The following is a 243,793-nucleotide window of genomic DNA, read 5'->3' as shown; positions in this document are numbered from 1 at the left end:
CGAACACTTCACCAAAGGTAAGCTCTGGAATTCTCACAAGCAGGCAGAAATCCTCCCGCGGTCGTTCCCCCCCCCCAATATTGAATGTTCATTTTCAAAATATTGAAAAACAAAAATGGTTTTCAGCTGGGAATAGCAATAACTTAATGCTGCAATGTTTTAATTTTTAAAATGTTGCTCCAGAACAACCCTCCAGTGTTATCTGTTCCAATAAATTCTACACAATAAGGGGTTCTGCATAACCTGCAACAATTATAGAATTGCTTGCGAGTCAAGCCTCTTTTTTATCAGTGGAATTTACTTCTTCCAAGCGTTGTACGCTTAGAAATTGTCACAAGGAAAAGGCTAGTGTCTCATTCCAAGGAACTGGGTCGAGATTTTATACATCTCTTTATGGGACATTTCCATCCTCCTTCAAAAAGGTTTTGTTTGTGCAACCACGGATTGATTGCCTCCCCTACGGCCCGATCCGATGCGGATTGGCACGCTCAGAAGCCAAATTTTTCACAGGACCGATCGGAGACAGAATCGTGGGCAGCGCGCACGTGTACGAGAAAAAAACAGAGGAAGCGCAATACATGATTCTAGATACATGATAACAGAGCAGGGAGTAACATCAAATGTGGATGCGGAACCAGGAAATGAAGGACGAAAATGCAAACTTTTATAGAAAATAACGTATAAATAAATAAATAAATAAATAAGCAAGCAAGCAAGCATCGGTCTCTCCCCATCCAAAGACAGTCTAGGCTTTTCTGAATTCTGCTACAGACATAGCGCAAAGAAGTAGCAAGAGGACAGAGAAGCTACAGCGCGGCTATATGGCGCTTCCGGGTCTTTTACGCCTGTTCGTGCCTGGAACCAACAGCAAGAGAAGGGAGGGGTGGAGACCTCCGGACCAATCAGCAGTCCTGTTATCTTCGCGTGAGGAGGGCGGGACAGCCAATCACGGCGGCGGCGGCGTTGGCTGCCTCCCCCGCCACTCCCCGCACCCTCTCCGCAGCCGCTGAGGTACGGATGGGGGCGGGCGCGACGGTTGGCGGTTGGAGCCCCTCAGGCGCGTCGCCCGCGCGCCATGCTGATCACGCTCTGCTACTTGTACTTCTGGGCGCGCTGGGGGGCCTCTTCGGCGGGGCTCATCCGCCGCACGGTGCGCAGGCTGTACAGGACCCGCTGCTCCTTCACCTTCTCTACCTCCTCCTCTTCCTCCAGCCCCGGCTGCCCTCGCCAAACTCCGCAGCACCGGCAAGCTGCCCACCATCCGCTTCGCAAGGCGGGGCCCCGGCGCCCCCCGGAGGAGGAGAGAGTCTGCCTGAGGGTGGGGGACAAGGTGTTCTTCACTGACGAGACCCAGGTGTGAGGCGGGAAGGGAGGAGGAGGAGGAGGCGGCGCGGCCCGTGGCGCGCCCGTTTCGCCAGGTGTACATAAAATGGATGGGCAGCGGGTGGTCCTCCAGTTGTAGGACACCTCAGCCCCGACCAGTTTGGCCAGTAGTCGGGGATGGTGGTAATTGGGGTCCAGTCAGGTATGGAGGACCACAGGCTCCCCACCCCTGATGTATAGGATAGGGGTAGGGAGATTATATATCTCAACACAAGTGTAGGTTATTTGGACGGGGGAGGGAGTTATTGTTACCATGTTTATGTTCCACCTTTTTTCCAAGCCAGTGGCTCAAGGTGGCTTACTTTTTTTTTAAAAGTACATTTTAATACATACTCTGGGGTTTCTGGCCCTTCAACCGCTGGAGGATAGGCAGAAATTAATAGGTGCAGCTGTCCTTAGACTGGGGAAGGTGCAACAATATGGTGACACAGTAGTTTTGTTTATATGTTATGTTTATATGTTTATAGCCTGCCTTTCACTTGAAAGGCCCCCAAACTTGCAAACAAGAATGTTGCAGTTTAAAAGCGACTCCTTATAAAGCAGTTGTTTCTAAAGAGAAAAAGCAGGTACCGGTAACTAAGATTAGATATAGCAGCAGTAAGTTAATTGAAGATTACAGGTGATAATAGGTGAAAGCTCTGGAAAGCCTATTTTCACCCGATGTCTGAATAGTAAGCATAATCAAAAGCACATTTGAGAAAGGAAAAGCATGCTTTTTAAATTTCTAACCTGTAAAAAGTACAGGGATGCTTCGTATGTTAAGTAGTGTTATTTCTTTATACACACACACACCCCACAGCCACATTTAATGGAGATGTGATTGCTCCCAATTGTTTGGTGCATGTACCAGTGAAATGCATGCAGTGGCAAAATCATGCTTGTATGTGCTTGTGTGCGTTAATTATGTATTAATACAGGCTGCTTTGTGTATATAATTTAAAAAGTGTAATGTGTGACATGACCCTAAATATTTTGGTAGGATAAAAGATGGAAACCCTAGGATAATGTTAACTACAACACTGAGGGAGCAATTCAGCATTGCAGTGTTTCAAATATTTTGGTGTAAGCATTTCTGTTTGCCTGACATAATTATTTCCCCTCTTCTCCCCTTGCCTGTCACTCCAGGTGTTCTCCTGACCCCACAAGCTAGTTGGTGAGGGAAGCCCTGTTGTGCTAGTGGAAGACCTAAATATAGCTAAAAACGTGTACAAATAAAAATATGCATTACAAATCATTAAAACACAGATACATATATTCTGAAGCTTAAACCTTCTGTTGCCAGATTGCAAAAGTTTGGGTAAATAAAATTGTATTCAACTGACGTCTGAAAGCTGCAGGTAGAGCTCCACCCATATTAAGGATTGAGTGGCTGGTATTGGAAGATGAGCTTCTGTAGATGTTTGTTTCCTTAAGTCATTTAGCACTGACTCATTGAATCAATGTCACAGTGCACAAGTTGCCAGTGCAAAACTTCAGTGTTACATGAGATCCCATATTCCTGTCCAAGTTAGTAACCTGGCAGCCTCATTCTGCACAAGCTGCAGCTTTTGGACTGTTTTCAAGGACAATCCCATGTGATGGTATTATGCTTCATCAACAAAGTTTGCTCTACATTGTTATGCTGACATGATATAATAGCAACAGTGGTTTTTCTTCTGGAGCAGAAGTCATTGTGCCTCATGTTGGAACAGTGGCTGATAGGATTGCACATTTAACTGTTCATTGTGAAATTAAGCAAAACATCCCTTGCGGTCAGCACTCATGTCCTTCAAAAATGTGAAATATTTTAAAAATAAACATATAATAAGATGAAATCTGTTAGCCTGATGTTTGGCTACAACAATTCATTTAATGCATATGATCAATCAGAGTTAAAATCAAACAAGCAGAAATTTAGTGTATGTAAAAGCGGGTGTGAGATTGAAGAGTTAAGTAAAACATTTAGGTTGCTATCTTAAGTATATTTAGAAATGCAAAAAGCTGCACACAGTATACGTGAACTACCACAGCAACTCAATTTGTGGACTATTTTGTTTGACGTATTTTTTGTAATCTTGTTAATTCTTTGAAACATTATTTTAGTTTCGTAACATGTAAAGCGGCCCCTTGGTGGCTATTATGTCACACTCTGATCTTTAGACAGTCATAAAGTACAAGAGAGTGCAGTCCCAACACTCCTTATTGGAATTGCTAGTGTTAAGATATGACTACCGTAATTTCCACTCTCAGTTGCCAGTGGCATGCATATAGGGTTTTCATGATAGAGACTAACACTTTAACTAACAAAGAAGTAGATTACCTTCCTATACATGTTGGACCTTAAGGTGTTGTAAGATGCCATCAAAGGTGTGGGATTCCAAAAACGTATATGGTATGACACACCAAGTATAGGAGAGGATTCTCTTTAGCCGCTGGTTGGCCACAGTGAGAACACGTTGCTGGACTAGATGGGCCTTTGGTCTGACCAAGCAGGGCTCTTTTGTTTCAGTTGGATCCAGATAGAGCAAAGTGTAGTGAAGTTAGTCTTAACTGTTGTGTTTTCCTGAAATTACATATCAGAGCTCAATTTGGGGAGGAAGAGGTAAGCTTCCCAAAATGTTGTTAAGCATCTCTTTTTCCCTCTCTTTTCCAGTCTGTTGATGATTTAAACAAATGGACGTTGCTTATTGTATCGCCTTTTCATTATTTGGATAAAATACTGGAAACAGAACGTATCACATTTCTAACTGAAAGTATTTCCATTCAAGCAGGCAGTTCTCAGGCTGTAAATTGCTCAACAGAAAAGGTCAGTATGTTCTGTAATGGTTTTGGTTTTATTTTATTTTTTCATAAGATTTTATTAAAGCTTTTTTATAATTCAATAAGATAAATGAACCTAATCTAGATAAAAACACAAATAGAGAAAGAAAAAGAAAAGAAAACTCAGTCCTCTCTCTTTGGCTCTGATTGCCTCATAGAGAACTTGAACCTTTGCTAAGCTGAAATCCTTCCAAAGTATCCTGCTTTGCCACAGGATTCAGAATTTGTCAGAAACCAGTGCATGCTCCTAAATTCCTGTATTCCTAGGTAAAATGCACAGCTATGGATATGAATGCTACATAATTAAAAAAATAATAATCTGGGAAATATGTCGTGATTTTTTTCTTCAGATTGTGAAGTGGTCAGACTATTGTTCACCTTTGGCCTTCAGACCTGGCGAACCTTACATATTATTTGCTGAAACAAGCATAGATAACTTCAGTAGCCTTGGGATAGCGTTCATGGAAAATAGACTCCAAATGGATAATGGAATGAAGCCTCAAAAAATTGTGTGTAAGTATCTTTATAATTAATGTGTTCCATTGCAGTGGCCCACAAAGCGACTTGGACCAACATAACTTACCGTAATTGATGTTCTGTGCAAGAAAACGGTTAGGGTCCATCCTTCTGTCTGTTAATTGTAGTTCCATTATTTATGTCATTTACTAGGTGCATATTTTGTGAATTTAAGGCCCAGTCTTAATATTGCTAGGTCAAGATTATGTGCTGTCAACTTCAACACAACATACTTATGACAAACAGCCCATTTCTACACTTTTCACTGAATTCAGTGCTTGGGGTTGGGACTTTTTATACATCCAATACATTACATATTGAAACAATAATCAATCAATAATGACTGGCCACTGTGTAGATGGGTGTCATAAATAGGACTCATTGATACATCTGGAGAGAAATAGAGGGCTAGATGTCATAGACAATCATACACCACACCATAAAATGCTTTCCTCAACTTTGATGACATCAACTCCCACTCTCAGTAACTAGAAGTAATTTACTCTAGGGAACAGGGCAGTTATGTATGTACAGTAGTGCTCACTATAAGGGGAGAGCCTGTAACTCTGCATTGGTATAGCCAGTGGTCGGGGATGATGGAAGTTGTAGTTTGACAGTATCTGGAGAGCCACAAGTTCTAATGGTGTTCTTGTTCTAATGGTGCAGTTTTATATTTTGAACTTGACTTGTTGCCCAAAATGTTGGGCCATCATTGAGTTCATTTATTATTATTAGCATTAGCATTATGAATTGTGTGTTAAAACGTGGAACTTTACTTAAGCACCTCTCCTATGAAATAGTTATTTGGTGTTCACACCATTCTTGTAAACATTTAATTTTTAATCTCTCAATTCAGTTATTTTGTTGATTGGGTAAGCTAATGACTGACAAGCATAAATCTAATTCTTATCCTGGAGTGCCTCTGGAGTGTAAAAAGTTATAAATACTTAACCATCGCAAAGTATCCTCCAGATACTGGAGAATTTAAAAGTTCAGGTCCTCCTGGTGATGTCTATAATTGTACATTATTTAATAATGCAAAATCTAGTAACTGCTTTGGAATGCAAACTTTTCCTTTAAAAATGTTGTTTTTTAAGCATGCTTAGTTGGAGATGCATTGAAACTAGTGATTTCAATGCACCAGTAGTTGTGCAAGGTCTTCTACATTAATAGTAAGTGAACACAATGGACACAGATAGCAAATGGGAAAGTGCATTGGTATTTTGAAATGGGAAGGGATGACATTGTCATCCAGACTGCCATACTGATGAGAACTGTATCCATAATTTGTACATCTGCATCCAGTCAGCACCACTTTTTTCTTGTACTTTGTAAGCAAATTTCTTAATTCAGAACCTACACAGATGGATATGAGAGCATAACCACTGTCCATACACAGTTGTGTGCTGAACTGACCTGGTTGCTTATTCCTTCTGAAGGTCAGGTCACTGAAGTGTTCTTAGTTGGATATCCAAATATGAGACTCCAGAATTAACACATGCCAATCTTGACCTTTGCCACATGTTTTGGTTCACTTAATTGCTTAGCCGTACTTGTCCTCAGTCTAACTGCTAGGCGTTTTTCTTTTGTGTATGCGTACAATAGCTTATTGGCATAGGGTTTAAGTAAGACAGGCATTTTTTGTTAGGGCAAATGATGACTTCAGTCACCAACAGCTTAATCTGAAGATGTGCTTTGCAAGCACATAATTTTTTACCAACAGCTGCTCCATTGCATCATCATGATAACATAATGTTATATTGCATTGCAAACATGCTGATAGTAAAATGGAGACATGTCATCACAATTATTTAAGATAAGAACACCAGTTTAAGCTTATATTAAAGGCAGCATTATTCAACATTGCCATTGTTATGCATTCTGTTTAATAACTTACTTTAAATATGTCAGCTGTTCACTTACAGAAGTCAGCGCTGGAAGAGTTAGAACAACCGGCTCCAAATACCCCAAAAGAGGGAAATACTAATAAGATGCCACTTGGTGAACTGACTCAAGGGTCTACTTTTAAGACTGATGCTAAACCAGAAGAGGAAGCTCTTGATTGTGCAGCAGGTGGCGATCAAGAAATGCAGAGATCAGCATGTAAATTGCAGAAAGTAAATGAACATCCTGAACAACTTGAGCAAATATCTGAAAAGGAAACAGGAACTGGTGAACATCACCACCTTCATCTTTCCAGCTGTCATGAGTGCTTGGAACTGGAGAATAGCACAATTGAGTCAGTTAAGTTTGCCTCTGCAGAAAACATTCCAGATCTTCCTGATGATTATAGTGGCAATTCCGAAGATGTTAGTGATAATCTGGCAGGAAACCTGAAAAGGGTAAACCTTACTGGGAAGCCTCCTAATATTTTAATTTACGTTGGTTCTGACCCTGGAAAAGTGAAGTTTGAGGAAATAAAATCACTCATCATGGGATGTGTAGATGTTAATGCTTATACAGTCTACCAGTTGTTAGAGAATCAAGTTATGAGCGTTCCATGGCTTGACAATGCATTGCTGTTGATTGTTGCTGCATCACACCCCATTTCAGATGATGTGTCCAAACAATTTCTTGCTTTTATGTCAAAAGGTGGGAAGATTTTGGGACTTGCTTCTTCTTTCACTTTTGGTGGAATACAGCTAAAAAGTAAAGATGAACTGATGGGCAAAATACAGGACTTCGTGTTTTCAACAGCAAAGAGCAAAGAGGTTAGACTAAATATTCTAGCTAGTGGGAAAGTTTTCGAGAGAGAAACTACAGAAGAATTAAGCCCCATGAAGCTACTAGGTTACTTGGAGAGTCCAGATAAAGATATGGTGATTGTCCATCTGCCCTATGGAAATGGTGGTGGAGAAGCCATTCTTTGTCAGGTATGGTAGACATATGTTTTGTTTGCAAATGTTTTTCTCAATGTTTTCTTAAAGAATCCTGCTTTCTAGAAAATGATGGATTTGTAGGCAGATAGATTTTCCAAGAACATGTCTGTAAGTCTGCACTACAGCATTTCCACTGTTCCTTCTCTAGTAATAAAATTCCATATTATAGCCTCTTCATAAAAGGCAGTATCACCCAGTTCCAACATTCAGATTAAGTGATCTAGCATTTAAATTAATTTAAATTCTAGGCTGTTGGAAAAAATATTTTTGGGCTATTTTTAAACAAGATCAACAGTGATCTTAGCAAGTAAATATTCATTTTCACTGTAGTACCATTTCTGCTTTCTGTATTGTGTTAATGTGTAGTTGCTATAAAAAACAACCCAAGTAGCTGGTGATTGAAGATTATCAAGGTGCATCAGTGTAGTTGATTATGCAGTTAATGTAGTAATCCTGGGTTTTTAAAAGTGACTTTTAATACATTTGAAGGGTAATATTTCTGCCTTGTATTCACAGGCACATTTGGAAGTGAATGTCAAGGGTTTGTCTACTCAAACAAAGGATGACTTCAATTTGCTCAAAATGAGCAATGCCAAAAGATATGATGTTCTTACCGAAATCCTGGCACTACTTCATTTGAGCTGTGATTTAAGTGAAGTTCCCCAATTAACTCCTATTTACTTGCTCTCATCTGATAAGGTGAGCCTTATTTAATTGTATTCAATTTAAAGGCAGCATTCAAAATGCCCAGTTGCTCACTTTACTGTGGTTTCTTTCATACAATATTTTATTATTGGACAACAGTATGTCTTTGACTGCGTTAGTAATTGGGCATAATAAAGAACTTAAGTCTTTGGAATAATTTTGCGAGCTATAGAAACCAGTGTTCCTTTTAACAGGCAGAAGTTAATGAACAAAAATACATAAAAAAATAAAAGAGAGAGAAGGCTTGCAAGTATATTATGACTGAAGTTTTAGTGAACTGGAGCGCTTCCACAGCAGATCTTAAGGTTTAGGGGAAGAAACACAATCGGCATGAGAAACAGGTTGGAGTTCACCATATTCAAGATCAACTCAAGAGTCCACTTCATCAAACTTATATCTGAAGTGTCCACTTCATCAAACTTATATATTCAACTTATATCTGAAGTGAATTCTATGTTGTGAACGCTTCATCCCATAATAAATTTGTTAGCCTTTAAAGTCCTACATGACTGCTGTTTTTGTTACAATAGACTAACACAGCTATACCTTTTTTGGAGTGTGGTCCTTGATGCCTTTTACTTCTGTGTGTTGTGGAAGCTTATATTCGCAGTTTACAAGTTTTATTTTTCCATTGACTGAGTTTCTTGCATTTTTATGGAATATGATTTTATATAATCTGAAATGCTTTTCTGATTGCTAAGCTAAGATTGAATCATTACATCTACACATTTTGAAATGTCTGAATAACATGACAGTAATTTAGATGTGATTATGAAATTTTAGTCCATCATTCACTTGGTTTCAGTAAATCATGAATACAGGGGACAATAACATCAAATATATTAAATATATACTGATAATAGCATTAAAACAATGCTTTAATATGTTGAATATGTGCTTATATATATCCATACAGTAACCTATATATAACCTATTTCCTTAGGTTATTGTATGTTTCCTGATGATTCTTCCTGTGATCAAATCCTAAGTATCACAATCTAAAATGAGGGAATGGTACTATCAGACTGACAGTATGCCTTTGCAGTTAGCTTGGTGCAAGAGTAGAGGGGGTGTTCCTTGGGCCAACTTAATGAAATTAATTTGGATTGTGGGAAAACTTGTTCCTTTGCATCTATCTCTTGGAAAGCTTTTTAAAATTATTTATATCCAGCCATACTGTCTTTCTGACTTGTAATTCAATCACATTTTGGAAACTAATGCTTGTTTAATATAGGTATTTATTTTCAATGTAAATAGAGTTTCAGTTGAATTTGAGAAGGTTTTTAATCTTTAAAGGCAGTGTAAAATATTTAAATGACTGAATAAATTATTCAGAACATACTGTGTACAGATCTAAACTAGCTCATTTCAGTGTCTGCTTATACAGTTTTCTAGCACTTTTAACATTTATTATTGGTTTTGGGGGAAGAAACATTATGCCTCTGAATGCCAGTTGCTGGAAATCACAAGTATGAAGAGTGCTCTTGCACTCATATTCCACTGGTGTGCTCCCCATTGACATCTGGTTGTTACTGGGTTAGATCAGCCTTTGACCTAAGTCTAATAAGACAACATTTATTGTCTTGCCACAAGATGGCACTTCTGAGCTGCTTTAGAGCTTAGGTTTGTCCTGTTGAAATAGTGAATTTAATAAAAGTGATTATGTTTGCCTTATTCAGACACTGGTTATTAGGACTTAAACCTAAAGATTGGACTTAAAACCAATCTTAAGCAGCTCAGGGAATTCAGAAGATAGGTTTGCAGCAAATTGCACTGAAAATAATATTTACATTTTAAAAATTCTTGATCCTGGGTTCACTTTTCATTGCATAATTTACACAGGAATAGACCTATAGCATTTTCGTTTCACTTCATAAACACACACTGGTTGCTTCTATTTTGGATGTCTTCCATTAAAAATTGCTCCCTCCTGTCTTTTGCTACCTCTTTGCCCCTGAAGATGTTGTTTACTACAAACACACATTGAGGGGAAAATAGCAGTTAGGTCAATTTCAGGAGAAAAGTGGTGTGAGGTTGCAGTCTGGATCATAGAATTGTAGAGTTGGAAGGGACTACAAGGGTCATCTAGTCCAACCCCCTGCAATGCATAAATATTTTGCCCAACATGGGTCTTGAAACCACAGTCCTGAGATTAATGTTCCATTAACTGAACTATCACACATTCCAGATCAAGGCTCAGTGGCTGCTTTTTCTTCAAAATAAAAGCAGTTAGGTTAAACAAATGTGCTTAAGCAGATGACTACTGTTACATCTAATTTGGCCCTAATACAATAATGTCACAAACCTGCTATATTTTATTTTTAGTTGAATGGAAAACAAATGCTACATGTATAGCTGTGTCAGCAATATATGCTTGTGCTTGCAAGTATTAAAGGCTGAAGGAGGTGCAATCTGTTAACCTCTTACTGTAGCAAGCCAGTAGAAATCATTACAATGAATAATTGATTCTCAAATAGCTTTGTTCTTTTTTCAAGTACGTACATATCAATGTTTTTTCTGTGAAGGGTAGACCTGCAAAGCTCATTGTACTTCATATATTGTTCAACCTTTTTCTTGTATTATCTCATTTTTATTTTACTGTAAATTAAATGCAACAGGATTTTTTTAGTTTAGTTTAATGCAAAAAAAGTTTGCACACCAAAAAGAGTAAAGTATGTTTTAAAGTTTTTTTTTGGTAAATTATTGAAAATACATCAACTGGACATGTCAGCCACATCATTTTGGCATGTTCAGTCCTCATTGGGATGCTTAATAATGTTCGTACTTCAGGAAATAATTAGGAATTCTCTAACCAGCACTTGAAGAATTGAGATATCTGTACAGTCATACCTCGGTTGAAGTAGCTTCGGGATGAATATTTTTGGGTTGTGCTCCGCGGTGACCTGGAAGTAACGGAGCGTGTTACTTCTGGGTTTCGCCACATGCGCAGACGCTCAAAATGACGTCATGTGCGGAAGCAGCGATACGCGCAGTCGCATCTTATGTTTACTTCAGGATGTGAATGGGGCTCTGGAACGGATCCCGTTTGTATCCAGAGGTACTACTGTATAATATACAAGTGGGAGCCTGAAACACAATGTTGCAGTATGGAATGCTACTTTTTGTGGTTCCAGTCAATCCGTTCCATTGCCTCATGGTCTAGTTTCCTTAGGTGTCCAATATTTTCATCTTCATTCTTTTTAAAAAATTGTTCCCTCTTAAATTTGGTTTTTTCTAATCTTCATGGACTATCACCTATCTTTTATAATGCTGTCATATTTTCCCAAGTCTCAGAAATAGTTTGCTACTGCTGTTTCTGTCAAAGACCTACCACAGTTGTAAGCCTTAGGTCTGATTTTAAATTTTACATGCCTTTCAAATCCGGTGTCTCTCAACATAGCTGTCAACTTTCCCCCTTTCTTGCGAGGAATCCTATTCGGAATAAGGGAAACGTTGACAGCTATGCTCTCAACATTCTGATATCCCTGCTATCACTTTTCATGTTCAGAAATATTACAACCTTCTTCCCCTACCTCAGACCTAAGTTTGTTTGGAATGTGGTGAAGGGAAGAAGACTCAAGAAAGTCAAATTGCTTTGCTTGCATAATTTTGGATGAATCCATTGTCAAATGACAACCTGACTTACTGATCATCCTTCTTTTTTACCCACCCCTTTGGGTAAGGAGACTGAGCAGACTGCAGAATCAATATTGTCTCCTTCCTAGTTCCCCATATTCGTCTCCTTGGGTCTGTGCAAAACCCTCAGTGGTTGTTGTTCATCCTCAGACTATCCTAATTATTCATGGTAGTCCAAGTCTCCCCCCCCCCATGCCCAGTTTTAGTCTCCCCTCCCCTTCTTTTAGGATATTTTACACATCCCCCTTTAAAAGCCATGTTTACTGTCTGTTCCTGAGCTCCACCTTGTCACAACTAACTTTTGCTCTCACACATCCACTTTATTGATAAGGAGACTGAGGCTTCTTGATAAGGAGACTGAGGCTTGATTTATTTTATTTAAAATTAGTTGTCCCTCTTATTCAGTCAGTCAAGGATGCTCTGTAAACTTACACAGTATGGCAATTTTGGTAATGGCTAACTGAAGAAATGCTCTTGTTAGCAAAAATCATAATACAGCTGAATAGTGGGAGATTCAGGACAGATTAAAAGTACTTCACATTGTTAAACTGTGGAATTCCCTGTCACAAACTGTGGTTTTGGCCAGCTTGGTTTTAGGATTAAATACATCATGATTATGGCTTTAAGTTACTCCCAAGATCAAAGGCAGCATGCCTCTGAATACCAGTTGCTGGGGAACAACAGAGGGAGAGGTCTATTGCCCTCACATCTAGCTTGTGAGCTTCCCATTGGCATCAGATGCGGAGGAAAGATGCTGGACTAGCTAGGCCTTTGCTCTCATTTAGCTACTTTTCTTACGTTCTTGATAGTGTGCTGCTATAGTAGTAATAGCAACATTTTGCTCAAAGTGCTTCATTTACTTGATCTGTATTCTGATTCTGTAAAACAGCTTAATATTAGCGATTTATGCAAGACTTCTAACAAATCTTCATGTCTGAAATATAGAATATTTCAGACATGAAGATTTGTTAGAAATCTTGCATAAATCACCTGTTATCAGACATTACATTTTCTTCACTGAAAAGTCTGGCCCATATTGGTGTCTATTGTTACATTTTTGTGGCAATGCACTGTTGTTCAGCCTCCTGAATTGTGCTTCACTATGTTTAAATTTTTAACTTGAGGTAACGGTGTTAGCTTTCTTTTATGGAAAAAAAGGAAAGGACTGATTATGATAACTCTTTTCTGTAGTAAAGCCCATTCATTGTCTTCATTATGTATGTATTCGTGTAACAAAATCAGCATCAATGCATTCTTTGTGTCTAATTTTTAGAAGGCTTTTTGTTTTGCTGAGAGAGTGCTGTTGTTGAATTGTGTTTTGACCTACTTTTTCATTCATGTTACAAACTAAAGACTGGAAATGTAAAATGTAAGGGTGACAATTTGACCACATTCTGAGACTTGAATATGTTCACAAGTTGCAAAGCCCTTAATTCAGATTTGTCCCCAGCATTGTGGACCATATGTTCACAGAGTGTTCCATAGTTGGCACTGGAAACATTCTGCATGTTCTCTGTCTGCATGAAAAGTTGTGGGAATCCACTAATGCAAAGTTCTCAGGTTTATTGACTGCAAAGGTTGTGTGGGAAGGGCTATAACTTTGTCTTGAACAAATTTACCTCAAAATAAGCCCTCCTGAGGGACTTCCGGGTTAGCGCCATCGCCGAATGGCGGACTCCCTCCGAGCTCCGGAGGGAGTCGGCTCGGCAGGGGTCGGGTCCTACCGCGCCGGCGACGCGGGGACCCTTAAAAACCACGGGAACGGATCCCGTGGACATGGTGACTCGGCTGGCACCGTTATCGCCCTCCCGGCTCGTGAAGGAGCCTTTTTAAAGGCTACGGATCGGGCGCCGGGGAGTGGCGTGGTGCTTTGAGTCCTCCGCTTCCCCTGCCGGGCGCAGCCGCATGCCATCCGGCGGAGAGCGCTGGCTTCTTTCAAAGGAAATTCGGACAATTAACAACAACCCGTGAGTAATTGGGCAACCGGGTATAAAAGGAGGAAAAAAGAAAATTTTTTCCGGATCTGGCAAGAGCGGGAGGGGATCCAAAAAGGAAGTCAGTCCCCTCCCTGATTGTAAACATGCTAAAACAAGGACTGAGAAACCAAGATCGATTTAGAAGTTTATTGATGACAAAAATTACTAACTCCACGATGTGAATTATAAGAACTGTGCTGGAGGAGAAGAGTCGAGGGTGAGAGGAAAAAGGCAACCCCCCCCTGGGAACCGGGGCGATTCGGAGAACCTGGCGAAGAGAGATGGAGAATTTGACAGCTGTCAAAGGAGCTGTCAAAGCTGGAAAATATAAAGAGGACTTTGCTACAAGTTTTTTGCTGGTTAATTTTGTTACAATTTGATATAAATATGGATATAAACTGTCGGGAAAAAGAAACAACAATTTGACTTTTGGACTAGAGGATACAAAGTTATTGCAATCCCCCTAGAGGGGTTTCGGGACATTACAAGTGTCGTATGTGGAAAACTACTCTGGGATGTGCATAGGTCTTATCTCCTGGGAAAGCTGCAGAACTGAAATATTATTTTGGCTACAGAGGTGACCATAATACAATAGAATCTTCTATTGAAGCAAGAAAGGAACTGGACGTAAGTCTTTGTCCCTGAATAACAAACCTCTGTAGAGACACTAAGTTTTGAAACAAGAATGTTTTGACAGCTGAACAAGACAGAAACCTGAGAAAACAAGAAATAAAAGAGTGAATGACTAAATACGACACGGAAAGAACAATGGGAGGAGCAACAAAAGATTAAGGAAAATTAAAGGCCTCTATTAGACTGGATTTATGAAGTTAAATATTATTAAAACAACCAAATCTGAAGAAACCGGCAAGATGGACTGAGAAAAATTTGGCTGTGGACTTAAGATCTCCAGGCCGACAACATATAGACAAATGGACATGGGGAATCAGAACCGGGGAAGGGAGGGGGAATCCTAGAATCCAAAGGCTTTGTAACCAATTTTTTTGAACTTTTCTATATATTCTATCTTATATCCTTTATAACTTTGATCCTATATGTTTTCGTTTTTTCTTTTTTTAGAAAGGGGGAACTCGTGGAAGGAATGAGAGCTGATCTTGGGGGGAAAATTTTGTTTTATTATAAGACGAGGAGTGATGTTAAGATTGTGTAAATTTAAATTGGTTTATGAGTAAAATATATTAGGCTTAAATTTGGGGATGAGAACTTGTGGAACCAACTTAGGGAAAGGGGAATACAGTCGGGAGGGGAAGGAGGAAGTCCCAGAAAGAAGGCTATGAAAAGAAGGGTCTAAACTAGTCTCTCTTTTTCTTTTTCTTCTTTATCTTTTTTATCTTTTCTATTCTGTTATTATTGGAAATTTTAATAAATATGATTATAAAAAAAAAAAAAGCCCTCCTGAGTACAGTTTGACTTAAAGGTAAGTGTGCTCTGAATCTCACTTTAAGCCACATCATTCTATCCCCCACCCCGCACTTACTGACTTACAGTATTCTTATATTGCCATAATGTAGAGACTCAAAACAACATCTGAAGTCTGGCAACAGATTGCTTTTTTAATACATGATACCTGAACCATCTGCACTTAGAGTAATTAAAGAAAGTGACTGTTTTGGATTCAGTTTCAACCTTAGAAAATGTCACAGAAAATATCCTTTTGAGTCTCAGAGTTATAGGGGATTGGTGTGAAGCAGGTGGGTGGTTTTAAATATATAGACTCTGTGTCTTATAAAGTATACTCTGGAGAAACTTTTCAATTTGGCAGTAGTTTACTTAACTATGACATCAGCTGCAAAGATCTGGCAAAAAATGGAGCATTTCCAAACCTGCAAATGTTTTTTTTACCCCTTTAGTGTGGTTTCTAGCTAATGTACATAAGAGACCTGGATGTGTGTGGAAGGTGGCATCTTCCTCAATGTTATGAAATACTGTCACATTAACATTGTTAGTGCATTGTCATATAATCTGATAGTCAAATAAAACCTCTGGATCCTTCTAGCTAAGTATGAGAATGTTTGTATTTTGCTTTAGCAAAGAAAGCAGATGGCAAAATCTTACTATGGTTAACAATATTAGCAAAAATTAAAGTTGGACTTTAAGTGTTAGGCAGAAACTTTTACTTTTGATGGTTTACCTATATTGCTGAATGTATGATGAATTGTTTGACTCAACATTTAAGAAAACAATGGCTACCAGTGCTAAGACACCACTGAAGTCTGAAATAAATGTCATCAATCTTTTGAAGGTGAGCATTAAAAGGTTTTGTATATGTTTCTTCACAAGCTAAGGAAATTGTGGATGTGCAGATAAACTAACATAACATGTTGCTGCTAGGAAGGCATCAGGAATTAAAATGAGTAACACCTAAACAGCAGTTCTAAGATTAAGGCAAACATTGAATTATTTGAATCAGTTTTCTAATTGTGCACAATTAGAAAACCAGAGGTACAAGTAGGTATATCTATTTTAATTGCCAGGTCTTACCATTATGAGCATTCTTGTGATTACTTTCTTTACTTTTCAGTGTCTTATCCCAGAATGGGTATGAAAAATACTAAGATATGCATAAAATACATCAATTAGTACATTAACCTAATCCAAGCAGGGCAAGATTCTGCTTAATGCTTCAGATTGCTTTGTGTCATAGGCTGGTTAGCACTTTACCTTTTTAGTCACTGAAGGTACAATGCAGTGCGGATCCAGAAAGACAGGGGCATCCAACTTACTTATTTCTCAGATTTATATATTGTTTTTTATTACTAACATTTTATGGGAGGGATTCAAGTGCATACTGGAAATTTAGGTATGTACAATTAAAAATAGGAAAGACACTTAAAAGTGTGGGTTGAACAAATGGTTAATGGGAGGATGTGTGAACACACTGCAAGTAAATCAGGATGAATGCTCACTGTTTTATAACTGCCCAATAAACAAATCAGAACAAATACTCACTAAAGACCAGATGCAGTCAACTCACCATGTAAGCTTTGTGTAAGCAAATGCTGGGCAGATGCTGAATAAACAGGAGGAGACCAGAACAATTAGTAATCCTAATTAAAATAAAGTAATAAATCACAAGTAGACAAGCCTCAAGTTTTCATTTAAAAGGAAAAGAGTAGAAGAATAAGCAAGTTTCCAAAAGCACAACAGAGAAGCAAAATCAAACCTTTCTGTTCTTCCCTATCCAGCAGGTGCATCTGTCTTGCCTGCCCATCAACATCCCCCGATATCAGTGTAGGGACAGAATGTTTTAGTAGCTTGTATACAGGTCCATGTCATACAAGGTTTTTCATTCCAGAGGGATTCAAAATTCAACTATTATTGAAATAGTTTATAGAGCATGTAATTGTGCCTAGCATGTGGCAGTGGTGGCAGCAAAAAAAGCCTACAGTGTTGCCACCACTGCATCCTGAAGTTGCTATGGAACACTTCTTAGGGTGGTGAAAGCTTTAGGCCCAGGAACATCAGTCCATTCCTACTCACTGAAGTCTATTGTGACACATTTGCCATGTGCTTTAAGAGCAATAGCACTCATTTCTGTTCCAGCCTTGACGCCACAGTTGATGTAGGTCTGCTGTAGGTTTCAATCTCTTGCTGTGGACAGGATTTAACCCCTCCTCATCAGCTGATAGCGCAGGTTGAATGCTGCTTTGGATGGTTTTGTGCTGCTATTCACTTCTGGGCATGCATGCAGCCAATGCAGGAGTTAAACCCTGCCCTTGACCCATCAGCTGACAGTTTGAGTGATGTCAGCTAATGGGTAGGTGAGTATGATTTGGAGGAAACAGCCTTGCAGGCCAACTTGGACTGCCTGGTGAGCCATGATTGACCTGTGAGCCCTGCTTTATAAGAAAACATAACTTCCTAAAAACTGCCTCATTTGTGACCTGAGGTTGGTTTTTGATTGTGGTTAGCATATCTGTTTAGGGTTACCAGCAGAAGAAAGATTAACTTTTAAAAGCAGCAAGAGGAAAGAGGAAAGTTAATGGATAAAGTGGATCGTTAGCACATAATTCAAACCTTAAGCATGTACTTCAGAGCTACTTTAAATGTTACATAGATTTGTGGAAAATATATTGGATATTGAAATACTGTTTTTATGCTTGTTTATGTTGTTGAAAAAGCATAGCAGCAAGTTTTATTGCTTAGGCATAGTCTTTTACAATTCTTGATGAAAACTTAGCATATACATCTTGCAAATAAACCATAAATAGCAAAAGGTTAATAAAACCAGAAAAATTCCACTATAAAAAGTAAACAAAAATAAGACCATCAACAAATGAATAAGGTGTAGAATTAAAAAAAACACACAAATTTAAACACATATTAAATTTTGATATGTATTTTTTAAAATTCCAACTACTGTATTGAAAGAATCTGCTCTCATGTGTTTGCTGCTATTTTGTCAGAACCATGGTTGATCAAAAGTAAATCAATATAATGAACTATAAGTCTTAAAATGATTAGCATCCTAGGAACTAAAGGAACCAAGATGAACTCATTGTTTGACTCCCTGCATATAAATCAAACATTAAAAGTAGAATAAATAATCATGAATAGTTTTTTTTAAAAAACTACTAAAATAGCTGAATTCAAAACAGTTTCAATTCACACTAACCTTAAACTGGAAACTTATTTGTACAAAAGAGATGCAGAAATCTCCAGCAGGCCAGATTCTCAGACTGGGCAAAAAGAAAACCTCAGTCTTTATCCCCTTCCAAACTGCTAAGCAAACTAAATAAACAGTCAGTCCTTGGCCTCTGTACTTAGAATTGAATTTAAATAATTGTTCTTCCCCTGCCACCTCCATCACAAGCAGCCATATAGCCTTCAGGATGGTCTGCAGCAGATTGCTTATCAAGGTTCTCATAAGGTTGCAGCAGCTCTCTCCTTCCTTGGAAGTTTTGAAACAGAAGTTGTATGACCATCTGTCATGGATGCTTTAGCTGACATTCCTGCATTGCAGGAGGTTAGACTAGATGACCCTTGGGGTCCCTTCCAACTCTTAAGATTTATGATTCTATACTCTCATACAAAAAGCCCTGAAAGGCTAAACAAGAACAGTAGGTGACAGATTGCATTATGTGGTATGCACAAAACTGTCACATAATTAAGTGCAGATTGCTTGAACACCTGTCATTCTGCTTACACCCATAGATATGTATGTTTTAAGTACCGTAATCCACTTCATCTTAGAATGCCTTATAAAGAATATTGCTTTATTATTAGTGCTATTTAGACCAATCTACATTTCATTGTTCATTATTCTGAGGAATTACACTGCTAATTCCTGATATAATGAAATAATGGAATTTATGCTTTAGCTGAAAACATAAGGTAATTTAATTTATGACTTAAGTGAAAATAAATGCTATATATAAATTCCTGCTGTTCTTTAAAAGTTGTGGCTGATACCAAACATTAAAACAGTTCTGTTGCATCTTCTGCTTGGCGCATTATTGAAGTTTGTTTTAAGAAAATACCATAAGATGCTTTGCAACCCAAATCCTATAATGGAAACGTTTTTCAAGTGCAAATTTAAAAATATATTGCTATGGTGAAATGTTCCAAGACAACCTATGGGCTATGATGTCATTAAAATTGCTGCAGTAAAGAATTCAGTATACATGGCTTTTGTCAATGACTGATAGCTTTTTCAGTACTGTGAAATGCTATTATATTTTGCTGGAATAGCTGTGGCAAACTTAATCCTATATGGTGGCAAGTCTGCAGTTTTTATGACTGAAAGAGACATCACTAACAGACTAGCAAAATGTTTTAATCTTCTAAAAGGTCTAAAAACATTGGTTACATTCTATTTATTGTGACTACTTGGTAAAAATAATTTATTTCTGAAATACTGAAAGGAAATCAGCAATTGCTTTCATATTAAACTACTGCTCATTCACATACAGGCGGTTTTTTTCCAGTAGACTTTTGGGCATTTCTGACATGAACATGGTACTCTCTTTATGTGAGAGAGTGTTTTCTTATGCATGAACGGTATTAATTTTTTATATTGTATGTTTTCAGCTTAGGATGATGTTTAGCCTTTGACCTAACCACTTTCTTACAATAAACAGTTTGTTGATGAGAGCAGCTGCTAAGAAGATTGCTTCCAGACTGTTCTCACAGCACTGAGTGAGAGAAAAAGTAAAGCAGAGTGCACCTTACAAAGGGCAGGCATTGCAAAATTATATTCACTGTGCTTGCATTATATTATATCAACATCTCTATATTTATGCATTGAAATACTCGGTAGCAGAGAGTACAACAGCATAGTTGTGTGTCTTCAAAAATAAGCTACTGAAAAAATACTTCTATTTGCAATGATTCTGGAGTAGAACTTGGATGCAGTGGTAGCTGGGAAGTTGGTAGAGATTTTCTTCTAAATTATGAAATTGTTCCAATTAGTACATGAGGGTGGAGTTGGAGAGATTCCTTGATGCCTGGAGTTTGGGTCTTCTTGGTTTGGAAAAAATGTGAACAAGTGGGGACAAGATAGAGGTGCATAAAACCATGCATGTATGGAGAATGGCATACTTCCTCTCTCATACTGTACAGTGTAATTTGCTGCAACAGATTTGCTGCAACAGATTATGGTGATTGCTAGGGATGTACAAACTTCCACCATCTTTTTCTCACATAGATGCACATTCTTCTAGTATTTTTTCATTCTGCAATGAGTTTATTCTACCCAAGTCTTTCTTCAGGTGTGTCATGTGGAAATAAATTATTTTCAAATACATTGGAATACATATACCATGGAGTACAATAGACATGCCTCATCCATCAACATATTTGCAAATCAAAACCTTCCACATGTGTTTCCCTTCAAAGCTAATGAGTTTCCAGAGAGGTAGTCTTTTCTAGCAAAACAAGCAGTCTTATGGCGTGTTAAAGATGAAAGTTAATGAAGTTGCTAATCGCCTATCACAAAACTATATGTAGCTGCAATTTTGACCATGTCTACTCAGTATACCCAATTAAATTTAATGGGCCTTACTCCTAGGTAAGTGAGATTTTGTTTGCAGCATATCTCAGTAAGCTTGAGAGGATTGAAGCTCATGTCACTCAATTAACAACATAGAAGTGTTTTTTATTAGAACACTTATTTCTTAATTGTGTATTTAATACAGCAAATGGTCATGCATTTGCATGTGCTAAAACAGTGTTGAAGCTAATTTATGTTTTAAACTGTAGTAATTTTGTGTGTGTCCCAATGTATTCCTGCTATGTGAAGAACAATAATGTTTTTTTTTCAGTTGAGATTTGACTGGGAGTAGTGCAAAAATATTTTAAGATTTGAAAATAATGATTAAGAGGGTGGATGGTAAATTTGAGCAGCCAAATCCAGGTGGTTCTTCCCACATTGACAAAGAAGTTTGGACTTTAACTGAGGGCACAGATAAAGTTTACAGCTAATAAAAGAGATCACTTCTTTCCATGTGAAAAGAATAATAATGCAGGGGTCATCAGACCAATGTCCACAGGTACCATGATGCTCATGAAGGCTTCCAGCGGTACATTAATCAAGCAGACCCAGACTATGAGCTTTAATTTTAAAAATCAAGTCTCTAGCCCAGGTTATGGGGGGAAATGTGCAGGTACCCTCTAAGAGATTTATATGAAATGTGAGTGAATACCTTGTATGTTTTTCCTGGTAATGCAGGATGCTCCGTGTTGTTATTAGATGGCAACAGCACGTGTTGGGGGTTTTTTTTTTTGTGTGTGTGTGAGAGAGAGAGAAAGAGAGTGTGCCAAAGAGTGCACCATATTCAGGAGTAGCAAACCATAGCTGACTTCTCATGATAAGCATACAGTTGTTGGTGGGGTTATGGTTGTCTGTGTAATTTTGTGTATTGCCATGCCTCTCTATAGCAGCCATTTTGTGACTGACACTCTCAGCAATCTGTCAAAACTTGCTCACAATCCGAAAAAGTTGGCCACCCTTGGAAAGATGTACTCTGTTGCATTTTAAAATCCACAGGAGAACATGGATTAAGACTGCAATCTTAACTCCACTTACCTGAGAGTAAATTCCATTGAATTCAGTGGGAATTATTTCTGAGTGGTCTCTGCCTGGTTCCCTGTAACTTGGCTTCTTGCAGTGAGGGAACTGCCAGAAGGCCCTCAGTGCTGGACCTCAGTGTCAGGGTAGAACAATGGGGGTGGAGACGCTCCTTCAGATATACTGCACTGAGGCCGTTTAGGGCTTTAAAGGTCAGCACTAACACTTTGAATTGTGCTCGGAAATGTACTGGCAGCCAATGTAGGTCTTTCAAGTCCGGTGTTATGTGGTCTCGGCAGCCGCTCCTAGTCACCAGTCTAGCTGCCGCATTCTGGATTAGTTGTAGTTACCGGGTCACCTTCAAAGGTAGCCCCACATAGAGAGCGTTGCAGTAGTCCAAGCGGGAGATAACTAGAGCATGCACCATTCTGGCGAGACAGTCTGCAGGCAGATAGGGTCTCAGCCTGCATACCAGATGAAGCTGGTAAACAGCTGCCCTGGACACAGAATTGACCTGCACCTCCATGGATAGCGCCGAGTCCAAAATGACTCCCAGGCTGTGCACCTCGTCCTTCAGGGGCACAGTTACCCCATTCAGGACATGGAGTCCCCCACACCCACCCGCCGCCTGTCCCCCCAAAGCATTACTTCTGTCTTGTCAGGATTCAACCTCAATCTGTTAACTGCCATCCATCCTTCAACCGCGCCCCGACACTCACACAAACTGTGAGGCACCTGTTGGACAACAGCAAATATACATAAATTAATATCTAAATAACATATATTGCAAAGCAATTTGAATGGCTGTTCAATTTGCATATCTGTTTTTGCATGTTAAAACATTTGTAGAGAATTAAGGTGGAAAGCTTTCATAGTAGGAGTCTGTTGAGATGGGGCTCAAGCGAGTAGATGAAAGGAAATCTATTTTATGGTGCATTTTCAGTGGAGTCCTCTGACATTCCTAGTTATTGTTTTAGTTTCATTGTAATATTTTTAGTGTTCTTTTAAATGTGTGTGCTTTTTGTGTTTTTTACTGTTTCTCCTGTTTTTATTGTACATCACTTTGAGATGATAGTTTAGAAGGCAGTTAATAAATTAATGATACTAATTGTGATGGTTACCAGCTTAGATGGTTTTAAAGGGAACAGAAGATAAAACTATCAGTGGTACTCAACATGATGAATGGGTACTGTCTAATGCCTGTGAACACCAGTTGCTGGATAGCACATTGGAGTGATTGGTTTTGTGCTCATGTCCTGCTTATGGGTTTCCAACAGGCGTCCGATTGGTAATTGTGAGAATAGAATGCTGGATGAAATGAGTTTTGGACTAATTCAGCATAGCTCTTTTTATATTCTTAGAAGGGTTTCAGTTGGCCCTTATGCTCACCTTTGTTCTGCATTAATTTATGACAGCCTACAACAATAATTTTAAACAGGGCATTGTGAGGCCAAAAGCGCATTGATTGTGAAGAGTTTGCTATATGTCATAGTCACAGTTTGATAGGTTGTGTCTGGCAAATCCTTAAAAGTTAAATTTATTGCACTGTAGCTGTATTATCTGCACAATCTGAATTTCCAAATGAACGAGAACTGAGGTTTGTCCTTATTTGCATTAATGCAAGCATGTCTGCCAACTTTATTTAAAACACACTTTTATGAAATGTTACCCAGATTAGGCCCCCACATTTATCTAGGCTTGCTGTCTTCAGCTGAGAAAAAAATAAAATATCTTTATCAGCTTTGTATATGATGTTAAACTTGTATTTCTGCAAACTTTAAATCACTATTTCTTATTATTATGTGCTAAAACAAAATAGTGTAGGTGAGAGGCAACCCTCCCACTTTCAGAGTTGCACTACTTTGCGGGGGGGGGGAGGTGTCATTCTAGTATAGGAATTCAAACAACTTTTTGAAATTAATTTTTTGTGTGGTTCCTGGGATCATAGCAGATGTCACTTCTTTTTATCAGCAGACCACTTTCAAGTATTGACTGTGTTGGAGCTGGTGTTACCATTTCCTTTATTTTGGATCACACGAGGCTCCTATTGCTACTGTTTTAGATTGTAGTTTGTTTGTGTTGGTATAATGACATGGAAGGTCTCCAAAGGACATTTGACAGTTTCACTTTTATATGTCTGGGGGTAATATAGCAAGTAAAGTATGTGCGCCAGTTTGATTTCTTCATGGTGTTCAATTAAGACCCAGAGTGTAGTACTTAAAAAATAATAATCAAAGACATTATTGATAAATTTTTACCCTTTTCTAAATTTCAAATAAAGGTGATTCTTGAACCAAACTTTTTACAAGTGAAAATAAGCTAGAAAAATAACGTTTTAGCTATATGAAGGTGTGATATCTATAAATTCAGTCATGTTAGAAACGGGTTATTCATAGTCTTCAATACACTGCTGCTACTCTGTGTATAAGTTTCAGTTGGCAGCAAATTTTAATAAATATATGGTCTTATAGAATTTAAGTTCAAGCTATATGTATATTAAGCTTTATAGATTTTTGACAGTGTTCTTGTAAACTTACAAGTTACTATTTCAAGGATCTTTTATCTGTACTAGATGTCAGCTATTATGCACTGTGTAAAAGATTTAATTGATTTCATATACCCATCCTCTACATGACCTTTTCCTAAATTTTGTAATATGTGTACTTCCTTATAATTTGTTTCTTTTTTTAAAAGCTGTTTTTGATGTGTACATTACAAACATGTCAGAATCTGAATAGCACCCATACTTTCGAGAGCTTTCTGTAGTTTTAACATGACCAAATTTGGCATTTAATTAACAGTTACAGGGTGGGTGAGTACTTAATGCTTTCCTAACTTTCCATTCCTTTACTCCAGATTGTTTCACAATGGCTTTTCCCCCTACAAGGTTCCAGTTGCATGTGTGCAAGAGTTACATTATTTTTGTCCTAGAACTTAATTCTTTAGGTTTAGTAATTCTTTAGGTTCACTGCCAAAATGATCATGAAACTTCCACAAATTGAAACATTGAAGTCGACGCTCATGCATGAGACTTAAAATCTATGCCTACTATAAAGCAACAGCTGAAATAGCATTTGTATTTTGTTTAAAAATATATATTGGACTTTATTCCTAGAAACCAAAAAGCCTCAGAGTTCATTGAAGTGAGTTTATGTAAGTTTATGTAACTATGGTTTGCTCCGTGGCAGGGAAGCAGGAGAAAGCATATGGTGTAATGTAAGAACCTTTAGATTTCAGTTTGTTCATGTTTTCTTTGGTGACACAAGAATGAGATAATTTTTACCTTTCCATTTCATGTGATAAATGCCATGTGATGTCAGCTAATATTTACTATGTTAACGAAACAGATACCTTTTCCCTTGCATTGTTGAATGCTTACGGTATTGTTGGTATACAATTGACAAGAAATATTTACATATGCAACCACCGAGATGAAATAGCACCTCCTGTCATGTCAAAAAGGAATATTGAATTTGGCTCTGAAAGAGCTATCTAGCCATCTAGTAATGTGCAAAAAGTGGGAGCTATTACGTCACATTATCCTTCGGTATAACAAGTGGGGTATTGCATACAATCGTCCATGTTACTAACAGTAGGCTTAATGGTGCAAAGTGAGTGCCCATGGCTTGCTTCAGATATAATACAGGCAACCCTCTATTTATGTGGGGGTTACATTCCAAAGCACTACACACGTCAATGAAATCACATATATTTGAAACACCATTGGCAAAAGCCTGCAAATACCCCATTCCGTTCCTGCCCAACCCCTTTTTGTGACTTTTTTGGTCACTACCGGGTTCGACACGCACATGTGCACGGTCACACACATATTGAGCATGAGTAAATGTGGAGGTTGCCCATACCCGTTTTAAAAGGGGAAAGATGGTTTAAATTTGTGAACATAAAATCATTGTATAACACTTAAGATTATAAACTAAAATTTGTTCTTTTGGTAGGAGCTTAATAAGTTACTTAAATTGAGCTGTCATTGACTAATATTCTACCAGTTTTAGGGTAGGTTGTTATTGATATAAACACTTATGTATTTTTAATAGCAAAACTTTAAAGTGTTTGAAGAGTGCCACCTTCCTAATGATGATGATAATTTTATTATTTATACCCAGCCACTCTAGGCAGCTTACAGCATATATTGAAACATAATAAAACATCCAACAGTAAAAACTTCCTGATATAGGGCTGCAAAATATAGAGATTTGCTGTGATGGCACATTCAAATGCCAGCAGGTGTCTGTGTAAAACACAGTCCAAGCAAATGCATGCATCCTTAGCTAATTAAGCATGGTTTAATTTTAACACACATGGCTACTGATATATGTTTTGTGTTCTTTCTCATAATTTGATGCTGGCTTCTGTAATCATTACCAGGAACCTCGGTCTCACAATTGTACTCTTTATGTGGTATTTCTGACAAGGTCTCAAGGGAATATAAGGTCAGATATTTGAACATTAGTACCAACACCTTTCATTTAAGTAGCCACTAGAGGCTGCCACAAAACAGTGCACACCTTGGTCTATAGCTTGTAAATAGTGTTAAGTTCTGAGTTCTGGAATCAAAGCACTTAGGTGTAGGGATTTTCTTTTCGTTCATAGCTTTGAAAAAGTAGTTTACAGACACACATATAGGTTTGTTTCATTTTTATTAATATTTATGCCTTATCAATATCCCTAAAAACAATATTATATTTCTGAGATAATGCTTAATAAAACTGGATATGGATTACTATTGGCAATGGTCTTCCCTTGTTTCATACATTTTCATATGCCAGTATATTTTAAAAGAAGCCCCTTTTTGACGCTAAACAAAATCTCATGGATCAGAGAAGAAGGTAGAATGGGCTTGAACAACTACTTCACATTTTTTAGATAATGCTCTTTCCTTCAACAACTTGAAAAGGAACTACGTGTTAACATATTAAAATAGATTAAGATTAAGATTAATAAGGAATATATTTGGCTAAAAAAACTAGTTTGAAACAAAAAAATAGTTCTTTTTGATGAAGTAAAGGGAATTTTGGCATGAAATTGTATTCATCATTTTTTCAATTGATTAATTGCTTGACACATATGTCTCCAAGTGACATAAAAAATGTGAAAGCATAAAGGATTTGCTAAAATCTGAAAAAGAACAATGCACTGCAGTAAAAGTCGTAAAAGAGACTTAACAAGTCAGACATTTCAGCAGCAAAAACGCTCCATCTGAAGGTGGTTTGACTATTGTCCATCAAAAAGAGAAGAGATTATAATATGCCAGATTACAACATATAAAATACAATGAAATCAATCTATGACTAGCTATAAAACATCAGTAAAAACATCAGTAAAACATCACTAGATACTGGTAGATGCATTCAGACCATCATCAACATCCTTTTGGCTCAGGTAAACCTTTTTATGAACAAGCAGGTGATAAATTTTCAAGTAAATGATACAATGGTGCATCAAATAATGGGGCACAAACTGTTTCAAACTGACTTTAAAACTCAGTGAGCTGATAAGCATAGCATGTGTTGGGAAAACTGTTGTTAGAAAACCTTATGTTCAAATAAATGATTCCTAGCTGATTTTTGTCTAATTTTGTTTTATGCCCAACAGGATGTCCATAGTTTATTTTTGGGGTGGCTTGAAAGAAACGTGAATGCAGAAGGATTAATCAGATCCAACATGGTGTCCCTCAAGTTTGTATCATCTTGCATCAAAGGAACAGAAGTAACACCCTCGCTCATGCCAGTAGTTACTGAGATGGAAGCTTTCTCATCCAAACATTTCAGTTTTGAGAGATACAGGCAAAATCTACATACAAAGAAGCTTGGGAAAGTGGTTCTGTTTGCTGAAGTTACATCAACCACCATGAATCTTCTTGATGGGTAAGATTAGCTGTGATGGTGATAACTTTTTTTCTATATATTAGTTGGCAAAAACAAAAATGTTCTGTTGGACTTTACATACTCCCAATTTACTGAAAATAGTTCTGGCATAGGAATACAGAGACCCTTAACATTTGACCAATTTGCTGAAAGAGGTTAGCAAATGTTGAACATATAAACTGTCATTCATTAATCAATATATATGCTTTACTACAGAGCCTATAGTACAGTTTTCCTGTATTGGGAGCATTAGATCCTCAGTCTTATAGATGTAACAACACAAGCTTTAATTCATGACACAGCAGCTCAGGGGTGTTCCATGCAAGTATGCAGCTTTTCATGTTGCAGGGTGGCAGTTGTCTTTTGACCATGTGGGGTTGGAATGGTGATTAGGGATGAGAAGGTAACTCCTTTTGTCTTTAGGATACTCTGTTAGAGTTAAGCTATCTCATAACGTCCAAAAAACTTATTTATGTGTACGGCCCTTCCACTGTGTACTCTTCCACTGGAAGAGGCCCTTTCCCCAGATGATTGCATGGACCTAGAATCTCCTTCTAGTGTTTGGAGGAGGTGGAACTTGTTTCTGCACAAGAAACTCAGAGCACAGAATCAGCCTTTTTCTAGCAGGAATTGAATGAATTTCTAATTTGAACTTGAACAAGTGGAGTTATAAGATTGCAACAGCAAATATATGTTGCACAGTTTCCAAGGTAAGCAGCTCCACATTTTTCCATTGTGACTGTTCTGAAACTGAGCTTGTGAAACAAAACATTCTTTTTTAGCAAGCAGGCTAACATGCTGAACATTTCTTGTTGGCAATTTTGGTCTGTATAAATCTTTGTTATTTTAAAATCGTTATTTTAGAATTTGGAATCACACCACCAGCATCACTGCAGTTGTGGTTTTAGAAAAGCTAATGAGCAAAGAGTATCTCATTGATAGCTGTAGTTCTTTAATTTATGAACATAACTGTTTCAGGTTTTTAACCTCAGCAACTAATTTCAAGAGCTTATGCTATAACAAATTAGGTAAAGGTAAAGGTAAAGGTACCCCTGCCCGAACGGGCCAGTCTTGACAGACTCTGGGGTTTGTGCGCCCATCTCACTCAAGAGGCCGGGGGCCAGCGCTGTCCGGAGACACTTCCGGGTCACGTGGCCAGCGTGACAAAGCTGCATCTGGCGAGCCAGCGCAGCACACGGAACGCCGTTTACCTTCCTGCTGGTAAGCGGTACCTATTTATCTACTTGCACCCGGGGGTGCTTTCGAACTGCTAGGTTGGCAGGTGCTGGGACCGAGCAGCGGGAGCGCACCCCGCCGCGGGGATTCGAACCGCCGACCTTTCGATCGGCAAGCCCTAGGCGCTGAGGCTTTTACCCACAGCGCCACCCGCGTCCCGTTATAATAAATTAGTTATGCCTTAATGTGCTAATATTTTAGTTACAGGTTAATTAAACTGTACTGAGCAAACTGTCTATATGCATGCAGTTTTCCATAAATGGTATAATTTTAGAATATTTCAAGGCAAATGTTGAAATCTTCATTATATTTTGTGCTATTCTCTAGCTAAATGAAAAAAACTGACTTTTAATTTAATGGAAAGGTAAAGTTACTCTGCAGTAAATATAATGGTCACATGTCTTAAACGGACATATCCTATAGACGTATCCATATCTGGCTTTCCATCAGCAGAACAGTGCATCTGCCAAATCTTACTGCCTTTCAGTCTGTGTCTTTCAAGTATAGGATAGCAGCCTCAATTACGTGAACATTCTTTTTCTTTTTCTGATTCTTTTTCTTAGAAACTAGATACACTAATATGTTTCCACAGTGGGTTTTTCACTAAAGTTGGTGTGGACTGAGTAGTTAAAGATTTTAAAATATTCCGCTCATAAGAAAGCCAGATATGGAATGATTCCCCGCAGAGTCATTTCAGCAACAAAGAAATGCTGGCAGAATGACTGAAGTGAGATTGGGTCACAGGTGGCACAGGGGAGAAGCTCACTTGTATTGTATCCTATACTACTTCAGTCTACATCCACATTCCTGTTGGTGGTACAACCTTTACCCCAGACCAGATGCAAAAAATAAAAATAAAAAATGAATCCATGTCATTGACTTGAGTGTGGGGGTAGGCATCTGAGTGCACAAGTGGATTTGTGTTTCTTTCAGGGTGTGTAGGGGAGGGATAATAAGAGTGGGAGGGGCATTAATTCCTGGGATGCAGCATAGGGAGGGAATGGTCACATTGTTTGTCAGGAGAGGGGATAAGACAGACTAGAAAGTCTAGTTGGCCCATGCAAGGGCCAAGCTATCCAACCATGTTGCATTCCTGATCACTGATTCAGGCTTGTTTCACTGGAGGCTGCTTTCCTCTTTCTTAATAAGGGAATTTGTCCTGGATTTATAACATAAGCTCTTTTACTCAGCTAATGCCCCTGTGTCCTGACATCTATGAGTGGGGCTCGGATTAAGGTAAAGGTAAAGGTCTTGCCAGACTCTAGGGGCCAGTCTTGCCAGACTCTAGGGTTGTGCGCTTATCTCACTCTAGAGGCCGGGAGCCAGCGCTGTCCGCAGACACTTCCGGGTCACGTGGCCAGCGTGACAAGCTGCATCTGGCGAGCCAGCGCAGCACACGGAATGCCGTTTACCTTCCCGCTGGTAAGCGGACCCTATTTATCTACTTGCACCCGGGGGTGCTTTCGAACTGCTAGGTGGGCAGGCACTGGGACCGAACGACGGGAGCGCACCCCACCACGGGGATTCGAACCGCCGACCATGCGATCGGCAAGTCCTAGGCGCTGAGGTTTTACCCACAGCGCCACCCGCATCCCAGGGGCTGGGATTAGGAGACAGAAAAATGCCCTGTGGCAGGGTTGGGGAACTTCATGTCCAGGGGCAAAATACAGTCCTCCAGGCTTTTTTATCCAGCCTTCATGACTCTACCAAATACCCATTCCTCACTGACCCAGCTCTGCTCCCTCCTCAAGTGATTTAGCCTGGCTGGAATGTGTTCTTTAACTTTCAGTAATGTCCCCTTCTTGCTGGATAGTGGGTGGAAAGGTAGAGAGGGTGGTGATGTAGGTATAGAGAACCTGTGATTTTGTGGAGTGCCTTGTGTCTTATTAAATCTTGCAGATTGGTATTAATGTAGATTTAAGGTAACTCCAAAAATATCTAAAATAACTTTTTTTATAAAAGAGTACATGTGTCAATTTATGATCTAGTCAAATGAGTCTGTGTAAAGTTAATATTCACTTTATTGCTTTTTTTTTTTTTTGTCACTGTAGCTAAGGGTATCATGTAGCAGAACTAACTTCCCATAAGTGTTTTTAACATCAACAGCACTTTCTTTCTACCGTATTTTTCGCTCCATAAGGCGCACCGGACCATAATTGAAATTGCATTCAAACATTCTCTCAAAAGCAGGGTGTGGGATATTCTTTGGCCCAGATTGCATTTACTGTTAAGCTATGACTGTGAGGAGGAAACAATAAACTTCTGCTTCCATTTTTAATAATCCTATTTTAGGTCATGTCCCAAACCTAAACTATGGTTAATGAAAACAACGCAGTTTCATAAACTATGGTTTGAAATTGACTTGATTCCACTAACTATAGTTAAGGCTAAATACAGTTTGTCCATGTTGGGACATCACAAGAAGCTGCAGTTAGCTTAAAATGAAAGTTGAAGTCTCATCTTGCAGCTGTGCAGGAGGGGGAAGATGGCATTGGTCCAAGACTCACTAGTTTCTTGCTGTAAAGCTAAGCCATGGTATAGTCTTTCATGTGAACAAAGCCTTTGAGAGATGTGAGCACAATGACACCTTTGTGTAGAACTAGTTATATACATTTTGGATTTTTGGCCTAGAGCTACATTAGAACATGCATAGAATTAAGAGCTGATGCTGTGGTGCTTAGGCCATTTATTTTATTCTTTTCAAACATGTTTATACATGGTACTAGGGTTATTTACCAGGTTAATAAAATGCAAATAAATTATCTTGAATAAGCTTTGATTTCATGGAAATGTATTAATGTAATTTTAGGCTTTTCCTCCTGTTTATGGAATTTTTTTGAGTTTTGAAGGCTTTTTAATATGAAAATGTAATGTGATTTAATAAATGAAATTGTGAGATCTTGAGATTGCAAATGACATCTCATATTCAGACAATGGGTATATAAAGTTTATATTTAATAGGCTTCCAAACTTTTCTGAAGCTGGATACTAAATCTATCCCAGTCCCTCAAATCTACATATTCCCCCCCCAAAAAAAAAAATTAAGACAGAGAAGAAAGTGGGCTGGAACTAATTTAATGGCTGAGTGACCTCACAGTAGAGAAACAGCCGGAGTCTAATAGGGGTCTTTGTCTACATTTCCACCCTAGCTGGTAACTTGCCAGTCAAAAGTCAAGCAAGAGAAACAGGTGGGAACTATTAGACCTGTCATAAAGTTTGAAAAATTGATTCTGGAGCCTAAATGAATAGATTGAACTTGACAGTGTTGTCCTAAAGATTCTAAGAAAAATTCTGTAGTTTAATTTTGAGTCCCTTGATTATTCATTAGCTCTCCAGATGGCCTGTATTGATGTATCACATATTATTATACAAGCTGTATTATTGTTGGCATATATTTGCATGTACAACTAACAAGCAATGTGTGAACACCTCTATTAGTATCTTTAAATTAAGGGGTATTACTCAAATTGTAAAATAAAGATTTGTTTAAATATTTAATAATTTGGAATGATCAGTAATACTTGTATTACTCTGACATCAGAAATGTTTAAATCTATTGGGGCTATCATTCTGGAATGATTTGTTCAAAATTGTCATTGTCGTGGTGGCTGTGGAAATTAAAGTTAAATTTATCATTTTATAGCATGTCAGTCAGAAGCATTACCAGTAACTAGGACAGGTTAATGCTGTCGTAGTCCTTCTGGAACGTGCATATCTTTGTTCATTATTAAGGATGTACCTGGAAAATTACAAATTTCATGTAGGTTAGGAAGAATTCAAGAGTTGCTTGAGAAATACATCAAGTGTCAGGCAACTGGTTTGAGTCAAGTTAATTAAAATCATTATTAAAATCAAGAAGAAAGAAGCCAAATTTCAGACAGTGATATAAATCAAATATTCCTTTTTGTAATTTCATAGATTTCCAAAACAAGTGTGCTAGAAATAAAACATACTGGTTTGCAGCTAAACAGAGCCTTTATACTGCCTGAGAGCATATTCCAAAATATTTGTTTGCATAGCCTCATGCAATGCAAGCATCTTTCTCACCCCTGTCCCTCCCCGCAAGGCTTTTCAAGAAGATGGGAAATCTTTATGACAGCACAGACTTCAGTGGGGAAGAGAAACTGCCCAAAATTCAGCAGAAGTACTTTGTGTGAGTTGATATCTACTCATGCAAGTTGCCTCTGCCTTATTTAGGCAATAGTCTCCAGTGATCCCTGATCCTTGGGAGGTGCTTCTTCAGGCATTCAAGGAAGAGGACATTGTGTAAGCAGGACTCTTAGCAAACCGCATACTTTTAGACTACAGTGAGACTCCAAAGAATCTTGAAACTGGTTCTGCAAACCTAAGGGGTTTGCAGGTTTGTGTATTTTGAAACAACCCCCTCTGCTGCCTGGCAAACTGCTTTGGAAACTGAAGAGAGTTTCATAAGCAGGTAGCAATACTTTGCAGGAAAGCAATAATTTAGACCCAGGATTGTGAATTGTTTTGTCCTAACAAATTATTATTACTAGCTGGCCTTAAACCATGGTTTGTTGATGGCTTACCAATCATGTTTTATTATTGTGTACTTGGATTCAAATGTACTGTTAAACTATAATTCCTGATCTGTTTATGTGCTCATACCAGGCAAGGAAGATGAGATACACACTTCTTATAAAGTATATGATTCCTTTCAAAAATATGGAAGTCATGGTACTAAATGTGATTTTATTTTGTAAAGTGATTTTAGTGGCAGGAATGAATGGATAATATGAATATTTCCAAGTAGCAGAACTTTGTTTGTAAAGAGCTTTGTTCAGGACAGGGTAACTCTTATGATCTGTGATTATTATTATTATTTTCATAGCATTATGAAACAGTGCTCCTTGGGCTTGTGAATTACGTGCTCAACATTGGTTTATTAAAAAACACACATTTAAAATGAATTGCAGTTTTCTGCATCAAAGTACAGTATTGTTCAAGAGCTATGTGTTGTTAGCATTATCATTTTTGTGGCACTTTTTTCCCCTGTGACTTTTTCCACAAGTGGTTAGATATTGGGCAGGAGAATGTCATGGCTAAAAAAAGTATATTATTCACTTTTTACTGTGCATAAAATGTGGATCGTTAGAACAGAAGACATGATCATTACATGCTGTAGTATATGAAGCAGTGAACAGAGAAAGAAGCAGCTAAAATTGCTGGCCACTTCAGGTTCCTGTATTCATTTTTAGAGGAATGTTTCAAAACTGATATCTTTAATTTAGTGGACTGAATGTGCAGCCATAAATGTCAATCCAGCACATGCAATGTTTTTTTAAATGGAGAATTAGATAGAAAAGAAGTTGAAATACTGGAATTTTACAGTATATGCTATACTGTCAACTCTTCTTATGCAAGTTGATCTATTTTGAGCCTTCTCCCTCTTTTTTTGGCAAGTAACATCAAAGTGAAAGTGTTGCAAACTGCTTCAAGCTATGAACTTAATGTTACTTAATTATAAGGCTCTGATTATAGTTTGTAGCCTTTAAATCAGCGTTTCTCAACTCGTGTAAATGTGGGGGGGGGGGCATGGCATGAGGCTAGGGGACCACAAAGGGAAGTGATAAATGAAGAAAACAGAGAAGTGGAAAAAAAATAGAAAACAGAGAAGTAAAGTGAACAGAGAAGTGACTGTGCTTCCCAGTGGATGGATCGCCACATGCACTATGCGGCAACATTGCTTCTACTTCCTTCTCCCTCCCACTTCTGCACTCCACTGCTTTTCCTCTTTGGCAGCAGTTAGTGATGAATTGAAAGATGATGACATAATTGTGCATGTCAAGCATTTGAAGCAGCTATATAATGATATGGAAGTTCATTTCCGTGATCTGCTGGCCATGGATATTCCGCCCTGGGTAGTTGATCCATTTGCTGCCTGTGAATGCTGCTGATGTTTATGTTTCTTTGCAAGAAGTGCTCATACAGCTACAGAGTGGTATAGCAGCCAAAGTAACTTTTAGTCAAGAAAAGCACCATTTTTGGATGAAGAGTACAATATCTAAAAAGGTTCAATGGCTTTGGGATAAAGCAAAAATGTTTTTTATGGCATTTCCTACTTTGTATTTCGTGGAATCAAGTTTCAGTCATGTGAATTATTTATTCAGCCTAATGCAGAATCGCCTTGACATAATGGGCAGAGGCGATCTTCTGTTACCCCTCACAGCAATAGAACCGGATGTAAAAAAAGCTTGTTTCTAGTCCTCAAGCAAAAGTATAATTTTTTATGTAATTGTATTTTGTATAAATTATAACAATTATAAATAAAATATGTTCTCTTTACAAACAAAACATTTAAATAGCTACCTTTCTACCAGTAGGACCGAGAGAGGGGCACAGGAAGGAAACAAGGTTGGATAGATGTTGTTATACCAAATACTGCTCTTCCTTTTTGATTCATACAGTAACTAGTCCCTAAGACTTGGGAAATCACCAGACTAAACCATTGCATAGTTTAAATTCTCTGCAGTGGTATTACATTGCTGGAGAATTCTGAATTGAGCCGCCCGTCCTTTTCTCACATACAGCAATTCATGTTGGGTGGATTTGTACAGCAATTTGTGTATAGCAATTCATGCTGAACATGAATTCATGTACAGCAATTTGTATGCAGCAGTTCATGCTGAATGTGAATTAATGTACAGCAATTCATTGTTCAGTGGACTTGTGACTTGTTGGCTGACTTGAACCAAGATAATATAATTGTAAAATTGGAAGGGACCACAAGGATCATCTAGTCCAACCCCCTGCAATGTAGGTATCTTTCACCCAATATGGGATCCAAACCCATGACCCTAAGATTACGAATCTCATGCTCTACTAACTGAGCTATCCCAAATCATGGTTCCTTATCATCCAGGAAAAAAATGACAAGTGGGATGTGACAGGATTCTGTGCCGGTTCTAGTTTGTTCAGAATATTTATAACTTGAATGAAAGAATAGAGAGCATGGTGATCAAATTTGCAGATGACACAAAACTTGGAGGGGTACCTAATACCTCAGAATGTTGAATCAGGATTCAAGATGACCATAACAATGAATTTCAATAAGAACAAATGTAAGGTTCTGCACTTAGGCAGGAAAAATCAGATACACATACGTAGGATTGGGGCACCCGGCTTGAGTGCAGTACAATTCTAGTGTCTAGTGTCCAGATCAAGGGAAGTAATAGTACTCTATTCTCTCTTGGTCGGCCCCAGACTGGAGTACTATTTCCTCTTGTGGCAGCACGATTTAAGAAGAATATTGACAAGCTGGAATAGGTGCAAAGGAGGACAACCAAGATGATCAAGGGTCTGGAAACCAAGCTTTATGAGTAACTGTTGAGGGAATTGAATATATTTAGCCTGAAAAAGAGAAGACTAAAGAGGTGATACGATAGCCATCTCAAATATCCGAAGGGATGATGGAGCAAACTTGTTTTCTGCTGCTCTAGTGGGTAGGACCAGAAACAATGGATTCAGATTGCAAGAAAGAAGATTGTCACAGAAGAAGGTAATATTTGCTCAGAGGAAGAGAAGAGGTGGGAGTCTTTTTGAACTCGAGTCAAATGAGGATTTACTCAGATTATGCCAAAGCATGGTTTGACATTGCATCTACAGGAATTGTTTGCTTCATGTAGATGTAGAAAGCACTTGTGTGCTTCTTCACAGTTGGAAACAAATTTATTTGTTATTGAGTTTATTTATTTATTTCTATCTGAAGGAGCGTCTCCACCCCCATCATACTGCCTGGACACTGAGGTCCAGTGCTGAGGGCCTTCTGGCAGTTCCCTCACTGCGAGAAGCCAAGTTACAGAGAACCAGGCAGAGGGCCTTCTTGGTAGTGGCACCCGCCCTGTGTAACGCCCTCCCACCAGATGTCAAAGAGAAAAACAACTGCCATACTTTTAGAATATATCTGAAGGCAGCCCTGTTTACGGAAGCTTTTAATGTTTAATAGGTTATTGTATTTTAATATTCTGTTGGAAGCCGCCCAGAGTGGCTGGTGAAACCGAACCAGATGGGCGGGGTATAAATAATAATATATCATCATCATCATCATCTTATTTATTTATTTATTTATTTATTTATTTATTTAACCACCCCTCATTACTATGTGTGTGTATTACTATGTATGTAACAGTTAGTAAATTGACCAGCTTGTTAGAACTGCTTTCTGAGTGTCTGATCCAGTCGTTTTCTCGGTGGCTGCTCCCAGACTTTGGAGCTTCCTCCCTGGAGAAGCTAGACAGGGCCCCTCTTTGCTGTCCTTCTGCTAGCAGGTGAAGACTTTCTTATTTCAACAGGTTTTGGGGAATTAACTGCTTTTAATTAAATGGCTGGTGCCATACTGTTTTCATTGTAATTATTGGTTTGTTTTAAACAGATTTTACATACGTGTATAGTTTTAATACTATCACTGTTTAACTGTATTTTTATGATCAGTTTTACTGTGTATTTAGTGGTTTTTGTTTTTATCTGTAAGCTCCCTTGAGTCCAATCAGGGAAAAAGGCTGGGTATAAATAACTATATAATAATTTCTAACATTAAAGAGCTTCCAGATTTAGCCAATCTTTTATATGTGTGACAAAAGCAATTCTGAGGTACAGTTGAAAAAAGTATATTTTAGAACTATTTTATGAGCTGTTACTGTAGGCTATGCTTATTTAATCCATCACTGACTTTTCGGCATAGCAAGTGCAGCCTCTTTCTAGAAAGCCACTAATTAGGAACAATAGTTTATTTTTTACTGTGCTACATCATCTTCTTTAATCAGTCATATTGTGAGTGGCATGGAAAGGTAATTCACAGCTTGCTTCTAGAAGGCTCAAATGATAAACGGTATAATTCAGTTTGTGAGAATTCATTCTTGGGCACACAAAGATGCTTCAGGAGGAAAAATACTGGCCTGCTATGCAATACAGGGTTTTCACTAAGCGCAGCTCCATGTTTTCATTCCCTGTCTTGCTGGATCTCTTTCATTTTCAGCAAGTGCTACTAGGAACTTCAACAGTTCTGTTGAATAAGATGAGACTGTGGTGACAAACTTTGAGAATGTTTGGGGTTTTTCTGCAGAGCCATGACATCTGCAAGTCTTTGTTATTAGTAGATGGGATGGCGAACTGTTGAAAATATTTTGGTCTGTTTTTAGTCTGAAAGAAAATGAGAGTGAAATGAACTATTATATGTTTACCTATCTGTTTATGCTTAGCTAAAGTGAATGTGAAGAAAATATGAAACCATTTTGTCTCCAGGATTAAAAACCCTATTCAATAATTGAGTGATAATTCATAAGTAGCAAAGTGTTAAAGTAGATAAGTGCTTCCCCACTGTGGCAAAAGCGCTACGCCAAAGTGTAAAGTGCTGAGGTGTTTATTTTAACACTGGGAAACATATTATTGCAAGCATTCCTGGTTTATACTTAGTATCTGTTATGCCAGATGTGCCACGTACAAATTAGACATGGCTCATAAAAGGTAACAATCCCAGGTTTCTGAAAGACATAATAAAAAGTAATTCTGTTTTATCACTAACAATTTTCTCAACCTTCGGAATGAGGGATAAACTGGTTGATGAGGTCTGTTAAATGTGTTAAGGATATTGTGCAGAATTTCTACATTTTAATACTTAAGTCTTCATTTTATCACAGAGAAACTTACATTTGGAAGGTAGAACAATAACCACAAGATACATAATACTAAACTATCTTTGTAGGATGGTACGGTATATAGAATGCATTGGAACTTCATCACAGAGTTTTTTTCATGTAGCATTTAACCAACAAATACCATATCAAGGGCGGGGGGGGGGAGGGAATGTAATATTGAGTGGTTGCCTAATTCAAGTTGCCTAATGCCAAGCTATTTGCCAGATGCTGCTGGAGGACATTCCAGATAGGGATGACCCCTCCTGCTGGAAGGATCAGGCAGGGTCCTCAGGCAGGGAGAAGTCATTGGCAAGAGCTCCAGTTTATTTGAGGGGGGCGAGATGTGATTGGTTCTACTTTCAAAGAAAAATGGTAACCAGAAAGCAGTAAAACAGAAAAGAATACTAAAAACTAGTAGGCATTGGCAGTGTAGCAACCAGAGGCAGAATTGGCAGACATGACCATGACAGTAGTTTTATAAGATTCTCCTTTCATAGTGTCATCAAGGGGCTGAGCTGCTATGCATATAAGTACTTGACTAGTGCATACTTTTAGTTGTATATATTCTAGTAAACCTTGTTGTTGTTTTGCTTTTATTTTATTCCCCCCCCAAATTTTTTATTGATTTCCCACATTTATAACAGATATAACCTATAAAACACAAAAGAAAACACATTACAATACTAAAAAAACAAAACAAACAAAAATATAAACACTTATTACTTCTAAAACCCAATTTAACTTTCATTGTTGACTTTCTCAAATCCCCCCTAACTGAATTTCCTTGTATCACCTTGTAACAGTTCTCCAAAATCATCTTTCTAATAAAATTAACTCCTTCAATTTACTATCTTCTTCTCTTTTCTTAATAGTCTAAATCCATAATGCTTTACAACTCATTCTTATTCTAATCCTAAGCCTAATTAATATTTTCAAGTGACTTCTAATTATCTTATGTTGCAATATTTAGCTAAATAATCTTTAAATTTCTTCCAATCTTCTTGGTATTCCTCTTCCCTCTGATCGCGGATTCTTCCAGTCAGGTTGACCAGCTCCAAAAAGTCCAACATCTTCATCTGCCATTCTTCTACAGTTGATATTTCTTGAGATTTCCAGTTGTTAGCTAATAGTCTTGCCGCTGTAGTGGCATACAAAAACAATATAACATTTTTTTGGGGCAATTCCAATCCTATTATTCCACGTAGAAAGGCTTCTGTTTTCTTAACAAATGTATTTTTCAACATTTTTTCCAACTCATTATAAATCTTTTCCCCAAAGTACCTAACCTTGGGACATGTCCACCACATATGATAAAAGGTGCCTTCTTTTTCTTTACACTTCCAACATAAATTATCATTCATGTGTTAAATCTTTGCTAACTTTACCGGGGTTAAGTACCACCTATACATCATTTTCATAATGTTTTCTTTTAATACAGTACATGCAGTAAATTTAACCCCTTTCTTCCGCAGCCTTTCCCAATCTTCCAACATTATATTGTGTCCAACATCTCTTGCCCAATCTATCATCACAGATTTGACTTGTTCGTCCTTTGTATGCCACTCCAACAGCAATTTGTTGTTGTTTTGCTTTTAAGGCATCAATATGCAGTGAGTACATAACCAACCATCTCATACACTAGCACCTGCCCATTTCATTATATAAAAGGGTGGATAGGAACATATTGATGTGAATATTTTATACTAGTACAGTTCTCTAGTTCACTGAATTGCCTTAGTTTACTGGATGGTTTCTCTAAATTATCTGGATTTTGTGAATATGTGTGAAGCTTTCATAGAATAACTTAGCAATTTTAAATATCAACAGTACAGCGACTATTTTTGCAGAAATGCAACCACCTTTAATGTCTTTGGAACTATCAAGCATTTTTTCAGACATTTTGTTTTGTGTTAAGAATATAGTACAGTGATTATGCCTTACTGAAATTTTCCCTGTCCTCCCTTTCAGCTTCCTAACATTACCGTACCTTTGCTGGTGGTGATGTACCATAATTGGTGAACCATGAAGTAAATATGTTGTGAAGGAATAATTTTACCAGCTACCATCTGTCATCCTGTTTCAAATAATTGTCAGCTTGTTCTGCATATCTTTTTTTTTCTTTTTCTTTTTTGGCCTGGGGCTCTTCACTGTCTGCAGCTTCATCCACCTGTTGAATAACATCCTCATGTCTGTTTCTCTGTACTGCTGCATTTTTCTGGCATTTCCAAGCATATACAGAAATCTCCAACTATGTGTACACTATTCATTATTATCTGAGTAAGCCTGCTAAAACCAATTTGATGTAATCAGATTTACCTAATTCTTCCTGACGTAGCTGCTTCTTACCCAGTGATGATACGTCTTCACTCTAGACCAAGCTTTCCAAACTGTGTGTTGCAACACGTTAGTGTGACAGCTGCAGTGCGTAGGTGTCGTGCGAATGCTTCCCGCACCCCTCCCAGGGCTGGAAAGGGGTTAATATAACCCCTGGTTTGCCAGTAAAACTGAATTACTGTGTAATGAAATGATGCCTGTCTAAAAAGTGTGTCACCAACATGAAAAGTTTTGAAAGCTCTGCTCTAGACCATGTAGTCCCCAGCAAATAGCAGCATTATTTCCCACTGTAAAACTTGTTTCAGTCCCTTGTTCAGGAAGTCAGTCACCCCAGCAAACTCAAAATTCAAGAAGATAAGCCAACACTCTTGCTTTTATTTCTGTCAGGTTACATCTGGGTCTGGGCTCTAAGCATTTATGTTCCCAGACCTGGCAAAATGGTGGTGGCGGTTGGCGGTTGCTCCAGCAAATCAGAGGTAAGGGATGTGGTGCAAAAGAAGCAGGTGTCAGGTTCCAGTGTAGTCAAAGAAGAATCAAAGAAGCCAAGGGCACTTGTGCAGTCAAACAGGATCAGGAGGATGTGAACCACATACCTAATCAAAGGCAGGCAGAAGTAGAGACCGAATGCAAAAAAATTCTGTAAAATCATTCATTTCTAACAAACCGTAAGCAAAGCGAGTTGCTTCTCACAATCTACTCAAAATCTAAATAAAATATACTGGTAGCTCACAGGATTTTTCTTTCTGCAGGATGGATCCCACAGAAGTTATTTTAGACAGTCAGCATACAGTTTTCCTGATAATTCTGTCTCCGCTTTTGGCACTTGGAGTAGTGTTCCCAGTAGCAGATTTTTTTGGGTAGTTTCCTCTTCTGTTGATACTAATGTCTGTGTTTTCTGGCGGCGGGGGGGGCGCAGATTGCTGCTTTATAAACCTCCAAAAACAAGAGAGAAAATGAAATCTCAATAGCACTACAGAGAATGGTGATCATGGCAGATGCAAGACTGGCAGCACAGAAATAATCGGAGCAAGGGACTGAATATTATACTGTACGTAGTCTTTGCCGCAATGAAGGAGGCTTCTTGACAAGGGAAAGTAAGTTGTTAACTTCACCCTGCAGTAATGATGAATGATGAAGTGAGTATATTGTGGAGGCATTCTTGTTTTTGCCAGAGGTACCTGCCAAAGGCAACACCCAACAGTACATATAGAATAAAGCAATTGGCTTGACTCTGTTACCTGACAGTTTCCACTTAGGCAGAGAACAGTGTTAGAAATTCCCCAGACTTCAGGTGTGTTTTGCGACTGATGTGGGCCCATTTGTGACAGAGTGGAGATCTCTGGATGCCAGGTTGGCAATTGACATGTCCATCTGGCTGGCCCTTCCAGTTTTCTTAAGCAGGTAAGCAGAAGAGCTTATTTATTGCATTTATATCCCATCTTTTCCTCCAGTGAGTTCATGCTTCACTCTTCCCCACCCCTTCAGTTAATCCCTCCAATGACCCAGTGAGGTAGGGTTAAGAGGCTGTGACTGAGCCAAGGTAACCCAATGAGCTTCATAAGTGAGTGAGATTTGAACCCTGATCTCCCAGGTCCTAGTCTGACACTCTAGCCACTACACCACACTGGACTAAATACGTGATAAATCTTAGTTGGGTTGAAACACTGCTTCCCTCTGCCACTTCCTTACTGACCCGCCTCTCTAAAAATAAAGTTGGACCAAATTATTTATTTAGCCAGAGTTCATTCCAAAACAAACTCACTCTGTAGCTACATTTTCCTTCAAACTAAGGAACATATTTGGCATTTACAATGACAATGTTTGCCAAACGCTTCTTTACTGTAGCATTTTGTTCAGTTTGCAGTGGGCATATGAACCCTTAGTAGTCTCTAGCTTCATGTTTTAGTACCTCAGGTTTCAGAGGAAATCCTTTCATATAAGAAAAATCTAATTCTCCCTTTGCACTCCACTGTTGAGACTTGTGAATTTCCTGTGCTTTTCTTTTTGAGAATGGCACATTTATGAATTTGGAAGTTTACACTTTCATAATGAAATGGGTATAAATGACAGAAGATTATCACTGATGACACCGCATAATGCTTTTCTATATCGGCTTATGTTTTGCTTACATGGATTTTGTTTTGATTATTTTCAGGTGTTGGTGAATGTGATGGAAATGTTTGATCTGTTTTTTAAAACTACATATGTCTGTTCTGCCAGTGCCAGCAGTGCCAGGCCTAAGCAGTCTTAGTTTTGGTTGATGTGTAAGTGAATCACTAGTAGCTAAGTGGATCTTTCTGGGAATTTCTGGTGAGATAGTTTAAAACGTCACCCCAGCACCCTTCAGGAATCCTATCACCTTATTTGAGTGTGCATTTCTTGAGTCGGGTGGGGATAGGACCCACCAAAAATGTTGCACCCACAGCACCATCACAGTTTCAAAGAGAAAGGGCAAGACAGAAGCCACACACAAAGGGCAGAATACCTATAAAAGTGACATGTAAGAGAGAGAGTATATTGGCAGATACAGCTTTTCTCACTGCTGTGTAATGAAATCTTTATGCTGTAATTTCCTATTTTAATGCTATTAAATAGAAAAGGTTCATTGCAACTTTTATCCTAGACACTAGAAGAGAAAGAACATCTGCAGGAGGAAATAAAACAAAATTGGTGCCTTGTTACAGATTAGGATAGTGGAATGAAGCTTTGTATTTTAGTTGAAATAAATATAAATGTTTCAAGTAAGATGTTTTAAAATGGGATACTATTCAATTCTGTGTTTGGAAAAAACATTTTTCTGGTAATTCAAATTCCACTATCTAATATGAAAGAACCTGATCTAGAAACTAAATTATGTCATTGTGGATATCCTTACTGATATGTTACAGACAAGATGGATGAGAGGCTAAGTTTTCAAAGCAAGTGACATTAGGCCAAGCTGAGTAAAGACAACTCCTAATTGATGAGAATGTTGTCTGTGAGTTCTGATGTTTACTTTCAGATTTAACTGTTTAATTAAGGAGGCCTTGTGCTCCTCATTCAGATGTTGGTGGATATAGTTTCAAGGTTATAACATACAAGAACGTACAACCATCTTGTAAGATTGTTGGGCGCTATTAGTGCTTGTTCCCCTTAGAGGTTCTTTAGATTTAAGGAATGTCATACTAGACCATCCTAGTTTACTGAATCTATTCAGTCATGGTATTTCACATGTAAAATGTCACTATTATAATCTGAAACACAGTATTTCATGCTTAGAAATACCGTTTGATCTTATATTTTAGCAGACATAAAACACAATTACATGTTTGGATAAAAATGAGTGACATGTTTTTTATATGTTTTACTAACACAGTCCTACAAATCACACCAGATGTTTGATAGCATTCTTTTTTACCTGCAGGAGCACATTCAAGGGGCCAAATTGCTTTACCACCCTTGGTATGAAAAGTGCTTCATTGTCTTCTGGTGAGGGTGACAAGAGGAACAAATCCTAAGTTTCTTTCCTAGTATAGTTTTGGGAAAGGGCTTAGGAGTTGTCCCTATCTTCCGCTCTAGCTTCAGCCTAGAGGAAGTTGGGGGCTGTGCAGAGAGCAGCCCACGGTACTTGGAGCACCTCAACTACCCACCATGCAATTGACTCCCAGCCTTTTTCTTTATGTAAACAAATTAATAGAATTTTTGTTATCAACATTTCATGTTAAATGGAATGTGTGACTCAAATTAAAAATGTTTTGAACTTCATAGCATTTTGACTTGAGCATTATTTTTTTAAAGGTTCATTATATACCACTGGTATACTTTTTCAGACCAATTAAGGCAAAGACGGACTATCCAATTTCGCTACCCCTGCCAAATCCTCACTGGGGTTGAATGGCTGCGGCTTCTGGCAAGATCTTGCAAGGCTCTTATAAGATCTCATTGGAACTTGGAAACCACCGAAGCTGCTTCTCCTTGCTTCAAAGGGGGCACACCCATGTAGGAGCCCCTTGGATTCTGCCACCTGAGGCGACTGCCTCAGTCTCCCTCAAGGATGGGCTGGACCTGAATTGAGTCCTCAGCCACTTGACTTCAGGTCTCTGCAGCACAATGTTATTTGACAAATCACTAAATCAGACTAGTGTTTTAAAAGGGAGTTGCTTCTGTTTGTCCAGTATTCTGATGATAGCTTGATGACCATCCAAAATACTTCTATCTAGTTACAGTAAACAGAAAAGTTCTACACAAGTGCTGAATGCTATTAATATTAGCCAGTATTATTTGAAGGTTTAAGTTTTTTGTTTGTTTGTTGTTGTTTTTAGGACTGTGCAGTTTGAAGCAAAAATGTGGTATGGAGCAATAACACTTTAACCCTGCTGTCCACCCATTTAGTTCTCTTCCCTGCACTGCCTTGTAGGGTTCCCAATGTGTGTTGGCCTCTCAGAATGTACATTTGGAGCACCTTTCCACTTTTATATCCCCCACCTGAACCTGAATATTGGACTCTGCTTGTAGAGAGGTCTGGTTCACATCCTCACTTTAGCTGACTGAGAGACTAAAACGTCATTCAGCCATGACTGTTTACCTATAGTTGGATAAAAGAGATAATCCTATATAAATTGAGCTCTTTGGAGGAAAAGCAAGATATAAAATATTAATTTCAAAAATATATAAAATTGACATACTAGAATTTATTGTGTATCTGTCACTGAAATGTTGTTAAAGCCATATGCTAGGTATACTTGCAGATGACTGTTTTGATTTTACTAGAGAATGTCTAAAGGCTATTTAGCAGAATTTCTGATTTGCTTGTTTAAAACAAAATCAAGCTTTTATGTGTGTCTTGCCACTTTTTGCCACATCTTAGTGAACTTACAGTGTGCTGTAGGTATGGAGGAAATGTAGGAAGGAAAATGAGTTGTTTGGTGAATCATAGGGCATATGATCAGTGTTTGTTGTTGTATAAAATCACAATCAAAATTGACAAAGTTGCTATTAAATACTATTTCCTGTGCTAAAAGAGAGTCAGCATAAGCTGAAAAGAAACCTGCAGCAGTAGATTTGCACATAGACCTTAATTGGCCCAATTGACCTTCTGTGCTGTATTTACAATTGCCTTCAAATTGTAAGCAGATGTTTGAAAAACCTTCATTAATAGGTCCCTAACATCTGTTTCACCTACAATATTGCTCACCAAAGCAGTTGTGATTATACATTTATTCCATACATATTTTCTTATTGGTCTTGGATATTTATGCTTCTTTCCAGAATTTTAGATAGGGTCTTGCTGGTTGTTGTTTTCTTCTTCTTCTTCTTCTTCTTCTTCTGCTTCTGCTTCTGCTTCTGCTTCTGCTTCTTCTTCTTCTTACCTGCATTGTGGATTACCTCTGTCAGCACAGCGCAATAGCAGCTGAGGTCTACCATTATTTTTATTTTTATTTTAAAAAACCACCAAAAGTTTGCTGTTCTGTACCAGTATTACCTTTTGAGATATGATAGAATTAAACAGACACGAAATATAACTCCCATCTAAAATGGTCAGGTATTTCTCGTAATGTGTTGGAAAATATTATTTTGAACATTCTTACATATTTTGAACATTGCTTACCTATTAGAATGTATATTCTGTCCTTTGTATTTTTGTATAGCTTCAGTTTATGAAATATTTTTACAAAGCTCAGAGTTGAATATTTAACTTCTTATTGCTAGTTATCCTGCCTTCTTGACCAATAAATATAATTTGCAGCTGAACTCTTGTATTGACAAATACAGAATTGTAAAACAGAGAGGTTTTTCATATGTACATCTAAGTACATATTAGGTATGCATATTAGGATTGTGCCCCCATCCTGTCCCGAATATGTATACAAGTATTCTCTGGGTAGGACCACCTCTTATTTCAATATTGGATGTAGCTGGAAACCCCCATTGCAAAAGTAGACTTTTATCATAACTATTAATACAGAGGCATTGTAGGTTAATTAATATATGGCAGTCTGCCCAGAGCAAATGTGTGAAAACGTATTTGGGGATTTTGACATGCCATTTGATAGAAATCTAGTTAGGATATAGCATTTCTTGTTCTGCCAGACTGTTTCTATTTAGCAGGTGTGCTAAGTGGTCTGTCAAAGTTCTGGGAGAGAAATGTTAGCAAAGATGCATTAGAAAACAGACAGAGGGGCTCGAGACACAGGAAGCAGGTCCAGCCTGGAAGCTCATAGAGGCCAGGTCCTGTCATGTGCTGTGTTCTAATCAATGAAGAATTAAGTTTCTTATAGGACTGGTTAATTCCCCCTGCCCCAGTTTTCCCTCCTTCTCAGACCTTTGTGTGGCATATCCCTGAGTACCAGTGTCTGATATCCCAACTTTAGGGACTTGCTGCAGGTTTTAGTTCTGATGGGTGCTGACTGATCTACTTGGATCTAGTTGCAGTCTCAAGTGTTTCACCAGCAAGTCAATGAGGCAGTAATTACTTTCAAGGAAAACATGTTTAGGTCTCAATGTAAATGTGGTCTGAATCTAGTGCTTCTTTACTTGGGCTGTAAGAGCCTATTTTTCAAAGTAGAAGTAAGAATAAATAGATACTGTTGTGTACATTTAATTAGTTTATCAAAACCCACTGGTATAAAACAAAACTGAAGCTGTTGCAAAAGGGCTTACATGTTATGTTTGATTATAGTTAAATCTATGGTTTTTATGTACATACTTTGTGCCTATTTTTATAGACATGTCAGTTAATGAAATTTAGGTAATCTCTCCCTTTTAACTAATCTAGTCAAGTAAGGTAAAGGTAAAGGTACCCCTGCCCGAACGGGCCAGTCTTGACAGACTCTGGGGTTTGTGCGCCCATCTCACATCTATTGGCCGGGGGCCAGCGCTGTCCGAAGACACTTCCGGGTCACGTGGCCAGCGTGACAACGCTGCTCTGGCGAGCCAGAGCCGCACACGGAACGCCGTTTACCTTCCCGCTGGTAAGCGGTACCTATTTATCTACTTGCTCCCGGGGGTGCTTTCGAACTGCTAGGTGGGCAGGCGCTGGGACCGAGCAGCGGGAGCGCACCCCGCCGCGGGGATTCGAACCGCCGACCTTTCGATCGGCAAGCCCTAGGCGCTGAGGCTTTAGCCCGCAGCGCCACCCGCGTCCCATCTAGTCAAGTAGATTTAGAATAATTTTGCATATTACCTAGTCTTTAATATTTGTGGGTTGTGATATATTGAAAGAACTGAGAACCTAATGTCATAAGCAAAACCTGCTACTCGCTGTTAGATATTTCATTCTCTATTAAAGTAACATACTAGACAGAACAGCCTCAGAGTACTAAACAGCCCTACAAATTAAAAATTGTGCTTGGTGATTAAAATTTGTGCTTGGTGATAAAAATTAGCCATCACAGATTAAACCAGTCGAAAAGGGAGAGACTACTTCAGTAACATGAAAAAAACCACACCATTAGGAGTAGAATAAGAAGAGTGTGTTAAGCTAGCACAGAGAGTGAAACCGTGAGTTGGGAAGGAAGGATTAGCAAGGAACACTTTTAGTCAGGCCCATAGCTCAGTGTTGGAACATATGCTTTGCATTTAGAAGGTCTCAGGTTTAATCAGTAGCCTCCCCAGGTAGGACTGGGAAAGAAACTTGTCTTAAAAACCCTAGACACTCACTGCCAGTTAGTGAACTAGTTAGACCAACAGTCTGACTCCATGTCAGGCCCCTTCTTAGGTTCCTATAATTGTTCATCCTTGAGGAAAGGAGTAGCTGTGGTTCACATGGTTTGTCATTTTCAACATTATTCCTGCACTGTGGGATGCTGGCCATGCAGAAGCTGCAACCATACAGGAATGGCACATAACATAGGAGCCAACCCCTAGCGGCTGAAGTCCCCTTTGCCCCCTCTAAAATGGGCATTGCCATTTAAATGGTGCGTGTGATCAAAGATTCAAGTTGGCAAGCCTGGCACATAAGAACTAGGCTGTGCATTCAGAGGTTTCTCATGCTTTTCTGTAAGAAGAAGAACGCCCCCTCCCCCAACAGCAAAAACCCTAGTTTCCATAGATTAACTTTAAAAGTTGTTTTCATTTATATTAGAGGACATGGACATTAACTTCAAAGTGTATGCTCCTTACAAAGACTACAGCTATAGTGTTAGGAAAAGGTCTGAGTCCATGACTAGAATTTCATGGATTCATATTGTGCAATGCGAAAACAGTAGCAGTCATTATAAGCTTGGCAAAATGTCCATGATTGCAGATGACTTGCAGATTTGTCTAAAATTATTCCTCAGTAAGGAAAACAGTTCCATCAATGTGTAAAATTGCTATTCATTTATCTGGGTTTGACCTTAGGCGATCTTTCTAATATTTAGTTACTCTCACATGTTATAGTTTTGCAGGGAAGGAAAAAGAGGATTTTAAAGCTGACATTCTTGTGAGCCATGTTGAGAGCTTTTGTTTTTAGAGTTGTAGCACTGCCCATTGCCTACGGTGCAAGTCTCTCTTCTATTAGAAACCGTGTAGAAGACATTTTATTACTCTAACATTTTAATTCTCACTGGAATAAATTAGTTTTTGAAAACTGTCAGTGCAGACTTACTTGTACTGTAAAATCATCAGAATTAGGCAAAGTCTTGATATCATGCATTATATTATAATATAATTTTAATTAATGCATGTAAAACAAGTAAAAAGGTCTGTAGCTTATATCTCCTTTTCTTTAAGAAAAAGTGGCTGATAGCAGGGATTACTAAATTGTTTTTAAAAGTCACTTTTGAAAACTGTGAACATTTATTTCATTTTCTTGACTTAGGTAATTTACATAGTAACCTAATGTTGTCATTTTGGTTTGTTTAATTTGAATTCATAGAAAAGTGTGGTAAAAAGAGTGAAAATCTTTGGCACATAATTTTTAACAGGGTTCATTTTTTAAAAAATAAGCAAAAGCTTGAAGGTATACCATTGCTTTATCCACTAATTCACTGCCATATAGCCTGAGGTGCATGCTGTTATTCCCTCCCCAACTTCTTAGTTTGAGTAAACAGTAGTTTATCATTATTATTAAAATTGGCAACCTGTGCTTTTCCAGTTTGAATGTCAAGGGCAGAGTAAACTTTACATGAACCAGGAAGTCAAAGACAGAATATGCAAGCCTAAGGCTTAGACCTATGGCCAAATCAGCACCATTATTATTATTATTATTATTATTATTATTATTATTAATTGCTTATACCCTCCCATCTGGCTGGGCTTCCCCAGCCACTCTGGGCGGCTTCCAACAGGAGATTAAAAATACATCAAAACATCAGTCACTAAAAAACTTCCCCAAACAGGGCTACCTTCAGATTTCTTCTAAACTTCAGGTAGTTGTTTATTCCTTTGACATCTGATGGGAGGGCGTTCCACAGGGCAGGAGCCACTACCGAGAAGGCTCTCTGCCTGGTTCCCTGTAACTTGGCTTCTCACAGTGAGGGAACCACCAGAAGGCCCTCAGCGCTGGACCTCAGTGTCTGGGCCGTACGATGGGGTGGAGACGCTCCTTCAGGTATACTGGGCTGAGGCTGTTTAGGGCTTTAAAGGTCAGCACCAACACTTTGAATTGTGGTGGGAAACGTACTGGGAGCCAAGACCGGTGGTATGTGGTCTCGGCAGCTGCTCCCAGTCACCAGCCTAGCTGCCACATTCTGCATTAATTGTAGTTTCTGGGTCACGTTCAAAGGTAGCCATCCATCCTCGAACCGCTTCTAGGCACTCTCACAGGATCTTGACCACCTTCACTGGTTCCGATTTGAAAGAGAGGTAGAGCTGGGTATCATCTGCATTCTGATGAACACCCAGCCCAAACCCCCTGATGATCTCTCCCAGCGGCTTCATATAGATGTTAAAAAAGCATGGGGGAGAGGACAGAACCCTGAGGCACCCCACAAGTGAGGGCCCCCACCACCACTTTCTGGACATGGCCCAGGAGGAAGGAGTGGAACCACTGTATAACAGTGCCCCCAGCTCCCAACCCCTCTAGACGGTCCAGAAGGATGTCAATGGTGTCAAAGGCCACTGAGAGAACTAGGAAACAGCTTTCACCTTTGTCCCTACTCTGTCGGAGATCATCGACCAGCGCGACCAAGGCAGTTTCAGTCCCATGAAGGGATCCAAATGGTCCGCATCCTCCAGGCATGCTTGGAGTTGTTCAGCAATCTCCCGCTCAATCACCTGGCCCAAGAATGGAAGATTTGAGATTGGGAGATAATTGGCCATATTGGCCAGATCTAAAGATGGTTTTTTAAAGAAGCGGTTAATGACTGCCTCTTTTAGCGTGTCTGGGAATGCTCCCTCAAAGAGGGAAACATTCACCACCCCACAGAGCCCATCGCCCAGCCCTTCCTGGCTCGCTTTTATTTTCAAGGAGACAGGTGGTTGGTTTCACTCATCCAAGCAGCCTGTCCACATCCTCGGAGGTAACAGATTGGAGGTGATTCTATGCAACTTGACTAGACAGGACTCTCCCTTCCCAGCCCTGTTCCCATGGTGGAGTCTACCTCCTTCTGAATCTGAGCGACTTTATCTGCAAAAAAACTTAGCAAAATCGTTGCAGGAGATCTTGGGGACTTTACAAGGCCCCGATGGCAAAGGTGGTTCCATTAAATTGCGAACCACCTGAAAGAGCCTCCTGCTGCTATTTTCTGCAGATTCAATAGAGGCGGTGAAGAAGGTCCTCTTCGCCGTCGCTATCACCACTTGGTAGGCTTGACGTTGAGCTCTAACCCGTGTCCGGTCTGATTCAGAATGAGTTTTCTGCCACCAGTGCTCTAGCCGTCTCAGCGATTGTTTCCTCGCCCTCATCTCCGGTGAAAACCACAGGGCTTTCCGGGCTTCATGCAATTGGAGAGGGCACTTCGGAGCCAGACACTCTGCTTTGCAGCGGGCCACCAGGGAATCAGCTGAAAGGCCATCAAGATGGGATAAAGCATCCCCTACCACTCTCTAGAAACCATTTGGATCCATTAAGTGGCATGGGCGGACCATCCAAATTGGTCCCACCTCCCTGCAGAGGGGAAGGGTCACGGAGAAGTCCAGTTGGACCAGGTATTTACATGCATGTTCTATCTAATACTGTACTGAAAATGAATGTTGGTCTAAATAACTTGGTATTGTCTACTCTAAGGAGAAAATAAATCATGGACAAGCTATTGAAAAGTGGCTAGAATGTTTGACATTTTGAGTGTAGAAGCACCTACTGGAGTGGGTGCTGAACACACTAGGGTTCAAGATGCATACTTTACTCTTATAAATATACACCAGCTGTGTGAGTGTGGGCATACTTTTTCTTTCTTTCTTTTTTGGTGTGTGAGCCACTCTCTAAAATTGTAGTTGGGGGCAGCCTTTTTCAAATGACTTGTCAGTTCTTAATTATCTTCATAACGTAAGCACTTTGTAAAATATCCACATAATTCCAGTCACTTATTAGACTTGTCAGTTATTAACTAGTTGTAAAAAAGGAAATCTAATACATGTACCATTATTCCTTAAGTCATCAGCTAAGGTGAAATGTGTGCAAATTGCCTGTTTGAAATGTTGTGAGTTCTAGAAAGCTTTGTGTGATTTGCAGTGTGTATATTCAGAATTCAGATTGAAAGAAAAACATTTAGAATCTTTAGTTAATTCCACGGATGCTGATCTAATACTTTAAACCATAAGATAGAGTGGGTTATTCTTATATTTTTTGTAAATTATGCTTATACGGTGCTATAGTAAATAGGATTTACTCAATTAATCAAATTTACAGATTAGCTCCTTATTGATCACAACTATTTTATGCTGAAGATCAATGGTAATGTATTTTAAATCTTTAATTGTTAATCCTTTTAAAAAATGTAACATTGATTGGTATAATCCTTGCTAATTCTTTTGGTGCTGTGAAGTACTTTCTGAGCTCACTAAATGCATTTAGGCAAGTGAAATTTCATGTTTCCAATTTCATGTTTCCAAGCAGTATTCAGTTGTCTTATCTGTTAAATATATTTATTTGCTATAGCTATGAATGAAAAGGGTGGAAGATGAAAGGCTTTCTCAGTTTAATTGTTCATTACTATGTGCAGAGTTTTATAATTTCCCACACATATTTTTCTCTCCAGAACACCAGGAATGTAGTAGCATTTTGGAGAGTCTCCAATGATTGGTTCAATCCAAATGGTGAATGGCAGTCATGTATGTTAAGTTGCCATTGCTGTATACAGTGGTACCTCTAGTTACGAACTTAATTCATTCTGGAGGCCCGCTCTTAACTTGAAACTGTTCTTAACTAGAGGTGTGCTTTCGCTAATGGGGCCTCCTGCTGTTGCTGCACCGCTAGCACACGATTTCCGTTCTCATCCTAGGGCAAATTTCTCAACTCAAGGTAACTCTTCCAGGTTAGCAGAGTTTGTAACCTGAAGCATTTGTAACCTGAGGCATTTGTAACTCGAGGTACCACTGTATAAAGGTGTTTTCCATAGCATTCAGTGAACCAGTTCCGAAAGGTTTGTGTGAGGATAAAATCACAATACTCCATTTTAGTATTGTACTGGCAAGCAGGAGCTCCCCTTCCCCCAATTCTGAGAGTGGTGGGTGTTGTTTTTAACTTCCTTGAGGGCTTCTCAGAAGCATCTCACCAGCCACTGTTATAAATAGGTTGCTGGAATACATGGAATTCTGGCCTGGTCAAATAGAGCTTTTCTTAAATACTTAATCTTCTAACTCCAGAGGCTTGCTGTCTCTTGAGGCACTACAGCTTATCCTGGTCATTCAGAGACCCATTTGGAAACAATATTTGCAAAAAAAAGTTTCGTTGGTTTGTTTGCCACCCATCTGACTGGTTACGCCAGTCTCTCTAGCTGGCTTCCAACAAATTAAAACACAGTAAGACATCAATCATTAAAAACTTCCCTATACAGGGTTGCCTTCAGAAGTCTTCTAAAAGTCAGATGGTTGACATCTGATGGGAGGGCATTTCACAGGGCGGGTGAGACTACTAAAAAGGCCCTAACTGAAGAATCATTTAAACCAGGGGTTGGCAACCTAAGGCCGATGGGCCACAAGCGGCCCACGGGGGTCGTTTAACCGGCCTACGAGCTGCCCCCAAACCGAGCGACCCGCTTGGCAAGTCCCTGCGAGCTGCACCAAACTCGCTTCCGAGGCACTGGAAATCGCATCTTCGCAAACGCTGGAAATTGCGGGCGGGCGCACGATCAGGCCTACGGAAGGATCTCTGCTGGAGTGAACTGGCCCAGGCGAAATAAACCTTGCCGCCCCTGATTTAAACACTCTGCTCAGGATAGTTGGTTCTCTTAAGAGAAAATGAGAGAATGCTCTTTTTAGTATATAGACATTACTTTGTTCAAGACAGATGACAAATACTGCACAATATAAAAAAAGGCAAGAATACTTTGTCAAGAACACTCTGAAAGAAGATGTAAAGTAACAAATCTAGCTTTTCCATTCATGTTTCTTCCCTTGCTCCTGCTTCCATCATTATTTTATACTTACATTAGTCCAATACTCTCTAACTGTACACAGGTATGTAGTACAATACATTGGTTAAATATGAACATAATCTGTCACCAGATATTTACCCACCTTAGTTCCCACCTTAGTTCTCACAACTGCCCTTAGTTGCACCTACTTTTGAACCACAGGTCCTCTGCTGTTAATGCAGATTCATTTGGATGTTGAAATAATGAACTATTCATGCTTCAAATTCAAATTGACTGTAGATAAATTGGGGGAAACAGAAACCCTGGTTTTAGCAATCCTCCTGTTGCTTGAGCATCGTTTGAATCATATGGTGTCTGGTGTGAATGAAATAAGGAATGCTCAATTATTTCTGCTGTCTCTCATTTTCATCTGCTATAAGCTCATACCATTCCCTCTCATCCCCCAACCCTTAAGACGAACTTTTTAGGGGATGCAGAGGTTGGAAGAGAAGGAGAGAGAAGGTAAGTACCATTTGGTGAAAAGAACTGAGCTCACAGTTGTTACAGATTCAACCAAATTATATTAACAAGAGTATACAGCTAAGTTTTACATTAAGGTTATGTTTTCATTACATAATAGAATAAAACAGAGAAAACTTGCCCTGTTAAAATATTTCATTTATAAATTTATGTTTTGAGTACAGTTTTATCTAACGTAATACTTTGAAGAGCTTCATAAACAATAAAAATGTCTAATCAGCACATATGACCAATCTGATTCCTGTGATATGTGACCATTTTTATAAAGCAGTTCGATAACACTTAACTTTGTAGGTTATGATGACCCCCTTTTTAGTCACTTTGAATGTAGTGTTGTTCTCTAATTGGCTTACCTTGGCAATCTGATAGTAATTGATATTCTGCTGTGGAAAATTAAGTGCAAACTTAGCTACCACTCAGGGGGAAAGAAAATACCCATTCCTGTATATAAGTGTTTGAATAGGAAAACACACTTTTTCAACTTTGATCTCAGTATTTTCTAATATTTAACACAACTTCTGGCCAAATTGTTTTGTTTTTCCCCTTAAATTAATTTGTTTTAGGATTAAGGAAATTGCCACCTTTCTGTCTCATCTGATGTATCAGAATAACAGCTCAACAAAATACTAGTATAGCTATTCTTGCTCCAAGATATATGCAACCTTCTTGATGAGTGTAGATCTGCATGGGGCTTGCTACCATGACATATTCCAGGGCACAAAACAATGACCAGAGGCAGACATCTACAACCTAATGCAGGGGTGGGAAGGCCCTTTTCAACCCAGGGGTTGCATTTCCTTCCAGTGGCCACATGCTCGGTTTGGCAGGGGCAGAGGCAGAAGTGGGCAGTGCAGTGAATCTTAACTTTGTACAGATGGCTACATTTCAGCCACATATAGTTCACACGCACACACACAAACTCACACACATTTCCATCCAGGCGCTCAAGGGGCAATATTATAGTTCCAGAACATGTTCTAGTCAGACAAAAGCATTCAAGGAAGGCATGGAGCAGTGCCCGTGTGAGATGTGGTTGTGGGAGAGGTACATGACCTAAGGAGGAGTTATGGTATAAGGACACACCCATGGGTCAGATAAAAAGGGTGAGAAGAGTGGCTTTATCAATTGCCTTTCTCTCTTCCCCCCATATATATCAAATGTGACTGATTGATACTTGCTGATCTTGTTATTTTATTTATTTATTTATTTATTTATTTTATTAAATATGTTCCTTATGTTATCTTGCCCAAGGCATTCCAAAGTGATGTACAACCAAACAATTATTTTGGTTGATGTACTGCATTTTAGTTAATTATTTCTATCGTATTACTTGCAGTTCATTGCTTTGGGGGCCTTAAAGCAACATATAAATACAACATAACAACAATAATTTTAAAATCCACACATTGCAAAGAGCTAAATTAAGTAAAACAATTCTTAAGAACTGTGAATATCTTACATCTTTTGAAAATTGTATAGGGAATGAAACATATCCTAGGGAAGTTAGAGTAGATTTCATTACACTGTTATGATACATTTCCATCCAAAGTAGTTAGTTGGTTACAGAATCTATTTAGCTGCCCATAACGTAAGTTCTGGGTGATTCATAAAACAATTTAAAAACTTTAAACTGCATGCTTTCTATTCTTTTTCTATTGTTTTCATAATTTTGTGTGATATTGTCTCATTAATGGTCAGTATTCAAGATGAAACTGTTTAGTGTTTCTAAATGTGCCTGTATTTTCCTGCCAAATATATGTAAAAATGAACCTTTTTAAGACCTTGTACTTTAATGAACCATCTTATTGTCGACATTCAAAATCCAATAGTGTGCCTTTTGGTGACGTCGTTTAGAATTTTAATGCATTTTAGTTCTCATTCGGCACGGCCTATGTGCTCCTCTCGGGAGGGCCTTTAGAAATAGGATTAACTTCTAGAGGAATGCATTAGCTATGCCACAGAAGTAGGCAAAGCTCTAACTAGCCTGATAGATTGCTCCATGCTTCAAATCCTCCTTGGTCCCCCCTCCCTTTTTATTGACAGCTTCTCATTGAGCTTCTAGAAGCATTAGTGTATTTAGGAGTTAGATGTTTTGTATGATCCTAGGCTGATCTCATATTCGCTTTCTGAAATTAATTCGACACTACTTTACATGTTAATCCGCAAAGGATTGATTTTGAGAAGGTCAGAGTAGAGCAGTTTCAGAAAATGGAAGAAAAGCTCTACTTAAAACAGCTCATTTCAGTTCCCAGAATTATGTATAGCTGCCTTTTCATTGTGGCACTTAGCCAGCTGTAGGAGAATTGGTCCTCTTGCAGGATATATCAAACAGCATTGTTTGATGTGAGCTGCAGAAAGTTGAACTAATTAAGTTTAGCTTCATTAACCAATTGCAGTTTGCAAATTGCACAACTATACTTGAAAGCCTGCAAGATAATAGACTTCTTTTGACCATAAACCATAGTAATTGAATGGTACTTTAATGACAACATTGAATAAGAGTTCTTTTAAAAATTAAAACAACTTACCCTAGGTTTTCTCTTGTGTGCCTTGACTTTCCTTTCGTGTATTTTGAGTTGCATAGTTGCTAAAGTTGCAAAAGCAGAAAGTAGACATATAAGAAGTTCACAGTATGCTGTAAGGTGAGATTGGTTGATTAGAAATAAACAATGCCTTTAGTATGTAACTAAACTGTCAAACAGAGTTGTTAACAGAGTTGGAGAGCCAGTGTGGTGTAGTGGTTAAGAGCGGTAGTCTCGTAATCTGGGGAACCGGGTTCGCGTCTCCGCTCCTCCACATGCAGCTGCTGGGTGACCTTGGGCTAGTCACACTTCTTTGAAGTCTCTCAGCCCCACTCACCTCACAGAGTGTTTGTTGTGGGGGAGGAAGGGAAAGGAGAATGTTAGCCGCTTTGAGACTCCTTAAAGGGAGTGAAAGGCAGGATATCAAATCCAAAATCATCTTCTTCTTCTTCTTCTTCTTCTTCTTCTTCTTCTTCTTCTTCTTCTTCTTCTAACAGCAGTGCCACAAAGAGTTTGTGCTGATAAGAAACTAATAAACCTGAAACAATATAGTATAAATATGGAAGTAATTAAACATGTGCATTGTATTGGTTGCTAGTCGGATACATGTTATGTGTGTTACTGGTTTCAGAACTCACAGGGTTAAGGAGTTCTGTGGTGACGTCTCTTACCTGAGGCGTGGTTAGAAACTCTTTGGGAGTGGTCTGACTCTGAGAGTTGCAGTCTGGTTTCGCTTTTAGCGAAGAGAGGGTGCAAGATGTGTGCTTTGTCACCCGGACAGATGTAAGATCTGGTTTACTTCAAGATTAAAGGCTAACAAGATAAGAAACGCCTGTGTGTGAATTTATTACCCACATGCTGCAATTGCTTCGACTGCTGTGTTTACTCTGCTAACGGCAAGAGGCAGAGGCCAGAAGGACTTTTGTATCAGACGGACAGCCAGCAGAGCTGCGCAGGGAAACGTGCCAGGCTCCATGTTTGTTTTCCTTGGCACTCAAGGCACTATTGGCCTCTCCGTTTGCCAATAGGTTATGGTGCAATTTGCCAAAGCTTTGAAGCATTGCAGGAATGCCACACATGTGGGGAATGCCAGCAGGAAAGTTGCTGGGGCCAGCCGGAGCTGTCTTTGAGGCTGGAAGGAGCTCGCTGGGAGGCCGATCTGCCGGAGGCCGGAGGAAGCTGTTGCTGTCGTGAGTAAGCTTACCCCGGGGGAGAAGGAGATGGCTCAGTCCCAGGAACATGGTTTTGAGCTTAAGCTGCCATGTGAAAAGTTAACCACTAAGACGTGGCCGGAGTTTTGAGGCAAGCAGCTAGCTGAAAGACGCAAAGGTTTGCCTGTGCTGTGTTGCTGCGGAGTTCGAGAGCAGCAGGAAATCGTCTCTCCGGACGGGGTGCTGGATAAGCTGTGAGTAAGCTTGGGGACCCTTGGGAGAACGGAAGACAATGGCAGGCAGCCAGGTCTTGGAGGACATTCCGTCTGGAAAGCTCACTCTAAGAAGTTGGGCAAGGACGTGAAGTGAGCAAGGGCTGTCTGGGGATGTACTGCTGCGTTTGCTGTGAAGCTTCAGCAGGAGGCCAGAGCCCTGGGGAAGGAATACAAAAGCCTAGAGATGGCTGTAGCCCCTGTTCCTGATGTTTTAGCCTCAAGGAGCGCTGGTGAGCAGGTCGGGGGGGCGAAGGATTCCAAAGGCAAGTTTAAGAAGCCTGCTGGAATGAGATGGCGGTTCAGAGGGGGCAAAGCTGGCAAGGAGTGCTTTTCCGGAAGAAGGACAAGGAGGCCAGCTGGGAGGAGCCCTGGGCAGTGTTTTTCCACTGGAGTTCAACATCTGCGTGGCTGTTGCCCCCACCGGAGCAGAGAGGCAAGACAGGATGTTGCCAAGTTTGCCAAGGTCAACCAGCTGAGTTCCCAGGGGAATCAGTCTGGAAGAGGAGGCCAGCGTGGGAACGCAAGGGAAGGATGTGGCTCAGACACTGGGGAGGTTTGTTTTCTTATCACTGCTTCTATGGCAACTGTGAAGAACAACTCCAGCCAGGACATGGTGATGCGCTGGGTTTTGGATACTACTGTCAGTCGTCACCTGATAAGCGAACCTGCTGGCGAAATGCGGAACTGCAGGGCTGTTTCAACTGCAATGACTGTTATGTTCGCAGACGGAACACAAAAATCAGTCTGTGGTGTGGCTAACGTGTTTTTCTCTCCTTTACAGGAGGAGCTAGAGGTCTACGTTGTGCCGGGACTGAATTGTTGTCTATTATCTGTATCAGCTCTAATGAAGCAGGGATACAATGTTTGTTTTGAAAATGACACCTGTTCCATTTTCAGAGGAGGGAGACAACTGGTCAACGTGCAGAGGGAGAACAATCTCTTTGTTCTGGAGACACCTCTGGAGGGTGGTGGGAATGCTGGAAAAGCACAGGTGCAGTGTGCTAAGGTTCCCAGTCATGTGCAAAAGTTGCACAGGTGCACAAAAGGGTGTAAAATCACAAAATGTGGGAGGAGGTCCCAAGGGTGCAGGGCATGCAAAGGTGCAAAGGTACTTGGTTTTCCCGGGTTTGGGAGGGTAGCCAAAGAGCCCTTTGAGCTTGTTCACACAGATCTGTCAGGACCCATGAGGTGTGAGAGTCTGGGTGGGACCAGGTATGTGCTGTCGCTGACAGATGACCACAGCCAGGTTGGCTGGTGTTTCTCTCTCAAATCACAGGGGGAGGTGGCGCAACTGATCCAGGATTGGGTTGCGGAGGTGGAACGAAGGTTCTCCACCAGGGTGCAAGGGTTCAAGAGCGACCGAGGGTCACAGTTTACTGGGTCTGCTCTGGAGGAGTTTTTCAAGGAAAAGGGAATACGTCACCAGGTGACGGGTGCAAAGTCTCCTCAAGGGGAGGAGAGGGAGGCAGAGGCTGATCCCGGTGATGGGGACCAGGTCCAGGATCAGGGTTCAGAACCCGGTGATGGGGACCAGGTCCAGGGTCAGGGGTCAGGGCAGGTTTGGGCATCTCCAAGGGTTGTGAAAGGAATGTCCAGGTGTGAGGCTTCATCTCCGGTAAGCGTAATGGAGAAAGCTCACGGACGGGTTGTCAAGTCAGAGGGGGAAAAGTCTGACGGAGAAGACACAACTGCTGGCCCAAGTGGGTCAGAGGGGTTTCAGGTCACGGGTGCGTGGGAAAGTGTCGCACAGTGTGATTCTGGGAATGTTGAAGGGGTTCAACAGGTGCCTGGGATAGATGCCAGTGGGAGGCAAAAGGCAATGGGAGGTGAGTTGAACTCAAAGAAGTTTGTAAATAGGGGTTCACAGTTTCCCTCAGGGTTCAAGACGAGAGGGGGTGTTACTGGTTTCAGAACTCACAGGGTTAAGGAGTTCTGTGGTGACGTCTCTTACCTGAGGCGTGGTTAGAAACTCTTTGGGAGTGGTCTGACTCTGAGAGTTGCAGTCTGGTTTCGCTTTTAGCGAAGAGAGGGTGCAAGATGTGTGCTTTGTCACCCGGACAGATGTAAGATCTGGTTTACTTCAAGATTAAAGGCTAACAAGATAAGAAACGCCTGTGTGTGAATTTATTACCCACATGCTGCAATTGCTTCGACTGCTGTGTTTACTCTGCTAACGGCAAGAGGCAGAGGCCAGAAGGACTTTTGTATCAGACGGACAGCCAGCAGAGCTGCGCAGGGAAACGTGCCAGGCTCCATGTTTGTTTTCCTTGGCACTCAAGGCACTATTGGCCTCTCCGTTTGCCAATAATGTGCAGTGGCAGCTCAGTCACACAGATTTCATGTGAATAGATGAATAGGCACTGTTGCCACTAACACTCATTTAACCCCAAGGTAGATCTGAAGCTGGAACAGAATAATATTACCTAAATATTGTGTCTGTTAAAAGTGTGGCTCTTAACAACTGTAATTTCCTGACATTCAGTGAATATGGAAAGCCCGTAACATGGCATGTTAAACTGAAAGTTTTTTTTTTAAAAATGAATAAATTTTAAGAAGGCTATGGTTACAACTCCTTCATGAGGCAAACTTGAAAATGAAAAATACTATGCAAGGTGGGAGAGAAATATCCTCATTAATTAAAAAAAACCACCATTTAGAAGAACAAGAATTCACATGCAGCTTATCATAAGTCTATTAAGTGAAATAAGAATAGATGTTAGCGTTGCCACCTTTTTCATAACTGGGCTCCTGTGTCTTTAATGGAGTTTCCAACTTATACTGACCCCCACTACTTCTATGTCAGTAGCAACTGTTTCATTGAACAACGTTAGCAGGGATCATGTTTGTTTTATGTGCTGGAATCTCCCTGACTTATTTCTGCATGTTGTATAGATGATACAGATGCAGGAGCAGGCCCAGCTGGCGCTTTAAAGTTCTATCAGCAAACCTAGCCTTTCAAAGTTGCAGTAGAAAAAGAGGAAATTCAGCAGATAAAGTACACACAGAGAGAGACACACACTCACAGTTGCCTTCTGTATCTCCCTCCTTTTTTCTAAAGGTTCTCCTGTGCCTTCAAAAGCTGACCATCAGAGTCCAGCCAGTGTACACCTCAGATATAGTTCTCCCTTTTCCTCATGTTTCTCAAACTAGTTTTACTCATCATTTTTTTTCAGTGGTCCCGGGATTTTTTCACATTTTTACAGCTGTTGCATACTGGGTCAGTATCTTCATTGAGCTAGCCACCATGATCTTGCCTCTAATAGCTTACTTGACTTTTTTTGTTAAGGACACTGGAATCCTCTTGGCCTTGTCAGTACCTTTCCTAATCTGCAGTATACATTCCAGAAGGGCTTTTATTATGGTGGCTTTGAATAGCCCTCAAGCATTCTAGGGAAATTTGACCCTCTTAACCCTTTCCCTTTCAATTCCCTTTTTACCAATTTTTGAGAAATTTCTGCTTCTGAATTCAAATGTGACCATGTTGCACTAACTTGGCAATTGCCCACCTACATATATGTTGAATTTCGAAGCAATTTGGTCATTGTTTGCATCTTGCACTAGGTCCCACATGCCACTTAAGTTAAAGTCTAAGGCCACATCTTCTTTGCTTGGTCCTATGACACACTCTTTTAGGGTATGTAAGAAACTTACTAAGAAGTCTTTGGTAAGAAACACAGGAGCCATGGTGTGGGACTTCTGAAACTCCAAGTGTATACTCTGTAATGCAGAACTTGTGGCCCTCCAGATGTTGCTGGACTTGCATCACCCCTGTCCAGCATAACTAATGGAAAGAATGACAGATGTAGTCCAGCAACATCTGGAGGACAACACATTCCCTCCTGCTCAAGTGTCTCACAATCATTGATGCAATCACTGATACCGAATCTCTCTCCATGTCTCCATACTTAGTTACAGAAACCTCTTGGAAACGTAATGATAGGACTCTAGGAAACAATGAAACTAAAACTAAGACATATCATGGATATGACTTTTGTACATTAAAAAAGCATTTGACAGATTATAATCACCTTTCATATTACATCGCTCCAAATTTTCCATGTTTAGGAATACATTTGTAAAATGATTGGATTTATTATGTGTAAACTTCTATGCAAATATTTAAATAAATTATTTCTGAATCAGTGTCATAACTTTATTTTTACTCGCTTCAAAACAATGAATATAAATTGGTTGCACAATATGTATTCTCCTATGCAGGCAAATACAAAATTGGTTGGTTGTGTAGCTAGGGAAGGAATGTGGTGTGGAGGTGGTAGAGGTGTGATAGAACTTATTTATTTAGCGTATTTGTGTTGCAGCACCTCAACAGCATCAGGGTGTTTGCTCCTTCTTCCAACAAGTTACGTATGCCAATTGCAATTGTTAAGGAGTTTGTTTTTTTTATTTAGTCCCTCTTCCTTCTCTCCACGCCCCTAACACGAGTGATGTAATAACCAATGAAGGAAACAGTAATCTGGATTGATTAAAGTGTCAGCAAGTGAATATGCAAAAGACTCAGGACTCTTCTAGATATACTTACACAGCCTGCATAGTCTGAACTTTGTACATCTGCTTCTTGTAAAAATCTCCATTGGATATTACAATGGAAATATAAATATTGGAAGCGGAAGCATCCATAGTTCTTAAACCATTTGTTACTACCCTTCATCTTTCATAGCTCTTGCATCCTTTTCTTTTGGGCTTGAGATTGGTAGGCCTGCAGGTCTGGACTTCATGAAGCAGACTCTGTTCAACTTCTTTGCCTCTAGTTTTCTGATCCTGCAGCAGTTTGCAGTTTATTGCTACAGACAGACTACAATAATACTTTTTGCCATGGTTGGTCCATAAAAATGAACTTCAAAGCATGCTAAAATAGCATTCATGGAATATCCATCAAAAGGCACACGAGGTACTGGACATCAATACGAAGGTGATCCTAGAAGCACAACAGGATGTAGGTCCAGAAGTGAGGCTTCTGGTCAATGATACAAGTTCTGTGAAGCATCAGGGATTTTTGCCTTTCAGAATTTTTAAAGCATTCTTTAGCATTCTGTTTTCCTCGGACTTTTCAGCACTTATTTCAAAAATACATCATGAGTGATGACCTAATGTACATGTTCTGTACTTAAATGTACTGCCTGTAGACTTTGTTTCCCAGGTCAACCACTTCCCAGATAGAAATAGATTATTATTTTACATTTATTAATTGCATTATCCAAAGTTATCCAACCTTCTAGCCTTGAGCCGTATTTTTTAACATTCAACATCATAGCAAAGTTATGAAGTTTCTCTCATAACAGTTCCCAATTCTTTATGGCTAAATATATTTAGCCTTCTGTAAACCTAGCTCAGTTATGAAACACATCATCCTGTAGCTTGGTGGAACTGTTTTTGCCATGAAAAGAAGTGAATTTGGAGCACTGGAACTCCTCTTTCCAAAGTTTTCTCCCAGATTATGTTTGCATCCTCCTAAAATGTAAGATATAGTAGTTTTTGCTTTAAAGAGTGGTAATGTTTCTATTGAGTGCCTATACAAGTCCAAGTGCTCAGATAAGGAATTACATTATACTGCCAACAAAGGGGGAAGAGTTGTGATGTGAGTGAACAACTAGTTTTATCTTGCCAGCAGACTACTTATCTTTTTTAAAATAGCCTGACACAGAGTGTGTCTGTGTTTAAATGTGAAGTCAGTAAACGTACAAGGGAAACATTTCTATTTATCTATCTAAACATTTATACCCCACTTCTTTTTATAAAATAAAGTCAAAGCAGCTCAGCAAAAATTTTCATATACATACAGTAAAAACACCCCAATTACTAATGTCCCTTTTGTTCAATAAATCCAATAATGAGATTAAACAAGCTTTATGAAGACAAAACTTTAACCCACACTAAAAGATCAGCAAAATAAAGCTTAAAAAGAGAAGGCACCAATTGAAACCTGCTAGGGAGGGATTTCCACATCCTGGGTGCCACAATAGAAAGGGGTAACAAGGCTATATAAAGATAACAAGTTATGATTGTGTGCAGTTGCATTAAATCGTACTAATTGAGATTTGTAAGTGTTCTTGTGTCAGTTTTTATGTTCAGCTCCTTCTGTTCACAGAGTGGTTGATGGAGAGGGGCAACACCATGCACCTGGCCTCCTGTTACCTGTGTTGCTGTGCTCCCAGGAGGCAGTGGGGAATTTCAAAACATGTATGTGCATAATGCTGTTTTACTGACATAAGTTATGTTTTACTGACATAGTAGGTAACATGACTTAACTTTTATTCTGCAGTGTTTATCGACAGTTGGGACTTCAGACACTGCCAAAGTATGGCTGTGTCTAGCCCCGTACAAAATATGTGTGAGTTGGACATCGGCATCACCCCAAAGGTTGATTGTGCATTAGCAATTCAACGCTCAACCAATCTTAAGAAATATGTTAGTAATTTGGTATGGTCAGTAGTGTAATTACATTGTTGGGATTTGTTTGAGATACAGCAGGATTCTAGGACCAGGTTCCCTAAGCCCATACAGTATCTGCTTTCAGGGTTAAAACATATTTAATGATCTCTGTTCATACAAAGACATATGTAGGAATTCCATGCAAGTAAAAAAGCTAACACGGCAGCTTCTGATGCAACATTTTCCTTCTTCTGTTTCCTGAAAGCTTATTTTTTTAATGCAGAGAAATAATCTACCTCAGAAATTTGCCACTTCATTCCCAACTCATTCTGCTGTATACATAGCCTGGACCACTTCCTTAAGACTAATTGAGGGCAAGACGCAAAGTGGTACAAAAATAAGAACTAGTAAAAGAATACAAAGTCTGCTTTATAACTATCTGCTAGCTGAAATCTTGGGAACATTGCCTCCCCCCCCCCCCGGATGGTTGTGCTATATACACAGATGCACATATATGTTTGTTTATATGTGGCTTGCTCACAATGAATTTATATGATACTGCTCAGAATCACAGGTTTCAGTAGAATATTTTAGTCATTTTGATTTGAAAAAGAAAACCATATGTAAATGCTTCTCCCTTATGAAACATATATTTCCCCCTGTAATTTTTCTTCATGTGCAATTGATATTAGAAAAAGAATAATGTTTTAGGTTTAATAATAAAGCCAAATATTTGGTACGAGAATAACTTGGTGCTGCCTCCTGTTATTTGGCTCTATTTGTATAGTCCCCAGCTGCATTATCTAACCCCAGTGAAGAAAATTAAGTCAATGTAAAAGTATACTCTGTTTTTTTACAAAGAGGTCACGAATAGTCTTTCTTCCCTTGGTAGTCACCAGTGTTCTTATTACACTTCATTTATATAGTTGAAGGACTCAGGAGAACCAGCTGGGTTCCCTGTCTGTACTCATCAAGTGTTAATTTCTGAAAGAGGTACTGCTGTCATGAACAAGTGCCGAAGGTACTCTGGTGGTCCTGCCAAACAACAAGAGCTCTTAATTAGCACCAATGTTCAATCAGACTGCTTAACCTGCCACAGAGCGGAGGAGGTCATGTTCCTTCCTGCAGCATTGCCAACAGAAAATACCCAAGAACAGACCCTGAATGTTTCTTTTACTGTAAGAATAGTTACTAAAGGCAACTGATCCATGAGAGTAATGTGGCGCTCCTTTTGAGGGCTATGTATGTGCTTTGAAAAACAAATTTTCTCTACTGTAAATCTTCAAGAAATTTTCTTAAGCATATTTTTATCAGTCCAGGGTAAATATAGTAGTTTGATTCTGACTTTGGGCTCCTTCTGAAGACTTAGCTAAGCACATACAGTTTAACTATTGGGTATATGCAATGCACTAGGCCCATTACGCTTGGCAAAATTGTAGAAGAAAAAAAGTCATCCATTTTTTAAAGTTAATTTGTGTGCTTCATAAGCTGTTTATGTATTTAAATAACTGTTCTTACAGAAGATAATGAAGGGGAACCTAAAATAGCTAGGAAGACAACTTTATGTATGGTCAGTTGAGGTGTGAAACACCAGGGGTTACTTAGTTTGAGGGTGCAAATACCCTTGGCAATAAAATAAAATAATGCTCTTCAACAGATGTCTAACAAATTTAATTCTAGAGGTATTTCAAGCTCAGCTGTCAAAATGGAAAGGGAGTAGTTTAAGACACTCCACCAACAGTCGCTTAGCGGAATATTATTCATGACTGCGAGAGAATCTTTATATGACATTCAATATCCTGTGTTACAAACGGTCAGACTCTTTGGATTTGTTTACAGTTGAATACACTTGCTGCACCCTTATTGCAGGATTCTCTGAGCCTAATTTGGGAAGCAAATTATTGTTTCTATTTTTAACTTTTTTGTAGATACTTTGAAATCTGAAAAGTGAGAAATCCTGTGTGTGTTTCTGCAGACTAATAAAGAGCTGCATAGCTGCTAAGACAGTTCTGTTGACACAACCTCTGTGCATTATAAAAAGGGTACCTTACCCTTTTCAGGGTGAAAATACATTGGAATGCTTTCTCGTCTTACTGTGTAAGTGGGAAGATGGCATGCTAATCCTTTTGTACATATATACTTATCATGGCAGCCACATTGTTTAGGTGGTTTTGCACAATCCAGAAAGAATTTAATGCATGTGTTAAAGAAGGATTTTAGTAAAGATTGTTTGCTGTCTGTCTTACAAAAGTGAATGTAGGGTATTTGCAGAGTTCCTCTAGTTGTCTTCACTTATTTTCAGTTGCTATTTTAAATAATAGTTTAGTTTCATGTAAAGTCAGTTCTAAGGAGAAAGGGAGGATGGCATTTCTGAGCCTTTTCAAAAGTAGCAGTATCATAGTTACTGGTGGTGGGATTCTCCCAAGTTGAAGTATGCTTCTCTCCTATAGTGAATATATTATGTTACTCTGAGTTTGTAATATTTCTGCAGTGAAGAAGTACATGTGAAAATGTCACAGTTTTCATTCTAAATTGCATTACACTCTGTCGTTATGACTTCAAGTATTGTGGTAGAAGTGTGGATACACTTTAGGTTTATCAGCTCAGACAGTATAGAGTGCAACATTGTACTGTAATGTGTATGTTGAGCAGTAACCTGAACTGTCATGGTTACACTGATTGGAAGATCTGTGGGGAGGTGTGTTTTGTAGCAAGAGATTCAGAAAAACAGCACTGGAGGTTTCAAGACTTTCAAACCTTGTCAATAGAGTTACACAGAGACAGGGCAATTAACTATGTGTAAATGTTGCAAAAATATAAGAGCTGTAATCTGGCAGGATCACTAGTTTGTGTGTTCTTATTTAGTGAGCTATAGCAGTTTTGTGCTAATAGAAACTTAATCCCAGTTTATATGAGAAATGGGCAGCCTTTTCCTTTTCCTAGATTGGCTAGCCCCATTTACCCCCACTTACCTCTACAGCATGTGCAGAAGCCGCCTTCTTGACCATTGGACCATTTATCTTGTCCGCTCATTTTGCCAGAGCCTATCTTTTCATGCAGGGAAAGTTCACACCAAGAATTATCTCAGTTAAATCCATTTAATTCAATGATTTAGCCAAAATTGTGGTCCTATATTTGGTACAGTTTTATATTTAAACATCTCTGCCCAGGACATAGGCTTTCCCTGGAGTTTTATTGACTGGCTGAGTATTGATGAAAGTTTCAGATGTCTTAACTTTATGGTTTAACACTATGTTTTTGACACTGTATGTACCATATCATCAGAGCATTTTTAAAAGTATAGATTCCACAGTGTAGAGCTTTTATTCTCTTTTGCTACCATTTCCTTCAAGCATCATGTGTAATCCTTCCAAAATTAATTTAAAACACCTAAAATAAAAAGCATCTAGTAATTATTTCAGAAAGGCATTTTAAAAAAGAGAATGGTCTTACAGATAAGCAAAGTTGGATGTCTGTGTTCTAAGCAATTCTGTTTAATGAAGTTCTAAAAATAATTTGAAAAATTACAAGCGATATATTGGTAACATGATACAAAGTTTTTTACTTAGATCATTAGCTTGAATCCAGCTCAGATTTGTAGTAAGTAATGAGAAATTGTTAGCAGGTGAAGATCTCTTGGTGGGCTGTGTGGAAAGAATTGACCATCTGATCTTATTCCTAGTAGACAGATGTTTTCATAATAGAAGGAGCCACTAGGGCACCTTTTGTTGCTGGTCTGAGCAAGGAAATCAACAGTTAAGTGAGGATGAAGTGATTGAACTCAGTTTTATTGGTGATAATTCCACTTGTCAAATACTGAGCAATCTATTGAAATACTGTTTTACTAGTCTGTAGGACAGCAAATCATGCACATTTTATGTGTTTCTTTTTTGTTCATTTTTAAGCTTTTTTTTAATTGATGTAAAAAAATTATATTTCCTGCTGGTAGTCAGAGTTTAAGCTCAGAATTTACAGTAATATTGTAAGCCATGGGGCAAAGGAAAGCTTTTTCACGGACAAGACTGGGTTGAACCAAGTGTACAAGCTTTGCTTTGTCTGCTCCAGATATAGCGAGGTAAGGGGAAATGGTTGCGGGCCTCCTTTTAATCCCTGGGAGCAGACCCAAGATAGTAAGTCTTCTCCCAGGTCCAAAGCACCAGTCCCAATTGGCTCCCAGGGTGAAAGCCCCACAGCTGAGTGAAGCATGCCAAATGCGCCCCACCTCAGGGTGATGGCTGCCATCCCTCCCCAACAGCATATGCTGCCACAAATCAGGGCTCCCAGTGAATTGGGAGGAACCAGGACTTCCTGGGAAGCACAAGTGGTAAGAGTGCCACGGCACTTATATCCTGCTCGCAGGCTTCCCAAGGGCATCTGAATGACCACTGTGGCAACAGAATGCTGGACTGGATGGGCCCGTGGTCTGATCCATTAATGCTCTTCTTACGCAGTTTTGCTTATAAGGAATCTTGGTTTAGCATTATGTTTGAACCAAGAATCCTGGTTTGAAACAAACTCTGCTGAGGTTTAGAACAAACCCTAGTTTATGAAGCTGTCTTGCTAAATTTACCAGAGGTAATTTTAAACCAGGGTGTCCAGTCTGAACATAAAACTTAAGCTGAGATTTCTTACAGATGAAACTAAACTCTGCTTGAAGAACCGTCAGCCATGTTGGGGGAGGGGAATGATTCCTGCATTGCAGGGGGTTGGACTAGATGACCCTTGGGGTCTCTTCCAACTCTACAATTCTCTGATTCTATGACCCCCATGCTTTGGTTGAGCTCATTTGAAGCTTGTTCAAATAATAATGAACCATGATTTAGCATTATATTGCAGACACAACTACTGTTTGACATCTTTCGTTGGTTGACTAGTTCACAAAGCTGTTATCAGATTTACCGGTATTTATTTTTGTTTAACTCTCTTAAATTGAAACCATTTTTTCATTTCTATGTACTTTCCATTATTATTTAAGTGAAGAAGATTTTTGACTGAGAAGATAGTATATTAAAGAGGGGATTGAGAATTATTTTTAAAGAATTTAAAGTGAATATGATCTGTAGTCCTCACCATCTCTGACAGCTCTGTTGGAAACTCCATTTTTGCTGTAATTTTGTGGTCTTTATGATATTAACAGAGAAATGATTTGCTGAATAAAGAGGTCCTTCTAAACTTGGAGTTTTGGAATTTTACCAGTGAGTCTGAACCAACATTTCAAATTTTACTGGCATTTTGTTGGCATAATAGAGCCTGTTTTCTTATTTGAATGTATTCTCTGGCACTTTGGGCTGCCTAACTCAAACTTATTCTATTCATTTGCTTCATGCAACAATACATTTCCCTTTGTTAAAATGCCTTCTTAGATGTTAAGTTGTTAGAAGTCTTTTACCCACTTATGAATTATTTAAAAACCCAGTCATTTCACACACACACCTGACTCCCCAAAATAACTCTGGGTTATATTCAGTGTTGCGCTAAGTAAAGCATTCCATCAACTCAAGAATTTACACTTGCACAACAGAGCTTCTCCCTCTCTTCCCACTGTGTACGCCTTAAAACTGTTCTAGGGGTTGCCCTAATGCTCTGGAGCAGATTTGGGGAGAGTGTGGGGTACACATAAGGAGCAGAATCTTCCATTGTGCAACTGATGGAACAAATTAGTTGTGGGATTGACCACACAAAAAATAGGATTTTGCATTTCAGATATAGCCAGTAAACTCCCAACTGGGTTTAAAATCTAACTCTCTTTGTTTTATGTCTATCTTTGAATAACCTTTTTCATTAGTAGGGGGCCATATCATGTGAACTTGGAAATAGATTTGAGTGCCGGTGATTGTGGAAAGATTGTTGAGATTCAAAAGCCTGTTGGTGAATATACTCAGAAGTTGCAGTAACTTTTGAGAGCATTTGTTGTCTTTTTCTTTTACATATATGTTTAAGAACTTCAGAAATGTTATGAACATGGGGGGGGGAGTACTTTTTATTAAAACAGGTGGAAGGGGAGTTCCATGCTAGCAGAGTGACACTAGCATCACTCTGCAGGCAAAGGCCACAAGGAGACTGGCAGGGCTGGGCAGAGGGACCCTCATGTGGCTTGGATTGATCTTTTAAAGTGTGATCCTGTACATGATTACTTAGAAATAAGTTTAATTGTATTCAACAGTACTTACTTCCTAATGTGTATGTATTCTTTACGATTGCAGTATTAGAGTAACAGTTACGCCAGGTCTATTTATAGAACTGGAATGACTTCTCTTTTTTTAACTTGAATAAAAGATACAATAAAAATACAATGTATTTGGTGCAATTGCTTCCAATTCTGAGGCATATATTGTAAATGGAATCACAGAGTCTTGTACACAAGTCATGTGAAGACAATAATTAACAAACAGCTCAAAAGAAAGATGGTAAAAGTTACTTTTGACCCTCAGGTTTTTCAACATCTGGAATGTAATGTTGCTTTTTGTAATACTTCTGCAATACCATAAAACAGCAGGGTGCATTAATGAGAGTTTCAGTCTGAAAACCACAACATCAATGAAATTTATAGATGTCAGATCATTAACATTAGTCAAACATAGTTTCTGTGGTTTTAGTTCCAATTTTAAGTAGGTATAATAAAAGTCATTTACTGACTATGAGCACTGAGCGTCTTTGGACTTGATGAAATTTCAGTTAACTATGCTGAATTAAACTAATACCATTTTCAATCTATGCTATAAGCATTTTTTGTGAAAAATGTTTAATGGGCTGATGTAGGAGCATTTAAAAAGTTCTGCCTGGTTTTACTATTTTACCTGGCCTATAGAAGTTTAAATTAAACTTTAATGCTTCAACATTTTTATGTGAAATGGCAACTGGAGATTAAGCTGAAATTCATTTTGGGTATCAAAGATTTCAGTCTCCTATTTGGTCTGGTGCTGCTGCTTCTGTTTTACTAAAATATACTATCCTTCAGTATAAATTTGCAGGTTGTTTTTCATAAAGTCTAGGACACCATTATGCTTTTCAAACAATTTCTTGTGCACAGATCTTCAAAAAATGCAACAGTTTCTGAAAGCAGAAACTTTGAAAATATAAGTTACCGTATTTTTCGCTCTATAACACGCACCCGACCATAACACGCCTGTAGTTTTTAGAGGAGGAAAATCCGTAGGCATGCCACCTGTAGGCATTCCCTCCATAACATGCACAGACATTTCCCCTTACTTTTTAGGAGGAAAAAAGAGAGTGTTATGGTGCAAAAAATATGGTAAATACCAGGATCACACCCTCCAACATTTCTCAGATGAAAATAGGGACATTCTATTCTCCTGCTTTTGATCTCACCATACAAATATACATCATATACATCTGTCACCTTGAGCCAATTACAACCTTTCTGCTGAACCTACTTAACAGGATTCTTGTAAAGAAAAAATGTGCAAGGGAAAGGATTGTGTATAACACCTTCCGCAGATAAATGAAATGGAAATTTTTTTTAGCTATAAGCTGCCTTGAATCCCTGTCAGGGGAAAAGGCAGGATATAACAACAGCAATGAGAACGTTCAGGAACTATTGAACTCAATGGAACTTAGTTCTGAATAAAAATGCTTAGGATTGCAGTGTAAGGTTGCACAGTCTTTACCCAACTACCTGGGAGTAAGCTTCATTGAATACAGTGGGACTTACATCTGAGTAGATAGTGTAGGGCTTAATTTACAATAAAGGAATAAACAGTCCATGTGTTTCCTAGAAAATGGCTGGCTTCTGAAGCATTGCTATTAAAGAATTTTCCTTCAAAATTATAGAGAGAGCTTTGTATGTGTATAAACATACCCAGAAAGAGAGAGATAGAAAAGGCTTCTGTTTCCCAGAAGGACAGTAGGGTGCCTGATCTCTCCACCACTCTTAATCAAGCCAAGGAGGGGAGGAAAAGGGAAAACCAGGACATACCGCGATCATATCAGAAACCGGGATGGCTTCTGTAATTCCAGGACTGCCTGGGAAAACAGAACACTTGGAGGGTATGCAAGATGCCAAATTATTTTCCAGCATCCTGACAGATAGGCTTCTACCTTCTTCTAACCTTGGTGAACAAACTGGTTATGAGTGATCAAGGCATATTATTGATCCCACTCAGCATATGTTTAATTCAATTTATTATGGCAAACAGATGCCAGCCCCTTGTGCTTGTTTCACTAGACACTAAACAAAGTACACTAAACCTATCTTTATGCTCTCCTCTCAAATTTGTGAAGGCACTTCATAACCTTTGGGAAGGCCATATAGCTATACGTTGTGTTAATGCCAGGCCTCACTCAGCTTTCCGATCCAATCTGTTTGTGGACAATATTGTCCTGATAGTAGCCACGCCTGAATGATCTCTTGCAGTGGCCCTTCAGGAAATATCTATATATGAAACATTGTGAAGCTCACAACAAACAATTCAAAATCTCAACTTCTATGCTTCAATATTTCCTCAGACTCTCAACTATGACTACAACACCTTACAAGGTTTTAAATATGTTTGAAGTTTTTCAATGTTTCATATGTAGATGCTTAAGAGTACAAGTGCCAAGATAATGGTCTAACTTTAAGAAATTGAATTTCACCCCCTTCTGGCAGAAGTCAAAGAATCCTTCTTTGATTGTCCAAAACAAATTTATCATGTATTTGGAGGGTAGCAGCTGTCAAGATGATTCTACTCCCCAAATTGACTCTCTTATTCCAAGTGCTCCCAATAAAAATTCCTTGAAAAATGCTGTTGCAATGGCAGAAATGCTGGGACTCTGTTCTACACCAGGGCAAGAGACCTAGATTAGGCCTGGCAACCATTTGTTAAAAATCAAAACAAAGGGGTCTAGGATTACCTCAAGTTAAATGGTACTAAGAGGCAGTTCATTTTAGAATCCTTCTCACTACGCTACAGTACCCTAAGGATTGTTCATGATTAAGGACGGAGTATAATCAGGAAGTTCACAATAAAATATGTGCTATTACGTTTTCATCCCATAATAATAATAAAGTTGGAACACATTTTGGACTACAAACTTAGGGGCTGCCGCCACCGCCAGGACTTTCAGGACAGGACTTTCATTTTTCAAAAGTGGAATGAGAACGACTGAATCATTCATGTGACATTTACAAAAACCAGCAGCATTTTACAGCTGCTCAGATACTAAGCTGGAAATAGTTGGCATAAGCTGGCACCAAGACCATTTCAGCATGAAAAAATTGATTCACCAGCAAGCAATCAGGCCCTTCATTCCTTTTGAAAAAAATATAATAAATATATCTGTATCATCCAAAGGAGTACTTTCAATCATTTACAAATCTTGCCATCTGAAATCTTTGAAAAGCTTATAGGAATCAAGCTTAGGGAAGGAATTGGAACAGGCCAACAGTTGTAATGTGTGGGCCAAAAACCTCCATTATCAGTATTAGTGAAAAATAGAGAAACAACATCTAATATCTTATATAAATGTTATCTGACACCCCAGAGGTACTGTGGTAGCAGCTTCCAAGTTTCAAGAAGATAGTATTTATTTATATTTTATTACCCACCCTACAGTCTAAAGTCCTGGGATTAGAAGTTTCTACCACATGTGATCGTTATGCGAAGGTATAAACATCTTTTGCAAGACTGTCTTTAAGGAGATTAGCACAATTACCCACCCAACATTCAGTTAGTTGTGTTCCACAATTAGCTCTGTTAATTATTTTTGACAGAGAGAACTTACTACCTAAAGAGCTTGTTACATTTATACCAGTGACATCAAGGTAACTGATTTGCACACACCTGGAAGAGCTTGGAAAATTTGTTCTACTGTTGGCACCAATAAATCTGGTCCATAGCTCTTATGGAGAAACTTACCAAACAAGTACAGGACATGATGATAATGCTTTTATTGAGATTTGGTATGCATTTATTGCTTATGTAAATAAGGATGACCATGGTTTACAACAGCCAACACACATGACAATCTTTGGCAAAATGTTATTGGTTAACTCTTGCATTTTTAATTCAGGAGTGGAGAACAAGGACCAGGGATGTTACTTCTATTTGTGTGATCTCACACACACACACACACACACACACACGCTTAGAACAAAAATAATTAAAAAACAGAAAATAACAGTTAAAGAAAATAAGCAGATGAATTATATGCTGATATAAAATAAGTCACTGCCTACTGTAACATGTCTTTATAGAATATCTGGACATGGTTGGTATGGGTTTCTTCCTGTAAGGCTCTTAGGTATTTATAATAAATACTGTTATTGTTTATTGAACCATCAGCACATATGTAGTTTATAGTTTGAACAATAATAGGTGATTATGCATTATCATATGAAATTATTGCAGTATCAGGTGGTTAAATCTAAGCTTACATACCAAAGATTATCCCCCCCCATATCTTCTTTGCTTTTTACTTCTTCCTGAATAAGAGTCCTGTCAGACTCAACAGCTTGCAGTCGAAGGTTAGCTCAAGAAAGTTACATATTTTTCTTCTTTCTGTACCCACATAGATATAGGACTACACTAAGGTAGTTTAGCATGTAGACTGTTTACAATCACTTCTTTCTGTTACAAAACCCTAAAACATGTATTTTCTGAAAAGGTGGGGGGTTATAAAAATCACAAGCACTTTATTATGGTCTTGGAACTGTGTGGTAATGCCCCTAGAGTTATCTCAGATAGCATAAATAAATCTGTCTGTCTCCAGTAGTCTCAGTCTAGGTATTAGCAACTTCTCTATGTTGTATCCCTTCTTACAGAATTCACCTCCTTACAGAAACTTTGCCTTCGGTAGCACAGGAGCCTAGTCTTGTCTTAGTGTGCTCTAGTAACTCTGGCCAAACCACTTAGCAACTGCATGTGTAGGTTTCCTTAATCATATCATTGTTCCACAGCACTGTGTTTGGTGGCATAACTAACTTTTTCCCCTCTCCTGATTTGTCTCCCTCAGATTTGTAACGTATGACTTGCCTGTTATGTGGAGCCTAGACAGTTGCTTCGGCTATATTTATAATCTGTCCATAGCACCATTTCCAGATTTAAGTTACATTTCCTTTTATGTAACATGAATGTGGTATTGAAGCTGAAGCAGTTTTTTACTCTTATGTGCAGAGTTTCTAGAAGACAATATTAAACTTAAATGGTTACAAAGAACCTCTCTTAGATTCTTTCTGCCAGCTCCCAGCACAAGTAAAAATACGGTTTTAACGGCAACAGTTGATGGTAGACAGTCTCAATAAGCAATTCATGGTGGCCAAGAGAAACAATTATCAGGCTGTACTTTTAATATATAATGGAAGTGGGACTGGCAAAGAGATACTCTGGCCATTGCTTAGAAAAAGGACTATTGCTGATATTTGCATTAAAGGGAGGAGAACATTGCATTACCACTCCTGTGGTTCAAATACTTTTTTGCCTTTTAACTTGCTCTTTTTGCAGTTAGGTGAACAACTGATCCATTGTGGAAAGATCTTCAGAAATATTTTGGATTATGCTTTGTGTTCTTTATGCATCCTCTATGTCAGTGTTCCCCAGCCTTGGGCCTCCAGCTGTTTTTGGACTACAATTCCCATCATCTTTGACCACTGGACTTGCTAGCGAGGGATGATGGGAGTTGTAGTCCCAAAACAGCTGGAGGCCCAAGGTTGGGGAACACTGCTCTATGTAACCTATTTATAAAACATTATTCTTGAAAGCCAAGCAGGAGTGAATTAGGAAACGCCCTCAGGAACCATTGGCACTAACCAACGTTGATTCCCAGTAAGCAGCAGAGGGTGTATTTGTGCTTACAGTTCTGTTTCTCCTGACTGTCTTTAGCTCTATCCCAGAGTTTTTAAGTCCTTGAATCTTCCAAAATTCAGAAAAAGTAATTCTACAATATGTTATAAGCAGAGGCAAACCTAGGGGCTGGCAAAACGAACCACTGCCAGAGGTGCCAGCTCTGGGGAGGTGCAAAATTTACCTCTCAGACTATGGAATATATGATGTGTATGTGTGTGATGATGTGCCACCACTGCTGCAGCGAGATCAAACACAGGGGAAGCATCCCATCTTTCTTGCACTGCAGCACAAAGGTGTTTGAATTTTGTTGCCCTTTCTCCTTGCCTCATCCTCATTCCAGACACTTGAGTACTCATAAAATGTATTATTTTCTAATGTAGATATTGCAGTAAAGTGTTTTTTTTTGGGGGGGGCACTGACATAGATCTTGCTGGGGGTGCCAATACAGTCTTTGGTTGTAAGTATCTCTGCATTATATTAAATGGAAATTCTCCACATTAAAAGGGTCTATCAAAGCTTTAATAGTTTAAGCCCTGACCAATATGTCATAGCATGCTTTTTTCTGCTAACATGCAAAGAAAAGAAAAGAAAACCATATCACTATTTAGTGCTACTTATTACCAAGGCAACTTAAACAATATTCTCATAGCAAGATTTATGCAAGTCAACATTGGCTCATTTGGTGGTGTTTGAATATGCTTTAGTTTCTACTTATCCCCTGTAGGAAAACTGTATTCTTTTAAGTGAAACAATTTTAAAAGCAGAGCACAAGCCTAAAATAAGCTAGTGTTCTCTAGAGTTCTCAGAAGGTGTAGATTTATTTACTGTAGTTAAATCATAATTAGTTCTCAAGGGATAGTGTCTCTCTTAAACTGCTTTATTGCCACCATACTGGTTTTCTAAATAATCAGAAACTGCTGCTGTTGCTGTATTCAGGAGTATAGTCATGAATTTGCTGTAAGTAGTAACAAATGTTAGAACTTGCTGGTTGTGACATATGGAAGATAGTGAAACACTTTGGTGAGAATAAGCACCTCAAAAAGAAATGTAGGAAGTGCAGCTACTTGATTGAAATATATCCTGCCATTATAGATTTGATATTTTCATTGCAAATTTTTTTCTATATGTTTTGCCTTTCCCATTGTTTTAACATTTTTGACCTGTAGCTGAAATGATAATGTAACAAAAATTATAAATCTAATGTTTATATGAAAGCTGCACATTGTTTTAACAGGAGTTTTCCTTTTTACAATTTGCAGGTTGATGTACAAGGTGCCACAGGAAATAGGTCTGATTGCGATTGCGGTTCAACAAACTCAAGGGAAAGGTATGTTGGTGTAATTCTGATGTCAGCAATACAAGTTCATGAGTTGTAAATAACCATCTGCATTAAAGATTACAATTTTAAATAGCTGCGTGAAAGAGTGTGTGAAACCACCCTGGGTTGTTAGTAAGCACTTTTCTGACTCTGTATTTTCATCCAATTGGGGTTTTCATAGATTCTTTTCAGGGAAGCCAAATGCAATCTCACCACACCCCAGTTCCGTGACAGAGAACTACCAGCTGTATGCAAAAAGTGACAGTATCTCTTGCTTGTGGCACTTTTCCATGTCTAAAACAAGCATCAGATTACCTCCCAAAACGTGTAGAACAACAAATCTGTCTGATTACTGTCTGTTCTTCCTTTTGTTGGGGGGGGGGAATGATTTTGATCAGTGTGTGAAACAAAAAATGAGTTGTCATATGCCACTAGAGCAAACATCAAACCAATACTGTAAAGTGGGCTCAAGTAGCAAGCTGTGGCTTTAATTTTAATTCAAATTACCCCCCTTGGCGTGCTTTTCCAAACTGTGTCATGGTATTTATGACCCTTTGTCTTCAGTTAGTACTCTTCATGAAGTGATCATGATTTAAATAATGACCTTTATACTCAAATAGTTTGTATATGCAAGTTGCGGTTGGGCAAAGCTCTTGCACTGCTTACTTCAGTGTTCCTTATTGGCTGCTTTGGGGGGGGGGTGTTAGTTATTTCTGGTAGAATATCTTTTTTTCAGTCCCATTGATTCATTTTTTCCTGTTCTTTTTTTTGGCATGACAAATATATACCATAAAGTTGTTCTTTTCAATGTATCATTTTAAAAAAAAAAAAACCAACTAGGTGCTATTTAATATGAAAAATTATAAAACCTATCCTCTGATAATTATGTATTTAAGCATAGATCTAATCCATTGACTGGACTGTTCCTGTTTTTAATCTTCATTTCTCTTCTCTTTTGGCCAGAGTAGACATATTGTATCAGATTGACAGTAGACATACATACATTTCTTATTGCTACAACTTATGGTGTAAGCAAATCACATGTATATGATTTTTTACTTGTGAATTAAAAACAGAAAGAAACAATGTAAAAACTTTAAACCATCTATATATTGAAACACCTTCAAAATATTTCATTCGATTTTCTCAGTGAACTGATGAAGTATCTTTTTATATAACAAAATAAAACTTTCACATAAATACTTGTTCACTTTTTTTTAAGGCCGTGGTGGGAATGCTTGGCTGAGTCCTGTGGGAGCTGCTTTATCAACTCTACATATCACCATTCCTTTATCTTCTGAACTGGGACGAAGAATTCCTTTTATTCAGCATTTGGTTTCTCTAGCAGTTGTAGAGTCTGTTAGATCCATACCTGGATACCAGGTATTGCATTTGCATGTTTCCTATTCCATTATTTTTACACTTTTTTGACCTAAAATGACCTGAGTATATAATTGACGCCCCCACTTAGCACCATTCAACTATCAGAATTTGCCCCCAGGCAAATTTGATTTTGCCCCCAGGCAAATTTTTTCTCTTCATGTGTATAATTGCTGTTTCCACATTGAAGCCCCCAAAAAGTAAGTTAAGACTAGCAACCCATTCTGGTTTACTGTATTATACCTGAGTTTCTATAATGAAGATTGATTTGCCTCTTGGTTTTACTCCTGGACTTTGTTTTATTTTTGTTATAAAACTGATGAGAGGAACTGAGAAAAGAAAAAAATAGTAAGATTTACAATTGCCTCTTAGGTTTTAGTTGGAGCTGTTTCACTAGCCACTTCATTCCTTCTTTCTTTTTCCACTTCTTGTTTAACACTGAAAATGTTTGCCCCAAGCTCGGAAGCCAGAGGCTAACCATATCCTCTCAGGGGGGAATCAAGTGTCCTGTCATCAATGCTCAAATTACAAACCAATCTTCTTTAGCACCTCATCAGTTTCCTTTGAATGTAACCAATTCATAATATTGGCTAACTGTAAAACATTGGTATTTTACAGGACTAGTCAATGAAAACATGTGTTTCCTATATTACACAAAATCAGTGACTTGAGCACATTTACACATGAATTTCATTAGAGTGGTACCCAGTAGCCTTTCATATACTTTAACGGTTGTCTTCTATTAACACTTCCCAACTTCAGGACTTCATAAGTTGACTGTAAAAATGCTTCACAATGGAATGTAAAATAAAATAAAATATAGAGGTTTGGAGTATTAACTGTTTAATGTAGGAGTCCCCAAAAAGAAAAGGAATACTTTACAGGGATAATTCAACCTCGTAAATACATTAGTTGTCAGACACAGTACAACTGAATAGCAAATCATCCCTTTAGAAGTCTGTTGTACTTTTTTGTTGTTTTCTCTGATATGTTCAGTAACTTTTCATAAATAAGTCTCTAGATTAGTACACTTGGATCTTTGTTCAAATAGTTCAACAACTATTTTTCCAGGTGTGTGGGGATAGCAAAGGACATTGGTCCCACTGACTTTGCACAATACTGATACCATCCAGTGTCTTAATATAGACATTACAGGTTCTTTCAGATTACCTGTTTATTGAACATTCTCCTGAAGAAAGGATCTCCAGTCAGACCTTATACTTGATCTCAAGCCAAATACACTGAAATGTCAAGTCTTTGCTTTGTCATCAGTTCTATCCAGGACAGACTCCTGTGCTCCCATCCAGTATTTAAGAGGTTCCTTCAGGGAGCATCTCTTTGAAGCCCTCTGGTCATCCACAGGTTTCTCTCCTGGAATGGACATGGTTTTCTATGTTCTCCCACAGCCTCTCTGCTTCCTCAGTCTCTCTGCCTCCTGTTCCTTAAGGCAGATTTCTTCATTGCTATCACCCCAACAAGTAGGGTGACTGAACTCAACATACCTTCCATCAGAAGCTAGCCCTACATGTTCCAAAACTTTTTACCCCACTAAATATACCTGTACATGCTAGATGTCAAGACGGGGACTCAAAACCTACATCCAGAACACAGTAACATTCAGATAAATGGGCAGCCTGTACTACTACACTAGGTAGAAAAGTCTCTACTTCATCTCTGGTGAGATGGATAAAAGCTGTTGGTTATGAAGCCCATCTTTTAGCACAGGCTACTCAACCTCGGCCCTCCAGTTGTTTTGAGACTACAATTCCCATCATCCCTGACTACTGGTCCTGCTAGCTAGGGATCATGGGAGTTGTAGGCCAAAAACATCTGGAGGGCCAAGGTTGAGGAAGCCTTCTTTAGCAACTCTGTTTTACATAACAGCTCATTCCACTTGGGCAGCTGCCACTTCTGTTGCTGTGTAAACCAATGCACCCATGTCTGAAATATGCCAAACAGCCACATGCCACTCAACAAACATGTTGACATGACAGCACAGTTTAGATGGTATGGAGCTTTGGGGGTAGGGTTTTATGCACATTGTCCCTCAAGTGCTGAAGCAGTCGTCTACCCACTGCAGGAAAGCAACAGTTTTTATGTATCCCGCCTGCAGAATACCTCCTGCATCCAGCAGGAGAATGGGACATTGGTTTCTTCCACAACATACCTTCTTGCAAAGGCATCCAAGTTAGGTGGCTGCCCACAGCACCACTCAGTGCATCCAGATCACATTCAGGATCAGGGCTCTTCTCTCTTTTTGTCTTTTCCATATGTCTGTTTATTTTTTAAGTGGTTCTGCTAGTCTGAAAATGAGATGTTAGGGAGAAAAAGCTCCAGGGTCACATGTTTCCCAACAAACAGGAGTTATTATAACTCACCAGGGGCCAAGAACAAACCTTGAAGGTAAGTGACTAGTGTTTTTATCTGTGTCCAAATTCATTGTGGGCTTTTGCCTCTTTGTGGGTATCTTTTAGAAAGAGAGAGAGAGAGGGATGCTGCTAAGTTTTCATTTGTGTATTCAGTGTCAGTATTAAATATTTGGAGAACAGGAAGTGCTAGACAAAGGATTAACACCATGCTGCTTTGGGATGCAGTAATATAGAGCTATAAATATACATGTTGGTTTCCCTAGGATATTGAGCTTCGAGTGAAATGGCCAAACGATATTTACTATAGTGACCTTATGAAGCTGGGTGGCGTTTTAGTGAATTCCACACTAACAGGAGATACATTCCACATTCTTATTGGTAAGAATATAAATGGTTTAAAATATATTTGTTTGTTTGTTTGTTTGTTTTTAGGCATTTTTGCTGCTATTGATAATGCAAATACATAGCAAAATAAATGTGGCCGTGATTCACCTGGCCCTTAATGGATTGTTATCTGACGCCCTGCTTTCAGCTTGCAGGAGAAATTATTGATTTGTTCAGTCATGGGAGGAGAGGCATAATCAAGAATCCTTAATTATTAAATAAATAGTGTCCATGTTGTGTGCTTTAAAGAATAGGTAAATAGGAATAACAGAATCAGGTCTAGACTTCGAGCAATCAGCAGACCTACTCTCAGTATCTCCTGCTTCAAAATTAGGAAGCTTCAGGAGATGGTGGCAGCAATACTTATTCATAAACAGTATGAAGAATGCATCTCAGTGCAATCTCATTTGCAACAGGGATAATGTTTGAGATGATCCAGGTGGGAGAACTTTGAGATCCATGACTTTCACAGTGTTCACCCTGCAGTAGATAGTTGCTTAACATTTTTTTAAGCCCATATCCATTAACAGCATTCACAATGTTCTCCACACACACCAGAAAACTTCTTGGATAAAACTAATGTGGAAAATACACTTTTGAGAATATTATCGTTTCACTTCAATGCTTATAGGAACAATCCTAAAATCGTATGTCAATCTGTGGGTTTTGTTAACAGAGAATTTTATAATATGAATTTGATTCCTGACTCCACCCTTCTTAAATGTCAAGATAACTAATCCTCCTCAGATCAATTTATGAATACTACCAAATAATTATTTCCATATTTAATAGGTATATTACTTATAAATTATTAAAGTAATGGTTTCAAAAATAGGGCATTTAAATGTGAGTATACTTGACAAGTCTGGCTCTGGCATCACATGCACAGGGAATGGAAAACCTACATTGCTCAGAAAGGGAGGAAAATAAACAGGTAGTAGAAGATTGGTGTGTACATTTCGCAGAGCTATGTTTAGGAGGCCTGATCAAGAAAGCCCTGAGAGCTGCATTTAAACACCCTGGCTTTCTGCCAATAATATTATCCCCTGCTAGAGAGCTGGGTGAGAAATGAGGCTTCAAAGAGAGTCTGGCAAGAGAGCCCTTGAAAGCTGAAAGTTGACTTAAATGTGGAATCCTCTAGGCTTTTCTCAAAGAAGCCAGTTGCTGCCCTGGAGCTGGGGGAAATGCAATTTTTTAAAATGGTAGAATATAGCATTTCATAGCCGCATCTTTCTTTTTCCGATTAATGCTCTCTTGCCTGTATGCTGAGCCATGTGTGTATGCATGAGATGGCCCATTAATTTCAACCTAAAGAGCACATCTACACATGCACACCAAACAGTATACGCAGCTCAACTTCCTCCATCAGAATTTAGCAGGGCAGCCCTTGTAGGTGGGGCAGTTTCCATACCCACAAGAACTCACTCTGGTGGAATGGGACATTGTTCTGTCACATATTATGTGTATTGTTCTGTCACATAAAAACTGACAAAATATATCATTTGGCAATTTTACTGCACAAAACTGTTCTTTGTTTTAAATGAAGGTTGTTCCAAAGTTGCATGTCTGGATGTGGATTGTCCTGGACTGAACTAGATTTCATTGGAGGAAGAAACCCTCAAGCACTGTCATGAGGCTGAGCCAGGCTGTCTTGTATTTAGCACATGAGATGGATTTGAGTTTATATGAGCTTCTGTCATCTTTCATCATTATTTAAAGCAAATCTCTTCAGGAAATCTGTAGATGGATTTTTACAGCTGTCTGGAGGAATGGATTTGTCTTATGATACAAAGAGACTTTTTCAGAGAAACAAAACTTTTCCTACACTGCCTTTCTAATTTATTTTTCTTCCCCAGGCTGTGGATTTAACGTGAATAACAGCAACCCCACTATATGCATCAATGATCTCATTATGGAGCACAATAAGACAAAGAATACAGAATTAAAGCCCTTAAGTGCAGATTACCTGATTGCAAGAAGTGTGACAGTGCTGGAAAGTCTGATCAACACCTTTCAAGAGAAAGGACCTAATGGAGTTCTTCCCATGTACTATAAGTACTGGGTGCACAGGTAGATAATTTAAAATATATATTCTATATCTTTTTTTAAAAAGAATACTTATTTTTCTTTTACAAGTAATAAAGAACAACATAAAGAATCAACAACATAAAATAAAATTTCCTTCTTAATACCGGTAATCTTAATTGTTTTAGTGGTAAATTGAACTAACCCCATCAAGAGGCATTTATCTCAAACCAATAGTGACTGATCAGATATATATGTATGTATGCATTTAACATGTTTCACTTTTTCAGCATGTGTTAGAAGTATTTGTTTATGCATAGGCAGATTTGTCATTCAGCATCCATGCATTAAAATATATCAAGATGTCTACATTGGAGTTGTTCCTTAAAGCTACATTTACCTAGCATTTTGAGTTAACGTGCTAGACATGGATCATGAAGTCTGAGCTTTGCAGAATATCTGAGAAGAAACAGATTAATTTTACTACAGTGGTGCCCCGCAAGACGAATGCCTCACAAGACGAAAAACTCGCTAGACGAATTTCCCTATGGGCTTGCTTCGCAAGACGAAAACGTCTTGCAAGTTTGTTTCCTTTTTCTTAACACCGTTAATACAGTTGCGACTTGACTTCGAGGAGCAACTCATAGAACGCGGTGTGGTAGCCTTTTTTGAGGTTTTTGGTGATTTTTGAAGCTTTTCCAAAACTTTTCCGACACCGTGCTTCGCAAGACGAAAAATTCGCTAGACAAAAAAACTCGCGGAACGAATTAATTTCGTCTTGCGAGGCACCACTGTATAGTTAAGCAAGTCTACCTATGAACGGGTGGGTGCAGGAAATTCCCACTGATATTGTTCATTATGATGGTAGGCCATGTCAGTAAACCCTATTGTGTATAAGCTATGTAGGATCCGTGTGCCTTTCTGAAGAATTATCTCTCGTACAGTGCCATTTATATGAATTTCATTAATCCATTTATTTCCTTTTGTCTATTCAAAGTTGGTTAAAACCCTCTGTTTAGATGGGGAAATCATTCATTTCTTAATTTTATTCAAGGATTTCTACATCATTTTTCAAAACCCAAAATTTTCCCGAAGCATCTTCCAATCAGTATAAAAACATTTTAAACTTAATATCAATATCTAAAATACCAAAGCCTTTTACATGTTTATGTAACATTTATAATTAGACTGAGGTGAGTTTATGAAACTTGATGGTTTTTTAAAGTGGGTAATTCCTTGTTTTTTATTTGCAGTGGTAAACAAGTACGGCTTGGAAGTGATGAAGGGCCTTTAGCGTGGATCGTTGGAATCGATGATTCCGGATACCTTCAAGTTCATGAGGAAGGCAAAGATGTAGTAACCGTGCACCCAGATGGCAATACTTTTGATATGCTGAGAAACCTGATAATTCCAAAACAGCAGTAGTTTTTGAATATGGTGAAACAGCTTCTCTCTCAGACCATTTTCTAGAGTTTGGCTGGAGACTGTCAAACTAGAAGTATCTAATCTGAAGAATTGAAACACTGTATACCAAGGAAAACATTGAATTTTGAGTCATTTAATTTTCCTGGGCTCTTGGCCCAGTGACCTGGGATTTAGTGGCTTTTCATGTTTGTTTGTTTGTTTTCCTTTCAGTCGCCATGCAGATGTGAAGGAAACCTTATGGTTAGCATGAAAAGCTCTAGCTTCTAATTTTTGGCATGGAACACTCAAGTAGAATTAGCTCCATAAATCTGTGTTATCCTGTTACTACAGATTCTTCACGCTTGCACTTACAGCATACCTTTACATCCCGTGCTCATATTACTTTGTATCTATAGGAAGGAATGCAGTTTGCAGTAGAATATTTCCTATATTAAAATGATAGGGTATAATAAGTTTGGTTTACCAATGCCCCAGTTTAGTATGGTGTTTTGTTTTTAAGCTGTGGATGAACAGCTATATGCAAAATGAAGCTTTATTATTCATTTTGAACATCTGTTTTAGAGTATGCCATAAAATTATTTAAAGAATTTTACCCCTCCTGCTGTCTCATACCCACAAAACAATGATCAAAAGGAATTTTAGCCTTTTAGTAAGGACTCTCCATATGCTGTGTTATATTGGGAGTCCAAGTCTTTCAGAAGCTTGATGTTTCCACAACTGACCACTAATTATTATTTTTTCTAACAATAGATTTCTGGCAGTTGCCCTGATTCCTATAAGACTATACAGAATCTGAATTGCTTGGAAGTATGTTTCAAGTTCACAGTGCTATTTTGCATTTTCCTTGGATTATGAATCCGACAAGCGTTTCTGCTTTAATGGCTATAGCAGAACCTATTTTCCTGTATTATCTATTGTGCCTTATGCATTAAATATATCATAGTTATGATACATAATTATGTGTCATCTTGCCTACTCAGTATGGTCCTCTGATCACTCTGATCATTTTTATGATCAGATGCCAAATACTAATGAATAGATGACACATTCAGCTTCTTGCACTGTTCTCAGAGGCTCCTAGGTGTATGACTGTGTTTCTGGACTAGGCTGCCTAGGCTTATGGAACTCACTCTCAACCCAGCCCTCCCAGGCTATAGTTTGAAACCAATTTCTGCATATTGGGGAACTGTTGGTAACATGACCTCCTCATGAGAACTGCCATGGGTTCTAAAGGACTCCCTCATGTTACGTTAAGGAAGTGCCCTGAAATGCATGCCTGACATGTAGCCAGAAGCAGGTTTGTAGGTTAAAGTTCACTTTATAAAGAATCAGGAAATAAGTAGATTGGCTCAAATATAAATCCAAGAAGCCTTAAAGAAGGCAAAGAAGTTGGCCTGTAATGGTGGATTAGTATAATCCCTGCATATTGGAGTCTTGAGTAGTTTGACTATAAATTACTGGAGATTAAGTTTTCATTTCATTTAAAATGAGGATTTTGACTTCTGTTGCATAATGTTTCCCACACTGTGACATCTATGACTGTTTCTTGCTTGATGGCATTGTTATCTAACAAATGAAAAAGTAAAACAATTTAGCTTATTTGAGTGGCTGTATATTGATTATTTGTTCAAACAACTAATGGTGAGAAGTAATGACTTGCAAAACTCTCTGGGACTAGGAATTCAAAGCTCCTCTTATTATTGATTTAATAACTCCAGTGATCATTAAGATTGAGTTAGTATAAATAAAATAAATGGAAACTCCAGCAATGTATTTGGTACTCAATTTTTATTTTTATTTGCCTGTAGAATCCTTCTGTCCTATTGTTCTATCTCAGGAGCTTTTAAATGTATGATTCATACTATTTACCTGTTAGCTGCCAAATTAATAGAGCAGGGCTGTGCCACTTCATTGTTCAGTCTGAACCTTCATCCCAAGTCGCACAGCAATCCACTCTCCAGTTTCTACCTGACATCTTGCAAACATGTTCCTACTGTGAAAAGCTTATGACTTTTCACAGTATGCACCATTTTAATAATGTAGGGTAGTTTGAGTATACATGACAGGCAAGATTGCTCACAATTATTCAGGAGGGTAAATTCAAAAAAGAGGTGTTGAATTTGGAGACGGGATCAGTAAAATTTAATTGTTGAAAGGGTCTCTAAAGCTTGTTCTTCATTTAATTCTGCCCCTTTCACTTACTAATTTCTGCCCTGGTTTTTAGTATGTGTTTGAGGAAATGTAGGGTACAATATCACTATTAATGTTATTTGGGCCAGTGAAAGATCAGACAGATGAGGGAAGGGATAACTTCATGCTATCGTGTCATCTGGCAGTCCATCAGATGTAATTGTTTTGCTACAGAATACTATACCAGTGAACAGGAAAAAAACAGCTACCATATAGAATTTGGTATCTACCTGGCATTCATTATCAAGCTTGGGCTGGATGAAAGGGACAGGCCTAATCTCTTCCTATGGTGTCCTGATTGGTGCAGCAGCAATATACCGTATTTTTTGCACCATAACACTCACTTTTTTCCTCCTAGAAAGTAAGGGGAAATGTCTGTGCGTGTTATGGAGCGAATGCCTGCGGGTGGCGGAGGGGATCTGCTGCAGTCATGAGCAGAGGATCCATGGTTCCCCTTCCTTCCCTCCTCCGTGGCTCGCTTTGAAACAGCAAAGCGGGAGAAGAGCCGCTGAGTGGGGAGGAGGGAGGGACAGAGAGCCTGCTTCTTTAAAGGAGCAAAGTGGGAGAGGAGAGGAGCCTTCTCCCCTTATACCCCTCTTCTTCATTATTAGCAGCATCCTTCTCCACCCACCCCACGCGTGTTCCTTGTCCCTTGAGTGCTTTTCCTTCCTTCCCCAATTAAAACGTGGTTACAAAGCACGGATCCACATGGATCCTCAGGATTTTTGCACTGGGTCACCCCAAATTCACCATCAGATCACATAGCATGTCCATGGCTACATCTTGCACCAAAAAAATCACGCACCCACTGTTGCCTGGGGTCGCAGTGGTGCAAAAACGTTATAAAGCATGGATCCACATGGATCCTCAGGATTTTTGCATTGGGCTACTCCAAACTCACTGTCAGATCACATGTCTGTGGCCACAGCATGAACCACAAAAATCATATATCCACTGTTTCGTTTAGAATATTTTTTTTTCTTGTTTTCCTCCTCTAAAAACTATGTGCGTGTTATGGTCTGGTGCGTGTTATAGAGCGAAAAATACGGTATATTCAATGGCTGAGGAGAAGGGGTCCATCATCCACTTTCCTTTTCTTAGCAGCCTGTCCAGCAATTAACTGATGCCAAAGATTTACATCAGATGCTGGGCTCTCAGGATAGGACAGGGTTCTTGTTGATTCGAGAGGTGGTCTTTGAGATGCTCTTGGAGACCTGCTCACTTGTTGCCATGCTTGTCCGGATGGCAATGGCAAAGAGTGTTTTTTACTAGCTTTAGGTGGTGTGCCTGCTGCTCCTTTTCCTAGTGAAGCTTGTTCTGGCCTTTGTCGTTCATGCCTTAGTTATACAAGGTGACCTTCCATAACAGTGTGAAAGATGGACAGTTCTCTGCTGGTATTGACTTCTGTTTGCCTGAATGACTGAGCATGTGGTTGGTCTGGATCTTTCCCTTCTTCCGCTCCTCCCTGTTTCATGTATGCACAGAACACATTTTCTTGATTTATTAAACTTGATTTTGTATTGTTTGACTATATTTGTTTCTTTTTGGAAAAATCAGCAAAAATACCTGTTAATCAAAAAATTATATCTAGATTAGATAACAATAATGCAATCTACATAGCGCTACCTTTGAAAATAGTTGGGCCAAGCTCCATCTGCTAGAGTTTTAGTTGGGCTTTATAGCTTAGAACTACCCTACTCATAGGGACGCGGGTGGCGCTGTGGGTAAAACCTCAGTGCCTAGGACTTGCCGATCGCATGGTCGGCGGTTCGAATCCCCGCGGCGGGGTGAGCTCCCGTCTTTCGGTCCCAGCTCCTGCCCACCTAGCAGTTCAAAAGCACCCCTAAGTGCAAGTAGATAAATAGGTACCGCTTTATAGCGGGAAGGCTTCATCACACTGGCCACATGCCCCGGAAGTGTCTCCGGACAGCGCTGGCCCCCGGCCTCTTAAGTGAGATGGGCACACAACCCTAGAGTCGGACACGACTGGCCTGTACAGGCAGGGGTACCTTTACCTTTACCCTACTCATACTGGTTACCAATTTGTTTCCAAGCCAAATTCAAAGTGTTGGTTTCAACCTTTAAAGAACTAAAGAAGCTTGTTCTCTCCCACATGAGCCTACTTGTAGCTTAAGATCAACAACAGACACCCTGCTCTGTGCCCCATTATAATTAGATGATGGGTGGGCATCAGAGACAAGGCCTTTTCTGTGCTGGTACTTAGACCTGGAATGCCTCCTATGGCTTGCATTTTGCAGAGCTGTTTGCTTCTACTGGTATTTGGTACTAGACTAATTGCTTGGCCTATTATTATTATTTTATCTTGCTATATATACTGTTACTTCTTGAATTATTATTGAATTATTTTGTAGTTTATATATATGGTGTTTTTTTTGTAAGCTGCTTTGAATTTATTGGGTAGAAAATTGGGGTAGAAATTTGAATAAGACATAAGATTTTCTTACCTGGATAATAAAGAATGTAAACCTTTGTTAAAGTAAAAACAACGTATGGTTTGTTTTATTTCAAACCATATTACAGTTTTTTGCACTGGAAAAATTCTTTCATTTAATTTCCTTTCTGTAAATGAAAAGTAATGAAGTGTGGACATGTTGAAGCACAAGTGGATTAGGTGGGAATATCACTTTTACTTCTGCTTTTGAATGGCCTGCCCTGTACATACAAGACAACATACTGTCTTGAATGAAGTGGGGGGGGGATGTCAGCATCAACTGTAAACTGTCATATACCTGACTTTATTTTTGTTTGCTTCAGAACAGTTGAACAAGGCCTTTCTGACTCACAACTGTCGTAGTCAGAAAAGCCTGTGGGAATTTCTATAGGATACACAAGTAAAGGTGTGCATGGTGTACAGCTGGTAATCACATTGTTTTCCACATCAAATTTGGCAACTACTCACCATTTCTGTATGAAAACCATTTTATAACAGTCCTTGTGACTTTATAACATAGCAAAATGTGTCTGGACAGAGTCTGGAGGAGCCAGCCAGGCATCCTGGAATCCAGAAGTAGCCCTCTGAAAATGTGCAATACTATTAAAATGTCCAGGTTAGAAAAACACCTTTTCCACTGTGTAGCTGATGTCGTCTTTCAGACTGTTCTGTAGATGAAGTGCTTTCAAAAATATTTCATTATGGTGCCCATATTTTTTTGCAATACGCGCTTTTCTTCCGGACCAAAGTTTTAAAACTCCTCATTACATATTAAGAAAATATCTGTACAGATTATTTATTGACAGTAAGGCTTCTTAAGGAACTCTGGTGTGCTAGTATTTGAAAAGAACGAGGTGAATTGCATCCAGACAGAACTGATGACCTTTCCAGAATTACACAATTTCCACCAGGATAGGTACTCAGAACTAAGAATAAACTGGCATTAGTCATCTATAAGTCTCCATAACACCTTGGAATACATGTCCTAGCAAGTCATTATGCCTCGGTTATCTTTTTTAAAGCATGGTGTGTTTATGCTATGGATCATGCTTTCCTTCTGCAGGGATTTTTTTCTTTTTAAACTGATTACAGGCTTATAAATTGCAAGTTAATAGTTTTGTTTCAGCATATTTCTGATTTTTGAAGCTAGCTGGTGGGAATATTTATACATTGCATAGCTGCCAATAGAAGTGCTGTTAAACAATATATTGTGTGGAAAGCAGGACATAGCAGTTCTTTGTAGTCTCTGTGCAGTCTCACCTTTCTGTTCTCCGCATGTGTAGATTAATATTTGGAACTTCTGGAGCAAGCTGGTAACATTCTGGCATGAAAGACTTATCTGCACTGCCGTAGCACACACCTAAGAACTTCACCTTCTTGATCAATTCCTTTGTGACTGCTGCAGTAGCGATTACAGGAACGGTAGAAAGGTAGGCACTTCTTTCCTTCTACCTCAGAACTTTGTTCCTCTTCTTTTTTTGCCTTGCCAGATACTTCTTCACCTACCCACAAGCAAACTTGGGACTGTCAAATGTTTGTACTGTTGCAGAGATGCACTGCAAAGTCTTGTAAAACTAAAGACTGCCATTCTAGCATTTTCAAGGAAAAAGTAAACTTGATCTTTTGTTTGGAAGTCCTTTTGGTGTTAAATCCATCTGCGGCAATAGCATTTGGACCAACCTGAATGTTGCAAAATGGTAAGCAAGCCTTCATGATGGTTGTTAAACAAACGGAAATGGAGACGAGGGGGAAAACTTGTTTGATGTTGAAGTTGTGGAGTCTGCAGTCTTAACATAGACTGTGGAAGGGGTTAGCAAACTTAAATAGATAAGGCTGTACTAGGTACTAGGCATGTTAAGTTGTGTCTAGGACTGCTGGGACAAAGAAACGTACAGTGGTTGAATCCCATTTCTGAAAATATAGTCCAGTTGTTACCCAGACCTTTCTCCATCATTAGATTCAACACATACTTTGGTAAGGTGGAAAGCAGATATACTGAGAAACTAGGCAATTTTTGAACATCAAAGCAGCAGCAATAGAGATGATTGGATCCTTTTCTGACCTTGAAGCATGGGTACCCCCAACAAAAATTTAAAATTTGGCTCTGTAATTTGGAACTAATGTGATTTGATTGGTTTGTTAATAAAAATTATTATTTTTTTAAAAAAAAGAGAAACTAGGCAATTTTTATATTAACTATAAAGCCGGAGATTATTTTTAAGTGGTGCACTCAGATAAACAAAGAAGTCAATACAAAGCAAATTGACTACTATTAGTAGTTGGAGAGAAAGACCTATAACAAAGCTCCTTCTTCCAAGTGATAGAAGCGAATCTTTCTCCAGTTTTAGGATTCCACTCCTGAATAGGGTATTCTAAAGGTAAAGGATCCCTGACAGTTAAGTCCAGTCACGAACGACTCTGGGTTGCGGTGCTCATCTCGCTTTATTGGTTGAGGGAGCCGGCGTACAGCTTCCGGGTCATGTGGCCAGCTTGCTCACTATTTTGAGATTTTGGCTAGTCCTAAAGGTATTGCCTAACTCATTTTTTTTTCTCACGGACCAACATGGCTTCATTTTTTATACTTAATACAACTTCATTCCATCATAGCTTGAGTTGAGGATGGGAATAAGTGCGGTGGGGGGAGCATTTAATTAAGTATCAATAGAATTACATTCAAAAGTTCTGAATAAGCCCTAACATTCTGTCTGTTTCTAGAACTGCTATGCAGTGAGGAAAACAAATGATGTATTTCATTTCATTGAATTACCCAAATTGGTCAGTGTAATATTAAAATACAATAAATATTAAACGTATTTTATAAATACACATTATTTGTACTGTACTTCTAAAACCAAGCAAATAATAGAAGTCCATTATTCCTTTGTCTACAGTATTTTATTTAACATAGTCTTACGTAATAAATAAGCAAAAGCTTTACAATTTAAGGGAGAAGATATATAATCCTAAGCAATAGTAGGATGTGTATGTATTTCTTTTTCCACATACTTTTGTCAAATAATTTATTTTTGCATCATAAAAAAAGCAAAATCTAATGTTCCAGTAGAGGAACAAACAGAAGAGTTTTCTCTCAAGAAACTAGCTCAAAAAACTGCATCGTGATTTTGGACAAGTAAAATTATAGTAGGAATTTTATTAATGCATTCAATGCTGTCCTTTACTTATGAATGTGAAGTTCAAATCCTAAACCTATTTACTAGTGAGCAAGCCCCACTAAACATAGCTAGACTCACTTTCGGAGTAAACATGCATAGGATTATGCATCTTAAAATTATTCACTGGTTTGTTGCTGCAAAGTTCAGCTTTTTAACCAAAGTAGATTGATGCGAGGGAAATCTACACAATTGTACTCAGCAGAGCAGTTTGTACTAGGTGTGTGTGGCATTTCTACTCATAAGATACAAAACTGAGGGTTACATTTCCCAACTCCATTTTTTACCATTTCTTACAAAGTGTATAGAACCCTGCAAAGTACAGTGATAGGCTTTTTTCTGGGGTACACAGGGGTACACATACCTCTAAACATTTTGTGAATCTTTGTACTTTTCTTCATTTACTGTATTTATTTTCCACAATTTGAACTATAAAATGGTGATTTTCTTGAGTCAAAATGGGAGTACCCCTAAACATTTTTTAAGAAAAAAAGCACTGGTGATAGGTAATTATAGTTCATAATCAAGAAGAGAAATGGCAAAGTAAAAAAGTGGGTGTCCCACTCTGTGTACTTCCATTGCATGTAAATGATACATCCAGTTTTCAAGCACTATTCAGGATTTTTAAAGTTTTATCCATCGTGAGAGGGAAGGGCTGCATATGACAGCCTCACCCCTCATGACTGGGAAGGTCTGCAGAGGGACTGTAAGTACATTGAGCTGAAAAGGGTTCCAATTCTTAGGAAGCCTGATTGCAGGGAGCACTGTAAGCTCATAAACAAAAATGTGCTTGCAAGTCCTCTTCAGGTCTTCCCAGGAAGATCAGAAGCGAAGGGCCGGAGCAGGCATGTGCATCCTTGAGTCCTCTCTGTGGATAGGACTTCAAAAGGCCTAAGGTAATTTATACATTGTGATAGTGGCAGGCTGTTAATTATTTGAAACTGCTTATCGTCAACAGCATTACCTAAATGACACCGGGCAATTGAACAGTTTAAAAAGTGTACTTTTCAGAAATATTTTCTTTCTTACAAAGTGAAAGGCTTAGCATATATACAGTCACTCTGAAGAAAATAAAGTAAGTATGCTACACTGCAGTTGTGTATCAGATTTCTTTTTATGAGTTAGCTAACTGCCTGTATCTCATTGGGGAATACATTTTTTCACGTAGCAAAATAAACAAATGTTATTTGGCATAAATGTATTCTTTCAGGATTACATCTGCATGAACACTTTGAAAGACTGTAAACAAACTTGCATCTGGCAATAGAATTGTGTAATGACATCATGATAAGATCATTCACAAAAGCTCCTTTCTATGAAGACAAGCTAAGGGTGCTGCTGCTGTTTTCAGCAATATCAATTACATCAGAAAAGGTATCAACGTTCACAGAATTTACCTTGGGCATCTGGGAGGATATTTTTGTTTGGCTGTTAGGGGGGAAAGTTCACTTCCATCCTGTTAAGTACATTAGTCCAATTTAACTATAAAATTAAGTCTCTGGCAAGTTTGTTGCCCAGATAATTTATGCATGTTCTTAACACTTAGAAGACACACCACCAAGCAGCAGTTTTTTGTAGTCAAGGTATTGAAATATGTTCTACAACAATTAGCACTGTGCAAAGGATGTGTCAGACACCTCTTAGTGCAGTGTGGTGAATATTACAAAGATGAGGCTAGAGCCCAAACTGTAAATGTGAAGTTCCCTTTATCTTAAAAACCATTCAAAATAATGCAGTTTTGAGCCTTCCAATTCATAAAATACTCTAAGCATTTATCCAAATGTAACTATGACCAAAGAATGGTAGCCAGTTCACCTGGAAGCACACACTTTTTTTCTCAGCCTGAAAGATCAAGCACAAGATGAACAAGGCCATTCATTCAAACAAACAAACATGTGCAAGAAAGAAGGATGACCCAGTACCCCATAAAGCACTAGAAATGAAACATAATAGTCATGGTGAACAATGGGCTGAAGGCAAGGTGTCTAGCACCTATGGGAGAAGCGTATTTTTACACTTTGGGAACTATTGGCTTCAACTCAAGGCACAGGTTAAGTCTGAATTCTAATGTACACTGCTTTGGCACTACTTAAAAATGTGCATGCTCACAATGGTTAACTTTAATTAGGGCAATACTGAGCACAACCGATCACTTTTAAAAAGCTTATTTCCTTACAGTAACAAATAGCCTTATAAAATTAGACAAGGAAATGGATTGTATTGCTGCGTCTAAATGCAGAAAAATAGTTTAAGAAAATGTCATTACCTTTCAACTTAGTTGAGATTTGAAAAGGTGCAATCAAAGCTGTTTCCATATTGCACAAGTTAAATTATATATTATTTCTTGGAGAAATATTCTTAAATTGGTTCTGTCTATACTCAAAACAACGGCAAAACTGTTATTTGCTTCCTGGGGGCACAGTTGTTCTTCCATGCTTCTAATGAAAACTTCACTTGTCTGAAGGACATTTTAGAAGTTTTTGATGTAGCTCAGAGTTCAGCAAAGCTAAGAAAAACTAGTCAAATTAAAATATACATCTGACTCCAGTGTTAATGTTCTTTAATGCCAACCATTTTTATACATAGGCTTTTTACATATTAGGGTGCCTTCTGTTCTGTGATAGAGTAAGATGATAAATGGTTTATTAGTTATGTTGAAATGACAACCACATTCTAGTAACTCCTAGTGTGCAAAACAACCTTCACGTGTATACACACCCACCACATGTACACAAGAGCTTCCCCCATTTAACTGGATAGCATGAACAACTTTGCGTGTGTATCCTTTTGTGCTATTGCTTATGATTTTATTAAAGCACCCACAGAAAACTGGAACACAGGAGAGCTATATATTTATCGTATTAAATCTTTGCAGGTACTTGGGTTGCCTCACCTTCCAGATTAAACATTACAAAGCCAAAGATGAATATACTAGGTGCTCTACGAAAAATGCAAAATAAAATGTAAGTGCCTGAGAATTCTCATCTAATCATTAGTGCAGTTGGTGAATGTATTTTATCATATCTTAACCATAAAAGTTGCTAAAACTGGCTGGGCTAAAAACCTAAGCCCACCAAACAGAAAAGAGTTGAAGTCTCGTTGACAGAGCAAAATGAAGAGAATGCAACTTCACTGCTCTTTGGCTGGCAACAAATACAGTTTTGGATATATTCTAAATGGAAAGTGTATTTGAAACAGTGAAAACCTTTGTCTTTCGTTTTCAAATAGACGATTTGATTTTCCCCCCTCTACAATGTAACAATCACCAGCTCTTTGGTAGTAATCTCCAAGCTTATTGGGCAAGTAGATTTTCATTTTCTAAAGATGCATAGTAGCCATGCAGCCTGGCAATTCTATACTGCCTTGAGTAATATATATCCAAGCCACATGAATTTTTTAAAAATGGTTTAATTTCAGGGATTGAAATCCTAAATGCATTTCCCCAAGGTAATGCATTGGACGGCAGTTAAACAGAGACTATCACAAATAACTGGTAATTACTGTCTCATACCAGACTGTTTGTTAAGTGATCTATAATTTTCAAATAATTGAGGGATTGTATTTTTTAAGAAAACAAAGTCACTCTATGTATCAGCACATAAACTCTTATAATTTAACTTATATACTGTAAAAATAACAAAAATATGATCTGTTACATGGCTTCTTACTAGCAGAGTCAACTGCAGAGATTAATCTGGAACAACAAAGCACTGAAGCTACCGGTAATTTTTCCCCCTTGACCTTAAAGGTACTGTTACACATGGCTTGCCAAGAATGCATGCAAGTTTGTCCCACTGATTTTAAACCATGCTCACTAAGTGCAACCATGTATCCTCATGCTTTAGGGGAACTATTCCAGTTTATTTATTTATTTTATAAACCACAGCTTTCTATTACTGTCACCTTCCATTGGCTATTATTACAGATGTTCCAATATAATGGGGAAGTGCAGGCTCCTTGTGAGCCTCAGGGGAAGAGGCTGATGAAGGACTTTGGTTTTTGTAAAACATATTTACTTCCTCAGAACTGTGTCCATAATTCTCTGCTACATGTCCTGTGGCAGTACACGAAGAAGTTTGAAATGTACCATGTTTGGCTAAAACCCGGTGGTAGTTGAGAAGTACAAATGGAACTTGCCCTGCATGCCTAACATCCACAGTGTGATCGTTTTCAGAGTCATGATCAAACTTTCCGGTCATTCTGTCATCAGGTTCCAGCTCACCTAGATTTGCAGCATGATGGGCAATGTGCTCAAATTTTGGTTCTTTCATACAAATTCTTCTTGTTTGTTCATATACTGTTGGAACTGGGAGAAGGTGATTTAATTGTCCAATAGATTTAGTTTGGAAACATTCAGATTTTGACAAAAAAGAGTTGGCTAAGGAGTTCGAAAAGGTCTTTTCACTTAAGTTGTTTTTTTCTTGTACACCTCTATTGAAAACTAGCTTATTTTCTTCTTTAATGAGATGATGATGTGCTGGATATATTCGGCTTTCCATTTTGTTGCTGTGCTTTATAATGGTGGAATCATAGCTCTCTTCTTTATATCTGCTATTTGCTGCTAGGGTGGCACAGCTTGCAAAGCTGTCAGATGTACTGTCTTGGCTATATCTTCTGTTTGGTAGTGGCACTTTGAAAGAAAGAAAAATAAAGTTATTTAATGAAAGCAGTTCAAGCAACAAAGTGTAGTTTGAACATACAGTAAAGTCTATTTAGATTGGGGACATTCGTTTAATGCTGTTTTTGAGCTTGCTTTAAAGCCTTTGTGCAAACTAGCAAGTAGCTGCATTCCAAATAGAATCAGGAGGGGGGAAGGAATAACTTATCCATTCCTTCTCCATGCCAAATTGCAAGATGGGAGTTAAAGCAGGTTCTTAGAAACTCTAAATTATAGCTAATTTACCTTCTGAGACAACTGGAGCATTATTGGAACTATTTAAAAATGTAATTTTTGTAAACAATTTTGAGTTTTATTTTTTCACTTTGGATAAAGGTAAAGGTAAAGGTACCCCTGCCCGAGCGGGCCAGTCTTGACAGACTCTGGGGTTTGTGCGCCCATCTCACATCTATAGGCCGGGGGCCAGCGCTGTCCGGAGACACTTCCGGGTCACGTGGCCAGCGTGACAAAGCTGCATCTGGCGAGCCAGCGCAGCACACGGAACGCCGTTTACCTTCCCGCCAGTAAGCGGTCCCTATTTATCTACTTGCACCCGGAGGTGCTTTCGAACTGCTAGGTTGGCAGGCGCTGGGACCGAGCAGCGGGAGCGCACCCCACCGCGGGGATTCGAACCGCCGACCTTTCGATCGGCAAGCCCTAGGCGCTGAGGCTTTTACCCACAGCGCCACCCGCGTCCCCTTCACTTTGGATACATACCTTCATAAACGGGCAACATAATCAGATGTAATACATGAAAATGCTTTCCATTTGATTTATTAGGCTTGTTTGTGCTACTTGTGAAACACTCCAAAATATGCTCCCTAAAGAAAAGTTGCTATTGTGATCAGTATTGTACCCACAAAAACTCTTTCTTTTCAGATCTGATTATCTGACAAAACAACAATATTGTGAGGACAATGTAGTCCAGTTGTCTGCCCTGATGTAGCCCCATGAACTCTAGTGTGAGGTCTACAATATATAGGATTGTCAGTAAGCTTGTAGTAGCAGGGCTACACAATCAAAAGTGTGTTGTATGAATACACCTTAAGAAAATCTAGGAGACCTAAGAAAACTGAATTTAGGCTTCTTGTTAAATTCTTTGCAACAGAATTGGGGTAATTTTAGTTATCAATCAGATTTGCATCTTAACTATTATTATTGCATTATGTTCAGAAAGAAATATGAACAATTCAGGAGCAAAATTAAAGTGTAAGTGTAACTTGCAACTATTTTCAGCCCTTTCCTTAACAACTCATCAGCCTCTTTTTGTTAAGGGTTTAAAATAGCTTTACCCACTACACACGTTTAATATTTGAAAAATATTTAACATGTATGAATTTTTCCTGGGTATAATAGAGCTTCAGATTTGTTCATTTAATACACACCTTCATAACTCTGTAAGAGATTATGGCGTACACTGCTTGCTGACTGATCAGAAGGACTTTTCGATGGTGACTGACTGCCTCCTGGAACAAGAGAATTGGCATAGTGCCACTGGCACTCTCCACTTGTCTGCAAAGTACTTAAGAAAAATCGAGCTACTTCGCAAGGTGTTCCTTGAGATTGCCCAAATTTAGAAGGCAGCATTTGTTTTTTGCTACTGAATACATGAGGGTCTACAGGGAAGTGTCCATAATGGTAAGAGAAAGGTAAGCTGTACGATGGGGTGTATAAAAGTTCGCTGTTTTCTGAATGGAAGGCTTGTTCTTGGATGGTGGCAGAATTTGCTGTGGAGTTGGATCTCCAGCTTCCAACCTGGCCACATTCCAGTTTGTCTGTCTGGAAGGAGCTGTATTGCTGAAAAAGCAAATAAAAAGAAAGAAAAGTGTTTAATAGCTGACTCTGAAATCTGTCAGTATAACAGACTAACAGAGTGCACTGCAGCCAAGTACCACCTTGAACTGCAGTCACACCAGTTCATATAAACTAAGAGAAGTTGGCAGCACTTAATTTCTAAAGAGAGGAACTGGAGCGCAAGCCTTTCTGGCATTTTTCTGGAAGCTCTGCTCCTTAATCCTATGTGTGATGGACAAGCTATAGCTTCAGTGGTGAGGGAGGGAGGCATTCTGCACATGTTTAAAATGATTTCACATATTCCGTTTAGCTGGCAAGATTTCTGAGGGCCACAAAGAGGTCTGGGGGACCTGATGTCGTGCCCCCCTGCACTGAGGTGGGAACATCTGCTTCCCATTGGCTTGTTCTTGATCTGACACACTTATGTTGCTTTGGATTGAAAGCTCAAGGTCACCCCTACCTCCGTATTTCAAATCAGGCTGTCCAATTTCTTATTTACTTTTTTCCAAGTGCCTACAAGTTTATCCACTCAAACATTTGCCTGCCCCTTTTTTCCATCTTACACTTAGAAAATTGCTCAGAAAGAGGTGAGAGCTAGCTTTGACATGAGGGTCAGCTAACCAGCAATGTGAGCAGCCTTGCTCCAAGGGAAGTTTCCTAATGACTGGCACAAAGGCTTTGCACAGCACTGCTGGGAATGCTCTTCTGTCAGTCATTTTAAACATTCCCTAAAAGCAAGACTTTGCACATTGCTGGTATGGTGGTCCTCAAGGCAAAGATGGCTTCTGCTCCAAATCCAATCAGGAAAAGAAGACTGCAAGTCTCTCCGAAATGCAGTATCCAAATTATATACTCCCAAACTAGGGAGGAAACTACACCAGTCCTGAAGCTGGCAGATCTTTGGATGGACAGTTCAACCTTATTTTATTCTTCGTCCCTGCACTCTACCTTAGTCTTGTTCTTGTATCTATTGTTAGCACTCACCCTGAGCACCTTTCTGGACCTGGTCATGTATTATCTCCTTTCTGGCCATTTTGTACGATCTTGGTGGCTTTCCAAGCAAACTGTTGCATCTGTCAAAAGGGTGAATGCTGCTGTACAACTAGCTGTTGCACCACTGTAGTTCCCTGAATTGGTTGAAATAATTCAACCACAAGTGATGCTGTATTGCTGCAACAGTTCATATTCTTGATCCTCTAAACTTGCAGTACTCAGTACCCCAAGCAGCAATTTGTAGGATCAGGCTATTAAAAGGAACAGAATTTATGATATTTTGAATTGCAGGAAATTCCAGTGACTATTCACAGCTACTGTTGCAGATAGGTTGCCACACACTTTTAGCATGAAACGTTGATAGAGGGAAAAACTACTACCTGTTGTGGATATGGCGTTGTTCTGAGTTTTGTCTTCATTTTATTACTTCTAGGTTTTGTTGCTTTTCTTGTTTCTTGTGAGGTAGACGCTGAGTTTCTGCATGGAAACTGTGATTTAGAAATGGTGACCTGGTCCAATGATAATGGGAGTTCCTTATATTCTATATCTCTGAAAAAACAACAACAGCATTGCAATAGAGGAATGGACCATTTGCGTCTTTCTCCTCACTTAGGTGCCCCCAAGCATTTAAATTGGGGTGGGGGGAGAACCTCAGGCCTAAGGTGCCAATGTGATCCTTTGGGCCTCTCTAGCTGGCCCTTGGGACTCTGCAAGCCATGCATCACCCAACGCTCCTTGAGTGCTCTTGCCTGGCTATACTGTTCCTTGAACTATGATAGTATCTCTCAGATGCCCAGATGGAAACTCTGCGTGTATACACACGTGTACAGCAGGCTGCATTCCAGGTGCACACAAGGTAAAAATCACACCCATTGCTCTATCTACTTTTGCCTCCAGCCTTGCCCCCTGCTGGCACATAACCCCTGTAAAGGTAACCCTGAGTGTATGTTTCCCTCACACTGAAAAAAGGTTCTCCAACCCTGGCATAAAGAAAGCTTCAAAAAATAATACCGGACATGCCACAGTCACTGGACTATTAAAACTGAATCTTTAATGCACTAAGAAATGATAGGAAGGGGTTGGTAGTGGTGAAGCTAGGTTAGGAGTTCAATTCAGGACACTTGAACTCCAGACACTGCCAGAGAGGAGTAACTGGGCCACCTCTCATACTTTCAAAGCTTTCATTCAACTGCCTCTATAATACTGTGTATGTAAGCAGTTATTTGATATACACTCTCAACCTGTCATTTGTTCATAGTTGTGCAGCTGGAACCCATAAATAGTTAATAATATATTTGAAAAACGGCTGCCCTTCTCCATCCTAAAGTAATAGTCTGCTTCCGTGTCATAAGAATGGTTATCTCCTTAGGTTGTTTTTTGTTTAATTAGTTTTCTGGAGTTGGGTTTTTTTTTGTCATCAGCTGATCTGCACCTGCATTTTCTCTAAAAGAGCTGCATTTATCCCAATGCCATTTTAGTTCATTAATATGTCACAGTGTAGGATTAGAGCAGGACCAGCCCTACCATTAGGCAGAGCAAAGTAGACATCTCAGGTGGCAGATGCTGGAGTGCAGGGGGGCAGTAGCAGCATCGCCCCCTGATCCCTACCCCAGCTGTGCCTCTCTGATGCAGAATAGAATTATGTGTGTGCAATGCAGCCTGCATTGTGCCTCCTAAGGTAGACTGCTCCCTTGATGTGCAGCGAAAGATGCTGTACAATTGCCAGTGTTGAAATAAGATTTAACTTCTAGTTCAGGCAACCTCTGTACATGGAAAGGGATGTGCCCTCTTCTACCTTGTGTCAGGCAGCAAAACATCCGTGGCCCTGGTAGACGGACTTCAAGAAAGGTTTTCAATAATGTCATTTTATGTTATTTGAAATGTAGTCATTCTTTTAGTTTTAGATTGGTTGTCTAGAACACAGTCTTCAGCTGTGAGATTGAAGCCCAGAAGTGAGTTGGCCATACCAAAATACTCCCCCCCCCCCAGGAAATGATGTCTACCTTACTAAAACCTGATAGAGTATTATAAAGCACAACAAAAATATATATATCGGTGATCAACATTTTAAAGTAACAAAGTAGAAATCAGGATGGAAGAATCAGATAAAGTTATCAACATGAGACACTGAATAAAATGAATGTGGTATACAATGGTAGGAAATATGGACTTACGTTAGGACATAATTAACACTCACTATGCAGTGAGGTCGTGATGAGCGGCTGTTGTGTACAATCGTGGCATAGCTCTGGACCCAAACCCAGCCACTGTTCTTTGACAGCAACCGATAGTACTTGGTTGTGACTTGTCCTTTCACCAACACTATAAAACATAACATGAAAGGAATTTAATTATACTCATACTCTGCCTTTCCTCCATGAAACTTGAGGTGGCATATTTAAGGCTCCCAGGTGACCTTCTATTCAGACATTGACCCAGACCTGCTTAAGAAAGTTTGTTACATCATTGATTTTCAGGCCATACTATTCTACTTTGGTTTATTTGTTTTTTAAAAAGCGCATTTTACCTTTATAATTGAACTTTCAAGCAAGGGCAATATTTCGGTTATTGCGACTGAATGTTCTCTTAATGCAGGTCTTATCTAATACAAAATCCAATAAATAAAACACAATCCTAGATACGTCTGCTCAGAAGTCCCACTAAACGTGTATAGGATTGCAGGCTAAAAACTCATTTGAGCCTTCGTTTGTGCTTTCTTGTACTCCTGGACTCTTGCCTAATTAAAAGTTTATCCAATTCTCTTATAGCTGTAATACAAAATCTCAAACCAAAACGTGTTCTGCCTTCTGCCTTCTTGTATATCCTTTTCTTAACATCCCATATTGACTGTAGATTTAAGAATGAAGTGATATGGAGAAAGAACATTTTGGACTATACTTTCTCAGTGGCTGCTTTCTGACAATCATATCTTGGCTTAATAAGCTGAGGTATGAATGAGCCTCATACACCTGTATGTCGCTACTCTGCTCCTCTCTTTGTGCAAGACAGGAAATTTGCAGTTAACTATAGCTTCCTGTTACAACTGAAGCAGGAAACTATGGTTAATGGCTTCCAAACAAGCCAGGCTATTTAACTTTATATTTTAGCAGCTTATTGAAAAATAGTGGTTGCTCGCGATCCTGCAACCACTTCCATGAGCAGAGAAATGGGGCACCACAGTTTTGGGAACAAGCAGAAGTCCTGCTCACACGGAACTAGTACAGTTGTCTAGCTTTAACCTAGAGTTCTTTCCTCACAGACCACTTCCCAAGCTTCCTGATGCATGTATTTTTTCAGAAAATTAAAACATCTCTATTAAGTCGATATGCATGCCCTGAAGAGAATTTGGATTCTCTTACTATAGATTAGTTCAGCTAAGATAGCCGGTGCCTGAAGGTTCTTTACATTTATTACTCTGAGCCAAACAACATACCCAATTTCCATTATAAATGTTACTGCCTTCCACAGCAGCCATTTGCTCCCAAAGGTGCTGTAAACAGTTGTGAGAGGACAATATTTGGTGGGAAATCAATGCAGAGCTCCAAAACGCTGCTTTAACTTCAAAATAAAAGTTCTCAGGCTTGTCTAAAAAGTGTGAATTATTTGTTGTTGCTATTTATTAAATTTATCCAGGCAGCCTTTGAACACGTGAATTCTGTCACTACTGCACTGTCAGAATACCAAAGAAATTCATTATGATTAAAAAGGAGTTGCCTAATCTGTAATACACATGAAATCCAGAGAATTGTGCACAAATATAATTCCTACCCTAGTCATCCTGATAGCTTGGCATGTTGCTAATGAAGTTCTTTAGGAAATCTACTAGTATTGGAGCAACAGCTGTAACAAACTGTCAGTCACTTTGTCTTCTTCCAGCACTAGCTCACATTTTCTTAACTTGAAGAATATGGATATGAATTATCTCTGATTCATCAATTTACTTTGCCTTCAAAATTTCTTCCAGCAGCTTCACATATTAAAAAGTTACGCCAATGAATTAATATGAAACCCAGGTGTAGACAATACATTACCATTTTACATGTGAGTTTTTTACTAGGAAAGCTGTGCCTAGTCATAGTTTCCCAGCACTTATACTGTGAATAACTCACATCAACATCATTACAAAATTATTTTAATTGTTTTCCATTACTTACAAAGATGGTGAGCATATCGTAAATGAAATACATCACATCCATGCACATGGTGGTAGAGAGTTTTCTCTATCAGGTCCTGTGGCTCATATCCAGTTAATTCAGTCACTCTAAAAGAAAGAAATATAGCTAATAAGCAGCATCCTTAAATATTTTACAGCAATAAAACAATTGCTCTCCTTTTCCAGAAATCAAGTTTCCCGAAACCTTCAGAATTACAGTAAGCCCACAATTTATGCACATTTAAGTTGTGCGCATTCAGTTTTACGTGCTTGGCAAAAAGCAGTTTTTAAAAATCAAAAAGGGCAGAAAGGGGGTAGACATCTGAGAAAAAAGACTCTGGCAATCCCAGCTGCTATTGAACCCAATGTGTTTTGACTATACACAATTTTGGCTTAAGAAGCAATCCCTGGAATGTAACCCCCACATAAGTTGCAGGCTTACAGTATACATTTGTTTTTAACGTTATTAGCTTCATAGAGTACAAAATCTCAACAATATATTTAAAATACCTATATGCATTTCAGTATAAAGGATTATGCTGAAATATATCCAGCATTACATAGCACCAATCTATTATAGGGGAATGCTATAATAACAATTCTCACTTTTAAGCAGAAGCATCTTAGGTGGCTGTTCCATTTGTAAGATAATGGGTAGGTATGGTGTTGACTGGTTAATGGGACAGAGGATGAATATTTGCTCACATTCAGAATTGCCAAAGGATACAAATAGCAGTACTGCAGGATAAGATATATGGCACAGATGAAATGAATTGTGGGGCCTCCTACGGGGACTCTGGGACAATATTACAGACTAAAAGGGTACATAAGAGCTAGCTTCCTACTAGAGCAGCTGCTGGATACTATTAAGTCTCATTCCTGGTCCAAATGTGGCAGTTGTTATTTCTTTGGGATGCATTAAATTTATGACTTGGCCCTCCAGCTGTTTTGGGACTACAACTCCCATCATCCCTAGCTAACAGGACCAGTGGTCTGGCCATGCCTAAATGCTTTATTGCTATCTGTTTGCCTGATTAGGGAGGGCAGGGGATACATTCTAAGTGTGCTCAATAGTATGTATCGACAATGTGGTAGTCGGTTTTTCAAACAAATTTATTACTGTCTTGTGAGCTTCCTTCTGTGCTTAGAGAGCTACTCAAGAAAAGAGTAAGCAAAGATCATTTTCTTTACTGCTGGCAAACCCACAAGTGACATTTACCTTTTGCCAAGATTAATGAATATAACAGGAGTGATTAATCTGTAGGGCCTGTAATCAGTTTATAAATATAAGAGAGCATAAAAGAAATTAGATACTTGTCTTAGGAGAAGGAATAACAGATAGCAGTGTCCCTTAAGAGGGATGAAAAGAACATTTAAGTTAGATATTACAGAATAACAGGACAATGAATACTGCAACACAAATAACTTGGGTACAGAAAAAATACTAAGGCCCTACCACTGAGGATAAAAGGATAAAATATGCCTTCTGCAGCACCTGTACGATGTGAAAGTGTGATCATTTCACTGTCTGGACACAAGATTTGCACAGTTACAGCCTTCACTGCAATATAACTCATGTGATAAGCTATTATTATTACTACAGGTCCTCTCAGCAGGAATCTCATGATGTAGCCATAGGGCAAAGCTATCTTGTCTTAACTGGTCTTTAAAGATACTGTACTTTTCTGTGTATAACACGCCCCCTATTATGGGGGGCTGAAAATTAAGAAAAGGGGTGATTTGGGGGGGGAGGATTGCCCAGAATTGTTGAGCTTAGGGGGGGCAGAGTTGTTGAGCTTTTTTTTGGGGGGGTGCCAAAAAATCGTTCACCCACCAGACCAACAATGCCGTTCGCACACATCACCAAATCAACCAATCCTCTGTCCCAACGCCGAAAAAAGCAGCACACCGGCTGCCCAATTGCCACAGTGACAGCCAATCAACACCAGCCCTTGCCGCAGCCACCAATAACAATCTCCAACTAGCAGCAACCAATCCGATATCCCCGCAATGCACACTACCCTTGTATAAAACGACCCCTAATTTTGAGTAAAAATGCATAGTCTTATACACAGAAAAGTACGGTAATCCAGATTTATCTAGGCATCAGAATGCTAAACCCATCCACATTGTCCATCTTGTTTGTCACCCAAGTCTTTGATTATCAATAGATATCAGAGAAGGTGCTATTATTACTTAGAACAATGATACTACAGTGGTGCCTCGCAAGACGAAATTAATCCGTTCCGCGAGTCTCTTCGTCTAGCGGTTTTTTCGTCTTGCGAAGCAACCCTATTAGCGGCTTGGCGGATTAGCACTATTAGCGGTTTAGCAGCTATTAAAGGCTTAGCGGCTATTAAAGGATTAGCGGCTTAGAAAAAAGGAGGGAAAGCGGGGGGGGAGCGGAACACTTGCAAGACGTTTTCGTCTTGCAAAGCAAGCCCATAGGGAAAATCGTCTTGCGAAGCAGCTCAAAAACGGAAAACCCTTTCGTCTAGCGGGTTTTCCGTCTTGCGAGGCATTCGTCTTGTGGGGCACCCTGTCAAGGGTTAGGGCAAGGCTTCCCCCTAACTGGTGCCCTGCAGATGTTTTGGACTTCATCATCAATGGCTGTGCTGTCTGATTACAGATAACAGCAAGAAAATGCTAATAAACTTTGTGACATTGATTTTTATCCTTTCCTTGGCGGGGGGAAAGCAATAGGGTATTCTACTCAAAAGCCTAAAATATAACTCTTTACAAAGGCATTATATAGAACTAATTTCCTGTTTGTAATGAACACAGAAGAGGAAATGAGTTAATACAGCAAATGAAATCAAGCACTGCTGAGAGTATTCATTTTCCTCTACCACTAAGGTCATGGGTTTGTTATTTTGTCTTGAAGTCAACAGATTTTTCATTTATCTCTCAGGTTCAATATCTGGAAAGTTTTGAAAGTAGGATATAGAAATTTAGTAGCGTGCTTTTAGCCTCCTTTTGAAAACTGAGAGAAACAAATACTCATATGTCCACACCCCTACCCTATTAACTTTTCAGTTCTTCTCTACATTGTAACCTCCAGCACTGCTCCACTTGTAGATAATTTTAAAGTATTTCTCCACTAAACTGTCAAAATGTACTGCTTAGCTGAACACCAAAAGAAAGGTCACTTATAAGTAACAATAGGGGAAAAATTGAATTCAGTTAGCTTTTAAAGCCAAATTAATCAAATTCACACTCATCTGAATTTTGCTGTGCAGTTCTCCAACCAATGTTTACAAAAATGCATATATTAGAAAGATATGTGTATAAGAATGAATTATCTGTGAAAGCATACAGAAACACATTATATTAGTTAAAGTTGCTTTTAAAAATCTGTACATTAGTCAAAACTGCACACAAAAATACAGTGGTGCCCCGCAAGACGAATGCCTCGCAAGACGGAAAACTTGCTAGACAAAAGAGTTTTCCGTTTTGGAGGTGCTTCGCAAAACGAATTTCCTATGGGCTTGCTTCGCAAAATGACAATGTCTTGCGAGTTCCTGCTGGTTCCCCCCCCCTTTTTCTAAGCCGCTAAGCAGCTTATCAGCTGATCCGATCAGCAGATAAGCCGCTAATAGCGCTAATCCGTCAATGGGTTTGCTTCGCAAGATGAAAAAACCGCTAGACGAAGAGAATCTCAGATTCTTTTCGTCTTGCGAGGCACCACTGTATATTTAGGAGGATAAATTTGCCTACTAAATTTGCACTAAAATGCTAAAGAATTTTCATGAGGATTAAAAATAAATAAATCACAAATTGCTGCAGAACTGAAGACTGGAAAAAAATGAGAAGCTTAAAGAAGAAAAAAATGACAGATCCTTTCATTCCAATTTATGATCAAAAAATTATCTGTAGCTCACATAGCACAGACATAATTCAGTGTCTTGCCCCAGTACATGAGTCGACCAAAAAACTACTGGGTTAACAACTAGTATTCCCTTTTCACTTCACTCTAGATACAAGAGTTTAACTATATATTAGTAATATAAAATGCTGTCAAATACGAAACACCATTGCATAGCAACTATGAGATATTTTCAAATATACCTATATCAAATATCAACAGATGTCATGAGCAATATTTCAGTTCGAGAAATATTTACAAAGGCAACTTCACAACCTACTGTTTCTGTCCAATATCCCTTTCCCTATTATTTTTAAATTTTGCTAAACTGGGAGCAAGACAAAACAAAACATCTCAGTAAAGACAAAGACAAACATGACCAAGAAACAGCAACACGGCTGCTGACAAAACAGCAAATGTTATTATTGTGAATTTATAGTAAGTTGTTGCTTAGACTGCTTTGACCATATTTATAATTAAATGGTCCATAAACAAACAAACCATTAGTGTGAATTAGTTTTATTTCTTTTTAACATGCAGTGGTTTAGGGCTGGGTGAGGTATGTTGTACACAGCAGGAACAGCAAAAGAAGACTCTCCTGTTCTTTAATTTCTGTGGAAATTCGGCATTTTAGCAGCAAAAGCCTATTTTGTATTAGTTAGGATTAGTTAGGATTCAAGCCAATATTGACATTACATCTTACAAATGGCTATTTTCATAGAACCATAGAACTGTAGAATTGAAAGGTACCCAGAGGATCATCTAGTCCAACCCCCAGAATTCCCATATTATGGTATGCAAGCTATGCAAACTGTGACCTTAGGAAGAAAAGATGGAGCAAATATAGTTTTGTGATAAAAGTACAAATTAAGAACTTCAGAGTCCTGGTGTGTGTATGAAGTTTTGCCAACGGCTTTCTATTTGAGCTGTGCCTCATTTGTCAACTTTGTCATGGAGTAACTTAGTACTTCTTCTATTCTCCATTTTGCATAATTAAAAGAATGTCCAGTCTTCAAAAGACAACCTCAGTCTTCCAGTAATTTTGGTTATCTCAATTTCAACCATTACCGCTAGACGCTACCAAATAAAAGTATTTACTCCATGAGCAGTGGCTTGTCCTACAGTGATCCTTAAAGTGTCACTTTATCCTATGTTCATGTTAAAGGCGTAACACCTATAACATACAACAAAGCTTCATTTTCAAATGCTGTAACAATTCAAAGATAATATTGTTGCTACAGTTTTGTGTGGATTCTATTGTTCTCTTGCTGTTTTTTTTCAGCTTTATATTTTTCAGCTATCTTTTGCAAGTTGCCACAAGCATATGGGAAAATGGAACAGCCATTTTTTAAAAATAAATTTTTACTTACCTTGAATCTAGAAATATCAGTTTTAGATCTAGGCTTGCTCTGAACATAAACATGTTACTATGGAGTTTGATCTCAGTGATTGCACTCGGAGGTAATGATTGACCTACAGCAACCAGCCCCACAATTTGGTAACAGGTATCATACAAAGACATATCCAACATGTACTGACGTATCTTCAAATAGCCACTGCAGTGGATCACCTGGTATAATATGGGAGAAAAAAGGTACAGTTATGACAGGGGAAACGAATGACTAAGATGGCCTCTTGACAATACTGTTCACCTAAATCTCTAGGATATATTCATTCTCTCTCTCTCTCTCTCTCTCTCTCTCTGTGTGTGTGTGTGTGTGTTTCCTGAGTAGTCTTTTTACAGGTGAATTGGTAATTTTAAAGCAGAAGTCAACATATACCATGTATTGCATGCCAACACTATATGACAATTAAGCTGACATTAAATTGCAAAGATCTTGACTCAACATCTAGATGCATTCAGAATATCAAAATATTTTTGTGGCCCTCTGAATATTGATTATACATTATCTTATTATAACATAATGGTCAATGTGAAATATCCAGATAAAATTTGATTTCCTTTGCATAAACCTAATTAAACATGCATACACACAAATTTAAATTATACATTTGATCAACCTATGTTGAAATGCACACACAGAACACTGTTTGGTGTTTGTACCGAAGTCTTGCCATAAACAGTTATTGGCTTGGAAGGAGGGAGGCAGAGATGAGTGGTGACAGAAAGACCGACAGAAACTGAAAGACAGTAGGATTGTGTCCCATCCCCTGGGGTTGCCAACATGGAGTCCACAGGTCCTAGTAAATAATCTGCTCAAAAATCTGCAACGCATGAGAGTCTGTTTGCTCTTTCAGCTCAGCTCCTGTTTGCACTGGTTTGGCCTCTCCTACACTGACCACACTTTATTAAACATGCCCACATTTCACTTGAATGGACACACACCTATTCTGAACAAAGAGAGGTGCAAAGAACTTCTTTCTATGAGCAGTGCGGCAGTTGCTGGGGTAGATGCCTTTTTCCACACTGATGCGACAGGGGGGACATGCACACACCATTTGGCAGTCCTGAGTCTTTTTCTGCTCTTTTAAATGTGGGCGAGTTATGCCACACACCCTAGAGCAGCCATTTTGTGCCACCCACACCATGTTAGTCATTTTATGGTTGGCTCTCATGGCATAATTCAGCACAAAAAGATGTGAGTGTGGAAGCACTGCACATGCAACTGGAGAAATGCCCTTTTCAGAGTTTGTGATTGTGCAGACAGAGCCTATAGCCATACCATCAGTATATGAATAGGCTCGTTCACATGGCATGCTGAACCTTCATAGGGGTAGAAGCAATTCCATTCGCTTCTCCACATGCAGTCATGATTCATTATAATGTGTAGCCTATGCATATTTACTCAAAAGTACATTCAGTGAGTTTAGTGGTCTCAATAACATGCACATGCAGAGGCTTCCCACCTTCGCCTCCTCACATTCACTCAAGGAGAGAAGAGGAGGAAGAACTGCTGTGCAATTTCCACCTTCAATCCATCTGATCCTCAGAGTTTTCAGTTATCCTTGCAAACAAGCCATTTGCTATTTGCTGTGGCAGAAGCTGCTTTCATAGAGGCTGCTGATGCAGCAAACAAATGACAGCCAAACCCGTTGCAGACTGGATTTGGGGTTGGCTTCTCCCGGGACATAGCATGAGGTAGCAAAGGAAAACACGCAACACTATGATTGTTTACTTGGGAATAAGCCCCAATGAATTCAGCAAAGCCTTCCTTTTGAGTAAACATGCACAGTATTAGGCTATAAGCTTTACTGCAAAGCATTTGCATGTCTGCACAAGAGGCTGTGGACCTGGAAGGGAATGGGGAGAGGGAGGGAGGGAGAGAGAGAAACGTGCATGGTGGATGCGCGGGGGAAACGGAGATTGCCCAACAGTCCAATTAGTCAAAGGAGAAGGTACAAAATACACTGGAGTTTACCTGCCTAAATAAGTTCTTTGTTTAATTTCCATATTGCCCCATAGAGAAGCATTGTGGGTGGTTCACAATAAGAAAGAGCTTTACAGAGCAAAACACCGTAGCAAGCTGTATGATACCAGGCCAGACCATTTGCCTATCTTGCCCAGTAACATCTACTATGACAGACAGAAGTTACCATGGGTCTCTGGCAGAGGTCTTCCCCATCACTTGCTACCTAATCTTGTAACTGGAAATGCTATTGAGAGAACCTGTGACCTTCTGTACACAAAGCACTGAGCTATGATCCCTCCCCCAAAGCAAGACAAAATATCCAGTTTTAGATCTAACTCAGCTAAGAGGCCCTTTGCAATAAAGGAAGGGTTTCACTGGCCCCCTCAAAGGTAGTAAGACTAGTACAATACAAGCCTCCCTGGAAGCAAAGTTCAATCACTGGGGAGCCTATGCCAATAAATGCTATTAATCAGAGCTGTACTGAATCTTCACCTGTGAAGTTTTTAAAAAGAGTGGAGTGTTGCACATGCACTCATTGCTTATCTTTTTTGCATACTGTTCTTAGGTGCTTCTTTTCCCGATCTGCCACTTTAGTGCCTTTTTAAAAAATGGAATCCCAGACACATACAGCATGAGGATGTCAGAGAGACAGTCAACTTTGGCTTCATGGTCATGAAGCTATATCAGAATGATGTCTTCCTGATTGCATTTTGAATAGTCAAACATTTTTGCCATGTTTCACAAATCCACACATACCACCAAAAAAGAGTGAAGGCAAGTTTCATGATGGGGGGGGGGGGAATTATTACAGACTCCCTTCCATTTTGGCTCAGCCCTAGCATCAGTGTCACAGATATTACTGTATATTACTGTAAAATATGTGTTTGCTTTAAGGCAAGCTTCTATAATTAAAACCTGTTGCCCTGCAAAGATGGCAAAAATCTAAGCACTTTACCTTGTAACCACTACATGTTAGTCCTGCATTCCGTTTGGCCAAAACACACTTCATTCGCAGAAAAAAAGATCTCTCTATTTCATACTCTGAAAACAAAATACAAATGTTTCAAGACTCTTTACAATATTCCTTTTGCCATTTTAACATAGTTTTTAATATTAAACCTGTAGTGCATTTTTTTAGTTATGCTTACAAACATGAAGCATGAATATGAAAGTGATAATTAGAATGCTTGCTAAGCCATTATTTGTCACAGGCCTCATGATTTTAAGCATCCCTCAAAACCTTAAAACCATGAATTTATTTATTTTAAACATTTTTAGGCCAGTTTCTGTACCATGTTCTCTGAAATGCCATCATTCTCTCAGAAGCATCAATTTTTACATTTCAGAATAAACATTTTACATACTTTTAAATATCCAATGACTTCCTTTCTTCTCCTTCCATGGTTCATTTTACTTATCTTCCATTCCTGCATATTTTACTATACCCAATTAAATCTGTTCTCTATTTTTACATTGTTCAAACATTAATCACACTGATGAATTTATCTTAATGCTGCCAGTGTTTTCAGCTGCGTGCAGTTATTTTCCATATATTCAATAAATATTTTCCACTCTTCTTTAAATATGTGTTCTTCTTGTTCTCTTATTCTATGTGTTAAGCCTGAAGTTCTGCATATTCTAGCATCTTATGTAGCCAATCCTCTTTACCTGGGACCTCACTCACTTTCCATTTTGGTGCTCACAATACTCGAGCCGCTGTTGTTGCATGCATAAAAAAACTTTTCTGACATCTGGGAATTTCTGTATGAATTATTCCCAATAAGAAGGACTCCAGTCTTTTCGGGAAGGTTATTTTAAACATTTTTTTTCAACTCATTATAAATCATTTCCCAGTACTAATTTACTTTTTTACATGTCCACCACACATGAAAAAAGTCTTTCCGTTTCCTTACATTTCCAGCACATATCTGATTCTACTTTATACATCTTAGCCAACCTATTCGGAGTTAAAGACCATCTATGGATCATTTTCAAATAGTTCTCTTTGAATGAATAACATGCAGTAAATTTCAGATTATTTTTCCAAAGTTTCTCCCAGAGGTTTAAATCTATATTGTGTTCTTTATCTATTGCCCAGTGTGTCATTGAAGCTTTAACTAGTTCATCATTCATTTCCCAGTCTATTAAAAAGTTATATATTGTGTACAAAGGTTTATCCTTATTTTGTAACAATTCTCTTTCAAATTGTGAGCTTTGGTCCAAAAGTATCCACACTTTGAGAATGAGTTCACTATTAGAATAAAGGTAAAGGGACCCCTGACCATTAGGTCCAGTCGTGGCCGACTCTGGGGTTGCGGCGCTCATCTCGCTTTATTGGCCGGGTCATGTGGCCAGCATTACTAAGCAGCTTCTGGCGAACCAGAGCAGCGCATGGAAACAGCGTTTACCTTTCCGCCGGAGCGGTACCTATTTATCTACTTGCACTTTGATGTGCTTTCAAACTGCTAGGTTGGCAGGAGCAGGGACCAAGCAACGGGAGCTCACCCCGTCGCGGGGATTTGAACCGCCGACCTTCTGATCGGCAAGTCCTAGGCTCTGTGGTTTAACCCACAGCACCACCCGTGTCCCACTATTAGAATAGAATAGGTCAAAATCAGCACGTTTAAATTAACTGGAAGGTAGTGTAGCCATTTTAAAACTCCAATATGACCAGCCCCACTGTTACATTATGCAGTAACCATAGTTTCTGAACAGTCCTCAAAAGGTGTCCCACATAAAACAGTACGTTACAATACTCTAAATGCATACATGGAGAACTGTGGTCAGGCTATCTTCGTTGTTGAGAAAGATAGCAGTTGGTGTGCAACAGTTAGCGAATGAAAGGTGCTTCATGCCACAGAGGTCACTTGGGTCTCTGAGGCTAACACCTCCATATTGGGAACCTGATTTTTCAGGTGGAGTACACTATCACCTGACAACAAACAGAACTTCTACCACTTCACCTGACTATAACGAACAAGAGAAATTGAGCTTTATGCTATCAAAATATTGAGAACACCCCAGTCAGTAGATTTATATAGATGCTGTTCAACACGTGGAATAAAACCTGAAGAACACCATAGCATAACTCCCAATAAGCAGCCTTATAGTTGATCATCAAGGGAGCAGGAGCCCACAACATTATACACCAATTTCCACCAGCCAACCAGTTCATCAAGATATCATAGTGGATGGTACTGGACACCTCTGAGAGGTACAGGAAAATCAACAGGATGGCAATTTCTTACTCTCTCCTGACAAAGGAGGCACCACGGTGATCAAAGTTTCTGTGCAAACCCTAACCAAAAATGGATTTAGATAATCAGTGTCATTCAAGGGTGTCTGGAGTTGCGTGAACACCTTGTCCCCAAAAGGTACATTGGTAATTGGCAGGAAGCTGGCACAATTGTCTGGGTCCAGCATAGATTTTTTAATGTTGACAGAAAACTGCCTTATTTAATATAGCAAAGACAACTATCTCACAGAGAGATGTTCATTTCATTATCTTTGGATTATTTCTGAATATTTAGGTGTTTGAAACATATGGTCAGAATATCACATTGGAGCACAGGGCTCCAAAGTATACTCCATTGTTAAAAAATGATTTTAATAATATAATTTTATTTGCAATTAAGATGCTTTATTTAAATGCAGAATTATACTTCCCTTAGTAACTTCCCAAACCCCCTTGATGAGGACTTCCACATTCCAACAAAGTGAGAAACAGTGTGATCCTGTGCATGTCAACTCAGAAGTAACTTCACCAAGTTCAGTAGAACTTACTCCCAGGTAAGCATACAATCACAGCCTAAATTTATTTCCTATGGATTAAGAATTCAACATTTTTGTGCTGCTTCCACCAAATTAAGGCATTTACATGCTTTCACTTTCTTCCATGTAACATTCCTACATGGAAAACAATAGTTCTTCACAACAAACAGCTTACAAATATGAACAATACACATGTAAACTCACTAAAAATTGACTTTATGACATCTGTACTAAGATCCAACCATATCCTTACTGGTTCTGCTAGAAATTAGAGCAAGATACTAATTCTCACCTTCCATGTTCTTTTCTGGACATGTTGGAGGCACATGGATACTTAGCCCTTGCGCAAATATTTGAGCTCCCTACATCTATGCACAACCTGCTACCTCCTGCTGACTACATTCATTTTTTCTTTCCTCAAGGACCTGTGCCACACAGAGCACATCCTTGCTAGCTAGACAATTGCAATAAGCTGCCTGGTGAGAGGTCATAGAATTGTAGAGATAATGCAGCTCCATACAGCTAGCAGGTTGATATCCCCTGCAGACAAACTACGAGAGAGACAAATGACCTACCCACCTATCCTTGAATTGCTTGAGGATTTTGTTTGGTCTTCATTTTTAAGCAAACTGACTAGATTTGCACTTACCAGACTAATACGTGGATCAGAACGCAGTTATCCTTCTGTTTTCATACTTCTCCCATTTTGCAATACAGGTATCAGCTCAAAAAATGTACCAAAATGCACACAAAAATGTGTATTTTAGGATAAAATGTGTTCAAAATGTGTCTTTTATAAAAATAATAATACATTAATGTGATTACTTTTGCTTTTAAAAAATTGCAGATAGTTGCAGAAACAGATTTATGATCATATGTGAACCAACACACACCAGAAACGTGTTGATCCATCCCTAATCTATAGATAGCAAGAGGTTTCCCAAACCTATGAAGCTATGTAACTCCTGAGCCACCCAAGAGCTAGGTTCATAAACTAAAAAAACACACAAATCTATTGGCCTAACACCTATAAAATCCTGAAGATCTATCTAACTAGCTGACTTAACATGTTACATACAAAACATGAATATGTAAGCCATACCTTTACTTCAACACATTAAGTAAAAGATGACCTTAGAATAACAAACTAGAAAATCTTTTTCTGCAAGGTGTCTCATAGTCTGCTACATTTTTTTCCGAGTCAGCAGCTGCAGCAATCTAACTGGTAGCTAAAGACCCTTGATGCTATAGCCTACATTCTGAGAAAGAGCAGCCAATCTAAAACACACTTAGGAAACATGGCCACAGTTGAAACCTTGAGACTTTTAAACCTCTGCAGGATCAGGATCTCAGCATCTTTGTCAATTGTTTAGCAATAAATCCACTTGAGTGATCCTGCCACTGTTTTTTGTTTTGTTTTGTTTTTTGCACTGTATTCTCACCCAGCTGCTACTGCTGGCCCTTAAATAATCATTGTCAAATCACTGAATTTCCATTGAAGAACTGTCAACTCACTGAGTCTTCTAAGAACATATACCTGCTGCTTCAAGTTAAAGGACAAGTAAGGTAAAAGGTAATGGACCCCTGGACGGTTAAGTCCAGTCAAAGGTGACTATGGGGTGTGGCGCTCATCTCGCTTTTCAGGATAAGGGAGCCAGCAGACAGCCTTCTGGGTCATGTTGCCAGCATGACTAAACCACTTGTGGCGCAACGGGACACCATGGAGAGTGCCAGAGCTCACATGGATTCGAACCACTGACCTTCCGATCAGCAAGCCCAAGAGGCTCAGTGGTTTAGACCACAGCACTACCCACGTCCCTAAAGGACAAGTGAGGGGTAGTGGGAGTTATGACAAAAGGAGTATGTATGGGAAGGAAACCCATCCTTTTCCTTGAATAGCTCCAATACTAGAAGTACAGCACAGAGAAAACCTCTTAAAGGAACGCAGAGAGATAAGGATGAGGAAGGGAGGTTTTCCTCCACACCCTGCATGCTCCTTGTCATGGAAAACCTCCCTGCCTGCTTTGTAACTAAACCAGTAAGTTCATGTGCAACGACACACACACACATACACCTACCAGGCGCTCAGATTAGTAGCTTTGCGAATTCAACCAGAAAGCAAAACAAGAAACCCAGTCCAGAATTTCAAGCAATATTCCCCTTTGCCGTCTGGGGTTTAGGTCTTCCTTAGGAGATCCCACTCCAAGAAGGAGAGCCACATTCCAAACATCTCAAAGTTTGCTAAACAAATATTACAGCTAACTTAAATGGTCAGTTTACTGCTCCCTACCTCAACACCTATGTTTTTTTTAATTCCCCCCAGTGCAAATTGAGCCATCCTGGGAGTGGCTTGCAGATAATAATAGTGTTTGATCCTCTAGGCTGCTACTACTCAAACCATTTCTAGCCACAAAAGCTTAATTATTGGTGGCTGGAAAAACATCTGTTCTGTTTGAATTACAGTCATACCTCGTGTTGCGTTCCACTCTTGTTATGGACTTTCAGCTTACGAACGCAACAACCCTGAAAGTGTTTGCTTCCGGGTTCTCCGCCCGCACATGTGCAGAAGCGGACTGTGTGCTTCAAGCTCGATCGCACCGTGCACATGCGCAGAAGAGGCGCTCTAGTTGCAGACTTTTCGGAATGCAAACGGCACCCCGAAATGGATTAAGTCCACAACTAGAGATACCACTGTATTAAGCACTTTTAAAAGAAAATTTGCAAATAAAACTCTAGCCAGTATTTTCCAGATACATGGCCTGCTACTGGACAATGTGTGATACTTAATGAATTAAAACCAAAGGGATAATTCATCTTCATGTGTAGCCACCATCAGAGGGGCGACGAATGATGTGTTTCTCCTTTCCCTCTTGCAGACCATGTACTGGCCATTACTCAGAACAAAAGGCCAGCATGGTTCTAGTGTATCCAGACCTTCTGCACTATTCCAATGTAATGGCTGGTGCATATATGACAAAGAGGAGGAAGGAAAGAAGAGACATTTACCAGGCCTTATAAGAAACTCTCCACATGTGACAAAAGAAATCATGCCCCATGTCATTTGTGTACCTTTGTCTTACCCATACATCAAACAGATTGCTGATACTTTGAAGATCAGACAATCCAGATATTAAGAGAGAACATAAAACAGACTCACCTAAAGCCACATATTTATTTACATTCAGTTTGAACTGAGATGCCAATTATCAAATACACATTAAAGATAAAATACTCATTTGGAATTTCAAATAAGTGAATTGTTCTTGTTTTAATCAAGTATGTATCTTAAATTATCCCATTTTCCTGGAAATTCAAAGACAACATGTCCAACTTCAAAAAAGATTTACAAATAAATATGTCCTATGGACATTTAAATGGTTTGCTCTGCTATACGTCATGGTATTAAAAAAGGAGGCAGTGGCTATTTTATGTAATGAATTTGTGCTTGTACATTCAGATTGCACATGACTATTTAACAAGATACTTTAGCCCCATCTGTGAAATTATATTTAGCTTTCATGCAACCCTGAATCCTCCCTGAGGTGATGGAATGAAATCAATCTTACTTGCTCTCTCCCATTTCTATGTGTTTTGAAGAAGGATCACATAAAACTTCAGAATGTTTTGTTTGTTGCCAAATGGTCACAAAGCATTTTTCACAACTCTATACCTATACCCCACCCCACCCCTAAGAGGTGCCCCCTCCCCCACCTGTGCCCCCCCAGCACCTCCAGGTCTTTGGGTCAGCTCTTCCAAGACGCCCTTGTTCACAGAGCAAAGTAATTTATTATTTCATAACTGTAGTCTACAACTTAAAGTTTCATCACTGTGAACAAACCTAATATTGCAACTAGATATGCTGAAGAATGAAGTTTTAATATTATTTTCACAATTTGGAATGAGATGAAAGATGCTACATCAATATAGCTAGATACAACACTTGGCCAGGAACCCTTTTTACATTTGTAAATTTCAGTGGATTAAGTGTTAGCATGTTAAGATCAGCACTACATCTCATCATCCTTTTTACTTGTATATGGTCATGTCATATGGAAGTACCTTGTAAGAGATGAGGATGAAGAGGCTGGTGAGCTGTTAGAACCGCTGTCATTTCATCATGGTCTGATGGATGTATATACTCATAAATGCTATTACCGGTGAGTTCCACCTGTCAAGAATATATTGAAAACATTCAGAACTATAGAAGATTTTTTTTCCATTTAGTATTATTTTTCAGAGGTCTCTTGTATGTAATATACATATGATTTACAAATACCCCACTGCATTTCTAACACGCCTATCGTCTTCCTGGACCAAAAGCAGCTATCAACCAATAGCCATGATCTACAAGTTGTTTTGTCTTATCATGAGCAAAAAAGGTTCAATTGCAGCATACATACGTGACTTGAAGACTGTGATCTATGTAAATACTAATTACACCAAAAAAAGTATTCAGTATGACCCTACTTTGAGCTCTAGATTCAAACAGTTGTTGCTGGAGGAGATAACAATGAAATAGAATGTTTAGTTCCCGTGATTTTTCACAATGAAAAAAACCTCTAAGTGGCATAACTCCCTTTTTAAAAATGTGTGATCAAAGCTTGGATGGAGGGTGGTAGGGGAGAAATGAATAGCCCCACTCATTTCTCAAAGGCTAATCAGAGTTTGGTCTTTTCCTAAAGGACTATGCTCACACAGCCCTGGCAGTGTGGCTGTTACATTGAGCTTGGGAACAGTGTATACATCATCCATTTGCACTCCTGATTCCTCAAACAATTGACATAGCTAGCTTTTCTATAAAGGTGAATTCACACCTTATGCAAATTTTACCATTTCAGTTAGCATTTAGTAGGTTAAAACTGCAAAACAGTCCTTTTTATCATGGTCTGGATAAGCTATTAAGAGTCACAGGTTCAACCGTTTCTTCCTGCTCTCCTCTTCCACCAATTAGTAAACTCCATGAGACTAGAATTCTGATTGAGTTCCAACCAGAACTAGGACATTTAGGGTTGGAATGAAAAGCAGCTTTAACAAGTTTGTGAATTAAACTTCACAGTTCTCAGTAGTTAACTAGTTAACAACAGGTCTAAATTTAAATATGTGGTTGAACTCATGTGTTTTCTACAAGCATGTGCCTTGCTTTACTGAATTAAGGCATAGATTCATTTAGAGATTGGAATCTCAACCAATTTAAAGTTTTAAAAGCTGTCCCTCAGTACATTTTATAAGCCAGAGAATGCAGTCTTTCATCTGGCTAACAGCTATGTGAATGCTTATTAATGTTTACCAAATGTATACACAATAGCTATGTGAAAAATTCAATCTTGTCCTGTGGGCCTTCATTCCAGTTTTGAGGAAACAAGTGGTATATAAGCAGGGGCAGATCCACCCACATGGAAACAAGTAGTAGTATCAGTTTGTATCTCTGTGTCCTTTCCAAGAAGGAAGAATTATCCTGAATCAGACCTAACATAACACAGCTCTCTGTTTCTAGCTTTGTTGGGAGAGAGACTGTAAATGCAAAGAGGCTGTGTTTTACCCAAAGCCATTCTTCCAAAATATATTTTCCTACTTATTGTTCTCAAAAGGAAAAAAGGGTAAAGAAAGAAGGTAGAGTATTGCAGACAGGAGAGTGAAGGAGGCAACACAGTTTGCACAATGAACATTTTTAGGGAGTGAAGGATAGAAACTGGAAAGGGGGAAAGGTGGTTTGAAAAGGCAGAATAGGCAACTATAGTAGAAATTAGAGACAGAAAGAACTTGGGGAAGGGTAGAACAGACATAGTCATACCTTAGTCTCTTAACAAGGCATCACATGTATAGAATTACCTCTTTACCTATACAGTATTGGCGCACAGAAAATGTGAGGGGAATCCTCTCCCCAGAATACCAAAACGGTCAAAAGTTTTTAAAGAGTGCTCCTATACCTCACATACCTCCTTGCCATGCCTGCATTTAGGGATCTGCTATTACTAACACAACTAGTTGCTTTCTTTTACTCTATTTTTTCCACGAAAGAACTCCCTCATTCTAGTGGTGTCTGCTTTCATCTGAGAGTCTCAGAGAAAAGCAGATGTCACCAAAGCAGAGCACTTTTGAAAAGAAATGAGAAGTTACTTTTAAAAATAGCTAGAAAATTGGTTTTTACTGTGTAGGCAACTCGAGAATAAGGTGTCATATCAGGGACAAGTCTAGTACAGAGGTCTTTTCTAATCACAGAAAATTATTTCAAAAGGTCCAACAATGACAAAAATGGTCCTGCAAAAAACCTTAGTGCCCAATTGTTAATTGCCTCTGAGGAAACAGCAAGCAGGTTGCTTCTGCTGCCTTGCCCTTCCCCTCTTAGTGGTGCCTAGGCACTACGATTCCAGACTCTACCTCAGGTCCCTTGCCCTATCAGTGAGTTCATAAATAGTTACATACCATTCTTAAATCTTTTTTTAAGATAAATAACAATCTGTCTCTAATTAATAAAAGTCAAAGCAAATATGTGGATCTTCGCTCAAGGCTACAAGGAGAAGCCTACAAAATGAAGCTGGCAAGCGAATACTGACCCACCATGCACTTTAAGGCCCACATGGGAGCATTCTGTAAGAGCCACTCCACACATGAAAATAAACACCCTCTTTACTGTTTACTGAATCAGCAGTACTTCACACAGGTTTCAAGGGGGGGGGGGAAACATTTCCATGATAGTGGGAACATCCAGTGTTGATAAATGGCACAATCCTCTACATCAGAAGGAAATCGCACTGAGTTTAAGTGGTATATGATTGCAACCTAAGGTTGCTAAATAATAACTTTTCAAACCATTAAACATGGGCTAATTACAAGTTTTGGGCACAAATATTTCAAAATGCTGTATCACATCCCAATTCAGCTTGCTAACAGAAATAGAATTCCTTTATTCTAAACACATGTACTTGAAAGTAAATCCCATTGTTTTCAGTTGAACATACATTTAAGAAATTGTTAGTTACCTTTAAAATGAACAAATGTAACAGTGCCCTAAAACCCCAAACACTAACGTTTGAGCAGAACAGTAGTAAACCTGGTTTTATGAGTTCTACCATAAACATATAAAACGCTTTACTGAAAAGGCCACAAGGCTGGCAAAACTCAAGAAAAATTGCCTGAATTCCATGTGAACACTCATAAATCTGCTCCCTTTTTATTTTTTTCCTAAAGCACATTTACTATAAAACTCAGGTTTCCTCTGTTTTCACAGCAGCTAACACTGCAAGTGGAGAGACTGCTGTTGCACTCAGTTCCTGCTTGTGGACTTCCTATAGGCATCTGGTTGGCCACTGTGAGATGGATGGGCCTTTGGTCAGATCCAGCAGTTCTTATATTCTTACTGCATACAATTCAAAACACAGACTGGAAATTTCCACTTTTTTTCCAGAGATCTATACCACTGCTCTGGCCAATGGCCATTTGCAACAACACCCAGCTAGGAATAGGCAGCACTTGCTATAATTGTATGATAAGTGGACTATGCTGTATCCAGCTTCCAGAGGGCTTTAGTAGCACAAGGGAGAGTAGAGTTAGCAAAGCACTTTTGTGGACTGCATTCTTAGTTTCAAAATGCATATAAGTAACAAGCAAAATGCAAAGTTTTTCCTTTACAGTGATAAGCTGTGTGAATTATTTAACTTTAAAAAAAAACACCTAAAATCAATTCAAAGGAAGAACATCATCATTCAATAGGGGGACAGAACTTGCTCCTACCTGTGATAAGCCTAGATGAACAGAAGCAGTTTCTGAGATATACATTATTTTGCCATCAGATGCTACCACAAAAACAAACCCATCCAGAGTCTGCAAAAGAGAAAGAAATATAATAAAATCTTACCACTTACAATATACAGTCAAGTTGCTTGTGATAAGTTTTTTTATTTCCTCCTACAGAAGAACATATATTTTAAAACATATTACCCAATTTGGCTTGATGAAGACTAGGTTAGGTTGATTAAATATGTGTATCACTTCCCACTAAAACATCCCAAAATGATTTATAAGCAGGTAAAATAAATAATCAAATTAAGTATACAATAATAAAATTAAAACAGATTAAAAACAGATTTAACTGTATTATATAATTGGTGCTGCCCAATTACTATTATACACACACACTATAAAAAGTTAAATCTAACTCATTCTCCCCTTACATATGCTAGTTTTACAGCGGCAGCAAATTTAACATTCTCATGTTGATATTGGGTTATTATAGTCCTGAGTTCTTATGGGGGAAACCAATCCCAATTAATTGGTAGAAATAACTTATCACTATTTACAGTTTTAATGATTCCTGAGTGATGTTTTACATTCTTCTGACTATTTTTATTAAGGGTTTCGTGAGCACAGAATAATCTGACAAGTGGCTCCTTTGAAACTTGTAATGAAAATGAAAAGAACATGAATGTTTCATAAAATAAGTTTTATGAAACCATAATTTCAAAAATGATAGAAGGGAAATCCCTTGAAAGTTACAACTACCTTATATAATTGTTCACAAGTAATTCTGCAATATGATACTTTGACTGATTCTATAGTTATTGCTTGGGACCTAATATTGCATATTTTAACCAATAAGATAAAATGAAGGCTCAGCAAAAAATTTAGTATATTGTTGTATTTTAAAAACACTAATCCTGATCACATGAGTAAATTTAAATCTGCTTCCAAACACCATTTTGAGGATTCGGGTATGAGTCACAAAAGGAAAGGCATCTCAGTCCCAGAAACATGTATTTGGAAACAAGCTCTGCTGATTTCAGGGAAGAACCTTAATGCACTAGAATACCATTTCATATGCAGCAGGTCCCAGATTTAATCCTGGCATTGCCTTTTGAAGAATCTCAGGTAGCAAAGCAGGTAAAGTTCAAAAAAGCCTGCCAATCAGAATGGAGCAATGATTTGAGAGAGATGCCACAGCTCAAAGGTCTCAAGTTAAATTGCCAGTTAAAGCATCTCAGGTAGGCAGGCTGAGAAAGACCTCTCTCTGTCTAAGTAAGACCTTAGAAGTTACTGCTTATCAGAGGACCAAATGTTCATTAAAACAAAACCCACCTCTACGCAAGTGTGATTAGACTATAATAATTCTCCATATGGAGGGAAAGAGGTCTACATTTGAAAAGGGAAATGTATTTCTAAATACTGTACATAGATAAAACAATTGCCTTTTATATTTACTAGTTCATATTTTAAGATGCTGGAACAAAAGGAAAGTAATAAAAGTCTGCAACAGAGGGGCAAGTTCAATGTTACCCCAATAAAAAATATTCCAAATTATTCTCTGACCTACTCTACTTTTACAGCATGTAATTAGAACCAGATTACTCTTTGGTTTCATTCCCGCCCCCCTTCTTCTGAACATAAACAAAACTTTGTAGCAGTATTAACATGGGAAAGAAATCACTGCTTTCTTAAATAAAACATTGCTTTAAAACATTCCTCATAAACTAGCAATTTGTTCCCCGATGTTATAGTTAGGCTGCATTGGCACTTCCATTAGAAAACCTTACTTTTAGTGGCTCTTTAAATACATGGCACTCCCCTCCCTTCTTTGCTCAAAGGTGAAAGCACACATATTTTCAGTGAAGTAGCTGCATGTCTTAAAACAACATTTATAATTCATAAATAACTGGACATTTTAAATAGTATTACATCATTATTTTGTGTTAAACACAATTTGAAAATAGTAAATTAAGAAGTTGCAGGTATGTTATAAATATTAAATATTGCAAACCATCTCAAGCATAAGAGGTAAGATACACATTTTTAAATAGCTAGCAGATAAATAGATGTCACTAAGCTTCTTACTGTGTGCCAAAATATATTTTTGAAAGATTAATTTATATCACATTTTGTTTAAACATATATTTGACTTTTGTCGACAAATATGTTCTAAAAGTTTTTTTTCTTAAAGTATACACTATTTTTCATGAAGTTGACTTTCTATGCAACAACATTATGACAAATAAAGTATACTTTAAGAATGTGAATTTCTGTTTTCATTAAAGTTACTTTCAAAACAGGTTACATTCCAGCAAAAAGTTCATTATACACCTCATTCTACATTAATGCCAAAGCATTTGTTAATGTATTACAATTATATACACCCCACTATCCAATGGAAATTAGTGAAAATAATGATTAAGATATGGAAACCTTTATCACAGTGTCTGCTTATTCAGGTTTCAGAAGGCCCTGCAAATGTCATCTGCTAGTAAAATGTGGTTGCAAAGTTTAAGAACCAAGGGTGCAACACTAACCCCCTTACCTAGGAGTAAACCCCATTGAATTAAATGGGAATTACTTCTGAGTAGACATGGTTAGAACAGTGGCATAAAGCATAACTAAAACAAAGTTCTCAACCCTTACCTCCTATTTTCAGGGCTACCTTTACAAACATGCAAAAAGGTTACAATAGTGAGTGTAAGATGAATTATAGTAGTTTTGAAAAACAGTTTGTTTTATTTTTCCAGTTTCACCTACTCAAGGCTGCATTTCTCTTTATTATACCTGTAAAATCAGGAGGAATTTACTAGCAAAAAAACCTTTTGTGAGGTGAGCACACGCATGATACCCTTTGCAGCATTGGGACTTACACAATAGAGAGAAGCAGAATTCCAAAGTGGATCAACCAGATTTTGAACAACTGTATTTTCAGGTGCTAACGTCAATGGAAGATCTAATCCAGATGTTCTCCTCCCACCACAGGAGCCATGCGTTCTTTTAAAGGTTTTCCCTACTGAGCAATGAGTGAACTGAAATCTCCCATTAAAAATGCATGTTTGTGTATAGATATAGATATGCAGCTGTTTAAAAAGAGCCTATTGCAGCACATATAGATTGACTGAAATGTGTGTATATGCAAGCATATATTATAAATTACAAGCCACTAGGGTTTCTTGCCCATTTATTCCACTTGATTTATGGTTGTCCTGCAAACACAAGATCATCACATTCTTTTATTTTGCATTAACCCATTCATTGCCACTCCCTAATTCTGTACTCCCAAACCATAATAAACCCGGACTGGAAGTCCCAATCTACCCCTAAGAAGAGGGAGCTGGCCAGCATGTGCCCAATTTCTCTGCGACAGGTTTGTTCACAAGCCACAGTTACTAGACTCATGGACCATCTCTTCCCTTTCTCCTTTGAAACAAAAAAAGGCGGCTCTCTCCAGGGGACCGAGCCTTGGGTTTGGGGGCGAGATCTAGTGTGTTTTAACGCAACGAACTCCTGAAATAACGCAAACAGTATTGAAGCAGCAGCACGAATCGCAGAGACTCTACCTGAAGCAAATGCGAGCCCAGCTCCTTCGCGACATTATCCAAGGGGCCTAATCTGCTCGGCTGGCCCCAGGCGTCTCCCAGACCTAGAAAAGGAACCGAGAAGCCTCAGTTAACGCACATGAATACAGTTCATCTGAAGCACTAGCGGGAGGTGCAAGTTGGCCTTTTCCCTCTGCAGCAGAGGGAGAAAAGCAGCGTAACATTGGCTGGGTCATATTAGGGGGAGCTGGGCCTCCCTGCCCTGCCTGTGCAGTTCCCCGAGCGGGTTTCTCGGCGAGTTAGGTGGTCTTTTCCTCAGGAAAGTTAGCTCCATGACATTAGGGTTTAGATTCAGCTGAAGGCCGCCACGTTGCGAAAGGGCCTGGCCGGCCCACATGTTACTCAGGGTTCAGTTGCCATTTTAGAGGTGGGGGGGTGATCCCCCACAAAGTAACATAAGCCTCCCTGAAATCGGCCGAGGGGACCTCGCTAAAGACGCCCTGAAAAAGAGTTTTGTACTCTCTCTCTCCTCTTCCCCCACACCGCCCCCGCCATCTTCCCACAAGCCCTTGCGAAGGGAGGCTACGGAGGCAAAAGGCAGCCCAGCTATACAGTATTATTGCCTTGGTGCTTTAAAGTGCAAACGTTTGGTCCCTTCACTCAAACCCCCGCTGCTGTCGCTTCGGCAAATCCATCCATTTGCCCCTTTCACAAATCCTTCCGATTCAAGACCTCCCCATCTATATAACTTGACTTTGGGCGGAACGGTTTGCTAGCAAACCGTGCAGCTCCTGTTAATTGGACATATTATATCCCCCCTTTAGATTTCTAAGAAATAATCAGTTAGACCCAGTGAAATCAATGAAGTTATTTATTTTAATGGGTCTATGCTGTACATAACTTGAACTAACTTTCCCGCCTTTTCTCCTGTGAGGGAAAATTCCCTCAGCCGCGTGAAATCCCCTTGTTTCCTCCACCCTCGGAAGTCCCTTCAGCAGGAAGTCTAGACTGAGGGTAGATGGGATCTCACACTATTTATCCCGGGCACGGATCTCCTTCAATGTTACACATTTAATCAATATGAAAATAGGTTCTTGATTATGAATGGCATTGCTCGGACCCACCTCCTGACCCACTGAGAGGTTGACCAACTACCACAAAAGTAGTGGGATGTTGGGAGTAGTAGTAGAAGAAATCAGATAATAGGGCTGTCGCTTTCGTAAACAACATAACCGTTTATTCTTTAAGGGGACCGAAACACCTTAGCGCTCACACTCCTGGTTGTCTGTAGAGCGTGGACCACTGCTTCACTTCGGCTGCTTTTAAAATAATAATTATTCTTTAAATAGTGATCGACACCGTGCTCGGATGGCCGAAGTCTCTTTCACCAAAGACAGGTCATAACATAATGCCCTTAACTTCAACACGGCCATTTCAGAACCCCTCGAACAGGGTTCGGGTCAAAACAAAATGAGTACTCCAGACGGTTCCTCGGAGATCCTGTCCCCCCCCCCCCCTGACATTGTCCTCGGGAAACTCGTCTCTCCTAAATTACTAGCAGTAACGAAAGCAGCAGTCCATGTGCAAAAGCTGCCGAAAGCAACAACGCCACAGGTTGCATCAGAGAAGAAGAATAATTCTGTTTGCAGAATCCTCCCAAGGTTTCAGTTCTAAGCTAAAAATGTGCCACAAGTCACCCTGTAGGTAGGGCAGTGCAGTGGCGTAGCGTGGGTTGTCAGCACCCGGGGCAAGGCAAGTAATTTGCGCCCCCTAACCCGTGGATTTGCGCCCCCTAACCCTAACACCCTAACCCTAACAGGGACGCGGGTGGCGACAGGGATGCGGGTGGCGCTGTGGGTAAAAGCCTCAGCGCCTAGGGCTTGCCGATCGAAAGGTCGGCGGTTCGAATCCCCGCGGCGGGGTGCGCTCCCGCTGCTCGGTCCCAGCGCCTGCCAACCTAGCAGTTCGAAAGCACCCCCGGGTGCAAGTAGATAAATAGGTACCGCTTACCAGCGGGAAGGTAAACGGCGTTCCGTGTGCTGCGCTGGCTCGCCAGATGCAGCTTTGTCACGCTGGCCACGTGACCCGGAAGTGTCTCCGGACAGCGCTGGCCCCCGGCCTATAGATGTGAGATGGGCGCACAAACCCCAGAGTCTGTCAAGACTGGCCCGTTCGGGCAGGGGTACCCGTTCGGGCAGGGGTACCTTTACCTTTAACCCTAACCCCCAGGTGTTGCGCCCGGTGCGACCGGGCCCCCCTGCACCCCCCACGCTACGCCACTGGGGCAGTGTTCCCCAACCCCCGGGCCGCGGACCGGTGCCGGTCCATGGATCAATCGGCACTGGGCCGCCCGAGGAACTTCAAATCATTTCACTGTGGCGGGCGGCCGAGGTGCAGAGCATTGCGCCCTCTCAAGCCCGCCCATTGTGTGACAATAGTGAATGAAAATTCGCTATTGTTACACTGATGCTCCTCCTGGCCAATTAGGGAGCGGGTCCTCCCGCTTCCTGATTGGCCGAAAGGCAAACCTCACACCACTGGCCGAGGAGGAGGCGCCACGGGAGGACTGAGGACTCGAGGTTGGAGACGCGGGGACTGAAGAGAAGCTGCCGTGAGCTAAGTGCACGGAGGGGGGGACTCAGCTCAAAACAAGCGGGCCACGGAAAAATTATCAAACATTTACCGGTCCACGGCGATAAAAAGGTTGGGGAGCACTGCTGTAGGGAAGGAAGACCCGCACCCCACCAGGCCACCGTTGAAGATGTCGGGGCTTTGGCCTGCCCATTGGACCCTAGAAGCTCCAGCCCAGCCCCTCAAACAGCAGCTGCAACGGCACTCTATATGTACCCAGTACATGCTTTCCTGGCCCAAATCTTTATGCTGAAAGAATGTTCAGAGACTAAACATGCAATTTGGGTGTATACTGGCATAGTATATAAACCTTAACTCATAATATTACACTACACACACTATACCTTTAAAGCATATTCAAACCACACACACACACAACCATGGCTTCAAGTTTCAACAAAGAAAGGATATTCCGAATCCGACTCAACGTCAGGAAGAATTTTCTGTTCAACAGTGGAACGGACTGGCTACCTCGGAAGGGAGTGGACTCTCCTTCCTTGGAGGTTTTTAAGCAGAGGTCAGATGGCCATCTATCATGGATGCTTTAGTTGAGCTGCCTGCATTGCAGTGGGTTGGACTAGATGGCCCCCGGGGTCCCTTCCAACTCTACAATTCTATGAAGAACCCCACAAACTGCATTTTACCCCTCACTGAACTATATTTTCGAACTACAGTTCCCATGATTCCTTGGGGGGATGTGATCTGTGCTTTAAATATCTGGTGTGTACTGCAGCCTACATAGATTGTACACACTATAATCTCTCCCACGCCCTTCGCCCCCTCTCTCCAGTCCCACTCTGCTCTCTGCTAATAACGGTTTTGTGACACGGAGTGAAAGATTTGCATGAAGGCTTGGTTTAAATCGTGCTGCAAAAGACCGCTCCGCCCGGAGCTAAATCAGAAACATGTTGCTCTGAAATCGGCTTTTAATAAGACGCAAGAAAGGTGTGAAGGTCTTGTTCTCCCCTGGGCATCTCTTTCCTTTGAATCCTTATCCGTCTGGTACAATATTGCCTGTGTAACTGGGTTCTTATCACTTTTATACGGTGTAATTAATTAATTAATTAATTAATAGATAGCACCAATTCGTACAGCACCTCATATATGATAAGGGGTTGGTGCGATCTAGGTGTGTAAATATGATTTTGGGACAGTTTCACAAGAGGAGAAAATCTTATTTTCTCTGAGCGCCACGATTATGAGTGCCTGATTCACAACGGGGGCACATTTCCTTTATCCAATGCTGGAGAGCATGGTTTTGGTGACATCTCTGTGCAGCAATAGCTCCATAGTAGAAGAGATTAATGATAATGATGTATATGACTTTAGAGCGCCACAAAAAGACAGAATTTATCCCGTTAACCCTAGCAAAAGAGCTGTAGAAAGCAATCTTCCCACTTCCTCACAAGGAGTAAGGAGATGGTACACCCCTCTTAACCCAGATTAGCTATTCCAGAGTAACTATCAAGGCCTGGTACCTTCCTTGTCCAGAAGCATTGTAAACACACAGTAACATATTCGTGGTTACACAATACTCATCTTAATGAGAAGTTATTAACTTTTCTTCGCACTCACAGAATGGGTTTTTATTTCCACCCTTTCCCTGTATGTCTGTGAGTGCTGCGGGGATGCTAACCAACGTCCGTATGCAGAACCAAAACCTGGTAATTATTTCGGATTAATTTGCGTGGAGGGCTAATACCATTTTGCACACATGGCCAGTCCATGCGGGAGGCGGGGGACAGTTGGTGGGATATCCGCAAGTTTAATTAAGGTGACTGCGGTTAAGAATAGCCAAAGGTCACTCATGTGGTGGTTCTAGCACAAATTCACTTTCAGCCCTCAAGGCCGGGATAAGCGCTGCCTCTTCCGAGGCTCCTAAAATGCTCGCCTAGGCTTGCGGCGCTCGCTCCATTCATTCCACTGTGAATTCCGCGTGGCTCCCAGAAAGCACAGCGAAGAGCCCCGTGGAATCCGTGGCGGCGCCTCCCTCCTGTCATTCTCCAGCTCTGCCTGCGGGTGGCGCACGAGATATTCATATTCTTGCTTTTCTCTTCCGGAGACTGGAGCCTTGACCCCAGGCAGGTAAATAGAGGACAAACGCGATCTGCCCTATGGAGGTGTGGGGAAAACCAAAGCTGCACCTTTTCTCTGGTGGTCCCGACAGAGCCTTCTTTCCAAGGCTGTTTAAAAAGGGTTTCTTGCTGATGTGAACTGCTCCTTATCTTGTGCAGGAGGGGGACTCGTCAGTCAGCCTTTCCCGCTGCACCTGCTCCCAGGGTCGCTGCGCTGGAGACACTGCGAGACAAGCTCGGAATCGGAGCGGGAAATGCATGCATGCGTCTGACTGCCATCCAGCGCCATGCAAATTCGTGGAGAAGTGCAAACCCCTTTACGCTCACAGTCCGAAAGAGAGCCAGTGTGGTGTAGTGGTTAAGAGCGGTAGTCACGTAATCTGGGAAACCGGGTTCGTGTCTCCGCTCCTCCACATGCAGCTGCTGGGTGACCTTGGGCCAGTCACACTTCTGTGAAGTCTCTCAGCCCCACTCACCTCACAGAGTGTTTGTTGTGGGGGAGGAAGGGCAAGGAGAATGTTAGCCGCTTTGAGACTCCTGAAGGGGAGTGAAAGGCGGGATATCAAATCCAAACTCTTCTTCTTCTTCTTCCTCGAGAAGCAACGCCTTTTGGGCAGCAATTCACTCGAGAGTACATTGTGCTGCAAGAATATTCACAGAAATCAACTGGGTCCCGAATTACACAGCGGTGTGTTTTTGTTTTGTTTTGGATTCCCCCCCCCCCTTTTTTTGTTAAAGCTAAGACTTGGCTTTAACAGGTTTATGGATTGAGCCACCCCCACATTCAAAGAGGCGTCCGTTCTTCCGAGCAGATGAGCCAGCCATTGTTCGCCGGCTTTTCAAGACCCGCAGCTCGGTACCTGCTTTCTCGCCTGCTGCGCCGCGCCTGCTAATTATACAAGCTGATGGAGAGCCACGAGCACTTGGTGCCCCGTCCACTTTTTCTGCTAATGAGGGAACTGCATGCAATGGGAACGCACAGGGCGCGGGGGGGGGGGCAGGCAAGACTACGTTGTAAACACCGTATCTTGAAGAAGTGATGTCACAAAGATATAGAAATTAAGAGCCACACTCCCATCTTTTAAAAGGAAAAGATATAGCTATCAGGCTCATCTCAGCTATCTGCCAATCTCCTATTCCCACCACCCTTCTGAGTAATACCCCTCCCCACCTTCTCACTATATAGAAGGATCTGGCAACTTCTGTTTCAGTGTATCTGAAGAAGTGTGCATGCACACGAAAGCTCATACCAAGAACTAACTTAGTTGGTCTTTAAGGTGCTACTGGAAGGAATTTTTTTATTTTGACTATGGCAGACCAACACGGCTACCTATCTGAAAATAAAATTCCTGAACAACATGAATGGGAGACCTTCCATCGACTCACTGTGGTTTAGAGATCGCGCCCCGGCGTTGCCAAATGAGGGAAGCACTAGAGAGAGAAATCAAACATCGTTTTATATTAAACATCTGTTAACTGACAAGCTAGTGTTTAAGTGGCTCTGCGGGGTTCACTGTCTCTTTGCGTTTCTTTTTCTTTATTCTCCCCATCACATTGTGGTACGAGTTTATCAGCATGTTCAGAGTTATTTCTACATGCACCTTTTGTCTGAATAACTATCGCCTGGGCTTCAGCAAATGCTGTCTCATATACCTTTTAACCTCTTTGTACAAGCAAATCGTGTTGTTTTTTCTTTAATAATCAAGCAGAACCCAGCTGCATTTTGAGGAAGACATGAATCCATTGTTGCATTTCCCAAGGAACAGAATGTAGATTTATTTGCTACTGCTCTCCACTACTGCTTATCTCAAAGCCTTTTCCAGAGGGCTACAAATTCCATTCCCACGTATACCCGGTTACGTCTTTATACATAGAGATGCTGTCTTAACTCGGTTAGAAAAATATATAGAAATACACAGAAACGTTGCCAAGTCCATCCCTCGGCGTGACATTCAACCAAGGCATCAGCAGTTTCAACTTTGTTGTCATCCTGGCAGCCATAAGTAGAAGAAGAAGAAGAGTTTGGATTTGATATCCCGCCTTTCACTCCCCTTCAGGAGTCTCAAAGCGGCTAACATTCTCCTTTCCCTTCCTCCCCCACAACAAACACTCTGTGAGGTGAGTGGGGCTGAGAGACTTCACAGAAGTGTGACTAGCCCAAGGTCACCCAGCAGCTGCGTGTGGAGGAGCGGAGACACGAACCCGGTTTCCCAGATTACGTGACTACCGCTCTTAACCACTACACCACACTGGCTCTCAACATCATAAGAACGGCCAACAGAGTTAGCAAAATGCTAAATCTTTGTTTGTGAGTGTGTGTTTTGATGCTAATATGTCTGCTGACGATCAGGAAATACAAAGCATGTTTGTTCTTGAAGCCAATAGATCTATGCACCAAAATCCTCCAGACGGGCTCCTTTGCATTGTATCATTTGACATTAGTTGCGGGATTCCCGAAGATTTTTAAGTGTTGCAAGATTCTCTCCAGTACAAAACTGAATTCTTCCAGTCGCATTGTCAACGGTGACGGCAGAGCTTTAGGGCAGAGTTCCATAGTCCCACTCACAAAATCAGTAGGGGGCTGATATCAAAACGCACGTTATTAGCATTCAGAGACGGGACCATATAAGACCAAAGTCTAAAACTGCCCCACTGCTCCCACCAATAAAGCTCAGGTGCATGTCGCCAGAGAGAGCTCGATCCAAAAAACAATGAAGCCGAAGTGTTTAGGCTAATGCTGACAGAAACTGCGACATTAGCTATTTAAAACGCAATCCTGTTAGTGTTTACTTGGAAGCACAGTCAGTATTCAGTGAGGTTCGGTGTGTGTCGCCAGTGATGTAGCGGTGAATACTGAAGTGCGGGCGATCTTCCTGGCAACCCCATCTCCATGTCCCTTCATGGACATAGCCAAGGGAGGGCAGGGGAGCAGCTGCCCCCCCATCAAGTAAAACAATAGAAATACTTAAGTAACTGACCAATCACTTCGGTTCTGCCCCCTCCCCACAAAAGTGCTCCCCGCAACAAAAGCCACGTGCCCCTCCTAAGGCAAGACAACAAAGCTGCACCTTTGACCAATAGAGAAGTTATGGTCAGTATCAAACCTCTCCGCCTTACTTTACAAACAGGCTGATGAAAGCGTTTCGGAGGAGTCAAAAGCTCCTTCGCTGTTTTGTGACATTTTGTTTGGTCATAATAAATAAAGGGACTCCGACATTTCTTCGAAGCAGAAGTGGGCTGCTTAATCCTTTAGCTTGCATCCTAGTGTAACCTCTACCTCTTTTTTTTATTAGTATTCTATTTATCGTACATGGTGAGGGTTTTCCCCCTCGGAGAACAGCTCCTTTATTTGGCACGTAGAGGATTGGCTTGGCAAATAACTCCCAGAAGACATGAAAGAAGGAGCAGGGAGGAGGCTGGTCGTCCTTGCTTGCCTTTCCCTGCTCTGCTGCTGTAGCCTCTATTGAGGAATGACCGCCGAGGTGACTTCCTCTTTACATCTCCATCCTAAAAGGCTGCCTTAAAAGAAACAGCCAGTTTTGCTACAACGAAACCGACTTGACGATTCAACTAAGCTCAGCTGAGTCTCTCCTCTTCCCCATTTCCCAGAGGAACTGTTATCTTCCCGGCATGTGGGGGAAGATTGCTGTCGTTGTTGAGTATTTGATGAACTGAGTACATATTTTAAAGGTCCGCACCCCAGTCCCCACCACCTTCCTTCTCCTCTTCCCACCAGATATATGAGACACGGGGATGGGGGAGAGTCTTCCAACGACAGGAAACCTTTCGAGCCGGCTTTGAACCTTCGGGCGAAGGCGGCATATAAATCCAAAACAAGCGCATGACACGAATAGCAGCAATGCGTTTGGGATCCACATCGTGCTTCCTAAAATGAGGGTCTTTAAATGTACGTAGAACTTCCTTCTAAGTCAGGTACTGCAGAGAACCGCGGAGTTGACCCGCGTTACTTTCCACCCGAGGGGCTGAGCCTCCATCTCTCTTTAAAATGTAAACACTGGACGCCAGGGTCTCCCATCCCAGGGAAACAAGGACGCCCCCAGAAACAGACCCCCGAACCCAGCACAAGCGTCCGTCTCTTCTGTGTTGTTGTTTCATAACCAGGGATTATTTGCAGAACTCTGAGAATTCTCCAGGGCTTCCTCACAGACAAATGTGTGTTTAAATTCCTGCTTAAATTTGAGAGCTGGGTCTGTCTCCCAGGTAAACAACGTGCTAAAGGCTTCTTTTTGGAACAGCTCGCTTGGAAGCGCTCGCTTTCCGGAAAGCGGAAGGAGCCTCCAAAGAATCGGCCCTGGCCCCAAAATCAGAACCATCAGCGGCACTTTGAAGGATCCCCGAGGATCTTCCGGGGGCCAGTGGGCATAAGGGAGTATATAATGAAATCAGCATACTCGGGAGTAAGGCGATGGGGCCGCGATTTATTTTTGCTGGTTGTTGGCAAAGGCGTATGCGCATCGACCGGCCCGGCGACTCTCAGACTGTCTGGAAAGCTCCCTCTTCAGACTTCAGACCTTCTGCACCCAAAGGGTTGCGTGGGAAGGGGAAGTAGGAGACTGAAGAAAAGCTGGTTCTTCGTCTTTGTAGGTACTGTATATGACTCGTAACTGTTACGGTTGGTCCGGATTAATTTACCTGAAGCTATCGCCCCTTTAAAAACTCATAGCTTGAAAGGATAGGAAGTCCCATTCTGACGCCAGTCCGTGACGACGATGATTAATACCGATATGTATGTTATGTAGTAGTATCTGATCCACTTTAAGAAATCCGGAGCCGGAGCAATCCTACTACCTGTACGGGTTGTAGAAGGCGACATTTGCAATGCGATCCTAACGCAACTATAAATTTAGAAGTACCGTAAATCCCACCGAATTCAGCGAGAAACGGAGGAATCGCAACCTTAGTTGATTAATTGATCGAACTTAATCGATTTAGAAGGCGTCCGATGAATCAGGCATTTCAACACCCCCCCACCCCACATTAAGTACTTTTTAAAAAAAACTGCACGTGACAGGCGCCATCTTAGAAGAGGCCCTTGGCTTCTGTGCGAGAGATCTCGCTTCTGCTAAGGCGCTGCTGCTGCTACTGCGGCACGCGAGCGAGGCCGCCATCTACAAACAAAGAGCGCACCTTTTCTGGGGCAGAAAAACTGGCGGCAGACCAAAGACAATTCTCTCTCTCTCTCTCTCTCTCTTTCTGCTGGCAAGTCCTGTTTGCTTGCCTGGTGAGAACAAGCAGCAGCAGCGCCCCGTGACTCTCTAAGGGGAAATCGCCTGCTAGAGGAAAGACATCTCCGCTCCCAGGAAAAATAAACGTCTCCCTTCCTTTTAGCAGCAGGCGCCAAACCTGGCTCTGCGCGGCGTCGCTCCGCCCGTTGACTGCAAGCAGGGCCCGCGGGCCGAGGAATGGCGCTCTCCCAACCCAGTCCCGACTCCTTTTCATTTAGCGCTTGAATCGAGTGGGGCAGGGAGAGAAACTGCTGAAAGGTCAAGGCTGCCATCCTAACTAGGGCTGCCCTCTTGAATAAAATGTTGGGGAGGGGGGCAGGTAAGCCCCACCCCGCATAATCGATCACATGACTTGAATGGCAATGTCCATCATGGGGGGGGGTGTTCAGTCCCCTTAAATATTTTATTGGAATGAGCCAAGGGGCTAACGATCCTAACCCTGCCCATTTAGGACTAAGGCCCCCTGGATCCAATGGGCCTTACTCTTAGGTAAGTGGGGGGGGGGGGAGAGGCAGTAATGTCACTTACCTGGGACTGTGTCCCGTTTAACTCAGTCGGGTTTAGTCCTAGCCCCGCTTACCTGGGAGCAAGCCCCGTTGAATTGAATGGGAGTTGCTTCTGAGCGATGTATAGGATTGCGCTGCCTGGAACCCTGGGGGTCTATAAAACGTGGAAGTCTGGCGCAAAGACTGTCTCGGGAAGTCTGGGGTTGCCCTCTCGGAGGGGGCTTCCTTCCTTCCTTCCCCCTTGTCCCAGACACCCCTTACCCTCCCTTCGCTCACGGCGGTCCTTCAAGGGATCCGGGGGGCTGGAGAAACAGGAGAGGAAAGCAGCTGGGTGTCGCGGAAGGAGGGAAGCGGAGGGCGCCTCTCTCCCTTAAGTATCATCCAGAGCGAGTTAAATCCGACGGGAAACTGCTGATAGCGCTGACACTTGATCCTAAGCACGGTTTACTGCATATTTCAGCTAGGGTCACCACCAGCTTTCTGGGCTGGCTTGCCCCCCTCGCCCCCGCCCACATGCCTTAAGCCAGTCTTCGCCAAGCTGTTGCCCTCCAGATGTTTGGACCAAAACATCGGGAGGGCACCCGGTTGGTGAAGGCTGGCTGAAGGCATAGGCAGGAGGGAGCCACAGGCATAGAAAGGTCCAGGAGCTCTAGCGGAAATATATAATCCAATTTCCCGAGAGCATCGGGTGTTTAGGATGGCGGTTTTAGGAAAGGCCAGCGGTCCTTCTGGGTCTTAACCAGCCGTCACACAAACAAGAATTAAGCACGTTAAAGTTTCCTCTCCTTTATTCGAGGTGCAAACACGCCTCTGCCCTTAATGTCAGATAAATAGGAGCCCAGACTACACGGGAGGGAGGAGATGGCACTCTGCGAGTGCTGGGGGTAGGGGTACTCTCGTTTTTATTGGGACCTTCGGACCCCGGCTGAAAATAGCTTGCAGCAAACATTTAACTTGAGAGTAGGTCCCTTTGGATTCAGCAACGCCTCGCATCTGGGTAGGAACGAATCGGATTGTACTGTCAGCCCCGCTTTCCCTCCCCAAACATACTACAGTACAGTGGTACCTCAGGTTACATACGCTTCTGATTACAGACTCCGCTAACCCAGAAATCGTGCTTCAGGTTAAGAACTTTGCTTCAGGATGAGAACAGAAATCGTGCTCCGGCGGCGCAGCGGCAGCAGGAGGCCCCATTAGCTAAAGTGGTGCTTCAGGTTAAGAACAGTTTCAGGTTAAGAACGGATCTCCGGAACGAATTAATTACTTAACCCGAGGTACCACTGTACTGCATTGCTCAAGAAAGTCTCCCCACGACCAAATTGCGTATTTTAAAAAATTGGTGTGCAATTATTGAAAACAACAGCAACCACCCTGTGCTCTGCCACCCAGATCCTAACACCTCAGTAGAGCAAGCGCGTTCATTGTCACTTACTTGCATAAAAGTATTCTAATACAGTATAATCCGTAGCATGTGTACTCAGAAGTAAACCCCATTAAGTTCAGAGGGATTCGCTCCCAGGTTAGGCGACAATTAACTCCACTTACCTGGGAGTAAGTCCCACAGAACTCACAGAGATGTATTTCAGAGTAGATTTGGTTAGGATTACACTGTTAGTGTGGATAGGATTGTGCTGCAGAGTTATAATCTTTAAACATGTTTACCCATAAGTAAAGTAATGTTAGCTTTTCTGCTTTAATCTGCTCTAGAAGTAGTGATTAAATAGGTGTAATATAATTGATCATGCAATATTCATAAGAAAACCAGAAACAGTAATAAGACCATGCGCTGCGGGTTTTCAGTTCTGACTGAATAAGAGCAGCCAACGCCAAGGAAAGCTGAAAATCTCCAGGTTTTTCCCGCTGCTACAGAAGGAGACGGCTGCCTTCGGCAAACGCTGATTGATAGTAAACAGGGGTTTGTGCTCATGGCACGTTAAAAGGTGCATGAAGTTTTTCAGCTGAGAGAGAAAGAGAGGGAGTGTGTGTGAATATACAAAGCCCTCGGATTCTACTGCTTGGTGGTTCTGTGCAAGACGGCTAAGTTTTGATTTAAGCGATCCACAGTTGCGTCACGGGCGTTTTAGTATTCTGAAGCTGGGCTGGGAGGTGACTAAACGTGAAAGGCAGAAGCGGGATACCTTTATAAATGAAGCGAGTCCCGTTAAGATCGAGTGGAAAGGTCTTTAAACCCGAACTGGACTCTGGATTCTAAGCACACTGACTTACTTTTTCTTAGTGCGAGAGTCCTCCGGCTTAACCAGGCTGTGGCGTTCCCCACCACTACCTTGGCGGCGCCCCAAACCAAGCGCCATCAGGGCAGAATCTGGAGGGCCCCCCAAGCGCAGCAGGGTCACATTTTGAAATAGCATGTAACGCATCCTAATAGAGGTGAAGACCACTAAGTCCGCAGGCTACAATTTACCCAGTTGCCCCTCTCTAGCCCGAGTCCTCCGCAGTAGTTGCGTTTAGAGAGGGGTTGTGAGCCCCACGCGCCGTTTTCTATTTCCCCATGTAAGTTAACCAACAGGGCAAATGGCAATGATGGAGCAGTGCTAGCAGAGCAGGATACAGTGGTACCTCGGGTTAAGTACTTAATTCGTTCTGGAGGTCCGTTCTTAACCTGAAACTGTTCTTAACCCGAAGCACCACTTTAGCTAATGAGGCCTCCTGCTGCCGCCGCGCCGCCGCTGCACGATTTCTGTGCTCACCCTGAAGCAAAATTCTTAACCCGAGGTAATATTTCTGGGTTAGCAGAGTCTGTAACCTGAAGCGTATGTAACCCGAGGTACCACTGTATTTAAAGCGCGCACGACATACATTTAAAGCAAAGCAACTGAATCATGGAGACCGTAGTTTTTCCCTCCTTCCCTACATGTCCCAGCACCCTTCATAAACTACAGTTCCCAGGATTCCCGTGGGGGGGGGTACTTTCAATGCAGCTATGACACCTTTGTATTTGATTTTGAGCTGATAACTATACGATTATAAACGGGGGCTTATGCGAGGAAGAACCTCTAGGAAAGCGTTATCATATGTATGCCTTTCTTTCTGGATTAAGGCGACCGAGGTTCCAGGTTTGCTTGCTTTTTAAAAAAGTCATTCATTAAGCAGCTGGCCTCCCCTTTTGGTTTAATCATTACGAAGCGGGCTGTTTTTAAATGTCCATTTTCCTCGCTACGCGGTGTCACACTTTAACCATGGCGTGTCCCCAACCTGGAGGGACCTGGATGGGGGGGGGCGCTTTACTTCCTAAAGTGTTCCTCTTTCCCCCTCTCCTATTGTGGAGGGAAAAGAAAAGTAAACACCCGCGGAGAGGGGGAAGGGAGGAGGGAGAAGAAAGGAAAATGAAGGCATCCTGTTCTATACTTTTGTTTTACAGCAATAAACGGTCGGACATGAAAACATGCACACACACACAAAATCCAAGCACAGCGGCGGGTGGTGTTACAGAGCCGAGATCTGACGCGGGTCTCTGCCTCCTGCCTGGACTTTAAGTCGTGGATCACGAAGGTCAGCGCAAAAGCTCAGGGGCGAAAGGGGAGAAAGTCGAGCGCGATATTAGATCCTGGGGAGCAGCTGGGGATTCTCACTGCGGGGCTCGGGGACTCCGCCGGGTCAGTCGAGAAACCTCGCCAGCATCTGCTGAAAAGGCTCTCGGTCTGATCCCCCGATCTGTAAGAGCTGAAGAGCCAGGATTTATGTCGGCCAGCGCTCCCGCGTTCAGCCCGCAAAGGGCCCGCTCATAAAGGCGGTTTACTTGCACGTAAGACCCAGGGCGTTCAATGAGGCCGGCGGCCTTCCTGCGTCTCTTCGGGGTCGCAGGCGGCCTTAGCGGCCACCTGTTTCATGCAGGATCAGGCTTCAGCGGAGGCTGGGGCTGCCTAAGCCCAGGGGAGCCGGGGGTTCAAAGGCATTTCCTCCTCCCAGCGGTGCTACGGTTTCCTTGCTCCTCAACTCCCCCCAACCACACTTCTTCCTTCGCCCCCGCTAGTCAAGAGAAATGCCCGGCCAGGCTGCTGCGGGAACCTCTCCTAAGTACCAGGCAGAAAAAGAAGGGAAGTGCAGCAGATCTCTTGGAAAGTGCCATATTTTAAAAGGAAGGAAGGGGGGGGGGCGAAGACATTTACTGTATTTCGATACATTATATACGGGCGAATCTAAATTAATATTCCATATAGAGTTGCGTTTGCATTTATTGCACACCATACAAACCATTACGTCTAGAGAAATCCGCAAACTGGGGGAGTAGGTGGTTTTGTTCTTGTTTAATGTATTTATTTGGGCCATAGGACACTCTTAAGTGATTGCTGTCGGTAGCAGATTGCAATCCTGTTTTTGGACTGGTAACTCTGAATCTCGGCAGTTTTGGTGGGATTTTCTGGTTATAAAGGCCTGGAAACCCTTACAGGGTTAGCAAACCTTTTCACAGCAGGGGGCCGGTCCACTGTCTCTCAGACCTTGTGGGGGGCCGGACTATATTTTTTGGGGGGGAAATGAACAGATTCCTGTGCCCCACAAATAACCTAGAGATGCATTTTAAATAAAAAGCACACATTCTACTTATGTAAAAACACCAGGCAGACCCACAAATAACACAGAGATGCATTTTAAATAAAGGGCACATTCTTCTCATGTAAAAACACGCTGATTCCCCGACCGTCCGCGGGCCGGATTTAGAAGGTGATTGGGCCGGATCCGGGCCCCGGGCCTTAGTTCGCCTACCCATGCACGTAGCCGGAGCCCTTGTTCTTGAAAGATACACGAAAAGGCATATAATCTCTCTTTCTTTCTCTCTCTCTCTCCCCGCCCTTCCTTTTTCTTTTCTGTCTCTTTGCTTAAGAAAACCAAATCCACCCGAAGTGACATTCCCTCCACGCATCCCGGACGATTGTGAGTTGCTAGCAACGACAGAGACAGAGAGAAAGCGAAACCCCTTGCAATAAATAGCTTGTGGTTTGCAACATGTTTTTCCTGGGGACAAAGGAGGAACAACCGTCAGGGAGGTCCCACCGAACTTTCCGCTTTCCTACTGTACTTAACAGATCCCCAACTTTGAAAAGAACTGCTGAATACGAAAGTTAAAAGAACCACCCCCCGCCCCCAGAAACCCTGCAATTAATAAACCTGATTACATTGATTTATAGTCCCAAAGGGAGTTTCGGGGGACCGCCACGTCCTGTTTTGAAGAGAGCTGAGGCTCCAGTCTTAACCCCGTTCACCTGGAACTTAGCCCCATTGAATTCAACAGGGCTTACACAGCAATCGTTACCGTGTCTACTTAGAAGTAAATCCAACTGAATCCGTGGGCCTAAAATTGTTTCCCCCTATAATTTTAATTGCCCTCCAGGTTTCCCGGTCCTTTAGAAAAAGTGATCAGGCCAGTTGCGACCCCCAGAACCAGCTCCCTTCAAAAAACCAGACACTATCCAAATTTATTCCTCTTTCATTAAAATGTTATTATCAAGCCATCCTTTCCTGAAAGGGCTGAAGGATGGAACTGGGATGCAGTGAAGTCATCCCAAATCGGAGCACGCACGCACACAAAATCGCTCACATATTTGTCCACCTTCACTTCTCAACACAGGGAGTCTGGCTAATTTCTAGGAGGAGCGCGGAAGAAATTGAACAAAAATGGATCAAAATTATCTCTCCGATATTACTCAATTCCTATGTTTTAAGATAGGTGGGGAATCTTTTCAAAGTTTACAATCACCTTTTGTAAGCCTGGCAGAATTATCGAATCTCCCTGCTGTTAACTTGGTACTTTATTCACACTTTTTAATTTATGAAATAATGGAGAAAGAGGAGCAGCCCAATCTTCCCACTGTTTACTGGGGAAGTAAGTCCTGCTGAGTCCAGTGGGATTTATTCTAGGAATGCCCAGGAATACAGAATCAGCGGCAGCCCTAAATCCACTTCCCTGGGAGTAAAATCTATTGAACTCAATGGGACCTACTTCTGACTAGACATGCTAAGTATTGCAGCGTCCTTAGCTTTTGTAAGTTCAGATGTTCTCTGTTTAATGGATATTTGTTAAAGCTAGACTTTGCCGGTATATCTCCGCAGCAGGAACACGCACATGCTGGCAAACGTTTTCCCCCTGGTGCTTCGGTTGGACAACTTGGTATACGCCTTTAGAGTCTGACTGGCAGTCAATGTTAGGGCTGCAATCCCATGCCCAGTTTCCTGGGAGTAAGCTCTGTTTAACTTAATGGGCTTCCCTACAATCCTCAAAGTACTTACTCCCGAGTAACACCAACGAACTTTATGAAATGCCGAACAAGCCGAATGAGGCTGGAGATGCAATCGCCTTAACACCCACCCAGAACTCGTCTTAAACGGGGCTGGAAAATCGGGGCTTTTGAGGTGTCTATTCTTTTCTTAACCTCCACGGTCTCGAGACAGGCCAAACTAGCACTTGATTTGGGATATTTTCTTTAGGCAAACTGCCTCAAGTTATCAAGGCAGAGGAGGGGGAAGAAAAAGCGTGAAAACAAACTGCACGTCCGGTTGTTACTTCCTCCGACTGAAAAATGCGCAGCTCAAACGCACCTTTTCAAGTGAGCAGGGATTACGGACAGTTTCGGGTCCACTAAGAAACTGCCACTGAAATCATTGGGACTAATTGCTTCCTTGTGTAGGATTGTGGCGTTTTTTTTTTGGGGGGGATGAAACCTTGGATTCAAAGCCTATGAAATAAAATGCCGAGGACTGGAGAAATAAGGGCATCCTTTTGCTGAAGGAACCGCAGCTTTGCCTGAAAATCTAGCCAAAGAAATTGAAATGATGTAGCTGGCTATTCTTAAGCAACCTCCCACAATGCCTCTTCTCTGAGTTAATTTTAAGAAGCGAAGGGGAAATATCCCAAAGAGAATTCTTAGCCAGCAGGAGCACTGGTGACTTGGGAAGAGCAGATTCCCGAAGCTACTTGCCTTCCTTCCGACGGGATGGGGCTTTTTATAGTGTGCTTACAGCTATAGCAAACGCTTGATCAAATGAAAACAAAACAAACAAAACTCTCGGCTTTCCAGGCATCAGATGCAAAATGAGCGCATTAGAACAGGCCTCCTCATTCAGGCCAGAGTTGCCCGCAAGCAGGAGTGAAAAGGTAAACCCAATTGATTTCAATATAAGCTTTTTAAAGGATTAGGATAGAAATAGGACAACAATTTATACTGTAAGCTTCCTGGGGCAGGGAACTATTTGTTACAGTGTAATACACCATGTACACTGCTCAGATAATAATCAACATTGATAGAATACCAGCCTCAAGCACATCAACTTGCAAGCAAGCCCCCTTGATTTCAGTGTGATCATCAGTGCAATCCTATACCTGCCTACTCAGAAGTAAGTCCCTTTGACTTCGATGGCACATACTCCTAATTAAGTGTGCATAGAATCCTAGACATACTTTCACGGGAGTAAGTTCCATTTAACTCAATGGCATTTACTTTCGGCAACTTTCATAAAACTGTACTTTTATTAAGTATGCGTAGGACTCTGGTCTTAAGAAGAGAGATACAAAACAAAGCAAAAAAAAAACCTGTCTCAAACCACTCTTAACTAGATAGTTTGTTCGAAATCCGAGTGTACAAATAAAACGTCTGCTATCAACATTAGAGCGGCTCAGGTGTAAGGGTGACTTCCTTTCTGACCCAGCGATTGTTAAACCATAAAACGAAAAATGAAAGTCTATTTTCCCATCTCTGGAGGAAGTGATCCTACGAAATGCGGAAGTTAGAAAACTCAAGCGAGTAAGCCAAGCCACAAGGCAATCTCCACCAAATGGCAGGTGCATTTTATTTTAGGGTTTGGGATTGTAGGGGAAGAAAACGCAAGGACAATACATTTAATCTGACGCAACCCTGCCTCCAGAGGGATAGAGGTGGGTAAGTCATCTCTTTCCGTGTGTCTCTCTTTGTTTGTAAAGGAGAATGAACATTATTTAAAGCAGTGCGCGGGGCTTATCAGAGCAGAGAGGCTGCTTTGAGCAGCTGTCTGCGGCGCTGGATGGAACTAATTATATCTCCTGCCGTCAGCTCAGCTCAGCTCGATTCCCGGCTGGCGCTGCCCACCACCCAAGCCGGCTGAGCGCTTGTTTACAGCGGAGGCTAAGACGCATATCTCCCTGCGACTCCTGTCAATTTCAAGGCTGGCGCTGAGGAGGGGTTTCCGCCGAAAGCGCGGCCCTGCAGGCGGCTGCACGAAAAGGGAAACCGGCGAAATCCACACCATTGCGGATAAGCTGCGGTGGAGAGTTTACTTACACCACTTTCAAATATAGGCGACCCAGCGAGAGAGACCCAGAGGGCTTCCTGGGCCAAATCTCAGCTTTTCAGTTTGTACTGCAAGTCCAGTTATACTGCTAGCTAATCGTATACCTAGGAATTGCCACTGATCTCGCCACAGGGGCCCCTCTAATTCCAGTAGGGCGCATTTTAAAGTAGATATCCTAGAATAGCAGACCTTGCGCCTAAGGTATTTAGATTGCAATCAATCGACTTTACTATTATTATTTTTTAAGCGCACAACTCAACTTATTACTGAGTCAGACCATGTAGCACAATATTCTAACTGGGAGCACTTTTCCAAGGCTGCAAAAAGCCATACCTGGAGACACCCCGAGTTGAACTGGGACCGTCTGAGTCTAAATGGGTTTAGGGTGCTGGCTTTGCGAGTGCGGGTTTGAGATCGTGTGCGACTCTCCGAACCCCCAATTCAGCTGATCTGTATTACAGTATAAGAAAGCTTAAATTAAATCATTCCGCCTTAACCTTCAAATAAAGTTCTTTTGGCTGCAATTTCACACACACTTCTGAATAGGCACGCATAGAATTGCACTGCTCAGTCATTTCCTCTCGAATCTGTTCACTTAGATCCTCAGCACATTTACTTAGGAGTAAGCGCCGTTGCTTTATATGACTCATAAAGTAAAAAAAATTGTAATAACGCCTCAGGTTGGAGGGAAGTGAGTTTACTTTCCAGCTCCTCCCCACTCGATCGCCCTCGGGCTGTCGAGTCCTTTATCTGCTCAATTCAGCTTGTTTTGCTGGTTAAAGATACGGAGAGCAGGACTGTTGTCTATTTTTCACCTGCACGATTTTCGGGATGGTATATACGATTCAGGCAACAAGCGAGCAAATCTGTAGTGTTGGTAGGCCTTTGATCTTGGAAAACTTGACACTTTCCCCCCTAGATCGCGAGATACAAAATGTAATCTTCCAAAGTTTTCTTTTTCTTCCCTGAGTCTGACAAACCATGGACTGTTGGTGGAAACCCCAGCAGTCATGGCTAAAACACGGATCTCCCCTTTTTCTGGAACGTTACACACATCTCCCCCTCTTTCTTCTAAATATTGCTAGCGAAGTTTAGTTAAAGGGTTTATTTTGCTGTGCTTTTATGGTGAATTGTCTGACAATTGACTGACAAATCCTGTCTTGTCTTCCTCCCACAGAAGTCCTATCAGATGCAGTACATGTGACATCGGAAGGATTTGTGTTTTTAATGGTGGAAAGTGCTTCACTGTCCCGGCTGCAATGGCCATCTCTCTCCTGCAAGTCTCTTGACTTCAGCAGGACTACTCCAGCACTAAATGCGTTGCAGATTGCTGCAAATACCTTTTATTTCTGCACTCAGGCTTCCGTGTCTGGTATTAAAGAACTCTCAGTCCGATGTTCAACACGTTTCGTTAAGCAAAAGGCCACTGAAGTTATTTTAAAGAAACGCCGTTTGGGGTTCTTGGGCCACAATCTACAATTTTTGAAACTTCAGAGTAGTCCTACAAAAAGTCACGGAAATCGCTCCCAAAAGCAAAGGGCTTCGCTGCAACTAACAAACATAGGAACAAGGGAGAATGGGGGCGGGGGGGGGCTGGTCGCGATCCGCGGCTGCCTTGGCGTCCGTGGGGCTGAACAAGTTATTCAGCTGGTGGTGTCAGAGAGTGGCCACCCAAAACGTTGCAAATCGAGCTCTGAGTGTCTTTCTAACTATGTGCAGAGAACTAAACGCCGGCCTCTCCAAGGCAACCCCGAGAGCTCACTACAGCCTCCGCTGACAATCGAGTAGGACCCTAAGAAGCCCCTGGATTGGCCCCAAAGATCCATTTAGCCCGTGGTTCTCTTTCGGGTCCTCCTAAAAGCCAACTGGTGCCCCCAGACCAGGATTTTGGGGCACACGTCCAGGATACCCCCTCGACAGAATTAACCCCAGTAGGGTTAGCTGACCTACCTTTGAAGCTGAATGCAGTGGCCCCCTAAGGAGGCGGAAAACCACTAAGTCCAGGGTCCTACATTTCTCAGCTGCATCCCCACCCGCCCACCTCCCTCGACCCTCGCGATCTGAAGGGGCAGAGGCGAATCCCCCCTCGTCCCGGAGGACTCACCTTCGGGGAAGACGGCTCTCATCTTGAGGTAGCTGGTGGTGAGGCGGATGATGGACGCCTTGTCGAGCTGCGACGTGATCGCCGACGGCAGAGGCAGCAGCTTGGCCAGCTCGTAGAACTCGCCGTTCTCCTTCTCGCGGCGCGTCTTGGCGGCGTTCTTGGACTTCTCCTTCATGGCAGCGGCAAGTGTGGCGAGGCGGACGCGAGGCGGGCACTGGCATAGTCTCGGGCCCGCGAGGCTGATGCAGGCGGGCCGCGAGCAGGGACTTCGCCTGGGCCTTCCGACGGCGGCGGGCAGCACCAGCCCCCGAGCCCAGACCAGGAGGAGCGTGAGGTGGCGGCGCCCGGTTGCCTCCTCTCTCCCTTTGAAAGCCGGCTGGCGAGACGGCCGTCCGAGAACGTCGGCGTTTCTATCTCTCTGCGCTTAATGGTCTCCCTCGCCTCAGCGCAGCCTTCGAATGAAGCAGGCGGCCGGCCACCCGGGCGGGGAACCTCGGCTCGGCGGCGTCTCGCCTGAATCGAGACTCGCTCGCTCGCTCGCTCGCCCGGAAGGCAGGGAGGAATCGCTCGCTCCTTTCCCTCCGCCCCTCTCCCCGCCCCCCTTAACACGTGTGTACTTGCTGTGTTTATTTTAGACCCCCCTCCGGGCCAAACTGGTCTGCCTTGTGCGTCACACGCGCCCCTCGGCCGGGAAGGAGAGCGGCTCGCCTGGCTCCTCCGCGGGGATCCGTTTCCCTCAGAGAGAGCCCGGAGTTGCCACAGGGCGTGTGGGGACGTCGCTCTCTTCCGCCCGCCCCGCCCCTCGAGGAGGCAGCAGCCAGCGGCTCTCGGCGGTGGGCGACGCAGACCTGCCGCTTGGGCACTTGGCGCGCCAGCAAGCCTGAGGGGATCTTTTTTCTTTCTTTCTTTCGCGCCAGAAAGAGAGAGAGAGAGAGAAATGTCCACCTCCTCCCCTGGCCGGGGTGGCTCTCTTCCCTGTCCAAGCCTCTCTTCACGGCCACCGGAGCGAGAGGAGAACGCTTCCCGTCGCTTCGCCGGGCTAGCGAAGGGCGGCTGCGCTGCGGAGCTGTCGCCGGGCGCCTCTTCTCCTCCGGGCGGCAGGCGGGCTAGAGAAAGAAGCTCTGAAGTGGGCTCGTCAGTTCCTGGCGAGGCAAAGGCTGAGAGCCGCCGGAGGGGAGGGGGGAAAGCGCGCCCAGTGACGTCTGCGTGGTCTGCTCAGGGCAGCGGCAGCGCCGTCCAAACCAGCCAAATACAGGCCCAATTAACACTCGAATTGGAGGGACGAGGAGAGCGCGCGCGCCGGGTGCGTGCGAGTGGAGGGAGGGGACTAAGTGGACACGGGGCAAAGGGGGGGGGGCAGGCAGGGTCTCTCTTCGAATAGCGCGTTCCTATTTCCACTCTTATAGCCTGAAGCAAAGCGCTCGCTCTCACACACACTCACACAAATAAATAAATAAATAAACCTCTCTCTCTTTCTCTCGTTTCGCAGCCAGCCTGCTCCATCCACAAGCGCCTCAAACCATCAGCCTTCTGACAGCCCTCCCTCCTTCTTTCAAATATGCGTTGACTTTGCAAGTAGATCCCCTCGATTCCGAGGGCTGGTCTTTCCAAGAAGGCCCCGCTTCGGGCTGGCTTGGCTCGAGTGTCTTTTCCCTCTGCGAGGGACCCTCAGGCCCGCAAGCCTCGACGCCCGCCCTCGCGACCCTGGTGCAAATGGCGCTGGTTTGGAGGGAGCTGCTCGCTTCCCAGTGCAGACGTCCTGCCAAGGCCAGGAAGGCGCTTGTCTTTCAGCTCTCTGTCCACAAAGGAAGGATCTCGAAGGCAGTCGGTGGAAGGTCTTTCCAAGCAAACGCCTTGCCTTATTTAAGATCCTACAGCTTTCGACAGAATCTAGGCATTTTGAAATAAAAAATTCCGGCCTCTGACCCGCGCCGGATCCAGAATCCACCTAAAGCAGCGGTCCCCAGAGCACTGAACCCCCCGCAATTTGTTTACTTCTGAATAAACGTGCTTAGGATCTGATCGCGCTGGAAGTTAAGGTTCTTTTGGTCGGTTAAAGGTCCTTAAGTTGCACTAGTTTCCACTCAACTGACCAAGCTTGTTACCTATTAAACTGGGAGTGAGGCTTCAGCGGTTTCTGAGCAACCATATTAGTTAATGGATCCTGACTGGTTTATTAATAATACATTCCATTAAAACGGTGGGATTTCCCCTCTAGTGAGCAAGAAGAAGGTTTGGGGTGTAAAATCGCCTCTGGACTCCCAAGCATGTTATGAAAGAGCGGATCAACATTACTTAGGCGCCCATCCTTGACTCACTTCTCTGCCCCACTGAACTCAATGAGGCTGGCTTCTGAGTTGACAAGCATACGATTGTGCTGTTAGTTAATCGTGTCCTCCTCTTCCAAGTATATATGCAACCCCTAGGTCTGTCGCCAGACTTCAACTCCCCGTCGACCTAGTTGATTGCTCACCCCTATTCCCAATGTTCATAGGGATGCGCGATCCTGCACACACGTCTCTGAGGGTCTGTCCCGCGCAACTCTGTGGGACTTTCTTCTGAGTTTAGATTTGCCGGTCCCCAATAGCTCTAAGACGCACTAACGCAGAGGCCCAGATCTACTCGAGAGGCGGAATGGGGGAATCCAGTAACTTGGCCTACACTCAGCCTTGGGACCCAGCATACAGACCCAACGGCCCATCATCTCTGGCCGTTAGCTGAGCTTCCTTGGGTATGATGGGGGCTGTATTCCAAGAACTCAGAAGTATATGATTTTCTGCAATCCTGTACACACTCATTGGATAGGAAGCTTCATTTAACACTGTGGGATTTCCATCCATTGAATTGCCCTAGCAATACAGGGTCCTATGGGCTTACTCAGAAGTCACTCTTCCCCGGGAGTGAGCTCCACTGAACGCAGTGGGAGAGACTTTTGTGTACATACGTGCAACCCAGGAGGAAGCCTGAAAAGGCCGTATCTCCTTCGCCTACAAGCGGCTATCTTGCGCCCAAGTGACTTCCTGCAGGAAAGTCGCATGCGCCAGGCAATGTACCCCGAAGTGTCGCCCATCGAGGCCACCACGATCCCAGGCCCACTTTAACTGCGCTGCGGGCGGTGGAATTCATCCCACCTACGGACTGCTCAGCGGCAGGCGGCTGGCGAGGACCGCGCTTGTCCGTCCTCTGCAGCAATCAGGCACGCCTTGGGATTGTAGGGGATGGTGGAGGGGCCGCCGTCGAGCAACGCGGCTGGCGGCTCTGGGACCAGCGAGGAGGGTTGGGTGTGCTGGTGATTAGGGGTTCCAAACTCTCCGATCTGGAGCTTGACCTCACAAAAGGATGGATCTGCTATTGAGGCAAACTGTCCGGCTTTACGCAATCAATGGACAGGAGCCACTGACAGTCTTTAGGGCAGATGGTGGGGAGCCTGTGGCCCTCCCAATGTTCTTGGACTCCAACTCCCATCAACCGCAGCCAGCATAGGGAATTGTTGGGGATGGCGGGAGCTGTAGCAACCTTCTCCTTTGGAACCCAATCGCGTTGCTATATTCCATAGCCTTCCTTTTCTCTGCCGCTCGACCCTAAAGACTATATTTACTTATAGAATCATGGCAGAGTTGGAAGAGACCTGAGGATCATTTAATCCAACTCCCTGCAATGCAGGAATATGTAGCTGGCCCGCACGAGGATCGAACCCACGACCTGGGCGTTGTCAGCACCACGCTCTAACATGTGAGCTAACCACCTTGAATATTTGAAATTAAGCTGCGCGAATTAATGCGTGCAGCTCGATCCTGTATATGCTTGCCTAGAAGCAAGTTCCTCTGAATTCAGTAGGTCTTGCAGGCTGAGCGGGCGCCTTCTTTCCAAGCGAAGATGCTCCGAAGAAGGGAGGTACCTGCGCCCCAATCTGCCTACTTACACATCGTATTACCTGAACGAGAGACGGACAGACAGGGAATACCGTAGTTAGCCCCACGGAACTTACGTCTGAGCAAATACGCATCCGTTTAATCTCTATTCAACATGGAGTATCTTCTTAGGCGTTTTTAGACGCGCAGAAATGGTCTAAATAGCAGTGTAAGTAACACAGTGTATATATGCTTTTGAGTAGTCCGATTAAATTCGACGGGACTGTCCTGGCGTAAGCAGGACTGTGGTTTGCGGCTCTGGGTTCCTTCCCATCAGCTGGCTGCTGCTGCTTTGCCCGAGTCCTCTGACAATGCATCTGCTTTGTGAATTCATGCCTCGCACACTGACCTTAGCGAGGAGGATTCCGAGGTGTTTTCTGAAGCCTGCAGAGGAATCGGATGGAAATCTACATCCTGCGAAGCTCCCCGCTCTCTCCCTCCCTCCCTCCCTCCCTCACACACATACACAAGGCACACACTCTGTCAGCCCTAAGCAAGTTTTATTGCAAGTGAACCCCATGACGCTTACTTCCGAGGAAGCGCGGCTCTGCTCGCATCTGAAACGCCTCTCATAGGGAAATCCGATTGTCTTCCCAACCCTGCTGCGTCCTTTTGACTTTCAGGGCTCGGAGGGGGGCAGTTCCCCAGCAAAGCTGCTCTGTGTCTACACCCGGCCTCTGCCAGGGGCTCCGTTGCGCTTTTAGGGCACCGCTCGAGGCAATTCCTCCGCAGCCTGGGCCGCGGTCTCACCTGGGCTTGGAAAGCAGGCCTATTGAAATGAACCAAACTTCCTGGTACATCTTCCCTGCTCCCTGGGAAGCGGATAGAAACGCTTTTAAAAGCCTTAACACCATCCTTTAGATTTGGAAGTAGCGCCTGCATGGCAGAAGGAGCCATTGGTAGCCGCGCATTTCTCAGGTCAACAGACTGCAAACATCGTATTAACACCAGCAATTTAATCCATTATGGGCCACTTATTTAATTCTTTTGAATATTACGGAACACGAGGCGAGGCGCATTTAATAACACTTTAAAATAGGTGATTCGTAGTTCAATCCTAACCTCGTCTACTCAGAAGTAAGCCCTATTGAATCCAGTGGTTATACTCCCAGGTACTTGGGAGGGTTAGTATGGCAGCCTACGAGCTCCGATGACTTTAGCAAGGTTTATTTCCGAGTAGACACGCGTAGGGTTGCGCTGTTAATATATTTCCTTGCTTACGATGCGAGGAGCTGAGGCAGCCTAACTGCTTTCTCTGGGCTGGTATTATTGACAGTAGTAGGACTTTCTTCCTCACAAAATTACATAAGATCAACGACTACGAGACTAGACATCCCACCCCCCTCTCCAACACACATACAATGAGTGACACGTCGCGCTTTTGTGACAGTTAATGACATGGGACTAAACCGGCTTTATTCTCCATTTAGAGGGTTTAGGATCCCGGGTGGTGCAGACCTACCAAACAATTGCTCTCAGCAGTTGGGAAGAAAATGAATGTGTGTGAGCGCTGCTGCGCTTAAACCACTCTCTGAAATCACTTAGTTGGTTGGCCGTTGACTTCCGCAGGAACCGAGGAGCCTTGCTTCCACCTAAAGTAAACCCTTTGCGCTTTTCCTATTGACAATCCCCAAAGCCACAGAATACAATCTGGATGGCTAAGGCTTGGGCTTCGCTCTCTGGAGACAGAAGTGCTGCTTCTGTGTATGTGGAAACAGAGTAGACACAGGCAGGATCACAGATCTGTTCCTAACCGGGATAGAACATTTGGGTTTAAACCGCTTTGTCCCAGTTTTCTGCAAAAATGTGCTCCATGAGTTGGAAACCAAGCCGGCTCCAGAACGTTGGCAAAAGTTCTCAGGCGGTTCCACACATTAGGCTTTCTCTCTCTTAAGAGTGTCTGATTTTGCTGCACCCACCACGACACGAAAAACATATTTTCTACGTCTGTAACTTTCAACTTCGCGGTGGTGAGACCGACTAACTCGGCTGAACAGGACACGAATAGCGGGACAGCGGGACTTTGCTCTTAGGAAAGAGTTAGACAAACGACGCATTCTGTATTAAGTATTCCTTAAATAGGTTTAGCATTATCAGAGCTGGCTCTTTTAAACTGTGACTTGTGAGGGTCAGAGAGAGAACTGCTGAACAATCCTGGTTCAGCAAGGCGTCGAAAGCGCTTCTCTTACACCCGGTTTGGAGTCCTGCAAAATAACACCACCACCACATTTCCTGAGGGGGTCACAGATTAACAGACCCTCCCAAAGAGACCCCCTTCTAAGCAAACCTCCAGCCCGAAAGTGACTGCTTTTGTCCAAGATCGCTGCCTAGGACGATAAACAGAAATAAATTAAATGGCCCGGTAATAAAAGATCAGCTTCTTCTAAAATAAACAGCGACAGTTTGGTATTAACGACGGTTCCTGCTTGACTGGCCTGACCAGCCAAACCAGAGCGCTCCGATTTAGACTCACTTCGTGCCCTCCAAGCAAATGAGAGACTATTGTTTTGTTTTGTTTTGTGTTTTGTTTTTAAAGGGGGAGGGTGTCCTTAACTGGGTTATGGGTAGACTTGTAAGAGTTACCCAAGGAGCACAGGGTCAGGCTGAAAACAAGGTAAGGGGGGAAAGGCGGAAAATGGAATATACCCAATCCTGAATCCGCAGAAGCAGAGTATTTTGGTAGTGATGCGTCAGAATATTACTATTGCAGAAGTTTTCATGGCGGATATGCTTTTCACAATTCTTATCTGACGGATCTTTCCCACATCACCGTGCAGAAAGAATCGTCTGAAGTCACTTACCCTATATTTGCTTGCATTTTAAAATAAATGCAAAACTGCTGCCACGCCTTTGGCTTCCCAAGATAGCAGGGGTTTGAGCCGGGATCGCTGGAATCCGGGCCACTTGCTTCTTTCTCGATCGAGCAACCCGGGGTCCGCTTCTGATTTGCTTCCCTTGCAGGTTTGGCCACTAAGCGAAGATAAGTGGCATTAACCTAACTCTACCCTTTGTCTATCGCTTTGTAAAATCTAAGGCAGAAACCCCCTTTAATCGGCGAGTTAATACAAATACTATTCTTGGTGTCAAACAACAAGGGTTGGGGAGGTGAGCGCGCGCCCGTTCATTTTGGGGAGAGGTAAGCGCCTAAATCAGGCAGAAACGGCGCAGACGGTTTAGGTAGGTTTTGGACTGCCTTCCCAACAACATGGCAAATGGAGACATTCCGACATCGGTTCCTACTACCCCAATCCCGAGAATTCGGGCTGGATTCAGTGAGATGTTCTCTGGGAGAATCGGGGCCCTTAAAGAGATTGTTAGTTGTTCTTGTTGTAGGCCGCCTGGAGAACGGTTTTGCGGAAAGGCGGCTCTGCAGAGAAATTGTGGACACAATCCGATCCTAACAAAGTGCCGGCTCAGCCCGAACCCCGCGCGCTTTTACTCCAAAGTAAGTTTCCCTACTCAAAGCTCTTCCATTCATCTCAAACCGGCCCTTTTCTTCCATTTCGTCAGCCGAAGTTAGCTAACTACTAATTAACTGGGAAAGTAAAGGTCCATTTCCTGTGTGGGGGGGCCCCTCTCACCTCACCGCCCCCCCTTGTCCTTCCATCCTGCCTGCTGCAAACCCCAGGCGGTGGCGCGCCAGCGGCTGAAGCCGCCAAAGCGCCGGCCCGCCAGAAGCGCATCTAGCGGCCCGCGGAAAAGATTCGCGGCGGGCTCCGCGTAAATGCGCCCAGACCTCGCCGCCATTTTACAGCAGCTGCTTCCCTCGCTTCCTTCCCCATCTAGACGAGGACCCTGATCTCTTTAGCAGACGCGGGCGGCTGTCTCCGGCCGTAACAAAGCCGGTCCCTGTGCGCTTTTCTTAGCAGGGTATATTTCACCTTCTCCTTTCCTGATGAAGCTCATTTCCAAAGGCTGGTGCCTCCTGTCCCCATCCTGCTTCGCTGGACTTAAAAGCCACCCCCCCTTTAAAAAAAAGACATTATTTTTCCTGGGGAGAGAGGATAAATGGGAATCGCGTGGAACAGATAGAAAACATAACTTTACGCTCTGAATCTCGCACCAAAGTCAGCTCTCCTTCGGTGTGTTTAGAGCCGGGGCTTGCTTTCCTTTTTGGGTGGGTGGGTAATAAAATCCTGTCCCCAAACTCTATAAAATGGAACAAGAGCTGCTGTACCATAAAGTATTCTCTCTGTCCAAACCGGGGACACCATATATCATATAATAAATAAACGCCACTTGATAATAATTATTAGAGATCGGGGAGCCGGAGTAGACAAGCAGCTGCGCCGGAATCAGAGAACAAAACTCTGCTCATTTCTTCGCAATTTGTCAATTGCGGGCGGACTTGGAGATCCTTGCTCCGACGTCCCAAACGGAGGAGTTTGTTCTTTCCTGCCTTACACAGTCGGACCCTGTATATTTCATCTGTAGCGCGAAATGCCCTGGAAACGTTTGCTTTCAAGGGATTTCCTTCCAAGTTAGGGAGGCGCACACGGCAGGGAAGGTCCTCGTAGTAGTAAGTCCTGCTGACATGAATTATTTGGAAGATGCAATAAGAGTTCTATTTGCTTTTAGGATGGAGGGGCGTTTGGTGAGGATCCTAACTAAAGATGTGGCCTGAGAAATAAATCCCATTGAGTTCAATGTGCTTGACTCTCTAGAAGTACAGTTTTCCTATTGCTCTTGGGTCCTTAACATAACTGCTTGGAGCGTGTTTGCTGCAATGGCTAAAGGGCCGGGAGCATAGGAGCCAACTCCTAGGGGGCTGCCACCCCCCAAAGTTGTTGGGATTCCTATTCAAATGCTGCGCGCGCCCACCGTCTTGTGATCGATTATGCGCGGCTTACCTGGTCCCCTCCCCCAATATTTTATTCAAGTTGGCACCCCTGGCTGGGAGTGATTTCAGCGGGTCCGAAGCTGCGATCTCTCACAGGTTTACTTAAAAGTCTAAGCAGCGCTGAATGCCAGGAAACTTGGGTAAATTTGTCCTAACGATGGTGCTCTCAGTTTTACAGTATGCGCTGGAATCCACGAGGTTCACTTTCAAGCAGCTTTGAATGATCCTATGTGTTCTGATTTCAGTCCCCTTCATTTTAGTGGCACCTACTTCCAGGTTAGAGCAACCACAACAACCTTTAAGAGTCTCTTGTCCCTCTGCGCACTTAACTTGGAGGCAGCCCCAATGGGCTTACTTCCGAGTAAACATACAATGGGTTGAAATGGCACCGTCCCTAAGCGATCCTCCTTGGGAACGTCCCATTGAACTCAGGGAGGCTGACTTCTGAGGAAACCGGAGCAGGAGCGGGCATTAAACGACCGTGGGGGTGCTTTGAAACTCGCCCCTTTATCTGTGGCTATTCCAGGCCAAAGGCAGCTGGACTTGAATGAAGCCACCTCTCAGGAACATTTCGCTTTCTCTAATAACTAGGCAGAGAATCGGGACCTTCGGTGGCGATTGCGATGTCCCCCACCCCAAGGGAGCCTGCTGGGAGGGTGACCTGAGATGGCAATTTTGCTTTGGAGCTGCTGCCTATTTATTATCTCCACCCCCCCCCACCCCCGGGAAAACTGACTCCCGCCGCAGCGCGACAATATCAAGGAGCGGTGGAACCGTGAGCCCCAGATGCCTGCCAGCTCTCCTGACCCGGGTAAGCTAAGACCTGACCTTCACATTAACACGTTAATAGAAGGAAAAAGCCGGCCCAATAGTTTTATGCGAAGAAACGCGGAGACTTCCAAAGTCCGGGGAGCCGGAGCCTGTTTACTTTTCCTCGACTCCTGGCTTTTCTTTCGCTTGGGAACCCATGTCTCCATGTAACAGAAACAATGTTTGGGCAAAGCCTGCACAAATAAGGAGAGGCCGGTTTACAAGGCTTAAGGAACCGGCTTTTGTGCTCCCTTTCCATTCTGAAAACGCTCTTTATACCATCCCCTTTTCTGCGCCCCTCTCCTCGCCCCCCCCCATCCGCTCCCCTGCATCTCCCTTTTCCTGGATCTTCCGCCACATCCCGACTTCAGGTCAGGATTCCTTTCCAGCTTTCTGCGATGAGAAAAAACCAACGATCTCCTTCAAGACACCAAAGCGATTACGGAAAGCGAAGCTAACCTAGAAAGCCAGGCACTGATGGCAAAAGGGCCCTTTGGGGTTGCTGTGCGCCTATAATATATACACACATCCCTCCCACCCCTTCAAATAATTCCGGGAAATGTAGTTTAAGGGAATCAGAGCATTTTGAGGGTGAGTTACGGTTCCCGGGATTCTTGGGTGTGTGCGTGTGGCGATGTGCTTTCAATGTATGGCTGCGTCAATCGACCACTTCTTGAGCCACTTTGATTTTAAAAATACAAGCTTGAAAAAATGTGCGCATCTTCCCCTCCACTGAATTCAATAGGGGAATCAAGACGACGCTCCCATTTCTCCCGTTGGCTTGGAAGTCAGTCTAGCGGGCGAGGGAGACTGCGTGGGATCAGGCTGCCTTAGGGCTTAGCTGTGGCTGAATTGTGCCCTTTTGTAGTTATTCCGAGCCCACAATCCTGGATCGAAGCTGTTTTTTTAATTATTATTAAAAAAAGCATTTCCCTCAGAATTAGTAGGAGATGGCACGCAGACTTTCTGGAAAGGAAAGGGGCCGCTGAGATCAACTAAACGCCGCTCGACTTAACTTTCCAGTTATTGCGTCAGTATTTCCATCGCGGGACTTCGTGCGTTTCGGGTTGCGATGAGAAAGCAGGAAGGAAGAAAAAACCCCGGCCCAGATGGACAGCACCAGAAATTTCACTGGGAGCATTTGTGCTAAACCAGCTGCTAGCGATGTGGCTGAAAGATTTGTTTTCAAACCCGAAGGTTGCAATATTGTGGACAGCGTACGGCTGGGACCACCTTATCCTTTACAGATCATGAATGGTTGGGATTCCTTCACTGTGTTGGCATCAGATGTGTTTGTCAACAAATCATTCTGATTCCATTTTATTTTAAGGAAAGCTGACCAGAGCAAGTTACAGTATTTGTTGGCTGGAGAAGAAACCATGATGTGCTTATGCTCTGTAACCCTGTAGAAGCAGTTTTGTTCCAGGGAACCCAACAGTCCATCAATGGTGTGCAGATTCCACTGCTAACACTGGCAGATGGTGCCTGCCCTCTGCAGAAGGCCACCTTGGTCACAGGTAGGCCATCTGCAACAGGACTCTCAAAATGCCACAGTTGCCTTGAGTGGGCCTTTGGCAGATTCAAGGCCAGGTCAAAGTGCTTCCCAGCCAGTAGCAGCGGAGAAAAGGGTGATGACGTGGTCCAAGCATTTTTTGTGCTGCATCACATTTGTGATATCAAGAGACACACATTACAGGATGCTGTGGACATTCCTGGCATGTTCTGCTGCCAGCATATAATGAGAACTAGCACAGGGATGCAAGAGATGGCAGCATGCAAATTTCTATTTCCTTGTGAGAATTTTTGGACAATAACTGTTCTGTATTTGTTTTTATAAATGAAATTAACTTTTAAAAATAAAAAGTACCTTTTGGCAAACAAGATTAGCTACACATGAAAGTCATGCACAATGCATTCATTTGCACTAATTTGATTAAAAGCGCACATAAATCACAGAACATAATGATAACAGCAGAAGGCTCCCAACTGCCTGCCTGCTTCCCTTCAGACCTAGGATGCCACAATTTATGCTTTCCAGCATTTAGAGAAAATCTTTTTATAAGCAAACTTTAAATGTAGTAGGAAGCAATGTTTTCTTCTTCTTCTTTTTTTTTTTTTTGGAAAGTCTATTTCTTTGCCTCCAATCAAGCCTCAGAGGCACCAATGCATTTAGGAGAGCAAGAAGTCTATCCACAACTATATGCTAGTTTGTTTAATGTGGCCTCAGTGAGTGAAAGAGAAAAATAGAGGGCTGACTCTTTGCATGAGTCTCTGGGGAAATCCTTCACACATGTAACTAATTTGAAATCCATACTTCATAGGTAGATTACAGTTCAAATCTGGCAAGCTTTGCCCTCCCCGCCAACTCTTCCTTTGGCCAATATCAGGTCGTGACTCCTGGGGCTGAGACAACAGGTGCGACCTCAATAATGCTCAGGAAATTGCCAATCAGTTTCAGGTAAGCAAACCATTCTTCCTTCCTACTGGGGCAACCTATCTCTGAACAGAATTGGGATGGAGTTGAAAGTGTAGCATTAATTGACTACTTCTTTTTATCTCACTTTTATTACACTGGGATAATAAGGAACTCCATAAAACTGTGTGATGCTTGACTAACCTTGCTTCACCTATGGTGGATATAACAGCCCAGTCATATACAGAGGCAGGCGTGTCTGCCTTCACCGATCTCTGTGGGCTTCAGCAGACCTGAATCTGCAGCACTTTCCAGCCAGGTGAAGAGAAATGTCAGAAGGAGGCAGCGAGAGGGAGCAATGGCCATTTTGCATGCAACGGAAGTTGGAGCCAGAGACGTCTTTTCCATAGGGCTTAGTGGTGCGTTGCGCCAGGGTGCCGGCCTCTCAGGGGTGCCCCAGTGAATGGGGGAGCTTTGCGGCTTTGCCGGCGGCCTCCCCTTTCCCTGAACGCCCTCCAGTTGTGCCCCACCAACCATATGGCTTGCGGATGTGCAGCTTGCCTCCCAAGCCTCTGCGGAAGGAGAGCGATCCCTGCAAAGCCTTAGGATGGAAGCTGTGCCCCACCAACTATATGGCTGGTGGGCGCGCAACGTCCCTCCCAAGCCTCTGCGGGGATTGCTCTCCTGCAGTGGCATGGCGGAGAGTTGCCCCCCAATGGCTGGCAGTGGACAGTTTCATGCCTCCCCACTATCCGTGGTAATTTGGGGGCACTTGGCGGATATTTGCACCCCGGTGCCGCATCTGCTAAAGACGGCCCTGGTTGGAGTGCCATTTCAGAGCAATGCATTTTGTCTCAAAGACATCTAGCCATGTGACACTGACACAAAAGCTTACACTATGCAAAAGAATGAAAGATCATTACCCCCATGGGGGGCTGGGGGGCAGCTGCCCCCCTAAAACAAGTCAATATTTAAAAATACTCATGTCACAGAACCCGAAGCAATGTCGTCAGTGTTTTTATACATCTACTTTATCCCCAGGACCCTTCCTTCTCATACAGGCTCATGGGTGGTTAAAAAGTTCAACATATCTTGTCTCACATAAGAAAAAAGCAATATAAGCAGATACAATTCACATATACATTTGACACATCAAAGATCTGCTGCACATGGACAGAAGGTTGATATTAAACCAAAGCACAGATTTGCAGTTGTGGGGTATTCCCCTAGTAGTGCCCTAAACATAAAGTTTCATTCCCACGCTGCTAACAGTGCATCTGGCTTGTACTTGCTTTGGGGCTGTGACTGTGGATGTCAACCTGTTTAGTGTTGTCATTTAAAGATGTAATACAAGGCTTTAGAACTGCTTGCCAAGCGAGGCTTGGCTAGCACTATCTTTGATGACCTTCTGCTGGCCGACAAATAGATTTTTATTTAAACAAGCCTTTCACCCATAAACTGACACAGGTAATTTTGTGTGAGTTAGTTTGGTTTTAAATGATTATTTGTTTGATTGTATTGATGATTAGCTGCTTTGTTTCTTTTGTTTTGAATTATATTGTGGTTTTATTTTATTTGCATCCTTGCCAATAGGTGTAATGAGTGCTATTTGGTGGAAAGTGGGGATACAATGTAAGCAAATGATGATGATGATGATGATATATGTCTATCGATATTAATGCTGTGTGTTAGTCACAGTATAGTCACTATACTATATACTCTTGAGCACAGTGCTTTGCAAGTCATGACAGCTGATCAGTGGTGTCTGTAAACCTGCTTTGGCCCAATCACATCTTATCTGCCATGCTGCCACTCACCTGATGCTATATATGACCTGAGTTGAAGGGCAGATGGCTTGGCCAGAGTGGTCTTTTGAGCAAAATGGGGAGGCTTCATTAGGCCCACAGTCTGGATATTTCCAACCCTGAGTGCGGTGAATCATGTTGGATACTTCTTTACAGCGATCTTTATTTTTCCTCTAAACTAAGCGACTTTTTGAATCTTCCTCTCCCCTAGCTTGCTTTGAGCAATAATGCAATTATAGCCACAGGAGTCCTACTAAAATACAGAAGACTCACTACCTGTACAGTGGCAACCATACACAGTGGGTAATTTGATGGGGCCAAGGTCACACAAAGGGCCTTTCAGGGTCACAGTCTGTGGATTTACTGTTGTGTAGATTTTTAAGCTATATGCACATTACTAGCTTAAAACACAGCCAGGTCATTCTTTTGCTCAATTTGGATCAAAGATGGTTTGTGGGGGAATGTATCGAAACACAGTATTTCACAAGAAACAACAGGGCAGATGCAGGATAGATATGGATGGTGGCTAATGTTGTGCGTACACAACTTTCCAAATTGGCTGTGGGAATGCCCTGGACGACGAGTAATTGGGAGCATGTACACAGCCTTGCACTCAGCTATGTATGCCATTGTGGAATTCTTTGCTGTGTCGATAAAATTCAGCTTGCAAGATAATTTTCAAATGGCCAGTATGACTAGTTTGTAAAAGCCACCCTTTACTTGAGAAGCTGTAGGCAGCAGAGACGAGAAATATTCTCCTGGCATGCTGCTTTGCCACATGAAGACTGGGTGCTCACTCACTCAAGACATGTAACATTTTTTTTTGTATTTGTTGGAGACTATTAAAGCCAGAGGCCAGAAAATGCTAGTTGTTAAATAAAGGGAACCTTTACCATGGACTAATCAGTTTATTTGCATTTCTATATGGAGTGTGATACCCATGTAGTCACGCCAGAACAGTTGTCAGCATTGATGAATTAATCCAAAAGTATGACTTAAAACACACCAGCACCAGCTTATGTGCAAATAGCATACATATTCAGTGCTACATTCTCAGGCCAAAATCCATCAATTGATTCTAGTTTTATATTTCAGCACTGAAATCAAACTCATACTATTTTGCTTGGGCCAAACTTGATTGTTTCGGTTAGGCCTGGTGCGTGATGAATATTCTGAAAGCATTACAAAATGGGACATTAATAATAATTACCATGAGCAAACATTAGCCCTGGCTTGTTCAGGACGCAATGCTACACACACACATTTTAGCAGGAGTAGATAGTTTAAAAGGTGAAAACCTTTCTTGGGAGAAGGGGAGGCAATATATTAATCACAGGGAGGAAATTTCTAGGCTGAAGAAATAGGAAAAACCTACTTTGAAAAAGCACACACTGGAGTATTTTTGTTCCATTTGTCTGAAAACCTTTGAACACTTTGAAAGTCAATGTAAGTATTCTTCTAAGTGCTGTTCAGTGACTTAAGCAAGCTTTTTTATTTTTGTTTCTTTTACTCTTACCTTGAATGCACACTGTGAGTAATCTAGTGGGAATGAATAATAGATCTTTAAGGAATACAGAAGTTTTAATACAAACTTTTTCTTTCTCAATTTATGGCCGTCATGAGGCTTTATACAATGGTTGTCATAGGAACTCTGGAAGTCATTTAAATAAAGGCAAACTTCATGACTTCTTTATTCATGATTTAGAAATGATGGATTTAAACTGTTGTTGATACATGATCATAGCTTGATTTGCCATGTTTTCAAGAGCATTAATAAAGAATTAAATGCATGTCAGCCTTGGAACACCCTCTTAGAGGTTGCCCTAACATCCTGATTAAATGTTTTCAGTGTCTGTATCCAAAGCACGTTGTAAAACACCTTACAAAATCTGGGGTGTGTCACGTCTGATATTTTTATTTTGTGTCGCCTAGCTAATGCCCCCTGACGCTATCCTCTGCTGTATGTTTGTAATTTACTAGAAGTGGATCAGGGAAATTATGTATAGCCTTGGGTCAACGGGGTGGGGGGGTGGGTAGATGGGATGGGAGTGAGGTTGCCATCCCTATGATAGTAGGTAGAGGGTGATATGGAGGAGGGAGAAGGTATAGAGGGGAGGGAGAAGGGCTAGTTGTATCAAAGCCCTTGCCCCCTCTGCTTTGCCTGCTATATTTCAGAATCTGGGGGTGCCATACAGCTGCCCTGTGGCCTGTTTTTGTTGATAAATGCCAGAGGAACAGATTGGGATATTGTTAATGTACTCTTCACACTGTTGTGCTACAACCTCCCTAACCAAACTTGCAGGGGTAATTTTGGATGCTTTGTTGGACAGCCGTTTCCTGGTGGTGTTGCAGGACTTCAATATCCATGCTGAGGCTGCCTCAAACAGGCCAACTTGGTGGTTCATGGTCTCTATGGGCAACCATGGGGCTGGTTCAGTATATCAGTGGTTCAACACACGTGGCAGGGCAGTCCCTAGACCTGGTCTTTGCAACAAGGTGGATTGGTAGTACTCCATTGACGTGTGTGTTTGGGGCTTGCTGCGAGTCCATTGGTGAGGTTTGGGCTGAATGTAGTTACTCCATTTGGGGGTGGGGGACTCGTTGAGATGGTCTGCCCTCAGAGGCTGATAGACTCTGATGAATTCCTGAATGCTCTGGGGAATTTGCTGGCTGACATGGTTGGTGCTCATATTGAGGGCTTTGTCTCATTGAGGAAAGGGGAAATGCTCAGAGCCATTGACACAACACCTCCTGAATGCCTTCACTGTTGCTGTGGAGTATATAGGTCACATTGGTATTCCAGTGGCCTGTGTGTGATGAAACACAGTGGGGAGATGGTGTAATTCTCAGTCTGAATGTGGTAGCGGTGGCAGAGAAAACTTATTTCACCACCACCGTGTCTGCAAGTAGCTGTCAAGTACAGCTTTCCCAAGTGGCCTGATAACTTGGTGAGGCACTTTAGGGACAAAATCACTCAGCTTCAGAGTTGGCTGCTACAAGTTAGAGCAAGTCCAGTGTGTCCGGAGTACTGTCTGTTCCATCTGTACTGGATTTGTCTCAGTTACTGGAGCCTGAGGATTGTGGACAAGTTGCTTGAAGAAGTGCAGTTGACCACCAATCCCTTGACCCTTGCTTCTTGTCTGACTGGGCTCAGGTCCAGTTGCCAGCATCTCCAGGTAGGGCTGAAAGAGACACTTTCCTAAAAGGGGAAGCTGCTGCCTGTCAGTGTCAACAATTGGGGCTGGATGGGCCAATAGTCTGAATAAGGTACTCTCAGTGTTCCTATGGGATTGAAATGGAAACTTTTCTTTTCTTCTTTCCCAGTTTCTTGCATTTTCTTAAAATTGTACAAATATGTGATCCTATTAATAAATCATACAAAAATACAAATGGTACACATTCATTCATAGTAGCCTGGGTACAAAGAATGTAAATAAAATCTCTTTCCCCCCCGTCTCTCTCTCACACACACGTACCCTGAGCCCTGTCTAGGCCATTTATGATTCAACAATTCAAAAAGAAAAAGAGAGAGAGAGAGAATTGTATGCAGTCATTTAATAAATTTAAAAAAACACACAGCTTCCTAAGGGAGCACATTTTAGCTCTTGATCTAGAACAGTCTCACGTAAACAATGGTTCCATGGTGTTTACTGCATGCTATTATCTGTCTAAATACTGGGATTACTGTTTCCTTTTGTGTGGCAACTGGCTGGTGGTTCTCACTAATAGCCATTATTAGTAGCGGTGACACGTTAATTGAACTTTTCTGCTCCCATGTGTGTGGCACACTTCAAGGTCACACAGTGCACCGGAGTTTCATGTGTATTCAATTACTGTAGCATTATGAAAGAATGTAACCTGTCATACATTAAAAAATATCACTTGCTACTCTGCATGGGATAGATGGTAACCTAAACCAATCAGCTTCTCTGACATAGTTGGTCTGTCTCTTGGATGCTGTAAAAAAATAAGGGAAGAAAGAGGATAAAAAAGTCAAATATTCTTCCACAAAACAGGGATTAACAAGACTGATCTTCCATAGATATTTTGTGTTCTCCTCCATTCCATGTGTAAAAACAGTAATCGCTTGCATCCACCATAAGGCCCTATACATTTAAACCAGCACCATACTGCTTTAAATAGTCGTGGCTTCCCCAAAAGCATCCTGGGAAATGCAGCTTGTTAAGAGAGCCCTTTCCCCCTCACAGAGCTACAATTCCTAGAGTTCTCTAGGAAGAGGAATTGATAATTAAAGTACTCTGAGAATTTTATCTTTGTGAAGGGAATAGTGGCCTTGACAGTTTAAAGTGGTATGGTGCCTCTTTAAAATATAACAGTGCAGATGGGGCCATAATCATTAGGTAGAAGGAATTCCTGTTGAAATCAGTATGATTTCTAAGCAATGAGTTTATCATGCCAGGAATATGCCAGGCAGTGTTGGACAGCATGGCAAACGTTCTCGAATAGCATCCATAACTTCTATAATCCATCTACTTTCTATAATTATGTTGTTGTTGTTGTTTAGTCGTTTAGTCGTGTCTGACTCTTCATGACCCCATGGAACAGAGCACGCCAGGCACTTCTGTCTTCCACTGCCTCCCGCAGTTTGGTCAAACTCATGCTGGTAGCTTCGAGAACACTATCCAACCATCTCGTCCCCTGTCGTCCCCTTCTCCTTGTGCCCTCCATCTATAGTTATAGCTCAACCTAAAAAATGCCCCTACTGTGGAATGGACTGCACTTGATAGTTCAATAAAAAGTTAGTACTGGGAGATCCAGCAGTTTATTGCTCTTCCCCCTGGGCTGCTTGTCAGAGATGTTGTTTTTGGGAATGGAGTGTAATATCTGCTTCCTTCCTAGATAGAAATGGCTGAGCAGAGTGTCCTATTCAAAATCAAGCCAGCCCTTAATCTCTTATGGAGTGCAGGGAGATATATTTTTCAGACTAGTGCTAGGAATGTCCCCATCTGAAACCCTGGAGAGCTGCTGGCAGTCAGTAGACACAGTGGCGTAGCGTGGGGGGTGCCAGGGGTGCCGGCCGCACCGGGCGCAACATTTTGGGGGGCGCGTTTGGCCGGCCCTCCTCGAGGAAGCAGGAACCCCACTGTCCTTGGACCTCCTCCGAAGCCTGGCGGTGGGGCGGAGAGACCTCCTCCCGCCCCAGGCTTCGGAAGGATGCTCCGAAGCCTGGCGGTGGGGCGGAGAGACCTTCTCCCCGCGCCAGCCTTTGGATGGCTGCTCCGAAGCCTGGCGGTGGGGCGGAGAGACCTTCTCCCCGCCCCAGCCTTCGGATGGCTGTCCTGAAGACTTGTGGTGGGAGCAGTGGCGTAGCGTGGGGGGTGCAGGGGGGCCTGCTGCACCTGGTGCAACATCTGGGGGGGGGGCGGAAGAGACTCGAGTGCTAAAATCCATGGGTTAGGGGGCGCAAATTACTTGCCTTGCCCCGGGTTAGGGGGCGCAAATTACTTGCCTTGCCCCGGGTGCCGAGAACCCACGCTACGCCACTGAGTAGACAATACGGAACTATGTGGCAGTGGCGTAGCGTGGGGGGTGCAGGGGGGGCTGGCCGCACCGGGCGCAGCATCTGGGGGTTAGGGTTAGGGAGCGCAAATCCACGGGTTAGGGGGCGCAAATCCACGGGTTAGGGGGCGCAAATTACTTGCCTTGCCCCGGGTGCTGACAACCCACGCTACGCCACTGCTATGTGGTTTAAAGCTGATTCCTTTGTTCCTATATATAACAGTTTAGAATTAGCGACAGTGTGAGAATCAACATTCAATGCAAGTGAAATTCAAGTTGGGGACCATGCCTGTATTATTTAAGAACTCCAACTGAACAAAGAATTTGCTCAGATGAGGTCCAAATATGTATAAATTGTCCATCATCACATACGAGGTTTAAGGCAGGGGCATATATCTGTTTTCCCCAATATATTCTATAACATCTTAGGATGGGGATAAAATTGATTCAGTTCATATTTAAAGATGAACCTACCTAATTTGCACTTCCTGTAACAATATGCAATTCTGCAGCCATGTAATGTGTATAGAAATGCATAGTGTGCCTAAAAAGTATATATTAGTGGGAATAACATAGAAAAATGTATTATATTGGAAATTTCTTTTAAAAATGTGTACAACAGGCAGAACTACATATAAATATGTGTATATTAGGAGAAATTTGCACTAAAATGCTGGATTCCCATGAATTCCCACTTTTAAAAAAAGTAAATTGATGTGGGAGTGTGGAGAACTGAACTTCTGAAAAACGAGAAACTGAGAGAACCCAAAAATTACAGATTCACTCTTCCCTAGCCTTTAATAATTTAATAATGCACTGTGGACAATTAAACATGCCAAATTGGGTATCAAAGAGGGCATTGAAGCCTAAATCAAATATTTGGAATCAAATGTAGCATTTTCATGGTTGCTTCTTAGGAATGTGAATGCCTTTAAAAAAAAAGTCTATTGCTCCTTTTAATGTCATAAACATATACACAGCATCAGATCATGAATATAATTACATCATATAATGTTTGACAGAATCAGAGTTATTGCCTGCGTCTGAACTCAGTGTTGTCTCTATGTCTGATTTCCATAGTAAGTTCAAAATGTGTATCATGACCTTCTGAGATATATGCTAAATATATATACGATGCAGTTTATTTTTACATTCTGTACACAAAGACATACTGTTTTAATAGTCATTCAAAGCTGTCATTTGAAAGATCCATTATGTCTACGCTGTGAATAAGAATTAAGATTAATAATACAGAGAACGGAGTTAGACTTCAATGGGCTCTTTGACAAGACAGACTAAAGGCACTTTGACATTACAGTGTTTATTTCTCTTAGATGGTCAGTTATCACTAGATAGCGCGAATGATTATGGGGGCAATCCTATGGCAAGATTTGCCTGGGTGAGCACTTTAGGATGCCGCAGATCTCTGAATGAACGAACAAGCTTGGTTCAACTGGGCTCAACCTGTGTTAAGACCCCACCCCTGGCTTGGCTGAAGATATGTCAGTCAGGGCTCAGTCAGGTGAGCTGCAGCTCGCTAAGCTGAAGTCAGGATAAGTTCCCCAAAAGAGGTATTTTGGAAGTGTGGTTCAGAAGGACTGGGCAGAGGGGACAATCCTAACTCTGTTCAGCTCATTCACATGGCCTGGGGAAAAGAGCAGTGTAAGTTTTAAAGCAGGCACCCCCAAACTCGGCTCTCCAGAGTTTTGGGACTACAATTCCTATAATCCCTGACCCCTGGTCCTGTTAACTAGGGATGATGGGAGTTGTAGTCCCAAAACATCTGGAGGACTGTGTTTGGGGATGCCTGTTTTAAAGGCTTGTTTCCCTCTGATAGGCTTGGGCCTTGCTCCTGAATGGGGCTTGGATCTGGTACAACTTTATGCTGGCTTGTTTTATGCTAGCTTCTTGTGTATAGGATTGTTCTCTAAATGTATACTTGACAGGAGCCGTACTTGGCAACACATGCTCCTTTGAGCTATACTGCAGCCCGATACTTTAAAGCACATGATAGCTGTTCAAAGGCAGCTCTTCAGACATGTTGCTGTTAGGGTTATAAGTCAGAAGTGAACCATAGACATTGTGGGAGCCACTCCAGCTCTTCAGAAAACCGTGGACCTTGAATGGCCCCAATTAACTTTATGGATTGTCTTCTTTCTTATCTCTACACTTTCCTGTTGCTGTATCACTTTCGTTTCCCACCTGCACACCAGTTTATACAATTTTGTGCAACAGATCAGCCACATCTACAGTTCACAAACTCTATTCCTTAGTCTGCCCCTGCCTGTTCCCAGTATACTATCATGACCTTGCCCTTTCTTGCTTATGCCACTGTGCCTGTATCTCTTCCTGTTTCCTCCTGTACACCTAGCTAACCTGTCTGAATTTGTTGCTGGCTGCATTGATGCCATGGTTTGGGAGAAGGCGGGATATACATTTTTAAATTAAAAGCCGTATTCATATTCAAATACAACCAAGGTCACACTTAGAAGAACAGTTTAACTGGTTCCCTCTTCAGATGGATAGTGAACTGTTGACCAAAGGTGAAAAATGTAAAACAAAAGCAACACCCCGCCCCGCAGAATAACCCCACATTCCATCAGTGATCTTTTTCACCATTTCCCTTTTTATATTTACTTTTGTTATTGGGGTAAATTGATATTCTGCAAGTGTAATGCAATTTACACCTTGAGATCCCTTGTCATTATTCAGCATTGTTTAGAAGGTGATTATTTTTGAACACTCCTCATCTGTTCTGGTCCAAAGATAACATAAAAATCAACCATTTTATTATTTTAGGGAGTAGCTGACATCAGGATCAATAAATCCTGACAGAAGCCATTTGCATTTTAATGAGTTACTCTCTATAACACTGTAAAGAAAATTTGACAAGTCATGGTCTCTGTGATTGCAGACATACTTTGCAACTACTGTAGACAAATATTTTAACCTGGGAAGCTGTCAATCACCCATCTCAAAAAAGGCTATGAAGCTCAGAAATTCATTATCCCCCCAGCTATATGTTATCTGAGTATGTAAAAACATATAAAGATTCCATTCATTGGAACAGAACAAGATGCATAGATAGACATTAGTTATAGATTTCATGTGTATTTTTCATTATGCTCTACTTACTAGGTTAGTAATATATGGCAAGGAGGTTTGTGATGGAAAGTCCTGTTTTATTGTATTGTCAGTTACATATGAATAAGAAGGACATCCCAAGATTTTTCCATTATCCTGGGATAGCACCCCCACCCCCTAAATTCAACCAATTTGCTTATATTCTCTAGGGCTGAAGCAAAGACTGAAATATCCTGAAAGGAGTGAAAAGCTCCTGTAAAAAAACATTCTTTCCACCTGAGAAAGATAAATTCTAAGCATGTTTACTGGGAAGCAGGATTGGCGGTGCAGTGGGGTGATGCTGCAGAGTTACGCTCTTGACAGTGCTATCACTGGCCCTTAGCAGGGATGGAAAGTAATCATGGCAAATGCTCCTGTAGCCCATTTAGTAGAGCTAGTATGGTGTAGTGGTATACAATGTTGGACTAGGACTGTGGAAAGATGGGTTCAACCTAGCCATGAAACTCATTTGATGACTTTGGGGCTAGTCACAGGGTTACCTTACCGGGTTGTTTTGAAGATAAAATACATAGGGGGAGGCCATATATACAGGGAGACTAAAAAGGTAATTAATAAATGCAGAAGTAAAAAATTAGAAGCCTTTCAAGCATGGAAGTGTTGGGTTTTTTACTATGAAAACCCTTGTATACAAATAGGCTGTCTTTGCATGTGGATTTCAGAACCATGAGAATGGTACCACTGGTTTTTGAATCAGGGCCATAAGGTTGAAATAGGTCACACAGTGTTTTACTTTGTAATTGTACTGTGATATTCATGACCAAACATGTAGCATCTCACATTATTTAGCTGATGCCTCTTATTTCAATTTTGGGCTGTTGGAAATTGTTAGGGATCTAGATGTTGACCTGAATAGAATCTGGATCTTGCTCAGAAGCTTTACAGCTTGGTGTCCTAATCTTAAACATCTGTCTGCAATGTCTCTCTAAAGCATAAAGTTACATTTCATGCTATAGAGCTTGCTCAACAGCTTGTATGATGACCCCATATTAATTAATTTAATTTCCTGAAAGTCATAAGGCAAGATTTAATTGAAATTCTCATCTAGGAAAAAATATGAAACTAATGTGTTGATTGCTATGCACAATGAGTACACATGTGTGTATTCTGTTGCATGTACAGGTGGTGATTTAAGTAAGGCTTTTGTGCTTTTCAGTAAATAGAAGTGCTTTAGAGGAAAATCACATTTTCTGTGTAGGAAAAGAGTAAATTGCAGTCCTTATTTATAATTTTTGGATATAGGGGTTATGTACCATTCTTAATACTAGCCTTCTACATGCTGGGCAAACTTATACTGAATAACTATTAAGCTTCCACCCACCCTGCTAAACTGTTACAGTAATTTTAAAACTACATGGAGTGAGCAAACAGAAAACATTTGATAACGTAGAGTTGCTGTGGCTGCTATATGGCCGCTGTAACTAATTTGAACTGCCTAGATTCTCTATCAATCAATTTGATTGTTATCCAAGCAATAATGGGTATGATTGGAAAGCTGAGAGATAAGCTGAGAGAATAACAACACAAGTGTCTTAGCTTTCTTCTGCTAGAACACAAAATTTTTAAAGGTCACCCCAATCTCTGTTGAGTGGTGCATGAGATTTCAGGGGTCTTGGCACTTAACCAGGGTTTGTGTTTCCTTTGGGAATGAGAAACAATTGACACTATAGTGTCTTTATGATATATGGCTTATTTACACATATATACAACCTGAGCTTACACATATATACAACCTGTGGAGGGGTTCACAGCAGCAGCTTAAAACATACCAGCTCATTCCACAGTAGAAGCATCAGCATCCTTTCTCTGCAGCCTCTCTTGTTCCGCAGGGCAACATCCCAGTTTAACTGTCACAGCACTCCACACCCCTTCCCTAAACCAAGCCCTCTTTATCCACAGAGGTAGGGAGGGCTCAATTCATTTGTATTCTAACACCTATATCCTTTGATGTTTTGAACTCGTAATGGGTAATACTCCCAGACGGTCACCTCACAAGGAAGTTTGCCTGACTTCATTAACACTTGCTGAATTGGTTAGGATTACAGTGTCTAATACACAGCACAAGAAGTGTGCCTTCTTAACTAGCTTTCTTAGATTTCAACTCCTAGATAGTCTGACACATAGATTTAAAAACAAGTTTAATTAAACACTTCAAACTTTAATTAGATTCTGGCACTAGTCTGATCCAGAAATTAGGCTGTCTTGCATCTGCAGATTCATAACAATATCTTTGGAAGAGCAGGCAAGTGCTGGCTAAAAACAAAGCAATGGAGAGAATTCAGTCTGTAGTCTACTTAACAAATCCACATGAAAGCATGAACATAGTCTAGAAAATACTCCATGTGTTTGTGTGTGTGTGTGTGGGGGGAACGGTTCAGTGGCTTCACTCCTCAAATTTCCACTTGGATATCAGTTTCCAGTTGGATATCTGAACCTTCAATTTCCTGTTAGACTTATCTTAGAATTGGTTTAAAAAATAAATATATATTTGACCAGCCCATATGGCATCAGCTTTGTGCAGATTAGATAAGAGATAGGTATATGATATATTAAATGTCATGATGTTTATTTTGTGATTATTTTAAGAAAGCAATGAGTGTTGGTGTAGCTGAGACTGGATAGATGTGCCAGGCTTATTCGCATATACATGATACTACTGGAAAACAAAAATTATTTAGGAATGGATGATAATTGTGCTACTTTGCATTTCACGATGTAAATGTGCTGTTACTGTGCATTAAACCCCAGGACACTGACAGTGTATTAACACCCTTACATATAAACTGTTCCAAAGTTCCCCTATACAGTGGTACCTCGAGTTACGAACTTAATTCGTTCTGGAGGTCCGTTCTTAACCTGAAACTGTTCTTAACCTGAGGTACCACTTTAGCTAATGGGGCCTCCCACTGCCGCCACGCAATTTCTGTTCTCATCCTGAGGTAAAGTTCTTAACTTGAGGTACTACTTTTGGGTTAGCAGAGTCTGTAACCTGAAGCGACTGTAACCTGAAGTGTCTGTAACCCGAGGTACCACTGCATCTGTAAATAGCAGACCACTGTCATTATAAGTCCTCTTCTCTGTAAAGCCACTTCCGGCCTGCCCAGGAGGTGGGGTTTCAGGCTTCACACCCACCCCACGTGAGCGGGGGCTGGTTTCAGCCCCCGCGAGAGCAGGTGAATCCCGGCCGCGTCGTCCACCCAGCCAGCCAATCGGGTGGCTGGGGGTGTGTGGCCTGCCCTATTTAGGGCCGGTGCGGGGGCTCGCCCTCTTTTGCCGGCTAGCCCCGTTTTCCCACCCACCCTCCCTTTAGGTAGGTTTCTGACTTTGCTATCGACTTCGGTCTGTCGCCGCAAGGGGCATGGTAGGATTTTTTCCCAATTGGCAATTTAGAGTCTTTTGGTTTTTCGCCTACCTCGTAGCAACTTGTCACAACTTCTCGGCATTGGCGCTTAGGCATTGGTAAGAAGAGGTTTAGAGGATGTGGGGGGGGGGATGAACACCATCACCTCCCCCCAGTGAATGAAGGGTGGTCCGATAAAGGACTCCGGGGGGCGTGGCCCTGTCCGAAGCCTATGGAGGTGTGGGCCTAAGGCACGCCCTGGAGCGGTGACCCGGGGGAGCTCCTAGTTGACGTGTCTCAGCAGGAGACTCCCCCACTATGGAGTTAACCCTTCCCGTGTCTCCAGCAAATGGGCTGGAGCCGGATAGTCAATAGGACCAATGCCTAAGCCAATGCCTCTCATTCCTGAATTCAATAAAGCTGTGGCCTAATTCGCCCATTTAACCTTAAATTCTGGTGTCTTTATTTATCCTTGGTGGGGGGCGGGAACTCACCACGCAATTAGATCTCTGTATATTAACCTTAAGGTATAGACGGTCTCTGGCCCGTTTTCACAAAAAATATCCCCATGCTGCCCAGGCCACTTCCTTACTGCTGGCCATCTTAACTGCAGATCCCAGTTTTTATAAATATACATTTTCTTGATCATTTCAAACCATCCAGAAACCACCACATCCTGTTTGTTTAAACCCAGATTGATATACCTGTAGCTTTCCAAGTTGGAAGGCAACACATGTTGGCTCAGCTTCAGGCAGGAATAACCCAGAGAAAGGTCAGCTTGCCATAGAAAGGCCTTTTATTCAGCTGGGCAGTTTAAAAATACAGCTTTTAGGGAAAGAGAGACTACAAAACATGCAAATCAGAATCCACACTCATTCTGAATTTCTCCACTTGCAGCAGGCGCCAGACATGACTGAGTGTTAATCTGTCTTTCATTCACCAAAGTGCAACAAATACTACTAATAATGTGAATGCTTCTTTTCTGATAATATAAAGTGTCTCTTCTCCATCTATAGAAGGGGTGAGGAACTGGATATAGCCAGTGGGCTAAAGCCTCATTTCCCCCACCCCACATGAACCAAGCTGCCCACCTGTCAATCAGCTGGCATTACAGTGATGTCAAGTGGCCCTGTTTTTTACCTACGTAAAACCAGCTGATTGTTGGGTTTAAGCTCTGAAATTGTTGGTCTTAAACATCTTTTACACTGGTTCCTGACTACAGGTTGATTGCTACTGCCTTTCCAGATACTTAGGCTCAGGTACGCAGAAGTATTTTAAATACTCCTTTGTGTTTTAACACAGGGACTGTCCGAAACCACTCCCCACCTTCCTAATGACACCCGGAAAATTTGGAACGGCAGTGTAAATCCATTCAATGGATAGGATCCTAATGACGTGTCTGTAAACAGAAGGGCTCCTGCTATTCACAGATGGGATTGAGATCCAGTGTAGGACCTCTCTGGTGGATTGGGGATAGGCAATTTTTCCTGATTTCCCCTCCCCATTGCAGTTCCTTGTACTGGCTTTCATGTTGCTCCAGATGGTCCCCCAGCCCATCAGAACAGATTTGGGAAGGAGGGATGTATTGTAAAGGAAAGGGAAAGTCATTAGTTCCCTTCTGCTGGTGGGAGCATCCAGTAAGTAGAACTCGGCTTTAGGTAAGCTTTTACTAGCAGAAACCTAGTTAGGATTCAAGCTAATACACCGTACCTAGTTGGCAGAGGGTCCAAGGGGACAGAGTTAACTGGGTGTAGGCCATAGAATCTGAATCTCTCAAACTAAATTCCAGAACATTCTTAAGGAAGGTGAGGAGCTGGTCAGACCAAAACATCAGATCAGACATAAAAAGGAAATAAGGAAGAAGAAGAAGAAGAAGAAGAGTTTGGATTTGATATCCCGCTTTATCACTACCCAAAGGAGTCTCAAAGCGGCTAACATTCTCCTTTCCTTTCCTCCCCACAACAAACACTCTGTGAGGTGGGTGGGGATGAGAGACTTCAGAGAAGTGTGACTGGCCCAAGGTCACCCAACAGCTGCATGTGGAGGAGCGGAGACGCGAACCCGGTTCCCCAGATTACGAGACTACCGCTCTTAACCACTACACCACACTGGCTCTCATAAGGGGTGGGTATTTAAAAATGTGGTGGGAGTGCCCTGTTACACAATCGTTTTGACAGAGTTTTTCCAAGAAATATCTGCTATAGTACTGCAAATATAACCTACAATCCTTAATTTTATTTTTTTAATTAGGGGAAGCCCAATTCGAAATTGTGCATCATTGGAGATACATCACACAATATTTTTTCAAAGCTGGGTGGGTCAAAGTTTGCGTGTTGGGTGGAGTGGAAAAGTTCATAAGCAACAACAGCAACAGATGTTTGAGGGGAGTCAAACTGAAAAGTGTGTTTGATGGGACATGGAACCCTCTCAGAACTTATGTGAGCCAGCAACAGAGTCTGATTCTTCCATCTGCCTCTCAGAAATCTATGTGGCTGGATGCTATTCCCATGCATTATTGCGTGCTTCAAACTATAGATGCTGAGACAAACATAAGAGGCTTATAAATTGCTATTAATTTTCACTGTGAATATGCAAAATTATTTCAGACTCTCTTGCTTTTGTTGTAATGCCAGGGTTTGTGGGTAGACACTCAGTCTGTGTTTTGATTTGGTGAGTGTACTATGTTTGCTTTAATATTTTGCTTGTGTCATTCCCCCCCCAAAAAAATCAATAAATATAGTCTTGCAAAATGAAAAAAATGAAATAAAAAGGAAATCACACTAGCTAAGTTACTGGGTCCCAGATTAGCTGTTAAAAGCTAAGAACAAGACACAATTCTTGTATAATCCATTTTTGGCATGTAGCATGAAATCCATTTTCGGCATGTAGTCTCAGCCTAGACAGCAAACAAGCCTTCATATGTCTCGCAGATCATCTGAGTTTTCTTTTTCTTTTTTAACTTTTTAAAGAAGCCATGGAACACTTCAATTTTTATTGGAACACTGGTGCTGGAGGGAGGAGTGTTTGTTAACTTTCTCCTGTCCCATTTCCCCCTTGCACCTGAAGCTAAATCTTAAGTGGATCCCTTAACAGTTGCTCTAATGATAACAGAAAAGAAAAAAAGTTGGGAAGAGCCATCAGAAATTGAAATGGGGTGGAAATCTGCACAGTTCACATATCCATCAGAGGTCAGGAATGGAAATCACACAAGCAATTATGACTGGCATTCACTATAGGTTTTTTAGTCTGCAGAATCTATGTAAATAATCACATTGTTTTTTATCTTTTGATGTAAATTAATTGTAGAACATCTGACATGGATGATTTGATTGAAATATGATACCCCTTTATAAAATATTTGAATGCGCACTCAGAAGACTGGCACCTACCAGCTACACACACAGACTTATGGCAAAACTTGACATACTAATTTTCTGTTCTATGGGGAGCAGGGTGGAACTGGGGGAAACTTAATGTTGTGTTCATATTTTGTTGAAAAGCAATCAATAAAAAAGAAATGAATCACGTAACTAATTATGTAAGTTTTGGCCATAGCAGATAGCACGATAAATAGTATAGGTTTTAGCGGAAGCTAAAGTGCAGCAGAATGGAAACAGAGCTGATTGTGATGAAACCAGAACAGGATGGAAACCACTGCCTTCCCTTACAACTCTATTCCTGGGTTGCATGGAGTTTCTTAGTAGAAGCAAAGGCAGTGACCTCATGGAATAGGTGGTTCTGAACAAAGCGTTTCAGCTATATATCAAATCAGACAAAGGACTTAGCACTGAATAATGTGGGAAAAGAACATGGAGACTTCTTAGCAGGGGCTCCATTGTAGGATGAAATGTGTGAACTCCCAGCAGAAAACAGTGACATGTGGACTCTATGGAAAACAGATGTGAATAAGAGCATAGCCCAGATTGATGTTGCTTTACTGTTTTTTAGCAGCGTAGCCGGCAATATGGGAACATGACAGCCAAGACATAGTTTCTGTGTGGTGATGCAAAATTAAACCCATTTTTATATCTGACACATCGTACTTCTATATTTTACCACAATTGTTAAAATTGAAAGCTTTTCTGTGCTTCTGTATAGAATGTAATAGTGAAGAGTTGAGATTGACTTAAAAGAAGAATCTTAAATTAGGTATCTAGCATTTGAGACTAAGGATTTTATTTTTCACATTTTGTGTGTCAGGAGAAATTTTTCACTTTCAGCCAATTTCATTTAATTTTAAAAGACTCTACAGTGCAAAGTGAGGCTTCTTGACCAGTATTTTAAGGCTTCCCCCAGTCCTATCTTTATAAGATGTTTAGTGTACAGAATGCTTAAAAACTCAGTTTCTGATCTCACAATCAGCCCTGTGAGGTAGATTGTTTATTTGCCCATTTCACAGCCAAAGAGCTAAGCCTGAGTGAGAAGCAGTAGTATTTTCAATGCAGGCCTCTGCCATTCTAGCCTAATGGTATAATCTAGAGATGAGAAACCTGTAGCTCTCCAGCTGTTGCTGGAGTCCAGCTTCCATCAGCCCCAGGCAGGATGACTGATGCTCTGGAATGATGGGAGCTTTAATCCCTGGAGTGATTCTTTGAGCCCCTCTCTCGCAATTTGTCTGTATGTGTGAAGCTTGTGAATGAAGGAAAGACATTTTAAATAAAAATAGATTCTCCATTCCTATTATAGACTGGGAAACGCCAAAAGCCTGTTTAGTGCAATGTGTCAAAGTCCCCTAAATAACCTCATGTGCTACACTTTTACCATATTTTATGTATTTATATATTTTAAACTTTATTAACTCTCAAGAAGAAGCAGTAACTATTATAACAAATAATTAAATGCATACACATTATAAATACCTCCAGTATACAGCTATTGATATTTTACCACATAGAGAAGCTATTACATGCATCAACATTTATGCCATATTTACTCTTCATATATTTGACTATAGGATTCCACTTATCTTTTTTTTTATTTAAAAAAACAGAACTCTTGTCTCTATAAACTACAGTAAGTTATATGATGTGTTGTTGCCAAAATGGCTTCTAAGCAGTTTACAGGTATATAAAGCTAGTTATGAAAATATGGCCATGCATAATTAAAATCCACAATAAAACAATTTCATGAAAGCATTAAAATAAATATCCATAAATAAAATTTGCAATAAACAAGGCCTTTAAAACTGCATAACAATTAAAGCAGTTTAAAAGGGCAGGTAAAACAATGAAAACAGGAGGTTTGGTCAGGAGATCAGGGGAATGCTTGTCTAAGCAGGTCTTAGATAGCACAGACAATATTCAGTATGAGGACATACCTGTTTAGCAGACAAGGCATTTATCCCTTTGATATGTGGGTGTATCAAACTATTTTCTCATTATTACTAATAGATGCACACCGACATTCTTGTATACACATGCTTAAAGAGCTTTAGCTTAACAATGTTGTTAGGAACGCTGGAACATTTTCTCTTTTTCCTAACTGCATTTTATTCCACCAGGTGCCCTTTTAAGTGGAGCAGAAGCTCAGAGAACACTCACAGCACATCAGAGCACACATAGATAGATCTGCAGCCATTTATGCCAAGCAGTTTTCTTCTACTCACTGGAAACCTATGTTGGATTAGAGCTTAGCGCTAAAGACACTGGCTGTGCATAGCACAGGGCTTGACAAAGGCTTCTTTGAACAGTCCTATCAATCCATTGTGCAATGTATTTCACTCACACATTATGAAGTAAGGCTTCAGCAAATGTTCATTTCAGGAAGAAACCCTCTGAGAGGCATGGGAAGACTTTCTAATCTTTTAATGCTGTGAAAATGAAGCCTGAAGCATAAGCCTCCAATAGCAAACACTGGTACTTTCCAGTTATTCCCTTTAAAGTATCTAACTATATTTAGACATAAATAATTTGTGTGTGTGTGTGTGTGTGTGTGTGTGTGCGCGCGCACACACACACACACACACACACACAGACAATTTAAGTATAAAGTGGGTGCAATCTAGAGAAAATTAGGCACACCTAAACCCCATTGAAAGCAATCAGGCATAGGCACTTAGCTGATTTCAATGGGACTTTGGTGTGAAAAGCAGTTTTGACATAGATTTGCTATAGGTAAAGGTAAAGGGAACCCTGGCCATTAGGTCCAGTCGTGGCCGACTCTGGGGTTGCGGCGCTCATCTCGCTTTATTGGCCGAGGGAGCCGGCGTACAGCTTCCGGGTCATGTGGCCAGCATGACTAAGCCACTTCTGGCGAACCAGAGCAGTGCACAGAAACGCCGTTTACCTTCCCGCCGGAGCGGTACCTATTTATCTACTTGCACTTTGACGTGCTTTTGAACTGCTAGGTTGGCAGGAGCAGGGACCAAGCAACGGGAGCTCACTCCGTCGCCGGGATTCGAACCACCGACCTTCTGATCGGCAAGCCCTAGGCTCTGTGGTTTAACCCACAGCGCCACCCACATCCTAGATTTGCTATATCTGGCTATTAAATTGACTTCAGATGACTGAGCTGATCTCTAGCAACAAGAGTGCAATCCACGCTGAAGCTTCTTTCATTTGTGAGGCAACACTGAGTTTTTTTTGCAAGTGCCGTTCCCAGTCATATATTGTATGGAGTAAAGCTGCACATTGCCTTTGTTTGTGACAGCGGTGTAGCATCGTTTGGGGTAAAAGTGTTCTTCTTGAGAGGGTAAGATTCTCCCCCCCACACACTATTTCTGAAGATTCAGAGTACCAATTTATGGTAGAAGTTCAGTCATTGAGAGGAAATAGAGGATAAAACTTCAATCCCACAGGAGGCATGATAGGAAGGTGAGGGAAGAGTTACCCTGAACACTTCCTGCCAAAACAGTGTACCCTGCAAGTATCCTGGAAAAAACGGAATATCCCGTTTTCTTGTGCAAGAGCATGGCAGCCATTTTGATCTCACACGATTGCATGCCAAGATCTCACCCCTGAGCACAGTGGGGCTGTAATCCTGCGCAGAGCCCCAAAATGTGCGTTTTGGGGTGAGCATGGGCCAAGAAAACTGTGTGTTTGGGGCTTTATGATCTTGAAATGGTTGCATGACTCGCACAGAAGCATTGGTGGGAAGATGTGTGTCCCAGTTTTGGGACTCAAGAGGTTGGAGGGAATGAAATGGTATAATCAAGAACAATTCCAAAGTTTCCCCACCATCACACTTCCACTACGGTAGTTCCTTTCAGAAAGAGTTTAACTGAAGTCCAAAGTGATGGTAGTTTTGCTTAATATCAGGATAATTCAGAATGGTAATTTCCACCATGCTGCGCATGCAGTCATTTTGCTGAAACTTTCTGAAACACACTCGTATATTTAATATCAAGCAAGAGAGATCAACAAGAGGCATAGTTTACATTCATAAGGACACTGTTACAGGTACACACAGGCTAGGTTTTCTTAGTAAATACTCTTTCTGGCTTCTGCAGAGATTTTGTTTGCCTTTCAAAACAGCCAAGCCTCAGGATTTATTCATGCAGCAATTAGTATGCTGATCATGGCCAGGATGCTTCAGTCTTTATTGGCTATATGTGCGGCTGAAAGTTTGTGTTTTATTAAACCCGAGACTCCTGCATTTTGCTGTTTAGTGTGTGTTACAAAATGAGGATCAGCTCTGAATGTAACCTAATCCACATGTTGGCCTGTTTGCTTCACTGACTTACAGAAATATCTCAGGTAGCAAGTATTTTTCTTACAACTCCCGTTATAAAGGGACACACAATGTTTGCATTATGTGTTCGTTTTCTATTGGGAATGGGAAACAAACTAAAATTATATAGTGGGTTCTACTTTTACCAGAAATGCCACTATATAGTCTTAAATGCTATTAAAGGCCATTTATATCACATTGTATTTCAGTGTGCAATACTTTCCCCTTTCTCCCCACCCTTTTTGCAGTACAGCGAAACAGCAGCAGGCAGCTGGATTCCTCTGAGAAAGATGATGGGACAAACTATTAATATGGATAAAGTTTTTCTTAGGAATAAATATGTATGAAATTGTCCTTGGGTTCCTTGGCTGGAAAATGCAGCTGCTCAGCCGTGAACAAAGACACACAGCGTGTTGATTTCAAAAAAAATATATCCCACACTTTCAGGGGCAATCAGTGTTTGTGGGATGGCATACAGAAAGAATAGAAATACAATATTAGAACAACAACTACCACTACATCAAAAACCCGGAAAAACAAAATAAACCAATCGACATCTAAAACAACAACACACAGCACAGGGTGAATGATAAAAGATCATTACAGAAATCTTGCAACAGTTTAAGAGGGTTAAAAGGCTGGGGAAAATAAAATGAAATACAGAAACATAAGAAGCTGCTTTATATGGAGCCAGACCATTGGTCCATCTAATATAGCATTGTCAACACTGACTGGCAGCAGCTCTTACAGGCTTCAGTCTATCCAAGCCCTACCTGCAGAAACTGGAGATTGAAACCTTGGACTTTCTGCATGCAAGGCAGAAACTCTACTGCTAAGCTACAGTCTTTCGCCCAAAGATTTGGTATATGGCATTTTCTTGTGTGCTTCTCATCTAATAATAATAATAATAATAATAATAATAATAATAATAATAATAATAATAATTTATTTATACCCTGCCCATCTGGCTGGGTTTCCCCAGCCACTCTGGACGGCTCACAACAGAATATTAAAAGCACGATAGAACTTCAACCATTAAAAACTTCCCTAAACAGGATTGCCTTCAGATGTCTTCGAAAAGTCAGATAGTTGTTTATTTCCTTGACATCTGATGGGAGGGCATTCTACAAGGCAGGCACCACCACCAAGAAGGCCCTCTGCCTGGTTCCCTGTAACCTCACTTCTCACAGTGAGGGAACCACCAGAAGGCCCTCGGCACTGGACGTCAGTGTCCGGGCTGAACAATGGGGTTGGAAATGCTCCTTCAGGTATACTGGGCCGAGGCCATTTCGGGCTTTAAAGGTCGGCACCAACACTTTCAGTTGTGCTTGGAAAGGTACTGGGTGGCCAATGTAAGTCTTTCAGGACTGGTGTTATAAATTGTTGGAGCAGTGCCCTGGGAGGGGGTGTAGGATGGCCATGAAGCTGCCCGATACCATTGGCGCATCTAGCTCAATATTGTCTGCACTGACTGTTAGTGGCTCCCCAGAGTTGTAGATAGGAGCCATCCTAGCTCTATCTGGAGATGTCAGCGACCAAACCTGGAATTTTCTGGATGTAAAGCAGATACTGTAAAGCTATGGCCCTTCTCCAGCTAAAGGAAGAAATGTGGAATTTCAGTTGCCAGGTAAAGTCATCGGATAATCCTTACTCAGGCTGTTGGGTAGAGGATTCCATTCCTTACGATAATTTTTTACAGAATTCTGATGGGTTTCTGTTGGAACAGATGGAATTTCCTCAAACAAGGAAGTTCTTAGGTGTCTTGCGAGGATCAAACTCCTCCAGGCCCACCTATATCCACTGCTAGTCACTGTGGCAGAACAAAAAACAATGTAGTTCAAATCAGTGTACTCTGTAACGACATTTTTGCCATTCTTTCATGAAATCCAACCTGTCTTGGTAGCAACAGCTACTAACATTTTAAGAAGCAGTATTTTAAAACAAGACTCCTCTTTTTTTCCTCCCTGATGTGTTTTCTTCCACTAAAGTAAATTTAGTATGACCAACTTGGTAGGTGCTGCAATGCACACCATCTGTTCAAACATAGTCAGGAGGGGGAAACCTGCATTTAAAATAATAATTAAAAGACCCTGGCATTATTAAACAGTAAGACATGCTTGCCGAAGCAAGCAGGGCCATTGTTAGAGAGTTTCCTTTAAACAAATAAAGGGTTTTGTTGCAGTGTGCCTGAATAGCTGGAATCACATTTATTCTGTTATCCCACTAATGTACCTGTTTTTGTAATGCTTCTATAGAGGCCAAATCGTCAGCAAACTTTTGCATTTTGCTTTTGGTGGCTTTTGTCTAAAAAAAAACAATTCTCCACCCTTCTTGGTTAGCTTAGACATTTTAAACTGCTGTCTTGATTTATCTCTCATCAACCTTTATATATCCTAATCTTTGGATGGGGGTGTGTTCTGGATTTCAAAGTGAGGACTGTTGAGTCAAAAAAGCAAAGTCACAGAATTCAATTCACTGTTTGCATTAAATAAGTTTTAAAGAGGCTTCTATATTTTTTATGTTTTTAGCTATGCTCTTCCTGTATTTTCTTTTTTTTGGTAGTTGGGTTGCACTCTTCCCTTGATGGAGTGAACAACACACATTGTAGCACTTAGCAAAACTAAGGTCTGGTCTGCACAGAGGGTTCCTGTGAACAATTGGTTAAATGCCTTGGCACTCAGAGACTGGAAAGCAAGCAAAACCCATTTCAGTCAACCAAATCCATTCAAGAGGAATGTGGTAGGTCAGGATTACACTAGTTAGATTCACTTCCAACCTTTACTTATTGATTGGCTCTTTTGCACAGAGCAACATAAATAGAAGCTGTATGCATGGTCACCAGGGACACGGGTGGCGCTGTGGGTTAAACCACAGAGCCTAGGACTTGCCGATCAGAAGGTTAGCGGTTCGAATCCCCACAACGGGGTGAGCTCCTGTTGCTTGGTCCTTGCTCCTGCCAACCTAGCAGTTCGAAAGCACGTCATAGTGCAAGTAGATAAATACCATATTTTTTGCACCATAACACTCACTTTTTTCCTCCTAAAAAGTAAGGGGAAATGTCTGTGCGTGTTATGGAGGGAATGCCTACGGGTGGCATGCCTATGGATTTTCCTCCTCTAAAAACTACGTGCGTGTTATGGTCGGGTGCGTGTTATAGAGCAAAAAATATGGTAGGTACCGCTCCAGCGGGAAGGTAAATGGCGCTTCCATGTGCTGCTCCAGTTTCGCCAGAAGCGGCTTAGTCATGCTGGCCACATGACCCGGAAGCTGTACGCTGGCTCCCTCGGCCAATAAAGCGAGATGAGCGCCGCAACCCCAGAGCTGGTCACGACTGGACCTAATGGTCAGGGGTCCCTTTACCTTTACCTATGCATGGTCACCAATTTTTCTAGACCTCTGGACACATTTGGATTTTTGAGTGAGTGCTGAACACCATGGGCACCACCCTCTCTGGTCACTTCCCTCCCCACTCCTCAGCCCCCAGGCAAGAGACAGAAAGAGAGAAAGTGCATCTGCACAGACTTCCCCAAGGGATTTGGGTAAAAGTGGGATCCAATAGAACGGACCTGAGCAGTGAAAAGCGCACAGAGCTGCAAGAAGAAACAGGAAATAGCTGTATATACTTAATCAAGGGAGAAAATGTAACAGCTCTCATCACTTCATGATGAAGGGGACAGTGTGGGGAGGGGCTCAGAGAACTTGTGGATGGACACAGGAAGACCTCAAGGGTGCCACACACTAGTGATCCCCAATGTAGGCTCATGATGTGCAACCTGCTTCCTTGTTTCTGCAGATAGCACAGAGAAAATCAAGGTGTGCACTGCTTGTGTTATTTACTTTATTATTTGTACTTCAGCGAAAGGTCCCATGGTGGGTTACAAAAATATCACAATGAAAATAAACATAATGTACACTTGAAATCATAAAATAAAACCACAAATAGTGTAATAACAAGAATACAGGAGGAGGAGGGAAGACTTCCGTGACTCAGCCGAAGACCTGGATATAAAGATGTGTTTTGACCTATGGTCCAAAAGCAAACAGTACAAGATGGTGCAAGATGGCCCACAAATGGAGGGTAACTCCACCAGTGGACACCATAGGGAAGGCCCTCTCAAGTGCTGCTGCTCTTTGACCCATGCTACCCTCAAGATGGCTGAGCAGATTGCGCCCAGAGGGAGAGGTTAAGTGAACATGTGGTGACAACTGCATTGAGGAGTAGGAGGACCCACTCAGGGTATGTTACCCAACAGCTCTCCAGAATCTGGAGCCAGCCCTGGTAGAAGGTTTGTGCAGAGGCTCAGGTGGATGTGTGGAAGGTGAGGGAGGAGGCACAGGGACAGTCCTTTATATGCTTAGGTATCCACAGATTTGTTCAATTGAGAAGGCCTAATGTCTCTGAAATTTACTACTAGCTGTCTGCAGAGCAGCAGTGGGAAGGCCAATCAAAGGGACAGGGTCTTAAATGGTAAGATCTCATTTCAGGAAAGCACTTTAGCACTCTGCTTAACTCTGAGCACTTCTGTAAGTGCCTTGCTGAAAGGGGAAGGAATTAAGGAGGTGGCAAGACGCTATGGTGAAGGAAAGCCTGAAACATTTCATTTTTCAAAACATGATAATCAAAGCTCGAAATACATGAAGCATGCCAAATATGATATTATTGTTTGTGCAATTATGCTGAAAAATACGAGTTCATAGGGAAAGTATTTATGAACCCAAGACTCTTTCTTGATTTCAACATCAAAGTTAGTGGGGCCTAAGAAGAATTAAAGCAGGCAGGATTTTTTTACCATGATGAATTTGGCCCAGTCTTGGCTTCAGCAAACTGAAACCACCCACTATATGCTGCAATTCCAATGAAAACTAAGGCAAAATGATTTTGGAACTTGAAGGAAAAATATAAGAAGCAACCAGTAAGACCTAGAAGGAATGACAGGCTCTTCAGCTTGTTAAAATATATTTTCCCCAATATTACTGAATTGCATTTCCACAGAAAAGTAACAAAGTGATAAACAAAAAGGTGACATATAATATAGAAAATAAACAATAAAATATCCACTTCAAGATTGTAAAATCCTAAGCATACCCACAACTTATAGATAAAACACAAGCTAAGCCTACAACATACATAGGGGTTCAATTCCAGGGACTGCATCTAAAGCCAAAATCATGTATAGTCAAAATACATTGGATTCAATGGCAGGTGGGATTGCTAAAGTCTTTCCCTCCAGACGCCTGCTGGCTTTCCGCACCTTTTTATTATTATTATTATTATTTGTTACACATGTAAAGTTGAATGCACACAAGTTAAATGCATGCAAGTTGCAGGTTTGCTGTATATGTGCTCCATTAGGTCCCCCCCCCCCCAAGCATGGCAAAACAGGCAAATTTCCAACCTGTTTATTAAAACTCAGGATGTCTCTGAATGTCAGTATTTTGCAGGATGAATGCACTCTGGGAAATTTAGGTTTATGAATGAAAGCACCCTGACACCCTAATACAGTAAATCCGCTTTTAAAAAGTGGTTAGGAAAGTGTGGAATGAGCAAATGATCAATGAGAAGACATATAAACACCCTTATTAAAGACCAAATATAGCTAACCTCTGCCTAAGTTTTGTGCATGAATGCACAATAAATAGGTTCTCTGGAGAAGCTCGTAGTTATCTCATACCCTGATGGATGTCCTTGGAGAGGGAATAACATAATGCCATCACCCCAGGAAAAGCTTTTCAGTGGTGAACTTTCCTCAGAAGTGGCACTTGCTCTTGTTCATCATCACTGTCATCACCACTGCCACCACCTGGCTTTAGTTAAAGATGAGTCAGCATTAGAAACTGAGATACAGAAGCTAGGAGCTAAATGGCACCTAGGTTATGGGTGCAACAACAGAATGTCTAGGCGCACTTTTTTAGAACAAGAATGAAATTGAATGAACTGCTGCTAAAATCTTATGGCCATTTTCCACATGGTCTAGTCCTCATCTGAAGACTTAAAAAAACCCAAAGCTATGCTTCCCCTGCCCACCCCTCTAATATTCTTAAGAGGGTCCCTTCTGCAGTCTTTAGAGAGTGGTTGGAAGTGGGGAGGCAGAAAAAGGTCCTCTTTTCCTTCCACTCTGCAGGCAAGCCCTGGATTCTCCCTACAACCCATTTCCTCCATATAAATATACCGTATCTTTTTGGCACCACAACACATATTAAAAGCCTATAGAACTAATGGTATAGACATCCACCTTGAGTGTCCAGTTCACAAACCTAAGATTTAAGGGTCCTTCAATGATCCCACTCAAAATTTGTTTTGATTTGTGAGAGTCTGAGGTAGATAACACTTTAACATGCACTACTCAAGCCATCATAACTAACTGGCTAGTATATTTCAAATTAGAGGGACGTAGGTGGCGCTGTGGTCTAAACTACAGAGCCAAGGAGTTGCAAATAGGAAGGTCGGCGGTTCGAATCCCAGTGACGGGGTGAGCTCCCGTTGTTTGGTCCCAGATCCTGCCCACCTAGCAGTTCGAAAGCATGTCAAAGTGCAAGTAGATAAATAGGTACTGCTCTGGCAGGAAGGTAAACGGCGTTTCTGTGCACAGTTCTGGTTCACTAGAAGCGGCTTAGTCATGCTGGCCACATGACCCGGAAGCTGTACGCCGGCTCCCTCGGCCGATAAAGCGAGATGAGTGCCGCAACCCCAGAGTCGGTCACGACTGGACCTAATGGTCAGGGGTCCCTTTACCTTTATAGAGGAGGCTATATGGCTTTTCATAAGAAGAAGAATTTGTAGGGGGTCATTTGAGAAGCAAGAAGAAAGGGAAAACACTTATTCACTTCCTTAGTCTCTAGTTTTTCTCTTGCCTACATTTAGTTTGTCCCCCGACCTGAAAGCCATGAAGAACAGAACTATGCGTATGTGTAAATAAATACCACAGAGAGAGAATGAATGGATGCACTATCTTACAAACTTTGTCTGTTGATTCCCATTAATGTTGTTGCTGCACATAGTCTGTTGGGACTAGTGAAAAGATGCTAATAGTCACCAGCCATTTGATAAAGCAGAGCTATCTCTGTCAAGTGCCAACTCTTCGTTCTTGTAAACAACTGTTATGCTCCAAAGCGCCAGACTTGCAATCCGGTGTGTGCTGAGGCCCATCAATTCTTATGGGGCTTGTAAGCAGTCAGCTGTTTGCAGGATTGCAGCCAATGGAAGTTCAAATATTGAATGTATTGGCTCCAGCAGACTTATTCATGAATGATCAGGGCAGCAGGGTAGCTAGCCTGTGCTATTTTTGATTCTTGTTATCTAAGTTCAGTTTCTGTACCTATAGGCCAATCTGAAAGTTTCACGAGGGAGAAACGAAGATTTAAAACCAGGAGCGAGCCCCTGCAGGATATTGAATTGTATCTCACGAACCTTGAAGCTGCACTCGTTTTATTGATTTATTTTCTCATTTCCAAATGAAATGTACTATCCTGCCTCTTCTCCAAGGAGGAAGAGAAAGAAAGGAAAGAATATAAAGAAGTAGAGAGCTACTAAGAAAAACACAAAAAGCAGCCACAGCTATTGCAGTAACTAGATAGGAGGATTAGATGCTACATTCTCAGACATTTGGCAGTGCAGTGGCTCTCATGGCAAGAAACTTTTAAATTTAAACCAAGAACCTTTTATTCAGAAAGCTAATTTCTTTTGTCTGCCATGCCTAGGAAGTTTTGTAGACCTGAATTTTCACAGGATTCCACTTTGGTCTTAAGAAGATTTCACCTACAAGTGGCTCTTCTTTTCTGCTAGATCCAAACAAGACCCTCCGTTTTCTATGAAGATTAATTTAGATTTTCTCTTACAGAGGCATACATCCCTCCGCCGCATGATCCTTGTCCTTTTGAAAACTAGGTAAAGTCTGTAAAGAGGCAGCTGCGTTCCAACCTCTTTGAACAGTGTCTCTTATATATGAGGAGAATGGCTAATCTGTCCTGCAAACACTAGTGGAGACTTGTAATCAGCGGAGAAGGAGGCTGCGCTGGGAATGAATATATCAAGTTACCACAGGCTGTGGCCTTCAGAGATGGGTTTTGCTCTATACTGGTTGTCTTTTAAATTTGGACCATATCTAAAATCAGACCACTTTCTTATTACAAGTTGCTTTGTTGACTTGCATTAATTAGACATTCCCCTTCAACAAAAAGACGCAATAGTTGGCAAGTTATAATGGTTGTGGCAGTTTCCCCTCTCCTCCTTGCTGAGGGACACATATATGAAATGGCCATTTCCTGCCATTTCTGATAATACAGAGGCCTACTTTGAGCCGGGGCAGGGAGCAGGGAGTGCAGATGGGTAAGCATGCTAAAAGAGCATGCGCACCGATATGCCTGGGGTGGTAAAGATAACATGAGATACATTTAAAATGTCAGATTTTTTTGAGTGGTCACTGCGCAACTCCCTTAATGTCAGTTGTAAATTCTGGGTTTTGTGATGTGACAGAAGCAAAAACTCAATTTATCTATTTGTTGAGGCTTTGAGTAATCTCGGATAAGATAGGGGGAACTACCACCAAATACAGTGGTGCCCCGCAAGACGAAATTAATTCGTTCCGCAAGTTTTGTCATCTAGCGAATTTTTCGTCTTGCGAATCACGAAATCCCATAGGAATGCATTGAAATTCAATTAATGCGTTCCTATGGTCAAAAAAAGTCTAAACAAAGCCAAATTTGGTACAACAACAGTTTATTAACCGCTCTTTAAAGTCACACATTTTGTAAAGAGCAGTTCAAAAATTGAAGGGAAAATAAATTAACTTTATAAACAAAACATGTCTTTGCTTTTAGACAAAGGAAACAAAGTCGCGAGACGTTTTCGTCTTGCGAAGCAAACCCATAGGGAAATTCGTCTTGCGAGGCAAATCGAAAACGGAAAAACCTTTCGTCTAGCGAGTTTTTTGTCTTGCGAGGCATTCGTCTTGCGAGGTACCACTGTACTGTATATGAAATGACTACTGTATTAGCTTTCATAACACAGAGGCCTGCTTTGGGGGACATTGTCCCCCTATAAGAAAAAACAATAGCATTAGCATTCCAATTCTCTGATCCTTTAAATTTAAAAAATAAAATAAAAATTGAAGTCATCATACAAACGAAATACATTGCCCAAGTGGAATGGCCTCTGCTCACACAATGAAGCTTCCTCTTCCTCTCCTTTCCCCATGCACCCCCAACACAACCCTTCTGAGGGGGAAGGAAGCACCTGGGGGAGCAGAATCATATATTCACCTCAGGTTGTGAGCCTGCAACTTCCCTCACACATGTGGAGAATTTCCATGTTAACAAGTGTTTGAACTGGCCAGTGGCCCTAATATTACACACTGAACCCAAAAATACACATACTTGGAAATAAGCTCCATTGAATCTATGGACCAGGCTTCTTTATAAATGTGTATACAGTCATACCTTGGTTTTCGAACAGCCTACTTCTCGAACATTTTGGCTCTCGAATGATGGAAGCCAAATGTCCGACGGGGCTTCCGCAGTTTCTGATTGGCTGCAGGAGCTTCCTGCAGCCAATCAGAAGCCACGCTTTGGTTTTCGAACGCTTGGGAAGTTGAACAGACTTCCAAAACAGATTCCATTTGACTGTACTTGAAATATTGTTGTGCATCACTGTTGTCCCTGTGAGAACTGTTTGCTGTACACAGGGCAAAACCAGCAAAAGTCTGGTTATCTCTTGTGGAAACTTGACTGCCACTACCAAGCTCTCCAATAAGCTTCTAAAGAAAACAGTTTGAAACCTGGTGAAGTACTGTGGAGAAGAAAGTGGGCAATGAAATGTAGAGGAAGGCCATAGCTCAGTGATAGAGAGCATGCTTTGAATGCCTGAGTGTCCAGGTTCAATCACCACCATTTCTTGGTAGAGCTGGGAGGGATTCCTTTCTGAAACCTTGGAGAGTCACTGCCACTCACTGAAGACAATACTGACCCAGATGGACCTACATATGGCAGCTTAAGAACATAACAAGAAACCTTAGCCTGGAATGATCTTTGCAGATTTTCTTGGGAAACTGAAATGGAGAAAGTTTACAGCAATGGGTGGGGTGGGGAAGGTTGCAGTTGATTTCCTGTATTTCAAAAATGAGGGTAAACTAAATAAGTAAATGCATGCACACATGATTTGCCAAGTAACTGAAGGTGGCTGAGTCTATCAAGGAAGGATTCAGTCAACTGAAAGGCTGGAGAAAAAGAACAGTACATATTGACTTTCTCTCTATTTTGTGAAGGAAGGAAACACATGGCAAAATTAATGAGCAAAAAATGTGTCTCTTCAAAATATTCCTGAGAGGCAAGGATAGTTTGCCAGCATTTTATGTGCAGAAACTCAGGGCACGATCACCAGTAAGTTCACCTGTGCAAGTCTCGTTAAAATGAAAAGATGTTCCTCAAGGGCATGGAGAACTTCCCAGCCAACTGTGGCCTTGGGGAACACTATATTTATTATTATTATTATTATTATTATTATTATTATTATTATTATTAGAATTTATATACCACCCTATATTATAGACACTAGGGACTTCAATCCTGCAAATTTTATGTATGTTCACTGAGTTCATACCCACTGACATAAACATAATATAATTCATATTAATTCTGCCCCTCCCCCATTTATTTGTTCATCGGATTTGGTCCAAGGAGATCTATTTGCCCGGAGTTTCAGGAAATGTGTTAAACTAAGGTCTCCCAATGACTCACTTCAATCACAAGTCCACCTTTCAACATAAGGGAGGTGAAGCAAACTTATTTTGAGGGTGGGGGGAAATGCTGAGTTTTGGTGGCCTTGAAAGACATGTCTGGCACAACACAACTTTCAAATATGAGATGAGGTGAATTAGTGGTCTAAAATACTTGTATGGGTTTAGGGTGGAGTATTCCAAAGGGCTCAGATTCCAGCTGAGTTGAATTAGTACTTTATCCTTTTAAGGAAAGAATCCAATAAAAATTGCTGATGGAAGCCAAGTTCCCATCTGCTCTACCTGGACATTATGGATCTCCTGAGAGCTTTTATAAAATGCTATGGAGTCTCTAATCAAAACAAGCCCCTCCCCAAAGCTGGGCTGCGTTCCAACAGTTCACCTAAATGTTGCCGTCCATTGTCAGGAAAGTTCCACTATGCATTATGAAGTTAAAACATGCTGCTCAAGAGGAAGATTGCGCTGCAAGCATCATCTCATAACTCAGCAGTGCTTTGTATTATTTGACTGACATGTCAATTAAGTCATGTATATTTTTTTGGGGGGGGTTGAAACTTGGGATGGTTCAGCATAATTTCTGAACTTGAGCAAAAGTAGAGCTGGACTGACCTACGCAAACCATTGCTGAATTGCAGTTCCTTGAATTGCATTCAATGGGGCATTGCAACTACCAACTTTTGTCTCTGACTTAGATACACGAGTTGAACACCAGAACAGTGCTCCTGTGCATTCAAATGAAGGTTGAACCTTCCACACATGTTTATTCAAGAAATGTGTGCATATGCGAACCATTATGGGCTATTATCTTGTGTAGCACACAGGAAAGGGAGAAACATTAGCACAAAGGGTCTGGTGTGGCAACCAACACTGCTATTTGCCACCAAGTGTATACTTGTCAGGTATACATAGCAGGCAATCCTGGCTCTCTGAAGAGTATACTTGTGTCATATATGTGTGTTTGCCAACAGGAGTTTGTTACAGTCACATTGTATATGTACAATTTTAAAGCTCTTGTGTGCACTTAAAGTGCAATGTGTGAATGGCACAAGGTTGTTCATAAAGTAGAACTTTGAGTGCTTACTTACTCCATTGAGCCACTCCTGTGCACCCATGAAGCAGTAGTTCATAAAGTACAAGTGTTGGTGGGCACATCAAAATGGTTGCGCTAATGCTGTTTCTCTTTCTCCTTGTGCTATGCTTCTTGGGAAAGGACTATGGTGTGGAGACTGGGGCAGTTGATGCTATGTCAAAACAACTGTGATTGAATCTATGGAATGGGTGGCACTGTGTTCTCAGGATGAGAATGGCTTGGGAGGCACACCTGCCCTGCTATGAGCAGGTAGGTTCCAAAGGACAGGGAGGGAGAGATGTGTCCTTTCTGCTCAATTGTTGCTTGCATGGTCTCTGGCATCTTTGGAAGGGTTGCTGTGCTTCAGTTTCGGAAAATTAGAATTAGGCAGCCTAGCCTTTAAATGCAGACTGAATTGAATTCATCCCCATCCCTAAGTTTATGTACAATTGTGTATAAATTACACACACAGTTAGAAATGACAAAACTATGTATTTCCCCCCAAATTTTATGTATGTTTGTATTAATTTGTGTATTTTACCTTGTATCCCGCGAAAACTAAAGAAAAGACTAAGCGTAGGTGTGCAAAGATTTTCCCTATCTAGGTTATTCCATTAATGGGTCCAATTTAGGCACTTAAATAGAAAGAAGGTTCAATACACGGTAAATGTCTTAGCCCCTAGTGGGTAGACCCTCATTTTGAAGTCAATAGGGCACCACTGAGAGGCAGGGATTTTTCAGCATAGAAGGGAAAGCGAGGAGCTGCTAATTTCCATAGTGCTGTGCTTAGCCATTCTTTGCTACCATACGTGGGTTTTAATATGGATATCTCAGTAAATAAAGCAAGGTCTGCAAGTCCTTTTTATATTTGGTTTGCCTTGCTGCAACATCTCAAATGTGAAAGTTCTAGAGAATGATCTGTCAGGTTGCGGCTTACTTTGGCTAGATTTAGCTTTAAGAATGTAAATCCCCCTTTGCCCTTAATGTCACTCAGCCACGCTCTCTGCTCTGGAATTGCTAGAAGTATATGTAATGTAATTAAGCCAAGGATCATTTCATTTAAGGAGAAAATCTCATTTCTCCGAGACATAAAGCTCTAAGCAAATAAAAACCGCCATGATAGCATCACAAACCGTGTCTCCAAAGTGTCAGAAGGCCATGCTGAAATGAATAGTTCTGAAATTCAGGCGGAGATAAGAGTGTTTAAGAATATCCATATAGATAGTATTTAAGAAACAATAGTGAAGGTGCATAGCTGAGCAGTGGCAGTGCATGCTGTAGGGCTAAAGTTCTCATGCAGAGTAGCACAGGCCTCCTATGAGCCACATTGAACCTCTTGCCTCAGGTGGCAGACTGGGAGGGGTGGCAGACTGAGTCACCGACAACTGACCAGCCTGCCATGCCACACAAGTCACTGCTGACCAGGCAATGAAATGCCACCGGTGGGCTCTCTTTTTCTTCAGACTGAAGTTCAGCTGCTTCTGTGTTTCAAAAAAGAGATAGAATAAATGAGCAAAGGGAATTTCCTGCCTGGTCAGGGTTACTCCATGGTCACCAGCACTTGGCTGGGTCTGCAGATGAAACTCCAGACCAGGCGGGCTGAGGGCACCTCCACATTCCCACTATTTAGTGCAAGCCAGAGGTTTGTGACATTAAAGAAGATTATTTTGCTCTGTTACACTCACACAACAAATCCTCTTTTAGCTCCCACCAGATGCTTTGCCGTTTAGAAAGTGATGAGGAAATGCATTGAAATGGTGGGGTAAAACCATTTTGGGTGTTTTTGGGTATAAAAATGGCATCAGGGGAGATGTCAGGGAAAACCTGGATGTATGGCAACATGATGGAAAAAAGCAGTGGAAACAGCTCAAAAAGCTTAAAATCTCTATTTTGGGGTAGGTTTCCTCAAAAAAGCTCAACAATTTGGGTTTGTGGTTTGTCCCCAAAAAACCTTAAAGCTCAACAATTCTGGGATCTTCCTAAAAAAAGCGGGTGTCAGGAATTTTACTTTTTGAAATATGGCAACCTTATCCTTGTCATATAATCCTTCTGTAAACAAATCGGAATGAACACTCAGTAAAGGCAGACACAGTCTAACCACCTTGTAATCTATGTACAAGCAAATCAGGATGAATTCTGAATAATGGGAGGCAGCCTGAGACTGGGTTATGTGGGGAGAGACCTAAAATAAGACTCCTCTAAGCCTCGTCTAACAAATACTTGGTACAGACTGGGCAAAGTCTTGTGAGGCTTCTCTATGGGTCATGAGACTTGGGTGGCTTCTCTGTACCACCAGTGCCTTGGTGAGACTGAGTGAGTAGTAGCTGAGGTAGGTGGTAGGCCTTGCCTCTGCCTCACATGCAGAAATGGCTTGGCCTGGCACACAGAATCCTGAAATCTTTCAAAGTTCATTTTTGAAATGGGTGTTCAAAGAAATTAAAATGTGATCATTACAGGCACCCCCCCCCCTTTACACATGTTCAATTCATGCGGGACCCTGCATATGCACAGCTCCAGAAACCCAGGGCTCCAGAAACCTGGAAGTGGGGGGAGAGACCTGATGAGCCTACGCAAAGGTCTCCTCGCAAGCTGGAGGCACAGTGGGGCTTTGCTGAGGCTCCTGGCTAACAGCTGACACACAGGAAAGTGCTTGCTGCTGCTGCTGCACTTTCCCGCATGTCAGCTGTTAGCTGGGAAGCCCCGCTTCGCTTTTGGCTTGCATGAGCCAGAAGGGCAGTAGGTCTTCTTGGCCTGCTTAGCTGATGCACGGGGGGAAAAGCTTCTCCGCACACCAGCTGTGCAAGACCCGCCGCCTCTCTGACTTGCGTGAGCCGGAGGGAAAGCAGAGCGTCCTTGACTAGCTCAGTTGATGCACAGGGCCTTGTTGAGCTGACAGGCAACTCCCCATTTTATGCAATTCTACCGGTGAGGGGGGGGGAGGTTTGGAAAGTAACCCTTGTGTAAATGAGGAGTTGCCTGTATCTGGACAAGAATAACAGTGAAAGAGCTGTAGCTCAGTGGTAGGGCATCTGTTTTTCATGCAGAACGTCCCTGGCTCATCTACAGGTAAGGCTGGGAGAGAAAACCTTGCCTGAAGTCCTGGAGAGCCTTTGCCACACAGTGTGGACAAGGCAGCTTCCTATGTTCCTATTATGCATCAGCACGACAAATTAAACACTTCTAAATCTAATTTCCCCTAAAAACTTTCTCTCCAGCAGCACCCGCAGCTGGGAATGTGTATGTGTTGGAAACTACATTAGGCAACATAAATTATTTCAGTAGGTCTACTCTTGAGTATGCCTAGCACTGGACATCACCTTTAGCTGGAGAATTTGTTTGGGAATTGTTCCCCTCCCCACACAGAAAAATTAATTACAGTTCTTGACAGGTCACAGCTGCAGATGTCTCTGAAACATCCGTGTGGGAAGCCAGTTCTGATGCAACACTTTAAATGGGTATTCCTCTATGGGAATCATTCCCAAAGTCCTCCCATGTAGGAAAATCTTACAACTGTAGAGGCCTTACAAGTGCACTGAGGTCATTTTTACATGTGAGGTTTAAATTGGCTCTTATTGGGAATGAGAAACCTGCACTGGCTGCCATTTACATTCTGTTTCCCCTCGGAGAACTGTCTTGTGTTAACAGAATTCATGTGAGACACGAAAAGTGTGAGAGAAGCTCAAAATTGCACTTCTTAGGGTCTCACAGGAAAATGGCCTCTGACTCCAAGGGCCTGTTCTGCAGCAAGGGCTCTCAGCCTCCTTATCTCCTGTAAACCCAACCAGTGCAGTGCCCAGATGCTGCCAATTTCTGCTGCTTATGTCAATGGCTTGGGGAAGAAGTTTCAACAGTTCCTGCTCAGTACAGTCTTACACCACCTTAGCACAGTCCTTTTGCAATAGCACCCATTAGGGAATATGGTATCTGCCCTAGGTTTTGAAGCTCCTGGCTAGAAAATATAGACCTGCCTTTCTTTTCCAGTGGGATCGCTAAAGAAACATAGAGTGGATCTACACACAGAAACAGCCCCCCTCCAAAAAATAAGTCAGAAATCAGATTGTTATAACAAAATTAAAAAAACTCTCTATGGAAAAACACATATAAAAAAAATCCTGCTCACCTGGTCACAGTCTTCCCTGCTATGTTGTGTACTGCATTTATGTTTAGATGAAAGTAATGATTCGTAAATTTGCAGTGTGGCCCTCAGGCTGAAGAGGCTTTCTACAGCTTTCCCCCAGAATATATATGTTTAGGATCAGGGTGATGGCCTTGTAATCTCTTCCTACCTTTGTCACTTTTTAATCTCTGCAGAAAATACCAGCATATTTCCTGTAATCCAAGCCTGAAACACTTGTGCTGTCATTGTCTGCTTTGCTCTTTCTAATGGTATTTCTGCATCTCTATCATCTATCTATCATCTATCTATCTATCTATCTATCTATCTATCTATCTATCGTCTATCTATCTATCTATCTATCTATCTATATCTATCTATCTATATCTATCTATCTATCGTCTATCTAGCTATCATCCGTCTCCAATGCTAAACACATTTATCTGCAAATCACATTGATTTCACAGGATATTACTTTACAGTAAACATGCTTAGGAATGTGTACCATAGCAATGCCCTTCCATTTAGTTCCCCAAATCTCCAGATCTTCCCTCTTCTCTCCAGCTACATTGATAACGGGGATTCTCTCCTGCTTTGAATTCTGCAACGCCCACGTTTTTCCTCACAGAGTCCACACAAAAACATGATTACAGCAACCATTTTCATGCTTTGATGAAAGGGCTGAGTGTGTGTCGCTCCAGTACATATGGGTGGGTTGGTCTACCTGAAATGGATACAAAAGCAGCTGTTTCCCTGACTTTCTGAAGTCGATACCTTCCGAGTTGATCTCCCTGCTTTGCATTCACTGCAAGCGCCAGATGGTCCCTGGGTCATGTGAACAAATTCCGGGTTAAACCCAGCTCAGGGTCTTATTCCACCAGATAGGATCTTTGTATAACAAGCCTTGCTTGGGGATCCTGGTCGTTCCGCTGGATGCTTTGAGTGCCACAGAGAGATGTGGAGAGGGAGAATGTGTGATCCTGCTTTGATGCATAAAAAGGGGAGGAAAAGATCTAACGCTGATACGTTTAGTCTAACGTTGCATCACTGGCAGCCTAACACGAGACTTATTCACTCAGAATTAAGGCTGCGATCCTAACTCCACTTACACTGGAGTAAGTCTTATTGAATTAAATGGGATTTACTTCTGAGTTGACATGGTTAGGATGGCAGCCTAGTATCACCGCTTGCAGCAGGAATATTTACAATTGCAACCTCTCTTATTAGTTGGATTTCTCACGTCACAATCAGACCTTTCATTCCTGCTTCACATGAGTAGCACTTGGCTCCAAGTATGGGTGGCTCCTAGGCAAAATGCCATCTGATAAGCCACCTCCTTGGGTAGGCCAGGTGAACTTAGCAGGCAGCAGTGGACAACCATTGCTCCCAGCAGCTGGATTTAGGACTGCCTGTGGGTAAAACCTCAGTGCCTAGGGCTTGCCGATCGCATGGTCGGCGGTTCGAATCCCCGCGGCGGGGTGAGCTCCCGTCTTTCGGTCCCAGCTCCTGCCCACCTAGCAGTTCGAAAGCACCCCTAAGTGCAAGTAGATAAATAGGTACCGCTTTATAGCGGGAAGGTAAACAGTGTTTCCGTGTGCTGTGCTGGTGCCGGCTCGCCAGATGCAGCTTGTCACGCTGGCCACGTGACCCGGAAGTGTCTCCGGACAGCGCTGGCCCCCGGCCTCTTAAGTGAGATGGGCGCACAACCCTAGAGTCGGACACGACTGGCCTGTACGGGTAGGGGTACCTTTACCTTTCTCCATATGAACCTACCCAGACCCTGAGATCACCTTCTGAGGCCTTCTTTGTGTGCCTCCTCCATGGCAGGTCCAGAGGGTGGCAACATAAGAATGGATCTTTTCTGCAGTGACTCCCCATTTGTGGAATTGGTTTGTCTTTGTTATTATTTTTAGTATGTATTTTGTTTTTTATATTTTATGTTGTGAACCACCCTGAGCTCTATGGGTACAGGGCAGTGTACAAATTTAATACACAAACAAACAAAATTTTAACATCTCAGAACACCTGAAGCAACGCTATGTCAGGAGCATTGTGGTGGCCGTACCCAGCCATCTAACACTGCTTAGAGCCCCAGACCAGAAAATAATTTAAAGGCAGGGGCTTGGGAAAACATAGGTGGTGGACCCTGCTGGAATGTTGGGGCCCTGGCAGGTACCTGAGAATGCCAGGTTCTGATGCCAAGAGCAACTGCCCATAAATTTTTTTATCAGAAATTTGTAATTGTTGGCATTTGGACACCTGTCATCTATCATTCTAGAAATACTGGGGAAAAATAATTCTAACATTTTAATTAATCCTAGAAGGAAAATTGGAAGAATGAATTCTTTTTTGTATATATCATTTACTCTTTTTCTAAAGCTTGCTTCTGTATGACTAAAAAACATATATAAACCCAAAGACAAGTGTAGTGGCACATACAGTTCTGACATTTTCTGCTTCTAACGCTAAAGAATGGAAGCATTACTATTAAGTAGTATTCACCAAAATTCATACAAGGGAAACCAAAATGCTTGTTTACAAAGCTATTGTATTACCAACCTTACTATGTGCTTGTGAAACAATGGACCACTTATAAACGCCATCTTCAACTCCTTGAAAGATTCCATCAATGGTGTCTCCAAAAATTTTTACACATTACTTGGGAATACAGGCGAACTAATATTAGTGTACTGGAAGAAGCAAAGATCACTAGTGTTGAAGCAATGATTCTTCAACATCAACTTCGTTGGACTGGTCATGTTGTGCGGATGCCTGATGATTGTCTTCCAAAGCAACTACAGTGGTACCTCGGGTTACAGACGCTTCAGGTTACAGACACTTCAGGTTATAGACTCCGCTAACCCAGAAATAGTACCTCGGGTTAAGAACTTTGCTTCAGGATGAGAACAGAAATCGTGCTCTGGTGGCGCAGTGGCAGCAGGAGGCCCCATTAGCTAAAGTGGTACCTCAGGTTAAGAACAGTTTCAGGTTAAGAACGGACCTCCAGAACAAATTAAGTTCTTACCCCGAAGTACCACTGTACTCTATTCCAAACTTAAAAATGGAAAGTGTAATGCTGGTGGTCAACAAAAGAGGTTTAAAGACTGTCTCAAGGCAAATCTACAAAAATGTAGTATAAACACTGACAACTGGGAAACACTGGCCTTTGAAGACAAACTCAGAACGCACGGGAGAAACATGCTAAGAGGAAGGCATGCTTGGCAAATCCACACTGTGATCAACTCCTGCCCAGAAACCAATGTCCCCACTGTGGAAGGACGTGTGGATCCAGAATTGGCCTCCACAGTCACTTACGGACTCACGGTTAAAACCGTGTTTATGGAAGACAATCTTACTCGGCTATGAGTGATTGTCAAAGAAGAGGAAGAAGAAGATAATACTGAAAGACAGTAGTAAACACGGGTCTGTAGAGATATCTAAAAATAGGCAATGATTGATTCATGTAAGCTATGCTTGTATAATATACAAAGCTGCATTTCTGTTGTGTTTTATTGAAGTGACTACAAAACTAAGAAAGTTTTTTTTTTAAAAAAACAGACCTAAATCTGGGTGTAAATTTTCTATGATTCATGAACTTAGGTTAAATGATTCAAAATATGTGACTACATATAAATCACCAGACACTGATATTTTGAGGCACATTCCTCTGCATCCATTAATCTGGTCCAGGCAGCACTTGAAAATCTTTACATTGTCCCAGAAGGGAGTTTCTATACTGAGACTTTATGCCTTGGAGAATTTCAGTAAAAGGATGAACCTTCTATATTTTTCCAAAAAGCCCTCTCTTTTATCATACACCCTCTTCTATTGAAATGGAATAGATTTTATCTATGTATCTTTGTGTGTCTAGTTTTCTCTATTATAGTAGAATGGCTATTCTAAATGTCCTTGTTTTTTTCTGAAGTAGAGTTATTGTAGTTGATGAAATCCAGGGCTACAATGGAAACAAACTATGCTCTGGAAAATGTAGTTCCTGCATCTTTAATATTCTCTATTTCCTTTTGTCCTAACCTTCACACTCCCAGGAGCTTAATAGCTCTTAGTCAGCTTGTTGGTTCCAGTATCCCCCTTCTTCCCGATGGCAGACATATGTCTTCCTACTTTCACTGCCGACATACGTAAGACCCTCTCATTTATAATCTGCTCAGAAAGGTTGCCGAGGCCAGGCCAAACATGAGTTCTCAAATTAAAGTGTTTTTTCTTTTTTAAAAAAGGTTATACAAAGCTTTTGCGTAAGCTCATCTAGATTTCAAAGATCTGGCTTCATGAAAGTGAGAATATAAAAACACTTTGTGCACGTTGCTGCGTATCGTACACATTTGGAAAAGATCAAGTCAGGTCTATCTAAATCATTCAATAAAACCGACAACATAAAATTGGCAATAAATGGTAATGGTCGAGGGCTTGTGCAGAAAGGCTGAAATCCCAGCTATGCTCTGAAAATAAAAGTTTGGTCACATTACTTTCTTTTCTGTGTGACTTTACTAGCCACTGGAGTGAAAGTGTCCTGTTTCACTGGAACACCACAAAAGGAGCTTGGCACCAGTCTCAAAGGAGGAGTGATTTGCCATGCTTTAATTTTGCTTTATGATTTTGGGGGGTATACTGTATTAATCTCCCAAGTCACTAAGTCCATGGTTAAATAAAATAAGTTTTCTGGTGTAGATATAGCTCCTTTTAAAAAATGGGATTAAGTTATTTAATAAGTTATTTAAACTCACTAAGTCATTAAAGGATCTTTGAGCCAAATACAGCTTACTAATTCAGTTAAGCATAATGTAAATAAAACATGAAGACTTGTGATACAAAATGATTTTCATAGTGTTATTAAAGAAGTGTCACTTTGATTCCAGACATTTTCAACAGAACGGTGTGGAGGGAGGAGTCTCAACAATTATGTGTGTATCGTGGCACAATGCAGCCAATGTAACAAGGGTTTCAAAACCACATGCTTAAATCTCTCTCTTGAGATCAGTGGGACTTAACAACTGTTGAATTTTGGCAGGTTGGTGCCCAGCATGTAAAAGAAAGAGAGAGAGAGAGAGACAGAGAGAGAGAGAGAATTTCTATATAGCAAATAAATACAATGAAGCATTATTAGCTGCCTGACTGGAACACTAATAGGACAGGTCAAGAAATCAAAAACTTTTTGGTCACCCATAAACACGTTAACTTGGAGGTAAATCCCACTGGGTTCAATGGAACTTACTTCCTGGTAGAGAGGATTAACAATATTGCAAATACATTTTATAGAAAGCAGTGGGGGAATTCTGAGTAAACATGCTTGAAATCATTCAAAAGTCTCATTTTCATGCAGTTAGGACTGTGAAATCTAGATGAATTTACACAAATGCCTTGTATAATGGCTGCTTACCTGGAACTCTGGTGGTTTACGGCTTGGCACAGCCATGGCCCGATCGGGGAGCCATAGTTTTCGGTCAGGCCCACCAATTTCCTATATATTTAGGTCATTATCAGTCTCGCTACTCAGGTCAGCACTGGATTCCCCATCTACCCTCCCTGTTTCAGATGAGGCATTGGGTTGGCATTGGGTTGGCTCTTTAGCCTATTGGGTGTCAGGGGTTCAGGAAGGGGCAACTCTGTCTGGGAGTCCACAGGGGGCCCGATGAGCCATAGCACTCTTCCAAATGGTAGAATCACCCCAATTTGATATGTCATAGGGCAACCCTCAATCCTGGGACTATCCAGCCTTTTGATCAACCCAGCAGGTGGGCTGGCTGATGCTGGATACAAAACCAATGCCTTCTTACATCTGTAATCAATAAAAGTTGTGGACTATTTTAACCCAATACTGATGTTCTGTGTTGTGTTCCTTTCCTTGACCTGCCTCCATGCATGGTGGTGCATTCCTTTCATCTGGGTCTGCAACTTTTTAACTTTAACTTAAGAAGTTATGTTTAGCTTAGAGCTACCATTCCAGGTTATAAGTACTCCACTGGCAAGCAACACCATCTTTACAGAATAAGAGAATTGGAAAGGGCCATGAACATCATCACATTCTATCACCTGCCACAGGTAAAAGCATCTTTTTTTCTTTTAAAGCCAATTAGTGATAGAATGGACAGCATGGAAACAAATGTAGTGCTAGTGCTACCACAAAGTTATTCATATACCACAATGTTGTGCACTGCTGTGCGCTCCAGGTTGAGAGCAGCAATCAGTTTCTTTGCTAGGGCCCAACTCTGTAATGTGGAAACAAAAATTACCTTGGAACATGTACAGAATGGAATTTTCTCCTCCTAATACTCTGCTTTCTCTTACAGATTGCAAAGATCATCCTAAGTGAGTGCACTCACACCTCATCATGGATTTTGTTCTTCTCCAACTCTGTGTCCCCTTTCTCAGTATTTTTCTTCCCCCACTGAGGGCAATATGATGGAGATCAGGATTACAAAGAGAGTTGAAATGCTCACTCCTTAAGTGTGTGCAATTCTTCACAAGTTCTCTAGATATATTGCCTTCCCAAGCAGCCAATGGCCAGAACCAACAGCACAATATTATGGATAGCTACTCTATAGTAGGAAGAATTTCACTCAGTTTACATTTAAAGGAGAATCTACCTAGTTCACATGTTCTGAAACAGTCCGAGAACAGAAAGGCAGCCATCCTTCAAAATTTGTACTTTGAATTTTGCAGTGCAGTCCTCCAAGTAATGCATCCAAAAATTGCACACACTGTATTAAAGTGTCCATAAAATTAAAAAAATTCCTTCCAGTAGCACCTTAAAGACCAACTAAGTTAGTTCTTGGTATGAGCTTTCGTGTGCATGCACACTTCTTCAGATACACTGAAACAGAAGTTGCCAGATCCTTCTGTATAGTGAGAAGGTGGGGAGGGGTGTTACTCAGAAGGGTGGTGGGAATGGGAGATAGCCAGATAGCTGAGGGAGGCTGTTGACGACTCTTAACGACTGTAATAGGTCTTACAGGAAAAGGCAAGGGGTGAGAAGGTGAGAAATGGTTTAGTCATGTATAGTGAGATAAGAATCCAATGTCTTTGTTCAGCCCAGGTCTTTCCATGGTTTTAAGTTTGGTAATGAGTTGTAATTCAGCAGCTTCTCTTTCCAGTCTATCTGCTGAATTACAACTCATTACCAAACTTAAAACCATGGAAAGACCTGGGCTGAACAAAGACATTGGATTCTTATCTCACTATACATGACTAAACCATTTCTCACCTTCTCACCCCTTGCCTTTTCCTGTAAGACCTATTACAGTCGTTAAGAGTCGTCAACAGCCTCCCTCAGCTATCTGGCTATCTCCCATTCCCACCACCCTTCTGAGTAACACCCCTCCCCACCTTCTCACTATATAGAAGGATCTGGCAACTTCTGTTTCAGTGTATCTGAAGAAGTGTGCATGCACACGAAAGCTCATACCAAGAACTAACTTAGTTGGTCTTTAAGGTGCTACTGGAAGGAATTTTTTTTATTTTGACTATGGCAGACCAACACGGCTACCTATCTACTACTGGATCCATAAAATTAGTGCAAATAACATACAAAAATGCATTATACTTGGAGAAATTGCTTTGCAAAAATGTTTTCATCTCTGTTATCTTTGTGTGTATTGCATAGGCAGGTGGAAAATATCTGAAGACAATGATACGTAAAGAACAATTGAAGGGGCTGTGCGAGAGCTATGAGGAATGAGGAAGAGAACACGAAGAAGAACATGGCTTAGAGAGACACGTTCTGTCTTCTGTCATGTAGGATTACAGTGCAGTCCTGCAGAAATAAGCATCACTGAGTTCAGTGAGGCTTACTCCTAAGTAAGTGCATATTTTAGGATTGCAGTCTGAATGTTTAACGCAGCGGTAGGAAGCTTGTGGACCTTCTGATGTTATTGGACTACAGCTCTCACCATACTGGCCCTTCACCATGTTGGCTGGGGCTGATGGGTGTTGGAGTCCAACAGCTTTTGGAGGACACCAGGTCCCCCAATTCTGTTGTGATGTGTGAGGTATTTCTCTGTGAGACAAGTCAGGGCCAGCTGTAAATTTTAGTTATTTCCTTGCTTAAAGGAAGGTAAACAGCTGCCTCACACATTATGGACTTCTCACATGGAAAATATTTCTGCTTAGGAAATAATGGAAAACCCACCTGTAGTTTATAATGTGTGCTCATACGACATGTGGTTTTCCTCACTGTGTGTATAGGCAACAAGAAACCTGTGTGTGTAGTATCATCACAAATTACAATCTAATTTTGGGTTTCCCACAATTTCCTGCAAAACGTGTGTTGCATCTGGTCCATCTGTAATATTAATATATAAATTGTGTAGATTTTCAATGAAACGTATGGGAGTCAGAACCCTTTCTTTCTTCCAGTCCTAAAGGCAACTTCACAAAGCGCACAGTGGCAAAACAAAAAGAGGGTGGTATCAACTAAGTTTTGCTCAGCATAGAGTAAATCAAAATTAATGAACATGACTAAGGTAGTCCCATTGATTTCAGGGTGTCTTCTCAATAAAACTTAGTTGAATACCCCTCATACACTAGTTAGGAGTACCCTTCCTGACCCATATTATATGTGCATTTGCGAACAGGAAAGTGCTTCAACTGACCGGCTATACCAAGTGAGGGTAACTGATGGGTCTCAAACCCTCATTGAGTTAGGAACTTCCCCAGCTTGTGATGACAGAATCCAGTGGTTTGAGAAGATGAGATCAATAGTGGGTTCAACGGTCAAGAAGGTGGTTTCTGCATGTGCTGTAGAGGGAAATGAGGAGCAGATGGGGCTCATCAAGCTGGAAAGGTAGCCCATTTAGGAGAAGGAAAACTCTAATCCTAAACCTTCAGGTGTAAACCCTGAGGAAAAACCCATTATCGTGGCCTGTAGGACATATTTGGTAGAAGAAAAGGCCCGGGATGAAACCCTACACAAATCTGAAGTGGAGTCTCTAAAATGGTTGGATTGTGTCTTGTATGCCTCCTTCTAGAAATTCCTGCAGCAACGCTGGTGCCAAATGTATTGCTCTGCTTTCCTTTGGACACATCAGTGAGACTGAGAGGGGGGTCTTGTCATTTGGGAAGCCCAGGAACCCCATACACACTGCCCAGGCTTCCATCCCAGAGAGGCCACTTTGGTGATACTAATGCAGGAAAAACAACGCGGGAAGCAGCAGTTACGTGTTACCGGTCTTTGCATCAGGCACTGTGATTCTCCAGCAATTTGATTTCACCCCCGGATGCTCACTCTATTGTCTCTTGAGACAGATGGATGCCAACAATTGTAAACAGTGAAAATCTAATAAACCAACAAACAAAAACATTGGCTCTAAATTCTGATTTTTTAAATTCTCTTTCTCATAGGATAAGCTATTGGTTTCTGTCTCCCTCTTTTAATTATCAGTGTCCCACTCAGAGTAGCACAGGGCCCCAAATAAATGCATTTTAACAGTTCCTAGTAGACAGCAAAACAGGAACTAGAACACACATAAGTCATTTTATTGCAATCTTAAAACTGTAATCTTGCGGTCCTCCTTGGAATACCTTATTGCTAGGCAAAACCAAACTCACTGCTACTCTCCATTCTTTTTCATTATGTGGAAATGTATCTTTCTTTCTTTTTTAGTACATGCTTCAGAATTACCTTCTAGTTTTCTTCCATTTGGCACAGATCATAAAGTTGCTTATAGGGAGCCTCATGAGTCTGTGCCAACTCTGAAAAATATAATCAGTTGCAAATGTTTTGGGGTGGATGACTGATGAATGTAGTAACTTTATCACTTCTTCCATTTTTTACCATTAGCAAACTTTAGAAATTCCAAGGAAGGCTACGTTCTCTGTCTTAGAATTTTTTTTTTGAAAATGATTAAACCAGCTGCTAGTTGTCTGTTCCAAGTGATATATACAGTAGTAGCATTGAACTTTTTTATGAATTGCCACAATCCAAGATGTTTGCAAAATGTCTATTGTTTCCTCAACCTGTCTTGCAAATACCTGTCTTTTACTCCATACCCAAATACCAATCTCCTGTGTTCCTTCCCACGGTCTCCCCCACACCATGTTGTGGACAACATGCATCTGTGATGGCAATGAACATACATTTTTATTACGTCTTTTACATCATCCCATACTGTTACTAATTATATATTGCAGTAACTAATGCAGGTCAACTAACATGCAATATTTTCCCTGAAGACTTGTTCATAATTATGTATAGGACAATTTTCTATCATTTCTTTCTCTACTGTTTGCATTATATCCTGCCCACAGCATTTAATAAAGCTGTGATTTTCCTTAACAGTTATATCATTTCTCCCAATTAGAATGTCATCTATAACTTACGTGGCAATGCAGGCAATGTAAGTCACACACAGAAGGGTTGAAGGGGACAATTCGGAATGTGCAGTTTTGGGAGACATGAATTAATTAAACCAACATAGTTGATATATACAGTGCATTGATGAAGCAAGAAGTTTGGTTTCTGAATTTAGAGCATGAGAACCTAAGAGCCTGCTGGATCAGGCCAAAGTTCCATCCAATCAGGCATTCCATTTTCACAGTGACCAACCAGATGCCCATGAGAAGCCCTAAAGTCCAATAGGAACATCTCATGATCCCCAGCAACAGGCATTCAAAGGGAAACTGCTGTAGTCTTTCATATACTTACAGGAATAAGTTCAACTGGGCTTATTTCTATTAAAAAACCTGCACAGGATCAGGCTGTGTGTCTAGTTTGGTTGTCATATGTAATATATTTCTCAATAGAGCTCTGGGTGTTTTCTTTTTTTTAGTAATCATAAGGAAGAAAGAAGCTATTAAAAGCAGTTTGAGTCATTTATGAGAGAACTAGCTGTTTATGCTGTTTAAAGAAAACTTACATTTCTTTTGATGGCATTGAGGCTGGGCTTTCCTCATCATTCATATTTCAACACCATATACATCTTTCTCGTTTTATGACACTTTAAGCTCATGTTGCCAAGTTAGCCGAGTCTGATTTGGACAGTTACCCAATACAGAAATTTAAGTAGCATGTATTGAAACATCGACTCTCCATTTCAACTGGCTCAGACGGCATATAAATACATTCTGGGCTCAATAAAGAATACAGGGAGGGCTTTTTGCCATCTAAGTGGATTGTGAACTTACATGTTTTCTATACGTTATTGCAATTTACTGTGCATTGGACCAATGGGGACCTACTACTTGCTTGGCTTTGGGCTACTGTGCATAGCTATGTGGTATAAATATGTGGTATATCTTACACGTGAAAAATGCAAATATTGCCTCTGCATATTCTCAGTACCCGGAGAATCACATAGTCCTGTCACAAGCATCTAGCTCATATCAGAGGGCGGGATCATTTGGATAATTGAGGGCTTGGGTTTGCCAAAGGACAAGCGTAAGTCGTGGATTATGACACCCTTTGCTAAACTGGTACCCTCCAGGCGTCAGGGACAACAACTTCCATCAGCCTCAGCAGCACAGGCTGCAGATGGTGGGAGTTGTTCTCCAAAACATCCGGAGAATGTTGGCAAAGGCTAGATTATGACATTCATTTCTTCAACTGGGTATCAACATACCAAATAAGAGCAGCAATGATAAATCAGCAAGTAGACACCAGGTTATTTTGAACACTGTTCTGGGATCCCCTGGAGTGAAATTCATCTGGTTTAAAAGTGAAATTCATCCATCCGTCAATCAATTGATTAAAAAAATTAGAGCAAATAAAACATGTGCCTTCAGTGAACAATGTCGTTTTTATCTGCCACCTAAAATGAAAAAGAGAGGAAATCTGCCTTCTTTCCCACCAACTATGGTGTAGTCCGTACTGGATAGTATGACTTCATATCATTCCTAAAGTTGAATTCTAAGGCATTGCAGGAGTAATGCTTCTCCCACCCCGGTTGTGTTCAAGCTAAATGGGTGGGATTGGGGGGAAATCTTGTTGAAATGTTAAGCAACTGCCTAATGGGTGGGCTCCCGCTGATAACTAACACTAATAAAACACTGTTTGACAGTGTGGACATACATGAACATGCCAGGTGTCCCGTTAGACTCAGTAGCACCTCTAATATTACACGGATACCAAAGTACTTATGCAAGACCTGCCACCAGGCCACCATCTGAGGACTTGACTAGAGATCTCTAAAGCAGAGGAGCCTTCCCAGCTTGACCTGTTGGGCTTTAATGGACTCTTTTACATGGGGTTCAGAGCCAGGATTGTGGAATAAAAACCTCTTAATCTTACATGAATTACCTAACCCCCTCTTAAAAAACTACTCAGGACATTAGAGAACGAAAAGAAAGGTGTCTGTGCCATGTTATAAAAACTCCCTTAATAAGTAGGACCGTGTTGAATGTTTTTTGGATTTATTAAAACAATTTACGAAATAAAATATATTTCTGCCCACATGATTAATGTGACTTGCCAGCTCCTTCCTGCTCAAGTTATTTATATTCAATGCAAGGGAGGAGGGGAAAAGCATTTCTCTCACCCCCCCTTTCCTTTCCCCTCTTCTTGCCAAAGCAGACCTTTTATGAATGCAGTGAACAAGCAGAAAAGAGGGTTTGGTTTTTAGTTGGAAGATGCCTTGCTATCAAAACAAGCCGATGCATTCAGGCTGCAATGTTTTATTGCTCTCTTTATAGTTTTAGTAATTGTTCAGGTCCTGACTGGGATTTTAAGTCCTGTCCAGGCTATGACCTATACGTCTTGTCTCCACACACTGCCAGCTTGTTTCATAGCACACCACCCGACAATTATTCACATGGATGCCTTTATATAGCTAGTTTCAAATATCTCCCATAATGGAACATTCAAAAGTGTGATCCTTCACCTGCAGTCTGGATGTGGTACAGTCCATTCTACCACTTGAGGAATCTGTCTGTCTGTTTGTCCACCCACCCATGCATCTCTTTAACAAATAAAGTAAGAGTTTGTCAGGCTTCAGGGAATTGGATCCCTCCCATGGTGGCAGCCAAAAAGCAGATAAACAAGAAGTGTTCTTACCAAGTAATTTATTCACTATGCATAGAGAGAGACGAAGGAATGCAGTCTCCCTAAGATAATGGCGTTGCTCCGAGTAAAGTCCAACCCCCTCCATCTCTCCTATTCTACATCATCCCTGTGCTGGCCTGATCTGAGCTTTCTGCCTCTGAGCTTTCTGTTCTACTACTCTCAATGCCCACCTAGTCCTCGGAGGGGTGTGGGCACTCAGGAGTGCTTTCCCAAGACACTGAGTCTGTCAGCAGTCTCTCCCCTGGTGCTTCTTCTTCCTGCTGTTCTTCTCCCAATATTTCCCAGCTTTTCCCCACTGCAGCCTCTGAACTATGGCCTTCTGCAAACCACTGTTCTAAATCTATACTGTCCACCTGTTCTCGGGAAGGTTCAGGAGAAGGGGGGAGCATTCCCACCAGTCCTCCTCAGTCCAGCCCCTGACAGAGTTGCACTAAGCACAAGAGTATGTGTTGAATAGATACTTAAAAATATTGCTCAGGTGAAGTTAATCAATAGTGAACCATTTCTACCTAGGTGAGCAAAACAAAGGAAAATATTTGAAGTAACTACTACAAAGGGTATCTACCCATGGTCTTTCATAGACAACCCAAGAAGAACATCTTGAGGACTATAGTAGCATATAGAAGCTGAAACTCCTGGGTCTTATATATAGTAATAGATCACACCTGTATTTTAATTTCTCTCTGCTTTCCTAGTATCTCTATTTCAACTGATTAATGTGGACACCAGTAGCTGTTTTGGTTGCAGATGTTTTGCTGATCGCACCAGCAATTTTGCCCCATCAGCACAAACCCTTTGGACCATATTCATTTCTTCTGGTCAAGAAAGAATTCAGTAGAAAGTTACTTCAAGAGCGGTGATTTCAAATGGACTTCACTAATATATAGGAAATGTGAAATGTCATTATGAGGCTGGTGGGCCATCTGGTAAAAGCTCCTGTATGAGCAGTGCAGATGAACAACACTGAAATACTAAAGACACATCATCTGAAGCTATTTAGGCCCTCTGGAGACCTATCATTCATACATGGTGGGAAGGTAATAATCAAGTCCAATTATTTGGGCAACAACCAAACAGGTCCCTTAAAATTATCTCATTTACAGTGAATCCAAAGTTAAGGTGTTTTTTTTTTTTTTTTAATGTCCATCATTCATTCCAGGTAACAAAACAAAATAAACTAATCAATCTCTGAGGAACCAGCCATAAATCAAAAAGCCATGGTGAGAAGTTGGCAATTTTTCATGTATTCCAAAAGTAATATTTTAAAACTGACATGCTGACAGGGTGGTCCAGGCCAAGACAGTTATTGCATTTGTGACGAACAACCAACTTTTTCTTTCCACATTGCAATTTACTCATCATTTCACTTGCAAGAATGTCCATAGTTGTTTCATTTCTGGTTACCACCGCTGGTTTTATTTCATAACTTATAGACGGAGCAGCCTGGTTTTATTTAGTGAGTAACAGCTGAGTGGTTGTCAGCCTCATTAAAAGTGTACTGTTTCAATCGCTATTACAGGTGGACGAGAGGCTGCCAACTCACTTACGCTGAGCCATTCCAGCCTTCACAACATCGAAAAGCCATGCCTCTTATGAAGGAGCATCATTATATAAGGAGAGTCTGTTGGATCAGGCTGGGCGCCCATCTAGTCCAGTATCCTATTCTCATAATGGCCTATCAGATATCTGTGGGAACTTCTCAAGCAGGATGCAAGCACCAGAGCACTCTTCCCTCCTGCGGTCTCCAGCAACTGGTATTTGGCGTCGTTCCTGCCTTCAGCTGTAGAGCCACAGCATGACCCTCATAACCAATCATGGCAAACGTGGCCCTCCAGATGTTTTGAGACTACAGTTCCCATCATCCCTGACCACTGGTCCTGTTAGCTAGGGACGATGGGAGTTGTAGTCCCAAAACACCTGGAAGGGCTGAGTTTGCCTATGCCTGCTCATGACTAGAAACCATTGATGGCCTTGTCCTCCACAAATTGTCCATGCTCTCAACTGGCTCAAAAACACATCTTGCACCAGGTCTTGGGCACCACTCAAGATCAAGTCCACAGTTGCTGCCCCTCTGGTCTGTTCAAATATTCTAGGGAATAGTCATTTAGGTTATCTAGAAATTGTACAGTACCACTTTGTCATGACTGGAACACATATGTAACTGGTCTATGTGTGATAGTTGAAGCCACCCATTACTACAACATTTTCTCTTTTGGGTGCTTCCTTAATTTCATTCTTCATCTAGATCTCCCTGAACATTTTGATCAGGGGCCCAATATCACCACCCACGTTGATTCTGTGAGGGGGTCTGCCCTTTCAGGGGTTTCTAGCCTGCTGGACTCAGTGCTGTCAGGCCCAAGACATTTTCCTTCATGAGGAAAAGGACAAGATGGTGTATTGTTATTCTCCCCCGTACCCTATTCCATACGCAGCCACTGACTGGGCTGGCAGGTGAATCTTACTTCAACACTAGTGATGGGACTCCCATGTTGGGATGGACCACAACACTAGCTAATAAAGTGTAAGTGCATGTCACTGTAGTTGGTCTTCTGATCTTCTGACATGGCTCTGCTCCAACTTCAACCCTATGAGATTTGTTAAGTCACTGCTAAGAGCAAGGCCTGTTCAGTAGTGGCCCCAGGGTTGTGAGGCTCTCTACCAGAGAGTGACTGGGGAAACCCAGCCAGACAGGCAGGGTATAAACAAAATCATCATCATCATCACCATCATCATCATCATCCTTACAGTCTTTATCCTGCTAAGTTTCTGAACATTTCCCCACTTTTAGTTCATCTTTGGAGATTCTCTACTTTCTTTTCTAGCTCCTATATGGATTTTGTGTTGTTTCTTGCTGTGTCCCCCCATTTATTGTTATTTGGTTTATTTAGATTATAAGTTTATACATATTTTTTTTGGTTCATGAACAGCTTTTGAAATTAATATAAAACAGGGCATTCAAATGTTTTGAAACAAACAAGCAACTATGATCCAAACTTGAAAATAATTGTTGGCATAAGCGGCATTCGGTTCAGAAAACAAGAGAACATTACATGCTGAAGAAAATCGTATTGTGAACCAGGTAATTATGAATTCTATTGGTATGAAGTTCTTATTTAAGAATTAAAAATTAATATTATGCAGTTCAGGAAATATGTTTTCTGAATTAAGCAGACTGGCATTGGAAAGCATATGTCCGGTCCTGGCTAAATGAATGCTGAATATAGAAATTCTGAGTTATAATTATCATGACAATGTGGGATGCTTCTGTCTGGCAAGAGGCGTTTCTGCTCTCTGACTAAATTGATGCTTTCTACATATATGTTTCCAAAATGATGCCAGCAGGCTTTGACTCTCGCCTTGAAAACTGGAGGTAGCCGTTACTGGATAAAGACTGCATGGCTATGAAGGTAACGCATTTGTACAAGAACACACAAGGCACTTCAGTGCAAGAGAGCAGTATTGGGTGATCATTTAGATATGGAACATAACATGCAGCTCAGTATTACAGTTACACCCATTAAGGTGTTGGTGGTGTTTGATTTTTACTTTAAATAAATGGAACTATTTCTGGCTGCCTCTTGCAGCAAACTAAGCAGAACCTTGTAGCCTAAGTCACAGACAAGGTGAGCTACAGTATTTGGATTTTAGCCCATCTGATGCCATGGATGTCAACCAAATTAGGTTAAGTCCATATACTTTAGCATAACTGAGTTGTGAAACTGGCTGTAAGTGTTCAAGCACATAAGGAGAGACTAGCTATGCTATTCCTAGGAGATCAGGGCTCCCCTGTTTCCCACCTCTTCCAGCCTTCACTATTGGTGGTCTTCTGAATATTCTACAGATGTTTCTCCTGTTCTCCTTGTTCTTGCATGTTTTTTCCCTTCTTCAAGTGCTTATTAAGAGCAGCTGTTTCCATGTGTGCACCTCCTGCTTCACTGCCCTCTAGTGAAACATGTTGTGTTGTGTTATAGTTTGATTCCCAGGGGAGGCGGGGGAGACACCACACATCCAACTCACATTTAACATTTTTAAAATCTGTTTTATCGCATGAATTAAGAATGTGTGAACAAGTTTAGAAATATGTTCAGGATGCGTGAATCAGATCCAATTCTATTCTTGGTTTCCTGATGCCCTGAACAGAATGTACATTCAATCATGGAATAATTTGATTATTTTCTGTACTTTGTCTGAAGTTTTGGTTACCCCTATAATCAACACCAGAAATTTTTAAAATGAGAAACATGCATGCGCAAAACAGACACCCAGAAATATATTTTCAATTGATAGTTGTACCAAGCAGAAAAGGAATACACACACCAACACACACATTTTCTTTTCTGTCTTTATAGCTATCTGGAACACAAAGATGTGTTACAGTTCAAACTAAACAGACTTCTATATAAAACAAGAATATATAACACAATATTAAAATATAAACAGTATATTGCCAGTTGCTGGTGCTCCACAGTGGGAGATCACTCATGTCCTGCTTTGGGCTTCCCATTGGCATTGTGAGAATAGACTGGTGGACAAGATGGAACAGGATGATTCTTCTTATGTACATAGGTAAAGGTAAAGGTAAAGGTACCCCTGCCCGAACGGGCCAGTCTTGACAGACTGTGGGGTTTGTGCACCCATCTCACATCTATTGGCCGGGGGCCAGCGCTGTCCGGGGACACTTCCGGGTCACGTGGCCAGCGTGACATCGCTGCTCTGGCGAGCCAGAGCCGCACACGGAACGCCGTTTACCTTCCCGCTGGTAAGCGGTACCTATTTATCTACTTGCCCCCGGGGGTGCTTTCGAACTGCTAGGTGGGCAGGCGCTGGGACCGAGCAGCGGGAGCGCACCCCGCCGCGGGGATTCGAACCGCCGACCTTTCGATCGGCAAGCCCTAGGCGTTGAGGCTTTAGCCCACAGCGCCACCCGCGTCCAATCGCCAAATGCCTGTTGGGGAAAAATGTTTTAGTTGCTTTCCTCAATATATATACTGAAGGCACTAGGTTGTCCTCATTAAGGGGAGAGTTCCATATTTGTAGGAAAAAGCTCAGGGTGCACTGCACCCATAGACTCAGGGAAGAGACTCTGAAGCAAGCTTTTGCCTGGTGATATAAACAGGGAAAGGGAGAAAGTTTGTAGGGACTCAAAGACTTCTTAATAAATTTATTTTAACCAGGTCTTCAAACAAAGCAGCACTGAACTTTCAGATGGCCACAATTATGCACAGATTGACTCAGGGCTGTCTGTAGCAGGAGACATGCAAGATTACAAACACACAGCAAAATGGTAAAAAGGTAGATGACGAGTGGGGCAAATTGATGAACGTTATAGGAAATAATCCATCATGCCCATTTAATTCCTGATTGCCACCTTGTTTCCTGTTTTGCTGCTTGAATACAGCTGGGACAATTTGCAATGGAATGCTAATGGTCAAATACACATCCAGTTGAGGATGTACTAAAGTTACTGTGTGGGCCTGTGCACACATTATTCTAATCATTTGGCCTGGGTGATTTCTCGCTCTCTTTATATTAGGAGAGATGTCGACTATTGTTATCCATGATTGCATCTTCCTAACTCTAATAACTGTTTAGAGATAGATTTCCAAAGCATTGCAACCACCTAAATGTAAGCACAGGCGTCAACTTTTGTATAGCAACTAAGGGAATAATCTAAGCAGCACACAGACTGTCAAATGCATGAGGTCTTGTTTGGCTTGCTAGGATTGGTTTGCTTGAGAGAACTACCACAAACTTCATACTTTTTGAATCTCTTCTATTTCTTGGGCAAATGCCACTGTTTTATTCTTCTAGCAACCTTGTGAAAAGATTCTCCTATACGCAGCTGATCAAGTGTGAAACATTATATTACCGTTTATGTGTAAATGGAGGATGTCCAATTTTCATTCTGACCTTCATTTTTGTCAAAAGCTAGAGTCAGCTTTCACAGCGGGGTAGCTATCAGTTTGCTGTCAAAATGACAGACTTTGACCAAAGGTCAGGCTTGACAGGTCTGTTGTGCTGGGCGGGTGGGGAGTGGATTTAGTAATTTTCACCATGTTAAACCCATATCTGTAAAGGTCAGAAGAAATGAAAATTTGCCCTGGCTCAGGGAAACAGCCGTTTGCATATGATGGATAGGCCTATTCAGGTCTGTGCTACAGTTTTATACATGTTGTAATTGACAGTACCAAAAGTGTGCTGGACATGAAGTTATCCTCACAAGTAAAAAATGTGATGCATATAAGCAATGGCCTCAGTCTTGTAATCAGATATTCGCAACTGAATATTTTTACAGATGTAGTGCCTTTCCACGACAGATCACAACACAAAGCAGATTCTTAGAGTGGAGATTGTTTCAAAGACTTTGGCTGCCCTGCCATTGGTACAGGGAAGGTATTTCCTACTGCACAGACGCATGTGAGGCCCTCCATTCACCGCAACCCAGTGCCAATATCAGCAAGTTTAGGGTTGAAGATTCAGTTGTGAATTTTAAAGCAGACCCACAGATAGTGAAAGTGGCTGAATTAATGAATTTCCCTGTTGTTAACATGTAAACCAAATTCAGGTGAATTGCATCAGAACTCTGTTATAGGAATCCTTCAGACCTTAAAGTGTATTTTGGATATCTGTCAATCACTGAGAGACAGATTAGAAATTTATTTAGCAGTGGCTTTCATTGTAAGGCCAAGCCATGAACGAACATATTCCATATTCTGATCTAAAAGAAATTACTTTCCAAAGGAATAGTAAGAAAGTGAGAGCCAAGCTTAATATTTTCTTCTAATCATATATAAACTTTGATGTTTCTGAATCTAATTATACTCAGTGTGAAATAATACAACAGGCTGGTTCAGGATCATCTCATAATTATCATTCTGTCTAATAATTAACTTGGGTGTCTGTGATGACACCCAATGATGTTGCCTGAAAAGAAGGTAGCAGTTTCTATATACTTGGGAGATTCCTTAGGTAGACAAAGGTTTCTAAGACTGGCGCATATGGGGACATAGGCTTAGCAGTGGTAAAGAGTATGGACCAGGTAGAATCAGCCCAGGAGGATTCCCTTGAAAGGTCTGGTGGGCTTTTCAAACCTGAATTGCTCCTGAAATAGAAGGGAAATCTAGAAGTCATGAGCAGGAAGTGACTAGAGGCAGAAGCCTATATTAGGTTTTGATGCCATTTTCCTCCTTCGTTGCCACCTAGCAGTCAGGTCTACATGCTTGATTTTAAATACTTACATTCCTACCCTTCAGTTTTCCAAACTAGCTGGTGTTAGATTAACTTCCGCAAGGTTATATAGCCTGTTTTATTCCATCTGTGTGTTCTGCTTCTCCTTTACCTGTTATTTGTGATGTGATTGCAGCTGGGAATCAACCCAATAAATCCAATAGAGGTATGCAGCTTGTTTCTATATAAGCCCCCTTCTCCGAAATTAACACCCCTTTGTTCACTCGCTGTTTAGAGAGAATCCAGACATTGCCAAATAACTGAAGTCCAGTGTTTTCTGTCTTCTTTCAGGTTTTGTTTTGTTGCAGTAAAATAAAGTATCCAGCGGAAATAGGTAAAACACTCTCAGCACTCTATACATTTAATTAAAAGTTTCCTATTTGCATATTATGGCTTCTGAGTAATCTCTTATAGTGCATGGATGTCTACACAGAAGTAAATCCAAAATGCCTATGTAAATAGATAGAGGCTTGCAGCCTTAATTGTTCCTTTATTTATTATTAAATAAAGTGTTCTGCCTTTTGTTCCAAAGGGGCCCTTAATTTCCCCCGTGGCAATTTTTTCGGGAGACACGTGAGTTACTCGTTTCCTCTCATTTTCATCTTAAATATTGAAATATTGCCATTTTGATAACATGTAAATGTAAAACAAGGTAAGGAAACCAGTGAGGTAAGGAAACCATTAAAACCCCACAGTGGGAACAGAAACCAACATTGGAAGCAATTAAGATAAACTTTTCATGGGGCATTTAAGAGACTATTTGTTGCCAATCTCAGCCACAATCAGCAGGAAGCAAGAAAATACTGTAGGGAGGACTTGAAAACAGGAAAAAATAATTAAAGGCACATTAATGCTGGAAATGACTTTTGCTGAATGGAACATACTTGTGGGGAAACATTATAGGAGAGTCTTGGCTTTGCAGGATAATATAGGCTGGGCTATATCAGTAAGTGCTGAAGAGTACTTTCTTGTTAATTCTGCTTCCAGATAATTAGAGAAAAGCAATGCCTCAGCAGCACTAGAAGGTTTTAGCATACAACCACCAGCCACCATGCCATTGTTGATCCCAACCATAAATGATTGGTAGCCTTTCCAAGACAAGATGTGCTGCTAGTATAATACGCTGTGTTTACAGCTATGCAACAGGATGGTTATACTTTGTTTTGAATGATCTACTACAGACCTTAATGGTATTTTTTCAGTAAAATGAGTGCTATTTTTCTAGAAAATGAGGTGCTGGAACTCCCCCTGAACACCTCCCTTGTTCTCTTAGAATGCCAATGGCGCCCACCTGAGAGGTGCTGGAACTGAGTTCTGGTGAGTTCCTGCTGGGAAAAAGCCCTGAGTAAAGCTTCTTAACTATAAAGCAAACTGTTTGAGTTGTTTGTTTGAACTAAACTGTACCAAATATATCAGTCTACTGGAAGGATGGGGAACCTGGGGCACTGCAGACTCCAACTTCTGTCAGCCTCAGCTGTTAGGCCAAGAGCCAGAGATGATGGGAATTATCATCCACTGGCATCTGAAGGGGCAGAGGTTCCCCACCCCTGCTTTATGGTGTATGTGTGGAATTCAATAAGGTATTCAATAAAGTTTGCAATAAGGGATCAGAACCATAAGCAGTGCTATTTACAGTGACAGTGCCTCTGGACATATTAAGTTCTTATTTCCTCCCCACTTGCTAGTCTTAGCCTGGATTGTGAGGAAACCTCCCAAGCAGAGAGTGGGACTTCTAAGTAGATTTGAGTCCCACCACCTCTCATTTAAGAAATCAAACGACCATTTCTAAACTTCTTCCCTTTTGCCTGTTTAGCAAGAGCAGCAATTTTTAGCTCTTTGCATCTCCAGAACACTTTCTGACAGGCAGTAGAATGAATCATAGCTATTCCATAGAGGGGAACACCATGGCTGCAGAATAGGCAAGTTCAAGAGGACAACTTTTTAATATAAGGGGCACTACACCCCACAGGTAATTGAGCTAATATCACAGTGGCATCTAGTGGGCATGTGAAGAATTGCTCAAACCTTAAAAAAAATTCAATATGATTTTTAAAATAAGATATCCAGAAATAATCTGATTTGCTGTCTCATTTCCCCACCAGCAAGAACCATGAAATCAACAAAAGGATGGAATTTCCCATACAGTACATAGCTAAACATGTATGTTTATTATTCTCAACCAAATGGAAGCCAAATCAATGAGAGAATGTACCGTATTTTTTGCACCATAACACTCACTTTTTTCCTCCTATAAAGTAAGGGGAAATGTCTGTGCGTGTTATGGAGGAAATGCCTACGGGTGGCATGCCTACAGATTTTCCTCCTATAAAAACTACGTGCGTGTTATGGTCGGGTGCGTGTTATAGAGCGAAAAATACGGTACTTTAAAACAGTTCATTGTGATTTATACCCACGGCATTAAATATAGATGTATATGAGATATGAAGTTCTTGTTGACTGCGTACATCCATGGAGATCATGTGTTCCACTACAAATGTAGATATTTTAATTTGTTCTTTAAAAAAATAACAATCATAAATAAATTAAACAGATCTGAATATTAAGAGGGCACTGTTGACCTTCAATTTTTTGTTTGCCTTGTTCACAGCAGCAGACTTTGTTGATGATCTACAAGGTCAGCAGAAAGTGCGATATGGTCCAGTTTTTAAGAAGAAAAGGAGACTTCTTTAAGCACAGATTCCCTAAAAGTATTTCAAATAAGTTGCTATGTGCCCTTTGCACCTGGAGAGGAATTGTGAAGAATAAGAGTCCTAACGCAACAGGATGGGGTGTGTGAATATTAATTTAATCTATGCCTGTTAATATTGAATACTAACTTTCTCTGAGAGGAATTAGAAACTGCAATGAGAAAGATTGCATTCTTCAATGCTTCTTTTGATTTGAAAACCCTTCTCATGTGTTCATTGAGGTGAGTGACCAAAACACATCTTTTCTGACAGAGCCAAGAAAGATTCCTTGCCACAAGCCCGAGTTTCCTATCTTTGTGGATCCTTCATCCTGGCAACTAGGATATCATCATGCTGTCAACTGGATTTGCAGACAAAACTGACCACAGGATCACTGTAGTGTAAATGGAGTACAGTCTTATATAAAGGTAGGCCACTTCCCCTATTGTGAATTTGTTTTGCAGCATTTACTATCTCACAAGCATGTGATAAAATGCTGATACAATTTCCCCATTGACCAAAGTATGTATGCTGGAAAAAGGTAACATCAATGGCTATTAGTCACATGGCACCTTCATGCTGAAAAGCAACATGCTACTGAGTACCTGCTATTGAAGAGCAATATTATGCAGTTATCAGATACAACAATGGGAAGAGGCTGGATTAGATGGATTTGTTCCAGCAGGGTTTTTGCTAAGTTCTTAATAACCCTCCAACCAAATCACCACTTTGAGGAAAGGTATCTGGATTGCTCACCCAGTCTATAAAATCATCATATTGAAATGTGCTTGCCAACCAGGAGGTCTGTAGTTTATTTGCATCTTGGTTGCTGACATGCTGTGATTCTGTCCAAGGCTCAGTGTTCACTATCAGTATTGGCATCTGGTTTCACTCAAGACAGGACCTTCTCTGTGGTAGCACCAAAACTGTGGAACTCTTTTCCTAGAGAAGTTTGTCTTGCTCCAGCCCTACTAGTTCTTAGGCTCAAAGACAAGGCTCAAAGGCATTTTTAGGTATCCTTGCTGTTTTAAATCAGTAAGGAATTCCTGCTCTTAATTTTATTAATTCTGTTGCCTTCTGCTGCCTTTACTAATGCTGTGTTTTGATGTAATCCATGGGTAGGCAAACTAAGGCCTAGGGGCTGGATCCAGCCCAATCGTCTTCTAAATCCAGCCTGCGGACAGTCCAGGAATCAGCATGTTTTTACATGAGTAGAATGTGTCCTTTTATTTAAAATGCATCTCTGGGTTATTTGTGGGGCCTGCCTGGTGTTTTTACATGAGTAGAATGTGTGCTTTTATTTAAAATGCATCTCTGGGTTATTTGTGGGGCATAGGAATCCGTTCATTTCCCCCATCCCCCACCCCAAAAAATAGTCCGGCCCCCTGCTGAAAACATTTGCTGACCCCTGACAATCTGTTGTGATTATGGGTTTGGTTTCTCTTGAACTATTGTTTGCTGACATGGAGATTTGTTTTTTCTTTGTCAAAAGGCAGGATACAAATATTTGATTAATTGTTTGATCGATAAGTTGTAATTATGCATGATAAGACAACAGATGGACTCAAGTTTCTAGCCCTATAGAGATTCAGTTCCTCCACTCAATTAGACTCACATGAGGGAAGGAATGAGGGGATACCCTGATGACTCTGCTTCCTCTGTCACATCTACTACAGCAAGCTTAACAACAACAACAACAACAACAACAACAACAACAACAACAACAACAACAACAACTTCATTATTTATTTGTCACCTATCTGACTGGGTTTCCCCAGACCCTCTGGGTGGCTTCCACCAAAATATAAAAACCACAATAAAACATTAAACATTAAAAGCTGCCCTATACAAGGTTGCCTTCAGATGTATTTTAAAAATCATATAGATGTTTATCTGTTTGACATCTGATGGGAGGGTGTTCCACAGGGCAGGCACCACTACCGAGAAGGCCCTCTTTGCCTGGTTCCTGTAACCTCACTTTTTGCAATTAGGAATCTGCCAGAAGACCCTTGGAGCCAGATCTCAGTGTCTGGACAAAGGCCATTTAGGGTTTTAAAGGTCAGCACCAGCACTTTGAATTGTGCTCGGAAATGTACTGGGAGCCATTGTAGATCCTTTAGGACCAGGGCAGAGCATAGAGAAAAAGGGGTGTGTGCGTGTGGCAGGCTTACTAACGTAACAGGGATGTGCTGGAGGAGGCAGAGGGCAGCAATTCCTCCTCATTGCATAAGAAGAATGCTTGAACAGGGCTGCTGCTCACACAGCTATCCCTGACTTGTGTTGTGTTTGATGATGTGTTCCACTCAGATTTTTTAAAAAAACTTCTCCTTCCTCTTGAGGCATTTGCTCTGCCCCCCTCTCCCCACAAAGGTAGTTTCTGTTTCAGGCAAACCAAGGCAATGCAAGGACCTTCGTTTCCCTCTCTGTTTAAGTTTATGCTGCAATCCCTTTTTTATTTCTGTGGAAACAGAATAATGTAATGACAGAAGTTTGGGTAGCAGATTGCTTTTGTGGTGTGTGTGTGTGGGAATAAGCACTACATCTGTAATTGCGGCTGGATTCTTTTCAATCTTACTGTGCTCTGCCTCCCTTCCCTACTTCCACCCTTTCCGTTTCATTTGCTTCCCAAAATTCCACCCCTCCTTCTGAATAATTTGGTATAAGCCAAAACAATATGTAGTGTAATAAAAAGAGTATGCGCTGAATGGCATGTTGTACAGATGGGCTTCGTCAGGTTTGAGTTATTAACGTAATGGAAGCAGAGTAATGCTGCAAACACGAATTTACTTTTTAGAAACATTGCAATATGAATTTTATGAAGCAAATTTAAGTCAGTTCAAAATGTCAAATTTGTATTAGTTATATTTAAAATTAGTGAGGGTGTGACATTTCATTTGTGCCAGCTGAGGGACTCTAGGATTTTGATAGAAGCCATATTACCCTGGTGGAATGTCAGATACATAACAGATACTTCAGTGTTTCATTCTGCCAGCAGAGCTGCTCCAGCCGTGAAGTTCCACCAGTGGAACAGCTAAAATGGGGTAGAGCACACTTGTGATGTATCCTATGGTCCTCCAGAGCATGTTTACCATTGCTGTTAGAGAACAGAACGTTCTTAACTTTCATATTTTCCCCATTGCCAACTCCAGTTGAGTAATATCCATGCCAAATTCTATTCATCTTTCCAGTTTGTCTAGAAGGTATCTTAAAGTGCCTTCTTCTCCTTAAAAAAACAACAACCAAAGGTGAGGTTTTATCCACTTTATAGCAATATCTAAACAGAATTCCAGTTTATTCCTTAAAAGCCCATCCAGACCATCACAGCCCAAGCCACATGACAACATTATTAGTTTAATAGGCCTTTAGATTTGTTTTGTGAGATAAATTCATAAATTTCTTTTCTTTCAGTTATATTTGGAATACTCTTCTAGTTTCAGCTAATGGAGTTTTATTTGCTTTGCTTCTGATGAAATAGTCACGGGTCACAGTGTTTTCTATAACAGAAGTGTGAGATAAACAGCATGGTATGCATTCAAAACATCAATGCATTTTGCAATGTATATGAAATGTATACCATACAAGGAGGTGGGGGTGGGGGTGTCAAAAATAAAAAATATATCTTGTGCTTTGAATTCAAGCTTCCAGATTCATATGCTGTTGAATGAAATCTAATGAAATCCGAAAGTGTCACAGAATGTACTGAGGTTTGCAATGGTAATGGAAAGCAAAATAAACATGATGTAGATTTTGGCATCTCCTATTCTTTGTGGTTTTCTCCTTAAAATCATGTCCTACTTTTTCTTCAGTATATGTGACACTCTTATACTAAATAGAATCAATGTGTAGTGCTCTGAACTGGTCAGTTTCAGTAGATGAATGTTTCAGATTGTGCTACTAACAAGCCCCTAACATGGAAGATAATTTTTGATTTTGTGGGAATGGGATGGCTTTCGTACTAAGAAGAAGGGTAGTGACCAGTTCTGGGGGAAACACAAAGGCATTCTCACGGACAATCTGATATACAACTTACAGAAAACTTGACCCTTTTATTGTACCTTGAATCCCAGGATTGAGCAGCTGTTGTGATCTTCACAGGATAGGATAGGCATGAGGATGCATAAAACAGAAAGGGTTAGGGATTAGATAATTTTAGGTCCCAAAAAGTATTTAACAATCCTTGGTAACTCCTGGGAAACACTGATTGATTCTTTTGCATGTTTCACATTCCCATTAAATGATTTCATACCCTTATTTCCCTTAATCGCATCCGTGGGTCTGAGAAGCTTTATGCTTTGTGAAACCTGTTGGCACACTGATAGGTTGTATTTCTCATGTGGCTGTATGCGAAAAGTTGATACAGTTGTTGTAACCCCTTGGAGCCAGCTAGTCTAGAGCTTTCAGCATCTGTACTTGGCTGTGCCAGGGTACCTCCAGAGGGCTAATAGCTGTGGCAAAACAAGCTTTAGTCCCGTTTCATAAAAATGGGATATGTATGACATGGGGCTTTCCCTGCTAATTTAATGAGCAGCAGCAAGGTTCTTGGAAGATCCATTTACTGTGTAAAAATCATAATGCCAAACTGTAATACCAGGAGACAACCGGGGTAATGCACAAAGCACTCCTGCTGGGCATTCTCTGTTCTTTTCAATTGAGTTCGTACGGGGCTTCCACACAAGCAATGTTTAATAGAAGCTGCACAGGGCCAGTGAACGGTGGACTGCACCCAACATGGGGTTGAAGGCTACACACCTGTCAGCCAATGGCAGGATTAGAGGTCAATTCAGACATGCAACAGAAGGAAACAGGGAAATGGAGACAGAGGACACCAGGTCTTGGTGTCAACGGCTCAGTCTGCTGGGCAGAATATCTTACCTCCTCCCAATATCTCTTTATTGCGGACCACACATCCCATCCTTTCATGTGATGCTGAGAGACATGCAGAACTTTTAAAAATTCAGAAGGGAAAAAGGAACTCTTATTTTCTGCCACTTTGGCAAAGTGAGGCAAAACAATCTTCCTTTTAGCTGACCTTCATATTCCATCTTACATGGGCATCAAGTTCCTCCTTTCAGGAACTGCCAATGCCATGGGCCTCTCCAGTCAGCCAACAGCAACTGGAAGGTGGAATATTTTCAATGGCCGGGGCAGGGGAGAATTTGTTTTGATTGTTCACAGGACAGGAAACAAACAAAAAGGCCAGTCCAGCCAGTTCAGGGCAGGTGCTTCATGCAACAGTTTGGGAGAAAGAAGACAATGAAGACCACTACTTCCATTTCATACTTCACGAAGACAGGAGGAAATGGCCTAGAATCTTGGATTCCCTTTCCAAAAAAACAAGACAGCTTTGAGTAAGGTCCTGTGTAAGTGCAGACTGTTTGCAAAAATGAAATGTGCTCCTAGGATTGGCACTTCTCTTACCACTAACCTTTAATAATCCCCACCACATCACTGGGGCAAGAAAGAAAGGAAAACAGTGATGCAGAATGCAGGGTGTGTTGCTATTGGCTTGGTCTGCTGGGCTTGGTATATCAGTAGCTCCCCAAAAGGTCTCTCCTTTGCAGATATTTACAGAAGCATCCATAGCAGTCAACTGGACTGCACTTAAATGAATGAAAAATAAACGTATGAAACCATATTTTTCCCATTCTGTGGAACACAGTAAAAGTGTCTCCTGTTCCTTTCAGCACCTAAACTAGATACATTCATCAGCTCATGAAAAGGCATTGGCATATGGTTTGAGGAGACACGCATTCAAAGGAAATGGGCCTATGTTACCCAATACTTTCCAAATTAAATAAATACCCCTGTCACTGTATATATTTTTTGAAGGCCAAGGTGGAAGCAGTATGAATAATTTTTCTCATGTACTGCACTAAGCCCTTTGGAAGACCCCTGCTTTCACCAGGGCCAGTTCTTTTTATAGCACCAAACACTTCCTTTTATTTAATACGGAATCCTTTAAAATGTTATTGGCTTCCCATAGCAACCGTCTCCATTTGTGTCTGCACAGGTGATTTAATAGAGTTAACAAATTTGCTTAGAGGGGAAGGATTGTGTGTCATTTAAGTTGAACAAATGATTACAGGATATGCAGGTTTAGCGCTTGATGGGTTTCTTCAGCTGCAGTTGTACTGAAGGGATGGGAAAATTCCTCAGCACTGAGGGCTGCTTTGTCACAGTGGCTTGTTCTTCTATGCATACATCTATTAGCATAATTGGGAAGTGTGACCATTAACATACTGGGAATTGTTGTGACAAGGCCCCTCTCATTAGCTAACTCTTCACCAAGCTGCAGTCAAATTTTGGATCCTAAGCTTTTAGTAAACACTGGATTTCTGTCTTAAAGTTTCCTACAGAAACATAAGGACTAGAAATTTACCTTATAAAACAATGAAAGCAAAATGGTAGACCACGTGACACCAAGTTCTCAGGTTCGACATCCCCAGGTTGGGATGGGAACAGACTTACCTGAAGTCCTGAAGAGATGCTGCCAATAAGTGCAGACATTACTGAACTACAGTGGGCCAAAGTCTGGGTCAGTATACATGGCAACTTTCTGTGTTGCAGGGCGAAACTGCTTCATATCTCTTCTTGGTCCACTTCCTAGTTGCAGTGATAAGATGGACAATATGGTCCAAGGGAAGAATTTAGCACTGATAATAACAAACTGTCCGGCGATATATTAAAGCAGTGCTTTTTTCTGGGGGGATGCAGGGGGACGCACACCCCCTAAACATTTTGTGAATTTTTGTACTTTTGTCCATTTACTGTATTTTCCTACCCTGATTTGAACTATAAAATGGTGATTTTCTTGAGTCAGAATGAGAGTACTCCTAAACATTTTTAAAGGGGAAAAAAGCACTGTATTAAAGTCTGTATTGCACTGTAAGAATTAGTAGGGGATGAAAATTGACACCACAATAACTTATTAGTCACTGTGGTGTAAACCACTGAGCCTTGGGCTTGCTGATCGGTAGGTCGGTGGTTCGAATCTCTGCGACGGTGTGAGCTCCAGTTGCTCAGTCCCAGCTCCTGCCAACCTAGCAGTTCAAAAGCACATCAAATGAAAGTAGATAAATAGGTACCACTCCTGCGGGAAGGTAAACAGCATTTCCGTGTGCTGCTCTGGTTTCGCCAGAAGCGTCTTAGTCATGCTGGCCACATGACCCAGAAAAACTGTCTGAGGACAAACGTCGGGTCCCTTGGCCTGTAAGGTGAGATGAGCGCCGCAATCCCAGAGTAGTTAGCAACTGGACTTAACTGTCAGGGGTCCTTTACCTTTACCTTTTTTTAAAGGTAGGATGGGACTCTGTTGTTTCATGACAGTACCAATGAAAATTAGATGTTCCACTCTCACCAATCGCATCTATTAGAACTGCCTGCTTGAGTTAAGTGCATACCCACATGGGTAATACCTTAGCACAGAAATGGGCCGCTCAGGGGCAGGTAGAAAAAATAAATCCTCTTGCAGGTCCTAACTTGACCTAGAGTGGCCTACTGAGGTTAACATTTAACAAGCATCCAGCCAACAGCAATTCTCCTTTACAAACATCCTAGCATGGTCTGTATTTTTCCTTGGCTGGGCAAATTCTCTCTCTCACACACGCACTTTCCTGTCAGGCTGTCTTTACAGTCACTGGTTATTTCTACTCCTATTCAGACCCAGAGAATGAAACACAGACTGTGATTAGGTTTAATTAGACACCTGTTTAAATCCCATATGTACTAACGGTAGAATAAATCCAATTGCCTCTCAAGCTCAAATGTCTATGAAGGTACTCTGGGGTGGGGTATGGGGAACCTAGCCTAGGCCCCAATCCAGGAAAACAGTTAATATAACATACTATACTTTAAGCGTATGAGTAGTCCAAGTGATGTCATTGTGAAAGTGAAGTACATAGTTAAGTGCTTTCCTGGATCAGGGCCATAATACATAACAGCTAAGTCACTGGACTTTAGGGTAAGTATCCTGTGAAAACAAAAAGCCAGGACACCATTACTCCTGGCATTAAGAAACCTATTTGTGAGGGACTTTTTTCTTCTCCTCGTGCATGTATAATTCACTGATTTGACTGTCAGGCAAAACAAACCTCAGTATTAAATAAAAAGCATGAGCAAATGCTAAAGGTAACGTCATGGTTGTAGCAGCAAGCCCTCATAAAAGTCAGGAAATTTAGAAAGGTAAGGTTTCTCCCCCAAATGTTAGTTCTGCCGGGCTGAGAGGGCCCAAGCTTACCAGCTGCACTATTGAACTCAGGGCCAGCCTGCATGTTACTTTATCCTTGTGGGTTAAGGATAGAAACTCTCCATGTAATTAGGAGCACCCGTGTGGCTAAGTGCAAGAGACGTTACAGCCAGGGCACACAGAGTTTCCACGCAGATTCCCAAGGGGGATAATGTAATACGCAGACGAGCAGCTCTTAAATCCTAATCCTAACTGTTTTACTGGGAAGCAAATCCCACCATATTCAGTGAGGGTTTACAAACAGGTAAGAGCACATAGGACTGCACCATTTTGACTCAATCCTGTGCATGTTTACCTGTGAAGGAAGTCCAGCTGTGACCTACAGTCCTCCGTCCCTGCTAGTAGGTGTAGAGAGGACTGAAGCCTTTGTGTCTAAACCACGTTTTTAGTTATTTAATGCAAGAAAGAATGAGGTAATTATGAGTGTAAATGCAAACAAAGCTTAATAAACTTAAAGGCTACAGAATCACAAAAGCAGCATAAAACAATTAGCAAGATTAAAATGTATCCAAAAAGCTTGAGGAAATAAAATAAAAAGGTCTTTGGTGCAAAATATATATGGTAGGGACCTAGCCAACTTCTCCTCCAGCAGTATATCTTAAGTGGAGGGCCAAATACCTTTTCATTTAAAGACGCCGACTCTTGACAATACCAGGGATGGTCAAACTGTAGATTATGACCCTGATATCGGGATGATGGTGATAATTTATTAACATTAAAGAAACATGGGTGGGGGGGAGAAATAACTTAGGGCATTTACACTTAATACATTATATTAAAAGTACACCTACTTCTGTATAAATGCTTGATGCTCTTATACAACTGACAACATCTATTAATGCTCTGCTGATTTCCCCCCCCCCTATTTTAAACGGCTGTAAATAATTGCCATAAACATCTGCATAGATTTCCACTGAAAACAGTGGCAGCATTAAGATAAAATCAATAGTGTAGTTATTGTTTGAGGGATGTAAAACTGAAGAACGGACAAAATGGTCTTAGTAAAATATGCAGGGAGAGAAGATAAATAAAATGAACCAAGGAAGGAGAGGGAGGGAAGTTGTTGGAAATTTAATGATATGTTAAATGTCTGTTTTGTTTCTAGAATTGAAAATTCAATAAAAAAACAAAACAAAACAAAAAACATTTGCATAGATTTCTCCTCCCTAGACATCTAAAATGCTATCACTGTAATTTGGCACATAAAGATTGTATCCGGAAATGTTCCAAAGCCATTTTTGAAGAGGTGGCTTGTTACTGTTTTTCCAGTTCTTGCTATAATCATTATGACTACCTCTAAAATATTTCCTATTGTATTCCCCTTTTATTTATTTATTTATTTAATAAAATTTATTTACCGCTTGATTGTAAAAACAACAACCTTAAAGTGGTTTACAAAAAGAAGAAAACAAGAAAATTATTGGTGAAAACAACAAAAACAATGATTTAAAACATTCAAAATTTTAAAACCAGCACATCAGCATATTTCCTTTATTACACATTTCCTGGAGACCTTTTAGAGAACAGCTTTTGCTGTAAATGACAACAGATAACTGGTTATATTTCATACACTTCATATTCCTTCCATTAAACTTAGGATTTTATATTCCCATCATAGGTATGGAGGATGTTTTTTACTAGCACACAACAGGCCATTGCCTATAGATATGCTGTCCCTCTTTACACAAATCAAGAGTGGAGCAGCATGCAATGAGAGAAAAAGCCCCTTAAAATATACACACGGTTGTCCTTAGTATCTAGTGGTAGATTCCTTTAGTTATGAGAAAGAAAAATGACTTCCCAACATTTTGTTGCCCAGGGATAGGCCATCAAAATCCTATGATTCTGACACACACATGGAGTAAATGGTTTCAGCTATCATTGATCCCTTTAGCTGCTTTTGAAAATCATATTCATCACTTGAATTCATCACTGATGTTAGAAATTATTTCAAAAACTTGATATCACAATAAGGGGCAGTGAAGAAATTGCAGTAGATCATCATTTTCACATTCAATTTTAAATGTTGCCTTGTTTGGTCACACACACACACACACACACACACACACACACACACACACACACCCAAGGCGGATATATACTTGAACCTGCCCTCTGAAAAGAGGTGAGTAATTGAATTTAAAACCACAAAACTCACATCAAATCAGTACATGATGTTTGTTAGTGTATCTGACATGTTTGGCTAGTGAATGTTCACTCAGTTTTTTATTTTATTTTTTTAGTTTGGGGAAAATAGAAACGTTTGTGGTGAAGAAACCCCTATAGCTTTCCTTTCTGCCTAACCAACTCCGCTTAAAAAGAAAGAAAAAGTTCTCTGCTCAAATTAAAAAGACAGAGCTGTTTCATAAAATGTTTAACGTACAGAGTGATGCTTCTGAGCCAGATGTATGTCTTTCTCGAATCGGCATGCTGTGGTTTTGCTTACCATGAAAAACTTAAAATAGGCAGTGTTTAGATAAGGCAGACGTCAGGAGCAGTGTTGTCTCACCATTGTAAAAACGTCGCTTCTTATAAACGAGCTGTATTGCTGCCTGATGGGATTTTTCCTGGCTGGCTTTTGAAAAACCTAAACTAGATTGAATCATCACAGCTGGCTCTAAAATATCAAGAATTAAATAAGTATTTTATGAGCATTATAAGAGCGTGAAAGTTTTAAGTAGTTAAATAATGGCAGCGCTTGGCAAGTGTTACGGGAAAGATGAATGAATTTGGGACGGGTGGTATTAACGTCTATTCTGTCTTTGCAGAGAAAGATAAATGCAAATGGCAAACAATATGGGACTGAAATGTAACAAAAAGCTGATTTCAATATAACTTATTTCCCTCCATGGGGGGAAGCAGAGACATAGCACAACTGAAAGCATTTGGCTGTTAGGCAGCCACAAGAACAGCACTGAATGAATTAAGGGGGCAATGAGAAACCTCTACAGCTTGCCACTGGTGGGTTATGTAAGCCCTGGGGGATAATGGGAGGCTGCAAGGATGCCAGTAAGAAAGTTCAGATAATATGACACAAGAGCTTAAAGGTGTTTCACTTCCATGACATTAAAACTGCCCTGCGCCTTGAATATGCATTTAACAATGCTCTTGCCATTAAGATGCACACATTATCGTATTAACAGTGCTATGAAACTTACATACAAAGTAGTTTACATGGACATATAGTTAAACTACAAGCTTGATTGCAGTGTAATAGTATTGCTTTTGATGTATGGAATGGCATTAAGCCCGTAAGTGTAGTTTTCTTCTTCTTTCTTAAGCTTCTTGTCTCTAGAATCTGTCACTAAAAATATAGCCGTCAGGTGCCTGGAAGTAGTAAAGGATTTGCCTGTCTTGATTCTATCATTCAGGCTCCAGTGTTCAATCAGGCTTACAGTCACCAGATTTTCTGAACAAGTATCAGACACACAGATTTGGGCAGCCCATGTTTGTCTCAAAGCCCAGTGGTTCTAGAGAGGCCACTTGGAGCTAGCCAGCTGCTCTTCCTCACCAAGGAGAAAGAAGAGGAAGCTAAGAAGATGGCCAAGCGGGCAATTTACCGTATTTTTCGCTCCATAGGGTGCACCGGACCATAGGTCGCACCCAGTTTTTAGGGGGGGGGGGATCAAGAAAAAAAATATTTTTCCCCCAGCCCCAAAGAGCAGCGTACAGGCTGCACACAACCTCTCCCTGCCGGAGGGGTTGAGCGGGGCTATAGCACAAGCCAAGGCAGTGAGCAGGATGGATCCCGCTAGCTGTTTTGGCTTCCCCTTTAGCCCCGTGCTGCCTCTCCTTGCCAGGAGACGCTGCGCAGGGCGAAAGAATCTATAGCGCCGTGCAGCCTCTACTTGCCGGAGGGGTTGCGCGCAGCTATGGAGCAAGCCAAGGCAGGGGGCGGGATGGACCCCGCTCGCTGTTTTGGCTTCCCCTTTAGCCCCGTGCATCCTCTCCCTCCCGGGAGACGCTGCGCAGGGCTTTCCTGGCTTTTCTGGGAGGTGGGGGGATTCCCTCACCTTTCGCAAAAGCCCGCAGAAGCTGCACAATACCTTTAAAGAGATTGCGGCTTCTCCTGGCTTTTCTGGGAGGTGGGAGAAGCAACTGATGCGGCCAGTCAGTCCCTTCTCTCTCCTGGGGAAAAACCCGCAAGAGCGCACGGAGCTTGTGTGCGGCTCTTGGGGGCTTTTCCCGACTGCCTCCCCCCTGCATTCGCTCCATAGGACGCACACACATTTTCCCTTGCTTTTTAGGAAAGAAAAAGTGCGTCCTATGGTGCGAAAAATACGGTAAATAGTTTGGGTAGAAGAGGGAAATTCTGCTGAAATCCTCTTTCCCTTTTTACACTTAGCCACCCAGTCAGGGAGCAGGAATAACCAGTAGTGCCAGACAGGGCTGACAAGCATCCCAGTACAGAGATTGATGCCAGTAACCGGGGTGTGGGGTGTGGGGTGTGGATAGAGTGGTGCCGAGGTTTCAGGTTCAATCCCCATATGGGACAACTGCGTATTCCTGCATTGCAGGGAGTTGGATGATCTGCAGAATCCCTTTGAACTCTATGAAAATGGGCTTCTTCTTAGCTATGAATTGAAAGCCTGCCTGACGTTCATAATCTTTTAGGAACAACATGGCTACGATGGTTATTATGAATTATTTGGATCTTGAACTGAGTAAAATGCTGCTCAAAATGTTTATATTCGTATTCTAGTACTCTTGAAGAAAAATTCAACAAAACCAACCACCTCATCCAGAGTGTTATTCATCACTTCGCCGTGCCGAGCTTAAATGCTTTATTTAAAGTATGGAAACCTTCAAACATTCTGATGACTTTCAAAACAGCTTACTTAAAATATTTGTGTGACTGTGGAAAAGGAATGGAAGTAATCCCAGAATTCACTAAGCGGCCTTTCAGCCTTTCCATATCACAATATCTCTTATTATTATTAATAGTTTTCAGTGGAACGTTAACAGTATAAAATTCTTAACATGAATTACCGTAAGCACTTTGTTACCCCACTAACATTTCAATATAAATGCATCACATAACCAACAAGCAACCCCCGAATCAAATAACCACAGATCTTGGTACATTTAGCAAAAAACATTACTGCAAACATCAGCAGACCTTCTGTTAAATAGAAAGGACAGAAGGAAGAAAAACAAGGACAGTTAAGTTATTAGGCAAGCAAGGCCCAGTCTGATGGATAGGATATTCTAAAACTGGCAGCAATGTTGCCTTAAATGTTGTCGTTTTATCTCTCTCTCTATAACATTTTTTCCATTAGGGAAATAATCTTGTTAGCTACATTTCAGAGTCAAGTGAGAATATGGATTTATGAGCTTGTCATACAATACAATTGGCAACTTGGTTGCCTGTATAGGACTAGAAGCCATTCAGTCCTATACAGGCAACCAAGTTGCCAATGAGATTTTCACAAGGTGTTTTTTTTTTTAAAACAAAATAGTCAAATGGTAGTGGGCAAAAATACATTTTAAAACAGGAAGAAATCCCATACGTGGGATGTTCTAACCAAGAAGGCCCTATCTCTGACTGCCACCTAGTTGTCACTTGGAAATGGACTGGTAGCCAGCTGAGTGAAATATGATACAATATCAGGACATTAATTTAAGATTTTGCATACATTTTTACATCATTGAGTTATCTTATCTCTTCATAGATATAATAATGTGCCTGGAATGGTTCCTTGCTGACACTGGTTTGGTGAGTGTTTTCTTTTCTTTCTTTTTTTAAGGTCAAATCACCAAAAACTGAATTCCTGCTAGCCAACAGAATGGATATATAGATGAAGAAATGGTTTTAGATACCTTTGCGGTGCAAGCTTTTAGACATTTCCCCCTGTGCATGCTATGTGTCGTTGTTGTGATCAATCACTTAACAGATTATGACACTCTGAATTGTACATGAGATGATCAATTTTGTTATTACCTATGGAATGAAGAAATAAATTGTTTTCCCATCTATCAGTTTCTTATGGCATGTAGATTCGCTCACTGTTAACATGCCTTTATTGCCTTGTGTCTTTAGCCACAGATGCCGTTGGACAGCACTAATTCAGGCAGCCATGTTGGGAACAAGGTGGCTGGAATGAAATGGTACAGATGGCAATGCTTTTACAAGTCTTTGATGCTCTTTGAGATACATGTGTTAATTTACAGTTGTTAAGCAGAAGGTGAAAAGCCGTCCCCATAGCAGTTAAAGCCATTCTTAACGCCAGTAGCAGCTGGCAGGGACTGTAAGGAAGGGACTGTGGAAAACATGACGTCAAACAAGTGAGGCTAATTAACACCAGTTTCCCAAATTAGAAAGTCTGCAATAGCTAGAATTTAAAAATAACACCTTAATGCTTTCTAAAAATAGCAGCTGACTTGCCATTGAGTATCATGACCTCCATTAAACTTGGAGCCTGTTTCCTGTGACTAATGGCGTAAATCGCATTTACCTTTTATATTCTATTCTCTTTGGGATTAGCACTGAAGCTTAAGGCCTGACCTTGAAAGGCCTTCTCATAAAGACCTAAGATGAGCTTTCAAATTGTACACAACGCATGGTGCATACAGGTATGCATACAGGTATGCATGCAGGTATGACAGGATGTTTAATTAACTGAGAGAAATCAAAACCAGGAGTGTACCAAGGATGGGTCTCTGTACATGAATAAAAGGTCAAGGAAAGAAATTGGAGCATCAATGAACTGAAATTAAAAGGCAAAGAGGATGATTTGGCTGATAAGACTCTGGATTAGGACACAAAAAGAAAACCTCAAGTCTTCTTTAGGCTTCTTGCATAAATTCAGGTAAGGAAGCTAATTTCCCAAAGATTACTTTCCCCATCGATTAAACGGAGTTAATAGTACTGATCTTATAGGGAAGATTCTCCTATATAATTTATATTTCTATTTGTTCATTTGTTTTATATTTCTCTGAGTCCACCAGGTTTTTTTTAATGGATACCCTAGACAAAGAGCATATAGATGGAGCTGGCACAAAGAATGAGAACCAATGGTAGATATAATATAAAATATATAAAGGCAGTAAATGTAATGCCCATAAGCCTTAGGTGCAACATTAGGTGCAGCTAAACCCTATTGATTTCAAAAGGACTTAAAAGTGCCCAACTGTGCTCTTGAATGCCTTTGTTGTATAGACAGAGATGTTTGCAAATATTTCTATCATAGGACAGGGAAGCTCCTGAGCTGAATACAGTGGAACCAAAAGCGGAGTGCACCAAATTAGAATGTTCTTCTGGCAATTCTAAACACACACACACACACACACACACACACACACACACACACGCAAATATCAGTATAACATACATGCAGATGTTATTGTGCTGCAGTTAAAGAAAGTATGCTATACTGAAAGAAAAACCATCAACGAGCAATTTTAGTTCACATGTACAAGAGTCATCATATCTAGTGATGACTGTATTTTACCTTGACACTTCCATTTTATTCATGGAGCATGACTATTAAGTGTCTTATTTAACATTTGTTGCGAGTGACCGAGAAAGCAAAATGTGTGATGCAAGATTATTCTACCTGATATCCTGCAGCACTATTCAATGATGCCATCCAATAGGACAGGCATAGGCAAACTTGGCCCTCCAGATGTTTTGGGACTACAACTCCCATCATCCCTAGCTAACAGGACGAGTGGTCAGGGATGATGGGAGTTGTAGACCCAAAACATGTGGAGGGCTGAGTTTGTCTATGCCTGCAATAGGATATTGGATTTGGCCATTGGAGATCTGGATTCTACCTGTCTTGTGCAGTGTAAGTTTATGGTGTATCAAGTCTTATTAATGAAATATAATTCTAAATTTAATTTGCAATGTACAGCAATCTATAATAGAGATTATGGATGGCATCAAACAAAGTAATTCTGTTAGCGCAAGAATTTCCATTCACTTAGCAGAACTTCCCTTTCTTCGCTTCTCTCCACACCTTCCCAAAATCTGATCCAGAGGGTTGGGGTGGAAACTCAGAACAGATTTAGGGGGTGTACATAATTATATAATAAAATCTATAATAGAGAGTTTATTAAAAACTATCCTCCTTAAATGAACAGTCATGAAACAGGCCCAAACAAGCACCAAACTTTAAAGGCATCCAGAACAACATCATCAACAACATCAAAAAAACCTGGACCTGTTTGACTGTAATTTGGTATACTTTATCCATTCTGGAGAGGCTGCTATGTCTGCACATTTCATCTACTCCTGTAAATAGGGGGGAACATTGATATTTCTACAAAAATGTCAATAGTAAATGGGGCAGGGAACATTGTCTTTTTTTCTTGTGGACTTGGCCTCAGACCCCAGTCCAGCTCAGACAGCTGTTTTCTGAAGTGTTGAATCGGGGTCTGAACTGAATCATCTGGTTGGTGCACAGATCTATTATTTTGCTTATTTTCCCCTTGGATCCTATTTGGATTTTGACTCAACAGTTACTTCATGTTTTAACTTTCAGAGTTTTTGATCACACTCTTTCTCTCACACAGCTTTTCCAGGCAGCTTGCAAATGAAGCATTAGCAGAGATCACTGAAACTAAGATTTACACAGGTGGAAGGGCCTCTATTTCTTTCATGGTGTTTCAGCTTGAATTTATTATAGGATGTTTTCTATAACTGTGAAGGTACCACCTCTCAGAAGCTGCATGATACACATCTGGTTTCACATGCTGTCATCTAGATTAAAGCCATAACCGGAGTCTCCATGGGGGCTAATGAAAATTATTCCCCTTCAGGTTCCTTTATTAAAACAACACCATCTCAAGAAATAGTGGGAAAGGGAACTGTAATCCACTGTGCTTTACCCTCTTCTAGAAGCCTTTTTTTTTAAATTCACTTTAGTTGCTTTTCAGTTTGAGCAAACACAGCATCATTGTTTTTGTAATCCTGCTATGACCTTTTGGAAATGTTTTTATCCTGCAAAGTAGCTTTTAGGCTCCTGCTTCATAAATCTTTTCTCCCTCTGTTCCATAGGAATTTGAGAGCGTTCTAATCTTGCTGTTGTTATTGTTTAAAGGAAATAGGTATTTTAGAAAGCCTGTTAAGAAGACAAAATGTTTCTTTTAAAGTATTTTTCAGTGTTATATCTTATATGGGTGTACACACACACACACACACACACACACACACACAGTGTTATTCCTCATGGAGCAGACAGGGCAGGTGTAAATAACAAGAAGCAATTACTTTCCCACCGTTTTCACAGAGCGCATTAAAGTGGGTTAAATATGCTAATAATCACACTAACTGCCTCTGGAATGCACCTTACTGGTCACTGGAGTAATGCACTCGTATAATGTTTAACTTCTTGTTCCGCAATTACTTCTTTATTAGGCATCCAGAAGGTGTCAAAGCAAACCTGCCATATATCTCCCGGGAGAGGCTGTGCTTTCAGAAGGAGCCCCAACCAAGATACTGCACCGAGCGGTATAACCAGGACAAACATTAACATGGCCAGCATGGCTATTCAGTTACTGGGCTTCTTCCTGAGTCTTCTCGGTCTTGCTGGGACAATAACTGCGACCATCCTGCCTCACTGGTGGAGAACGGCCCACGTGGGGACCAACATCATCACGGCTGTAGCGTACATGAAGGGTCTCTGGATGGAATGCGTTTGGCACAGCACTGGCATCTATCAGTGCCAGCTTCACCACTCTCCGCTGGCTTTGCCTCGTGACCTCCAAGCAGCCCGCGCCATGATGGTGATTTCCTGTGTTCTTTCCACCTTGGCCTGCGTGGTTGCTGTTTTTGGCATGGAGTGCACCCGGTGCGTCAAAGGGTCCTCTGCCAAAAACTTGTTTGCTGTCTTGGGCGGAGTCCTTTTCATACTGGCGGGGCTCGTGTGCCTCGTCCCTGTTTCTTGGTCAACCAATGATGTGGTAACTGATTTCTACAACCCAATGCTGCCCCATGGGATGAAGTATGAGATCGGGCAAGCCCTTTACCTTGGCTTTGTTTGTGCTTCATTGAGTATCATTGGTGGAATCATCCTCTGCGTTTCATGTCAACGTACTGGGAACGATTTGACCTACCGCTCGCAGCCGAGGAGTACAAGGGCAGCTCCAGCCTACAGACCCCCAGTGGCCTACAAGGCAAACCACACCTCATCACTAACTTCTGCTTCTCACAGTGGTTACAGGTTAAATGACTATGTGTAAGTTCTCTGGGATCTACTTTTATAATCTCAGTACGTGAGGTGTTTTCAAGGTGGTGTTATTACGGTAATGTACAGTCATTTTCATACAATGTTTACCTCTGGTTTGCTGTTCATGTAAAGAATATGTGTAATTTTTTTTTTTTAAATGCTTTGAAACTTCCAATTAAAAATTACGGACATTTATATTCTAGAGCATGTAACTTTCCTTATCAGTGGAATCATGGTCAGTATATGAACTTCTGCTGTATAGAGCTCTGTTTCCATTAAGGTTCCATTGACGTGCTTTCGAACTGCTAGGTTGGCAGGAGCAGGGTCCAAGCAATGGAACCTCACCCCGTTGCAGGGATTCGAACCATCGGCCTTTTGATCAGCAAGTCCTAGGCTCTGTGGTTTAACCCACAGTGCCACCCGCGCCCCTCTGTTTCCATTACCTGCTTCAAAAGAAAAAAACCCACACACATTTACATACAAATAAGAAGAAATAATACACAGTCTGAATATAGCATATCCCATAATAATAATAATCATTAGTATTATAATAGTTTACTAGTTACTTTTTGTACAAATCTCACAAATTTGTACAAATCTCACAAATTTGTACAAATTCTAAAACAGTCTATATATACCTGAAGGAGTATCTCCACCGCTGTCGTTCAGCCCAGACACTGAGATCTAGCTCCGAGGGGCTTCTGGTGGTTCCCTCACTATGAGAAGTGAGGTTACAGGGCACCAGGCAGAGGGCCTTCTTCGTAGTGGCACCCAACTTGTAAAACACCCTCCTATCAGAAGGAAAACAGATAAACATCTATTTAGAAGACATCTGAAGGCCGCCCTGTATAGGGAAGTTTTTAATGTTTAATGTTTTATGGTGTTGCTGGAAGCCGCCCAGAATGGCTGGGACAACCCAGTCAGATGGGTGGCATATAAATAATAAAATTATTATTATTGAGGAGAATTTGAGGCATGTGAGCCAAAGAAGCCAAATATGGCCCTCAGGCTTCTCCTCAGGCCACAACTTTCCCAAGCTACATCCCTCACTAATCCCACTTTTTAAAAAATAACTTTATTAAAGATTTTCTTTGTTTACAAAAGCACATGCATTGTCTCTTTTTTCAGGTTGTGTTTTCTACGGATCAGTTACATTTGTTGTGAGACATTGGTGTTATATGCAGTATAGGGTTGGGAAGAAAAGAGGGGGGGATGGGAGAGAGGGGGTGGGGTAGTAAAGCTTATGTTCTTTTACTTAGTATGTTTTAGGCTGGCTGGTAGAGGCATCTTGCTAGTTTCCCAGTAGTTGTGCTGACCTCCCCATCAACCTCACCCCTCCTGGTAAGCAACAGGGACCCAGCTGCCGGGAAGCTAGGGTAGCTGCTCTGCCCTGCCTAGTGAGCCCTTTCTGTTGGCAGGAATCTGCCCTTGAACTCTGATGATAAGCATCTTCATTGCCTGAATCGAGGATAGAAGGGGATGTGTGTGGAGAAACTAGCCTACTGAACAATGGTAAAATTCTGGTTTATTGAATCTGTCCACTTAAATAGAAGGTTGCTCTGCGGAGAATGTGGTCCTCTGGCTTAAAAGGCTCGCCAGTCCTGTTCCAAATGGTTAAAAATAAATCTGATAAATGGGGCTCAAGTTAGAGAATTCTAGACTCTGGACAGTCTTCCAGTGGGTTTCTTTAGATGGCAATATTGTTTAGCTGACTTAAACATGTGTCATATCCGTCCTACTGCATTTGGAAGCCTTCTTGCTCATTCTACTGGACATCAGCCCCAGAGTCCTGCCCTGATGGTGTCTCTATGTGTAAATGACTTCCTTCTTTCTCTCTCTTCTGTAAGCCCTATTTAATGAGCTAATGTGACCACCAGAAGATTCATTTACTCATACATTTAATGGGGTCCTTTTTTTCTTTTGCAGAGCCATTGGAAAAATTGGTGCCTGATCATTTACTGCAATATTGTCCTGTGATTTGATTCCATAGATGCTACCACACTACTGGGCATAAGGCTGCTTGATGTTAGTATGAAAGCACAGGTGATGGTTGGTGGTGAGACCCAGACAGGGAACTTCCTTCCAGGCAGGACAAAGAATTGCTAACATGTGATCTATCAGTTTCAGTTTCTCTTGCTTTCTAATATGTCGAGTCTTCAGTTTGGTTCTCTACATTTCCACAATAACAGGTGACTATTAAGGCAATATGGATACTCATATTTGAAGAGAATATGAGATTCAAGGCAGGGCTGTATGTTATTAGAAACATCATATCTAACTTAGTTTACATTTCTTCACTTACCTTTCCAAAGATATAAGGCACTGTGGCTGAACGTATAAAGTTTAATTCTGAACTGGTGAAAAGTCACAATATCTCTCATCAAGTTTATTGTGAATCCTGTATTCATATTGTGTGCCTTTTTCTTTCTTCAATTTTTTTTTATCATCTAATTGATCAATAGTGCATTAAAGCTCAGTTAAACTGGTTTGGCAGTTCCTGTCAATTTCATTCATTATCTCCCAGACTTTTATTTAGTTCCGGAAAAGGCAAGTCTGCAAGAATAACTCTGCAGTTTACACACTCCATAACTTTACAGTTCCTTTTATCAGCTGAATATTGCCACAGGAAGCACTTCATTTTGTCTCAATGTACCATGTGAGTTTACAAACATTGAAAGTAGAGTCCATTACCACTGCTGTTGGAAAGACGATACATTTTGTGGTCATGTGGTCAAAGGGAAACAATGTTAAAGACTTCCATCACTCAGGAGGATGTTCCATTTATACTACCTGTTCATGCTTTCTGTACATAGGAGTGATTAACCTAGAGCCCAACAATATCTAGAGGGCTACCACTGGCATCATCCCGGACTACAGACCATTCTATCTGGGGTTGATGGGAGTTAAACTGCAACATCTGTCCCAATTTTTTTCTACAAAGTGGATTTTATTCAGGAAAACCATGTAATATAGAAACTCAAGAGTTCTCCTCAGCTCTCCTTTAGAGACAGGAAGTGGTTCTTCTCTCTAGGGTGAAAAGAGGCACTCTGAGAAAGTGTGGGAGAGCTTTACTTCACCATTAAGGTGTAATGGGAAGTTTCCAGTTTTGACACACAGAGTTAACTTCAGCTGCTTTTGGTAGATTGCAGGTTTAAAAGTTACATTGCCCAGCTATTTTTCTCTGTGTTTTTTAAGTGAAAAGAAAATTCATAATTTAAGGAACATGATTGCCAGTACCAATGGGCCATATGCTGGAAACACTATAACTAATACTATATATTTCAAATGTAGCTGTAACGGATTATTAGCATAATAAATACACACATGGACGTAGCTGATGAAATCCTAGGGGTGGAAGAATGCTTTTGTAAATGTGGCCCACTTGTAAAAACATTCGCTCACACAGTGAGTGTCAGTATTGAGCAGTGAGGAAAAGTATCAGGTAATCCACTAAAGGTGAACCAAAAAAATTGACATGAAATTAACTGTGAGGCAGCCCAGATCAATGAAGTGGGAAAGATACTTTTTTGTACTGAGACTACACAGGATCCAGGTGACGAAATCCCAATGAGAAGATTTGCACTTCAGGTGTTATTATTATTATTATTATTATTATTATTATTATTATTATACTGTTGGGCTTAATTGTACTAATAATTTACAACAGGTCAATGTTTAACTGAAGCAGATTCATCTGCTCCTTAGCATATGCACTGAAACAGATGAAAATATAGCTGTGATAGGAACTAGTGCTAGTTCCCCTAAACACATACAGAGTGCAGATGCTCTCCACAGAGTAACAAGATCTTGTGCATCATGCATCAGAGAGAAAGTCTTGCAGGCCAGTTCCTTTGCTTTCTGCATCCCCAAGGGCAACAACAGTGGCTCAAGACCTGGTGTCATATACAGTATACAATTCATGATGCACCATTTCTGTAGGGTTGGGATGGCCCAGCCCCTAACAGACCTCATGTTTCATTGAGTGATGATGGCCCTCTCTCAGAATTTTGGTTTAGTTATGTAGCAAGTGCTGAATTTGGAGTACAGATACTCCCACCCATTGCTGAAGCTGAAAATCTATAATTACCTACCAGGGGTTATGGTAAGTCCCACTATGGGAGTTCACTGCATTTTTAGTAAGTTATTTACACCGATATGTATATCCACTTTTATGCACATTTTCTCTAAATGTAATGCATTTTTGTAACACCTTTTTTTAAAAAACTGCATTGCAAAACTTGGAAAAGGATATCTGTATTTCATTCTGTATATTTTTTTCAGGAAGTAAACATCTGGTAGACTGAATTTCTCCCCTCCCCCTTTCTATAGAAGTGCAGGGGCATACCTAGGCATTGGTCAGTTGCCCCCTCCCCTGAAGGGCACAGTCCCAGGGGGGTGCAAAAATCATGCCTCAGCACTCTGGCTTGGAGTGGCTAGGAGCCTGCCCATCTGTGTGGTCAGACAGACCAATGGAGGAGAAGGAGGAGCAGAGCAGACCCGATCCTGGTGGCTGCAGAGGAAGTCGCTGGTGGCGGGGCATAAAAGGTGAC

At 41.3% G+C, this 243,793-nt stretch overlaps 3 protein-coding genes and 3 long non-coding RNA genes across 10 annotated transcripts; 4 read left to right on the top strand and 2 right to left on the bottom strand.

The window, feature by feature from the left end:
• The first annotated feature begins 989 nt into the window (after positions 1 to 989).
• HLCS (holocarboxylase synthetase) lies at positions 990 to 87,770 on the top strand. Of its 2 annotated transcripts, none has more exons than XM_082220496.1 (11): positions 990 to 1,011; positions 4,016 to 4,168; positions 4,533 to 4,695; positions 6,610 to 7,571; positions 8,094 to 8,276; positions 27,537 to 27,808; positions 78,364 to 78,431; positions 79,645 to 79,805; positions 82,435 to 82,549; positions 84,412 to 84,625; positions 85,834 to 87,770. In XM_082220496.1, exons 3-11 carry the CDS (start codon positions 4,644 to 4,646, stop codon positions 86,003 to 86,005), a joined length of 2,199 nt encoding a protein of 732 aa, XP_082076622.1. In that variant the 5' UTR covers positions 990 to 1,011; positions 4,016 to 4,168; positions 4,533 to 4,643; the 3' UTR covers positions 86,006 to 87,770. The 2 variants fall into 2 exon arrangements, with proteins under 2 accessions (XP_082076622.1, XP_082076621.1); XM_082220495.1 differs by lacking the exon at positions 990 to 1,011 and adding an exon at positions 1,018 to 1,354.
• LOC309531201 lies at positions 13,076 to 16,287 on the bottom strand. Its single transcript, XR_014219134.1, has 2 exons — positions 15,319 to 16,287; positions 13,076 to 13,561 (listed from the first exon to the last, which is right to left on the bottom strand). It is a non-coding gene; the product is annotated as an uncharacterized lncRNA (long non-coding RNA).
• LOC309531197 lies at positions 27,815 to 31,084 on the top strand. Its single transcript, XR_014219130.1, has 3 exons — positions 27,815 to 28,836; positions 29,219 to 30,286; positions 30,662 to 31,084. It is a non-coding gene; the product is annotated as an uncharacterized lncRNA (long non-coding RNA).
• Positions 87,771 to 91,165: 3,395 nt separating the features above from the next.
• Positions 91,166 to 97,210, top strand: LOC309531194. The gene is made up of 3 exons (XR_014219126.1): positions 91,166 to 91,263; positions 91,931 to 92,077; positions 95,028 to 97,210. It is a non-coding gene; the product is annotated as an uncharacterized lncRNA (long non-coding RNA).
• On the bottom strand, positions 96,361 to 149,184 carry SIM2 (SIM bHLH transcription factor 2). 4 transcript variants are annotated; one of them, XM_082220498.1, is made up of 11 exons: positions 148,543 to 149,184; positions 127,725 to 127,807; positions 124,153 to 124,242; positions 120,481 to 120,589; positions 113,606 to 113,691; positions 110,650 to 110,849; positions 105,416 to 105,522; positions 103,436 to 103,583; positions 101,642 to 101,810; positions 99,860 to 100,271; positions 96,361 to 98,447 (listed from the first exon to the last, which is right to left on the bottom strand). In XM_082220498.1, exons 1-11 carry the CDS (start codon positions 148,715 to 148,717, stop codon positions 97,717 to 97,719), a joined length of 2,310 nt encoding a protein of 769 aa, XP_082076624.1. In that variant the 5' UTR covers positions 148,718 to 149,184; the 3' UTR covers positions 96,361 to 97,716. The 4 variants fall into 4 exon arrangements, with proteins under 4 accessions (XP_082076624.1, XP_082076625.1, XP_082076626.1 ...); XM_082220499.1 differs by lacking the exon at positions 148,543 to 149,184 and adding an exon at positions 128,828 to 128,958; XM_082220500.1 differs by lacking the exon at positions 148,543 to 149,184 and adding an exon at positions 128,605 to 128,774 and having other exon boundaries at positions 127,725 to 127,798.
• An 89,323-nt stretch (positions 149,185 to 238,507) lies between these two features.
• On the top strand, positions 238,508 to 241,243 carry CLDN14 (claudin 14). Its single transcript, XM_082220481.1, has 2 exons — positions 238,508 to 239,252; positions 241,170 to 241,243. The coding sequence occupies exons 1-2, from the start codon at positions 238,549 to 238,551 to the stop codon at positions 241,192 to 241,194; spliced, it is 729 nt and encodes a 242-aa protein (XP_082076607.1). The 5' UTR covers positions 238,508 to 238,548; the 3' UTR covers positions 241,195 to 241,243.
• Positions 241,244 to 243,793: the final 2,550 nt, after the last annotated feature.

The sequence above is a fragment of the Podarcis vaucheri genome (genome assembly GCF_965113315.1).
Source record: "Podarcis vaucheri genome assembly, chromosome: 4".
NCBI classification, from domain to species: Eukaryota; Metazoa; Chordata; class Lepidosauria; order Squamata; family Lacertidae; genus Podarcis; species Podarcis vaucheri.
The sequence above is the reverse complement of the archived record's forward strand: the minus strand, read 5'-3'. Positions and strand labels throughout refer to the sequence as shown.

Excerpts from the sequence above, each read along its gene's own strand:
- SIM2 (XM_082220498.1), bottom strand. The coding sequence starts at position 148,717 with ATGAAGGAGAAGTCCAAGAACGCCGCCAAGACGCGCCGCGAGAAGGAG. Across the intron at positions 105,523-110,649 it reads CTGATATTTCTAGATTCAAG|AGTGACTGAATTAACTGGAT; the intron begins GTAAGTAAAAAT and ends TCTTTCTTTTAG. Across the intron at positions 101,811-103,435 it reads AGTGTTAATTATGTCCTAAC|AGATATAGAATATAAGGAAC; the intron begins GTAAGTCCATAT and ends TTGTTTTTTCAG.
- HLCS (XM_082220495.1), top strand. The coding sequence starts at position 1,076 with ATGCTGATCACGCTCTGCTACTTGTACTTCTGGGCGCGCTGGGGGGCC. Across the intron at positions 4,169-4,532 it reads TAAATTGCTCAACAGAAAAG|ATTGTGAAGTGGTCAGACTA; the intron begins GTCAGTATGTTC and ends TTTTTTCTTCAG. Across the intron at positions 79,806-82,434 it reads GATCCATACCTGGATACCAG|GATATTGAGCTTCGAGTGAA; the intron begins GTATTGCATTTG and ends TGGTTTCCCTAG.
- CLDN14 (XM_082220481.1), top strand. The coding sequence starts at position 238,549 with ATGGCCAGCATGGCTATTCAGTTACTGGGCTTCTTCCTGAGTCTTCTC. Across the intron at positions 239,253-241,169 it reads TACAGGTTAAATGACTATGT|AGCCATTGGAAAAATTGGTG; the intron begins GTAAGTTCTCTG and ends TTTCTTTTGCAG.